This window comes from Lates calcarifer, linkage group LG20 (genome assembly GCF_001640805.2).
Source record: "Lates calcarifer isolate ASB-BC8 linkage group LG20, TLL_Latcal_v3, whole genome shotgun sequence".
In the NCBI taxonomy this organism is placed as follows: Eukaryota; Metazoa; Chordata; class Actinopteri; family Centropomidae; genus Lates; species Lates calcarifer.
Window position 1 is genome coordinate 4114828 of NC_066852.1, and position 246403 is coordinate 4361230.

General features: G+C 38.8%; 4 protein-coding genes across 31 annotated transcripts; all 4 read left to right on the plus strand.

The window, feature by feature from the left end:
• The first annotated feature begins 5770 nt into the window (after nt 1-5770).
• picalma (phosphatidylinositol binding clathrin assembly protein a) lies at nt 5771-47230 on the plus strand. Of its 14 annotated transcripts, none has more exons than XM_018691225.2 (24): nt 5771-5881; nt 6055-6297; nt 21898-22040; nt 24042-24117; nt 24232-24334; nt 24908-25001; nt 25129-25240; nt 25686-25792; nt 25917-25958; nt 27653-27738; nt 28120-28243; nt 29215-29339; nt 30728-30813; nt 33821-33973; nt 34453-34536; nt 34997-35071; nt 37513-37623; nt 38933-39061; nt 39293-39323; nt 39402-39501; nt 42916-42975; nt 44174-44275; nt 44679-44782; nt 45797-47230. In XM_018691225.2, the coding sequence occupies exons 2-23, from the start codon at nt 6168-6170 to the stop codon at nt 44769-44771; spliced, it is 2166 nt and encodes a 721-aa protein (XP_018546741.1). In that variant the 5' UTR covers nt 5771-5881; nt 6055-6167; the 3' UTR covers nt 44772-44782; nt 45797-47230. The 14 variants fall into 14 exon arrangements, with proteins under 14 accessions (XP_018546741.1, XP_050934571.1, XP_050934573.1 ...); XM_051078614.1 differs by having other exon boundaries at nt 5784-5926; XM_051078616.1 differs by having other exon boundaries at nt 5784-5926; nt 38942-39061.
• Nucleotides 47231-52092: 4862 nt separating this feature from the next.
• On the plus strand, nt 52093-70468 carry sytl2a (synaptotagmin-like 2a). Of its 11 annotated transcripts, none has more exons than XM_018691237.2 (18): nt 52093-52174; nt 53777-54048; nt 54361-54515; nt 56258-56381; nt 58115-58184; nt 59619-59730; nt 60813-62864; nt 63472-63573; nt 63759-63815; nt 63960-64048; nt 64274-64378; nt 64866-65035; nt 65807-65909; nt 65998-66159; nt 66246-66342; nt 66447-66552; nt 68715-68920; nt 69942-70468. In XM_018691237.2, exons 2-18 carry the CDS (start codon nt 53948-53950, stop codon nt 70088-70090), a joined length of 3960 nt encoding a protein of 1319 aa, XP_018546753.1. In that variant the 5' UTR covers nt 52093-52174; nt 53777-53947; the 3' UTR covers nt 70091-70468. The 11 variants fall into 11 exon arrangements, 10 of the variants coding, with proteins under 10 accessions (XP_018546753.1, XP_018546763.1, XP_018546755.1 ...); XM_018691247.2 differs by having other exon boundaries at nt 61749-62864; XM_018691239.2 differs by having other exon boundaries at nt 59619-59724.
• A 118-nt stretch (nt 70469-70586) lies between these two features.
• LOC108893165 (disks large 1 tumor suppressor protein) lies at nt 70587-107860 on the plus strand. Its single transcript, XM_018691023.2, has 4 exons — nt 70587-73713; nt 74535-74666; nt 99211-99362; nt 107801-107860. The coding sequence occupies exons 1-4, from the start codon at nt 73695-73697 to the stop codon at nt 107858-107860; spliced, it is 363 nt and encodes a 120-aa protein (XP_018546539.1). The 5' UTR covers nt 70587-73694.
• Nucleotides 107861-111691: 3831 nt separating this feature from the next.
• On the plus strand, nt 111692-235560 carry LOC108893312 (disks large homolog 2). Of its 5 annotated transcripts, none has more exons than XM_051078631.1 (24): nt 111692-112284; nt 145518-145601; nt 146851-147012; nt 191357-191410; nt 192401-192451; nt 194086-194210; nt 196875-197044; nt 197576-197712; nt 199217-199361; nt 200098-200263; nt 205147-205206; nt 206327-206482; nt 211326-211482; nt 213991-214093; nt 218677-218791; nt 219271-219447; nt 219900-219975; nt 222444-222540; nt 225198-225248; nt 225859-225960; nt 228574-228746; nt 230175-230284; nt 230695-230786; nt 231254-235560. In XM_051078631.1, exons 1-24 carry the CDS (start codon nt 112255-112257, stop codon nt 231358-231360), a joined length of 2700 nt encoding a protein of 899 aa, XP_050934588.1. In that variant the 5' UTR covers nt 111692-112254; the 3' UTR covers nt 231361-235560. The 5 variants fall into 5 exon arrangements, with proteins under 5 accessions (XP_050934588.1, XP_050934587.1, XP_050934589.1 ...); XM_051078630.1 differs by having other exon boundaries at nt 111693-112284; nt 146848-147012; XM_051078632.1 differs by having other exon boundaries at nt 111693-112284; nt 146848-147012; nt 200098-200239.
• The last annotated feature ends 10843 nt before the right edge of the window (nt 235561-246403 follow it).

Below are 246403 nucleotides of genomic sequence, written 5' to 3' on the forward strand. Positions count from 1 at the left end.
GCACTGTAACCTCACAGTAAGAAAGCTTTTCATGTTCTCCCTGTGCTTGACTGGGTTTCCTCTGGGTACTTTGGCTTCCACAGTCCAAAGACATGCAGGTTAGGTTCATTAACTCTAAATTCACCACAAGAGTGAGTGGTTGTTTGTCTCTATATGTTGGCCCTGTGATAGCCTCCTCAGTGCAAAATGTTAAATGTCAGGAAAGCTCATTATCAGTACCCTGAAGAAATCACCCTCATACACTTTGAAATTATTCAAAGAACATTTGTTTTTCATACCCACAGTACTTTTAAATGTAACATAGGTATGGCATTTCACAGTGATGTTCTTTTCCTATTCACTCACAAATTCAAAATAATGCAAAAATTTCCACAATGTAAAGGCTATCCTCTCTGCCATCTTGCTAGGTGAGCCACACCTGCACACTGAAACACTGTGGGATGGAATAGGTCTACCTTCCAATTGTATGCAATTGCTAAGCAGTAGGAAAGAAACAGATGGTGCTAATGCTTTTTCTGTATTTTTTTTTTTTTTCAGTAATGGATGCTTATTCAAAAATGTAACTAATGGATGATTTGCTAAACTAGCAAGTTACATTACTCATGTAACACGTGTGGCTGAATATCACATGTCATTGATGAAGTAATAAACACTGTCAGTATTCAGAGTAAACTTTGCTTAGTCAAGATTTTGGACAAAGCTAAAGAATGAACAGTGTGTTGCCTCTTTTAAATACTAGAAGGAAAACTCAAAAAACAGTTTGATTCACTGTGAAAAAACAGTTACAGTAAATGGAATCATAGAGCAAAGGCTTCTTTTTACTGTTGATTCACTGTTTTGTACCCACACGTAATAATCATACACAGAGGAATTCAACAAAGTTGTGTTTCTGGGACTCCAGAGGACATTACATTCACTTACTCTACTTGTCTAGCCCTAAGCTTTACCTTTAACCTAAACCTAAGCTTATCCTAATCTCAAACCAAGTCCTGTGTAGACAGATTGATGTCCTGGTACCATGAACAATACAGGCCCAGCCTTGAAATGATCTCTATACTGTATATGAAGAGCATGTACGGTACTGTATAAAGAGAGAGAATTACTAATCTTGACCACTAGATGTCCTGAGAGTTACATGAATGACCACTGGGAAAGGCGCTGACATGTTCAAGTCCATTAGAAACATGATAACTAATCAGGGAGGGGGGCAACAAAGCATTAACTGCTTGGGAGCTAAATGGAAGTTTCCATATTATAGAGAAGTCATTATGAGAAGAGGGCACAGAAGCAGAGTCAATACAATAGTGATTCATCTTTACCAGCTTCTTACATTCTCCAAATTTGGTAATTAGGTAAAAGAGAAAACATCCTGTTTGGACCCCTAGATAATCAAAGAACTGCTGGAAGTAGACCATTTTAATTTTTTCTCTGTTTTGATCTATTTGTTTTCCTTTTTTGATTTAAATGTGTATGGTGCTTAGTTTAACATGTGCCTCATTTCATGTTTTCCATTGCATTCCAAAATAGTCTTGTACTACTTGACATGCAAAACAGGCCAAATGCAGTTAGAGCGGGACTATTTCTGTCACAAGGTTCCTTTTGTTTATGAAAGAAACAAATGTTACTGCTTCCTGCTGGGAATGACTGCCTAAACTACATGGCCTAGATAAGTTGTTTAATTTGTATTGTGGAATGTAAATATTTACATTTACATCATTAGGCTACTGTATTTATCTCCCAGAAATTATGTTGACAACTCAACTGCAAATACAAGTTGTAGGAAACGTAACTGCGACTGGATTACATTTTCTCTTAACGTAATGAGGAAATGTTGTTAATTTACAAATTTGCAAAGTAGCAGATATGTTGATATTGAATATGTAAAGTGTGTAAGTTGTTCACAGATGTTATTTATTTTCCACCAAAATATCTGATCTTGCAATTTCAACTTGTAGACACTACAGCATTATTAAACTTTTCATTATGTTTAGACAATCACAGCACTTAGTTAAGATTAGAAAGAGTTAGTGAAAGTTAATACAGAAAGGGTTCACCTTACCTTACCTGACTTTAACCAAAATGCTTTTGATGCCCAAATTATTGCCACTTAACATAATCCAACCAGTGAAAACATAACTGATCTTTGACCTTCAGTAAGTCCTAGAATTTAATTTCTATTAATCAACATCACATCACTGAGGTCAGCAGGCTTGTTTGAGATGTGCCTTATTGTGATGTGTCTTATTTAGAAATTTTTGCACATACATAAAATCAAAACCTGAAATATCTGATCTCTAAAAATACTCAGGCTGTGATGCCCTGCCCTGATTCCCAGGTCATGGTTTTGTTTGTCTAATATCATTCATTGTTTCCTGATTTAATTTGTTATATTCACCCCCTTCTCATTTCACATCCTTGATTTCCTGCCCTTGTGTATTTTCCTATCTGTGTTTAGTTTCACCTGTCCCTGTCCCTCATTCACCCTCCCTACTGTATTTGGCTTGTGTGTTCCCCTTTCTCAGTGCCAGTTCATCTTTGTACCCTGTGTCAAGCCTTCTGGCTTTGTTCTTTGGGTCAGTTCTTATGGTATTTCTGATGACTGCCCTGTTTTACCTGGACCTTGCCTCTGCTTTCTCACTGTCTGATCTTATGACTGTCTACCCATACACCTCTTTCTGCAGCCAGAGCGCTGATGGTCCAACAGTTTGTACCATGAGCAAGCACCTGGCAACAAAGGCAAGAAAAAACTTCCTTTTAAGAGGCAGAGACCTGGAGCAGAGCTGGGTACATGGGCTGGAGGAGCTGCGGATCAAACCCCTGACCTTCCAATTAGTGGGCAACCCACTTTACCTCCTAAGAAAGAGGGTGAGAGGGTGCTGGTGAGCTGAACATACTCTGACTTTCCCTCTCATCCTCTCACCCAAGCATGGTTAATCACTCCTTTCAAGACTCTGTCACCCAGTATTAGAGGGCTCCAGGGCAGACTGGAGATCAGCCAAGAAGCTGTGACAGCTGATTCGTCTGTACTCCTCTCCTGCTGGTGCTGGTACTTTTTGGACTACATGCTCCTTCCCTGTGCGAACCCTCAGTGGGCTAACTGACATCACCATCAAGAACAGGTACCCCCTCCCCCTCATAACTTCTCCAAGTTAGACCTCAGCAATTTTTAACATTTGGTAAGGATAAGGGAGGGGGACAAATGGAAGACCACATTCAATACCCCTAACTTTGGCCTCACCAATGCTCCAGGTGCAGGTCAAGATGCAGGTGCCGCTCCACCTGTGTTCACACTTCCTCTCTCTCCTGTCACCCCAGAATATAGTCTTTGTCATCAAACAGTGCACAAATATGTCCCGTGTGCACATGGAACAAAGTCCCCTGACACTTACCTCCTGGTTTCCTATGTCCACTTCCTGTACCCCCTCACCCCTGGTCTGACATCTCCTTGGACTTCATCACGAGGTTACTCCCTTCTGCAGTAACACAACCATCCTCTGCCAAGATCATGACAAGGTAAATCATGTTCCATGTTTTACATCTGCATGGATTCCATAAGGATCTGGCATTCACCTTTCCTAGCTCTACCACCTATGAGCCTTTGCTGTAGCATTCAAAACTGTGGTCAGGTGCATCCTCTTTGAGATATGTCTACAACTTGATTGAGTCCACCTATGGCACAATGAATTGATTGGACATAATTTAGAGAACACATACCTGTGTTATAAGGTCACACATCTCATATGCATGTCAGGACAAAAACAAGCTATGAAGTCCAAGGAACTCTTTGTAGACCTCCATAATAAAACTCTAGCAAAGATTTAAGTGTTCCCACGAGCACAGTGTTCTCGATAATTATGAAATGGAGGAGGCCTCAACTATCAGGACTCTTCCTTGAATTCACCATTCAGACAATCTGAGTAACTGGTCAAGAAGGGCCATGGACAGAGTGGTGACCAAGAACCCAACGGTCACTCTATCAGAGCTTCACGTCCACTTAAAAGGTATTGCTAACTTCTTGCTCATGGTGGGAACTGATATTTTAAGGTCTTGAGCTTTCTCTGTAAAGTGCCTTAAGATGATGTATGTTATGATTTGGTGCTATATGGATAAAATTCTGTAAAAATGAACCCTTTCTGCAAAACTCCAATTACTATGTCTGGTGACCACCAGGTCATCACATGACTAGTGTCATCCCTAAATTGAGACATAGTGGTGGCAACATCATGCTGTGGGGGTGCTTCTTAACAGCGGGGATAGGGGAACTGTCCAGAACTGAGGGAGGGATGAATGCCACAGTTTTCAACCAGATCTTTTAACCTATTCCAGAGTGCTCCTGTAAAGACTGTGGAAGCTGCTGGAAACTGTCTCTGCTGATTAACGATGATACATCCTTGGTCTTGACTGCAGTTTTGTTTTGTTTCTCTCCTGCTTTCCAGATGAGGCACAGTTCATCTCAAATTCTTCCACACACATATGCACCAAGCTCAGCTTTTTGTCAGAGATGCAAGTTAACAGGTATTTAGATTGCAAGATCCACTGGTCATTATTCACGTTTCTTTCTTTTTTTTTTTTTTTTTTTGTGCCAGTGCATAACTATGGTGAAGTGGTGAAATGCAAATTCCAAACAAAGTCACTATGGGTAATTAATAAACTAAGCACCCACAGCATGAACAAGTTATTAAGTATTTTATTTAGATAAGTGTAGGGCTGCTATGAGGTAATTTCATGGGTAGGTCAGAACTGGCCAGGAAATGCACCCGCCATTTTCCGCCGGGACCTTCAGTCCATTTAAATGATTTTTTGAACTCAGCCGTGGGGAGGGGGGGCTGGCTGGCTATAACCAAACGGAACAAGAGAACAAGAGCTGTATGAAGTTAACCTTGAAAAGCCTGGAAGTGACTTGTTTTGACTTCAAAATAAAGGCTTGGGCATACAGAAGCGGGCGCCCACGTAGTATCTGCGAGAGAAAATCAAAATTACGAATCTAATCCTCGATCTTACTGGAGTAGATCACAAAGGGTTTTATTTTTGTCTATAATACATCGAGGTATATGTAATGAAATTAGCTTATGTATCGATATAATCAACTTTTCCTTTAAAAAGTATTTTGGAAAATGTTACAATTGTAGCCTTAAATAAATTAGGAAACTCGACAGGAAGAATAATTTCCATCACATACACCGAGGCCACAACCATCGAAAAAATGGAAATCCTATGTCTCATTAATGCCACAGAGTAATGTGGATGACATTATTGTTAGATTTTTTTCTATGTTGTTTAATATTGATTTTGTTTGCTGTTATTTATTTTATTTTATTTTATTATTTCTGTCCGTTAGCCAATATCTGTGCATTTCAGTGCAATAAAGTGTTTCCTTTGTTTACTTGTTTTCACAATGGTATTTATTTATTTATTTATTTATTTTTTACAAGAAAGCGGGAGTACACTTTTTTAGCCTACACATATTTACATTGTTTAAAATTAAGTATGCCGAATTAGTTATTAACAGTATCCATTTGCATTGTACAATTGAATGTACTGACAACCATCACTAAATTACTTTGATCCTTAAGAAAACTTTGTAACCTGATGATTCTCAGGCAAGTTCTGGAGTCTGTCCCAGTAGTCTACATTAGATCGTAATTATTAGATAGTAAGTCATAATTCTGATTGTACTTTTTGTGAAAGCAGTGTGCTTCCGCAGGGTTTCGCTGTTATTTCTATTTTTCTCAAAATTTCCCGAATCCAGCTTTTATTGTGGTAAATTTTACCCGGAAGTAGCTTCTATTTTTATTCTGTCTGTTAAGCTACAGTATGTGAGAAAGACTGTACGGGAAAGGAAGAAGACGTTGTAGACGCCAGGGATCGATTAAAAGACAGGGTGCGTATCTTTCAGCCATGAAAAAATGATGGTTCTTATTGCAGGGTAAGTCAGTATATTGGACTAGGGTCAATTTATCTCCTATTAGTAAGCAAGCTAGCTAGTCTACACACGTAATGTAACGCCTGCTGTCGTCTCAGTATCTCTTCCCTGTCTTTCACTCTTGTCTCCAGTGTTGTCAGGTGGCACAGACTTTGAAGACCGACACCGTCCACAAAACCCAGACTATTCCACTTCATTTGGAAACATTTCTGTTACGGTGACCGTTTATTTGATCTGATACAGGATGTCTGGACAGAGCATTACAGACAGAATAACCGCCGCACAGCACAGTGTCACCGGGTCGGCGATTTCCAAAACTGTGTGCAAGGCGACCACGCATGAAATAATGGGACCAAAAAAGAAACATTTGGATTGTAAGTATCCCGTTTATCGGATATCGACATAGCTGTGTATTTCTTTGTTGTAGTTCACGTTAACGTCGTGAGCTAAATGATGTGTGTATGGCTATGAGGCCTTCACATTGATGTAATTTGAATGTTACGTTAACTTACGCTCACTATGGTAGCCCACAATTAGAACCAATATTCTAATATCCACAGGCATTCAGTGTATAATAATCGCCAAATTCCTCTTAGACAGTATGTTATCAGTTTTGGTAACTAACAATTGGCCTATGATATGGCTCGGAGCAGCTTGGAACCTTGTTAATGCGAATTAATTGTAACGTGAAGGCTTTAACACTTTTCATTGAATGTTTAACCACATTCTGTAGACAGGCCCCGTGTTTACTCGTGCATAACGCTAACCTAAATAATTAAACCCGAGGAGGAAACTGTATTGGTCAGTTAGCCTTGGACCAATACAGTTTAATACAAAACACAGCAGTTATGAGTTAACTTGTTTAGTTGAAAAGGCTAAATTACACAGCATGCAAAATAATAATTTCTGCCTGAATTGTTATGAATCACACTTCAATTTGAGATTTAGGTTCCAAACTCCGGTATTATGTCAGCTTTTAGAGCGGCCAGCGAGTCTCACTTTTCGAAGTGCTACAGGTAGCTAGCAGAGTGTACTCCAAAACTGGGTATTTAATTTGGTAGTGTAGCAACCTGACGCCTAATGTGACTTTGCCTTAGTTGAACAGACTCTTATTAACACCTAAAGCTATAAAAGACTTAAGTGTAATGTAATGTCAAAAGCTGTGTTTGTATTAGGACTATGATTTCTGTGTAGGATAGGATAATTACATTTATTCATTTAGATCATTTAAAGTTCAGTAGAATATTCTGTGTAGGTCAGCAATTGTAGTGCCTGATGAGTCTGTTCTTATTTGAGGAAGTGGCTGTGGGTTTGTGGACTTTGATACACAGCTTTATCAAGAGCATGCAAGCAAATTAATATTCAGTATGGTTGACTAGATCCATTGCTACCATCGTTCAGAATTAGGTTATTTTACTGTTGAGCTGTTTAGTTTAAAGATCTGTCAACTGACTTAAACAGTCATTGTCTTTAAGTGCTTTTGGAGAGGTTCGATTGCTGGATAGTTGACACAGCCTGTGCATTTCCTGATCTTTAGGTCATGATTGAGTTTCTATCTTCAGAGGCTTTCAAGTCAAACTGATCATATGTAGGCATTTCCCTGTTTGTTATCAGCAGGTGGAACAACATTAATTTACATTAGTCAGCAGCGGCATATGCCAGTAAAGAATCATCACAAGCTGGTGAGGAATGGTATGTGGTGGTGGAATAGGATCGATATACCACTAAGAATTGGCATGTGATATTAAAACAAGAGTGAAACACTACCTCCATGGCAGTGAAAAGAGGTGTCTGCCAGTGAATAGTAGTGTCAAGATGTTCATAAGTTGCATACAGTTGCCTTTTCTATAAGCACATCTACCAGTTTTTATGGTCCAATATGGCTTGTGTTTTATCTTTAATTTTACTCATCGTTTCAGTTAGCATTTTATTGGAGGTGATAGAGGAGCCAGGCGTTATACTTTGCTCTCTAGCTCTCTTTTCATTTGTTGAGCAACTATTTGTGGTACTTTTAATCCAATGCAACACTATACATGTCTTCCTGGAGAGAATGCTGAACGTTTGCACCCATATCCACTTTTTTGGATGATTGTCAATGAACTGATTTGTCAAACAAACTATGTATGTATGTGAGTTTTCTTCTGTTTGTGTCTGTGAGAGGAAGATTAGAGAGCGAGATTAGTGAAACGCCAAAGTGAGTGGTGTCTTAAAAAATGACATGACAATTTGTGCTTTGTGTTCACAATATGTTAATACGAATTACTGCCGTTATTTCGTTTGATCTTGAGTTTATGAAAAAGTGACAGCCCTAATACCCATCGTGCACAGTATCACATGGATCTGGTCAGTCCTAATAGTATTGATGACTTGTTCCCCCATACCATCTGCTGCATGAACACTTATTGCTTTACATTGTAACTTACAAGATTTCGACATTGCCCTCATTCTGTTAACCAGTATGATGTCCAATGTGCATTCAACAAGGTCATGGTCATGAAAATATAGTAAGTACTCTGAGACAGCTGAACAAGTGAATATGTTACTCCACTCAGTATTGTAGAGAGAGAGTGAAAGTAGTACATATCTATAATATTTTTATATGTGCGCACTTTTGGTCTCAATTTCATTAGCTGTAACAATTTGTAGCCCTGCAGGTATTTGCTAACTGTATCACACATTTTTCATTTTTATTTTTTCCTTTGATGGAAGGGCTTTCTTAAGGTCTTGGCCTACTTCTGTCAGCCTTGTGAGTAAAAAAAAAAAAAAAAGCACAGCAGGCACCCAAATTTGGCAGCACTTTGGTCCACAAACAGCATACATACAGTGGACCTACTATACAAATTGGTCATTGCAGTTTAATTTGAATAGAAGCCATCAGTCAGCCTAAGGTTGTCAGAAGGTTGTCAAAGGCATGCCTACAGAAATATTTCTATTCAGGTATTCTTATGTCATTTGGTTAGAGTTTGAATGTTGGCCTGATCTATAAGCAAATATTTTGTCAGGATGATTATTGTTGTTAGAAATTGCTCAATAGATGTGTTGCACACACTGCTATGTTGTATTAACTGGCTCAGCAACACTGTATTACTTACTGCAGTCATCCCCTTGGCACAGCATGGAATCCTCTTCCATTTACCTCCTATTTTTAGGCCTGGCTACAACAGGGAGTGCCATATTTGATTTCAGAACATATGGGTTTTTGAATAAGCACAGCTTTCACCTGATGGAGTATACATCAATGAGGCCATGTTCCAGTAACCTTCCTTATTTCAGACAAGGCGATATGTGGCTCCTCTGTGGAGCTGCTGAACTGAAGCCTCCTTGGTAATCTAGAAACCCACTGCTCGCCAGAATCTCACTTAGGTTTGGTATTTAAAGATAGCTAGAGGGTGCAGTGTTTTGAGTTTCTTGACAAGCCCTGATGCGTCTAGCTGCCATCCCTGTGTTCTCATTGTATGGATTGTAGGTGAGATATGGTCCTTGGCTCTTTCTGTGTTGAGTTTGTGGTGGATTGCAGTTTACATTCTTTAACACTGGCATGCTAGGTAAACTAGTCACATAACTTTAAAGAAACTCTGCTGCTAGCAGACAGGGAACAATAAAGGGTGAACAAATTAACCCCTGCTGTCAGCTTTAGCATATTTACTTGCGTATTTGTTTAAAGGAAGTGTGAAATGTGTGAAATTGCATCAAGTGCACTTTACACTCCAGCATAGAGTATTTTAAAACTGACATTTGGACATGTGGTCTTTGTAGCTTCACAGTTGTGTAATGTGTAGTATTTCCTCCGTTTAGGGCTTGCTGTTGAATAGTGGGCAGCCCAAGTCCACAGCAGCACTCTTTTTTTTAATCCCACTTAATTGCCAGTAATTGGACGTTCATTACACACTGCTTTTAAACTGCTCAAAGGTCTATCATGAGGTAATGAATATATGAAGTCAGCAGTGGTTGTGGACCTTTGACACTGACAGGAACACCTTGATGTAAGATTAAATTATTGCTGAATTTGTAGGTAAACAGTGTGAATGGCCCACTGACACTGGAAGGGAGACATCCATAATAGTGTGTCATTTGTTAGTGTTATTATATCAGTTACAACAAAAAGGTGTGTTAAAGAGTGTTGCACACCATTGAACATGCACTGGTGTTCACATTGAGGAGTTGTATTTGGCAAATGTGACATGCAAGTGGAATATACCGCTTCCTGATTAGTTCACATGCATGAGCCATAGGGTTGGAAATGAACTTTTTTGTTCACCTAACACTGTGGATTCCAAAAAAAACAGCCTCTCATTTTTTGCCAGCCACTTTCTTGTTTTAATCTGCAGTGTGCAACTGCATGTGAAAATACAACAAGATCTACAGTATTCAAACATGATTAATAAGGTAATTGGGACATTTTATTTAAGTAAATATTTAAACTCACAAGGACAGTACTGACATTTGTGCACACGCACAAATCATGGGCTGATTGAAGTTACATTTGATGAGTTGGCCAGATAAAACAAAGAACAAAAACATTCCTCCCCCATCCTCATCCTTGACCACAGTTAAATGTCACTTTCCTGAGCATTCCTCTTCCCCTCCATGAATTCTGGCCTTCTAGGATGGATGCTAGCCGTATGCCAGAACTGTATGGCTTCCTCTATAGAGGGAGTGGAGAGCTGGATGCTCAGGTCACACAGGCTTCTTGATGTAAGATGTGACCTCCAGTCAGTCTTCTTTAACCTGATTTGATCAAAGCCTCTTTCACAGTCTGCTGTAGAAGCTTGTAGGGTGAGAATGAGGTCGACCAGACTGAAGATGCCAGGTCTTCGTTGGGAGACTCTTTCTCAGTGTCTGGTCCTGAGGATGGTCCACTGGACCATGAGTTTAACATCGACCTCAGAGGACGCCAGGAGGCTCTGGAAGTGTTGGCTTAATTATCTCACTTAATTCCCCCGCTAGATGAAATAAATGTTATTGTCTGAATCTAACTTGCATACCTTCGCAGTGATCTGGATCCTGCGACCTCGTAGCTTTGAGAATCCCTGTGCTCATGTCAGTGGATCAAGTTTGCAGACTTTGGCAGAGTTGTTCAAGCAACTTCAACTTAGCCCTCATAACAGGGTTTGTGGTGTTATCATAATTTTTGTGCCGATCCATACAGACTTTCAGCTTTTGACCAGGTCTGCTGTGCATTAGTAAGTTTATAGAAGATAATTCAGCTAATCATCCGTGCATAACTATTCAGTTCTTAGTATTCATTCACTCACCTGTTTTTGTGTTTTGTGAGCACTGTCTGGGAGGGTGGTCAGGCAGCTATGTGCTTCAGCCACAGTGATGGTTTGGGTTTGAAGAGTCTGAGAATAGCTGCTGAGGTGGATCAGGTAGTCATGCATGAAGTACACTACTCACAATAAGTTAGGGATATTGTTGCCCCAATATAAGGCGCAGTGTACACAGTGAGACCATTACGTGGAAAACACAAAATGAGGTGTGTCTATCACCCCAATACAATTGCCTCCCTATCCCAAAAATCTCTGTAGTGAAACAAACACTTTATGTATGACATCCACTGAGTCTCTCACAATATCCCTAACTTATTGTGAGTAGTGTACATGAAGAACATGAAAAGTGCTAGATCCCTAAATGGGATTGACTGGGACTCCAGGTGAGAGCCTGATGGTGACATTAAGGCGAGTGCATGAAAGATGTCTGTTGGTGCTGGCATATATGAAAAATTCCTGTGCTTGGGGAAAGAGTGGAGGAATCTTACAGAGGAAGGATGGCTAGAGCACAGGTTTATAGTTTACTTGCAGTTACTTCTTCTTCAGCCTCTCATATTGGACTGAGGGCAGCCTGGACACGACAATGACTTACTATCGCTTCTTGAGTTAGTGGTATTAAGGGATGGGACTGGTTGGGTTCACTCAAGTCTCCCCTCTTTTACCTTTGGTTGATCCATTTATTCACCCCTTGCTTACATATAAATTGTAATGGAATGAAACTGTGAATCTTTGAATGATCTCATTCATGTCTCACGTGTTTTTGAGTTTAATGGGTTATGGTTTCGTCTGGTTTTCTTTTGACAGCACTTATCTCTTGCTCACTGGAATTGTATGGCCTATGATGCAAGTTGGTTTGCAGTCCCTGGAACCTGAACCATGTCTGTCTGTACGTGGTTCATCTGAGCCATAATGGCAGGTACACTACTATAAATCTGTACCTTTGTACCCTTCCAGAGGCCCTTCCTCCTGGTTTCAGCCTCCACTGCACTGCTGCACATGTAGCCTGTGACTACAGTGGCATCAAATGAAGGCCCTTAAAAAGAATGCTGACACCCTGTCCACCAGCTGAGCTGAATGTAGTGCTCTGTAACTTGGCCTTTAATAGTACAAATCAAACTAGCTGCCATGACGCACTTGCTCCCATAGTAGTGGAGTAGCAAGTGACACATGTCTGTAGCCTGATTTTTGGTAATCACCAGGTTAACAACTCTGTTAAACTAAACAAACACACACACACACACACACACACACACAAAACAGCAAGTGCTTTGCTACTGCTTTTCTTTAAAGCTGAGCTCAAGCAATCCTTACCATATTGTACGCACCTCTAGTTTTTCTCTTGCTAGCTCACTAGTGTAACCTCAGTGCCTGAGTTTTTTCCTGGTGAAGATAGAGTTTCAGGGCCTCCATGTACACTTTAGCCTCATGCTTAGAGTAACTGGATTGTAAGGGGATAGGCTTTTCTTGAAGCAGGAAGTGTTCCTCTAGTTCCTAAAGTAAGCTTTGAATTGCCATGAGGAAACAGCCAACAGGAAGTCATTTCATAACCCAGCCCCTTCCGATAGCACAGGGGATCTGAGCTGATCAAATCTGAGATTGTTTGGCATACTTATGATGTATTTCCTGGCAATTAGAACAGCATCATAATTTCAACAACCATACTTGGCCACTGGAATGCTGTCACAATCCCTGCACATCTTATAGGTATAGTATAACTAATAGTGTGTAAAGTTTCTGCTTACATGTACAAAAAGGTCATTTTAGGTTAAAAAGTATCATAGATGATAGCTACTGTATATGCCACCTTGAGTATCTCATAAACTGTAACATGAAAAGTTACAGTCTGTGTGGATCCACCACAGTTTATAGTACTGTTGTAACTTGGGATGATTAGTTGAGTTGTCTGGCTATGTTGTAGCGAAACTAGAGATGTCACAGCTAAAGAGGAATAGACTGAAAAAACTCTGCGCACTGATCTGAGATCTGTTTGTGTTTGCTGGGAAGATAATCTCTGGCTGTGAGATATGAGGCTGTGGAATTTGAGTGAAAAGCATGGGGATTCTACCTCATTCAGTCTGATGGGGAGTAAACACCAACTCACAACTGTATGCAGGTATAAGGCCGTCAGTGCAAACAGTGCAGATGAATCAGTGAGCAGACTTTTACTTTCTGTTCTGTCTGTGCGCAAAATGATTATTAAAGTAGATGTCTGTACTAGTTAAATCATTTGCTAGTGATGGTCCATATGTAGCTGTTAAGATAGCATTTGTTTTTAACATATGCAGAATGATGCTGCCCTTGTAAGTGGTGCAGGTTTTTCACGCCAGCTCAACTGTCTTCCACATGTACAGCTTAAAAAATTTGGACGTGCCATGCATGCTCACATGCGCACCCTGAATGATGGCACACAGGGTGCCGATGGAGACAAACATGGCTGGGAAAAAACCTCATGAGATTTGGGATTTGTCCCAGTACAGTCAAGAGTGATAGTTAGCTACAAGTGTAACCTAATGTTAGCTAATGAAAGCTACCTTTTTCTGTCTTCTCTTTCTCATCTTTCTCTCAATCCCTCTCGCCTCAACAAGTTGGTGGTCATAGGTCAAATGTCACTGTGACCTCACAGAACACACACACAGAATCCATACGCTATTTATGACAAAATTCAACACAAATGTCGAACAGGATAAAATGATGACGTGATGACATTTTATTTAGATCAACTTCACTGTGACATCATCATGTCCTGCCTAAACACATTTCTGGTCATTACTCAGAAACAGCAGGGGAAGATAGTGATAGAATTTCCTGCAACTTGACTGGTTGGCAGAGGCAACCTCTCAACTGAGAGGCAATAATTTGTGTTGGAAGTTACTAATTTATACAAAAACATATAAATATATACAATTATTTATTTATTCCTCACACACACTCACAGGTGGCCTGGTTGCACCTGGTGGCCAATAAAAGATTTAAATTACTCCCAAGCCTAATCCATTTCAGTATGTCATACGCAGAATGAAAGTATAGGTGAAACAAAAAAGCATTTTTCCAGTGTGTGCTGATTTACCCTGCGATTGCACAGTAGCACTTACCTACTACTTCCTCTTTGCAAAAGAGTGTACTCATCATTTCCTGTCTCATGTTCTCAGTAGTCTGTTAGTCAGCTCCATCTGATAATGCAGCCATCCTTGCTTGGCTACTTAAATTCTCTACCCTGTCATACTACCACTTTTGGAAATTCTCTGGACACAAACCTCGATACTCCCAAACCCTTCATCTTACAACTAAGCTCTTTTTTTGAGTTTAGCAAACTGCCTCATTTTACTTATTTCCTGTTGTTATTTTTATTTACACCCAATTTCACAGATTACAACTTTGCCATCAAGGGCTTTACGCTGTCAAATATACCACCCCCTCTATAGAGTTAATTTTTTCAGTTATTTTTAAATGTAGAGAGAGGAAAAGTTTGTTTTAGGTTCAGTCATACAATTTAGTCAATTTTTATTTTAAGTTTTTAGATGATGAAAACTTTTAGTGTTGTCTTTGAGAAAACCATAAACATTGTAGTCTTTGTTTTAATAAGAAGATTGGATGATAAGTGCAAGAATAAGAGCACCTTAGCAAATAAGGTTTCTTCCTACTCATATTAGGCTACAAGAAAAAATGAAAATGACAATGAGCCACCAAATGGCAGGTTGTATGATTTAAAAAATGTCTAGTCTGATATTATTCATTGAAGCAATAAATCCAGACAATTTCAGTCAGTGATTGCTGTGATCTTAGCTTTCTGTTTGATAACACAAACCCTGAGTAGTACTACACATTTAATCAGAACATGCATGGATGGCATGGTAAACACTCCCACAAATTTGTCATCTCAGCTGGCTGGGTAACTGACTTTTCAGTTAAGTAAGTGATGTAGGAAGGTCCCATTGTTGTGAAATGCATAGTTCCACACATAATATTACACCACTGCCCTAAGCTGTTGGTTAATCTGGCTTTAAATGAAATATGTTATTTTTCATCTTAAGGTTTGGCCACATCAGTTTCTGTGTGGTTTGCCTTGAAGTGTCTCCTTGGGTTTGTGGTATTGTGCCCAGCAGTGGCCTTCTTTTCTGACACTAAGTTACTACACACTCACTTTTTAATTTTTATATTTGAGATGTGTCCAGAAGTTGACTTTTTTCTGACTGCTGCAAGCCAGCATCTTTGTTATCCATATAGAAACAAACAAACATTCACACTCACATTCACACCTACGGGCAATTTAGAGTCACCGGTAAACCAACCTGCATCAGTGGGCTAATGTTTCTCTGCAAATGGCCAGTGCACACCATAGATGTGTATAATTTGTGAAGCAGGTCTTTTGTGCTGAGGACTGCACGGGCCTCAGAAAATTTACAGCTAAAATGAGCACGCTGGCTGGCTACAATGTATGCAGCCCATTCCAGCCCACAGACTGTGTGTGGGTTCTGTAAGCTTCTTGTTACAGTGTATTTAATGACATTGTAATGTGCACTTCTAGTGGCCTAGTCAGTGTATGAAAGAGAGCAGGAAATAATCATTTTGTCTGGCACATCTCTTATCTGGCACACTTTGTCTCAGGAATTTTGCTGAAAGATGACTTAAAATTTAGCATTTGTCAAGAGCTGTGTTGACATTGTCTTCGGACATAATTGTGCAAGGTTGATGATTTTTAGAAAAGCTGCCTCCACAGAAAATGTGTTTTTGTTTTTAACAATTTCACTTCTGTTTAAGTAGCAATAGATTTTAGAGAAGTGGGGGTGGGGTAGGAAGGGGGGTTGTGAATAAAATTGTGGCCATTTCACAAACAGTAACCAACACATTCTCAGAATACCACAAGGACGCTCAACCCAGTTAGTGACATTTAGCTGCAGAGACAATTTTGAGAGATGTAGACAGAGGTAAACGAAACAAACCACAGGTCTCTAACCACAATCACTGATGGGAACTGACTCTTTTTAACTTGTTGAAATCTCATCATGGCTTCTTTGTAGCACTGAACAAACTTGGCTAACTATTATGTATGTCTTTTTGTTACATGTTGCTATTCATTTGTATGCTGCTTTTCTTCATTTCTTCATCACTTTGGTTATATTTTTTTAAGACAGATGTGAGCCCTGATCTGAGCCATATATAAACATGTACTGTTCACATGTGAGTAATTACCATTCTTAATAACTGGCTTACCATAAACTATTTTCAGAGTTACTTTAGTCTTGTCACTCGCCATAGTTCTTCTGTGGATCTAGGCTGTCCCAGGTTCCTCTGTTTCTTCATGTAATCACAGAGTGAGTAGCACCAAAAGAAAGGTCACTTTATCTTTATCTAATCAAAAAGGTTTGTTCTCTGCACATTGGCCCTTTCACCACATCTCAGACTCAGCTAGTCAGGCTCAGCACTACATTGTCATGATCGGCTCAGCTGAGGTTAAGCTGTAATTTATCAGCTTCAGTTGTACTTTGAGTTGAATGCTAACTTTAGAATGCTGACATGCTATGTAGGCCCTGATCTAAGCAACCTTGTCCATCTTATGAGCAAGAACTGTAGTTTGATATGATTTGTCCTTAAAACAAACTTCAAAAACACCAATGAAGAAGGTTGGAGGAGAGTTTGTGCTCCCCACAGCCATTTCAGTTGCATCTGAAAAGCCTTTTGTTGTCACATGGGAGGCCTATTGTGTATGTAAAAAGCAAAAAGCCTTTTGTGTGGTTTTCAGCTAACACTGAGGAGGATTCATAGACCACTCATGTAAACAGGCCTTTATGGCTAGCACTGTTGCCTTCCACACACCAGTCAATGTTAACAATTAACTTAAACAAGAAATTTCAGTTGCTTTGTTTTCAATTTTATTTTAATCTACACAGACAGTAAAACATTTAGAAAAATGCACTGGGGATATAGTGTGTGTGTGTGTGTGTGTGTGTGTGTGTAATTTTAACATATTGAGGAGTTAGTAGGGCCTGGAGAGGATTGTTCATCTCAATTCAAATATAAAATTCACTTAAATATTTATTTACATTGTCTGCCAAGCTCCTTTTTGGCATATGATTGATGATGAATGATGAATGATGATGAATATTGGATAACGGGGACCATTCTCAACATTTAGTCTGTCACATGATTTTCTATAAGAGCACAAAAGGAAGACATTCCTTTGCCACCTCCTCAAAATTTCACATCTGATCAAGTGGCCTGGGACTGTATAAATCAGATTATGTTGTTCAGTAACTGTCTGGCTTGATTGCTTGAGATTTTTCAGATTTATCACATGAATTTGGCTTCATTGCAAAAGGGTGACTCTTCTTTTGTTTTTGTTTGCTATACGAACACAGCAGTCAGTTGCTGTTGCTCCTTATCCTCTCCCTATCTGCTATCTGTACCATTCTTAAATAGCTCATTTTCTCACAGTTCACACAATAGATATATTTTACTGAAGAAGGAACAAGTATGGACTTTTACGCTTAATATGAAAGATGAAAAACTGTGGCACAGTGGGTTACTATCAAGGTCAAGAACAGGATATAAAGTTAACCCTCTGATACACAGATTAATGTATTTCTGATTTTTTGCATAACTTTGTGTTTTGACTTATAAAGTTGTATTTTTTAAAGTATCATCAAGTTTTAAACATCCCAGAATCAGCACAAACTTGGTTAATTGTATATGTATATCAATAAAGACTTATAATTCACAATGAAAAAAAACAACTTTTTATTTATTTTCAAACAGCACTGCAAACCACAATGTCGAAATAAAAACTCAATACAGAAAGTTGCACACTTTTCTCTGGATTGTGTTAGAAGTGATTTGAATCTTCTAGCTTCTTCTGCTTGCCAGGAATTTTCTTTTTTTTTCCTGCCTGCATATCCCTAAAGATGCATCATGTCAGGTCCGTCTAGAATCACACAGAAGGGCGCCTGCCATGCCTTTTACCAGAATGGGGTATTTTTCTTGCAAATCAGACACTTTCCCTTGATTGAAATGACTGAAATGATTTATAGTAGTATTTGGTTTATTTCACATACTTTTACTTCATTCTATTATATTATACTACATACTATTCTACAATAATATTCTGTTTACACACTATACATTGACTTAACTATGTTGTGATTGCTTATTGCTTAGAGGGAAGACACACACAGTATTATCATAATAGATACTGTAACCTGTAAACTTGATGAAAAGAGGAACAGGCCAGATCTTCAGGCCACACTGTCATGGTTTCAGCCATGGCAACCAAATTGAAGATGGATTCCTTGTCAGTCCAACAATCAGAGGTGTATGGGTATGTGTATGAAAAGTAAGAAAAGGTCATTTGTAGCAACAGGTTGTTTTCCCAGTAACAGTGTGAATTTTGTCAATTTGTCTAAATTTCTAATTTAAAGCAAATTTCACTGCTGCAAAAGGGGCCATTTGTAGTGGACTTGTGCAGTTATTTTTAAGTGTGGTGCCTTATACCCAGAAAAAAAACTGAGAAAAAGGTTGTATATTTAGAGCTGCACTGCTACTACTAATAGTGTGAGAGCACCACAGTGGGCAGTCAGAAACCTCAGAGTCTGCAGCTTGGTTTGGGAGGCAAAAGTGGAAGAGAGACTGAAAAACTGAAACCTTTGTATGACAAAGAACCAGTTTGTTTCTTGTTAAAACCCCAAAGCTGAATGCTGCATACAAGTCATCAGTGGTGTCCAGCAGTACTGTCGCTTCAGCTACCCTGGACAGGGATACAGAGGATGACAAGGAACCAGTACTCTTTTCACCCACCCCATATGTAAGGCTATCATGGTTATGGGGCAGTTGTGGCTTAAAGGTTAGAGAGGTGAGTTTGTGACTAGAAGGTCACTGGTTTGACAGGATTAAATCTGGGTGGGAGAGGTGAAAAAAGGCTACACTTGGTCTCCCTCATCAACACTACTGTGATGCTCTTAGCTTCTGCTGTCCAGCAGTTCAGGTTCTACTATGTGATTTGCTATTAATGTTCTTGAATAACAATAAAACTTTGGCATGATTTGACTGTAGTAAAGTAATTATCTTGTTCGACTATTTGTCCATGTTGGACAAATGAATACAGATATATGCTTTCAGTCCATATTGTCTGATAAGAGTAAACAGACATATTGTCATTTAAATATGTGATGGTAAGAGTGTAACAGGGACAGAGCTGCAGTTTCTGATGTAGAGACTTGTAGGCCCTATATTCGACCTTGCCTTAGTGCCAAATATCTGAGTCCAACATTTTGTCATTATGCTACTTTTATTTCAAATACATGGGTATTTATTGTCAGTCTTTCCATGTTGCTAATGACAGACCAATGTGATGAACACATTGTTTTGGTTCCTGAGTATGGACATCTATGACCTTGGATGCAGGCCAAGTTTAACACCATTCATAGGCATGTACTCCATAAACTAGAACCACAGAAATCTATTGAAAATTTTTAAAGTCACCCTAAAGTGGAATTTATCTCATCTGTATTTTTGAATTGTTGAATTTGAGGCCTACATTTAACAAGCAACTACCAGGGCTTGTGATGATGAAAACAGCCACTTCCAGCAAGTTTGTCACATAATCCTCTACCTTAGCTTTATAGAACTGTTTGTCCTGAAAGTCTCTGTTTACCTGAACTCTGACTCACCAGCATTCCATTGCCCTCCAGTATTTTATCGACTTTGGTCAGCTTGGTGTAATGAAAAGCAACAGATAAAAGAAAATGGGAAAGCTACATGGTTAAAACTGCTACTTTCAATTAACTGCTGCTGCATAACTGCACAAAATAATCGTTGGAAAATCCAATTTACACTCGTTGAATGGGGCACTGCTGTCCAGTTTGGGAAGGAAATCGGGGATATTAATTTTTATATCAATATTCTGCATAAATATCCACACCGTTAATTTTAATCAGTCTGATATCTAAGATTGTGATTTCTTAATCAAGGGATCCGGCTCACCATTGCAAAGAAACACACAAAACTGCTGGGTCTACAGGTGTATTTACAGTTTATTGATTACTAAAGTAAATGTAGATATAGGGTGAAAACGTGAAATGAAAATAAAACAGAAATGTAAGGATGATCAAACTAGCATGTTGAACTAACAGCAGGTAAAATGAGCAGAGTGATCTGGTGAAAGCAAATCGTTATAGTCTGTAACTATTATATATATTATTTTATCATCAACCCTTGTCACGAGCAGAATGTTAAGACCAGCGTACTGTGAGTTGCGGCAGCTGCAGACTTGGCTGGAATCCAGGCGGTTGAAGTTGTAGTGGTAACCATGGAAACGCAGGATCCAGGATTCTCCCAGAGGCTGTGTCTCGGGTTAACATGTTGACGGATTCTGCCAGTGTCTCAGTGGTTCAGCATTAGTTGAGTTTACTCGCAGACTTTCTGTCTCGGCAAACTTAGTTTCTTGCAGGTTTCTTTGCAGGTGGTCATGCAATCTGCGGGCCTCTCTCATGGGTTGAGGAAAAATAAGCTCTTACGTAGCCTACTTAACGTTTTCTGTATAACTTTAGAGGAGGCTGGTGTCAGCCAGATGACTCTAAAAGTGTCAAAAATCTTCAGAATAAAAACGCAGGATTATCAAAAATAAGTACTCAGTATTCAGATACGTTTGTGCCTTTGGTTTAACTTTGATGTTGCTTGGCTTAAAAAAATAGAGAAAGTCACTTGTGCATATAGACAAAAGAAAAAGTTACTTGCACAGCACGTGGTTGAAAGAGAACAAAAGGAACAGAGAAAATTGAAATGCAATAGCAAGTGGCTTTGTAGCTTGGAGCTGATTTCAACCAAAGCCGTTGTCTTAGTTTTTATTCTCTTGAGGATAATATCAGGTTTAAAGGCAGAGTGAGGTGGTCTCAACCAATCATGGTTTGTTGTCCTCACTTTCTTTGTCTCAGAACGAAATATGATCTCTTAATAAACTCTAAACTATTAATCTGGAATGCTTGCGAATATCACATATTCGCCTTCCACCATGATCAATTAAGACATTGTACAAGACGAGGTATAACTTGGTGGCACTAATACTTAAAGAAAGACAATACATTAATACAAACATGAATCAACAATCTTTACAAAATGGTCAGACAATTATTTCATATAGTTTCAAACATTAGAGGATTGTGTTATCAAGGTTATCCTGGAACGTGACATAATTTACGCTCAGATCTCTGGTGCAGAGAAAGATAAACAATGGAGGAGACAAAACCTGGTTAGGTCTGTGGATCCAATCTGTAATAGTTCCTTTTCAGGTTACTTCCTTGATAAAGTCACAGTTGAATGTTTAATGCAGAGACAGTTTGTTGCAATAGAATGAAGATTTGAAGAGCATTTATTTCTAAGTTCCTGATGAACTGGAGTCCATTAGAATTGTCTCTTCTGAATGGGCCATTTGACCTTTGACCCTGGCTGGGAGGAAGAGTTCTGTATCTGCTTCTTATCACAGAAAGTTGGGGTGGCTGAAGAGAAGATGGGGGTTCAGGTCATAATTCTCAGTGACCATACTTTACCTTGGTGCAGTTCTGGGAACACATTCATGTCTTTTTTTATAAATTGTGTGATAGTCTGATAATAGGTGCCAGACTGACCCCAGGCTGATGCCTGATATCGCTACACCGCAAACTTCCACTGAGGTGCTATACATTGATTGCTCCCCCCCACCCTCTTCTCTTCCCTCAGACTTGATTCAGTGTACAAATGAGATGAATGTGAACATCCCTCAGCTGGCTGACACCCTGTTTGAGAGGACCACCAACACCAGCTGGGTGGTCGTCTTCAAATCCCTCACCGCCACACACCATCTGATGGTCTACGGCAATGAGGTCAGAACTTCAGTAACAACTCCATCTTTGCTGAACTGGATGGAGATATAAAAGATCAAGATATATGTGGTATTTATGTTAAAGGTCCCATATTATGGAAAGCAAGATTTCCTTTTTGAATTTAAAGGAACGTCTAGGTGCTGTATAAATACTGTATCAGAATGTTCAATCCCCAAAGAAATGCACACAACCCATATGCAGAAACGGCGTCTCTAAATGAGCCGTGAAGACTTCCGTAAGGTTGAGACGTCACGACTGTACAGTCACCACCCATCATCCAACCTTTCTTTCGTTGTTTTAACTTTATTAATATCAAGCGGTTATTATGTCACTGAGCTAGCAAGCTACAAGAGGAAACGCTGCACAATCATTAATGTCAGGAAGCCAACATATCATTACACAACCTTCTGAAATACCAGAGCGTTTAGTCTGAATTTGACTGTTTGGCTCATTTCAGCACTGACTACTTAACATTCTCTCAGTGCAGGTGATCACTATTTGCAACTAGATAATTTGCATTTCCTGTGGAAAATGCATGTGAATGCTGAGCGCTGAATGAATCGCTGAAGCAATGCTGGAAATGGCTGAAATCATTGTTGAAATGAACAAGACAAAGTTAAAAGTTGGAAATTATATCATTAACCATCCACTGCTGGACTTGAACCAGCAACCTCTTGATTGATAGGCAACTGCTCTCCCAGTTGCGCCACTCAAGACCCCAGTGTACTGTGTGGTGCTAAGATTAATTGTAGTGGTAGTGAAATTGCAAAATTGCAAAAAAACAGTATTAAATAGCGCAATTGCAAAAAGCATAAAATGTTCATAATGATCTCTATTACTATTATTATTATTGTGTAGATAAAGTGAATACCGACCACAGTATGGCAGTTTAAAAACTGGCCTGGTTTGGGTGTTTTATGAACAGAGAGAGAGAGACAGATAATATGGAGATGAAGAGAGCAGGTGAAGGCTCCTCTTGATGATCAGAGGCTGCTACGGCAAAAAAACGTGAATCGTATGGGCGCACTATTGCTCTTCAAATCTTTATTAATATTATTATTAGTAATACTATTTTTTTAAAAATCTGTAACCATCCACTGCTGGACTCAAACCAGCAACCTCATGATTGCTAAGATCAATTGTAGTGGTAGTGAAATTGCAAAATTGCAAAAACAGTATAAATATCGCAATTGCAAAAAGCTCTGCTCTCTGTTATTATTTATTTTCTCTGGGTTTTTTTTTTGATATTTGTCTGGGTCGGAGCTTGAACACGAGACTTTGGGTTGGTAGGTATCCGCATTACCGATCTCGCCACTGAAGTCCCCAGTGCAGTGCTTGGTAGTAAAAGCAATTTTAGTGATAGTTAAATTGCAAAATAGCAAAATTGTTGTAAATAGCAAAATAGCATAAAAGCATGAACAGTTGAAAAAAGTTGAATAAGCAAAACATTAGAAAGCTTAAAAAGTGAAAAATTTTCATGGCAGAATAGTTTCTACGGCAGAAAGTGCAGTGAAATTTCAGTGTCTGAAGCGGGGATCGAACCGGGAACCTTGGGATTGGGAAAGCTCCCATAGGATCCCATTCATTTTTTAATTCATAAAAAAAAAATCTGATAAAATCATACAAGCATAAGATCAAAAAGTTGTATACAAGCAGGAATGTCCTGAATGAGCTGAACATTTTGATACATTTTGATACTATAGGTTTTTCGTACTTGAAACCACAACTATTTCTTGTTATGGATTTCAAATAAAACAATGATAAAGTGTAAAATATGGGACCTTTAATAATCTGTTTGATAATGGTTTCACCCAGGTACACTGACAACATGTAGTATTTTGTGTTGGGGTATGAGATAGCATGGTATCATCTCATACACTACACATTACATGTTTACAAATAAAGCTGTTTTTTGCAACAGTCAGCTGGTTCACAAGCCTCACATGTGGTTAATGCCACTTGTGCAAGCATACACTTCCTCATACTTTCTTTTTCTTCCAGAGATTTATACAGTATCTGGCTTCAAGGAACACACTATTCAACCTCAGCAATTTTTTGGACAAAAGTGGCCTACAAGGTATGTTACCAACACTGACCACATTATATAGTAATACGCCTTTAAATACTTAGCCAGTATTCACCTTTGTCATGACACTTATTATGATCCCTTCACTTTTTTGTTTATATGTAGGTTATGATATGTCAACGTTCATAAGGAGGTATAGCCGCTACCTGAATGAGAAGGCTGTCTCCTACAGACAAGTTGCTTTTGACTTCACTAAAGTAAAAAGAGGGTAAGGAGCTTTTGTTTCATTCTAACTGATTGCGGTGTTAGTATTGACTTGTACCTGAGCCAATCCTGATGTTCTTATTCCAGAAACTTGGTCTTGTTTGACAGCCTTGGAAAGGAAACAAACAGCTGAATAATACTGAAAATAACATTACAATAGTTTTATTTCCTGCCAAATACATGGTGACAGTTTTGTTAAACGTTGCATAAGCTCATCTGATATGTGCAGTGTTTAACTTCTACAGCTTCACTGGGGGAAAAAGAGTTCCTGTTATTGTGTCACTTCATCATTCTAAAGTATTTTTAAAAAATACACAAACATGATGTTGTGAAGCTCTACATTACAAAGAGAGATGTAATCATTATTAATACATATGTTTTTGTGTTGATTCAGTGAATTTGAGATCATAAGAATCAGCCATGCTCATTAATAATACAAAATCCTCAGATAATGACAATCAAGGCTTGAAAGCCCATTTTCATCTGTGTTAGCAGGCTCAAAGATATCTCAGGAGTGTATTATATTAGATTTGCTGAAGCATTTTTGTTCTGTTTTTTTTTTTTTTTCTTTCCGCAGGTCTGATGGATTGATGAGAACCATGAACACAGAGAAACTCCTCAAGACCATCCCTATCATCCAAAGTCAGATGGATGTGTTACTTGATTTCAATGTGAGCGCTCTGTATTGGCTATACTAGTTGGAATCTCAGTCTTTTACCATTGCTTGTTCTATATATTTTGTGCAGTCTCGCATGAACTTGAAATTGATTGTTCATAACACCTCCACTTTTCCTCCAGGTCAATGCCAATGAACTGACAAATGGTGTGATCAATGCGGCCTTTATGCTTCTGTTCAAAGATGCGATCCGACTGTTTGCAGCCTACAATGAGGGCATCATCAACCTCCTGGGTAAAAACAAGCTTTTGTGTTGTCAGCCTTCCAGATTTACTGTTGGACTGGACTACAGGTGTTTCCTTACTATTCTGTGCTTTATAATAGAAAGGGTCACTACAGATGATGAGGGACTGTGACCAGAGATAAAATACTGAATGACTGACTTCACATGCTTTGAAATTAAGGATGTATTTAGATAATATGAGCATGCATTTCTCTGCTTTTTGGGCAAAGCTACCTGTCTTGGTTTCTCTTTTTTGTAAACATTATTTTCAGTAGGTCTTGTTTGCATACTCTGAAACAAGACAGACAACTGAGATCACTTTGTACTTGGAATCAAAACTGTAGTTGTGCTGTAGTTCCTAATGCTCATGATCATATGATTGGGAACAAGTGAAAGGAAATGATGATAGTGTTTGTGACTTATCATTTTGTTGTGCTTATTTTCTTGTTTTAATAGAGAAATACTTTGACATGAAGAAAGTCCAGTGCAAAGATGGACTTGACATCTACAAGAAATTCCTCACACGAATGACGAGAATCTCAGAGTTCCTCAAAGTTGCAGAGGTTAGTCAGGACCTCAGGTCAGTCCTTCAGGGATTGTAAAGGGGCCTGGAATCGTTTAGATGGGTTTGTTATATGTTTTTTTTTTCTCATCTAAATTCTGATGGCCCTTGATCTGTTATTACAGCAAGTTGGGATTGATCGAGGGGACATTCCCGACCTGTCCCAGGTAAGCCTGGATAATAACCATTTGGCATCTTTGCTGTTTCTTTGGTTGCATTAATTTGACACCCATCACCTCTTTGCTGGCTTTCTTTTACTAAAAAGCGAGAATGGCCAAATTTTGCTGAATTGATGACACATACAACATTATTTATATTCTATATATATAGTGCTAGAATATATATTGTCGAATGAATGATTTAGCTATTAAACAGGACATAAATGTGCTTTTAGGTGGCAAATTACTATGGGATGATGGCTGAAATGAAGAAAACACTCAATGTGCCTGCCTTAAAAGACACTGGTTCTCTTTTGATTGAGCAGTAAATATGTATTCTCTTTGCTCCTTATTGAAACACTGTAGTCGTTAGCATTAGCATTGGTATGAGTATGTTAAATGATAGGGTTTATAATTTACCCCTACTTGTATATAGCCGTGTTGATAGGTTTTTATGTGCTGAGGTTTTAAGATATCCATCGCTGAGAATTCTAATACAGTAGAGGTGAGTGCAATTTTATTCATGCTGCGTTTGTTTGGGTACCATAAACACATTTCCAGTCAACTCTACTGTATTTGGGTTTAACATCTCAAGATCTTGTTAAATAAAACCAAAACCTGTCCCCTTGTAAATCTTAGATTTGGGTGAACAGATTGTTGTAGAATGAAGAATTCAAGAGTTTCCTTTCTGGAAAATACACATCAGTGGGAATTTGGTATGGTTGTTGATGAGTACTGTTGATGGCTTATGATGGCTTTACCTGCTACTCAGATTTTTCATTTATACCATATATATGTTGTAAACAATTAACTGCAATCGCTGTGAAATATGTGTTATATTTTTATGTTTTAGCTCATCTAGTAGCACATAAAAACTACCAGGATGTTAGATGTTAGCATGCATCAAGTGATTGTCACTTCTAGAGAGCTATTATAGAGGCTATAGTACAAACTGCATGACTTTTCATGAATATACAGTGATAAATATAATCACACACTGTAATATCTCTAGACATGTTTGCAAGCTGTGAGTGTATATGCTGGGGGTTATTATGTGTGCTGTAATTGGTTTAGTGACCTCCTTAAGAGGAATTTCCAAAATTTGGCTATTGTTGTCCTTTCACAGGCTGCTAATCCCCTGCAGCTTCAGGCCTAACAAGTTTTAACACCAAGTGCTGTGCACGCCAGGCAGGCAATGCATGTGCCCACTATTAAACCTCACATTCACTTCTGACCTTGCATGTATACAGCAAATAAAGGTGTAAATCAAGGGTTTTAGTCTGGGATGATAGATCCATATTTTACAGACCAGTGACCTGCTGAAATGTTACATTATGTAGAACATACATTTATTTAGAGGCTTTGTTTATTCATCAGGTATTTAGAAGAACTTTATAAGTATAAACAGATGAACCAGATTTAGGTAGCTTTCTACCATAATTTTCTTAATAATATTTTGACTGTTGACTGTTACCACCTTTATTTTCTGTATTTTTCCCTTCCTTCTATCTTTCCATTTTCAGTTTACAGTTTGTGTAAGTATCTGAACCTTTTTCTCTCTGTCTCTGTACTTGAGAGTAGCTCTCTTTGTGGTTTCTTGGCAATAAATTAGCATGCCTCAGTGTTTTTATTTTTGTTTTTTCAGAAGACATCTTGTTTTAGGCTTTGCTCAACTTAATGTGTGTCAATGACATTCTTGCTAGGCCCCCAGCAGCCTGCTGGATGCTCTGGAACAGCACTTGGCCTCTTTAGAGGGGAAGAAAGTCAAAGACTCAACAGCAGCCAGCAGGTAGGTCTGCTTCATCTCTGCTCACTTCATCTAGCACCCTGCCATACAGGCACATGTTTGTTTCAGCAACTGGACTAATTTAAAGTTCTTTTTTTGTTGTTGTAGTTGTTTTTCATCATGGAAGATAGTTCAAAAGTGCATGTTTTTTCTTAGAGTGAAACTGTTCATTTATGTTTCACAGTTCAGAACACAGTAGAAGCAAGTTATGTGTTGTGAATTTCCCATGCAGATTAATAAAGTATCTATCTATCTTAACATAATACTTAAGTGAGGTCAAGCAATAGCTGTACCAATGTCCAGTTGTTGAAGTGTATAGTTTTTCAACTGCTCTGAAATTATTCTTGGTTAGCCAGTGTTTTCTGTGTCTGTCCCATGATGCAGGGCTAGCACCCTCTCCAATGCTGTGTCCTCTCTGGCCAACACTGGCATATCTTTCACCAAAGTGGACGAGAGGGAAAAACAGGCAGCCCTGGAGGAAGAGCAGGCTCGCCTAAAAGCACTAAAAGTACATTTTCCTCTCTCACCTACATTCCTTTTAACTTAGTGCACTTCAGGCCAGAGCAGCAATATTCAGCAGCACTGCTATCCTTAAATTACATTTTTTGTGTTTGGGTTTAAAGGGTGGGAGAAACTGGCCTTGGGGAAGTCTGTTCAGGAACAACTCATGTCTGTTTGCCACTACTGTGATTGTAGCGTTAATGCTGTCAGCAAGGTCAGCAAAACACACGCTGATACAACCTCCTTTACTGGAGTCCACTGTTAGAGTGACAGAGCTGTCAGCAGCCTGGCAGGAGAGACACTCCGTGGTGTGCTACGATTTTATTGCTGAGCCAGGACACACTATTACTTTCTCTGATTGTATGGAAATCTGATGTTTTCAAACCACATTCGATGAACAACAAAGACTCTATACACAGACAATACACATACGTACACAGATGGGTGACTGCTGCCTATGGTTTTTGCACCATTGAACTCTCAAGTGTGTATTCATTTTGTAATGATGGGTTTATGCATTGCAACCCTACCCTACAGATTGTTTTTGCTGACAGTCTGATCGTGTCCTGCAATGAGATTCTCAGTCACTTGAGGAAAAATTGCTCCTCTGCTTTTCCTTACATATCGTGCTAATGTACAAGCATCATGGTCAGATGTCACCAGCCAGTTGAGCAGTATTTGTAACTGAAACTCCTGCCATCTGTGCCCAACAATTCAGATATTCAGGTTTTAGCCCATGACAAATATATACCAGCTGAGCTGCAAACCTTAGCTGCTGCCTTGAAGTTAAATCAATTCATGCCCTTCTTGTTATCAGGATCCTTTTCTCGTGATTATATCAAATGCATTGCCACAATAAAGCAAAATTCTTAAGAAAAAAAAAACTCTTAAAAGGAAAAGAAATACTGTTATACTGAGTGAGTAGTGAGATAAAGGTTAGTCTGCATGTTGCTAACACTAGCCTCCAAATTATTGTAGGAGCAGCGACTGAAAGAGCTCCAGAAGAATCCAACCACAGACTCCTCCCCTGTCTCCACAGTGGGCGGGACAATCAGTTCAGCTCCTGCCATCGACCTCTTCTCCACCCCCAGCTCCACCAACAGGTGAGGCCACAGCACTTGCACCAATTCACTCATCGTAAAGTGACCATTTTTAGTGTCGTGGCTTCTCAAAATGTCTTGAAAGGGATGTCACAGCCTCTGAGAAATGTACATGAATGTACATGAAGTACTTACATATGTTACTGCCATAAATCACAAACTTGGATCAGTAAATAGTCATCCACCATGAAATACTGGTATTTTGTAGCCCACCCCAGCATTTGGCCTTGTTTCCCCTCCTGAGAACTAGTCGTGTGTTCTTAATCTAGCAAAAACTTTATCTATGATGAAGTTGCTTTTCTACCTCTCTGGGAACTAGGCCTGATTTATTGATCTTCTGATGATGTTCTTCACCTTTTGTCATTGTTGTGTTTTGGTCACAACTGATCCAGTTTTTGCAAAGTATTTTAGAGGTCCATGTGCTGTCCTCAAAACCTTTAGCCCCTTCTTCTAGCTTCTTGTGTTTTTAAATGTTTCTGAATTCTCAAAATTTCTCATTATTTTCAGGTTTACATGAAAATATCAGATTAGATTTAGATTTACAGAAATAACAATGTGCTATTTAATTTTAAATGAAAATGTTAAAATCTACATGAATGATTTAAGTTGCTCTAAAATATTGGGGGAATGAAATAATCCACATATTTTTGAGTTGCCATGAAAAATTATAATCACAAAATATCACTGGTTAAACAAAATTTACAGTGAAGTGACTTGAACTATAATTTTCAGAACAGGATTAGAAGTGATTTATATTTTAAATACAATAAAATGCTGACTCTAGAGCAGCAACAGTAATGTTCACAATAGCGAAGTCACTGTAAACTCAGTAACATCTCACAGGAGAGAAATGTCTTTAAGATGTTTCCACACTTTAACACTTTAACTGTGGTAAATTCAATTCAAGTGTAGACTGATTCAGTTTTTTTTTTAATTTTAGCACAAGGCTACAACATATCAAGATGTAAATAAAGTGAAGTAGTCTGAATACCTTCTGAATTCACTGTATGTGGCTGTCATATTAATCAGTGAATAGGAAGCACTGTACCTGACCTGAGAACAGGGGGCATATTTGCAAGTCGCACTAGTGCTCCTAGTTGTAAAATTTAGTTGCACTGTCTCTAAAAATGGTTGCAAAATATGACTAAATGGTCACAGTCTGGAGTCATGACAACATGTAAACATAACACTGTCAACAGTTTAAATACCAGAATTAGTATTAGAAGAAAATATTTCTAGATTACTCTGTGATGCTGGGGACAATTTCAGTTGTATTTTTTCTTCAATAAAATTCTTTTAAAAACCTTAGAACTGAGATGAGAACCTCATGTTTTGTAAATGAGTGACTGATTTATCCTTGATACCCTTATTTTCCTACTTGTACCCTCCAGCACATCCAAGGCAGCCAATGACCTTCTGGACCTGCAGCCAGCTTTCCAGCAGCCGCTGCCTCTCTCCACCACCAGCACATGGGGAGGTCAGAGCTCCACTCTTCTTGGCAAAACTTCAGTCCACACTGCCTCCACATTTACAAGCACACATACACAATACCAAACATACTACTTTGAATCCAGTACTGGAAGCTTCTTACTATATTACTAATTGTTGTCTTTTCTGTGAGGTGTTTGGCATATATATATAGTTACTGTAGTTCAGTGTTTTACATTTTCTGTTAAACATCAGCCAAAGGTCCTACAAACTTACTCATTCTGCTTACTCATGCAAAGGACAGAGGGTATGATTTCTCTGGGAGGTGGCGGGCTGATGTTTCACATACCCTGGTTGCAAACATTGTTACATCATTACTTAGCGGACCTAATAACTAATCCATAAATATTTCTATTCTAATGTACAGTCATGAAAAAGAAAGCACACCCCTTTGAAATTAATTAAAATTTGATAAATACAACCTCAGATGAACAGCAACACATGACATACTACACCCTGTGATTATTTATTTAACAAACGCTAGGCCAAAATGCGAAGCAGAGTATGAAAAATTAAGTACACCCTCACTGCTTCCATAGGAATTAAGAGCATAAGTATCAGCTAGGTGTTGTTAATCAAATGTTTTTGATTAATTGATCATCAGCAAGTGTCACTACCTCTATAAAAGCAGAGGTTTTGGCAGTTTGTTGGTCTGAAGCATTCAAGTTTGTGTTAATACAACAATCTTGGAGAAGAAATTGTTGCTGCCCATCAATCTTGGGCTCTTTATTTAAATATTAAAGATAAAAACATTTTAAATTTAAATTTAACTGCTAGCAGAACACTTTGCTTGCTGGTGTATCATATTTCTGTACCTTTATCCATGATGATATCCATGAACTTATGCACGATGTGCACGTGAAACTGATTTGTATATGACACAGACACAAAAAAAGCATTAGAGTATAGTATTGATTTGCATAGTGTCCTCTCCTCTCCTGACCCCGAGTCAGCTCTCTTGTTTTTGTTTTTGTTTTGTTTCGTTTTTGTTGCTTAAAACTTAAACTTAACAAACTGAGTCCTGACTTAAAATGACTAAACCACTGTGATGGAAGTAGAGATAGAGATGGTGATGGAAATGGAGGGCAGTGTGGCTTGTTGCTGTTGGCTGCTGAAGTCCGGCTGACTTTACTGTCAGAAGCCTGGCAGGAGAGACACTCCATGGTGCGATACGATTTCAGAACTTAGCTGTGACCAAAACATTAACTTTTACTTTCTCTGATTGTGTGGTTTTCACATCCCACATGGTGTGACATTCCAATGTGAATTTTTAAATAAACTAGAAAAAGCATTTCCTACAGAAAATGAAGTGTGAATGTTGAGAACTGAAATCGCTGAAGCTATGGTGGAATTGGCTGTTAATAGCAGGGAAAAAAATAAATGCAGAAGCAAATGTTGGGAGCTGAAAGATGAAAAAACAGCTGAAGCAAAAGTTGGAAGCTAAAATGTAAAACTGGAGATGGGAGCTGAAGTGCATTAGCTGAAGAAGCTGAGAGCAGAAACAACTGAGAGGTGTACACTGCCAAAAGCTGTAGAATGGAAATGGAAAGAAAAAAGGTATCAACTGCTACTGCTTAGGTAATCTAGCAATCAGGTCAGTCGGTCAGTATAAAGGTAAACCACCAATCAAAATGATCCACATGTTACTGTATAGATCTCAGTTGCATATGTGTCTGTAAACAGCACACAGACCAGAGAAAGTGTTGAAGACTTAATGTCCATCAGCTGCGTATAACCCATGTATCATCAGTGTATTGTAGATAGTGTGAAAAATTGTGCTGCGCTGTCACAGTTTGAGAAGTGTCCATGTTTGTGTTTTTGCTCAGATGTTGGAGAGGTCAGTTGACATGACTATGGGGCAGGTGGGGGGTTCTCTCGTTGCTCAGAGGCTGACACTTGAGAAACTGTGAATCTTGTTGCTCAAATAGTCACACTGTGTGAGAGAGCACAAATTTCTCTACATTTTCATGTATAACTTGGATGTGAGATGTGATTATGCAAACACTGGACAGAGCACAAGTTTTAGAGGATTGGACCATTCCCTCCATTCATTTGAATGGCATTTTTTTGCAGAAAAACCTGATTATAGTAACAAGTACAAATAGTAGAAAAAAGTAGTTGAAGAAAGTATATATGTCCTGAAAGAGCTGAACATTTTGCTAATTGAATGGTTCCTGTATATAAGTATGCAGGAGAAGTTTGCAACCAAAAAACGTATGGAACCACAAGCACCTGACCAATTAATATACTGGAGATGTGTCAACTGAAAATCCTGACTTGGGGGCAGCCCTAGCATAGTGACTGCTTATAGTTGCAACATTACTTCATATCTCTTTATAATGTTGTGTGCTTTTCACTTCAGTCTCATATCATAAGGTATGTAGATAACATAGTTGACACACATAACACCAGTGTTTGTCTGTAATCTAAAGACAAAAAACAAAGTGTATTTTTAGATAAGGCCACGTAGTCCACGCTCATTCATTTCAAGTAACTTTGGTTATTTATTAGAACGAAAATAAGAGTAAAGGCCTGAATAAAGCCTGACAAACGCCAACATTTTAAATGTAGGCAAAGGTCAATATTTTAAGTTTGAAAAGCTTGTTATTAAATGGACTTTGGATTGTTATAATTACAGTCTAAGTGTTAACACATATGACTGCCTTGTTTATGTTTGCACTAATATCAGCCCATGTGCTGGACCCTGACCATCTTGATAACAAAAACTGTGGTCTATTTAAACCAGTCTTGATAAAGCTGACTGTCTGACCTGAAATGTGGGCCAGTAAGAGCAGTGCAACAGAATGCATGTTATCATCCTGTCACTGTATCTCTAACACTGTTTTAATCCTCCTCACCTGCATGACTGGCATTTTTCCCTGCATGTCATCTTTCATGCACTTTTCTTTTTAACTTTTCTCACTCTACTCTCCATCATAATCTTTCTGTTCTTTATTTTTTTCTTGTCCTCCTTCTCTCCCCCTCTCCCCACTCAGATCCTTTCACCTATGCTGCAGAAGCTGTGGAGGAATCAATTCCAAAATCAAATCCTTTCCTCACACTACCTGTTGTTGATGCTCTCCACCCATCTACAGCGTCCCCTGACGCTGGCAGTCTGTCCTCTAGGACACCTAGCCATGAAGTGTTCGGTGGGATTGTTTTGCTGCCTCTTGTTTTCTTTTACTGTCTAGATTTCAGTTTGTGTTCACACAGCATGTTGATGTGTTGTACTGATGTAACAAGTCCTGTAAACTCATCCTGGTTGATCTCTGTAGGTGATTTCCGTGTAATTTAAAATGGTTATGGAAAGAATGTGTAGAGGTATATTTCAGAGCAGTAGGGACAGAAATGCAGGGTATACCTGAAGTGGTTTAGGATCACTGGTCAGAACATACTGTTTCTTGACACTTTTCTTTCACATTCATCAGAGATCTGGCATGCTGCCCAAATATTTGTTTCCTTCCACAGTTCGGCTAAATTCCTGGTGTTTAGTTTTTAATTTCTTAACATTCACTGATTTAGACTGTTTAACCTGTTATTTACTTTCTGTCTTTCTGTTAGTATTTGGAACACCTAAATGCTTTGTTGCATGTCCAACTTCATCAGCAGCATTTTTGTTTTTCCCCAGATCATTACACTCCCTTTTTTGACTCAGGCTCTGGCCTTGCAGCTGATCTTGATACTGCTGCACAGATAAAGTCATTTATCACAGGTACTATGGTAGACAACTGTCTGGCTGCTAGATTGTGATGTAGGAGCACTGATATGTTGTGTAAAATTTGTGACTTGTCATGAGTAGAGCTGGACTGACATTGTGTCATAAGACATAAGAGCATTGCACAGAACGCTTCTCCTGGACATGCTGCCTTTTTCTCCCTCCCTACCTCCCCCAAGCCTAGGGGTGTGAGCCTGCATTGTTTTGTGGTTAGCCATTGGTTGTGCACTGCCCTTAATTTTGCCCTGTATTTAGTCTAGCCCTGTGATGAGTGCCCGCTTCCTCCGCTTTTGTTCTACAAATCCTGATCTTTGTTTTTCTTCTGCAAAACAACCATCCCCACAGTTGCTTAGCTTCCTTGCTGCTCCTTCACTGCTGTGTTTTTCTGGTCTCATATCTACATAATCTTCTCCTCTTTTCCTCCCTTTGCTTCTCTGTTGCTGTTGTTGTGTGTCAGACTCCTTCAGTGGGCCAAACCCTTACACCACCCTCTTCCAATCTGAGCCCCCTGCTGTAGCTGGTCTATTCAGAGGTAGGTGCACTCAGGCTGATTAAGGTGTTACAAGTCCAGAAGAAGAAATCCAGCCTTAGACACCTGATGTACCTTACTTTTGTTGTTTTGTGCTGCATTTCTTATGGCCAAATGTTAACAGGGACAACAAGGTTTTTACAGAGTAGCTACAGTGGCGTGAACAAACAAACAAAATAGTATAAATAGTAAAAAGTAAAACTTTCTGCTTCATTGACTGGAGGAGCCTGGGATTGAACTGACAACCTCCTGATCAGGAAACACCCACTCTACTTGGTGCGCCACTGAAGCCCACACTGCTGACATCTTGGAAAATGAGCCTATATATACATCTCTCCGGTACACGATTTAAAAATAAAGCTTTTTGGCTGAGATGTTGGTATTTTCTGTGAGTGCTTGAGTAGTTGAGCATAAAAAGAAAGAGCATGTGTCCACACTCCAAACACAACAGGAGATATGGCGAGTTAAAGAACTGGGGAGGACAGGTCTCCACTCATCAGCTGGTTAAATGACACATTGATGAATTGTCCAAGGAACTGTTCACCAGTTCACGGTTCCTTCTGCTTACTATTGCCATAGTATACCATGCAGTCACACACTTTCTTTGTAATTTGAACATATGGCACAAACATAGTAAAATAAAATTAAATAAGATAAGATAATCCTTTATTAGTCCCACAATGGGGAAATGTACAATAAACTAGTGTGTGGTAGTTAATCATTAATGAAATAATATACAAGGCAAATAGAGGGAAATTGGGTGAATGACAACTCTCCACCACACTCAAATAGATATTAAAAAAAAGTTCAACCAACATAAGTGAATAAGTATCTATCTGTGTGAAATGTGACACACAGTTATGTAGCTTTGTGTCACTGGTCACCTAAACCTACAGTAGCCAGGACATGCCAATACAGGGAGCAAACTGCTGCTTTTGTTGAGCCTTCGTGAGAGTGGATGCTGGGAAGAAGAATATTGACCTATGTCAACTAATTCAATTCAGTTCATTTTTATTTAGCGTCAAATCACAACAAAAGTCATCTCAAGGCATTTTTCATAAAGAGCAGGTCTAGACCATACTCTTTAAGATAGGTATTTACAGAGAGAGACCCAACAAATCCCACCATGAGCAACCAGCGGTGTGTGAGCTCACACAGAAACACACATTTACACATTTAGAGACACTTTTATCCAAAACAACAAATAAATGAGGGACAACACTAAAGACTTTTGAAGACAGAGAGGGACACCCCTGCTCTGGTAGTATTTGGGAGTTTGCTCCATTGTCAGGGAACCACGAACAAGAACAGTCTGGACTGCAAATGTGTGCAGGAATGACAATGCTTCTTACTTAGGGGCAGAGAAGGAGCATAATACTGTATGACTGAGTTCAAGTAGATGGGTGCAGACCCAGAAGTTGTTCTGTGGCCAAGCATTAGTGATTTGAATTAAATTTAGGTGGCCATGATTAGCCAGTGGAAGTCATTGAGCAGTAGAGTAACATGCTGTTTTAGGCTGATCAAAGACCACGCGTGCTGCTGCATTTTGGACCATTTACAAGGGTTTCACTGTCAGTGCAGTAGTTGAGGCGAGAGCTAAACATTCAGGTCACGTACTGAGTCAGGTAAAGCCTAATCTTTCATATGGTGTATAGTGCAAAGTGGCACAACAGATGCAGCATGGTCAGAGAAGGATAGCTGGTCATTGGACCCACGTTTCCTATGACCTCAGTTGAAATGAGAGATGAAGAGGCAATTTGATTTGATGTGATGGAGAGATCGATTAGCTGGAATCACTAAGAATTCTGTTTTAGGGACATTTAGTTGTCATCTGTGTAGCAGTAATATGAGAAGCCATGCAAGTAGATAATTGGAGTGCTGATCCTTCAGGATAAGGATGTTATCCTTGCCATGACATATTGAAGGAGTACTGAATGCAATATGATTCAAACCAAGAAAGCACTTTACCCAAGCAGACATGGGTGTTTTGCATCAACTATGGTTACTGTGTGCTCCTGTCAACCTTGACTGATGGTCTTGGTTACAAAAGTAGAAAGAACAAAAGTATTCTGTAACTTATCAATGTGAATCTGCAGTGCTGGCCAAACCATTTTATATAAGCACAGTGTTTCCCTCAAGCTAATATGTGGCTGATTATTGTAGATACAATGGTGTGCTTGGGCGTAAAGAGATTACAAAATTGACTGTACAACGTGGCTGACTTCTTTATATACTAATAAACAATAATATCATTATTTTTAAGGTAGAATTGCATTGGTAAGTCGAGTGGTTTTGTGATTTTTCTGAATGGAAATGTTAAATACTGAAAAGCAAATAGTTTATAAGTATGTTACTGGTTCTGAAAAATAGAGTCTTCCAAGTATCTTCTGTGTTTTTATTACATTTCTGGATCCTGATGGTTAGTTCTCTTTTGTTCTCACCAGGGTTTACAGCCTCCCCAACACCACATCAGCCACAGAACTCTCGAGGCCTTAATGTCGACTTTGACTCAGTATTTGGCAACAACGCCAATGCCAATAACCTGGATTCTACAGGCAAGTACTCCTACATGCAAAGTCATTTTCCCCTTTTCCCCATTTCCCTTTGAGAGCCAGCAGACTTCATCTACTCGTGCAGTCAGAAGGTTTTGGGGACATATTGTCCACTCATTGGATGGTGTTGAGACTGTAGAAAATCATGTGTGTAGTTTATGTGAACTATGAATGTTCTGAGCACATCCCAAACCAAACATTAATGTTTAATCTGATTATTAGATTAAAGTGGCTTTCCTTACTATGACAAAAGCCTGATCTTTCTAGGAAGTCACCAGCTATTTGGTTCCAGTGGCTCCTCGTTAGACTTTAGTCACGTAGACGAACAAATAAGGAAACATAATTAACCACTAATACAAAAGTGGCAAAACATTTGCCTGGTAATATTTTAGAACTAGCTGACTTTCTACAAAATGATACTTTTTCATTATGTGCTATGTGTGTTCTGTAGAAATCTTTTCAAATGAGGACACATTCTGATGAAATGTTCTATATAAAGTCACAAAAGTATATAATAATGTTTGCAGTTTTGGACAATCTGTTGTGTGATGTATTTCAAAATCCAAATTAATAAATAGTTAAATAGATATGTTTAAGATATATGTGAAATTACTAATAAATGAGGCCATTACTGCAAACACTAGAAGTGCATAATGACCTCTGCACTGCATTTAACATGGTGTGCGACTAAAATGTTTCTTTAGAAAAATCACTTAAATTGTGATTAGTCCGAAATTCGTCTTAATCTTGATAAACAGTGTCACTAACCGTACTGCAGGAGTGTGATTGGGGTTAAAGACTCTTTGACCCTTTGTCTCGTAAGTGTATTTATACCAGCGTATCATCATTAATTTGGGAAAAATAAATAGATGTTTCTAAATGCTACTTTTAGTACCTTGTATCTCGTTCACCCTCACTGGTTTCTAAGCTGCTCACAATCTCATTGTTTTTCTTCTTTCCCTTGTCCTGGGGTTAAACACACTCCCTGGGGTCTTGGCTTTTTGCATGGCATATGCATGACTGGGTGAGTTGACTCAACACACATTCCTGTTACACAGTTTTGCCTGCATGTGTGTTTTTCCAGTGAGCCCTGCTTACTACCTCATTCATGTTCAACACCCTCTCTTTGTGTGTTTGTGCATTTTATGTACTGTTGTGTGTTTGTCTTTGTGTGTTGCTGTGTTATTTTCTGTTGTATTGTGTCTTCACCTGCTCTGGGCTCCCCAACCTCTTATCCTCCCCTCCCTCCCCTCCCCTCCCCTCCCCTCCCCTCCCCTCTCCTTTTCTTTTGTTCGGCCCCCTTTTGATTAAGATGTTTTAGGTGGCATCCTCAAACCCACAGTCACATCCTCACCCAATCAGGGTATGACCCAGAACGGCCAACAGCCCAACAAACTTGTCTCCAATGACCTGGACTCCTCACTGGCCAATCTTGTCGGCAGTAAGTTCCCTTTTTGTGACCATGACTCCCAAAATTTTATGAATAGGACAAATTGTACATAAGCAGATTATTTAAAGAGGTGGACACAAAAGTATAGCATGTAAATAAATTAAATATAAATATTCCTGAAATTTGTGTAAAATGTCAGTTTTCTACATTTTATGTTTTGTGTAGTTTAAGTGTGTTCTTCTTGTGGTTGTCCATTCATTGCCTTTCCTCTGTCCTCTTTAGATCTGGGAATTGGCAACGGCACAGCAAAGAAGTGAGTGCTCTCAGGTGATATTTTACAGTGTCCATGATGTGGCATACTGTGCATAACCTTTTTATTTCATCTCTGTAGTGATCTTCACTGGAGTCAGCCTGGTGAGAAGAAGCTGACGGGTGGAACCAACTGGCAACCCAAGACTGCTCCTTCTACCACCTGGAACCCTGCAACCATGGTAGGACTCTCACTTAACTGCACCTAACTGGTTTCAACCCGTAAACAACCCGAATGTTTTTTGTTTTTGTTTTTTTTTTTTTGTAGTTTACACCTGTGGTTTTCCTCCATAGTCCTGTTTGTCCTAAGAATAATGCATGCAACAATCTACAGTTTGCACAGACAAATGCATAGCAAAGCAGTAAAGCATGCATGTTGGGTGTTCTGAATCAGAATATTACCTGTATATAAAATAGACTCAAAGGGACTTGTGGTGTTTATCTAAACAAATGTCCTGCTTTGCTAATTGCCATGCTGCAAATGAGCTGTTACACTGCATCTGACCAAGCATACCTGAAACTTGTATTTAGTATCACCTGCTTTCAGAGCTAAAATGTTGTTATATGTGCTGCATGTCAGGAGTACCTCTGTTTCTAAAAGCTACAACTAGTGACAAGAAAACAGAAGTTCAACCAACCAATTAGTCAACATCCCAGAATCTTTGTCTGCCTATGCTGTACTTAAACTGGGCAGAAGTGAGCCAAAATGAGAAAGGAAATACATGCACCCATGTAATATTTTAAGTAGGGTCCAATTTCCATGTTTTTTATTATTCTTCATTAAAATCAATAGTGTTTTTGTGGGCCTGAACATGCTCAAAAACTCATGAAACTTGCACATGCATCATGTATGAAATTTGGTGGGCAAAAGTGACCCCTGAAGACGCACAAAAAAACCCTCTTGGCCCCATACCCTCAACCCAACAATACCCTCAACCCAACAGGAAGTCAGACATTTAGAATTTACTGTGTAAATTAGCACATTTTTTGCCATCTTCTCTGTTAATATTAACATAGCAATGCGGAACAGAACAGCATGCATTTTCTACAATATATAGTCCAGTCCTACTGTACACGAAGTTTAGGGATTTTTCTGCACTCTGACCAACACTGATATGCACTTGATGTTAACATCTTCATATTCAGCTGCACCAGAGGTCTTGCCATCACCAGCAGCCACAGCACACTGACAGGACTACATTAACACTGCAACCGTAGCATTCAGCAGCTAGGCTCTTTCCATTACCCACTTCCTGTATCGATAACCTAGTCACAGGCAGAGAGGCTCAACTCAGGCTTGTTTGGAACCATTTTATTGCAGCTTTAAACTAATATCAGGTTATTGTTATTTAAAATCTAGTATGTTTTCTGTCTGCCAAGACACACCCATTTAAGCTTTCCCTGCCAATTGTCTTCTGACTTGCCAGTAGGAGGTGTTGAGTGATTGTGGGACTAAAGGCTTTCCTGGATGGCCTCCAGTTTTTCCTGAAATGTTTGTTTGCTGTGCTTTCTTGGCTCACTTTACTCTCTTTAACTGGTGTCTAACAGCCACAACCTCTTATGTCTGCCTATGATGTCCTACTGAATAGTTGTTTAAAGGACAGTTCCAGTGTTTCTGGAGCTTTGGCTCATTTCCCTTATCCCCGTTTTTACATGACTACAGATTGACTGCAGACTGTGTGCTCGTAGCACACTGAAATGTTTGCTGGTCTGGTGAGCAATGAAATTAGTTCAGATATAGTCTGAAAGTTTCATTGCTGCAAAACATAGCTATCCATAGTCCATCGAGTAATGTGATTCATATTGTATGTATATTCTCCACAGAATCATTAACCAGTGCAAACAGTTTTAAGGTCTGTGTGATGTTTTCTATCAGAGCATTCTCTGGGACTCATAGTTATGAGATATGTCTATGAGGATTCTCAGTCATCCAGGTCATGGTATTTCATGGTATTTTCTTTTTAAGTGTTTGAGGTTCTTGAAAATATTCTTGAAGTAGTTGAGACATATCTCCTGAGATTTCTGTGTACACAGCTGTGTATTTTTTGACTTAAGTCAATGATCCTGAATGGACAGTTTGTGAACTGTTGACAGTTCTGCCCCCAACAAATTGTTGTTGTAGACTCTTGTAAATAGTAAATGTAGAAGAATGAACAGGCATATTGCAGTGCAAATTATTATGAGAAGAATGAATCTCTGCTCACAAAGTTCTGGATCTGAATCTCACTGATAATACTGTCATTCTTTCTGCCTTCCCTCTCATCTCGTTTTAACGCCTTTTTTGGAGATTTGTGTTTTCATTACAAATATACAATTTGTATCCTGACAAATAATGTTCAGAAAGAGTGTCTGACAATAATCCAACTATCTAACTTCTTACTATAGTCCCAGTGCTTTTGATCATGCTGAGGGCATTGATGATGTGACCAAATGTCAATAATGATCAGAAGCTGGTGATTGTTTTCTGTGGAAGTGAGTAAGAAAGAGTTGGTGATACACTAAGTGGCAGATGCCCACATCATCCATCACTCACGACAGGATAATACCTAACATGATGCAAAAAACAGCCTAATCATGTTATGGTTGACTCTCTGAGGAACACTGAGTTAGATGTCCCTTAAACAAACCAAACATTGTCAGTGAGGAGGTATTCTAAAGGAGCACTCTCTGTGCAATGAAACAAGCACAGTCTGTGATGAAAGTGCCAATTTTGGCACCAGTGTCACATCTGACTCACTTGTGCCTCCCTCACCAGTGCCTGAATAGTTAATGAAACGTATCCTTCCCAAGAAGGCTGGGAATTAGACAAATCTGGGTTTGTTATCACTGCAGGGGCTTTTATCACAAGCAAAGGGTGCTCAGAGAAAGACTCTCCACTCTTTTCCTCTCTAATCTCTTTCCGCAAGGAGCTCTACACCTGCCAGTAACCAACTTCTACCTCCAGGACACAACACTCTCTGCTTTTTGTTTTCTTTTACCTCTTTTGTCATTGCCCTGTAAAAAAATGGATCTAGCTCTGATAAGATCAGAAGCTCTTAAAGTCTAGTTTTAATGCAGTCTTTCTGGTATCTTCTGGCACAAGTTATCCAGTGGCTATCTGCGTACCAAATCAGCGGTGTCAACCTCAACCGAAACAAGTTCTTCATCAATCCCTGTATTGCTGTCATTTTGTTTCAGTCTGCAGTATCTTGCCATTCCTTCCTCCATGCTCTCATTCAAGATACATTTTTGATTTACTGTCAACTGTGTGTGGGCATACAGTGTCCTAAGCTGTGAATGGAGTAGTGAAAAGCATCAGCAAGCTTAGCAAGTCCAAACAAGGTCAGCTTTGTCATGTGACTGCTCTCTTATGGGAAGAAGGATCTTTTGACTGGTAACAGGTGAGGGAGGAGTCAAATATGAATTCAGTTAAAATTGGTGTTGAATGAATTCTTCCCTCACCATGGCATATTCCTGAACAGATTTGCAAAGGCTTATTTTAGTTATTGTAATTAAATAAAATGTGATAAGCCGATATCAAATAGTTAACTCTGAGTTGTGTATTACTGTGTCCTGATTCTACAGAAGGAATGAACTTGTTTTTTGTGTCACCTCAGGCTCCATCTGTCATGGCCTTCCCTGCAACCACACCGACAGGCATGATGGCATATGCAATGGTAAGTCCACTGGGACTGTATGCTCAGCAGGAGTTCACTTCCTGTCACACACACTCTCACATGTTGGACTTTCTATAGTTGTGAGGACACTTATTGACATCATGAATTCTCTAGTCCCTTCCCTCAACCATAACCACCACAACAGGGACAGTAAACTATCCTTAAAAACTTTCCCATTGCTTCCAATGGGCAGTCTGCCTATGACAGATAGGTCTTTTGTCAATTTGTTTGTCAGAAAGAGAGAGCGACAGAGAGAGAGTAGGGCAAGGAGGGACTTGTGAATCAATGCACTGTTACAGCTCTACAATGAAGCAACAGTGCATAACACTTAGGTAGAGGCCATTTCTGTTAGTATGAGAAGTGTAAACATTTTTCATTTCATTATGAAACTGGTGGAAGAAATTGGGTAATTAATGACATATTGGTTTGCCTAGTGTGGCAAACATTAGCAGTGTTAGCACCAGCAGCCTTCTTTCTTTGCAGGTGTAGCGACATCTGGCATCAGTCTGGCACCTATGACCAGACTATCACAGAATTCATAGAGAAAAAACATGAACATGTACCTTAGAGACTACACTGAGGTAAACGTAGAGTCACTGAGAATTACGACCTGAACCCCCATCCTCTCTCCAGCCTCCCCAACATCCAATGATACGAAGCAGATACAGAACTCTTCCTCCCAAAGCAGGGTCAAAGGTCAACCTTGTTTAATTTTGACCTTAGGAATGAACACTCTCCAAATCTTTATCCTACACAACAAACTGTGTCTCTGCATTAAACATTCAACTGTGCTTTATCAAGAAAGTAACCTGACAAAGAACTATGCAGATCAAAATACTGCCAAACAGTACTTTGACAACATGTCACCTTCTCCACTCACCATCTCGCTGGTTTGCAACATCCAGGCATTAACATGGGGACATGATATACCAGGAACACCTGGAGGGAATTTCTTTACAACTGGCACAAATGTCCACTTAGACTGAAGTGTTTAGAAGAAAGGTCAAAGTCCCTGTTACATCATAATATTCTGCAAAAACACTTTGGCACACCATAACTCAGGGACTGGGGAGATCGTGATCATATTTCTTGACTGATGTGACTGACTGGCAGAGGCATACAACTGTGTTATTTTTTGGTTTGTTTTTTAGGCAATATAATTCATCTATTGTCTGCTTTGTTCTTTCTTTCCCATCAGCCTCCCCACATGGGCTCCATGATGATGACACAGCCCACTATGATGTACACCCAGCCTGTGATGAGGCCAGCCAACCCCTTCGGTCCAAATCCAGGCCCGCAGGTAATTGATGTCCACATCTGCTGTCCCATTCACTCATTCTTCTTTTGAACTTAGTGACCCAGTCTGTCAGAACCAGATTGGCATTTGTGTTGTGTTTGAGACTTGAAAAATTGTTGAAATATTGCAACAAAGTTTTTTCTGCTTGGCTGATGTGGAAACATGTATTAACAAAATGTGACCAAGTACAATGGAAACAGACTTGGTGACTTAATCATGATGTGCATGAAATATATGACCTATTGATCACTCAGACCTCTCTTATAATATAATATAATCATGCACAAACATTATTTCCTGATCAGGCACCTGTGGCTTTCCTTCTGGAGTTCCTCTCTTATCATTGGCTCTCCATTTCTCTCCTGTTCTGCTTTTATCCCCTTCTCTGTCCTCCTCTGTGACTCAGTCACCCACAACTTCTAGTCCCTCCAGTCTCAGCCCCCTCAGAGTGCCAGGGAAGGACCCCCTTGCACAACTCTTTCTGCAGAATTTCTTATAGAGCATCCTTAGGTACCGCTCGTCTTCTGTGTGTGCTTAATTGCAGCTCCAGTGTCGACAAACTGCATGTTTAATTCACTCTTGTCTGAGCAGAACTGGATGTTAAATGGTTGATTTTGGAGCCTGTTGCAACACTTTCCTGTGAGATGCCACCACACTCGACTCCGTAGCTGGCTGCTTGCCACTCTTGTACACACATCTTGTCTCTTGTTCAGTAAAGATTAAGTGCTGAAGTTGAAGGCATCTGGATGTCTTTTAGGTTTCTTGAAGATGTTTCACTTCTCATACAAAAGATTTCTTCAGTTCTGAAAACTGGTTGGGGAGTCCCAGGTATTGAACTCCTGGGAGGTGGTTCTGGGAGTCGTCAACCCACCCTGTCGTTATGTGAGTTGCTAGGGTCACATGAGCCCAGGTGTGACTCGTTCGTGCCTTTTGGATGAGAGGTGAAGCCTAAAAGAAGTCCAGTTGCCTTCAACTTCAGCACTTAAGACTACCATGACCTGGACGACTGAGAACCTACACAGACATATTCAATAAGTTTCTTTGTGCTGCAGGAGACTGAAGCCCTATTTGCTCAGGATTAGTTCAGACTGAGTTGTGAGAGTTTGAGGATTACACTTGTAGTTCCATGCAGCAATGAATTTGGACATGTCCAGGACATATACAAATTAAGTAATTGTAACATGCCTTGTCAACAGAAATACATTGCAACAGGACAAATTTAGAAAATGCTTAATTGCCTGAATCAAAAAATGGTCTGTGTCGATCTGATTCATCACAGACAAATTTTAACACTCACAGAGTCACAGGATAAATATACAGAGGATCCTAGAAATGAACTGAAATGACCAACTGTCATGTGAATAGGACTTCAGCTCCTATTTCACAATACAAGCTTCACACACCATCTTTATTTTGCTTTTTTTTGCTGATGCATTAATGTGCATAGAGAGGAACTGGGGAGGTATTAGAAGTCTGGATACTGTCTGCAATTACAACACTTACTGTTGTTTTTTATATTCCCAGATGCAGTTTATGTAACCTGAAGGGAGTAGTCTTTCCCACCTGAAGATGATTCACAACAAAGTCAACTTTCCAAGCAAACCTGCAGTTTGCTTCTAATGAACTCACCTCTCTGAGAACGAGGCCCAGATAAGACGTTGAATAAAATCACGGTGACTTGGAGCAGCTCTGGCCATCAGAGAGGCATCACAGTGGAAATTGTGCCCATCTAGTCATGTCTAAGTCTCAGCAGGAGAAGAAGAGTGCGTGCTGCCATTCAAATCATGTGGACAGGGATCTGCCCCTACTGTATCCTGAACTAAGAGAAACACGACACCCAAAGGGAGACATCACTGTTTCTGTACATGGAAAAAAAAAGTTGGATTGTTTTCACACATGCACACTGTTTTGAGTTGTCTTTTTCTGTTTTCATTCCCCTTTGTCCAGGTGAGGCTGGGAGAGTCACCACTCTTGATTATCAGTCACAATTATCTTCTTAAAGCATCCTCAAATTAGGAAAACAATCGCAAATTCCTGTTTATACCACACATTTTTGTCTTTCTTTTATGTATTGTTTGCAGTAGACATTCCTTGTGAATTGTTTGTATTTATTTATGATCACCTATATAGAGGATGACATTAAACAAAATGTACAGGACTTCCTCCACATGGAGGAAGTCACTGACCTCCTCCATGTGGATGAAGGTCTTAAGGCTTATACATAGGTATGATTGATGTAGAATTGGATTTTGAGTGATTGAGATGATTAGAAAAAGAATAAGAAGTTAATATAAACTTTAAAGAGATGACACGTTTTGCTGCTGGGGCACGAAATATTCTCTGTACTCGCATGATGCCTTGTACAGTTATCTGTGGCTCAAGGGGGTCACACTGAGGATGTATATCAAAGGAATAATTCATTAATATCATCTGCAAATGTGTGGGGTCGATTTCTATGAATTTGGTGAGGAAATATTTTCACATCAGCAAGAGCACTACATTTTTTGATCGAGGCAGCATCGCATTGGAAAGGAATCACCGTTTATGCTTTTGATGCTTTTGGCATGCCATTTACTCTTACATTTAACAAAGCTCCTGGCTGCCCTTTTTCAACCTGAATGTGCAGGGTCCCTTTCATGCTTAGATCATGTTTCCATTGGTAAGCACTGGGATGTTTAGGACAGTGTACGGGCATGAGGAGGCATCGTGTGGGGGTTTGAGTCAGGGGTGGGGGTGGGACCAGTGAGGTCCAGTTGTGCAGGAGAATAGAGCACTGTTGATCGGTGCTTTGTGTATATAAAACTGATCCTGCCAATCACAGGAATGGGCGGGTCTGGTATGAAAGATGGCTTGAACATGAAAGTGGCCCTTAATCCATTAACTGAGCATATTTGTTGCATTGTCCCTGCAGATTATTTTTCTGTTTGATTTTTTTCCAATAAAGTGCAAGCTTCCACACGTCTTTTATTCATTTGTTTATCCAAAGAAAAAATATATGTTTGGTTTGTTTAATATCTGCATTAACAGGGACAATTTAAACTATCTCACATTTAATATTAAGGTTAGCGACAAAGAAAGACTTTGGTAATAGGACAGTAAACTTAGAGGACTGGACAGGTTCACAAGGGCTCTAATGGTGGTGAAGTAAAACTAGCAGGTGGTCGATGGAAACTCACACATGAATCTCATTGGCCATCCTGGAAGTCATGGCAGTGATGGTTTGTGACATATTAGATTGTGTAATAAGTGTAGTTGTGTCGATACAGCAGCTTGAGAATATATTCAGACCCTTTAACGTTTGCACGCTTTGTGTCATAAACTTAATTGTGGATAAAATAGCTGTTTTTGCAATCTACATACCTCATAGTGAGGTGAAAGAATGTTTAAGAAGAATTTTGTAAATGTTTTAAAAATCATGAACTGAAATCTGGATTTGGGCAGCTAATCCCAGTCACGCAGGCAGATCCTCCCAAGCTCCATCAGATCGGATGAGAAACATCAGTGAACTGCCATCTTCAGGTCTCTCCATGTTCTGTGGAGTTTTACTCTGGGCTTTGGCTGGGCTGATCAAGGACAGTCAGAGACAGAGTCCTGAGGACACACCAGCTGTGTCTTGGCTGTATGCTTCAGGTCACTGTCTTGCTGAAAGATGAACCATTGTCACAGTCTCATTTTGTGTGTACTCTGGAGCAGGTTTTCTTCAATTACCTCTCTGCATATGGCTCCCCTCATTTCTGACCAGTCTCCATGTCCTTGCCCCATGGTATGATGGCATTGTATGAGCCAGGTAATGAACAGTGCCTGGTGTTCTGCCCAAAGGGTCAATGTTTTGTTTCATCGAACCAGACAATCTTTTTTCCTCACACTCTCAGAGTCCTTTAAGTGCCATTTGGCAAACTCAGCGCAGGATGTTGGTTTGTGTGCTGACATGCAGTGTGAACTGTGGGACCTTACATACACAAATGTCTGCCTTTATAAACTATGTCTAATCAAGGACACACAAGTGGGCTTCAGTCAAGTTCTAAGGAACTGAATACTTAATCAAAAACTTATAGATTTGCAAAAAACTTTTCTTAAAACATGTTTCATTTCATTATTATGGCTTATTTAGTGTAGAATGATGGGCAAACACTTTAATTTAATCTAAATCAAATTAAATCAATTATGTGTAGAAAAAATAAAATGCTCTGAATACTTTCTGAAGCCACTATATGTAAGCAGAAATGTAGACTGCCCTCTCAGAGCAAAAACAAATGTATTCTGAGCTGCAGTAAATAACTAAATGTCAAGCGCATCCTTTTTGCTTTTTACAATTTACTTTGAATTTCAACATGAACTTAAGAAACCTCATTTTACTTGTTCTGCCTTAACACAAAAGACAGCAGAACTATATTCTGCTAGGGTGTCACTTGTTTTTATTTCCAAGCGTATTAGCAGTAGATTTGCAGTAGCTTAAGATAGTTCAGAATAGAGCAGCTCGTCTGGTCCTGAACCGTCCATTTAGACAGAAGGTTGAGGAAATGCAAGCTAGTCTGTCCTGGCTGATGGCGGAGGAGTGACTGCTCAAGAATAAGCTTTACTAGACAAGTGACTGTGAACAAGTCTAGAAAGAAGTTAGAAAAAATGTTTTATGGAAAACTATTTGATCAGTGGAATAATGATACCACCATTTAATAGAGAATTCCTGAATAAGATTCCCTTTAATGATGGGTGATCCAAGTCCATGACTGCTGGGGATGCCAGAGTCCCACTCTTCATCATTGTGGAGGCATCTGCTGCTGAGCCCACAGGTGCAGCAGCTCATCCATGTGCATCACACACACACACACACACACACAGAAGGACTTGATATAAAAGGTAGCTATATCCTGCTTGGCAAAGCCTCCCCACGAGTAATAAGAAGACTCTTTGTTGCGCTGCCACTTCCCCTTAGTTTGGATTCAGCAGTAGAAAGATGCAAATGTGAGACACTGACTTTCATGATAGAATTAACTGGAAAGTTAATAAAAGGCTTACTGTTGAACTGAAGCATTCATTTTCACAGTGGTCTCCAGATAGTTAACCTTATTTGACTATTCCTTCCCTAACAAATGACTTGGATGGGCAATAACAGCCACTGGTCAGTCACTGGTTTAAAACAGCCTTGAACTGTTTCATCTTGATTATAATTCTCAGGAAAACTGAAAACATTTATGATATAAAATGTATTTAAAAGAGCTTTGTTTTTTTTAAAGCTGATATTTCAGCAGGTGTTTAACAGTCTAAATGTACTGAAAAGCATTTTTAATAACAGTAACCTCTGAACCTGTTGAGCAGACAGTGAATTGGTATGCTGTGGAGTTATTCTCTCTCCCTCTGCCAAGCTGCACCTTAAGGTTCTAAGGTGCTGAGATAAAGCCTCAGTTTGGTCCAGCCCCTTCCAGATGCTCTGTCAGATCCTCCTCATCCACTGTGAGCCACTGTGGATATGGCATGGACAGTTATCCCTAATGATGTAGGTGGTGGTAGGTTTACTTTGGCAGAATGTACATTATCATGATACAGCCTTAGGGTAGACTAACTATTCTGCTTTTCATTGAGAGGCAGTTTGATGCTGGATAAACTCATGCTGCAGTGACAACTATTAAAGGAGGATGTGACCAAGTGCAGTTCCTGTGCCTGTGGGTCAACACCAAACCAGCAAACAGGGAACCTTTCCATTTAAAAATTATATAAAGTGCTGACATTGCTTTCTTAAATCATGGTAAGACATCAGTATGCACAAACATATTCATCTGTGAAATATTTGTTAATGTACTTCCTGTAGTGTCATTAAAATATTTGAAAATGTGTCGATAGTGTTCCAGCTTTGTCCAGGAGGTGAACGGGCTCTTTGCCTCATGTATGATTTATATCATACATTATGATGTAGCACGTTGATGGAATGGTTACATTGAATTATAGAAAATGTTATGTGATATTAACAATTAATCAATCAATTGGTCAGGTTCAGAAATCAGGTTTTATCTTCAGACAATGTGCACTAATGGAGCTCTTCTGCCACCTTGTGGTCAAGAAGTACAGCTCGTTTTTTTGGTTCTAGTTTTATAGTGTGTTATATATTTACATTATAGTGTGTGTGTGTGTGAGTGTGTGCAGTTATTTGGGGTACAGCTTGTTCTATTAGGGGCAAAAGACACTTTCCCAGTTTGATTTTTGGCTCAGTGATTACAGTTAAGGTTAGGTTATGGTTACTGTTATGGTTGGGGTAGGTTAGGTTAGGTTAGGGGCAGGTGACACATAAAGTGTCAAAATGCATGGGCAACAAGTTGCTCATATTGTGTGTTTTTTATTGTTCTGTGATTCTGTATAGGACTGGTTGCGGAGCAGAAAGAGGTAAGTAGGGAGTAAACAAGCGGTAGGCGTCAGGACATGGAGCACTGTGTATTTATTCTTATTATTCTTTTTCTTCTGTCATAGGGAGAGGAGGAAGAACCACCATCATGGGAAACAGGTTTGGGTTTCAGGGTACTGTGCTGGGTTTTTATTGCACTGGTCTACAAATCTATTTTTATTCCTCTGGGTGAAGAGGTGGTGGCTATTGTTTGGGTGTAACTGGGGTCACCCCAGTGGTCCCCATCCTGATCTTGTAAGTGCTGCAGGGGAGGAGGGGTGTGTGCTGGAGCCTGGACTGGAATATTTGATATAAAAACATCCATACAAAATAATCACACAAAATTTCTAAAAACCAGGGTGAAAATAGATTGTGGCATGCAAAAGGAAAAAGCTGATTTTTGGGTGGGTGGTTAAGGCAAGGCTTAGAGTAGGTCTTCAGGAAATGAAATCCTGTTCTCCTCAGCTGATTATTCATGAGGGTTTTTTTTTTTTACTATTCATACCATTTGGAGTCAAGTGAATGTAGTTCATAGAGGACAGAGTCAGTTATTAATCAATGAATAAATAAACAAATGCAAAATCAGATTTACAGACGTGGAAATAAGGCATGAATCTATCCCTGATTAATTACCATTGTAACCAGTGTGGGTGTAAAATTTTGTAGGAGAACATGAGTACAGTTGGCCTCGTTCCCATAACTTTCTATAGTGGGCACCAAAATCACAAACCAGTGGCAGCAGTAAAGCTCAACTCGACTGGACTGGACAACTAGCATACTCACAGTTGATATTAACTGAACAAGGCCAATAAATATACAAACATGAGTAATTAACTTCACTGTTGATATTACCTCGTATACCATCATGTGTTTGTTTATTTATTTAAGAATGCATTAATAATGTATTTGTTCATTAATGATAGATTTCATTTAACTATTTATCATTTTATTTATCTATTAAAAACTATCAAGTTATTTATTGATTGATGAACAACCATTTTTGTTCTACACTGATACTGTGACAACTCCTTATTTTGTTTGTTTTCTTAATCAAACAGATATTTACCTTTAATTATTTTACTATATTTTGTCATGGTTATCCATCTAATAGAGTGTCTAATAAAGAGGGAAAATGGTCTAATGCTATTAGCAAAGCAGGCACTGAATTCTCAAGCCACTGGAAAGGAGAAAGCTTCCCAAAATCCATTAAAATAAAACACAAGCCTTTACAGAAAAGGTAAAATTACAGCAGTGCTGAACAATGTGTTTAAAAAAAGTCTTTAGAAACTGCTTTTTAAAAAATGTCTAAATGTGACAGAAAGGTCAAGAACTGTATATCCATCATAGGATTGTTGACAGTCTGATTTGAGTGTGACAGCCTGTGAATAAAAGGTAGAGCACAGTAACCTGGAGTTTCCAGCTGCTCTCTGCTGCCACCTACTGCTGTGTGTCTGCAGCCCCTCCCTCCTGCTGCAGCTCAGGATTCTGATGTAATTAAGTTGTTACACAGCAAGGAGCAACAGCGAGAGGTGAGCTCACTGTTTTCCAACTTAACACTTTGAAAATATGGTGTTTTCTCTAAATGATTTACTGCAGTTTTCTCTGTATGTTGTCATTTTGTTCTAACTTACACTGTTCAGTTTGAAAAGTGGGATGTCAGTGAGGTTAGGGAGGAATACTTTGTGAAAATAACAGCAAAGGGAGAAACCATTACTCTCTAATCCAAATGTAGTGTTTATAAGAGCAGCAGATATTATCAGCTGGTACAACAGCAGACTGTTAATGTTACAGCATACCATAGAGTTTACTGAAGTTAAAACTCTCAACAGGAATATGGCAGGTTTTTCTTAAGGAGTCTCTGTCTGTAAACAGTTGGAATAGCCTTTTCTGCCTGTTGTCTTCAGTTTTGTTTTGTCTGTAGAACAACAGATGTGGCTGCTTTGCAGCTACTTATAAAATTCAAATTGTTGTCCATTTTAATCCAATCCCCACTGGACTGTTTGGACAGAAACTTGACGTTTTGACTCTAAAGTCATGTCAAGTGAATATGACAAACTGTAGTCCTCCTGTATAGTAACATAGATTTAGAGGGTATCCAATAAGAACTGTTAACTTCTATAAGTCTGTAGAGGATAAATGTTAAAGCTTGTGGCCATTAACTGACCTGAGTGGTTGAGGTTTATACTTATATTTACACATCTGGCTCTGTAGCAGCTTTATAAGCAGCTGTTAAGCAGCCACTGTTATATATTCAGTACTTATATTTACATTCATTAAAATGAAGTACAGTCATTTTAATACAATTAAGCATTTTTAACACAAACCTCAAACCAATCAAGTGAAATTTCCAACAAATCCCCACAGTACTGTGGTGATACTGGTGGACATGGACATTGTTAGAACTTGCAGACATTCCTCTTAAAGATTTTTGTTTTGTCTTAAAGAGAAAGCTGCTGGGATAAAAACAAAAACTTGAAGTTTTAAAATAAATGTTGACTGTTGACTAGATTCCAGTTCCCACACTCAGCTACAGTGATGTGTATCTGTGTTGTTACTTCCCTCTTTAGTTGCAAACTGAAGAATGAAAGACAGAGGTTATGAGTGGGAGGAAAGAATGAGGAAGAAAGGAATGTTTTTTAGTAAGAATAGTCACCAGTGTGTGAACATTACATGTCAAGGCAAAAGAGCATTCATGTTTATCAAGGTCTTGTGGTGGCTTGAATATCAAGTCATAACATGTTGCTCTGGACTCTTTACGCAATGCACATATATCTACAGTACTATGTACTCCTTGAAATGATAATCTAATAATACTGATCAGTTTTTTTTTACACCTTGTTAAAGTGCTACCTCCTGGGGATGCAATTAATCATTATTTTCATTACTGATCAATCTGCTGGTTGCTTTCTTAATAAATAATTTTGGCCTATGAAATGTCAGAAAAGAGCGAAAAATTCAGTTTGCTCATTTTGTCAAGACGTGTTAAACAGAAGACTTGGTCAGAAGACTGAGAAAACCAACAAATATTCTCATTGGGGAAACTGGAGGCAGTGATCCTTTATCATCTTTGTTTAAAAATGCTCATGAGTTATTAAACACATGGATTTACAAATGACTTCTCTCTCACACAGACCACCCAGTTTGTGTAAGCCACTGACACTGATCTGACTTGGAAGAACATACAAGGCCTTTGGGAGCTTCAAGAAGAACCGTCTGAAGTGGTGATCATATTCAGCCATCGGACACACAATCAAAGCTGTGGGAAGCATCAGCTGAGCACATAGCAGGCGGCAGCAGTCACCATGATTGACCTGAGCTTCCTGACGGAGGAGGAGCAGGAAACCATCCTGGCTGTGTTGAAAAGAGATGCTGAGCTGAAGAAAGCTGAGGAGCAGCGTGTCCAGTGAGTTCCTTGTGTTTGTTGTTTCACGTTTAACAGCTCTTGGTAGAGGAACTAACTAATCCTTTGCTCTTTAAGTTTGACCAGTTACAGACATTTTTTTGTCAAAGTGTAAAGGGTACAAATGTTTTATTGTCATAGAACCAGAAGTTTCAAGTGCAGGTGAAAATGTAGATAGCAGCATAGCAGAGGTTTATACACGGGGGAGTTTTTACAGAAGAATGTCTTCATTTTCTTATACCAAAACTTTTGAAATGAATCTTGTGGAAAGTGGATATATACTAATGACTATATGTCTGATATGTCTGCACCCAGTAACCTGCAGAAGACTATTAGCGACAGGAGCCAGCTGAGGTACTTGACTGGAGAATGGTTCTATGAGACCAAGCAGCTTCGACATCAGGATCGCATCCATGGCTCTGACATCATTAGGGCCTCCATGAGACACACACATAAACCATTAACTATATGTGAGTCTGCTACATTCTGCACTGCTTCTCTTTTACTGGAACATTGTAAGATGAAGTTCTGTGTGTGTGCACACGTGTGTGTGTGTGTGTGTGTGTGTGAAAAGAGATTAATCTTTCTCTCCATGAGTAGAACTGCATAAAAAGATCTTTGTCATTATGCGTCAGAAAGTCTACATGCTCACCAGAATATGGACCTTTCTATGCCTCCACACTGGTGACAGCTGTGGCTTGAGGCTTTATGTTTTCTAATTTTCATATTTGCGAATGTGATATCTCAGTAATGCCTTTTGATTAGATTTTGGCCAAAAGGTCAAAGGTCAAGGTGATTGTCACTCAACAAAACATATTTTTTTCTCTTGAATGTGATATATCAAGCCCTCTTTGAGGAAATGTCTTCAAATTTGGCACAAACATTCACTTGGAATCAAAGATTAGAACTGATTAGATTTTGGAGGTCAAAAGTCAAGGTTACTGTGACTGCACAAAGCAAGTAGAGTCGGTAGCATAGGCATGTTTATCCATTACAAAATCCTTACCGTTACTCATTTGATACGTCAGTTGATCTTTAGCAGAGTTCCAACTTTATCTGTCCGCTTGAAACAGCTTCACATCAGTTGTCTCAACTTGTTTCACTTGCCAGAACTAAACCATTATTAATTCTCCAAGAGAAAGTTAGAATCTCAATAAATTTAATTTTTACTGCTAGTCAGTCCTGGGAGCTTGCACTTGCAAATTATGCTACTAATCTAAAAAAAAAAAAAAAAAAAAGTACATGTAGCTTCTTATGCAGCTTTTTAAAAATTCACACTGCAGTCGTTATGTCATGTGACCCCAAAAGGCCCTGTTCCTTTGAACCCAAGAAAATGTGTAAAAAGTGATCTGAATCCTTTAAATCATTAGGTCTCACAAAGTTGTCATAATCCCTGGTATAAACAAAGGGCATTCCAGACAAGCCGGTCAGAGGAAAGAAATGACAGCAGTTACAATGACTTCTTAAATCACTACATATGAATGATCACAGGCTCTACAGGGGCTCAACATATACATATACATATACACTTTGTAAAGAAAAACACTATTGTAGATTTGATTTTTTAAAAATTTATTTATATTCACCCATAAAGAGACTGTCCTCCTATATAAAATAAGCCCAGAGGTCATCTGTGCAGCAGCTTATTATGGCCCATAAACTTATGGGGCCTCGTTCTTATGATGGGGAAAAAGATGTTGATGTACATAATGTAGTGTAAAGTGCAACAAAGTCCACTTTAGGAATAGACTGGGTTGGATGGATGGGTATACAACACACAGGACATTCACACAGGAGACCACTGTTTGTTTCCTGTTTGAACTAGAAGTCAGTTTCTTTCATCTATGACCAAACAATTTTAACAGAAACTATGATCTTTTCTTAAAAATAATCAGGTACATTTTATTTGGTACATTCCTGGTACATTCCTATGGTTTGTATCTGATGACCTGTAGAAACAAGTGACCCATATGGTTGTTCTGGTTAGAGGACTTGTTGGCTATACAATATTATAGTAACAGTACAGTAAATAGATAGAATTGTATTCCCTTACATTGGATTTATGACAAAAATCTTTATGGTGGTTCCCCTTTGGAAGAGTCTTTAGTGAATGTGTTATTGTGTGTAAATGAATATAAACAGCGTGTGTGTTAACAAGGAATGATTAACTTTCTGATTATGATTAACAGTATCAGTGTGTTGTGTGTTGCAGTGGAGCTCTGTCAGATATTGCCTGAGAAGTCCAGTTTTGTCAGCAGTGAAAATAAGGAAGTGTTTATCCCACCTGTGCTCTGTGGACTCCTTCAGGAGTCTCACTTGCACCTCAGCAATGAAAGGTGAGTTCAGAGAAACAAAGCAGAGGGAAAGCAGAAATCACCACATTTATCACATTAATTAGAGATTTTCGAGTTGAAATTTGAATTTCAGCTACAGCCTCTGCTGAAGTCAGACTTCATTTGTTTTTTTTTCTATTAAGGATTGCCCAACTGGTTGATTTGTTTGAAATAAATAAATAAATAAAATAAAGTTGTTATACTTGGTATTTCTAAATTAATCATGAACCTTTTTTTAATCATCATCCAGCTTATTGTTTTGGTTTTCTAGCCAACAACTTTATTGTTTTGGTGCAGCCTAAGCACTTTCATCAGCATTATTTTCAGCAGCTACTTTCAGTAAGAAAGTTCTGGTAAAGCTACTCTACACTACCTGCTCAGCAGCTAATGACAGACAGACACAGTTAGAGAGAAGCTGGTGAACATACAATCTGCAGAGATAGATAATTTTTACTCTGATGGAGACCAAAATCAGAGCTAAAATAACACATTCATCCAGTGACCTGAAACTCAAGTCAAAATGAATGTCACCCTGTGTCCACTGAATTTATAAAAAAGAAGCTGTTTGCTAACAGTGTTTCCATTTTTACTGCCGGAGTATTCACCTTTACGTATGTTACTGACATAGTTTTACATAAGGTGTTTGGATGCATCTTGAAAATGTCTAGAAAAGGTTTGATATGATTCTGATCACATTTTTTGAAAGGAAAACGCAGGTGCTAAATATATAGTTTCATTTTGTAGGGTGATATTTTAACAGTGGATTTATACACAATAGCAACTCTATATCACAGATATATTAGGATGTGGATAGACACACAATACTTGTTAATAGGATATAATCATTGTTGGTTTGGCTCTGCTCATGAGAATTGTTGACAGTAAAAAATATATATTACCAGGCATATCCTTTAAACTGAAGATTGGAGTAACAGACAAAAAGACATTACAATTAAAGGCAGACATTTAAGAACAAAGTGCTCCACAGCAATATAAGTATATTGTCTTTATACAGTGCCTTTTGTTATGGCACTTCCTCCATTTTTAAAATGCCAAAACTCCATTTTGGTTCAAGTAAAACAAACGTATACAAGAAGAATTTTGTCTCCTGCAGCTTTAAATAATCCAATAATTAATAATAATAATTTCAAACCCCATACACATTTAGGAAATAGTAACTCCACATAGTATGAATGAAACTTATGATTTGTGTTTGTTTCAGCACAATCACATGCTGCACTAGTAGAGTAGATTATTTGGGTGTGATTGAGTGTGTGGAGTGGTGCTCACTGTAAATGGATACTCTGTTGCTCCCCATAATCTTCTTTAAAGGTCAGGTCTCACATGTTCTCATGTTTTTCACTGCTTCTGAGCAACTAGAGCAATGATTAATATAAACATTCTAGCCTTTAGCTATGAGGATATACCTGCTTGTTCTTAAATGCAACTGTAAACTGTCCCATTACTCATGAGATGAGAAGTTTTGTTTCAGCCTAAACATCCACTTGCAGGCACTGATTAGGTAATAAGTTTATTATTTCACTAACCACTGACATGACATGACATGGCATAACTGCATGTCTCTTGTATCAAATGAAGTGTAATGCGCTTTGATAAGTACAGATATTTCCCAACTTAAAATGTAATTTCTTATTTTTGACCAGGAAAGTTTGAAGTTGCAAATCCTCTTTTCAGAAAATTTCAACGCATAATATAATCTCTGTTTATTTTGATAGGTATCAAAACCAGAACCCTTATGAAATACCACAAGATATTCCTAAACCAGTTTTACAGTCACCCACAAAGGTAGGATCCTGTCTGGAGAAATATAATCATATAAAAGGTTGAATGTGAGTTCATGGTTCACTGAGTTGCAGGTGTTACACAGAAAACAACAAAATTCAGTACACCCTTGATCAATATTATTGATGTGTTAAGAAACTGAACATTCTGTCCATTTAATGCAACTTTATGTGTTTTAAGCCAACTCCCAACAGGAAATGTTTGGCTAATTTACAGTGTATCGAGAGCTCAATATTAAAGTGCCAAATGCAACAAAAGTCTGACCCCCCTGAGGTGGTGTGTGAGTCCTCTTTAAGCTCTGATCCTCCATCAGAGACCTGGGAGTTTGAGGGTTCTGCAGAGTATCCTAGCTGTTCCTAGGACAAAGCTCTTCGGGACAGAGACCTCAGATGTTGTACCTGGAATCTGCTGGGGTCACTCTTCCAGTCCTGGGGTCACAGCCCCCAGTGCTCTGAGTACCAGTGGCACCACTGTTCCCCTTACTTTCCACATCCTTCCAAGCTCCTCTTTCAGCTCTTGGTATTTTTTGAGTTTCTCGTGTTCCTTCTTCTTGATGTTGCTGTCACTTGGGATTGCACCATTACATTACATACATTGCATTACATCTATCTACTACTGCCTTCTTCTGTTGTTTGATGACCAACATGATGTCCAGCTGGTTAGCCAGCACTACATTGTCAGTCTGGATCTAGAAGTCCCACAGGATCTTAGCTCAGTCTCAACCACCTTAGGAGGTGTCTTCCACTCTGACCTTCCAGCCCATACTCAGTACAGATGTTTCTGTACACCATACCAGCCACTTTGTTGTGGCGTTCCATGTATGCTGTTGTTGTGGTAGACCCTAGCCTCTATTGATCTTGTACTAGGTGCCTGTTCTTGTGCTGCCATGATTAGTATCTCTGTGCTGTCTTTCAGTCTACTCTTTTCTAGCTACTGGTAGGATTTCTTGATATCAGCTGTTGGCTAAGTTCCTGCGCCCTTGAACCTGACACTTACTGGATTAAGGAATTTCTACCTCCTGCACTACAAAATACCCCCAAATGAATAAAAGGTGTATTTCCCTTTTTTTCTTAGCCCTTTAAACCCAAAGCTGAGTTACTCAGAAATGTCATCATTTGGCATGAGAATGGAAGCTGTGGTGTTCATGGTTTTTTCTAAAACCTTGTTCATGCAGTTTGCATTAACTGGAAATCACCCGCACAATCAAATGTGTTGCAGTGATTGTAGGTACACTAATTTTTGTTGCATTAAGGCTGTATTTTGGGGCCTGTATTTTCAATATAATCCATCCAACCTGTTTGTTTTTACTACACATAAAATCACTTATATTTTAAAATACTCCAATTTATTTAAGATTAAATATTTTAGTGATACTGACCAGTGTTGTACTCACTTTTGTTGTATGCTGTCTGTACCAATCTTTCTCTCTTGTTGAAGCAGAGAAAAAATCCTTTCAACACTGAGTTCAATGCAAGTCACCCTTTTGAAGAAAAGGACAGTCAGTTATTGGATGGAGCAGTGGATCAAAACACACAGAAACCAAGTGAGGGTGAGTTTAATATATTGTAACCTTCTGAATAAACATCAGCTTGTGTGATTTTAAATATGTATTTTGAGAGTAAGTGGACTACTTTTCCACTGTGATCTAATGATATATCATGTGCTATGTTTTGAATTGAGTGGCTACATGACGGATGGATCATGAAAGCTGTTACATTACAAACCTATGTAAGTGTGGTTCTAGCAAGCAATCCATTTGACATCCTGGTGTATGGGTCCTTTACACTGCAGTTGTTTTAACCTTTGCTATGAATAGCATGTTATAGCATGAGCAGTGGTTGCATGGCAGTTGACAGCATGTACTGGCTTGTCATTTCTAACAATCTTATAATCTGAGTTCATTCCATTGTATTTTTGTTGTAATTTCAGAAAAGACATTTTGACACAGTGGTGCAGGAAATATGGCAGAAAAGTGACAAAATGAGCCAATGGTCAGGGACTACAGATTTTTTCAGGGATTATCAAAGGGAAATGCACAAGGCTGCCAGACTAGCCAGAAGATTACCAAGAAATACATTCCAAAGCGTTAATCTTTACTGCATGACTTGTGGCTGATGAAAATATTTCACAGCTGAGCGATGAAAACAATGTTTTTGTGGATAAAATTATATGATAAAGAGGGCACAGGCTGATCAGGCTGTTGAGGTTATGAAGCAGTATAAATATATTGGCATTGTAACAGATGACAAGCTGACAATGAATGTCAGGTCGATACTGTGATTAAAAAAGTACACCAGTGCATGTACTTTTATCAGTAGCTTTGAAGTTTTAATGTTGACAGTACCTTGATGAAAATGTTTTATTTTGCTTTATTGAATCTGTTCTCACATTCTCCTTTGTCAGTTTATACGGGTCACTTAACATCAAAAACTGAGACAAACTGCAGGGTATTGTCAACAAATTGTCATTTCATTTCAGTATCCCTTGTTATTTCTGTGTTTCTGCTGCTTAGGGTAAGGTTAGGTTAGGCAAGTTGTGGTTATGGGTGGGATTTAGGGTAATTCTCCAGGAAATAAATGCAAATCTACATAATTTCCCCAAAAGTGACAAAAGTGTTAATTGTCTTTACAGATGTCTCTGAGCACTGTCATTCAGAGCTCCTAAGCTCTGCAGTGACTGACCTTGTTTCTGCTGAGCAGGAGTCAGGTAAGCCTGTTGACCTGGAGACAGAGCTTGAAGAGGACTGTCACTCTAAGGCCAAGGCTAATGTTGCATCTGGGCCTGAACAAAGCACAGACATTTCTGTCAAGGCTACCTCAGACACCAAAGGCAGCTCAAAGGGTTCATCTCATGCTGTTTCACCACGGCCTAGACAAAGAATGCTAGGAATTTTTAGAACAGAGAAACAGAAATGTGCTGAAGTGCACATGATTCATCCACAGAAAGAGGTGAAGATACAGCAGAAAGAACCAGGCAATACACAGAATATCTCCCTCTGTGCTACAGAGGAAGGTGTAGACACTGTGGACAAACCTTCAAGTGTCAAACATAAAGTTAAACCCTCTGAGATGACGGAGGTCAGAAACCTACATCTTAAAGCACTACAGAACACTTCATTTAAAGAAACACTGACCACAGTAGATGCAGAAATTCAGCAAAATGCAGCAGGAGGCAGAGTTGTTCAGTTTCCAGAGAGACCATTGAATCTGAAAGCTTCCTGGGAGAGAGAAAACACTTGTGCCATAGAAGAGGCAATACAAGAAGATATCTCCAAGACAGGAAAAGAAGCTTTATATGGCCCTCAGACATATGTGGAGAACAAAACAAATCTCTCAGCTCAAAAAGAAATGACAGTTGAGGATGCCATTGGCAGGTCCCAGGAAAAGATTTTGTTAGCACAGACTGAATGCAGCCTCTCGGTAGATTTATCAAAAGAAGATGGCACATATAGAGCTAATCCAGTCCTCATCTATGAAGAGACTGATGACTCTTTGACAGGTTCAGTAACAGAGTCACAGGTTTCTGAGTCACAGGAAAACATCATCACTCTTGAATCTTCCTTTGTAGCCCAAAAGCAGCCAGGGGGTGTTCCAATTTCTGTACCCAGACCAACCAGTTCTGGTCATCAGGAGGACAAGCCAGCACCGCATCACACTGGTGAGCTTAAGCATTTCTGGGAGACAAGAGTCAAAGAAGCCTCAAGCAGCTCAATACTCAGTGATAAAGTAGTTTCCCCTCAGTCTGATCTAAGAACACACTTAATTAACAAAGAGAAGTCTGACAGAGAGGAACAGACATCTCCACTCCAAACTAGGAATGTTGTCTTGAAATCATTGAAAGTGACAGACAAAGGTTTTGTCAGTCAGAGTCCAGACAGGTCACACCAAAGAAGGTCTGCTAATACTATGGATGCACAGTCAGCATGTCACCAATACCAAGTCAAAGCTGATACAGACTCTCAGGGGAACCTCCTCAGTTCCAGTAAATTCCAAATGCCAAGTTCACAACACCAGGATGACGAGGTCAGGAGGAGTCCATTGAAGACCTGCCACCCAAGGGTCCTACCTAGAGATTCCTCCAGTCCTAGGACATCCAGGCTGGAGGGTTCTCCCTTGAAAACTTTTCCTATAGACATCAACCCTCAGACTAAGGCTGCTGAAGAGCAACAAGGGAAGTTAATACCAGTGCCAAGACAGAGGAAGAGTCCCTCACATGGAGTAAAGCAAACAGTGTTGACAGATACCAAACCTAGTTCAGACATTACCTCATGTCCTCTGCCTTTACATCCTGAGGACAGAGGTGCTTGCTTTGGTAATGTAAATACACAACAAAGTAATTCAAGCTCCTCTACTTCACCACAGTCCAAAAAAGCTTCAGAGAAGAAACTGGGGACTTTTACATACCTGGCCAGATCTTTTGTCTCTCAGGATTGTCAGCACTACCTCGGGCCACAGGAGAAGGCCCATGCCCCTCCTTTTCACCAAGAGAAAGATGTTGCTGAACAGAGTGATGCAGTGCATGGACCACAAAATGCCCTCAGAGGCTTTGTGGCAAACCAGAGTGACAGTCCTACTGAGGGGAATCTTCCTAGAATCAGTTCTTGGATTGTGGAAAAGAAAGATGGAAACTCCAGCCAAGACACAACACCCAGGGCCTTGTACCCGTTGCGGACAAGTTCAGGCAGTGAGCGCTTTCCATTTTCATTACTCCTATGATAATGATTGAGAAATGGAGCCATGCAGTCAAGTTTTTTTAAACAAATCATACCACATTAATAAATTAACATTACAATGAGTATGATTTGACTGAGAGTTAGCATGCTGACAAATTCCTCAATTTCATGTTTGTACAATCTGCTGTGCTCACCGACCTTAATTGTTCTTTTAATTTGCTCCTCAAATGTATCAATATAAAACAGTAGAGCAAAAACTTAGATTGTAGCCAGCTTAATCAGTAGAAAACTAGTTTAGTTTTCAGTTAAATGTGCTTTTGATTGTGATTAAAGAGCTGCTGATACATTAGATAGGTGGTTTGTAAGAAGCAGCTAATCATCAAGATTTAAACTGACTACTGTCACCAACAACAGTATTCCTGTCATTTACTATTATTATTTATCCTAAACTGATTTACTAAGGATTATACTTGCGTAAAATATTTGTTTATTAGTAATGCTTGTTTTCTAGTCATTGAAACAGAAGCATTGTAGTTTCAGATGGTTGCTTAAGTAGATCAGAAACTGTGTACCATATGTGTTTATATTCCAGAGCTGATCATGTTTCATTTGTGGCAGGTTATGTTGAGAGCTCTAGTCCCATCATGTCAGCTCTGAAACGATTATCTTCAAGGAGCATGTCGTCGTCTAAAAGTCTGGAAAATCTCACCTCACAAACAAGTAACAAAACTCTTTATTCTTCGGATACTGCACCCATGTTCTTTAACACATAATGGTTATAAAGCTTCATTGTATCATCACTGCATTATTCCTTCAAAACAAAAGTCTTAATCATGTTACATGACATAATTTTATATGGGAGTGATATGAATATAATACTGTTTCATGGCCTTATTTCCTTATAGGAGAAGAGAAGACCAAAAATAACTCAAGAGAGCAAATTAATTTAAGTGTGGATGATGGTAAACATGTTGTCTTTATATACACATTTATTAGAATATACTCAGGGTGGGCAATAATTCAAACATGCAAACTGCATCCTTTTGAAATACTTATTATACTGCATGATCATTGTAAGAGATTCAAACATTATATCTTTCTTCCAGTTTCTTCACCTCCACCATCAGCCTTTACTCTCCCTAACTCCAAGAAGATCAAAAACAATCTGTCAGTGCCCGTTCTGCAGCAGGATGAGGTAAATCACTTGACTATAGCATGAGTATACTGAATCCACACCAAAAGTATATCTAGTAGATATCAAGTATTCAACATCTACAATGCAATGAGTGATATATATATTTACCAACTTTAAGATTAATGATTGATTTGCTTTCAATACTGATTTCAGTGATTTTATCTTTTTCTTCAATGGGTGATTTTTTGATATTTTTTTGTTTATGGTTTTCTTTGTTATTATCAGACAGATGGCGACAGCATGTTTGAGACCAACTTGGGTTTGAGAAGAAACACAGGCAGTTCCACATCAAACATAAGTCTCTCCTCAGGACTAGCCTCCATGTCGTCTGTATGTACATATTAACCACATGTAGATGATATGAGTTGCTGGTAAAAATATACAGTGCATATTACCTGTGAGTTACATCTCTCAGCTGTTGAATGTTACTACTAAAATTACTACTAAAAAACTTGAACGATGAAGCTGGTGATATTCTGTATTCTCTTAAGGTATTTTTTGTTAAAAATTTTTATTTTAAAAATTTGACCATATCAAATAGAAAGAATATCAGTTTTATTTTTATTTTAAAAAAATGTCTTGTCTTCATGTGGGATTAAGATAATATATGTAATCTACTTTTATCTATCCAGTAACTGACTTAGGTCCATGAATGGAATGGGAGTATATAATGGTGTGGTAACATTTGATATAGTCACTGTAAATGTTCATAGCTGCCATAAAATTTGTTCATGCAACAGAAACTTTTCTTCCTTTAAACACTGAGTTAAAATCAGAGGGGATGGTTTCTCTTTTGTGTCATATTATGAATGAGCAGGTCGGCGGCAGTACCAGCAGCATTTACCCTGCAGACTTTGGTGACATTGACGTCCAGGGAAACATCCAGTTTGCTGTGAACTACATCCAGAAGCTTGGAGAATTTCACATCTTTGTGGTGCACTGTAGGGAACTGGCCATTGCCGACACCAAAAAGAACCGCTCAGACCCGTAAGTGCTTGCTATACACTATATACTATATATATATATATATATATACTATATATACTAATATATATTATGTATGGTCACAATGGTCACAGTAGAACAAATATTATATCATCCAGTCATATTTGTGGAGAAGGGAGACTGACAGGTCTGAAAAGAAACTTGTATCACATTTGTGTATTACCACTTAGTGGATTTGTCCAGGTATCTAGGTTCTAAGAGGAGAGGGGCATATAATGAAGTAGTTAAGACATTTCTTTTCCCTTCTTTAATAACTCACACTTTTTTTTTAGTTACCGGTATATGGAAAATAACTTTTCACACATTTTTCATTTACTGTAGTGCAGTCTCAATTTTTGGTGTTTGGACTCAGTAAGTTAAAACATCAAACAAAACAAAAACATGAGATCTAAAAATGAAAACGTCTGTATCGCTCATAGATATAACTAATACAGAGGGACTGACTGAGAGATTTTGGATACACACACACACACACACACACATATAGATAGCTATGCTAAATGCTGACAACATCCTGGGCTCTTCCTCTCTTTCCAAAACATAAAAAACTTGTCTTCCACGCATGCACTCTTCCCTCTCAAGTTCGCCACTACGAATTGCTAATGGACCTCAATAACTAGGGGATAAGATGAGTTTGGTTGTAGAATGATGCCTCATCAGTCTACCTGGCTATACTGTCATTTGAAGAATTTATAATAATTAAGTCAATATGTTTTGGTTTAGAATGTAAGTAACTCTATTATCTTTTCACAGGTATGTGAAATGTTATATTCTTCCTGACAAAACAAAGTTGGGAAAGAGAAAAACCACAGTAAAAAAGAAGACTGTAAACCCCACCTACAATGAAATCCTCCGCGTAAGAATTACATATTCAGTCTTACAAATTTCACTTTATATTCATTACATATTTTACAAACGTTGTTGCCTTCTTCTCCTACCTATAGTTTAAAATCCCAATGGAGGTGTTGAAAACTCAGAAGTTGAACATCTCGGTGTGGCACAACGACACTTTTGGGCGGAACTGCTTCTTGGGCGAGGTGGATCTGGATTTGTCAGAGTGGGACTTCAACAACACACAGATAAATGAATATCCATTAGAAGCTAGGGTAAAGACATAATTTCTGCAGGTAGTAGGTGTGTATTGTAGATGTGATTTTATAACACATTTAATTACCTTAACCCAATTCTTCAGGTGTCAGCACAAACCTCAGCACTGTCTCCTTCACGTCTGATGGACGGCAGAGGACAGATAAGAGTTGCCCTGAGATTCTTGCCGCAGACATCACACAGTAAGCTGATGACTTCTCAGTTTCCATCAATTATTTCCTATCATTTTAATCTTGATTTGATTATTTTTATTATCACTTATTGTGGTTTCTGACTGCATCCATAGGTAAGAGAACATCTAGGATGGAAACTGGTGAAGTGCAGATTTGGGTGAAAGATTGCAAGAATCTCCCTTCAGTCAGAGGAGTTATTATTGACCCATTTGTGAAATGGTAGGATGTCCTAAAAACTGTCAGGTCACTGGCTATGGAAATCCAAAGTGTTCAAAATCAAATAAATAAGTCAAGCATTATGAAATAAATAACCATGAAAAAATACTGATAAAATATTTGTCAAACAATTGTCAAACAATCCAATACATTTTACACTCCTACAAGAATTACCACCTTAACGTGGTTGAAGGGTTTGTGTGTCTGACCAAGACTTCCTTTGTGGATGAGACAGAATCTGAGGACTTGGGGGAAGCCCCACCTATATTTTTGGCAGAGGTCACTGAGGTTGTCAAAAAGCACAGTACCAGTAGAGTGGCAGACCAGAGTGGTGGTTCTCAATTTCAAAAATGGGGACTGGAGGGTATGCTCCAATTACCTCAGAAAGAACAATGCCAATACCATTCTGGCTGTGGAACCATGAACCAGTGGACCAGCTCCTTGTCCTCGCAGGAGTGCTGAGGAGGTCATGGGAGTTTGACTGTCCAGTCTACATGTGTTTTGTGGACTCAGAGAAGGCCTATGACCGTGTCCCCCAAGGGACCTTGTGGGGGTAAAGAGCGAGCATGGGGTACCAGGGACACTCAGCTGAGCCATTAGGTCCCTGTACAACCAAAGTGAGAGTTGTGTCTGCATCCTTTGCACAAAGTCAAACATGTTTTCAGTGGGTGTTGGACTCCACCAAGGTTGCACCTTGTCTGCAATTCTGTTTGTGATATTCATGGATGGGATTTTGGGCAGCACGGGGCTTTTCTCTGTGGACTTTGCATGTTCTCCCTGTGCCTGCGTGGGTTCTCTGGCTTCCCCTCACTTTAATTAATTAATTGGTTAATTGGTGATTCTAAATTAGGTGTGAATGTGAGTGTGAATGGTTGTTTGTCTATATGTGTTGGCCCTGTGCTGGGCTGGCCATCCGTACAGGGTGTACCCTGCCTCTTGCCCAATGACAGCTGGGATAGGCTCCAGCACCTCTGAGTCTGAGGCCATGGTTCTGTGTTGGAAAATGGTGGATTGTTTCCTCCAGGTTAGGGGAGAGCTAGCTTCCCCAAGTGAAGGAGTTCAAGTATCTCGGGGTCTAGTTCATAAGTGGGGGTACAATAGAGCAGAAGATTGACAGGTGGATTTGTGCAGTATCAGTAGTAATGCAGATGTTGTACTAGACTGCTGTGGTGAAAGAGGGAGCTGAGCCAGAAGGCAAAGCTCCCCATTTATCAGTTGATCTACATTCCAACCCTAACCCAAAATGAGTTTCCTCCATAAGGTTGAGGAGCTCAGACATCTGGAGGGAGCTCGAATTAGAGCTGGTGATCCTTCACTTTGAGAGGAGCCAGTTGAGGTGGTTCTGGTATCTCATTAGGATGCCTCCTGGGTGCCATCCTTTGGAGGTTTTCTGGGCACCTCCAACCAGTAGGAGACCCTGTGGTAGACCCAGAACTTGCTGGAGGGATTATATGTCCCATCTGTCCTGGGAACACCTCTGGATCCCCCAGGAGGAGCTGGAAAGTGCTGCTTACTCTGCTGCCACCTTAATTAGACCCTGGATAAGCAGAGGAAAATGCGTGGATGGATGGAACTTTATAAGACAACTGATAATTATGAAATGTTATCATGATTTTTTCACAATAACACTAGTTAATTGCAGGTCTTTTTGAATGTCTAAATATCAATCAAGAAAAACACAGCACAGCTAATTATGTGATTGGCTATTTGTGCACTGTGAAATAAAGACAGACTTGTTTGAATGAAATCAAAAGGACAATGCTTTGATTAGCCAATTTCTGGATTGACAGAAAATTATTACTACTAATTACCAGTTAGATAATCAGTTAATCATTTATGTCACTTTATTGGCAAAAATATTAAACATTTTGGGGCAATAGGAAATTGGCTGTGTTTTTTCTTTTGATATCTCCTGTTGTTTTATAGACCAAATTGATTAAATAATTGATTGATTAATCAGAAAAAGTAATCTGAATATTAGTCAACAGTGAAAATAATCATTAGCTACAGGTATAGTTATTTGACATATTTTGTCTGTATTTATTCATGTGATTATTCATTTTATAATGACTTATTTATTTATTTTTGAACTGTGTTTCCAGTTTTTGTCAGGTCTGTCAAAATGAATGAATGCCCTTAAACTCCTCCCTTTCCTTCTGTTGCAGCACCGTACTTCCTGACACAAGCAGGAAAAGCCGTCAGAAGACACGGGTGGTGAAGAGGACAGCCAACCCAATGTTCAACCACACCATGGTGTATGATGGCTTCCACACAGAGGACCTCAGAGAGGCCTGTGTGGAGATCACAGTGTGGGATCATGACAGACTAAACAGCCACTACATTGGAGGCCTGAGGCTTGGGCTAGGGACAGGTGAGATTCCACTCCACTGTTACTCATTTTAGGATGATTACATCTGCAGTCTGGATGCTTTTCATGTTTTCCAACTGGCATTAAGTCTGATCTGAATTCCATTACAAACAATTAAGTTTGGATCAGTTCAGATAGTAACTCTCCCACAGCACCAAAACAGAAACACAATAATAACACAATGCAACAACATTAGACAGTGCTGGCACTATATATGCAGTACAGAGTGTGGTAAAAGGTACCTGTGATAAAAGCAAAGAAAAATGCAACAATAACGGGGATGATATAAGGTACTAAGCTGTACAGAAAACCAAAAAGTAGTTTGTTTTTGTATTAGAATTAAGAATTACAAATATTTCATGTAGAATAAATCAAAACTTTACCATGTTGTACATAATTTTTTAGAAATCTTTATCTTTGATGAGAGGTGGATTTAGCTTTGCAGCTGATGTGTCTGCAAAACATGTCATGAAAACATTAAGCTGCTTTTCACCAGTGATTTTACTACAATGTTGATTCCTGTTAAATATAGAAAATGCAGTCTTTGTTGCCCTTTCTTGCATATTTTCTCAGTGTTCACACCAAAACTTGATTCCTGGTCAATATAAACACCAAGGTACTAACAGGTGTCCAGTTTCCACTTCCTGCCCTTTAACACTAGTCTGAGAAGATAGAATTAGTATTATTTTTAAGGTGGTTATCATAACTTTGATTTGATGTTCAATCTCATGAGGTTAGAATTATAGATTGATAAGTGGTCCAGGTAATGAACAAATCTGACACATTGTTAAATGTACACCATTGTTAACACACCATTGTGTCCTTTGGAGACGGTATGGAATATCCAGTCATGCTCCCCTCACAGTTAGGATCGTTTACATAAGTTTTTGTCTATATAAAACATTCAGATTGTATTTTAATACTATGTATAAATGTTTTTCCCTTACATATAACAATCATTCTAGCATGAGTTTCTATTAATACCTTCATATTAAGAAAATCATTTCTGTGCCTGTCTGTGCAGGAAAGAGTTATGGAGTGGAAGTGGCTTGGATGGATTCAACGACAGATGAAGCAAATTTATGGCAGAGGATGTTACAGTCTGATGGGGAATGGGTGGAGGATGTTTTACCTCTGAGAATGTTGGTGATGGCAAAAAACTTGTCTAAATGAGGTTGCTTAAAATGTGATGACAAATGTGTGGATTTGGATAGAGCTACACATTTTGAGTGGAGGAAGCAGCTTTGATTAACCATGTGTATGTATCTGTATAACTGATGATCATTGTATCATAAAGTAATACACAACCTACTTTTGTTTGTATAGTCCAAACCACATGTTACATTTGTTGTCTCATATTTTATTATTATTATTGGTCAAAAAAAAAAAAAAGATATAAAGTAGGGTAGAGGATACAATGTAAACTAAATGAAATTTGTGATCTGAAGGTATATTCTACCTGAGCATTTATGATTTGTATATAGTCCTGTAATTGCAAGGTGATTACTGCATCAAGCACTTCCATCTTCAATAAACTGAATATTAATGTGACTTGTTATTTGGTGGTCAAATAATGGTTACATTTTAGAGGTTCAATTCAGATTAGAAAAGTCAGCACTTGGAAATACAATATATATATACAGTTGAGGTATTGACAGTAGATAATAGTTTTAATCATAATCAGAAATATTCACCTCAGAAGTATCAATGATCTTATGAAATGTTTAGTAGTTTTTACATAATTTTGTGTTTTGCAGATAACAACATCAGATCAGTACCTTAGTACACCAGACTCTGCCTGGACATGCAGAGCAATTACTGTAAATTATGAGCATTATTCATCAAGAAGCAATAGCATCACTTAGGCTCTTAATACAGACTTTGAGGGTTCCTCAAAAACAATAATGGCTAGCAGCAAAGTCTTTAAAAGCTTCTAAAGACAGAAAGAAATGGCTGCAAGGGGCCAAGAAGCCCAATGAATGCAGAATCCAGCAGCTGTACTAATACCAGATATACCATCTTTCCTGACTCCTAGTGTCTACTGTTGACATACTTCCTCAGCCCTACAACCAGTTATAACCACACAGGGTCGACACTTAACACTGTCCTGCCCTGTTTTGAAAGAAAACATCGGTCTATCTCTTTATTAACTGTCTCTGAGAAATTTCAATAAAATATGAAAACCCTACCTCAATAAAACAAGAGTTTATGTGCAAACTAAGCTTAATTACAGTATGTTTACAGAATATTTGAGATTTTAATATTTTTAACATCAACAACAACAACAACAACAATAATAATAATAATAATAATAATAATAATAACAATGATATAAATCCTGGTACAATCCCCAGCTATGGAAGTCCGAATAAAATGGAATCTTCATATTTCCTACAGTCCATTCAATGCAGCAATATTTCACCTCTCACCTTCGCACAGGTCTAAAGCGTTCTCATTGGTTAATCCGCCCTGATGCGACAAGAAATGCCATTGTATGATTGGTTTTCGTATCCTGTCAATCAAAACGGGAACCAGCTAACCAGCTTTCAGCCTCTGCGTTGCTAAGGTAAAGTTAAACAGCCGCGTTAAGTTCACCGCATTTACTTCTGAAGTCAGGCGAATGTGCCTTCAAAATAAAAGTAATGACAATTGTCTGAACATGTTTGAGCGTTTACGCATGGAGTTGAATTGCGGAGTGCTGTTTTTCTTCCAGAGTGGAAGTTAGCACCCTGACGCACTGTACCACTTGTAAAGGGTAAGTCAACAATTTGTAAGACTTTGACCACGGATGATCTAATTGATACGATGATTACCGTGTCTGACGAATCAGTCAGAGACAAACTTTCCTGTTGAATACTCAATCCATTTGTTTTTCTTACTTAACTATTTAGTGTCCACTAAACTCGAACATAATTCAAGTGGTTAACAAACACACAGTAACAGCCAGAACACCGGTAACTACTGCAGCAACGAGCTGCCAAAAATCGTGTATCTTCCGGGCGGAACGCCAGGCGAAGAATGGTTCCCATTTACAGAACCCCAGCGTTTACTAACCCAATGAGATTGCCGTTCCTAAATTTAAGCATTATTTGTGAGGACTGACCTACGTATATACGTATAATTTATGGTGTTAAAGATGCTTGAAGTTTTACACCTTGCGAATGTAAATAGTGTGAGCAATATGGTTCCACTTACGTTTTAAAAACCTGGATAGTCTGTGGGTAGGATTTTTTTTCTAGCTGTTTAAAAATCTTAGAAAAAGACTTCTAATTCAGTCACTGTAGTACTGCAGTTTAACTCACAGTTTGTATATTCTTGTATGTACATATCACTAGCAATTATATATGATTATAGACAGCCGTTTCGCTAGACCTTCTGTTTGAAAGCTATAACAGATTTATTGTTAACAATTGTATGTTATTTTGAAAGCTACCAACGGAAAACCTATTGCTTATTGTAGCTAGCTTGTTCCTGGCACTGAAAACTGTTGGTGATGCTGTCAGTTCATATGGCTAACGCTACGGTACAGCACCTGGCTAAACAATAAAGAGATGTGGCAGCACAAGGACAGTGCTGTTTTTTATCAGGACAATTTTCCTCCGAATGCACAGTCACCATTTTACGGAATATGAAAATACATGGAGTCATTTGAGAGCCATGCGTTTTCTCCCACAGTTGGCAGGCAGGTATTTTCCTACAGCCAGGCGTCGCACTGGGAAAGCATCATTTTTTTGGCACCACAGCTGGCTGGTGATTTAGCATGAATGCTAGCTTACTAGTGGACAACACGCTTGTTTATGTTTGTGCGTAGAACAACATTAACAGAGAGCGTTAAAGGCCTTTGTTTCAATGTCCTGAATTCTCATTACCCGCCTCACGGGGGTTCACACACGTCCTTCCATAAGTCAGAACTTCCAGACATAAACTCTGAAGTGACTGTTCTGTGCTAGCTTACAGTTCCTTAATCGTTGTACAAAGAATAACGCGGCTACTAGTGACATTTCTTTTAAAACTCCACATACATTCGGCGTTTGACATAACGTAATGGTGCGTCTATTATCCCGTGTTTTGGTTTGTAGGCGATTAAAAGAAACTTTACGTATCTGTCAGGCCAGATAAGTGATGTGGACCAGCTCTTCAGACAGAGGACGGACCCAGGACTGTCACACCACACCGGCGACGTGTCATTGTGGACGGAGCACAGAGTGTTAACCCAGGCAAACCTTCAGACCCGACAGCTCCTCCTCACCAGGGAACAGTAAACCAGCTTTTCTACACACTGCATCAGAGGACTGCATCAGGACGTCAAGGCTTGGTGTCCACCCTTCTGACTCCAGCTGTGTGTTGTAAGCGGTCTGCCTGTGAGAAGCTGTTTGGACCAGCAGTGAATCACTCATGACAAGGCACTTCTGTGGTCTGCCATCTCTTCAGCCAATGGATGTTTTTAAGTGGACCCAGGCTGAAGTAATGCACAACCTTGTGTGCAGAATGTTTTAAAACCCGGGATTCTATAGCGTCCCCACATCAGGGACCCTTAAATTACTCTTACAGACGTTACTACAGGGGACCTCATCTGAGCCTCTTGTGGATTACTGTATCACATTATTTTATTGTTTTTTCCTCACTCTGTTGGACACAGACCCCCTGGATACCCCCTCAGGGACCCCCCTGGTGGCCCCTAGGCTCACTTGTTAAAGTTTTCCTCTTAACTTTTTGACCATGCACTGAAAACTGAACTGGAAGCCTTAGCGTGAGTCAAGTTTACACTGAGTCAGCCATGCCCATCAGAAAAAAAGGTGAGTTACTGTATGTTCTGCAAGTAAAACTCATTAGATTTTTTTCCTTCAGTTTTACTCAGACCCTGTCAATTGTAGACATTAAAGATCTGGATGCTGCCACATCAGCACATTGCATTTGTCCACATTTTAGAGTGATGGTCTAATCTCAGACTTGGTTGTCGAACCTTTCTGTTTTCAGCTGCCTGGGAATATACCACAAAAAGTACATGGGCATTACTCCCAAAAACAAAAGTGTCCTTTCAACTTTGTTGAAAATAGTTTGCATTTTGGACCTTTCCTCTTTCAACTTTACAATGCCCCATGCACAGAGCCAGCGCCATAAATATGTTGTCCCATTTAATGTGGAAGATCATGGCCGGTCTGCACAGAACCCTAACCTAAACAAGTCCAACACCTTTGAGATGAATTTGAACACTGATTGCAAGTCAGACCTTAACCGCCAGTGTCACCTTGAACCTTATTTAGGCACTTGTGGCTGAATTGAGGTGTCCACATATCTTTGACCAAATATTGTATATCATACTCTGTTCATTTCTGTTGAACTTTGAGTGAGGTTTGTCGTCTGTTGACTCTTCAGTATGGTGTGAGTACAGCTGTGGTGGATAGTAAACCCACCTAAGCCCAGTTTACATGTGTCTATATTTATTGACTTGTACATTTTATACATTTAGAGCTAATGCACTTTTTTGTGGCCTAAACTTGCCATCACAATATTATTACATCGTACAGAATATCATCAGATTGCTATAAGAATGTATATGCTAAGAAGACATACCACAGAAACATCAAGCCTGTTTTATCTGCCCCCTCCCCTGCAGACACAGCTCGAGCCTTGGGGCTGTTGGAAGAGTACTGCACTAAACTGAGGAAGCCAGAGGAGCAGCAGCTCAAAACTGCCATTCATAGAGTGATGGGGATTTTCAAAAGCAACCTGTTTGAAGCTCTTCTTGGTAAGTCAACAGAATATTACCAACTGATCAAGCACTTGTGTTATCTTAAGCTCATATAGGTTTTCATTACAGATTAGCTCTCTTCTAGTTGGACAAGCATTACAGAGCCATGGGACAGTGTGAAAACACAGCTTCACTGATAAATTTACTTTAAATGATAACCTGTGATTAACAATAAGCAGATTGCAGCGTAACATCACACCAACTATACGATGAAAACTTTGATGAAAGATGCAGAGGATTACACCATGGCAGTCCTTCTAATGCATCCACAGTTTGATCAGTCCAGTCTCATCAAAGAGGTCTCTAGTTACATGTGTACACAAACTATTTCAGGAGCACTGAAAGGCAGTCACAGTTGGAGGTGCTGAGAGAAAGTCATTATATACAGTATATAATTACTTTATATAATGATGACTTACTAAGTATGGCAATAAACTGTAGATCAACTGAACATGTGTTCAACCTGTGTCAGAACTGTCAGAGCTCATATACTTCACAGATAAACCATACTTGCGCTGAATTATATTAACAAATTTCAAAATAAGATGAAGTGCCTCTGTCTTTCTGTCCATATATCTGTGCTCGCTCTCCTCTCTCTTTTTAAAGCAGTGGCTCTCCAAAGACTTCCACTCTAATAAATAACTGCCAGATGGAACTTGCTCTCCCTCATCAGTGTGACTGTCAGGATGATCATTGATCCCTCTTTGGTTATTTTGATTCACTGATGCCTAAAAAAAGTCTTAAAACACATCTATAGAAATCTGCCACTTTCCAGAAGAAAACTATAGTATTATACATATTGTATATATACATCGGAGTTTTGTAAAGTTATTTTAAAAAAGCCCTGCCTCTCTTCCTCCTACAGTCAGTTTTCATAATGTAACATGTGTGACACTAACCAATTGTATTTCATCTTACCTGTTTTATCTACAGTTGGCTACCACTTCCTTAAGTACTTAACACTCCATCTGTGGGTTTATTATCACACATCCACCCCTCTGGCAATACATTTTCTCTATGACTTCTAAACCCAAGTGAGGTTTATTTACAGTAAACTAGTCAATTTAGAAATCTAAGGGTGAAGATAATCTTTTCTACATCTTTCCCTTCTGTGCCTCAGTGCTCACTTACTTGTCATACCTCTAACTCCTATTTTTAATCTGCTATTTATGTCTTGTAAAATCCAGACAATCAGAAAAGCTACACAGGTTATTCCACTGGGAGAAGATCCCAGTGACTTGAGTAGTTACTGTCTGATTACAAAATTGTTCTGCTGAACAAAAACCCTGGAGTCCTCTCAACTGTGATTGTTTCTAGAGACTAAAGACATCTTACCGCTTTAGCAGTCAGGATTTAGATCATGCTACAGCACAATTTCTGTGGACTAAATTGTATTGTTTGCCTTGGACAATCATCAATGTGCTTTACTTGTTCCTCTTATTTTTATGATACATGTTTACTATAAACGTTATTATTAGGAATACCTGAACCTACCTACTTTACCTCTGTTACCATTTTATATGCCACAGGCTCTTCTCTTCATCTCATTTCAAATCTACAGTCCACTTTTGATACATTTAAAATAAAAACAAGCTTGTTTTAACTAAATGTATGCAACTCTCAAGGTCAGCATGTCCAGTCAATCCTGCTTTTCTGTTGTGAGTTGGAAGACCACTGTGCAGTCTACAAGTATGTCTGCTCTTCATTATGGTGATATTGCGAATGCAGTTTCTTCCTCCACCTTAAAGCCTCTTTACTCTGAGTATCACAGTCCTCTGTGCTTCAACACGGGTGATAAATTCCTCACTCACCATTTCATCTTGTATGAAAAGTGGGATGATCCCCCTTAAACAATAGAATGGAATTGCTTTGTCTGTTATTATACTGCAAAAACTCCATTTCCTCAGCTCTCTGGTCTGGTACTTACAGTGTAAGGTCACAGGATATTTTAACATTAGCTGCATCATATGTTCAAACTGAGCTTGGAGGAACTGGTTTGAGGCACTGTGCTCCATATAAGTGGAATGAGCTGCAAAAACTCATTTCATTTCATTTGATAATTTAAAAGACTATTCTCAAGTACTTGCAGTTCCACTTGTAATTGCTTTTCATCATGTGAAACTAACGCAACTTGCGTATTTGAATTTTGTTTGCCCATATTTAAACTGTATATGATTAACTTTCTTGCTGTGAGGTGACAGTGCCAACCACTGCACCACCATACTGCCCTGAGAATAACAGTGCCACTTCTTGAAAATTGAACAACCTGTTATATATATGTTGAGTTTTGAATGTGAACAGATCAAATATTTAATCTTTTTCTGTGTTTTATTGAAATTTCAAATTTAATGGACAGCCCCCCTTTGTCAGAGTATAGTAGTCAGTCAGTTATTGCTTCTTAATAAGTTGCTGTAATATGTTGAGCAAATATCTTAACCACTGAGTGTAGTGAATTGTCAAAGAAAGGACAGAAACTAGGAATTATTTGAAATAGTGTCACCAGCCTCCTACGTTTGGTAGATTATGTAGAGTTAATGGTTAATGCATTGGTGTATCACAAAAGCATCCTGAATGTTGGACCACTAAAATAATGTGCTCATATTACAGACCTAATTTTAAAGTTTACTAGGAGACAGTGGTCAAGCTTTGGGTTTCGAATTGTCATTTACAAAAACTAAACCAATCACTTGGCCACATTGGAGTTGGAGTTTGGCACACAGTCAAGCTACTTCAAGTTGAAATATGTCTAATATACAATGAAGCTTACATTGTTTTCCCATACTCCTTGTTTTTGTGCCAAGGAGTTTCAAAATGCATTATATTTATTTTGTGGTCTGATGTATACTCTAGCATTCAAGCAGATACCTCCAACAGTGTATTAAATATTCAGGACAAAACTGAGACTACCGTCAAAGGCCAAACATCAGCACTTTTCTGCAACAAATGACATTTTGCAATGAAGCTGGTGCATACTCTACGGTAGTCAAGTGATTTTCAGACAGTCATGCTCACTAATCAGAAATAGACCAAGACACCTGCCCACCATCAGCAACCATCTGAAACCCAGGGAAAAAAATGACAGTAGTGGTGCAGAGTAATGGCCTCCGCTGAGCAGTGAGATAATGAACGGCTTAACACACATCTCACCTAAGATGTGTGTCTGTGACCAAAGACAGGTTTCAAAAACTCATTGCATGTATTTAAGTTGCCCTCCCAGAGCTGTATGTGGAATGTAAGAAAAAAAAGACAGATGTGGAGTGTTATGCTACTATAGCTGACTTGTGGTCAAGCAGGACACCAAGCCATACCTAAACTTCACCTCAAAAATGATGACTTTCATTTGAAGAGTTGCTGCCTGCAAAGAGTATAATTTGCTGTCGATCACAGCGAAGAGAATATTGTCCATGGACTAAGAGAGTGCTTGTCTAGCTGGTGTCTGAAAGAAAAGGCCTCACCACAAAGAGATGCATCAAACATTATCAAAGCTGTGGAACGAAATCAATGGACCAGGCTTCAGTGTTTTGGCCACAGGCTATCTTGTGATTGGTAAGTATAGGTCTTTCTCTCTGTCTCTGTCTCTTTCTGTCTCTATGTATGGTTAGTTATGTTTGCTTGTCTGTGCCCTGTTGTCTTTTAGATACTGTTTGAAAGCATTTTGAGACACATATCAATTGATATGTGCAATCAATTCTGTTTGATAATAATAATGATAATAACAATAATAATAACTAGTTTTATAATGTACTTGTTTTACTTATTTTGATTGTATTGCTCTCTGAAGCACTTTGTGCTTTCACAAGTAAAGTTAATTATTGTCATTGTTACATTTTCAGTCTGAAAAATGCAGTACTGTACTTTGCACAATTGATATTTTGGTTCATGATTGTTTTTTCTTTTTCAGAAAATGCTGTGAAAGATGATGCAAGAGTAAATTGGGCAACAGGACTTTATTAAACAGCTGGTTGGCCATTTCAAATAACCCATTTACCAGTTATACTCATTTCTATTTTTTATTGTTACAATAATAATGTCTTTGATTCATGGCATGTGCTTTATTTCACTTGGATGTTTTGGAGACCTGATTTTGATATGACAGTGGTATTATGACTGACTCTATTAAAGGTTTAAACTGGCAGTGTCCTATCTTTTGTCAGTGTTAACAGACTCCATAAAAAGACCAAAAGCAACAATATAGACCCTGTCTTTGGTGGCGTAGGTATGTGACGCCAAGCCACAAGCTCACTGGTTTTTATTAGAGATGTAAATTCTAAAAAAAATGGTCATGATACACACTCACTGATCTCTTTATGTAGTGTTTAGTTTTAGAACACCAAAAACAGAACCCAGAGGGATGACAAAAAGCTGTTTTTAAGGGTTTATTGAAACTGAATTTTTTAGTGGATGAGGGAGATAAAGTGAGAGCAGCAGATGATGACAGAGGGCAGAAGGCTGAGCTGGTTATGACAGTGGGATGTTGGCAGATTGACTGGACAGCGGTGGCTGAGGTAATCCAAACAAAACCAGAGTGGCAGGAGAACTGGATCACTGAAGGATCTGGTGAAGAGTTGAGGGAGTGAGAAAAGAACTGTTTGCTTTACTGCAACAGGCTTGTAGTGTTGTGAGGTGAGGAGATGCAGGTGTGCAGGTTAATTGGCGGCAGCAGAACTAACACACACGCACACATAGACAACAAATGGGAACAAAGAATACGCACACTGGTTGTTCATTCTGAGATGCCTCTGTCCACAGAAATGTAGTTAACTAGATATCTGTTTTGTTTTTCCCACCATTCTGAGTAAACTCTAGAGATTGTTACGTCTGAAAATATGTGTGCCTAATAAAGTGCTTGGTAAGTGTACCATACTGTGCAAGTTTTAACCACTGAATATAAAGTGAGGATGTTTTCAAAAATGCAGTAAACAGAAAAATGCTAAATCACCAATATTGGTGTTACCACCTTTGCCTTTAAAACAGCTCCAGTTCTCCTTGGTACATCTGCACAGGTTCTATCTATCTTGGAGAACTTGCCACAGCTCTTCAGAATATTTAGGCTGTCACAGTGTCTTCACTCTCTTCATGTAATTCACATGGTGGTGTCTTCACCAGACTGACTCCATGATTTTGAGATCAGGCCACTGTTAAGCCCAGAGCATCTGTTGCAGGACTCCTTGTTCATCTTGTCAATAAACATAGCTCTTTATGGCTCTGGCTGTATGTTTGGGCTCCTTGCCATGCTGCAGAACAAGTACAGTACTGTATGTATACATAAAAAGAGCCTATAAAGTCATTTCCTCAGACAGCTGGGCACTGTAGTTTTTAGCAAATATTGCAGGAGAGAAGCAGTTCAGTTGTTGGGCACTATTTTGGCGTTCTAGTAAATATTTCCGGCAGCAGGACAGTTTTGTGGGGTTTAGTCAAAATAAACTTCATTGTGCATGTATGTTCATTGGTATGAAGGAACATGTTTTTACTAGTTTTTGGTGCAACAGTGAAGCTCTATGTATCTATTTAGTAGGTTTCTTTAGTAGGATCAAGTCATTGTCAATTTGTGTCTCGTCATGGTATTTTTCGATAATGGCACTTCTGATGGAGAGCTACAAATATATATACAAGTATACAGTGAATGAGTTGTCATTCCATGTGACTTCAAGTTATATATTATGGTATATGTCAGATAAAGCAGTGTGAGCTCTCGACTAACTACAGATAAAATGAAGAGAAGAACTGGATGTTTTGTTTGTGTACTTAATCACCATCCTAGGTCCTTTTCTTATTAGATGGTTGTGTCCACCACATTTATTTTTGTGATGTTTTCTTGTTAAGCCAAAAGCAGCAAAAATATGAGGTCTCCCTGCTGTGTGTGTGGAGCATGTCTGCATGTACACAGTCCTCTGATTGCAGTGTTATGTATGGAGTGTGCAGGTCCTCAGCAGTACACATATGAAGAAAATATGGTTAACTGAAATGTCTGAGTGCATATCCTATCCCAAACCAGGGTTTGTACTCCACCAACAACTGTACTATTAATACACTTGATGTAAGAGTTGTTGGAGTCCTGATAGGAAGGACATTTTTACTTACCTTCTACACTTATTATTTAGTCTTAGTCCACAGATAACCTATTTACTTCTTTGATGCTTTTGAATTTTATGTGTTTTTTCTTGCAAACAGAGCATCATATAGAAAATCTGCCTATCACTTCAGCTGATTTCAGGTGTGGGTCATATATATTTGTGCCTTTGCATGCTATGAATTTGAACACATGGTCCCCAGTTGTAATGGGTGTGAAACACTCAGCTTCATATGCTTTACATGTTGTTCTTAGTTATTTTAGTTTAGTTTGTGTGAAATCAGGAGTAAATATTTTCTAGATAATATAAACTGTGTCGACAAACTCCATTAGGGCCAGTTTTTCATTTCACGTGTGGATTACATTGTAATGTCTAATCTTACCCTACATTTAAATGCTTACATAATATCCTGCAACAGATGTTCTCCAGGAACATGCTTATATCTTGCACTCGCATGCTGTGCATGAAAAATTTACTTCCATTGGCCACAAGCTGTCAGGTAATATTGATCATTGTTCATCAGTGACCAACATAGAGTGAGCCACAAATGTCATTCATTCATCAAAGACTGTAAGTTCTCTATGCAATACACTGTATTAAGATGTGGTGATAGAAAGCATTCACGTTTGCTTCTTGTTTGATTTTTATTAATCATTGCAAGGCTTTACTAGTGTTCGTGCAAAGTTGTTATCCACAGTCTTTACAACTCACTAAACAAAGATGGACCATAAACATCTTACCATTTACTTTGGCAGTGATGAGGGACAGTAGCTCTGTGGAATGCAGTCAAATACAATTACAACTCTGCGATGGAATAAATGACTCCTGAAATAGATGTAATCATCTTACAAAGCATTAGGTGCTGTCTAATCTGGCCAGTGGCGTGGGTGCCCCAGCTAAACCCCATCACTGCAGAGTGGATCTGTGTGTGGATTAACCCATTCATCATTCCCACTACTTCTCGGTCACTCATCTGCACAGTTGAAGGACTCACTGATTTGCTTCCAGCTCGCGCTTCTTACTTCCTTTGATTCGGTTATTACATTCTGTCAGGGTGCCATCGGGATGGAAAGCATCATCATAGGTGCTGATGTTTTCACAACAGATTCTTAATTTTAAATTCTGAAAGTGAGGATATTAATGCCTTGTTAACATTTTGTAAATTGCTGTATATCTATATTAATGTGGGCCCATTTCAACACTGTAACAAATTTTCCCGTAAAACAGTAAAATAATGGCAGCTACATTTGCCAGCATGATACTGTAAATTTAACGGTATCCTGCTGCTGCTAAAATTTAGTTTGCTACTGTTTTTATAAAAACATATTTTTTCCTTTTACAGTAAAATACTAATGAAAGGATTAGCAGTTAATTATTGTTATTTGCATAAGATGCAATGTATATTTACAGATATTTACTGTGAACTGCAGCACATATATAATACATAATATATACATTAATTAACTGCTTGCAAAAGAGACTACAGAAATATTTTTTCTGTAGTTTTCCTTGCGATTTGATAAATTACTCCTTGGTAGTTCTACTATAAAACACCATGTTTTAATACATCGAGTAAACTTCAACTTTTAAGACAAATAACACAGGTTCAAAGTATCTTTTTCGACCATTACACTACGTATTAAGCTAGTGAAAATTAAAAAAAAAACATTCAAGAACATTTAAGACAAATTAACAGAAAAACAGTGAATAATTTAGACTTGTCTTAGACTGTAGTTAAGAGAGGTAACGGAGTGTGTGAGTGTGTGTTCACATACTAAAGTCCCACTCAAATTTCTTTAGTAGACTGGAGACATGAGGGTTGACTGATGTCATCTTTTTCTGGGTGACTTTACCATGTCCAATCTCGGAGCCTCTCTGGATTTATCCCATTGAACCACCTGAAAAACAAGAAAATTTTACTAATTGAGATAATAATAACATAAATCTTTTATATAGCAAATATTTTCTCCTATCAACAACATTGTTCTTTACTACCTTAGCTATAAGTGATGTTACATCTTATAATCTTTTTTAGGAATTATACATTGTCAAGCAACACAGTTTATAAATTCAATGATTTCCTCCACAATGAGGAGCGACAATTTATTTTGATTAGTATCAGAAAAGCTTCCTTACCATGCCCTAGTGATCAGATGTTGTGGGCAGCTTGTATGCGACCTGTGAGATGAAACTCAAGGAACACAAAGTCCTTAAAATACTCATAGCTGCTGTGAGAATAGTACCAGCAGAAGGATGTGAACATCTAACCTCTGAAAGAATTCCAGTTAACATGCAGCATCTTGGTAGTGAAGACTGAAGCTGTAGTAGTAGAAAAGACAGCAGCAACCCTGGACAGAAAAGCTGACTGGATGCTGTCCTGAATGACACACCCCTCAGTGCTGATCATTCAGTGGTGAAAACATGTGAATTGATGAGTATTTACTGCATGCATTATGTGTGTGGTGCAATATAAAAAAACGTGACTTACACCAGCAAGAAGGATCAACCCCTCCAGGGTGTCAGAGAAGTGAGCCATCAGCAGCTGAATGGTGCAGAATGACAGCAGGTTAGGACTCAGTGACAGGACTCCCAGACATCTGCAGTGGTGGGTTTGTTGTTGAAGAACTCCATGTTGGCTCCTCCACACTCCTCCATAGTTAGCTCAAGTCCATGCAGCACTTTATTAGTTTAAGTTAGAAATAAAACTGAGTCAGTGAATCACACTTGGCACTACAAAGTCAACATGGCATGTTAGACATGGCATGGCCACTGCTCCAAAACAGACATTAAAAAGCCAAACTACAGTTTGCAACTGCACATGGGGACAAAGATCTTACTTTTTGGAGATGTCCTGTGGTCTGAAGAAAGAAGCATTAAGCTGTTTGGCCATAATGACCATTGTGTTTGGAGGAAAAAGGGTGAGGCTTGCATGCCAAAGAATACCATCCCAACTATGAAGCACAGGGTAGCAGCATCATGTTGTAGGGTTGTTTTGCTGCAGGAGGGACTGGTGCACTACACAAAATAGATGGCATCATGAGGAAGGAAAATTAGATGGATATTTTGAATCTCAATCTCAATTTTGAGATTTCAAGACATCAGCCAGGAAGTTAATGCTTGGTTGCAAATGGTTTCTTCATATGGACTAAGACCCCAAGCATACTTTCAATATGACAACAATGACTTAAGGACAACAAAGTCAAGGTGTTGGAGAAAATCCCTGACCTCAGTCCAACAGAATGTTTTTGGGTAGAACTGAAAAGTGCATGCGAGCAATGAGGGAAGCAAACCTGACTCAGTTACAGCAGCTCTGTCAGGAGCAATCGGCCAAATTTCCAGCAGCTTATTGTGAGAGGCTTGTGGAAGTGTGTACCTGAAATGTTTGACCCAAGTTAAGCAATTTCAAGGCAATGCTACCAAATACTAAGTATACTAAGTGTGTGCAAACTTCTGACACACTGCGAAAGTGATGAAAATAAAATGTTAAATAAATCATTCACACCCTGCACCTATTGTAAACAGTATAACCCAGGGTAGATTTCCCACAGAGGAAACATCAGAGCAATGAAAAAGTTCTACTAAAGTGTACTAAGGGACAGATATCCACTATCATAAACTTCACCAGTGCTGGATGAAGTGAGCCTGCCTCTTTGCAAGTATTTTGCTTGCCTGCAATAATGATTTCAATTGAGAGTCCATTATGGACTATAAAGCAATTATGTCTTAAATTGGCACATTTCATATGTAATATAGCGTGACTTTGACCTTTCCAAGCCATGTCAAAGGTTACGAGTGTCAGTGGTAGGTTTCATATTTACTTAATGGATTACAGGACTTCTCTAGTGCTTTGGATCAGATAGATGATCTGTTGGAGCAGTTGTTAAGGGCAGGGGCATATTAAAATAAAATATGTGTTCCGTCACACTGTCAATGGACAACAACGCATATGTGAGTCTTAATTTTATTGCTATCAGTTTTACACTGTTTGGACTGCTGTCTGTAAATACAGGGTAATCATTCTCTTTCATGTGGTTCAGTTAGAATTTAGTGGGAACATTTGTGTAACTTCTTGAAAATGTAGAAACTGCTCTGTTTTGTTTTTAAGTCATTGGGCAGTTGTCACCGATACGAGTCAGAGAGTAATTTCAGCTCAGCAAGAACTGAGAGAAGGCTGCCATCATGTGGAGAGAGAAGGACAGGGACTGACCAGCATTTAACACGGTATATGAAGCATTTTGTATGTCATCACATTCATATATGTTGACAGTGGCAGTTGATTTGCATGTGTGAGATGTTTATTAGGTCTTATGTGCCATGAGGCATGAAGCAGATAGGTACCTGGTGTGTTAGGTGAGTCTGACTCTGATGACAGTGCTTGGATAAAAATGTTTAATATAAACCGATTGTTGTTTTTGATTTGACACTGTCCCAGACATGGATCTATATCAAGCCTTGCACATAAATCTCAAAACATTACCTTTTAAATGGCCAACAATAAATAATCTCCACCCACAAGTCAAAATATTTTTTTCAGAAAAACATTTTTTTCAGTATCTTATAGAATGTTTATAGAATGTAATAGAACTGAAATAAGATGGCAAAGGCCACAGCTAACAGATTTGATAACTCCACAAGTAAATTGCATATTCTAAGCTGGGTTACAACTCAAATTGCATCCAACACCCCAAAATTACCCATATCCCTTTAATATCTAAATTTCATATATTATCTACATAATGTGATGTATGAGGATTTTGAAAAATTATTTGTATTACTACCCTGGGATTGATCTCAACCATATCACTCAGTCTGAAAAGTTTTGAGCTTCTGTGTACAACAAATGTCACCCTTCCATGAAAGAAATGTTGGATCTGTGTATTAAGTGTAACAGGTGCAAAATTGCCATGGTGACTGCTGTATGTGGAAATGTGTTGCTGCAGAAACAAGTAACATCTTACTGATAAAGACGGTTGTTGAAATGCAAGTGCTCATATCTGTATCCACACAACACAATATCTCTGTCAGTAAAGTTTCTGGCTACAGGTGTATGTATTCCACTCATCTATTATGCAGCATTTTCACTTGAGTTTGATACTAAACTGTAAGTTTAGATGGAGTAATGTGACTGTGTGGAATAAATTCAGTACAGTATTTTTAGATGGAGTTGGAGCACCAGTAGAGGGAGCTAGATGACTGGGTGTATTGTTGTTTACCTCTAGCCTCAGTGCTCTACATCCTGCTTTTGTCAAGAGTGATGAAGGCTTACACCTCATTTTTCTGAGCTAAATCACCCAGAGTTGTCTAGATCTGTGATTTGGAGACTATTTTTGTAACCAGCATGTGTTTGTTTTGAGTGGTGTCGACATTGATTGAAGCATTTAATTAACTATGGTGAGAGGACGACATGATTATTCCTGTGTAGAGCTCTAAAGCTTACATGATGTTATGTGATTCTAGCTCTTGTACATCTGGTGCGCTGCATGGTAATCACAGCAAGAACTGATGGAAATCTCAGTACTTTGTTATAGCACATTGCCAGCTAAGTTATTTGTGTTACTTGTGAGGTCATTAAGGCGCACACACATTTAGCTGACCCTGCTGCAATGGACTGTGCTTTACCTCAGCCTTGTGGCTGACCTCACAGGAAATTGCAGCCACACACACTAGGGCCTTATGTTATTGTTTTCAGACTGCCATTGTGCTTGAGGCTGTGTGTAGGCATGGAATTAACATGAGGCAGTGGGTTATGATTCATCAATTACTGTATTAATCAAATGAGATCCACCTCCACTGCTAGATCTCACTTGGTCCCAGTATTTACCATGATATTCAGGGTTATTTTTCAGTCAGTGATACCTGTGTTCATCCCCATTGGGCCCTTGCAACTTCATGTGTGTCAGGGGTGATGGCAGTACAGTGGTTGATGCAGCCGTGTACACTGTGCGGAGGAGTAAAGCATAATTTTCTGCATGGATTGTGGGGTGGTGGATATGATTTAATTCACCTCCAGTGTCCATTATGCAGCCCTAGAAAATGCACCAAAGATGCACTGTGTTGGTTTGTATCAAATGTCAAGACCAGACCAGGAGAATTAATTAGAGTAATTTTCTGTTTGCTCTAAACTGAAGGAACAAAGAATATTAGTATAAATGATATACCGATCCCCCCCAGCAGATCAGCAGTTTGCCTGTGTTGTCAGCCACTCGTTGTTCCTCTTTTCACCATTATTTTTGGTTTTTATTTGTCACTCATTAAGTACTTTTGAATTTTATTTTTTCTCTGGGTCTTTAATATACCATTGCTGCTTTCAGTGGGGATTGAGAGAGAGAGTTTTGATTAAACTCAGTGAAAAAAAGTAAGGATCCAGACACTTTAAACCTCCAGTCTCAGTTCAGTGGGTTTCTGAGGCAGATGTCACTGGGTATCACTTGTGTTTGAAGAGCAGTGGGAGCTTTGCATGATACCATGACAAACTTGCAGGAGGACCAACAATCTTTTTAAGGACATCTCTGCTTTATCACAACTTGGATCTTATTGTTGTGTTTGGGGATTTTTTTCCTGTTAGTGATAATGGTGATAATAATGAGATGATAATGTACTCATCTCGTTTACCATTGAGATCTGAGGGCATGGCAACACTAAAAAGAAGTCCAGTGGGACAAACAGTCAGACAGACAGGTTTGAAATAAACCTTAAGTCTAAGGCAAACATGTTTGGGGTAGAAAGTAACAACCATGAAAGATTGAAAAAGTGTGTTGAGTGATAGGTTAAGGATGCCAAGATGTTCCACAGAATGACACAGAAGATCTTTTGTGCCCACAGTTGTTAAAATTATGAATAATGTGACAATAGCCTGTTTCCTGAGATTTTGGTTTTACTGTCTGCATAATTGTTATGGGGTCTTTTATGCACATTGTTTACCTTTGTTAATTTTATAGGTTTATTTCAGCCATTTTATTTTATATTCATATTTATTGCATCACTTATGGTTGACATCTTACTTATTAATTGATTGGTTGTGGTATATTTTTGTTTTTTAATTTGGGATGGGTTGATGACTCCCATAACCACCTCCCAGAGGTTAAATACCTGGGCCTCCCCAACCAGTTTTCAGAACTGAAGAAACCTTTCGGATGAGAGGTGAAACGTTTTCAAGAAACCTAAAAGAAGTCCAGTTGCCTTCAACTTTAGCACTTAAGACTACCATGACCTGGATGACTGAGAACCTACACAGATATATATGAAGCTCATATAGAGCCCAAAACACGGTTTCCTGCATCTTCAGGTGTTCTCAAGAGAGAACTTGATTTCAGTTTCAGAGTACTTACATTGTCTAGAAAAGTGCACTTGGTATTTGTTTCCATGGAGATGCTATGAGCAAGGTGCCAGGATGTAGTCAGTTCAAATGCCAAAACTGTACAATTTTTCATGTGGGTAACACCTTGCGGCTGTGGCTCAGGAGGTAGAGCGGGTCGCCCACTAATCGGAAGGTCAGTGGTTCAATCCCTGACTTCTCCAGTCCGTGCTGAGCAAGATACTGAACCCCACGTTGCCCCTGATGTGTGTATCATTGGTGTGTGAATGGGTGTGCATAGAGCGCTTTGTGCATAGAGCAAGCGCTGTATGAATGTGTGTGTGAATGGGTGAAAGTGACACGTAGCGTAAAGCGCTTTGATTGGTCAATACAACTAGAAAAGCGCTATATAAGTACAAGTCTATTTACCACTCAATGTCTCTTCTGCAGAAATCCAGGGTTTATGTTTTACAGTAAAATGAGGAAAATCTATTAAATCTGCATTTAAAATTAACTTACATTAACCTCATCTTCTTCTTGTTAATTTTATTCCTCCTCTCACTGTTCCCTCAAATTGATTTTAAATCTGAGTTTTCCACCCACTCTGCACTGTTCCTCTGCTAAATTCAGGTATTCCCTTGCTTTGAACATCCACATTTTTGTCTCCAGTGGCGATGCTACTTCTTTAAACATTCACTTCTAGAATGTTCATTTGAACAGTTGTCTTAGAGTGTTTGAGGAATATATTGCAAATTGACAATGTTGCCATTATCCACCGCTGATCCACTGATGTCATGTCTGTTACCACCAACTACAAGTTTTTTTCTGGGCTAGAAAAACCTGTGAAGATCAGTTCCTGTCTTTATTGACATAGTCCAAGTCCAAGGCTGCAGTAATCATTTAAGCAATATTAACCGAGAGGGTGTGCTTTACCATCATTTGAGCATGACAGTGATGCGGTCAGGACCGAGGCGCTTGCGCAGAGATCTGCAAGCATCACACCCTTGAGTGTAATATTACGATTATACAAGTATTACCAACAAAGTAAAATGTATATGGTGGAGTAATATTTTTAGTGATAAAGTGTGCTGTCATGCTGAGCACATTCTAAATGTCTTGTTGACCAATCAGGTTGCTTGGTTGGAGCTACTTGTATAATTATAATTTCATGAACGACAATTATTAAATCAATCACACGTGGCCGTCACAAGTTAGTACAGGTAACTGCAATATCCTGTTTATTTTGCCCAGAACTCAATCATATTCAATCATTGATTAATTTCTGATCTATTCACTATTCATGCATTCACAAAATTGTGAGAGTTGTTTTTGTCAAAATCCTGGGTTTTAATTTTACAAAACTGCTTTCCTGCATGAATTCTTTTCATTTTAATGCCACCAATCTGACCACACAATGTTATGCAGTTATGTGTGTGCTAGGAGATAGAAGGATTAGCTGGCACCTTAGTCACTGTGGAGGAGGGCTAACTGTAGGGAGGGGATACAGCTGGAATAATCGCTCCCCAGTGAAGCACAGCTTCACAGGAGCCATCACAGTCAGCCCCAGCCCACTCCACCCACCTGTTATGTAAGCATGAAGAAAGCAGATCAGCACTGTTAGACTGTGAATGTGCAGTCACTGTAAAAGTGATTGTGTAAGTGTTTTTTTTTACTTGTTTAATGACTCTACCAGTAAATTAGCATGTGGAACATATGGGTCAAAGAGAATGCAAATCTCCTCAGATCCACTGCAGGGTTGCCTTAGAAACCCAAAAGGGGTGTAAGCAGAATGAAAACAGTCAAAAGAAGAGATGTGACCAGAGAAAATAGATGCACCTAGATAGAAATTTGCTTTGCACTGCACAATATTGGTAAACTATCAAAGCATTCCTGAGAAAATGCAATGCAGTGCATTTGGAAAGTACTCAGGCCCATTCACTTTTTTCACATTTTGTTATGTTTAAATTTCAGTGAATAGCTATATCAATAGCTCATATTTATAAATACACCTTTCAAACAAAATGTGTTTTCACCTGGACCCTCTACATCAGGGGTGCACACACTTTTTCAGCATGCAAGCTACTTATAAAATAACCAGAACAAAATGATCTACCTACTATAAAAATGCAAAGCATATATTTAGCCAGGGATGCATAGTCTGGACAGTATCTGCTGATAGCCAGCCTCAAGCACACTTCCAAATGATCATCAGTCAAGGTGGAACGGTATTTGGACTTAATAATCTTCATGTGGGAAAAGGCTGACTCGCATAAATAAGTGGAGCCGAACAATGCAGTCTAGGAGTTAGCACATTTCTCTCATGTTGGGGTACTTTTCCTGTGTGAGTAAGTTCCAGAACTGTCCGTGAGCCCTGGACTCCGGGAAAGCATCGTCCTCCCTGCGCTTGGCAATAAATCCATTTGAGCGGCCAACCATCGCGGGTGCTCCGTCTGTGGTGATGGACACCAATTTGCACACTGGGAGCGTTGTTTTCTTGATAAAGTTTTTGAAAGACTGAAAAATCATTGCATCGCATGTGTTCTTTCATGGGCAATACTGTTAACAGCTCCTCTTTTGCAGTCATATCGTTAAACACCATCCGAATAAAAATGCACAACTGGGCTGTGTCACTCACGTCTGTAGACTTGTCCAATTGCAGTGAGGAACACTCGCAGTCTGCGATATCCTTCCAAAGTTGCTGGGTCAAATCCTCAGCCAGAAAAATGACTGCTGTCCGGACAACTGGGATTTTAGTTCCCTCGCCTTTCTCTTTCTCAGCTCGCTTTTCGTAGGGAAGTCAGTGTTGCAGTTTTTGTGAACAGTCCGAAAAAGCCACTCCATATTTCCCTTCTTCGGAATAGCAATGGTAGACTGGCAGATGAAGCAAATGCACTTCGAATACGACATAGTGAAAAAAAAGTCCTCCTCCCATTCCGTATGGAAGTGGTAGGTTTTTGGCTTCTTACTTGGTCCAGCTCCCCCACTCATTGTTATACCCTTTCTTAAGTTTAGAAGAAATAAATTGGAGGCTAACTGGGCAACTTGGTAGCTTGCTAGAGTTTTGGCGCACTTGGCGCGCTTGTACACGCATGCATGGTGACCCATGTGTCAGAAAAAATCAGATGTCAGACTGGCTGCCCTGTATGTCAATCAAGTGACAGATTTCATAGTGAGGATGGATGACAGCCTTACGTCTATTTTTTTAATATCATGCGATCTATCAACACTACCTTTGCGATCGACTGGTAGATCACAATCGATGTCTTGGACACCCCTGCTCTACATTATATACACAACCTCCTGTTATCTTTTTACTATTTTACTATTTTTTGAAGGTGGGGCTACAAATTATGTTTAACTATGTAATTATTCAGGTGCCTGTTTAATGGTGGTATATTATTTTTTTGCAGGATAAACCTATAGATCTACATTGTGGAATATAAGTGGTGGTAGAGAACTATTTAATGAAGAACACACAATTTCTAACATCTTCTGGTATAAGCCATGTCCACCAGTATAATCCAAATACAGAAACTGATGATAGTAGCTTTGTGTTACACCCATAGTTCATGTATATGTGTCCCATGTTTGACTTGCCATACTCTTAAAAAATCCTTAATATTGCATAAACTCACTGTCACCCTGATTTTCCATCTAATATTTAACCACATTTAATCATATTTAACTGTGACTGCTGTGTGATGCAGAAATAGTAATAATATGCTCTACAGCTGAACAATATTGCATGTGTGTGCTGAAGAACAAAATTTGTGCCATCATAATGCATGTGACAAAAATACTCACCAGATTGGGATTTTGACATTGTATTTTCTGATAAAGCCCATGGATTAACAGTTAATGCCAGGGGCTTAACACATACTTCCACTGTTAAAGTATAATTACATGATTAAACATTTTAGCAAGCAGAATTTATCCCGTTATATAACTTGCTGAATTTCTGGTCTATACATTAATCTATTTCATTTTAACCTACATTAGGTTTTAACCTGTTGCTCAAACATGACAGTGATATGAAATTGGTTTTCCAGTTCCTGCACTGATTTCCTTTTCATTTACTGTAGGAATCAAAGCACTCCGTACATATTGAGCTACCCAGTTCAAAACTTTGTTAAATTATTTACATCAAGAGGGACAGAAAAATCTATTCTGTTTTTATTTATATCATATTGGTATTTTATTGATTTTGGTGGGTCATGCCAAACTAAATGATTAATTAGTCACTATTTAAGTCCATCAAAAAAAAAAAAAGAATAATAAAATTCCAATTAGTTGCTGTTTCAGTGTTGCTTTTCTCAGTTTCTTATCATTCTAAACTGAATATATTTGGGTTTAAAACAAAATCACTTTGAGCTTGTGGGACTTGTGATGCTTTTATTTTTATTAGCTGTAAAATATACAGCTAATAGCCATTTATTTTATTTTTAATTTACATGCAACTAGTACCATGGGGTTGGCTCTAAATGTTGGATATGCAGTTGCGTGTCAGCTACATTTCTTAAACAATACTGTACACTGTTAGCACTGTATTGAATCTTTTGGATTCACTCTGCCATAATAGTTTACTAAGTGACAGAGGCTTAAGAATTGATGTCATCAGTGAAGTCTTAGCCAGGGCACATTGTATTAGACAAATACACACCCTGCACTAGACAGTTAATTTTTTTTTTTCCTGTTGGGCTCATGATGCCTTTTACACGCAAGCATGTGCTTTAAATACTGTACCAGCTGCCGTCTTTAAAGCAGCTCAGCGGCAGAAAGAGTGAATTGACTGTTCCAGAGCTTGTTGTTACTATGTTTGTGTCAAGTTCTTAATGCCTCACGCAAACTCAAACATAGCATGAAGAAAACACTCCACTGGTGTAGAAAGCAGACTCTGTAGATATTAGCTTAGGCAGACGGTTGAGAAATGGATGCCTGGTTGTTGAGAAGTTGTTGAACCAATCCATCTGTTGGTGGGAGACATTGAGTTTTGTTCATTAAGAGGAGAGTTGGAAAGGACTGCTGGGTATGTTAAGCACATTACCCAAGGGAGAGCTGAATTAGAAATCAGCTACATGGGGTGTCAGGGCATTGTCTGCATTGAAGGGAACAGGCGGCCTCTATGTCTGAGGATTAAGCTAGTTGTTAGCTTGCCACCAGGCATCTGGTGCTCGCACAGCACACTGTTTTACTGGATAGCAGCGCTGCAACATGACTGGAGAGAGCAGGGAGATTTTACTGCACTGTGAGTTACTCTTGATAACTTTCCACTGCTGTATTTGTTAAAGTGAAACAATGAGTAGCTATTGATGATCACATTGATAGTTTTAGTCTGTCTGGATGTAATGCAGTGTAGGGAGGAAAGTAGTAGTTTATTTGAGACCACCTAATTGCTTGTTTACATTTATAAAAAAAACAAGCAAAACTGGAAAACATTAATGTTAGGTGTTGTGTTGCAAAGTTTATGTAGCGTTACACTACATAACTCAGTTCTGACATAATAATAAAATGAGAGACAACTAATGACAAATGGTTTTGTCCCATGTAGAGTCTTACACATACTCACCCTGCTGCACACCAACCATTCAAGAACTGTTGAGGATTTGCATAAATTTTGCTGTATTCATTTATATTCATAATAGCCTGTTTTCATTTGAATTACAAAAAGATAGAACTGCGACAGTTTTTCTTGTTTGTTTTACAGAAAAATACATCATTAAATCACAATTTATTTCCTGTTTCTAAAAACAGAAATGCGCTGAATCATTTGTGTATGATTGTGACAGAAGCATGCCCCATGTCTGGTAGTGAATGCTAATGGCTTATTTTTATTAAGATCCATTGAAATGTAAATTTCTTTTATGTGCAGAGCTAAAGCATTGCACTGGCATGGCAGATCACTTGTCAGAGGTCTGGTTCTTTGGTAAAACATGACTAGCCATTCAAAAAAATGTGTCTGCATGTGTCTTCAAAAATGATAGGACTTGGTCTGAATGCCAAACAAAGAGCTCACTTGAGTCATACAAAGAAGATGCTTTGTGGTAGATGTTGGAAAGATGCGCCAACAGATGTTGAGGAGTCTGTCACTCCAGAAGATTATAATGCACTAAGGCTGGTGCAGTGTTACTCATGCTTAAATTCAGTCAAAGCTGGCCATGTGGAAATGCTTGCACCAATACAGTCACTCGTTGTGGTTGAGTGAAAAGATGATGTTTCTGATTGGTGAACAATTTCTGCAATAATATTGTAAAAATCTGCAAAGGATTAATGTATTTTGGTGGAGTTTTTGCACATGCTGCTTTTTAGTGTAATGAAATCTTTTCTTATCCAGTCACATTGATATGTTATGAATCTTCAGGCAGGTTTTTATAATGTTACTAATAATATCACTGGGTATCTGTCTATTCTGTGTTACCATTCATTTCTGCCTCATCTTCTGAAATTAATCATAATAACATCATTATATTGTCAGCAAAGATCACTTTAAACAATCTGCAACATACAGTTGCCAAATTTGGACCAAACTTCCTTTATCAGGTGAGGCAGATGTAATGGATGTCAAGGTATGTCAACACTTTTCAAACTAACTCACAACTAAGCTGGAAGGCTTATTTTCATTGTGATCCTCTAAAGTAACACTCAGTGCACCACATGATAAGAAACAAATAATAGTGATAGACCAATATGTTTTTTTCAGGGCCGATACTGATACCGATTATTAGTAGTCAAGGAGGCCGATATCCATTTGCAGTAAAAATGAAAATACTGAAAACTTAAACAAATAACTCCCTAAAGTTTTCTTACAGTAAATAAAGTTTTCCAAAATTTCAGTATAACTGAAATGTTATTTTATCTTTCACTTATCTTTGTTTTAAGCTCAAACAAAAACAAAAAGTGCAGGGAGCTCCCAGGGTCAGCAGCATCTCTTATAAAGTTAACTGAAATTTTAACTAAATAAATAAATAGCTTCCTGAAGTTTTATAAAGTAAATAAATACAAAGTTAAATAAAATTTGCACAGAAATGTCAGTCTCAAATTGTTGTTCAGTGTGTGTTTCGCTGCTGATTGGCTGTTGCCGTGGCTCTGTGTGTAACTAATCAGATGGTGCTGTGGGTGGGACAATGCTGGAGACAGCATAGTGACTGCAGACAGAGAGTTGAGGCTGCATCAGCGCCAAAATAACCGCGTTTTAAATTGATCTTTTATCTGCCTATAAGCAAATAAATATATAAGCAAATGAATACAATATAATCAAATAGAAATGACAAAAAATGAATATATAGCAGGTGGTGGGTAGCCATGTCAGCACGTTTTTTTGATTGCAAAAATTCTAGAAAAATATACCACATGGTACTCTGTAACTATTTCTTTAAGGCCACTTTAAATGTGTTCTGTGAAACACACTCATTCAAATCTGTGGGCAGATTATTCCACTGTACTGCAGCACTACAGAGTGCCATATATATATATATATTAGCAATTTTGTAAGTGAGTTACAATTCAAAATATGCAGGATCAAGATGTGCTCATGGATGGACCTTTGATATAACATCAATTTATTTTGAGCCATTTGTAGTTTGTTCTGGCTTCTGATCAGTTCCAAATTCATTCTGGAGCATAACAATGAACACAAACATACAACCAGAGTAATAAAGAACTATCTTCAATGACAAGAGAACGCAGAGTCTAGCAACAGGTGGTCTGGTCAGCACAGAGCTCTGATCTCCACAGTCAGAAGTCAGTCTGTGATTACATGAAGAGACAGAAGACACTGAGACAGCCTAAAGTCTCTAATATGCTTGGAACAACTGGCTTGCAGTGAACCTTGAAAAACTGTGCAGGTATACTGTGGAGAACTGGTGCTCTTAAATATCGATTTGATTTCCATTATATAAAGTTCATCTATAAAAAAACAGAATACAATAGAATAGAAAAAGAATAAAAACTATTGATGGTATTATTTTTGAAAGCATCCTTGTTTAATTTTTAGTGCCTAAAACTGTTGCACAGTACTTTATATTAATAGATTTTATGTCCATATTGTAAAACTCATACAATGTACATTGGTATTATATTAGATTTGATGCTTATTTCCATTTTGTATGGTAAGAGGTCAGAAACATTTATTTATTTCTCATGATTTTTTTCCCCTCAGTGTTGTATATTGTAGCATGTCAACACTGTGAGCCAGCAGACTCTGATTTTGCCAGCGAATGCTTCACCACCAACATTAACAATTTGTTTTATAGTTAGTTTTCACTAAATCTCAATGTAATTATTTACCTGGCAGTTTCTTTGTCCAATTCAAAATTTTGCTCTTAGAGTATAATGAATAGTATTAAAATGCGTAAAATGAGTATTTAAATGCAACAGAATAACCTCTGTTATCCATGTCTTGCTGTTTGTCTGTGGTTATTCATGCAGCCTAAATCGTGATCTTGCAGAGATGAAGTGTAATGGCGGCTCTAGAAAATTTGGGAGTTAATTCAAATAGGTTTCAGTAAACAGGTCACAAAACCTTTGCTGTACTGGACATATTCACAAAAGATCCTGTTGTATGCATTCAGCCAGGGCCTTTCTGTGTGGAGTTGCACGCTCTTCCTATGCCTGCATGGGTTACTTCTGGATACTCCTGCATTCCAATGCAGATTAATTGGTGACTCTAAATTGCTCGTAGGTGTGAATGTGAGAGTGAATGTTTGTTTGACTTTATGTGACAACCCTGTGATAAGCCGTCTGTCCAGGGTGTACCCTGCCTCTTGCCCAATGTCAGCTGGGACTGGCTCCAAGCCCTCTGCGACCCTCAAAGGATAAGTGGTGTAGCTCAGTGTTTCCCAACCTTTTTGAGTTGTCCTACTCGCAGCATGACTACTACTTTTGTATTTAGTGTGATACTGCCTCTAGTGGAAGAGCGTGTAATTGTTCTGCCTGTCACTACACACCGCTCGCTTAGAGGACCAATCGGGTTAAATTGGATAATCTTCCACGGCACACCTGATGATTTCTCACGGCACACTGGTTGGGAAACACTGGTGTAGCTAATCAATGGATGTACAGATCTGGACAAATTTGTTGGTACCCTTACAGCTTTTTGAAACAATGCTTCATTCCTCCTGAGAGTCAGAGGAGTTGTATTGCAGCTAATGATGAGATATGGAACAGGTGTGCAGAACCTCCACTGATTGTGCTCCACCTCTGCTCTACTGGGGAGTGGACTTTCTGGTGTCAAGTGAAGGGAGAGTTCTTGTACTGCAGCTAATGAGATACGGGACAGGTGTGCAGAACCTCCACTGACTGCTCCCCACCTCTGCCAATGAAGAACACAAACAAACACTAAAGACCCTGTTAGTCACAGCAGGGCTGTGACAGCCAGACTGGAATTTGCTAAGATGCATGTTGACAAGTGAAAAGGTTTCTGGTAGAATGTCCTTTGGACTGATGAAACAAAACTTGAGCTTTTTGGCAAGTCACATCAGCTTTATGTTCACAGATGGAAAAATGAAGCTCTAAAAGAAAAGACCACCATACTTAATGTAAAACATGGAGGAGGCTCAGTCATGTTTTGGGGCTGCTTTTCTGTGTCCAACACAGGGGGCTTTCTGTGCAGGGCTCAATGAAACCTCAGGACTATCAAGGCATTCTGGAGAGAAACGTACTGCCCAGTGTCAGAAAGTTCAGCCTTAGTTGCAGATCATGGGTCCTCCAACAGGACAATGACCCAAAACACACTGCTAAAAGCACTCAAGAATGGCTGGGACAAAAAACATTGGATTATTCTTAAATGGTGTTCTATGAGCCCTTATCTTAATCCTACTGAACATATAAGGAAAGATCTGAAAAATGCAAAGGCACCCTTCAAACCTGAGACAGCTAGAGCAGTGGGCCAAAATACCTTTTACTGGATGCCGGAATCTCATTGTGAACTATGGCAATTGCTTCTTGACAGTGACTGCTGCTAAAGGTTGTGCAACAAAATATTAAGTTAAGGGTACCATCTTTTCTGTCCATGTCATTCTCATTTGGTTTATTATTATTATGAATCAAAAATCAAAAGCAATGTCTGATTTGTGTTAAATATGGAATAAACAATGATTGATGCCATTATTTTTTATCAGTTTAAAATGATTTCAGAGATAGTTGTGAGTTCTTTTTCATGGATGGACACCAACAAAGTTGTTCACATCTGTAGGGGCATCTGACATTAGTTTGCATAATTGGTCAATGGCAAAAAGTACAAAATTTCTCTAAAATTACACTGTAAGGCAGAGGCTTAGCCTACATTTTCCTCATATGACATGGGCCTGTTACTTTGACAACTTTGCCTGTTTTAGTGTGTGTTTGTAATGCGACTTTCAATTGAATTTTTAATGCTTGCTGTGCAATTATTATTAATGTGTTTTGTTGTCAGTTATTTTGCTAATATCCAACCAACACTGATGATGATTCTCTGCCTTCTGCTCAGCAGGACAAAATCCTCTCAGCTGAGCATGCACACACACGCACACATTCATATAGAGCATGTGGGGTGGGACTGACATAGACACATCTATCATGCTTGCATTGTTTTGAAGTGTAGGCTCATGTAGTGTAGGTTTGAGGTTATAAAATATACATGCATAGTGAATCATAACTTGTTAATCAAAATGATTTTATTAGAATAAAATGAAATAGAATAAAGTAACTGGCTGGGCTTAAATGAGAAGTTGGTTGTTTTGCCAGCAGGTGGTGCATGTAGACAGCTCTGCAGGACTGTTGCCTTATAGCAAGAATGTTCTTGTTTCAGTGATTCCTTTCTTTTTTAAATGTTCTTTTATGTTTTTAATTTTTTTTTCGTGTTCACATTTGTTTCTTCCCACCCTAAAGCCATGTTGAGTATGAGGAATATTTGGTAATAGGAAAACAAGCATACAATAGGTGTTGAAAGGTTGATTTAGCAGAACTTTCAACTTTCTGTCCTAATTTTTAATTGATTGGGGTACATTAGTAAAATAGTAAAAGAATGATGCGCACACAACGTGAGAGGAGGATTGGTTTTACCAGCTGAGAACTGAGACCAATGGAGATGAGCACTATCTGCTAATAGGGCACAAGGGAGCTTTTCTTGAAGTTGAAACCAGAGACTTCAACTTGGGAGTCATCTTATGTTGTATATCATATAATATCCATTTTTTCACAGATATCCAGGAGTTCTACGAAGTGACACTGTTGAACACACAGAAGAGTTGTGAGCAAAAGCTTGAGGAGGTCAACCACATGGCGGATAAGTGGGAGAAGAGTGTTTCTATACAAAACTCTGAGCTTGCACACTCTGCCTGTCCAGTGGAAGAGGTGAGTCTCTGACACAGGGTGTCAGCCCATCAAAATCTCAGACATGAACTGACACCTGAACCAAATTACCTCTACATGACTAGTGTTGTCTGTTGGAGCCATACAAAAAGGGCTGAAGTAAAAGCAGGTGGAGGTGTAGAAGTTTCTTGTAAACCACAGCAGCAGTAACAGCAGCAAAGCATGAATCAGCAGACATCAAGGTTCAAGGTTACTTTTATTGTCTCCCATAGGAGAAAACTGTCTTAGAATAAGGGAACTGCTGCAGAAAAACCAAACACTGCAATAAAACACATACAATGAGAATATCAAATAAGAACACACATGCAAACACTAGCCTGAGATAAACTAACCAACTACAATTCACTGTTAAAAGCTACAATTATTCTAGGCATACATCTCAAAGCATTCACAACTTAAGAATTTTCATCGAATTATCAGTGAAAACTTGCATTCATCTGAGTGCCTCCTTCTTACCCTTCTATTTTCCAAAAGTACCCCATTGGTAAGTTTAACTGATATTGCAACCCTGTACCTCATTCCAGAATTTATTAGTACATGCTACATAGTTCAAGGATCCTGTTGGTCTGCTGAATAGAAGATTACCCAACAATGTCTTGGGGGGGTGAGATGTGTTGGCGTTCCTATAATCTTTTGTTTTAATCAGATTAACGCTTTGAGCTCTAAACTTCACTGTTAGGTTTCTAAAATAGCTGGTAATACCATACCACAGCCTGGTAGCTCTATAAAAAAAAAGAACATAATATTCCCCCAGACACCAAAAACTGAGACCTCAAAGGAAATTGACGCACTGATGAAGTCTCACACAGACACTTGCAACATAATGTGCCAGCTAAGTATCAATATCAGTGTAGACCCCTGGACATTTGTTAGAAGTGAAATGTCTGATGCTGTGAACTGCCCCTGATGCCCAGCATACCAGTCCATGTAAAATCTACATTAATGATTTAAGCTTTTTATATGGGGAAAATTAAGTAATCCTTGACATTTTTGTGAGTGATTGCAGGAATAATAATCACAAAATAACACTGATTAAATAAGGTTTATGGTGAGGAGATTTGAAATGTGATCCTCCTTAAGTCAGAGTGAAGCCACTAACCAGCTGTGGGGAGGGTTAGTCAGGATTTTATCTTTATTTTATCTGTATCAGTCTTGTGTCACAGTCCAGCTCGAGAACGGTGACAAGGAAAGGAGACGGCACGAGCTGGCATTTACAAAATAATAATTTTTTATTTACAAAAGGGTAAATTAATCCACTTAACAAAACCACAGCGCAACTAAAGATAACGAAAAAAAAAAATGGCAGCTGCCACCCAAGTCAGCTTGGAACCATACCCAGCAACTGCCACATCCCAGAATGAGGGTTATTTACCTACACCAAGCACAGGTGTAGCTCATTCGCCTGACGACCCCACCCACCACCTGCAGCAAAAGAAAAACTACAGGAACAAAACAACAGGGACACCCAGTGCCCAGGTGGAGCAGTTATCACACCTTCTTTCATAAAAGAAAGGTTCCCATCAAGAATCTTGACAGACAGCAACAGACATGGGCAGACAACCAACTCACAAATGATAATGTCAGTAATAATGACAAGTAATACAAATTTTCATATTAATAATAATAATAGGTAGCATAAATGCACTGAATAATAATTGGAAAATCCAATTGGATGGGGCACCTCCGTCCAATTCTCTGATGGAAATCGGGGATATTAAATTTGATATCAATATTCTTGAATAATATAATAAATATATATATAAAAGTCTAAGATCGTGAATCCTCGATTCATTGATCCAGCTCACCATTGCAAGAAAACACACAAAACTGCTGGGTCTACAGGTGTATTTACAATTTACTGATTACTAAGGTGAAGATATATGCAGTGAAAACGTGAAATAAAATATAAACAGAAATGTAAGGATGATCAAACTAGCATGATGAAACAACGGTAAAATGGTAAAAAACGGTAAAATGAGCAGAATGAGATGGTGGAAGCAAATCGTTATAGTCTGTAACTATAATCTATTTGTATTAAATTTTGAGATGTCTATCAATGGTGGAAATTAAAGTTTACTTATTTTATCATCAACCCTTGTCATGAGCAGAATGTTAAGACCGGCCTACTGTGAGTTGCAGCAGCTGCAGACTTGGCTGGAGTCCAAGTGGCTAAGGTTGTGGTGGTAACCAAGGAAACGCAGAATCCAGGTGGATGCTCCCGGAAGCCGTGTCTCCAGTTAACATGGTGACGGATTCTGCTGGTGTCTCAGTGGTTCAGCATTAGTTGAGTTTACTCGCAGACTTTCTGTCTCGGCAAACTTAGTTTGTTGCAGGTTTCTTTGTAGGTTGTCTTGTAATCTGTAAGTCTCTCTCTCTCTCGGGTTGAGGAAAAATAAGCTCTCACGTAGTCTACTTAATGTTTTCTGGATAATTTAGAGGAGGCTCGTGTCAGCCAGACGACTCTACAGTTTTATTCTTCGGAGTAAAACATAGAATTAAGTAAATTAAGTTCAGTATTCAAATACTTTTGTTCCTTTGGCTTAACTTGACGTTGCTTGGCTTAAGAAATAGAGAAAGTTACTTGTGCGTCTAGTTAAGAGAAAAAGTTACCTGCAAAGCACGTGGTGAAAAAGAGAACAAAGGAACAGAGAAAATTAAAGTGCAATGGCGAGTGGCTGTGTAGCTTGGAGTTGATTTCAACCAAAGGCATTGTCTTTTTGCGCGCCAGAGTTTTTATTCTTGACACTTGAGGATAATATCAGGTTTACAGGTGGAGTGGGGTGGTCTCAGCCAATTAGAATTTGTTGTCCTCACTCTCTTTGTCTCAGTTAGAGCGAAATATGATCTCTTAATAAACTCTAAATTATTAATCTGAAATACGCGTGCGCATATTGCATATATGTCTTCCACCATGCGATAGCAATAAATGAATGTCATCACAAGACATGAAGAATAATCATTTGATTCTAATACCTGAAAAGCATTATGTCTAACTTCTATAGTTAAGCTAAGACATGGTCAGTGGATGGCAGTATGGTTCCATGGTGAATATTTGAATTAATTCCTCATATTTCTATCTTAGTTTAACAACATCATAGAGAACTCAGATTTTCTGAGAATTCTGTATATGCTTCTTATCACAGAATATTGGGGAGGCTGTTTGTCTCAGTCTGAAAAGGCAAAGAATGGAGAGTCCACACAGACTTCAAAATGCTGCAACACCCACACCAGAGCCACTCTCTTTCGCGATCACAGATTAATTCAGATAATAAGGATTAAGTTTATGGCAAAAGAAACTCACAGGACGCTCAACACCATTATCATCAGTCTGGAACAGCACAGCACTATCACCTACATCACTCGCATCCTCCTGCAACTGGAACAGATGATCCATACAGGGTGCTACAAAGACAGAAGGTGAACACAACAAAGATCTACCATTTTCAAAAGCCTGTTGACAGGAGGCTGACCAGACATACTTTGCTCTAGCTTTCAACAGGTCAGTCAGGGGAGCTACCATAGTTGAAAAATATTTACAGAAACTGCGATAATAGCCAACCAACCCCAAGAAGCATATAAGCTCCTTCTTTGTTGTAGAAACTGGATACTGCTCTATTGTAGTTATTTTTGCCTGCATCAGGCGCACCTGTCTTTGACACAACCATATTCATGAGTAGCTGGCGCTTTACGAAACCCAAAACTCATCACAGAGTAGGAGAACAAAACCAGAGTTATAAAAACTGATTTTTCTCTATCTCTCTGTGACAGTGGAACTTGCCAATATCCTTTGAGCAAATCAAATTTACTGACAAAATGAGCTGACCTCACCTGATCCATGCAATCTTCCATTTGCACCAGTGGATACGTTTTGGGTTTAGTGACCCCATTTACCATTTACACAGTACAAAACCTGGGACTCTTATCTGCTTTATTCACAAGCAGGCAAGGAGACGCCCAGCTGGAAGAAGAAGGATCAGCGATATTATTATCGAGCTTATATTTTATTTCTTTCTCCATAATCCTCCGCTCGTAGTGGGAACAACCAGGGCAAGAGAGACATAAGGGTCTGGTGAAACCTTTCCAGTGCCCCTTGGCTCTGAGCATGATACGTAGTGGCCTTGTTGTGTTTCACCCGGTGCTGCTTCAGAACTTGAGAGAACAGGTGGGACGAAAAATTTGAGCCCTGGTCGTTTGGAATTACCTTAGGGATCCCAAAGATCGACATGAATTGGCTTAGTGCCTTAACTACAAACTTAGCAGTGATAGTACAGAGTTGACATGCTGCTGGATCATACTTTGACACATCACTGTAAGCATATAGTCACTGCCAAACTTTGAATGTAGTAAAGGACCAACACAATCGATTACCAGGTGTTCAAATGGCTGTACAATGGCTGGAATGGGGAACAGAGGGGCATTTGGCAGCACTCTGTTGAACAGCTAACTAAGCGATGGATCAGCCCGTTGCTCTGCCACCAACTCACTGCAAGAAACAGACAAAAGGGACACAGGGAAGGCCTCGTTCCCCTCTGTGTCACTCTGATCCGCTTCCGGTTCTGACTCACCGTGGTGCATAGCACTGAAACACTGCGCACTCTCATCAGATGTTTCTGTAACAGAAAGAGAAGATGGCCACAGGGGGGTGGCGGACCCTCTTCCCCCACCCCACCCCCAACAAACTCCAAGGGAATTCACTTCTGAGCCTAACAGGGACAGGACAGCAGAAACTTACCAAGGTCATGTCTCCAGTACCACCAGAGCTCAGTGCCACAAACTAGTGTTCTGTTGTGTCTACATGTATGTGGATTTGCAGTGGTGTAATTATGATGTGTTGCTTTAAACGCTGCTGCTAGGAATTGTGGGATGGCATTCTCTCCTTTCTTTCTTAAAAGATGGTCCAGTGTGTCTTGATACTTCTGGGTCATTTCATTCATTTAGGAACCTTCCTAATCTAAAAGGGAATTTCAACCGCAGCCCCTGTCTCCACTCATCAAACAATTTACTACCCCCTGAACCAACAGTGCTACACAAATCTACACCAGGCAAAACATGGAACTGACGAGCCCCCATTTGTCACAGCCCAGCTCAAGAACTGTGAAAAGGAAGGGAGATGACACAAGTTGGCATTTACAAAAAAGATGATTTTATTTACAAATGAGTAAATTACCTAACTCACCAAAAACACAGCACAACTAAAGATAACAAAAAGAAAATGGCAGCTACCACCCAGGTCTGGCCGGGAATACAAACCCAGAGACCACCTGATCCCAAAATGAGTGTTACTTACCAAGAGCACACACCGGGCCCAGGTGTGGCACATTCACCTGATGACCCTCCACCCACCACCGGCAGCAAAGAAAAAACCTACTGGCTCTGTGAAACACAGCAAAACTTGTATTACCCACCTGTGAAGCAGACACAGAGCAACCTTGGCATCCATCTTCAGGCTTTTCAACTTCTGTAGGCTCCTGCACTGGAAAGCTTGTTGTGTTCACAACTTGTTTCTGCTGCTCCCAAGTGACCTATAAAGATCAATTAGGCAGGTTTAGCCAAAACTAGCTCTGTTCCTATTGATTACTGATGTATGCTGCCAATGTTGATCACTTGTTTGTAATTCTGAATGTTAGGAAATTATTCTGATGTGCTTTAATGCATGACATACACAGAGAACAGTGGTTTGTGTTTAACAAAGGACCAAGAAGAAATGAGGGGCCTTTTTAATGTGCTTCATTATGCTTTTTTTTTTATTACTTCTAATCTTAAATTACTGGATATACTGCATATTTATAGCAAAGGGACTGATTGAGCTGATCTTTGTTAAGGTATGGGAAAAAAAAAACAGTAATGAATTAAAGTGCTGCAATAACTGCAGATTGTAGTGGTGACCAAAAAGATTTAGAACAAAGCCAGAGCCTTTATGTTTTGTTTCACATCCACTTATGACTATACAAATAGCATATTTTCCAGACAGTAAGGTCATGCCACATGCAGTATTGCAGCACATGTTCTACCTACATGTTCTAGCTACTGATATTAAGGATGACGGTCCATTACAGACCTGTTGTACATTTTTAAAATAAAAATCAGCCCTACAGCAATGGAACACAATTCAGAACCATTATTGGCAAGTGAGGCTTTGATGTCAGTAAAACTGCAGTAGAAAGTGAAGAGAAGAATGTCACTTGAAATATTAGTACCTTGTGAAGTTTGCACAATTTGAAAGAGTATAATAAGTATAATAATTCCTTGTATGATCGTATGATGCAGTTTCTGTTTTTGCCAGTTGGTTGTAGTGGACCCTTGGTTTGTGTGAAAATATAGACCTGTGGGTCTGTGGATACCAGGCATGTTACTAATAGCATGTTTTACTTGGAATGGGACCAAACTGTTTGGTAATCCACGAGTAATCCTATTTGTCTGAACATTCAAACCCTGTTTGTCATACCTGACTTTTTCTGAAATAATAGTAAAGAATTGGTCGTAAGGAACATTCCAGACAACTCATATACAAGGTCTTTATAGGTTTCAAAATAGCAGTGTAGTATTGTATATTGTAGTGTAAACAGTAGGGGCTACTGAACCACTTCGCTGAGGTCATCCAGTAGTACCAGGATAGGGATAAGTGAGGGGGATTAAAAGAGTCCTCAGAGACTGATGACCCTACTATGAGGTCATTAGGACACTGCTGTTATATCCCATGGTCTGTTACCACAATCAGGCCCATTGAAGATTAGGCAAAATGTCCTGTCAAATAATGACATGGCAGATGGCACCATCCAAATTAATTAACAGAATCCAAAGGGGTTATTAAAATATATCAACAACTAATAAAATATTTTTTTAAGCAGTTTGTAGAATGTTTGTTGGATTTTTATCCATGAAAAGTAAAAACAAAAGCACTGAAGTAATCTAGAATTAAGTTCAGTAAAGAAAAACTCAGTTAATATTTTTGGGACTTAACAGGACTATCAAGCTGTTGCAAAAAGGTTGTATAAGGTGATCTAAAACAGAGAAGTTAATGAACTGTTTATGTGTTAAACAATATGATGAGGTGTTTCTTTATTAAAAAAGAAAATATTCTGGATAACATGCTATCTGATTCCATATTGGATGCTTCTGAATTTAAGCATTGTTGCATAATTTAGAATCTGCAGCATATTACATTTAAACACTTGGAAGCTATACTATAATAAGGCATTTAGTCTTCTGCCTTAAAATCTAGTTTTTAATTCATTTTCATTTGGTTCCTGCACCTAAGCAGTGCTGAGGAGAGGAACCGCATGATCTGGGGTGGGGGTGTTTGTGGACATTATAATGCCTCCTACTGGGTACTTGGGGGTAGATACAGTAGGGGAGTCCCTGTGTCATCACCCATAAACCGCCTCTCCAGCTTGAATCTTGCTGTGGACAGTAACTAAATAAATGTGAATCTGTTTTTTGATTTTCAAATTTTATTGGGGGTTTTCATCTAAAATGGTGTTTTATATAATATTAAGGCGTATATTTGATATTCAACCAGTTCAGTTGGGGATTTATCTTGCCAGAGGCCATCTTGTCAGTCTTTCCAAGATTTATCAGCAATCTAACAGCATTAGCTATGAAGAACAGATTAACAGCTACAATGCATATATTATACAATACAAACAAGACTGGTGTTAATGTCTTTATTACACTCCCAGCATGCAGTGTGGCTCAGTTTTTATCATTTGTAATTTAAATAAAGAAAATTATGTATTTCATATTTGTTAAACTGAATAAATCAACTGAAAAAGAAGTCTTTTAAGTCACCTGGGCTTGCTGCTATAAACAGAAGAAGGGATAATGCAAACCTGCGTGTACTAAGTGTTTGTAGTATGTCTTAGTGTGCCAGGGATTTATTTTTGGCAGCCACAGGCACATATAGGCTTACACCATCCAAGCTTCTGATTAAAGACTTAGCAAAGTAACAGACAGACAGACCAGCTAACAGTGTCTCCATCTATCTGTCAGTGCCAAATCTTGCATAACTCCCACAACATGTTATTGTTTTGCATTTTTATTGGTTGGTTAACTATCAACATTTCAAATTCCAGTTAAAGTAACATGAGATTTATTTAACATATGCAGAGTCAGAGTCATGTTAGAAAATATCCCTCTATTATACAGTACTTTTTTTTTTTTTTTTTGCATTTTCTCTTTAATGTAGACATTTTTAAGAATTTAATGTTCACTGCCCCAACTCAAGATTCAGTGTTAAACCTCTCACACAGTGTACCACCTTTACAGATGGTCTGTATTAGGCCTATCCCTAATGTATTCAGACTATAAGATACTCTTTACTTTGAAGACAGAAACTGTTTTATTCCCAGATACCTACAGGTGAGTATGTTACAATTTGAGAGTGGTTGTTTAGAATTAGGTTTGTTTGTTGTTCCCAACAGAGGGAGCAGAGCAGCGCAGATCCCAGCGGGATGGAGCGGGTAGAGAGCAGTGCCCTCTGAGGTGAGTTCTCTGAGGATTTTTCTGTGTATATATTATGTGTGTGTGTGTGTGTCTTGCATTAGGTTTTTGGGACATTTTATTAATTTAATGCTTAATTAAAAGCATCCATTGTGGTCCATTTCACTCTGTAATTCATTAGTAATGGCAATGACAGTGAGCAACTGTGTCTCCTATGAACTCGATTCATTTTAGAGATGTGCATCTTCATCACTGAAGCCAATGCAGTGAACCATGTTGCTGTCTCACGTGCATACTTAAGTTAGTCATACTGCTGTAAAATACACAGGCAGCATATTTTGCAAATTACATACGTCTTGTCAAATTGTCTGTCGTTGTTGAACAATCCAATGTGTTGCTAAACCAGGGATGTGTAGCTCTTTCTCCTCCATGATAATCTGTCACTCACCAGGACATGCCTCTGCCTCCTGCCAAACTTGATAAGAATTTGTGACTGACAGCTGTTGATATAAGTGAGAGTGCTTAAAAACAGTTTAGAGGGGAGGAATCTGTCTAAATCTAAATAGATTAGATTAGATTAGATCTTGGTCTGATCATCAATGACTTTGTGTTATAGTGTAAGGAGTCTTTCCTTGAACTGAATGTGTCTAAAACAAAAGACCTGATTATTGATTTCAGGAAGTCAGTACCTATGCCCATACCCAGAGTTATTAAAGGAAGTGAGACTGAGTTGGTGGAGAACTATAGATATTTGGGCACTGTTTTTGACAGTAGGTTGTGCTTTCAGGGTAATGTTGTTTCTAAGAAAGTACAGCCACGTCTTTACTCACTAATGTGAGTACCGATATGATGACTCTGTTATATAGGATTTCTACTGAATTGGTTCTGTCCTTTTGTTTGGTGGTGTGGCTTGAAAATCTAAATCTGGCCAAAAAAAAATAAGAACAGGCTAAGTCAGCCTGTTTGATTGGCCAGTAAAATTATTGAGGTGAATGAAGGTCTCTGACCTTTACTATCAGGAGTTCATGAGGAAGGCCCATTCCATGTTGGACTGTACTGACCACCCCCTGCAGAGGAGGTTTCAGCTTCAACCTTCAAGTAGTTTCTATTTGTGCTTTGTCTGAATGTGTAAGTCCTGTCTTTCTCTGGCTATGAAACAATGAGGAAGAAAAGCACACACACACACACACTCTTTTGTTTAAAGCAGAAAGTGTGTAAATAAATTGTAAAACTCAGTGAATACGTGAACTTGCTGCTGTATGTTTTGGTTTTTCTCATGTTCCGTGTCACTCTGTGTGCTGTTCAAAAAGCAGGAAAAAGTGGGAAATATATCTGCAGAAAAGATGACATAAGGATTTTTTAAATCATCTTACTGAATTATATATATATATATATATACAGTTATATATATATATATATATATATAACGTGTCAGTGCAGACACAACTTTCATGCATGCTTTCTGAAATGAATGAATGAATGAATATCATCAGTGATTAATTTGCATGACGCCCTTATTTGATTTCATTAAGTTTAGCTGGAGTGAAATCTGAGAACAGATCAAATGATTTTTAGTTGCCATGTCAGAAAATGACTTAGAAGAATGTGTTGGGGTCAGGCACAGGCCAGCTTCAAGGTAAAACAGCACAGCAAGCTTTTGAGTAAATCTGTTTAGCAGGCTGTTACCACTGTTGTTCACATACATAGACCAGTCCAAATTTGTCACACCTAGTCTGTATATATGAGTGGCAGCCCTAACAAATGAGGTTAAATAATTTGTTCTCTCTAATGCAATAAGTCGAAGCTGCCTGAGCCGAAAAGATTAGCCCTGTTGCTCTGGCAGAGGAAGTCTGAGCTGGTGAATCTGTTCAGAAAGAACAGGAGACTGCGAGTCTAAGGGCGCTGCTTTGTCCACAAATGAAAGCCGTAATCAAGGTGAAACTCTGCAGCATACCTTTTCACCAGGATGGCTCCAGCAAACAGGTACTAGCACAGTTTAGATTGGGATATGTGCTGTAGTTTAGAAGCTTGTAGTCTCTCGAGGGGAAAGTTTGGACATCGGAGTGTCTAAGATTACCTGGGAGATGGAATCTTACTGGCTGACCTGGTAGGTTATTGATTCTTGATATACAGCATCAAGAGACTGAACTAGAGCTTTTCAAAATGCATGTAGTGCTGTACTGTTGTTTTCACCTTGTCAGTCAGTGTGTGTATATGTCATCATGGCAAATGTGGTCCTGGAGACACCTGCCATTGTGGGAACTACCAGAGGGGTGGTGTTTTGGCAGATGTGTATATGTCTGTGGTCAAGCTTTGCCACTATGATAGCATTGCAACTGTGAAAAACACAATCACAAAACTGAACAGGTGTATAGTTGAGATTAAAATTAAAGCAGAGTTTCAAAATGGGTGTGCGCCGACCCATGAATACTACTGAGTATTAACAGTAACAGTACTGAGTAATAACAACTGAGTACTCATTTAATGTATTAAATACTGCTGAGTACTCATGTTATAATGTAATAACTACTGAGTACACATGGGTCAAAACATCATCTTATTGATGGACGCTGGTGTGATCCCATCACAAGATGCCCTCTAGTTTGTTTTTTGAGAAGTGCAAATTGGCTTCAGATCCAACATCTTGCCAGTTTACTAGGTGATTTTGTGCAGTAACTTTTAAGTAAAAATTGTTAGGGTTTATTATTAAGGCAGTTGTTACTGAAAGCCCTGCGCACCTGTACAGGTGTTTTCAATAGCTCTTGCTGATAACCTTGACTCAGGTTAAATTTGAGTGGAGGTCTGCTGGAAATACACAGTTTTTCATACTTCTACATAATCATTCCTAGACTGTTGTAACTTACAGTTACCATGTGTCTATGAGGATTAGTTTTTAGAAACTTCTGACACCAATTTCATGTGGTATTTTGCTGATATATTCTGGTGTCTCATAAAACCATCATAGATGAATGTGTGCAGTTTGCAAGTCTTGCTGAAGTGGATCTATCACTTTGTACAATACACATCTGGAGACACTGAAACTGCCAGGGTTTCAGTGCAGTGTGGTGAAATTGTTTTGGTTGAACTACTATGTCAAGTGTTGAACTTCAGACCAAAAACTCATTGTTGTCAAAGAATTAAAAGATTGTATAGTTGTACAGTACATGTACATATACATGTGTCCACCCAGCTGTTTTAAGCCTTTGATTGGCACCTTTACTTTTCTGGAAGTACACACACACACACACACATACACACTGTGCAAAAACCTATCACTGTTACATAAGAAGCTGTTAAATTATTTTTGTTTCATTCTGTCATTACTACTATAATCATCAACAGTGCATTGCAGCCTTTGTGTACCAGTGAGTCATATTTGGTGCATCAACATTACGATCATATGATGATGATGATGCAGCAATGTTAAAAAAAGAGCCACTTGTGGAGTATAGAAATCATTTGCTTTATCATCATTTTTGGTTGAATTCTTTAGTGTTACTAGTTTGGTGCTTGTTTATTGGAAAACCTTATGCTGAATTGTTTTTCAGAATTGTTTCATACTTTTTGGCGTCCCAGTCTTGCCAACCCACATCTTTTCAAAGTGGTCAAACCTCACACACACGCATGTGCACATGCTGTAAAAAGTCTGTAACAAAGTTAGTAGAAGGCAGTGCTGCCACTGCTCTGCAGATGAAATTAAACCCAGTGTGTTATTATTGGGTTCCAGCAGTCTGCCACAGCAGCTAATAGCCAGTGAGACAGAGAGCATGGGAATGTAATTCATTCCGCTGAGCTGATGCTCTTGTCCTTCACTATCTTCCTTCGCTCTCTTTCATCCCATAACGCTGCTTAGTTGCTCAGCCCAAAGACAGGAGAGAGAGAGGAGGAGGAGAGGAAGAGAGGAGGAGACGACGAACTGAAAGCAAGAGACAGAGGATGAATGAGAGGGAGAGAAGCTAAGGAATGATTTTGGGTTGCTAGAGGAGGCCAGGCCAGCTGCTAAGCATTTTTAGTGTGTGCGTGTGTGTGCATGTGTGTGCGTGTGTGTGTGTGTACGTTTGTTGGCTGATGACGTGCGCTTTGCTCTGAGATGGCGTTAGGAATCCTGATTGCTTTCAGCTCTGTGGAGGAGGCATCCCAATCCTCACAAGGGGCCCACATGCTGTAACGTCTGTCTTCCGTGGCTTCTCTCCCTCGTGAGCGTGTGTGAGCGTGTGAATGTGAGTGTTAGTGTGTACGTGTGTGTTCTCTTCCTCTTCTCCTCCCCCTCATCTTCTTGTTCTTCTTCAAGAACTCCTACCTTTTTTATTTTTCCTCCTTGCTTCTTCACCCTAGTATCTTTTTCTCCATCTCCCAGCTATTTTTCCTCGTGGGGTGAGATTAGCGGTGATGAATTTGAGCATAGGTTGAGAGCTTCTTTTTTTGCCTGGGCAGCATGGATTGTCTTTGCATTGTCACCACTAAGGTAAGAAACACAGACTGAATGAATGATTCACTAGACAAGAGAGGGGATGAGAAGGAGACTTGAAATGAGACAGAGAGAGTGCAGTGGGAGAGTGAGGCATGCAGTGAAGCAGGAGGAAAGAGGTTCTGTGTGTTGGTTATTTTTGTTCATGTGCAAGCATGCTTTTGTCTTCCATTACGTTCCTGATCGCCTTCATCGCCTTGTCACTTTCAGCTTTGACGTGAAGAGCTGAATAAATGATTTTTCACTGTTGTTATAAGGTGCTTTCAGCATATATTTACTGTGTGTTGTCATGTTTGCCATGTTTAGTCTGAGTATGTATGTGTGTGAGAGAATGATTCACTTCTCCCCTCTAACTACAATATGCGTGTTAGTCAGCAACACTAAACAGAGCTCGGGTGCCTGTCTGTTGCGATATGGCAGCAGAAGTTCGGTTGAACTTCTGTCAGCTGGCTTGTGGCTCTGCTGCAGCCCTCTGCTGCAGCCCTCTGCTCACACATCACACGAGTACTTCTGATACCTGTGAAGTCCACATGGCTTAGGTTGGAAGCAACATATCATTGCATTATTATAACATATAAATCCTTATGCAAGCTGCAGAATGTGGCTTGTACTGTGTGCTCTTTACTGTGTTAATGACCATTGCTTCATTTGAGAGGGGGAATCCTCCTCTCGCAGCAGTGCTTTACTCAAGGCAGGTCTGCTCTTCCATGAGCATGACATATCTTTCTCCTTATCAATAATATGAAAAAATGATGTTTAGGTATTATATTATGGTGTCTTTTATACAGTTTTAACTTAGTGCTTCTTAGCATTTTATATATGGTATTTAAATAGACTCTTACATCTGCTATAAACTTTGTGTTGCTTAGTTTGTCATGTAGGATTGTTATGTGATATAGATGTCTTGCACATCACTTGGGTAACTACAGAAAGCAAATAACATGATGTATTTATTGTTGTGTTTAAGTACAATACAGCAACAGTGCTGTCCAGCAGCAACTTTATATTTATTTTTTTTAATCTTTCTGGTTGCTTGTTCATACATGATATACTGTGCTCTGTGGTATGATCTGAATCAGCAAATGTCCATGTGCATAATTATGATTTTGGTGACGTTTTGTCATGTCCTGTGGCTGTGAGATCATTTTTAGACATGCAAGCAGGGATGGAAGCTCTAGGGATGGCAGTGCTGGTCAGATGAACGACTATAAATATGGTGCCCAGTTGATCAACTGTAATAGCTTTCTATACAGCACCATCATCAAAATTTTCATTTGTCCAGTACTTTAGTTTATGACAAAATACCTGCAAAACTAATGACATTACTGCTAGCTTCAACTGTACTTTGTGTTTAGTGTTAATTAATGTTAGCATGGTAAAATGGTCAATATTACACCTGCAGTCTTGTTTACTATTAGAAAAGAATGCTGTTCACAGGCATTAGTTACAATTGGACATTTATGAAATATCTTTATGATGTAACAGTGCAGGTAGAAACAGTGACAGCAACAGTAAACAGGTTACTCCTTCAAACGCAACTCATCTACTACTTACAGACATTACACTAAGGTCACACTGATATTTGCATGGAACATTTTAAGTGAAATTGACAGAGCTCTCCTCATCATTCATGCGTAAAATCTCCACTGAGTGGTTTGCATTCTAAGTATAAGCACAGGCTACATCCAGTAACCTACACCTAGCTAGCCATCCTGGCCAGTAATGCTAAAGATGGACACATATAACTTTCTCCTCCTTGTATGTAGAACACGTGGCAGGAGCAGAGACACCTTTGCTCAGTTAGGCTGTTGAATCACTCAGAGCCATTTTGAAATATTCACATTGGCTTTTGCATGAAAGTCATTATCAAGTCAGCCTTAGTGTGCTGGCCCTCACTCAGATTGCTTCATACTGAGTGGTTGCCCTCTGTGAGAAGAAAGTGTTGTAACATTAATGCAGTCTGTTGATGTAGGTCATACAGTAGTCATACACACCATCTGCTCGACTCTTCTCTCTTTTCTGTGCAACAGTAATTTCAGTAAAAGTAAGTTTTGATTAACATTTATTAGCTCCAACTGTAATATGAAGCACATGAAGAAACTCACACAGTGGCACAAAAACCCCACCACCTGCTAGCATTTTGGTGGTGTAATTGCAGAGCAGCATAGACACACCAGCGTTCTATGTATACAACAGTATAGGATACCTGTGTAGGCTACCTGCTAGCATTGCTGCTAAAATCAGCTCATACTTTTGTCATCACGAGTATCAGCGACCCCAGTATGTTAAGCATGGTGGTTACAGTTATGTATTTAAAGTAAAACTACTACTAAAGAAGAGGAACACAATCTTCTGCTTACCGATTTTTATGGAGCCACGTGGACTCAACAAAACGCCATTAAAAACATATAACATATAAAGCATAAAATAGTGCAAATTAGCAGATAGCATCAAATAGGTTATATAAATACCGGAGAGCAAATGTTATAAGATAACAAGTGTTTCCTGATGCAGTCATTCTGTATGGCATAGGGAATACAGCCCTGAATCAATGGTCAGACAGGAGCAGCTCAAACTCAGGTGTGCACAGTAGGTGTGAGTTATCAGCAGTTATGTGTTTAGCCTTCTTTCTCTGTCAAATATATGATATTGATGCTGTGTAGCTGACTTAACTAAATCTGCTCACCTCACAGCTCTTCCTTACTGATGCTCCAGTTACACTACATCTTAGCATGTCACAGATAAACATGATGATGTCTTTAAAGCAGTTGATTCAAGAATCAGTTGAAGAGAAGTTCATTGTGTGCTTATGCCATGATCATTTGTGACTATCATGAAAATGTACATTGTCTTGGCGAGATTTTTTGTAATTGCTGGTTGTCAGAGTTGTCAAGAGTCTTTTTGCAAAAAAACTAATTTATCATCACTCTGTGATTGTGATATCCATAAAGCTGCGATAATCAATAGTTATACTAATCAAACACTTTACTAGGGACACCATACTAATAATGACAGGGCCTCCCTATGCTTTCGAAACAGCCTCAATTCTTCATGGCGTGGATTTCACAAGTTGTGGAAACATTCAGACTCTCCAGTCTTTACCTGTCATGGAACCTATCATGGTCTTCTGCCCATCCACCTTAAGGTGTGTTGTTCATTCTGAGATACTTTTCTACTCACTACAGTTGTAAAGGGTGGTTATCTGAGTTACTGTAGCCTTTCTGTCAGCTCCAGCCAGTCTTGCCATCCTGTTCTGACCTCTCATCAACAAGGTGTTTCCATCCACAGACCAGCTCCTCACTGGTTATTTTTGTTGTTGTTTTTTTTTTACACCATTCTCATCCCACCAACAATCAAGCCATGGTCAAAATAACTGAGATCACATTTTTGCCTGATACTAATATTTGATGTGAACATTAACTGATGCTCCTGATCTGTATTTGCATGATTTTATGCAATGCACTGCTACCACATCATTGGCAGTTTGACAATTGCAAAAATAAGCAGGTATACAGGTTTTCCTAATAACATGCCCATTGAGTGTATATGTTAATAATGGATGAAATAATTTTGATTAATATCAAAGATGAGGGTCATAGTGATGACCCTACAGACAGTTACAGTATCACCCAACTCTGCAGTTCCCCATAACTCAACTTTATTGTTTTAGTTATATGGCTGGCAACTTTACTGTTGTGGTTCAGTGTCACCACTTTATCATAGCATTGTTATCAGATGCAGCTGATTTCAGCCAGTGGGCCAAAGCCTATCCTAGCATGCAGTACAAGTTTCCAATCTACCACTGGGATAACACATCTGAGGTTCTCACAGAGACAAAAACCCTTGGTATTCAGGCACTCTTAGTCTAGTTCACTGTTCAGTAGTTCATGTAATTGATGACCATTTAAACCAAATACATAGTCAATATGATGTGGCCATGTGTCATTTTGAGACTTTTTGAACAAACGAATGCTACACTTGACTGATTCGAGTCAACTGTGAGAAATAATCAAACTGATATTAAGCAGCACCCACCAACTTTGAAGTATGAGGAGATAAGTATTGCATACTGTCATGTGGGGGGGTGGGGGTGGGGGGGCATGACTGCACTGTTAACATTTCTTATATAAGGTTTAACTTAAGTCCACACAATGCTAAACTTAATATTAGATGTCTGCCTGTGTTTGAAACACATCCACTCCTTCTCTGTGATATAAGCGTTATAGGACAGGACTGCTGCAGAAAACAAGATTTGTAAAGCACTATAAGAAAGAATTGGCCATTTTGACCTCACAAAATCAATATTAATTGAGTCATCCTAATTATACAGCACTCCTACTGAGTTGTTAAAAAGCACCCCCTTTTAGTGCTCATGTCATGAGATCCCATATGACATTATGAATATATCCTGCTCTGCTACCTTAAGTGTTCAGCTCTCCATAATGACTGTGCAGAGCATAATGATATGCAGTTTTCATTCCATGGCCATGTTATGTAAAGCTTCGGGGGCATATACTGTGCTATAGTTCAACACAAGAAGAAAATAGAAGGGAGGAAAAAAAGAAACTACTCCTACAGAGGAGTGTTGATACTCTGCCATTGTTGCTGTTTTTAGATGATCTCTCTCATCTGGATTCTGACACCCCTTTGGTGAGGTAATGCAGCAGAGGCTTCTGTCATACTGTTGATACTGTTGAAAATAAACATTTTATAGACTGATTCAGTCAGGACTGAAGAATGAATTGTTATTACATTGAAACTGCAATTAGAAGGAGGGCAGTTTTCAAACTGCGAGAGGTGTGATTTTAAATTATTTTCAATTCCTTATATTAGACAGTGTCTAAGGAAAAAGGAGCAGGTGAAAGTTTAAGCCAGCAGCTATTGATTTCACTGGCTATAATGACAACTGTTGCAAATTTGTTCAACTGGTTATTTATATAAATTCAGTCAAATGGCCAGCCAATTAAGAAGAAACCTTAGTTTTTACCCAGTTAATATGCCCTCTATAAGTTGATTTCTGTACAATTAAAGTCTGTGTGAACTTATGCTTATGCATTCTGAGTAAGTCACACCACAGAAAAATGTGCTTATCCACCCAGCGAGAGAAGAACATAGCATAACACGGGTTCCAATAAAATGCAAGGTGATGCCAGTAATACAGCAGTAGTAATGATAGTAGTGATCATTAAAGTATTAACTGCTAACATAGCAACACAACTATTTCATGTCAGATACTGCACTTTGCCTCAACCGCGGGGCACACGAGATGTTTTAACTAATTATTATTTTGCAAACTGACATACAGTAGCCTGCATGAAAGCCACTCTGGCCAGGTTAGCTTGTAGCCAATTGCTATATGCTAATGCAGTGTCAGTTATATTGACAAAACATAAATTGTAAATAAATCGGATGAACAAATAACATGTGGTCTTGATAACATGACAAGACTCAAGGCAATTAAAACTCTAATCCATTGGCCAGTGAGAAGAAGATATTACATTGGACGCTGGATCAGCACAAGTGGTGTGATTCAGTTTTATCTATATGAAATGAACTTGACCTTACTCCAGTTATCCACACACTTTTAGCCTCTCCCCTTTTTAAACAGCAAGTACCTTCTAGCCTTTAGACACCTGATGAGTGGACTTTGTGGCCAGTCAATAACATTAATTCACTAATGACAACTCAGGAAACAAGTAGAATAAGTGAAGGTGGAGCAACAAGTCTTTGTTGTCTTGCATGTATTCATGAATTCATGAATAACAGGCAAGCACAGTATGCACACTAAGTTAGAGTGGACTTAAAGAGATGTTTTTGTCAGAAACCACAAGGAAGATTCTAAGTTCCATGAAGATTAGTTATCAAATGCAATGGAGAGCCCTGGCTTTAGCCTGCTGGCTCAGTTGTCTGTGTCATTGCCAATAGGCACTTGTGCACCTTTTCTATTTTGTGGTGCACTCTTTAGAATTGCAAATAGTTAATATGCCCCTCTAGGTGTGAAAACACATTTTATTTTCACCCCATAAGCTTGAAACACTTTCCCTACTGTTTCTGGATTTACTGTTAGAAAATATCACAGTTTGGGTTTAATCCAAAAGATTTCAAGTTGTTCTGAAGTCTCATGCTGATCTAAACCTATTTACAGAGTTATGCGGTCAGCAGTGTGACTTCTGTTGAAGACAATGACCTCAAGCACCCTATAGAGGCTAAAGCATCCTGCTGTCTCACCATTATCTCAAAATAGAAATTGCTCCTCCAGCCAAATGGCTTAAATTCTGATCTTATTTCAATGCTTATATTTTAGCCATTTGCTTAATCATTTCAATGATATGGTTAGAGTTTTTGGCAACTAATTGACTACTATGTAGACCTAGCAATAAAATAGGGACACATGCCAAGAACATTACCTTATATTGGAGATATTGGTATATTGGAGATACAGAATGTAATGTAGAGACCTTCATTAAAGGATAAGGCTGACATGTATTCTACCTCTTATTTGTGGTGTTCTTCAAGAAAAGAAAGCAAGAAAAATATATACAACACCCTGGGCCAACGTATGGGTCAGTGGCAAATAAGAGTTGTCCACAGGACAATTTTAAAAACCTTTTAAAATCATGTTTTGAAAGCATGCCTCAGGTTTATTAAAATATATTTTGTGTTCATGTTGGTTTTATGTCATTTAAAATGACATTTACAACATACAAGGGAAAGACTGAATACACCTTAAAATGTGTCAATGGTGTAACTGCAACAAAAGAATATTGAATATTTTAAACATCATACAAGTGTTTGTATGTGTACTCATAAAAGTAATTACTTGATTTTAAAATACCACATGTCAATGGATTTCTTTCTCACTGAAGTTCCAAGTGACCTTCTTGAAACCACTCAGGAAAGGCACTGTGCTGAGCAGGAAAAAGTTTTTCTTGTTTCTGTATTGGGTCACTGGTCCATTACTGATAACATGTAGAGTTGTGGCTGGTGTGTTACATTTGCCCATGACCTCTCTCAATACAGGCTCCATGTGAGCCCATACAGCACATTCATCGTGTATAGGAGAAGGTTGATGAGGCTGCATACAATACACGGGTGTGGATTGTAACTTGCTTGCGGCTGCCACCAAAGTGGAAAGCTTTTTGGAAAGGTGTTTGTGCATAGGCTCAGGATTATTTGGATGTGGAATTTGCTCATCCACTGAAATGCCCACAGATTGTGGAGTTAAGTCAAGAACATCAGCAAGCTCCTTTTTCTTTTTTCTATAGTTTCTCTGGTACTCTCTCCACCTTTCCCACATCTTCTCCGGCTTTTGTTTGGAAAGCTCTGCTGCTGGAGTGCATTTAGTCTTTCCCTCTCCTTCTTGGTAACTACAATTACATTACAACTCTTATTTCAAACCTTGCAAAACACCTAAATCACTACATCACTCTGACTTCAACCTGACATTCTTGTAGTTTTTTTTAAATAGAAAAAATGTATTTCTGTGTCTGTTTGATTATTTGCATGTGTGCGTGTATGAACTACCTTTCTCGTCTTTTTGCAAGGTAATTGGCCCTTGCATCAGGATCTGAATTCACTCGTGCTCTGTGATGTGACACTTTTTTCTTGCTTGAAAACGGCATTTAATGATAGAAAAAAAGACTCTGTTATATTAATTATGATAAAGCAGAAATGTATTGAATTTTATTGCCCAGATGTAAATTTTCATCTTTATAACATTTCTCTTATAAATTATAACTGCCTTTTTCATGTTCAGCAATTGTACATAAGTAACTTATTCATGTTGCACCTTTAATCAGCATAATAAACTGCTGATATTTAACAGAACAGACCTCTAACAGAAAGGTTTGTACTAGAGGTCAAGTGGTGTAACCGGTTACACCATTTGACATTTCAACTTAAAATCAAATTTTGCAGGAATTATCATAGACACCTATGGAAGCACATGTCTTTGGTCTGAACCATTCAAACGTAATTTTTTAAAGTAAATACTCATTTTTACTAATATCATGAATTTTAAATATTTTTCTGAGGTCATACCATTTGACATGTACACCCAAGTGTATGTGACCACGCCCTACAAATGTCAAATTATCTCATCTTTAAAAGAGAGCAGCTAACCTTGTCCTCCAGCAGCTAGACTTGTCAGGAGTCCTTCTGTGTAATAACACTTCCTGTCACATGATATGATGAACAATATTAACAAAAGGGCTCATCAAATTGTTGTTACACCATGTTGACATTTCAGTAAATTGAGCTGGTGACACGATTTCCCCAAACTAATTTTAATGCTCAAAATAATTTTGTTAGCTTATTTTTATTTACTATAAAACAGTGATGGTGTAAGATTATGCCAAACTACTCAATGGGATGTTTTATTTAAATTTAAACCTTTTTTAAGCATGTTAAATTACTTGGTACAAGTTTTTGCAGTTACGCCATTTAGACATTTGTGCTAAAAAAAAAAAAAAAAAAAAAAAAAAAAAATTCTCTTATTTAAGCAATATTAACCGGGAGGGTGTGCTTTAATGTCATTTGAGCACGACAGTGATGCGGTCAGCAAGCATCACAGAAGTGCTCAAATGACATTAAAGCACACCCTTGAGTGTAATCTTACGATTATACAACTATTACCAACAAAGTAACATGTATATGGCGGAGTAATATTTTTAGTGATGAGTAAGGTGTGCTGTCATGCTGATTTGAGCACATTCTAAATGTCTTGTGGATCAATCAGATTGCTTGGTCGGAACTACTTGTTGTATAATGTTCATTAAAACCAGAAATTTTAGACCACATCCTTAAATTAAAGAATGTATGCAAGTCATTTGTACATATATTTTTAAAATTTGAGCTTTTTAAATTTACCAAAACCTTATGGACACACAAAAACTGAGCGTCACGTCATTGACCTGTATATGCATGTGCATTACTGTATATGATATGTAATAATAATAATAATAATAATAATACGTTTGTAGAATATCATTGTGTACAATAGTAATTATGTAAGATTATATATAATTATATATTATATAAATATATATATATATAAGAATGATATCATAATTAGAATGGCATAATAACAAATGTGTTACGAAAAGAGAAGATGCGTAGTGTCATTACTCTGCAGTCATTTTGAAAGCTGTAATTTTGTGGAGCTGTGTAACTGTACTAACTGTACTTTAATTCATGTACATGGGATGGACAAAATGTTAGGAACAGCCCTCAGTTCAGAAACACTACAAGTCACAGTCTCCAAAATGACCACACAATAAATCAACACCTCCCTCAGTAAAAGCTGAACATTATAATCCTCATGAAGGAAGGATGTATTGCAAGTCAGTTGTGTTATACTGCATTAGTTTCATCTAGAGACATACTATAGAGAGAGATACATTCATCCTCTTTCAATGGATTGCAGAGCTTACAGGCATAACAACAATTTAGTTTTTTACCATTTTGCTGAATTTAAATGCATGCAAACACAAGGAGGCAAACAAAAAGGGATTTTCCTCACATCTTTCTGCATTCTGTCCCATAAACCAGGCAATTGCCTCCTGATGTATCTTGAGGTCCTGCTTCTCCTTTTTAACCTTCAAATTATCTTTTACAGCCTCTATAGTCAAGAACGCTTGGTGCTTCTTTGCACCAAGAGAGGAACATGTCCCCAGAAAATGTCAAAACACCACTGATCTTCACCTTGTGTGTCTGTCTTAGCCGCACTTGATGGACCGTCCGTTTTTTTTTACCTTCAAGGGTAGATTAAAGGCTGCAATGGTTTATTCAAAGACATGATGAGTATTTGTGCATAAATTATTAGCAAGTTAATGTTTGAGGACTCAGGAAATACAGAGATATAATAATCTGTATGTCTGGATATATCTATCTCTCCATCATTCTGTTCATCTCTCTGTCTGTCTGCCTGTGAATTGCACAGTTTAATAGCCTTAAGCTATTATTTTTGTCAGAGCTTTGGCCATAGTAGAACCTTTTCTACTGCACCAATTATAAAACTTTCCTCCCACCACAGGTCAACCTGCTGGGCAGATTTGTGATCAGTTGTGTTGCCTGGAAACAGCACTGCTTCTCTATAGGGGTGAGGAGGACAGACTTTCAGGAAAGGGCAAACAGATGTCTAATGATTCTGTTTGCACCCTTCTAATTTTGTTTTGTGTCCTATAATTGTTCTAAGTGAGTTCATTGAAGTTGTTAAGTTGTCAGACTTGTCAGAAACTGTACAACTGTACACACACTGATCAGAAAGACAAAACCCCATTCTCCTGATGTTACTGTATGAATCTCCATAGGCCTCCTTACGTATATAGCCACAAACCTGAAAGCAAACAGAGCAAAGCAAGTACATACTGTTTAATGACTCACAACAGCTTATGTTTATGAAAATAATTTAGCCAAAGGACTTCAAAGGTTTTACCAGAAACTGCCTACCTTCATGGCATTTTATGTAAATCAGATGAACAGTGGCTCATTTACATCTGTGGTCTTAATAAATACCACAGATGCTCTTTGTCCTAGAATCACAGAGGAGCTTTTATTTCAGTTGGCAACAAAATAACAAACATTTATTTAAAAAGTTTGGTGCAGGAAAGTTTATAACAGGGGGTGCAGTATAAGACTGTGTCACTGAAAAACAGCATTTTTGTTGCATTAGAAATAATGATTAAAACATGCTAAATAGTCTGTGTTTAGCCTACCTCAGTGCAAATCGACACATGGTGAATATTTGTGATAGTCAGTATTTTTGTTAAAAATATACAGACTATTCAGTTAATGTATTAATTGTGAATTACATGTAAAAAACATTAATTTGAGGACAATGATCCTTTTGTCACGTTATAAACTGATAGAACCACTGCAATTCTGAGGAATTCAGTGGCTTTAACCCTTATCAGGAGACCACCCTGAAGGTGAGGAGCTCAGACAGTATTTGCCTTCTGAATCGTCCATCCATACAGGGTCTCATTAGATACACCATGTTGCTCTGTATTCTGTTGATTCAGCAGTGCCAAATCAGTGGCTGTGTTCAGAATTCAAACTTGATCTCTGAACAGTTTCATCTTCATTCCAACATGCCCACACCTAGGTTTTCTCCTCCACCTCTCTTCTCCCTTCCTTGTCCGTATCCCCACTTTCCCTCTCTTCCTTCCCTGTCTCAACTTCACACTCTCCAGGGACAAAATAAATAAATAAGGAATGTAGGGGGCGGGGGATCGGTTTGGTTCTCTATTCACTAATGCTGCTGAATCGATGGACAGTTACCACGGTAACAGGAAGGCTGGCACCAAAAATATATTCTATACAACATCTTTAATACCTCCCCCTATTTTCAGTTTGCCGACTGGTGCATCTTCCCACATACACCAATGTGAACTCTCTCCCCAAAGCTGGATGCATGTCAGATGTAAACCTTGCAACATAATACAAGTGGAAATGGTGTAGGACAGCTTTCATGTGTCTTTATCACAGAGAATGCATTTTGTTTCTGTGTAAGGAGCTCATTCATGTTAAGTTTTGTTCCATCAGCTTTAAAAAAACTCTTTGTTATGACTTCAATCTTCAATTTATTCTTGTTACTTTAGTCATTGAACCTTTGCTGCCCGGGATATATAGTATAATTAATCCACTTTGTTTCCTCAAGCTACTACAGGTGATCTCTGGTGTGAGCCAACTACAAAGCCACAAAGCCAATTTGGCATAAAGACAAGTTCAGCCAAATGCTGCATGACATCTAGAACTAGCAACCCCAATTCTATACTTTAAGTAATTATGGCACTTAAATGGCAAATTTACACAAAAGGTTTGTTAATCTGAATAAATTCAAAGTAATCTTACAAACATCATGTTATCAAATATCTGGATAAACAGATTCAGATTTACTTAATATCTGACTAACATTAATTTGGATTTACTAAATATTTTTGTTTGTTTGTAATTGTTGTGTTTCTTGCAGTCTGAGCTTCTCCCTCCTTTGTTTTAGTAGTCGGTCTGGCTGTTAATGGTGGTTGTATAACACATGCCATGTCCCTCCCCTGAAACAGCCAGACAGGTTAAGCTAATTGTGCTGTTGCACTGGTGCAACATCCATCATGTATCAATGTGCACATATGTAGTTGAAGAATAACCTGTGGAAAAAAGGCATTTTAAACCTTATTTTGGGACAATGTCACCAGACTTTTGAAGTGGTTTTTATCAGATTTGACTGGTGATTCTATACATGTGTGTGTTCTATACATCTATACATTGAAAGTGGCAGTCATGGCTCTCTCCCCATTCATTTACATAAGATCATGATCTTTTTAGCCCAAAATAACTGCCAGAGGGTGCTGCCAAGTGCTTGCTATCTGTGATAAAGCAGGTCTTACCTTGTCAAAAAAAAAAAAAACTGGAGGACCCTGCAGTTTAAAAAAACTTGTGGCAGGGGTCCCACAAACCCAGGCTTATTTTCTGTTTGTGTGGTGTAGAATGGATTATGTGGAAGTGCAAGATGGTGAAAAACTAATGACTGTTTTTCAATTAGCTCTGGTTATTGAACCACCCTGGTTCAGGATTCTTCAAACTGTGGTGCCTTCTAGTGAAACAAACCAGCCTTTCCACCAGTTTTAGTGGAACCACTGTTATCAGGGATGCATCATCAATGGAGGGTGTTGCGCATTTTCTCTTTACACTTTAGTTGAAGGAGAACCTGTAGCTTGTTGTGGGAAACCCTGCTGATAATACAGCTGTAATGTACACTCTTGTATAATACACACAGCCATTAATCAATAACAGGATAATTAATACTTGTATAATATGTGTATTTTTCCAAAAGGGCAACAATGTGTAGACAAACAAAACATTGCAGTAATTATGTCTCTATTTTCCTCTTTCACACTCAATAGTATGTTTCAGACTCTTGACTTTCAGGTTTTCTTGTGCTCAGATGAAATAGAAAGCTGCACTGCTGAGATAGAGAAGTGTTACTCTTGCTAGTGTTTTTCTTCAGAGCACTGTGGTAGTGACAGTGTGGAGTACTGCATGTTATGTAACACTCTGTGCGTGTGTGTGTGTGAGTGTGTGTTTGTGTGTGTATGTTTGTGAAAAGGAGAGAGAGCGAGAGAGAGTGAGTGAGGGAGTAAGGGAGGGAGAGAGAAAGCGTGTATACAATGAGAGGAAAAAAATATTTCATCCAAGATGGTGTGCAACGTGCTGGAAATAAAAAAAAAAATCTCTATTTTCTTGCACATTACTCTCATGTGTATTTCTGCACATGTACACACACAGAGATACACTACTCATACATGCCAAACATGTATGCCAAACATCATTTGCATCTCATTTTCACATCTTTGTGTACACACTATATGTTTGTCCTATTTTCCTGTGATCTCCCTTTAATTCTCAGTGATTCCTGCACAAGCCGATCACATTCAGCCAGCAGACATTCTTCTATTCGCTTTATTCTTCATCGTGTGAAGACGTACATTTGCACTCCCCCCTCTCGACAATTCATTTCCACCTCCTAGCATGTGAGCCACAATGGAGTTTTGTATCAAGTGAAGGGTTTTCTTAATCTGTGTTTTAAATTTTCCCTGAGAAAAAGTGGTTTTGCTGTACAACGAGAGGAGTATTTCTCTCACTCAGGGATGCTACCACCCCCGTCTCATCTTACACCATAGCTTCTTTCCTTGCTCATTGTTTCCAATCCTGGAAGTAGATTTAGCCCTTTTCCCCTGACTTTTTTATGTTGTTTCAACACTGCCATGTTTTTTGCATGCTATTGTGCTCTGAGATCACACATACAGGTAAGGGAATTTGATGATGATGTGTGTGCTTGTGTGAAGGGGAAAGTGGGATGGGGTAGATATGCATGTGATTCCACGTGAAGCCTTTTATGTGAGTGGAGACAAACTTGTGGGGTTGTAGTACAGCTGGACAGGTGATGATTTATCTATTAATTTTTCATTTGCATGTTTTTTTTAACCATCTCTCTTGTTATATATGTTTTTTCTACAACTGAAAGGCTGTGTGAAAACAATTGCCTAACAACTGTTTGTACATTAATGTTTTTTTATTCTATCTCTAACTTGCTGTGCTTATTGACAATGCTGATTTGATCATGATCATGATGTATGATCATTTTCATTTAGGTTACAATTATAATTTGCATCAGCACAAAGCTGAGCCATGTAGTTACCTCCACCTTCAAGCATAGCTGATATAAGAGTTGATGCAGCTTGCTAAGTAGGCTCAGTCTGAGCTTTGATCACTCACTAGTGCAAAAGCTCAGTGAAGATAGTTGCCAGCTTAACAACAGCTATTGCACTGTATTATTGGGGTGCAGAGTTGCTGTCATAAAATAAAGAACCCTGCATCAGAGTGCAATGTATGAATGCAGACAGAAAAGCAGTAAGGGTGCATACTGGAACACAGAATGTGATATATACTGTATTTGCATTTGTGGTGAGTTTTGTGTCAGTTCTGACATGATTCATACTGCTGCTTATTTAGCCCTGAAGACCATTATTGCAATTAAGCTGGTTTTTATCCCCTGGTACTGCACAATAATTAACTAAGAAGAGATTTAGAAATGAGCAGACTGTGTGTCATACATTGTACAGGGGATATTCTCTGATTTTCAGATTCTGAATGTAAGCATCTGCACATTACAGTGAGAATCCTTTGATTCTTAGCTTAATAATACTTTAATGATGCTTTAACTCCTCATCCCAAAAACAAGGCCAGAAATGGACTGAGATTTGGTTTATATGTGGTTTAGATGCAATGTGTGAACAAGATGGATCAGCTTCATCTGGCTTGGTTGGCAATTTGGTTGTGGTGTGCAGACACACAATTGTCACATTTCTGGCTGCCCAGCAAGACCTGACAAATGCAAGTATCAGTGCAGACCTTGAACCTAATTTGGTTTAATGCTCCAATGGTGGGTGATGAATCCATTACATTTAACAAGTTCTCCCTTCCTTTCCCTTTGTAGTTTGTCTCCCTCCACAGCAGAGAGACCAGACTCAGCAATGTTCCCAGTCTATTCCCTCCTTTCCTTTTCACTCTCTGAAAAGTCTTTCCATGAGTGTTCTCTGTGATCAATAATTGAGTGATCCATTGGCAATGCTCAAACCCACATAAATCAGTAATGCTGTTCAGGATATAGATATTCCTGCTGGACTAGTTTTTATACTATAATTCTTCTCAAAGGTGGGTAAAAGGCCCTGTCAGTCATGTTCCACAATGTATCACAAGCTAACTGGGAATTAAAAGAGCTTTGTGATGGGCATCACATCCACTTCTAAACTTCTATTTCAAAACCATCACATATTTGCACTGTACAATTTACTGTACATGCAACTTGACCCCAGCACAATCTAACTATACAATGCTTCAAGGTAAATGTAGTCTATGAAACAGTAATAGAGCATATATCTTGCTCACTTTATGCCAAAATTTTAAAGAGTTTCAGTTTCAAACTATTTCCTTGAAGAATTAAACACATGCACTACATTACTTTTAATGCAGAGGCCACTTCAAACAGTAACTTAGCACTTGTCAGCGTTTTGGATACCAAAGAGTCTAATTATAACTATTTAGAGAGATTTAGTGTTGAGGGATTGCTGCACAGTTGGATGGATCAGTGCTACATGTGTTTCAACTCTCCTATGGCCAGTCTACAGTGCTCAGAGTGCTCAGAGAGCACTGTCATGCAAATACCCTCTGTCAAGTAATGCCAGAATATCAATATGCGCCATGCTGAACAGGACTGTAATCTTTAGGAAGAATGTGTCTTCACTATAAAACATTTCAAAGTCCTTACAGGCAGGACTACTTTGATCTACAGGCAAACAGTTAGATAATATTCTATAGCAGGGTGTGTACAGGGTGTGAACATAATGATTGAGACTGTTCCAGATGGATAAAGTTGCAGTTTGTGTACTGTGTATATTGTATTGGACTGTGTTTCAATGTAACTGATGTAATATTTATTTCCACCTCTCTGTTCTTGCATATAAAGGTGACAAAATATTAGGTTATTATTGTCTGCACATCCGTCACTGCCTTTAAATGGCAGCTTCACTGATTTTAGATCTAATTCCTGTGATGCTAGTTTAGGAAGGACATGTATATAAACTGCATTCAACTTTGCTCTGCTTTCACTATATCAAAATATCACTCTATTGCAATATTGCTTCTAGCTGCCGCCTTGATGCCTGCTTAGACTACAAGCTGTATTTCCTCATCCTCTGTAGGCCTACCTCCAAGGATAGTCACAGGGCATGTCTAAACTCAGGAACCAAAACAGTCCTTCCATTATGTGGTCCTCTCACGAGCAGCAGGGAAAAGCTGACACTGAAAAGTAGTTTCATGGTAAAATGTTGCACTCTACACTATGCTAACAAGGCAGAATATAGAGACACAACAGCAGCAGGCCCAGTTCATACCTGGCATTAACATACGTCCTGGGTGATCCAGTCATAAGTGGACAACTCTAAGTGCACTTGTGATTGGATCGCACTTCCCCGCTCTATATGCAAATTAACATGTACAGTACATAATTTCTGTTTGCAAAGAGCAAATGTGGTATTGTTGTTTTTTGTTGTTGTTTTATGGAATGCGTAGTTATTTTTAACTGGCAACAAGCAGCAATGCACTACCTGTGCTTAGTCTGCCAGAAATTAAAAGAAGAATAATTCAAAACAATACAGACTGTGTCTATTCCAAGGTGTGTTTCAGGCATACCAAATTGCCAAAGATGTTTGATGCACTCACTATATATCTCTATGGACATGTAGACATTTTCAGACATTATGGACAAAGCCAACTTAACACAATTTGAGACCCAACCATGCACAGATACTCTATTAAGTCAGTTCAGTAGGCAGTCCTTCAGTTTAGCCCAGGACACATTTATGTACAGTCTGCCAAATGAAGGTGACCACAGGCCTTGGTGCATTTGCACCTATACTTGGCATCTGCCGTTGCTTGGTGATGACTCATGTGACGTCTGTGTGGTGGATGTACATCCATGGAAACAGAATAGAAATCGCCTTGTGTGACAAACTCTACTGTGTGCAGTTTCTCTCTTATTTTTTTGTTTTTTATTCTTGAGATGAAGTTGTTGATTCCACTTCGGGTGGAGCATAGTGCCAAATTTTGACCCTGCATGGACAGAAAAGCTGATACTGAAATTAAAATATCCATGTATTTGGAAGAAAATTACAGTAGCTTCCTTCCTAATGTTTTAATCAGATATTCAGCATTGCAAGGTGGAATATAGAGTTGTGTAATTTTACCTAACAGAGTATGGAGGAGGACACGGCTGCCTCCTTCTGCTAATGTGATTCACTTGGGGGCACTGGTTTTATCTCAGCCAGTAAGGTTAATAAGAGTCTGTCAAATTTTAAGATTCATGGCAAACTAAGATAATCAGTTAGACTACATAATGACAGCAATCCTTTTAGCTTCTTCATACCAATGTGCTATCAGCTTAACCATCTTGCTATAGTTGTATAAAACATGACTTTAGACTGTGGACATAAGACTTGAAAATATTGCTTTTCTACAGCTTGTTGAACAGGTGGTTTGATAAAGTACTTTTTAGCCTTTCAGTGTTATTGTGTTGACTTGATCTTTACTGCAGACTCTGAGATTCTTGAGTGTCCACAACTGTACAGAACACTAGGGAAATACTTCCTTTTAAGAAAGTGGACACTTTTTCCAGTGATGAAATTCCTCTTTAAGGGATAATAACAATAATAGTTAATATGCCTACTTAGTAGCATAACTGGAAATTACAATAATACTGTAAAAATATTTTATATGTTATATTGTTGTTTTACAAATCCCACACAAGGGCAGCACAGTTCTTGGAAGTTCTAGGAAGGACTCAGGAATATAATTTCATTAAATGTATTAACTATCAACAAAGAGAGCTAAGAGACAAAAAAGGTGAGTTTTAACCAAGGGTTATTTATGAACAGGTTGGTAGTAGAGGCAAGGGATGAGCTGAGCAGAATGGATGGCCAGAGACGAACAGGGGTTGAGAAAGGAGGAGCTAGGTGGTGAGCCGAGGGGGAGTCAAGTAGAGAGCAGGAGGGAGATATGGCAGGAGTCAGACCAGGGAATGCTGCAGGGAGAGGGAGACGGGTATTGGCAAAAGACTAACACTAGAGCTCTATTGAATTACTAGAATGGCTGGAACTTGACAGACAAGGTGTGGTGTTTACTGAAGACTGGGAAAAGGTCATGAGGTACAGAGGATAAGTCAGGAAGCTCTGACTGGGGACTCCAGAAGATAATCTTACTCAGTGACTAATCTGTTGAAATTGTGGGTCTTGAGACAGTGGGATGTGGTGGCAGCTGATGATATGAACAGATCTCCTCCACATGATTTCTGGATTTAAAAAAAAAAGGTTACTGGAGCAGTCCTTAGTCCTACTTGGCTAAGTGTAAGACAGTTGAGGGTTTTGGCCTTTAGGGTGGATTCTATGGCCATATTATCAGCTCCTATTTGATTTGCTTTCTTTATTATCAATAAAGTCACACACAAGTCACCTGGGATGATACATGACATAGTGTATATCATCAGGGAGGCATCCCTACAGAATCTTTGAATTCCGAGTGAATTCATTGAAACCTAATTGCATATGCAATGAACTCTTGTTACATGTCATTCTTCCTGTCCAACAGAGGCAGTTCTTAACACTAGATGACTAATTCCAACATGGTCACAAGGTATCCCACCTTACTGGGAATGACCTGAGAGTTCTGCTGCTGCTACTGTGTGGGGAGCAGCGACGTTGACAATGTAGAAACAGACAAAGATGCATGGTGTAGCCCAGGTGGCTGCAGCGCAAATCTCACTCAGAGACCCCTGTAGCCTTGCCCAGGAAGTGGAGCCACTGATGTTGACAGACGGGGTAGACCTCTTGACCTGTATGCCTCCTCAAACACCTCAACAATCCATCTGAAAGCCTCTGTAAGGAGAGGGTGTACCCTTTCCTGTGGCCACTTAACAGAGAAACAGGCTATCAGAGTGGTATTCGAGTTAGTGCCTCAAGTCCCTCACTGGGCAGAGCATTTCTGCCCAGTTAGCTTCCCCATCCTGTAGGGATTAGGTTTTATAAACTGCCAGCTCAATGACCTGATTTAAGTGGGCTGGAGCCAGTCTTTTTGGGAAGAGTAATGGGTTAGGCCAAAGTGACACCCCTGTGCCATCTGAGATCCAATGCATGCATGCTAACATGGTATGACGCTCACTCATGATTTGCTGATGCCATTGCCAGAAAAAAAACAACTTTTGCTGATAACCACCAACTGCACTAGAGGCTCAAAGGAGAGAGACGAAGGACTTTCAAAAGTCCAAAAAAAGAGAGTCACAGGAGTCTGTGGTTGCTCTGCTGTACCCTGTGTAGTGTTGCTGCTATTAGTGGAAACAATATAGAAGAGGCGATCCTGCCATGGGTTCACCAGGACATCCTGTCTCCATCAGGGAGAGCCAAAGGGGTTAATGGGTTGAGGACTGTGGTGCGAACAGGTCCACCTCTGCAGTCCCATATCGGCACCATATCTTCTCCACCACCTCTGCACAGTGCTCCAGCACATTTATGTGCTCCATCCTTTTCTGTGCCATCCAGCTCACCCTCATTGCTCTTTGCTTCCACACTGTCCCCCACCCCAACAGTGAAGCATTGGTCACCACCACCTTGAGACATGAGGGGATCAAACCCAATGAGATGCCCCTGGCCAGAAACATTCTGTCTGTCCATGGCTGCAACACAATGAAGTATCAGCTCAACACCCTGTGTGCACTTATATCTAAATGGAAGCTATTAGTCCAAACATTTGGCATAATTGACTGTAAGGCCCAAAAGTGTCATATGGTGTAGCTGCAGTGTCCTACTCGGCCCATTTCTGGGTTGGAGATCAGTCAATTGTCCAAATATGGGATATGCGTACCATTGGCTTGCATCAGGGCCAGCGCTGCCCACATGCACCTCATGAAAATCCTTGGGGTGAGGGAGAAACTGAATGGGAGTACCTTGAACCAATAGGCCTTGCCTTCAAATGCAAAGCACAGGCACTGTCTGTGATGTGGTGCTGTTGGAACATGAAAATATACATCCTGTGGGGGATAGAAAACGACATGGTGTTAATAATATTGTTAACTTCTGTGTGGAGTTTGCATGTTTTCCCTATGTCTATGTGATTTTCTTGTGGGTACTCTGGCTTCCTCCCACAGTCCAAAGATAGACAGGTTAATTGATTAATTGTAGATGTGAATGTGAGTGTGAATGGTTATTTGTCTCTATATGTCAGCCCTGTAATAGGCTGGCTACCTGTCCTGGGTGTATCGTGCCTCTCGCCCAAATGTCAACTAGGATTCAGCTCCATTGCCCCTGCAACCCTCAAAGGATAAGCAGTATATAAATGCTTTTGCTTTCCCTCCCAGACTGTGTGGGAGGGAGTCTGTCCGCTGAGTAGTGACTTTCTGTTTTTTCCCTGGTATATCTGTGTTTGTTATTTATTAACTGAGTTTATTTCCCACAAAGTGCTGCTCACTTGTGCAGCTTTGGCAGTGTTTGTGTTTTTATCTAGTGAGAAATGTGCTCTGGCTCTTATCTGCTTAAAAAGTTGAACTATGTCCTGAGTTGCTTCCCTCTATCCTTACTGTGTTATCAAACTGTGTGGGTATTCGCCAAATAATATCTTCTGCAACAAACAAAATTACACTGAATATTAGCAGAACAGTATGCTATAAAGCTGAGAAGAGCAGATAAACTTTGCCCCATCTGGAATGGAATGGTTTCTCTCTGTGAATGCAGCTGATGTTTAGCCCCAACAGTTTCTTTTCCATTAAGATATTGCGATTAACAATTTTGATGGCTTCAAACACTCATTTGAGAGAGTCTCAAGACACAGACTATTGAGTCATGAATATTTGCCACAGTGATCTTGCTTTGTATCACCATTGCTGTGTGTATGTTCCGGTCTTCTCTCTGTTTTAGTTATTATTTTTAACATTCACATACTCCTTACAAATGAAAAATATATAAAGGACCCAGATAGAAAATGTAAATGTAGCGTGGACTTTTCACTGAATAATATATATTTTAAAAAAAGGAAAAGCTTGACACATCAAACATACATTACATTACAAACATTTCACTGCACAGTGGCAGAAGATAATGAAAAATGAAACTTTTCCTGGCAAATTTCATGTTCAAGCTTAGCAGATGGGATTTATAGTGTTGGCAGAGTTTACCATTCTCCTACTCACACATTTTGAATGCAGTATTAGGTTATGCTTCTTTTTGCCAGATTAACACCATTAAGAAAACAATACAGCAGCTGTACTGACACCTTTGTACAAGGTTTACCTTGGCCAATTTACAGGCTGTTTCTCCAGTGCTTTCATTCAAAAATACTACATGCAAACCACAGAATAATATAACCTTCCAAGCTTATGCATACAGCCAGCTATTTAGATGATGACAAACTTGTCTTTCTGATTATAATCAAACTTCTTTGTGCTATGGTATGTGTGTCACCTCGAAAAGCATCCGTGCTACAGCAGAGTCTGTCCTGCCTGTGGTTCCCTCTTGGCTGAACTCCCTACAGCGGGGTGGGGTGTGGGAGGGAACGTATTTGCCGCAGTTGCCGATGCAGCGATGGGGAAGCAATTCATTGCTGTCCCACAACAGTGACAACGCTTACACACACACTCACATACACACGCACACACACACACATCATCATCACAATGAGTAGTTAGTCTGAGTGCTGCTAAAAAGCAGGGAATAGTTTGAAGGGAGCACTTCCCAGCTAGGGAGATAGCAGGTTGAATCTGCAAAGACACACACACACATACAGTCAAACGCAAATCTTCATACACAGGCATGCAAGAGGAGAAGGAAAGGAGTGTGGAGGTAAGGAAAGACTTTAAGGCAGATCATACTTAAGTATTTACAAGTGATCCATGAGTGAGAGAGATAAACTCTAGTTGTATATGGGTATGCATGTAGGTATGTGTGTGTGTACATTCACTGCCAGCTCACCTTGCAGTCTGGGGTGGTGAGGAGGTTGAACTAGCAGAAAACTGCAGCAAACTATGTCACTGATATCTCACCATAGTGAGGTTCAGCTATACAGGCTTATAGACCTCAACCACTAAATCATTCATATGTGTAAATGTCAGGTCTTTTTGTGTACTGGAATCTGCCTTATTGTGCTACAGTTAACTAAATTGTCCCAGTTTCAGTAGTTATTGCATGTATGCATTTATTTATTTTTGATACAGGGACATTTTACATTTCATATGCTGAAGCATTTTGTAGTGTTTGTGTCTACCTGCCCAGGGACAGCATTTGGAAAGTAGCTAACTCTGGTATAAAGCATCTTTTCTTTTTTTATAAGTGTTTTCTGTACAAGGTAACTAAAATGAAACTATATTTTGAACTGTATGTCTGGTCTGACAGGCATGGTGAATGGTAAAATTATTTCCTAAACTCAATGACGAATGTAACGATCCGTCCCCAGTGTGACTTTTTATTTCTTGGTTTAACTTTGGTAATTATTATTTCTCTAGTATCTCCTGTGTTCTTGGTTTGATTTTAATATTCCTTCTCCTTTGTGTCTCTGGTGTCCTTGTGTTTCCTGTTTTATTTTGAAGTTGCTTGTCCTGTCTTGTCTTCGGTGTTTTTACTTCTGGTCTTTGTGTGTGTGATATACTTGTGTACCTGTGTTGAGTTCCCTCATGTGTATATATTGTCCTGTCTTTCTCCTCTGATTTGTCTTGAGTCTTGCATATGCGTCTTGTCATTGGGCTGTGTGTGTCCTGCATATGCCTTTTGGTCCTGTGTTATGTGTTCTCCTTGTGGTTCTCCTGTGTCTGTTACCTCCCCTCTTTGGATTATTGGACTTTTGGTTTTGCTGAACTTCTGGTTTACTGCCACATGATGCTTCTTTGTTTGTTTTTTTCTTCATTAATACATCTTTGACCTCGTCAAACCTCCCAAGAGTCTGCATTTTTGTGTCCAGTACCCTGATATATGTTTTAAAATGTGACAGAAAACACCCATCACAGTTTACAGATTGATATCCAGCTTTCAGTTGAAAGCAACTTAATGGCTTGATTATACCTTTGCAATATTATAATAACTGAAGTTGTATAAGATTCATGACACACTATGGTATGGTGGGACCCCTTGAAATGTACAGGCACAACATGTATTTCAATAATGCATTTCACAGTTTGAAAGAATGAGGCTACATTCACTTGATGTTTAACCACAGCTGCTTGTATGACTGTTTTGTTTTGAATATTGAATGTTGTGAGATCCATGTGAGTGGATCATTAACATATTGTGGAGGAAATGGTGTGTGTAAACACAATCCAGTAGCCACAGAGCTCAGTTTACAATTTGGATTCCACATGATATTTGTGACTGCATCATGGGATCCGAGGTGGTGGAGGTTTCACCTGGAAAGTTGCATCCAAGATAGATTTCAATATAAAAATGTAAAATATGATGAAAATTATATTAGTTCTTTGTATTTAGAATTCTAATAAATTAATAGAAATATGCAAAATATGAATATGACTGGGATGTAGACACACCTACAACACTAATTAGAATGGTGTAGGTGTCTATATGTTTGTGCAAACAACAGTTAAGCAGTTACTGGCTTGCATTTGCTATGTGCAAATATGAATATTGTCTCACATATGTTATTATTATTATTTTTTAATGAAATGAGTTTTTAGCTACTGGCTTTTTCTGTTTCATACTTGAGCAGTGTAATATTCTCAGTGTTACAGTTCCATCTAGTGGTTCAGCTCAAATAAGACTGTACTGTATTCTGTAGACTTACACTATTGAAACAGATCACACAGTGCCTATCAGGCCCTTTGCACTGGCAAAGTGCAGCTACTAGATGTGTCCTGATCTACAGTATTACATAAATGCTCAATGACTCAACTGACCTTCAATGATCTGTGGACTGAGACCTAATGAATAGTCACGTGAGAGAGAAACTTTGCATTAGACTCCAAGATTTTGTCAATGCATCAAATTTCTACTTGTGCAGATGTTTGTGTTGGGTTTTTGTCAGTCACAGCCTGGTTTTAGAGGAGCACATATATGTTGTTCAGGGATATAGCTTCTCAATATTTTACTCCATGAGGGGTTGGTCTGAACACATGCCAAATATGCCATACACTTACATCACACCCGTGCAGACATATATTAGAAGTCATAGCATACAGGAAAAGTCCACAGTAGAAGTCATAGTTGTTCAAGCAGATAACCAGGAAACATGAATTTCTGATGAAGAGATACAGTTAGACCCAGCAGGGTGTAGCTTTAGAAGATGTTAACCTACTGTGGTTTTGTAATTTTCATCTGGTACACTAACCAGCTCTTCACCTGGGGGTTTTGATTTCTTAACTGTGTTGTGGGTCTATCAAAGTTCTTGGTTAAGTTTGGTTGTCATTATTGCTGGTGAGGAGATGGATATGATAATAATTTGTTTTTGTTATGTTTAAAGGGTTTAAATGTAACTGCGTGGAAGAAAATAATTTTAGTTTTTGGTGGTTACAAATGAAAGTTGTAAATGGAAATTCTACATGTAGTGATTATGCAAGTTTATTTAAAAGGAAGTGTTGCAGACGGGCTAACTCTCAAATGACATCTTTAAGCTGTATTTGAACAGAAGCAGAATCTGATTTCTAAAAGTGTGTCTGATCAAAATATAAATAGAGCATCTGTGATGGTTAATCCCATCCAAATCAGCTATGTCAGTGATGTTCCAGCATCTTTTTTTTTTTTTTTACAAGAGTAAATACCAATAAATATAACTAAGCCCTCTACATGATCTATAGAGTGCATACAGTACATGAATCTCACAGTCATTTGAGTCAGTATACACAGCATGGCAAGAAGTACATTTGTATGGAGGGTTCATTAACATTACAGATGCTCTATGGCTAGATGGTGTAAAGACACAACAGAGGAATAGTGGCTGGCTCAGGAAAGCTGGCATTATTTTATGGTTTTAGTTGTCAACAAATCCAATATGTCTCTCAATCTGACTGAAATACCTCTCACAAGTATAGTTTTATTTATTTAAAAAAATGTTATGGAGGCTAAGACATTGTCATTGTTGGTTTGGGTCTGCATTTGAGATTTGTTCATGATAAGAAAAATATAAAATATTCTTTTTTAAAAACAAACAACAAAACATACTATTATCTACATGTGACAAATACAAAATACCAAGTAACAACAGCCATAAACTACGAATAAACAACCATACAAAAAAGAATCAAACAAATAAAACAAAACAAATAAACATACATACTAACAAACATCAACACTAAGGCTGTGTGTGGCACTCACATAGTATACCCTTAGATAAGAGCCTAAATTCAAGAATGGAGTTGCTCTGTGACTTGTATGCTCATATGTGCTTGTGTGTGTGTGTGTATATATGCTTGTGTGTTCATAAGTGTGTCCACTTACCCAAAATTGTTTAATTTTTTCCCAAAATTGTTTAATTGGAGTGCAATGCCATACTGTGTGAACGTAGGTGCCTGGATTATTTTGTGTGCAAAGTGAACGTGTGTCTGAAGTGAATCCCATTTTAAACAGTTTCTGTCCAGTGAGGTGAGATCTATGGTACCTTATACTGTATAAGTTGCAAGTTGGCATTTTTTGTCTCAAGATAGATATTTCTGCAGATTTGGGTCCAGAAACTGGCATTGGGAGTAATGGATAAATCTGACTCCCATCTAGCATATGGTAAACTCAATGTGTTGTCTGAATGTAATATTATTCTGTAAATTTTTGAAAGTATATTTTTTGAAGAAGGTATATTAATTAATTCTGAGGTTGAAAGGGGAAGGTCTAGGTTGATAGTTTGCATGTTGAGTTTTGATTTGATGGATGATTTGATTTGTAGGTATTCCAAAAAAATATTAACTCTTGATGCCGTGCTTCTGGACCAAATGGGGAAATAAGGCCGGTTTACTGTTATGAAAGATGTGTCGAAGTTGTGTGATGCCTGTTTGTTTGTCAGCTTGTTTTGAAGCAAGGATGTTTTTTGATTGTCTGACTGCAGAAGGGTAAGTCTGAAATTTGAATGTCCTTACAAACAGTTTGTCCAATATCTATCCATATGTTTTCTACAGGATTGGGATGAGTCTATTTGTATATACATTGAAGCTGATTTGCCAGAGCGTAGTGGTAGAAATGTGGTGCATCCATTCCTCCTTGTGTTTTTGGTCAATCTAATTCTCGAGGTTTAGTTCCAGTAAAATTTTGTAATGACTGAGTCTATGGATTTAGTCACTGAGAATAAGTAGTTTATAGGGAGTCAATTCTGATAACTGATATTCTGCCCATGATGGATAGCAGTAAGTTTATCCAGTGTTGGAGATCATCTTCTATTGTTTTGAGTAGTGGGGTAAAGTTGAGTCCTAATAGCTCTGACAGCCTGGAGCAAACATTATAAATGCATAATTCTGGTAGGTAATAAATTATGACTTTACACAGATGCATTTCAAAATGGTAATATATTGTCAATATTTTTGCTGTGACCCATATATTTAGGTGGACTATCTAAATACACATCTAAACTGTAATTGCAATTTGTCAGATGAGGGCACCCTAGAACATCAGAAGGGTCCACTTGGTTGACCTGCTGCTATATGTTCATAGCAGCTAATACCTACTGTACCATGCATGTGAACATTCTTTCTAAATGCAAATTTGCACCAATTAAAATCAAGTGATATAACAGATTATTTCCACAGAAATGGAATAGGAGGAGGAGGATGGTTAGGGTGATCGAGACAACGGCAAGGGGTGGGGGTGGGGAGGGTGATGGATAGAGACAGTGGGCAGTGCTTAACAGAGAGAGAGAGAGCGAGAGAGAGAGCGGGAAGAAGAGTGTATGGTGATTGTGTATTTGTGTGTGTGTGTGTGTGTGTGTGTGTGTATGAATGTATGTGCCTGCATGTAAGAAAAAGCCTGTATGCAAGCCTCTCATGAAGCTTCTTTCCAGGCTTCCTGTTTAGTCCCACTGTAGCTTATCTCCTGTCGTCTTTGGCTGGACAGACTTTGCTGTAGCACCGAGTCTTTTTTTACAGGAATGTCTCCCATAGTGAAAAGCCCAGAGTGCATCCCAGTGTTGTGCCACTGCAAAGTTGCTTGCACCAACAACACTTTGTCGTTGATGTTTGGATGCAAGGTAGGTTGCAGACCACTGTCTTTGCTTCAGAGCAACATGGCAATATTGGCAGTTATTTTATTTTATTTATTACTAATTTTCAATGGTAGTAGAGATCTCTTTATCAGTGGCTGACTTCTTAATATGATGGTGTTCTCAGAGTACTGTACTGAGTATTATCCTGTGCTGCTACCTGTGTAAATGTGTGATATAACTGATGGAAGCGTCAGTTTGATGGTTTAAGGATTACTGTTAGTTGTGTTTGGACAGTTGAGAAAAAGGAAAGGCAGAAAAGGCAGAGCTAGAAGAGCCTTGTTTTATGTATCTGCAATCCTTGAAGCTGCATTAATGTGTACTTGGGCTTAATGAGGGCATACTTACAACTGCTGTAATATTTCTGCATCCTTGTACTGTCACACCTCATTTATTTAGTCAGAGTTACTCCTCTGCCTTTAATGTGCTGTAATGCACACTCCTCATTCTCTGTCTTTGCAGATTTGTGCTATCACTACTCCAGATGAAGGGTCACTATTACAAAAGGGTTTAGATTAACCACAAAGTAAATATTGTATGATTTTATTTTATTTTTTTCAATTACATATCTAACATTTTCACACGAGTCTGTTTTGATTCTGAAACTGTCTAAAGTAAACTCTAAGGCTAAGTGGCTAGAGCACAGAAATCTACCACAGTAGTTTTTTTTTTTTTTTTTTTTTTTTTTGGGCTTTGTTTATTTGCTTTGGTGAGCTAAGTTTGTTGTATGAAATAACTGCAGATAGTACACTGGCTGGTCTACAACATGCACTGATATTATATCTTATTCAAAATAAACTTAAACACATAAACATAAAAACACAAAAAAACACAACTTGAGGCTACTGTATGTTGTTAAGTAGTGAAGTGGAAGTGGTTTCGTGAAAAAATATAAAAGCATGTAATAATGTCATGAAACTGGAACAGGAAGTGTGTTTATTGCATGTAGTTGAAGTTTAAAGTGATAGTGTTTGTGCCATCATGAGATTGATGCATCATAAGTATAACAATTTCAAAAAGCTCTAAAAAAAAATTAAATAGTCATACAGAACAGTACTTAACATGCAGGAAATTCAATCAGGTGGAGTGGTATATGTATATATGTGTATGTCCTAAATTGCTGGCAGCTGTGACCTGATGATGTTTGTGGCTGTCTTGATGACCCTCTGCAGAGCTTTCTGGTCCTTCCTGGTACAGCTGGCACCAGTAAAAGTTAATAGAAGGTTCTGTGGCAGTCAGCTTCAATTGATAATAGGCATGGTCATGCCTTCCTAATGAAAGTGGAGGTGTGTATTGTCCAGGAGAAATCCTTGGTGGTGTATGTGCCCAGGAATTTAAAAGTGGAGACTCCACTGCCTTGCTGTCACTGGACACTTGACTGGTATCACTTCTCTTTATAGCATAGTTGTAGTTAAGAGCTGATCAGTAGTTACAGCTTCATGTCACATAATAAGTTCCTCACAGAAAGATTTACAGATTTCATACTTTGGATAAAAAGATTTTTGGGGAGAAAGATTATTTCACTGCACCTCTTTACAGTTCACTGTAAATAATTTTTCTAAATTACAGACTTAACCAGGTACAGTGACTCATATGCAATGATTTTGCATGATTATGTACGCAAAACAGTGAGTTATTTGTGGGTTTTTTGACAGCAGGTGATATTTAATAGTCATTAAATAAATTACTACGTGTAGTTACTCTGGTTTAGCTATGGTTCCTGATTACATGCACTTGACTCACCCCCTTGTAATCACTTCAAATGTGTGAGCTCACACTTCTGACTGTAACAAATTGTCCATTGGTCATTCAGACCCCAGCTTTGTTCTCTCCCCTCATCTATTTTGTGAAAATTAGGATTTACGTAGCAGTTGCAAAAGTGCTTTTCCCCCTCTGTTTTGCCTCTTTTTTCCTCCCTTTAAAACATGTGAACATATTTGTTTCATCAGTCAGTTTAAAGGGAAGTCACCTGTTTTTGATTGTTCTGACATATCTCTTTGTAAACCTGTGAAATAAATCTGCATGAGAAATTCAAATTTGTACATGCATTGAATAGATTTGTCTTTGTAAAAATAATAATAGTAAAAAAAAAAAAATAGTAAAATGAAGAGCAGTATCAGTCCAGGCAGATTTCCAAAGCTTAAACCAAATTAAATCACCCCTCTCCTCAGTTAAACTTGGTACAGTTCAATAAAGCTGACTAATTAAATGGAAGTCAGGTGGCTGCACTTTCATTTGGACAAATCCATGACATTGCTACCACTTGCTAACTGAAAGTAAACCTTAGAGAGAGAGAGAGAGAGAGAGAGAGAAACAGAATCCACAATTATTCAGACAACACAAAAAAATTACAACATGTGAATGAGCTAGGTGTAATACGGTAATGCAGTGGTTAGCAGGTTCTGACCTCACCTGGGGCTTTTCTGTGTGGAGTTTGTATGTCCTCCCTGTGCCTGTGTGGGTCCTCTGTAGGTACTCTGGGTTCCTCCCACAGTCCAAAGACATGCAGGTTAGATAACTGGTGACTGTAAGTTGCCCGTAGGTATGAATGTGATTGTGAATGGTTGTCTATGTGTTAGCCCAGTGATAGGCTAGCAATCTGTCCAAGGTGTACCCTGCCTCTCTCCCATGACCCTGAACAGATAAATGGTATAGATAATGAATGTATGTGAGCTATTTGGTTAGCTTCACCTGGGGATGTCTCACAGCTCCCAGACAAAGCCTGACAGAATGGTGCTAAAAGGAACATTATATGACAACAAAAATGTGTCTGTTTTACTGAGAAAGTAAGAAAAGCAGAGAGCAGGTGTTCTTTCCTGTTTATGTAGTTCAGCTCACCCTACTGTCTGTGGGAATTAGGGCTGTGACAGAGGATGGGGGAAAGAAAGTCTTACTGTAGGTAAATGAAGCCACAAAAAGAGGTCAGTGCACACAACCACTAGGAGATTCCACACTAAATCTGCTCATAGGCTCTGAATCTGCCTTTGGCCATGCCACCCCACATTTCCATCTCATCATGATTCTGGTGGTTAAGGCTGTAGAAAACGTCAGAGAGGAGGGATCCTCTCAGTGGAGCATAACAAGATCACATGTGGGTGGTTGCACTTTGCACACAGCACAGCCTGGCCAGCCCCACATGTATAGCATATTATAAACCGTCATGTTGAAATATACTGCACTGCAGGAGGATCGTGTTTCTTGAACTAAGAAAATGAATTTATTGTTGCTGATCACCAAGCAGTACACAGTGGTGATAAATGAAATATGGTGACCAATTTATGAATGTAAATGAGCTTTTTTCCTGAAAAAAACTAGAGCAAGCCCCGTGAAGAGTGACTAATGTGAAATAACCCACAGCAGTATTTTAAAGTGTCCAAGCTGATGTACCATTTCCTTCAACCACACTTGCTCTTTCCTGTATTAAACAAGTGCAGTCAAGAAAAAAAAACACACAATTACTTATAGGCTGAACTAAAAACATGGACCAGTCTTTGTCACAGTGTCTTTTGCATTACTCTCATAAATGTCATTATTGCACTCTCCCTGTTTTTTTTTCTAGTTTCTCAAGCACATTTTCTCAGCCTTCATCCAATGGTCACATGCCCCGCTCTTCCATCTCTCCCTGGGTCTCTTTCTCTTCCTGCATTAGTCACTCATCAAGGCTGTGCTTCACTTAATTCACATGGGACTCATCATGCACCAGTGCTGTGACTTACATAGTTTTACTGTTGTGTACAACAAACTGCAAAAGCGGCTTGTGGGAGGCAGTACGATGCCGTCTCGTCTTATGCGATTCACACTTGTTTATACAGTAATTCTAATTAGAAAGAGTAAAACACCGTAAAGTTTGCTTTTGACATATACTGCTAGCTTTGCTTAAGGACCAATGTGTTGGATTTTGTGTTTGTTTTGCCATTCTGGGCCACTAGAAAAATGACAACATGTTGGGCTTCATGGAAGAGGATCCACTCCCAATGTAGACATAAAAGGCTCATTGTAAAAAAAACAAATGTGGTCCACAGATTGTGGCCTTCAGTGTGAAGAATGAGGGTCTGCACCTCCAAGTAACAGGGCATGGTTCTCAGCCAGAAAATGGTGGATTCCTCCTTTTGGGTGTTGTTGCCCCAAGTTATGGAGTTTAAGTATCTTGGGGACTTGTTCATGAGTAAAAGTAGGAGCGGTGGCTCTACACAAAACTAATCCACCTCATTTTAATGCCTTTGAAAATTTAAGTAAGCCAACAGCTGAGCTGTTCTGCAAACTCTGGTATCCAGGAAAGATAAATTTAAGGGACAATGCATAGCTAGTTAGCAAAACGTAATAACTTGCGCTTGAGCCGTGGGAGCACTGATGCTAATGCAGCTCTGCTACCTATAATGGTTACAGTTTTAGGGGTGGGATTATGCTGAGTGGTGGCTCCATTGTGTCATCGAGCCACCATTTCAGACCAGCCCATAAAATCCTGAAAATGAAACTGATGAAAAACTGTATGGTAAAACTCCACAATGCAATAATGTATAGTTTACAGTCTTTTCACATGCTTTCTCAAACTCTTTTTTAACATAAATAATGTTTAGACACAAATCTCAGAATTTGCTTTACATGGACTTTAAGCAGCTGCCTGTAGTTACCTAAGAGTGGTGGTGTATTTAAGCTTCCTGGTTGTTAAGACAAGGTTTATGTGTAAACATGAAACATGGACACATATGGAATCATTTTTAGTTTTGAAGGTTAGCTTACCCATTGTTACTATCTATGTACCTGCTGATCTATTATTCACATTCACACATCTGTGGGTCATCTTGGCCGTTTCATTAGAAAACAGTGGTAAGATTCTTACCAAGGAGAATCGAGGCATGATGACAGACACACACACAGAGCTATAGACAGACTGATGTGTGGAATTTATCCATCTGTTATCTATACCTACTTATCCTGTGAAGGGTCACGCTTTGCCTGTTGTGTATTTAAAATTACAAAATACTATGATGAACAGGAAATGACTAATTCTATTAAGTATCAGTGTCCTTTGTCATTTTACATTTCTTTTATATCATGCAGAGTTATACAGTAGAATTTCCATGCATGAGAATACAGCTCTGGCAAAGTTACAGCATTCATTTCTATTTTTAGCAGCCCTGGTAGCTGATATGTCACTGGCCTGGAGCTGCTTCTTGCTAACATTAGAATTCATCTCCTTACACTGCTACCTTTAGGCATCATCAAAAATAACTGTTATCACTGGGGCGTTACAATTGGTTTGCATCTCAGAGCTGCAGCTAGCCACACTCTTCTGCTTGAAGATCACTTCTATTTGTGTAACCCCTTGTTCTCTGAGTCTGATAATTACTGTTCAGTCATTCTCACTGTGTGCAGACTTGCTTTGAGAGGCATCCTCTTCCTATTTTGTTAGATCATTTGGTTGGATGTTGCGTTGACACCAGGTTCTGTCTTCAAATTCATATTGCAATTTAAGGTTGAGTCTCTCACTTAAAATGATATAACCATATTGGTGAGTGCAACTGTAATGATCCTTTTATTTAGTTATAATTTTCATGAAGATATGGGTGTTTTTCTGTTGTCTTCCAATAGAGATATAGTGCAACCTCCTTTGCTAAGAATTGTGCCATGCTTTAGTTCACTCTATATCACAGATCTACTAGCCAACAACTAAATTGAACTTGAGCATGTCACCCTGTCATGGTATGATGTTATGGTTTCTCTGTCTCTATTCATTTGTGGCTATCTCTGTGTATACGTGTTTAAGTTTGCCGTAGCCATATTTGTCCTGCATGATCTGACATCTGTATCAGCCTCCTGCTGATATTTTTGCCTCTGTATGGGTGTGCTGGTTGTATACCTGGGGTCTTGGATGTGACTGATCATTTATGGACTTAATTTTAATAGTCACACCTGTTTCCTCTTGGTGGTCACATATGACCCTGTTGCTCTGTCTCCAGAACAGGCCACCAGCAGTACAGGGGTCACCCCACAACGGCCAGCCCCCACCCTGCATGAACCCTGCCTTGATGAACGCTCCCTGGGTGAGAGAAGGGAAGGAGGGGAGTAGTTTTTTTCACCCCATCAATGTTGCATACAGAATCATCCTGGCAATCAACAATGTCTTTACTGATATCATATCTGATATGTGTGATATGTTCAAAGATAAAAGTAGATTTCATTATGTTGGTGCAAATTGGATGAAATGGATGAAATTTAGCATCTAATTCATTGTGTTTGGATTTGTTTCCTTTGTGTCAGAATGTTCCTAGTTTGTGGTGGATTGCATTACATATAAGATTGTGGTCAAACAAATGCATGCTTAAAAGTCTGAAATGTTCATTTAAAAGAGGAAAATTTTACTGCTCAAAGTTTGCGCCTCTATAGCTTGGGAGACAAAAGTGTGATTCTCACTTCAGCCTCATTTTAGTTTCTATTTTGTCTGTTTGTTTCTCATACTTTTCTCCTAAAATTCACAAGGAGAAATAGGTGAGAGAGGACAAATAGCAAATTTCTTTATTTCTCCTTGTGAATTATAGGAGAAAAGTATGAGAAACCAACATACAAAACAGAAACTAAAACGAGGCTGAAGTGAGAATCACACTTTTGTTTCCAAGCTGCAGGAGAGCAACCTAGTAAAATTTTCCTCTGGACGAACTCTTTATTTGCTCTGTCTAAGCTCAGCTTGAGATGCATGAATTGACTTTAACAGAGGCCTAGGATGAGAATAGATTCAGTTCATAGAGAGAGCTTTCTGATAACTCGACCTGAGATCAAGAAGAGGCACAAAAGTGGAAATCTGGAATTATTTTAGAGCTCAATTAGATCTCATTTGAAACTTAAAAGGAGGCTAATTTGAGACTTTGTGCGTCTCTCTTAAAATAAACTAGGCATTATCTCCAGAAGGAAAATAATCTGTGTAATCTGTGTTTGAGACACTGTCAGTGTATAATTAAAATTTCACATGAATAAATGCACCAAATTAAATTTTTGTTAAAACCTTATAGCAGCATTGTAAACCTGATGCTTTTCTGGATGCATCGGTTTTGCTATGTTGATGTTTATACATACTATACTGTGTCAAATTTGTTTTCATCATTCTTTTCAAAATCAGAATATTTAAGCATTGTACTGCATAACAGGAGCATAAAGCCTGTATTTATTTATTTATTTTTTTTTTTTTTTAAATTTCAACTAGCATATAGATGTCATCACTTGTCTTTGTCCATGTTTTCTCTGTCTCTCTCTCTGTACATACGTTCTATTCAAATTCTCCCTTTCCACTCTCAGCAGTACCATTACCAAGAAGATGACTCGCCGCCTCTTGAACAGGGATTCCCACGACTCACCAATGAGGTGCGCTCACCAGAGCTTGTGCACGTGTCCGAGAAGAACCTCTCTGAGATTGAGAATGTGCACGGCTACGTGTCCCATTCCCACATCTCTCCTCTCAAGGTCAGCACTCCAACTTCTTTCCCATCATAGAAACCATTGCCCTCCAACCTTCATCCCAGTTCTGCACCATGAACGTCTGCCAACATGGCCTCTCCCTCCTCCACCTGTCTTTTAAGTTTACGTGTGGTCACGTATTGCTCAGTGTTTATGTGGTAAATTTAATATAAGTTCATATTATGTTTTGTGTTTTATTTCAGGTATATAAGGAAAGTGCTAAACAACAACTTATGTGTATAACATGAGTGATGATGGGTAATAAGGAGAACCAGGAGGAAATACACAACACCCACATAAATTACAGAAAATACATAATTATTCAATACACCTTTGTGTATTTAGCACTGATGGGTGAGTATACAGTAGACTGTGGTTGAATTCAGGATAGTTTTGAGAACACATTTTTTTAATGCAATATGTGTCTTTCCTTCCTCCTTTTTTCAAATTTTATTTCTCCTTTCTTTTGTTGTCTTGATCCACAGATGCACTATTTAGTGGTTTTAATCTGGCAGTCATTGGGAGATTTTTGTCTATCATTAGACAAGAAAATGATAAAAGGCTGTCTTCACATCCTTTCTTGTATTTCCCTTTACCATTCCTTGCACATATTTTCCCTCTGCATTGTCCAGGTTCAAGAAGTGCTGCTGTGTGCTCTGAGCTGGACTCCAACAAAAGGAGTTCACTCTCATAACTGAGGTCAATAAGATGGTTGTGGTAAAGATGGAGTTTGTTGGTTTGTTGTGTTTCTGCTCATGTTTGAGCCAGCAGGGGGCAATATTGGAACTGAATAGAAGTTTTACTGTGTCTGCGGTTTATTTCGGGCTATGTCTGAGATACTTGGCAAACCATTTGTTGTTTCAGTGAATGAAGAATGAACTGCCTGCATGTTATCTGACTTTTGTTCAACAGAAGGAGATTTAAAATTTGATTTTACATGTATTGTAGATAATTATTGTCAGTAATACAGTGATGGTTTTAAATACATAACAAAATGTCATAAACAACCTTGTCAGTGGAGAGATGGGCATGACTTTTTTTTGTGAAAATAAGAAAAAATAATAGAAATAAGAAATAATTTTATACATATCCAATGTGGCATGTATGCAGCAAAATAATTCTTCCTAATGTAAGCAGTTATTGTTGTTGAAGTACAGTATATCTAAATATACGAAGAAGTGACTTTGATTCAGTAAGGAGCTTTGGACCCATGGCCTGCTGCATAACAGCAGAAACCTAATATGATCATATCTGATTGAATACAGCACTTCTCTTGTAGTATGACTATTAGATGATGATGTTAATGCTTTTGTCTTTGAATATGAGAATAGAACCTGTAATCCTCATTGTTCCCTTTTGACATGTTTCTGTATTGAGTCATAAAATGATATCTGATGCCATCATGTAATCCAGCAGACTTATCAGTGACATCTGACTTGATAAAATATTGGTAATATTGGTGTTTGGGAGACATGCCAGATATCTCACTGATGATCTTACATATGTTTAAGTTAATGTCGTCATCGTTTATGTATTTATATAACAGGCACAAGAAATAGCTAAATTATCAGATGGAGACAAATCTGCTGTCTGATTTACATGTATGCTGTCTGCACTGTTGATTATCACAGAAGTGATATTTTCAAATATGGTTACAAAGTTGTTTGAGTGTTGACAATTAGCAGTTCGTAAGCCAATGTTGATATCTGTTTAGTGGCAAGCGGTGTCCACAAAACTATCAATTAAATATTCTGTTTTCTTGCTTGCTTTAGAAATGAGTTTGAGTCTCTCAGTAGTGCAGTAGTGATCCTGTGTGATTTTGCACATGTGCAGTTAGTCTGTGTGGGTAATAACTCCCAGTCGGAAAGAAGATCTTAGTCATTAACAGAAAGATTACTGGAAGCCAGAATGATCTGTTCCCCCTCATCCTCATCCAGTCTTAACCCATATGAACATTTTTCCCTTATCATTCCACTCAACATGTGTCTGCGTAACCACTACTACTAATGCTTTTTTTATCCTAATGCATTAGGCTCACCCCTCTCTCTCTCTCTCTCTCTCTCTCTCTCTCTCTCTCTCTCTCTCTCTCTCTCTCTCCCTACCCAAGTATACTGGCTGGTGATCTTGTCTTTCATTTCTTACCTGCAGCCTGCACTGGTTACCCGTTTTGATCTTGCATACCCGAGTGTGACCACAGCAAACTACATGGCAAGTTTTATTTTATTTTATTTTTATTTGGCTTCTGGGGAACCTCAGTCCCCTCTATTTTTTCATATTAATTAAAACTTTTTTCTGGGTCCCTCTGCCCAGAAGATTGATGTCCCCTCAGTGTTGCATGAACTTTGTTTGGTGTTGTCTCCAATCCATTGCCTGAAAGTATAGGCTTTCTTTCTCTTGTGGACTACTACCCTTTTTCTTGTCACACCCACAACCCATGTGTGTTTGTGACCCACTTGCTTGCTGTGACGTTACTGTGATCTGCTGTTAATTTGTCTCAATTAATAATCATGTATGACTATATGTTGAAGAATTTACTGTACACAAGTAAGCCAGCCAATGGAAACTGTTCATCTGATACATTTTTGATTGTATTTAAAGGGGGAAAGATTTCTTCATGTTATCCCTTTCTCCAGACATGCATACTCAAATGCTCCATATCCCAGATTTATCCAAGCACAGCTGATGAGATACCATGAGATTTATTGGTCATTTTTACTAGAACTAGTGCAGAACAAGTACTCCATGTAGTTTTTGGGATAATCAGATTACAATGATAAAAAGAGATAAAGGAGTTAAATAATAAAATAATATAATAATAATAATAATAATAATAATAATAATAATAATAATAATAATAATAATAATAATAATAATAAATAATTCACTATAATACAAATGTAAAATATATACTTCTACTTCTATTCTGCTGTTGTGTCCTCAGCATTCTCACACATATACGTCATTTCTCTTGGTGTAATTTCCTGGTGGGTTGGTTCCCTCATAGCGTAGAGGAGGGCCTGACTCTATCCTTAATATGAGTGTAGGGATGGCAGAGTGAGAGAGACAAGTGTGTAAGGGAATTGTGAACAGGTCCAGGACCACAAATTCTGTGCTCAGCCTTTTTGTTTGCTCTCAGCCTTGGGACTTTTGAATGAAAAATTGCTTTAATACAGCCAGTGTAATTGTGAAGGCAGCAGGGAGCCAAGAATTATAGTTTGTCTATGACCCAGGGAAGTGTAACCCCTTCTTTGCTGGTCAAAACAAGTACCACAGATTGGAGAGTGTGACTCAGTGTAGACATTATTGATTCTAACTGCTTATCGATCATCAGTCTCTCTCCATGGTAATATCAGCTTTTTTTTGGCAGCAATTACCTCTCTGTCAATCAGGCACAGGGAAGTTCATGAGAAAAGCATAGCAGTTTAATGAAGGCTGGTCCACTGTCTGTTGTTGTGCAGTAGGTGTTATTGTCAAAAATGTGTAAAATATTAATATTAAAAATATCATTAAGTAACTAATTATTACATAAATTAATAATTTACATTAAATCAGTCTCATTAAATATACCAATTGTCAAGTTGGAACCTTGATTAATAATTAAGATAATAACTACAACCACAATGACCATATCAATAGTTAGTAAAACTTGGAGGATTTGGAGTTCTGCAGCGTAGAGGCTGGCAATACTCACTTTTGTACAATATTAAAAAGACCAGCAAAATATTCAGTGATCAAGAGTATTTATTTGAACAAATACCAAATGAAATGACAAAACACAATCTCTAACCTAATCTAGCCACAAGGCTTAAAACCAAGGAACTGTAACAAAGATGGCTAAATCAAAGATGGCCTCTAGGACCGACTGCATGTCATGTGGAGGAGGTTAACAAAGAAGCATTCCTTTGTCTAAGGCCAGGTTAGAAGGTGTCAGAAAAAGGGGAGAGGTTAGAAAAGTTGGAAAGTCCTATGCTTAGCAAAGCTGTGCTATGCAAGGTAATGTAGACTAGGCCCAGTTACATTACCAAGTCCAGGGGGAAAAAGAAGATGCCTTTTGGTGTGCTGCTTTGCAAAGTCCTGTTAAGGTCCAGTAAACAGCAGTTGTCCTGGCTGTGTGGTTTCAGTGTCATTGAGTAGATCAGTTGCTGTGTTCTCCTTGCAGAGTTAGCTGGTTGATGCTAACTCTGTGCCGTGGACCCTTTTTGTTGGTGAACCCAGCTGGCAGACTTCGTGTCATACCTGCTGGGGCTTCTCTTGGTAGGCTCTCGCCTCTCTACCCAAATTCTGTCCAGTGCAGGCCTGTGCTTCAGAAAGGTCTCATGGAGGTCAGAGAGCAGAAATGAGAAGAGCAGAGCTCAACTCCTTGTGTGAGGATTTGGCTGAGAAGAGAAGCAAGATTGGGAAGGGAGGGAGAAACAAGGAAACACCAGGGAGAAATTGAGGCTGGTAAGGCTGCACTGAAACATGTTGCATCTGTGCATTAATCACTCTCTACTGTAGACTGTAGTGTAAGTGCAGTATAATGTCAAATTTAAGGGGTTTTTGGAATAAAGCATATAAAGATGAATTTTAATGAGAGGACAGTTTACTTTGTTGTCAGAATGAAAGGAAATGTCTGTCCTCCCAGCTGGAAATCATATCAGATTGAAAGGTGGTGAATCTATTTGTTGGGCCGGGGCAAAAGAAATTGATAAGTGACTAGTGTCCTTGAAACTGGCCGAATGCTGTGACAATAAGGCTACAAGTCCATCACTCTGAATCTATTACTGCTATCAAAGGGCTATACCATTTCATAGCATTTCAACTCTATGAATATGTAGATGACTTTTTTTTATGTGAAGGGTATAGACTGCACTTTATTTATGTTCCTGGCAGAAAGGCTGTAGTGCATGTTGGGTTTCTGGAAAATGCCTGTGTTTGTTTTTGTTTTTTTAGCTAACTCAGGTCTGTATGAAGGACTGTACCACATGATGAAAGCACAGATTCAGACCTTAATTCAAATATTTGCCCTGAGCTCACTGGCACTCTGAAATCCGGGTCTGTTGTGGCACACAGTGCAGTATATGGCATGATGCGTCCACACAAGGACAAACGTTAGGTACGGGCATGCTTTGCAGCTTTATTCTTCATTACTTTATAAGTAGAAAGAAAACAGCTCTTCAGCTTCTGTCAGATTTAATAATGTTGGAAGATATTTTCTCTCAAGGTGTGCAGACATAACAGTCAATACTGATGGCATATTGAATTGTTTTATGGTATGTTATGGTACACTGAAGTACCAAATGCATTGGTGGAATAAAGTGAAGCTTAGACAGGAAAATCTTGTATTCTGGATCATGCCTTCTTAGTTTTCAACATTTAACCATATGATAAATTCATTACAGAAAATTCTATACAAAAACTACATTTCCCCAAATGAAATCAGCTGCTTTTAAATGAGAGCAGGGCAGGGGGCTCATCTAATAGGTTAAGGGTTGTTTTAAATAGATAAGGAAAATTTTTAAATTTGAAAGTGAGGACTGCATTACAGGCATGACGATGGTGTGAATTTTAATTAAAAATATCTAAGGGGTTGGTATAAATTGATGAGACTGTCCCATCAGAAAGAATACAGTATTGATCATCAACCACCTGTATTTACATTTTCCTGACAAACAGCCCCTTATGGCCTTACAAATGGCAAAGGGGGTGTCACTGGAATGAGGTCTAGGTGGATGAATCAGTTGTACGATACAAAGCATGTGACTTCTACACTGGAGATCATAGTTCGCCTCTACACCAACAGTCAACTTTTTTTTTTCAAACCTAATCCTACAGAATTGTTTTACTTTGTTGCAAAATGTCATTGACCACAGCAAGCACTTATAGATGTAATACAAGCTCTTTTAAACTGCAAAAGCATTGAGTCCTACACTTTCAAATGTAGGATTGTCAGTAAACCACTACGTTACACCAGCTAAGGCTGGCAGATCTTACTACATAATATTTATTATTGCCTCATAATAAAATTCACTTTTGGCCAGGTAAATGCACCAGCTTTGTTTACGGTTGTGTAAAATTTAGGGGCAGTTTTAGAAACCCAAATATTGACTGTAATCAAGATTTTGGTGAAGAAGCTTCACTAAATTATCAGTTAAAGCTTACATAGAAAAGTCCATTCATCACAGCAAATGCATAAATATTTTTTACACAGCTGATAAAGCAGCACTTTTCAGCCTCTTTAATTGGGTCAGAGGGACTCTCTAGACTTCCAGTCATCTAAGAGAAGTGTCTTCTCTCCAGTTTTAGAATAGAAAATATGAAAGTATAAAGGCTTTCAGCTTTCTGCTTAGACAGCAAATGGTACGGGTCAGAATTTGGTATCCATCCATCCATCTATGAATCCATGGACCCAACTTACCTTGTGTCAACAGACCAGGCTGGTGGTGGTGTAATTGTGTGGGGAATGTTTTCTTGGCAAATTTCGGGCCCCTTAGAACCAGTCAACCATTGTTTGAATGCCATAGCCTATCTGAGTATTGTTGCTGATCATGTGCATCCCTTTATGGTTACAATTTACCCAACTAATTACCTAATGGCTACCTTTAGCATGATAATGTACCATGTCACAAAGCAGAAGTTGTCTTAAACTGGTTTCATGAATATGACAGTGAGTTCAGTGAACTCCAGTGGCCTCCCCAGTCACCAGATCTGTATCCAATAAAACACCTGAGATGTGGTAGAACAGGAGATTAGCAGCATGAATGTGCAGCTGACAAATCTGCAGATATTATGTGACACAGTCATGTCAACATGGAGCAGAATCTCAAAGAAACGTTTCCAACAACTTGTGGAATCCACGTCATGAGGAATTTAGGCTGTTTGCTGAGAGCAAAGGGAGGCCCTACTCAGTTGGTGAGAATAGGGTAATTGTAGGTAATAGTGACATTGCATTATTTCTGTTGGATGTGGTGTGTTGTGATATAAAACACAGTTGATATTTTAGCTCCTTCAGTGCTCATCCACAGATGGCCTTTGTAATTGCATATACATGTACATCACCTTCTTTAGCTGCTGAGAATGCCTTTCTCATATCTTTTTTTCCTGGCAGACTAAAGATTATTTCAAAACAGTAAGCAAACAAGTGAGAAAAAGAAAAGGAGAAAGGAAACAGAAGAAGTCAGGGTGTCACACAAAGTGTGACTGACCTCTCCTGCTGATGGTCTGTTCACAATGAGTTCCCATCAAACCTAGATTGAACATAATGATGCACTGCAAATAACCACACAGACCAATCTTGCCATTTCTGTGAAAGATACAGTGCTTGTCGTCTACACTCAGGCACCCTATGGGATCCTCTAAAATTGATTTGCTCTTAGTTGGTTTCTGTAAGAGGTCAATTTTGTGCACTTTCAGCCATTTTCCCTTAAAATACTTTTTTCATCTTTGCTGGTGGAAAACCCATCTGTAAATGATGTGCACACTCACAGAAGAAATGTATTGAACAGTTCATTTTATATTGTCATAAGAGAACATCTTATAAAAAAAAAGGACAGCATTTAAAAGAGGTCAGCTCTCAAACAGAGGAAAAGGAACGCCATTAACAGACACAGCTATTAGTACTTGCAGAGTGCTGTCGTACCGTCTCAGATCATAAGATGGAGCCTGACTATAGCCAAAGGCTGGGTGTAAGCATTATGTGGACCATGCATTTTATTAATGCAGACTTTCAAAGAAGACAATTTTTTGTTTGAGTAGCTGCATTTGTACCCTTTTGACAGTGAGATACAGCCTCATTTTATCTGCTTATCATATTCATATTGGGAAGATGATAATGTAGATATATTCATTTGCACACACACACACATACACACACACACACACACACACACACACACACACAAATTTAGTATAAAATAAAAAAAACAGCTATAACAGCTGCACATTTTGACTACAGTCACTTGAAATTATGGTCTCTCTGATTTTAATGTTGAACTGTCAAAATTCAACCTGTGTTTTCACGGTATTATGCAAACTTCAGGAATACATTTAGTTAAATCATCATGAGGCTCTTCATTATATCTGAGGAGTGTTTGCCTGAATTCTAAGCTGGTCACCAATTTAGAAAAGAAATCCTTATTTTAATTTAAAAAAAGAAATCACCTAATAGTAAATTATTAGTTTGTGCGTCCAATATGCATTTGCTGTATTGTGAGTTGGGCAAGATATCTTTGAATCAATATAAAGCCTGAATGTTAATGGTATTAGAGCAAACAGACCACACTTTATCCAAGATTTGTTTCATAGTAAAAGTAACAGCTTTCACAACATTGGATAACTTATGCCACATTTTATATGAAGTTAAATTCAGTGTTCTATGATTCTTTATCAGTTTTATCCTGGTAATACCTAATCTATCTTTAACGATTAAGCACACTAGTTCAAGCAAACAAGACAATTTGTGGGTCACACATGACTGTGAGTATCAGGTGATGGAAACAGTGGAGAGAGCCTGGCCAAATGTGCCACCCTTATGTACCACTTGTAGTGACATGTTTTTAAGGGGCATTTAAATGTCAAAGCCAATTTATTCATAACTCTACAGTCTGTGAAAATAGTTTGAGTTATTAGACGGGAAATGTTACAAGTACTGAGCAGTAGTGTCAGTTTATTCTTAAATGGACATTTGATGTGTCCTTCACCTATCTCCTCCTGCTTTTCAGTAACAATAAAAGCAGGAGGCTCCTATGAAGACATTTTATATTTTATATTATGAAAACTGTGTTTTACTATATTGTTGTTCATTATCTGTTTATACACCAGCTTCCACATATTGGAGCACACAGGTTGAGTTGTTGAGAAATATATTATTATTATAATGATAGCTCAAGGTTCAGACAAAAAGGAGGGAGAACAGGCACAGTTTGAATCAAAAGGGTTTTTTTTTTCTGTTTGCTTTTGAGTGCTTACTGAAAACTAACAACATGAAGCTGAGAGAGAGGGGAAACCAATCAGACAGGCCCAGCCCAGCAGCCCAAGTGAACCTGGCAACATCCACTCTGCTTGATTTCTTCCTGAAAGAAGAGGAGAAAAGAGACCAAGTTAACCAGGTGCAGAGCAGGGGTAACAGCACCACTAGATTAGTTACTGTGCAATGTGACAGTAATAGCAGATCATAAAGTGCAGTGATTCAGCTTTGCAGTGATTAAAACTATATATATATATATATATATATATATATATATATATATATATATAATTGTTGGTTTATAATTATCTTAATAACCAACAGCTCAATGACAGACTTAATAGCAAGGCAGCATTCAGCCAAAGGCAACCAAAAATAAGGCATCTTTGTTTAGTATCAAAAAAGCAAAAATCCAATGCACGAGACAAACAAATATAGTCTGATTACTACTCAGTTACTATGGAAATCAAATTCTCTCTGACTCCCCCCCTGTCCTTAGTGGAATAAAAAGCTTTCAGATCAACTTAAAACACAGCAAAAGCTTCTTTCTATTAGTAAAACAATAACAACTGGCAGTGTACTAGGTAGATATGAATATTATATATGGTGTTCAGGATTACCTTTATTGTTGATATTGTCTACTCCAACCTTCTGGTGGTAATGACTGTAATCCAGGCAGGTAATCATCTTTACTCAGAGAGAAGTCTAGATATTTAAATTTACTATTAGGAAGTGTACGATTATCAGCCCCATACCTTCTTCTTAAGACTTTTTGACCCTATACACCTAACAACCCCTACAGACATAAACCACTAAGTTGTTACATCATCAGACAGATCATATATACTGATGATTCAGAATAGTGCTTATAGTGTGCTTATTGACATATATGGGTATTTATTAACTAGTGGCCTCATCAACAACAAAATTGATTTCCTCTTTAAGGAGTAGAATGCCAGTCATCACAATGGGCACTTGCAATATAATAAGTACCTAGAACAATATGTAAACAACGTATGTGCTGATATGAAAATGTAAGTACTTGGCTAGACTTTTGTAATAATATCTCAATAATTGCTGGAAAAAATATGAAAATGTAACAGTTTTAAAATATACTGTTATGACTTAAAAATCTGATGATCTCAAAGATGTGGTGTTTTGCTTCTCTTCTAGAGGAATTATTATGAAATTCTATTGGCTTTCCTTAGATGTGTTTTTGGAAACAATTGGTTTGAAGTGTCATTGTACTTCAAACTTTGTGATATTGACTGACTGACCATAAGACTGTGTATATAGTGGTTACTGCCCTGTGTATCTATCTGTGTTGATGTGTGTGTGTGTGTGTGTGTGTGCTGGCCTATGGAACATCATTCAGCAAGTCAAGGTCAATGGGTTGGCTCAATATGTCAATCTGGGTCAGCGTGTACCTCTGGTAGTTCAGTGTGTTTTTGTTTTTGTTATATTTCTTTCCAGTATATGAGATTAAAACAGATACTTTGTTCTGAAATTGCTCATCAGTCTGTTTGGATGAGAGAAGCAGCGTTTCAATGTGAACTGTTTACTATTTACTTAATACCCATAACCAGTAGCTATTTGAATGGTAATGGTTTCATCCAAGTACACTATAATCCCCCTTGAAGTGATTAAATTCACCTACTGCCCTTTGTTCAGGCTGCAGGAAGAAACAGAATAACATTTAAATCTGAGATGAATCATGAATTTCTCTCCCAGTTCTTAAGGAAACAATTTTTGAAATTAAAATATCAGGTGTGGCAGTTTATCATGTCATGACCTGTTTCCCAGCTAACAGTGGGCAAGAGGTTGGAAACACCCTGGACAGATCGCCAGGCTATTGCAGTTGTTCAGTTACATAAATTCAACAGAGATGTGCGTTTGTGTGGCCTTGATAGTTTCATAGTAATGTTCAGTTCAGATCAGTTCCTTCTGCTTATCCAGAGTCAGGTTGCAGTGGCAACAGGATAAGCAGGGCATTCCAGATATACCCCTTCCCAGCAACGTTTTCTAGCTCTTCCTGGGGGATTCCAAGGTGTTCCCAGGCCAGATGAGATATATAATCTCTCCACCGAGCTCTCCAGGTGATTGGTTCCAGAGCCTACACTGTGCATAGAGGTGAGTCCAACTATCTAGCTGGTACTGCTCTACCTCCTGCACCAGCTTAAGCTCCTTCCACACTGACATGAGGTGACATTCCATGTCCCTAGAGTTAGTCTATGCCACCAGGCCTTGGTATGCCTGGGTCCTTACCTTCGCCTGCCCCCCGGCTGGCTAGGCACCCAACTCCAATGCCTATCCCCGCAGGTGGTGGTCCACAGGGTGGCGGCTCCATGTAGCTTGCCAGACGCTCAATAGGGGGCACCCCTCCCAGGTCTGGCTCCAGGAGGGTGCCCCGGTTTCCCTTTTACGATCGAGGTGGCCCACACACGAACATGCCATTTCATCAAAGTATTTTTGAATGGCTCTTGGTCTGGCCCCTCCAACAGGACCAATTTGCCTTGGGAGACCCTAGCAGGGGCTGTTGCCCTGGACAACATAGCTCCCAGGTTCACGGGGGCACTCACACCCCTCGGTAAGGTGGAGATTTGCAGAGGGGGACCATAGTAATGTATTTTATGGTGATGTTTCAGGTTGGTTGTATAAACGTGTGGTGTTAGCCTGTGGTGCAGCAACACTGACAAAACTTTGCTTTCAGTGTGTGTGTTTTGACCATTAATCTGACAAAGTTCCACACAATTGAACATCACTTCTTTGTCAGAAATGGTGAATGATAAATGTATATCCTCCTCTTCACCATCATTGGTATGGTTTCTTTAATTCTAACTTATCTTGTTCTTGTTTGTATTGTTTCTCCAAAGCTTTTGTTTCACTGACTATCGTGTATGCCTCTCTCATCTCATACACAAAATCAACATGTTTTGTCCTCTCCCCTGCACTGCTCTTCATGTGTGTTGAGGCTGTCTTGACATCAGTTGATGCAACTCAGATACTGGAGATATTGGTTGGAATGCTTGATTTGGTGCAACAGCTCTCCCTGCTAATGCAAATATGGCAGAACTGTTGTCATGTAAGAATGAGATTGCACAGAGCTATGAATCAAATGGCTACTCTCCCCTCTGAATGATTTTTAAGAACTATGCTCTGTTTCGGTCTTTCTCTGGCAGTATCTATAACAATGCCTTTACCACTCAAGTGGGAGTTTTATACCTTTACTCAGCTACACAGATTGATTGTTCTGTCTATTCTAGTGTTTGAGAAGATTATGAATGACACTGCTGCAATATAGAAAAGTAACATCAAACCACTAATGAATATAAATGCACGCTCTTGTACCTGTTTTGAAGACTTATTGGTTATTGTTGTCAAAATTGTTTTATTTTTCATTTTCACTTCGCTGTTAATGCATAGCACAGATATCTAAAATCCAGTTAATATATGAAAATATCACATTGCAATTCTCTGTTTTCCTATAAACACAAACCACCTCTCAACATAATGTTCTCCAAGGTTTGGTCCCTGGAAATATCCTCAATCTCATGCATGTGTTTTTGGGGACTAACGAAATGCAAATGCAGGTGGCTGACCTCCTTTATATGGCCAAGGATGGTTTGACAAAATTGGCCTCATCCCTGCTATGTTCCCCTCTCTCACCATACAGACCTTTCTCTCATACACACTAACTCATTTCCACACATACAAACCAGGCAGAAAGTTGTGTAACCTGCTGCACACATAACATGACTTGAGTGCAACCCTGGGGACAGCAGGACCCTTCACTCCAGATGCCCTGCTTGACAGCCTCACAAGCCTCCACAGTTAGTGAAGATCCAGCCACCCTGCACTGTCCAACCTTGACACTCCAAATCTTTCAGTAGCAGACATAAAAAATACAACACTATACCAGCCATAATATACAGGTTCTTTTTGATATTCTCTGTTGCCATTATATTATTGCTTCCTTTACTACTACATAGACTGATACTTTAATTTCTTTCATACTAAGTACATATTTGTAGACTCACATATGTTATTTAAGGTTGAATTTACATGAAAAATATACACTTCTTAAGTTCTTAATATTCTTAAGATGACCAAGAAAGAGTTAAGTGAAAATAAATGCCGTCGTGCCCTGTCCTTGATTCTTTGTGATGTCAAATGATTTGAGCAGATACCAGAAATGCTTGCTTTGGAGTGTCATCTGTGTAACAATAAAAAAAAAAGATGCAGTGGTTTTGAAACTCCCAAAACTGAGGTTTTAGACACATCATAAATAACCAGCGAAGCAGAGGAAATGTAATCACTGATGCTGCCTAAAAAGTTTGGCTTTGGCACGTAAATGTCAAATATAACAACCTTTCCACAGCAGGTTCAAAAGATATCAGCCCCATTTTACATGTTAATAATTAACTTAGATCAGCCAATATATACACTGACATCTAAAATTACCATTAATCAAAAGATCATTTGCAAGGCAAAACAACCTTATTTTCTTTACCACCAAGTGTTGCCTAAATACCATTTTTTTTAGATAAAATATGTGTCTTATCAAATAGTCTAGAGGATGGTGGAGACAGCTACAACAAAAAGCAAGTGGTATGACAACTTGAGGAATGTAGTGTTAACATTCATGTATGGTGCGATATTCAGAGAGGCACAGCGTTACCACAGGAGGCATAATGGTAGATCTGATACAATTTGCTCTTTCAGTAACAAAAGGTTTGACTTTTCTCACAGCCAAACCGACATTAATGTTTCACAAATGACTGAAAATTGCACTGTAATTGAATCTAGGCCTTGGTTTTATCACATTATTGTTCTGGGAGCTCTCTAGTAAACCTGACCCTTATTTGTGGGAAGAAACAATAACCTGCTCTTACGTGTGTATCTTGTTGCAGGTAGAAAAAAGCCTTAGTATCTAGACCAAAAAGCTGAACTGTACTGTGACATTTAGATGAAGGAGTGACAGATAGGTGAAAGATATGTGTACTACAAAATGTTGTGAATCGCAAACATCTATTGTAATTGCAAACAGGAAACTCTGTTGTAGAACAAACCAGGACAGGATGAGCCAGGCTGAGCTCTTGGAAGAGAGAAAAACACAGCCACGTCATCCTCCCCACCCTGTAGTTTATCATTGTTCAGCTGTGTGGTGTCATCTTTCCTGGCAATTAGCCTGCAGCACTCCCTCTCTTTAGTGATAGAAAGGCAGCCGTGTTATTATAGGAGGTTGGTCCGGAATACGCTGTCAACACACACACTCTAATGTGGGAGGAACAGGCTGTTTTCTGTCTCTATTGAAGAATTTTTAAAACGAAAGGCAAGTGAACCAATTGATGAGAGAGATTTGAGTTTAAGCCCATAAGTTAAATTCAGAATGTCTTGGCTGAGAGTTGATAGACAAGAGAGAGAAAGAGGAGACTGATGCATGAGACAGTAGTATTAATATGGCTCATTATGAGGTGTGATGTCAGCATCTGCCAAATAAATGAAACCCATATTTAACTTGTGATATTTGCAGCTTATAGTGTACTGATCCTCTCTCTCCACATCTCTTAGACTGCTATAACTGCATATATTTATTCTTTAATTTTATTACCTACAGATAGAATAGATAGAATTCCCTTTTTTCCTGTCTAAAATGTTCTGGTTGATTCTTAAATACCTGTTAGTCAAATAAGTCTCAGAGTTCACATTTAGATCATGTATCAACCACTGGAGGCAGCAGTCCAACCTTGAGCATCTGTAATTCTGTGTCTACTCATGAGGTTTAGCGTGAGCAGCACGTTGTCAGAGCAGCATCAGCTCCAGTGCTTCACTTGTCTAAATAGGAGGCATTCAGGCACAGAGCTAGGTCGTAGGTCAGATGAGTTTTGGGAGCTGTCAGAGTTAGAAGTGAGAAAAGTAGCTGTTCTGATGATCTGTTTACAGTGCTGCCAAAAAAATTCTAATTGATTATTGAAGTAGACATCAACAGGTTAGTACTCAGGTGATGATCAAATGTTGTCTTCCACATTAAGCAAATACACGCATGTACCAGCTGTTGTCATTCCCATAATGTCCAGAGTGTGCATGCATTGTCTACTGTGAATCCATTGTGCAAGAAAATATGCAAATTGATTCCACTACACTACCAACAGTAAGAAATGTAGGGAGAGTTAAGCAATGCAAATATATTGAATGGCTGTTGCTGTAGAAATGTTGAAATGTTGGTTATTACGAGGAACATCTAAAGAGTTATAACTTATATAGCTATAATGCATTTTCATCTGTGAAACACATTATTATTTGTGAGAAAATTTTATGTTTCATTAAGTTGTTGTTCTTTGCTGTTTACAATTGGTTTTAGACTGATGAGCAGAATACACAGAGCATCCCTCACTCCCCTCCACCCCCACCTCTAGAAACTGGGAGCTGCCAGCAACCTCCTCACAGGTTTCAATTGGTGCTCAAGATGCTGTTTCCACATGGAAAGCAGTGGTCCCTCCTCCCTTTCTCTTCTTTAACCTCTCTCCCCCTGCATCTCTCTCTTTCTCCCTCCCTCCCCTTGCTTTTACGGCTGACGGAGACCTGGCTTTGCTGTGCAGATGCTCTCCCTCAGCACCATCCAATCTTTTCTCCCTCCCTCTCTTTTTTGTGCTCGCATGTGTGCTATACTCTGCTGATAAGGACCAGTCAGTTCAGATGGGCAGCAGCTAGAGCCGTTTGGGGCTGTCACCACAGACTAGAGAATATTATAATTTCACCTGTCGCTATGTTTGCCTCTATTTGGTATGCTAAGAAGCTAGGGAGACGACTTGTACAGAACAGCCGGAAAGCTAAAATGCTGAAAGACAAGGTAGGTTTACCACTGTGCATGCCTTACTTTGGGTTGAAAAAACAGGTAGAGAATGCAATTTTATGGTAGAGCTGTGTGAAATACTCTGCTGATCTCATTTCCAACATTCATTTTCATGGAAGGTTTTGCTTTTTATAGTCAAGATGTGTGATTTAAGTAGTATTGCAATAAGTACTGCTACATCATTTCACCTGTTGATTAATAGTTTTGCTGGCACCCGTGTTAGTGATTTGACTTTGGGGGTAAATTAGTTGTCTTTGTTCCCTTGCGTCTTTTCTGTCTCATTGAGAAGGAGAATAAGCAATGAGGGACACAGACCCTGTTGTCTGGAAAGCCAAATCTTGTATTTTCACCCTGCCCATGTGCAGGGAACTCAGATACTCTATTTCAACTCATTAAGAAACAGCAGATTCACTTGTCATCTACTAGGAGGGCGGATACCTTTATACTATTTTTATTTTATTTTTTTTGACAAATTTGTTGACTCATCTTCAAAAGAGTAAAAGAGAGATACATTGCCCAGGGGCTACAAATACTGGTGTGTCTGAATAAGACTTAATCATAATCAAACTTTTTCTGTACAAGGCCTAAAGCTGATGATGATAGACAATCCAGAGATCTCAATAACTTCTCTGCCCTTCCATTTAGCACTACCATCAGATCTAACCATTTGGTCAGAAGTTTTTAAACCAAATTAAAAATTTTAACCCTTTCACGTATAGTGGTCACTACAGTGGACTGCTATTTAAAAGCTGTTTTCTTGTATATGCATGGGTTTTGATGGTAGAATTGCACATCAGCCAACACATGGACACTAGAGTGTTGTTCCATACACTGCCAACCATTGGCTAGTCAATGTAAGTCTAACGCAAATTTCTCGATAACAAGATAACCAACAAATATTGATTTTATTTCAAATAAATTAATGATTAATAATTTATTATTAATGTGACAAGATAGGATAAGAGAATCCTTTATTAGTCCCACAGCAGGGAAATTTACATTGTTACAGCATTAGCAGGGATTGTAAAAAATAGTAAAGGGCATAAATATGAGTAAAGTACCAAACAAGATATAAACAACAATATTATAAAAATATAAACAATTTATAAATATAATATATAACAATATAATAAATATAAACAAAAAAACTGTATACTCAGGACAATGTGATAAAAATATAAACAAAAGAACAATATATACAGGACTTAGAAACAGATTGAACTGTTTTTGTAACTAAAACAATATTCTATGCAGATTAGTTCCATTGAAAGCAACAGTTAGTGTCTTTCATATTTTATAGAGCTCAAGTACAGTGCATGATGGAAAGGCCTACAGGATAGTGAAACAAATACCATCTGAGTCAGATGAGGATGATGCTAATGGTGGTGTTGAAGAATGGCAGCCAGAAAAAGAAGTATTGACAAATGCTAACAGTAGTGACAGTGGAGCTGAGGATGCTGAGAATCTAAGGAGTCAGGAGCAAGGTTCAGTGTTTTTACATAGTGCTGAACAGTATTAAAATATGTGAACACATTAGTTTAACATCATTAGAAATTCATATCATTTTAACATAATATTTATTTTTATTGATTGGTTTGTTAAATGCATAGCTCTTCAATTGAAAACTCAAACACATGCAGTCCACCCAAGTGGACATGTGAGAAACTGCTTGAAAAAATTGTTTTCAAAAAATTAAGTGTTTTTTTTTGTCTCATGCCTAAAGAAGAATAAAAACACTGACTGAAAACACTGAAAATCCTGATTTCATAATTCATGCATGAAAGGGTTAATCTTCCTTATGTAGCACCATCAGACTGGAATTTCCTGTTGTCTACAAGCAATAGTCAGATCAAGTGAAATTTAATGAGCACATTCAGACTCCCCAGAGGATAAGGCTTTAACATTTTGGACACTCCCTGTGCCTTCCTCTTGCATCACCCTGTGGACAAAATGAGAGCTTTCCCGTAATCTAAAGGGCAAATTGCGATGACATTTTCTGGGCATATTCTGTACATGCTCCCAAGTGGATGAACCCTTTGAATTTAAATGAACCAAGTGATTGTTGACATTTCAGTATAGTCTGTGACATCAGAGATTTTCTTAGTAATTCTTTACACATACTATTTTCAACTGCACACAAACTATGGCTTCTTGCCTGTTTGCCTGATCGACCTTCACCCTTCCACACTTATGTCACTGGAAGTTGCCTGGTTTGGCTGCTTGCTTATATATTCAGCCAGTGGTAGCTGAACAGCAAAATTACGGTTAAACTATCATAGTACCTCTATCTTTGCTCAAAGGCACCTTGACAGTAGTTGGTCATCATCAGTGGAAAAAGTTTCTCATGCACTACCCAAACCCAAAGTTCTTTCTTTCTGTTGTTTTTCAGCGACATGAGAAATTGTTCTGGCCACAAGCCCATTTTTTGACCTTTACACCATCTGGAAGCCTCTGGTTCATTCCTTTAATCCTTTGTCACACTTTGACGCACTCATCCCACTTTTGTTGTCATGTGTGAAGCTTACAACTTTCATTATAGACTGGCTCACCATTAATTGCAGCATCAATCCAACTGATTATACTCTTGTTATGTACAGAATCTTTGACCCCCTGTAGTGTGTATGCCAAGGCCACATTCACATGAACAAAAAGCAACATGCTGCTTAAGAGTGCTGAAGCAGAGTGCTTGCATTTTATTTATTAAGGCCCAAGGTGAGGGGTGGAGGAAGCAATAACTGATGTAATGTACTGAGATGATGGATTTGCAAACAAGAGGAAAGGTAGGTACTGCATACTCATAGAGCATTAGTAGTATAGAATTGCTATATACATGATTTCCCTGCTAATAGATGCATAAATTAACACCTCCCCTGTCATTAACCTATTCCTTTTAACTTCTACAAGTTTGTGAAATAATTTTTAAAATTGAAGGGTTCTGAATACTTTCTGAATGCACTGTATGTGCATATGAGTGTGTATGTAGTCATACCTAAAGTACTGACAAAGGCACAAAAGTAAACTTTATTCAGCAGAGCTGGGAGACAATTGGATAATTGGAGCTATGTTTGTGTGTAATATTGTAAACCAACAGATTTCTGTCTTTATTAGGCAGCCTTTGTCATTGGATATCTGGTCTGAATTGACTATACATGCAGCACTTGAACATTTCCAAGTTGTGAAAAAGTCAGTTAGGCTTGTTTTGGGTTAAAAATAATGTAACTAATTTGTTGTCATTGCAGTAATTTGTGTCGTTCCCTTCAAAAAAACTGCTATTGTTCAATAACTCAGAGAAGGACCCTCAGACAATATTGATCTAAAGCCCTGCTCTTGACTTCACATTCAAACTATTGAAAGAAACAGAGGATAAAACTAAAGCAAGCTGCTGTTAAAGTCATTTTCAGTTATCAGAAAAGTTGGATGTTGGTGCTTGGCATCTCCTTTCTTTAACTTCACTTTCTCTGGACAAATGATTTCCCACACACTACTTATTATTCTGTTTTGATTAAAACAGGCACCTCACCTGTAGCAGAACAAGTCTGTGCAGCGGAGCTTTGCAATCAAATTGGAAAAGAACTCTTTAATTATTAGATCTGCACTATCCATGCCAAATCTAAATTTACCAATGTGTCAACTCTTCACAAAAAAAGCCTGTTTAATTTCCTTTTGTCAGTAATGATTTAAAGATTCTTACTTCAACTGTAGACTGTTACTTTTGTATTGCATTTTGCAATACATTTCTGTAATACAGGAGGTTACTCTTAAAAGCTTCTCTTAGAAAGTTTCTTACTAAAGAAGATTAAAAGGGTGGCTCATAAGCAAAGTCATTGTATAGCAAAATGTATATGTAGGTTCTCAGTCATCCAGGTCATGGTAGTCTTAAGTGCTAAAGTTGAAGGCAACTGAACTTCTTTTAGGTTTCTTTTAAGAAGTCCAGTTGCCTACAACTTTAGTACTTAAGACTGGTGCCTTCAACTTTAGCACTTAGGCCTTTATAGCAAGATGTTTATGCAGGCTTGCTGTGTAATTTTCTAGATTTTATTATTATTATCTGCAGTATCTCTGTACATGTTACCAGTCTGCAGTCTCCCAGAGAGGCTCAGTGAAAGCTGTTTCACAGTAATTCAGTAATTAATCATATTTATTATGTGGTGATAGTATTTTGATAACAAAGGGGGAGTACAATGGCAAAAACAAGAGAATTCAAGGGCTATATCTGAAACTGTACCACAGACATCAGGTTATATTATGGTCAGTGAGACGAGCAAAGCAGTGCTGGTGAGGTAGGGAATGAGTCACCAGCTGACATGAAGCAAAGGATGGGTTTCGCCTGACATGATCAGGTTATATAGTATGATGCTGGCCATTTTTTGTATCCTTTTTAAAATCACAGTAGAGCTACTCTCTGAATACAAGCTGATTCAGTTTCAAATTTGGAGTAGAGGTAAAGAATAAATACCAAAGACTAGTTGAATGATGTGACTCTACTGTCATCGTCAGAACATAGGCCTAGTGTGTTTGTTCAATCTTATTGTATGCTATATTAAACTGGTACTAAACAATCACATCTAAAATTACTGTCAGTTTATTTTATTTTATTCATAACAGGGGTTGTAACCTCTTTAAACAAATATTGTGCAGTGGTTTCAGCTACTTGTACTCAAGAGTGGAAGCTTTATTTTTCTATTAAAACTCTTGTATTGAGACATCATCATGACCTAATAGTTAAGTTGCATCATAAGTGCAACATCCCTGGTTTGATTAGCTTTAAAAAACAAAGAATCCATTGTAGTTGAACAGTTGTATGCTACTGCAATACCTGGACAGCTGTATATACAGTGTCCGATATCTGTTCATAATATATGAGCACAACAGTGTTTTCCCTTTCTATCTGTCATTTTGTCATGTTTTGAGAACCATTCAGGGCTACCTGGCTCTCCACTTCAAATGGTAGCTTGCTCTCCAAACACCCCAAATTAATCTGTCTCTACAGCTGTCCACAGTGAACTGTGCTTTATTTCAAAGGATTTAGCCAGGATCACTGCAACCCCCACAGCTGCTGAATGGCTGTCTGCTGTCAGAGATACCATAATTACAAATTGAGCCCACATAAATAAGCCAGAGGTTCCTCAAACACACTCACCTACTCATCACCATCATGTTCCCTTCTAGTCTTTGTCAGCATTGTGTCCAGCTGAACTGTGATTGTCACCTTGGCCATTGCAAACTAGATTTACTAGATTTACTTAATTCACAGATGAGAGGAAATCATTTATTATCTTATTATAGTTTTTACTTTTTCTTCCTATTATTTAAACCAGAAGTTGTTAAGGAAATTTCAATATGTCAGTCTGTTTCTATTATACACACAAATTAATCTTCATCAAAATATCAAAGCACAGTAGACGTTATTACTCACCAATTTAGTGACAGATTTTAGGTCTTTACAACATTCTGTGACTGATCCCCAAGTTTCATACAAATTGACCACTAGGAGACACTGTAACAAAAAAATGCTGTTTTTTTTCATTGATAACTTATCAGAAAAGGTTCAAATTTGGGACAGTGAGTTTTAGTAACATTTTCTAATTCTTGTCAAAATATTGCTTTGATAACTTAATCGATGTGGCTACCAGCAGCCAATCAAAATTTAGCAGGTTGTAATTTTCAAATGTGAACGCCCAGTGAACTTAAGAATAGGTCAGGTTAATGTTATTCATACAAAGTATGGCTATTAAGTAATGAGACTAATGCTGTAATACAATGTTATTGAACATAAACATTTTTCAACATCTTTCTCCTTCAACATCCTCCCCCTCTGCATCAACACACCACTGCATTCAGGTCTTCCACTGATCAAAGCAGTGCAGTAGATCTTCTTCAGACAGTTGTCTCAGAACCTCTGTCGTTCTTTTCTTGACTTTTGACACAGACTCAAAACATGTTTCTTTGAGCACAGATTTGATCTTAGGAAAAAGGAAAAAGTCACACGGTGCTAGATCAGGAGGGAGAGGGAGATCAAGCATTTGTTTTTGGGCCAGAAACTGCTTTATAGAGAGCGCAGTGTGAGCTGGCGCACAGAAGTTTTGGAACAACTTTGGCACATGGCAAACTGTCTCTCTCTATCAATGGAGACCACTTCTGCTCTCATTCTTATACTGAGTCATTGATCTTTTCCAACGATTTGATCAATTTGTTGAATGTTTTCAGAAGTCTTTGATGTGCATGGACGCCCAGAATGTTCATCGTCTTGGACATCCTCTCTGCCTTCACAAAGTCTTTTGTGCCATTCCAACACACGTGCATGTGACATGCAGTGTTCCCCATACAATGTATGAAAAGATTCAGCTGCTGTTTTGTTTAATTTCACCAAAAATTCCGAGTTAATGCATTGCTCAACTTTTAAGCTAATCATTTTCTGACACTTTAGCAAAACCATGTGCACTTCAATCAGTAGCTAGCAGTGAACTAAAGACGTCACTTATTGGAAACTTACAGCAGTTGTGTGTGAATACCCAACCTTTAATATATAACACTCAGTGTGACTGTGAACCATGTAGTTTTATCCTCCTTAAGCGCAGTCTCATTATGTAATAGCCATACCTCATATAGCACCAAATCATAACAGAAGTTATCTCAGGGTACTTTTCATATAGCACAGGTCCAGACCATACTCTAAAGAGGGTGTGCAGAGACAGAGAGGTGGGTAACTCTAACAGTGATCTGATCAGAAATCAGGTTCTACAAGTCTGGAAGTGGAGATACCTGCAAAAAGCAACAAAAGGAGAGAGGAGAAAGACTGAGAGAGAAAAACTACTGGACAGTCAGTGTTGGAATAAGGATTCTCGAAGAAGAAATCAGTCAGACACGATCTCAGCAGCCTCTGGGAATTTATTGAAATCAGATAACACAGCTTCACTTGCAATCAACAATGTATATCAGCAATTCCAAAGTTCTGTCTTCTTGAGCAGTTTCTTATACCTGATACATGAGTGACATACGGCCACCCCTCTACATGAGTGTGTGTGTGCACATGAGAAGTGCACACACAGGCATACTGCACAAGTGTGTGTGTGTGTGTGTGTGTGTGTGTGGCATACTCTATTATATCCTGTTATTGAGACTTCTAGCATATTCTTCAATGCGTGTGTGTGTATATTTCCCAACTAGTCCTCCTCTATGGGAATGCTTCTGGGAACTAGTGTGTACAATTTTAGACACACCATTGGTGTCTATGCCGAGTTCTGACCTCTTGACCTCTTGTTTTGCTGACCATTCCATCCAGAGCACTGTGACCCAGCATCTTGTATTCTTTCCTGCTTACCACCAACTTTAAGACATAGACTCTATAAAGTTACCTTCTTCTACATCAGCAGCATGCATTTATGACACATGAATACACAGAGATGGAGAATGAGAGAGGGAGAAAGGAGCTCAGTACCTCATGGGGAGTCCCTAGGCAGTCTCGGTCTCTATCAGTTTTAAGCCTACCCTCAAACGTGGAGGGGGTGTCTGTCTCTTGGACCCAAACTGGAAAAAGGTACCACAGTAGAGGAGCCTGACAGCTTAAGGCTTTGCCTCCCTTTTTTACTCTAGGAAACTTTAGGAACCACCAGTAAACCTGCAATCTAGGAGTGCAGTGTTCCAGTGGTAGACCTATGGAACTGTATAGGAAACTATGAAGATACAGAGGTTTATGATGTCATGAAGAAGGAGTCTGCAACACCTTGAAGCAAATGGCCTTAACGTAACACTACAGCAAAGTAATTTACTTCAAAAGTAATTCAAAATTCCTTTTTGTTCTGCTTCCTACAATATACCTTTTTCAATCTGCCTCATAAATTAGATTTTTTGTAAATTACATTTCCCGGTTTTTACTCACCATTTGAAATACAATATAAGAAATATACAAAAATGTCATAACAGCATTGAACTGAGAAAAATAGGCTACTTTTCTGAAAAAAAAAAAAAAAAAAAAAAATATATATATATATATATATATATATATATATATATATATATATATATATATATATGTGTGTGTGTGTGTGTGTGTGTGTGTGTGTGTGTCAGTCATGATCAAACTTTACATATGTCATAATAAAGATAGTACAAGCAACACTGAAATTTCAGGAATGTCATCTTAAAGCAAATAGTTTAATATCATTTAAATATGCTTACATTGTTTTGAGCTTGATGAATTCAACAGGTCAGTTCATAGAGCTGGGGGTAGCCCCACTTTGATATGTGGTGTAGGTCCCCAGTCCAAATCTCGATATAGCTTGGCCTTCTGAACAATTTGTGAATGGTAATCCACACTGCTATGTCAGTGAGATTACCACAGCCAATTTTTGTTATTTTAGAAAAGCATACAATATTTTAAACTATCTGCATTTACCCACATTGCTCCTTATCCCATCTGGCTCCAATGACCGGACTGACAAGGACATCCAGTTCTAAATTACCAATTTCCATCGTTAAATCTCCTATCTCTAATTTGCATCAAATTCCACAAAAAGCAAACAGTTGATTAGTGGTAGCCTTGAGTATTTTTTGTGTGTCCAAACAAACTGTTGAACATGCCTTCCTTCCTAAATATCTTGCTTTTTCAAAATCCTTTGATTGCAGTTGCAGACTTGCATTCATGAAAACCACATTTTATTAACAAGTTAATAAGAAACTAGCATCCAAATGGTCTGCAAGGATTTCAATCATTGCAGCTTGTAACTACATTTATTGTTTATTTTTGCTCATCTCTCTTATTGAGGATAAATATCTACCAATCAGTCTGTTTCTATTAAAAGATAGGTGGTAGACAGCTGAGTACCGAGATAAGTTGAAAATCTATTTTGGCATAATAATAAATTTTATTTTGCAAAAAATAAGAAACATTTGCTTGTTGCAGCATCAAAGTTTTTTTTTTGTTTTGTTTTGTTTTGTTTTGTCTTGTTTTGTTGTTGTTTTTGGTGGTTTCATAGAATATTAAATCTTTGTGTTCTGGTGCTGTAACAAATTTTTTGACACTAAAATTAGAGACAAAAATTATAAATTGTGTTTATTATTAACCATCTTTCTATTTTTTCCAACCATTTTTCTCTCCTCTTTAGCCCCTCGCTTCCACCACCATTCTCACAGATTAACTTTCTCTGTTCCCAGTCTCTCTCTCTCTTTCTCTCTCTCTCACATCCTTTCTTATACTCCTTTGTGGTTGTTACTCTCATGATGTCCCAGTGGCAAAGCAGCCATTTGCTGCGTGGGAACCCGCACCTTTGGATAATGGATATGCACTCCTGTGGCATGATAGCTGAGTGGGTTTTGAGAGGCCAGTGCTGAGCATCTGGAGAACTCGGTGACATAGAAACATGGTGTGTGTTATGGGGTTGTCTGTTTGACTGTTTTTCATATTTTTTAGTCTATACATGTCTACTGCAAGCTGACCACAGTTTTCACATTCTGCTCACCCTCTACCTTGTTTCATGCGTACCTGCAAGTTGTTGTCTGTGTCACGCCAGGCAGGTGTAATCCTGCAGTCATCCAGCACTGAAGCAGAAAGCATCGCTGCTTCCAGGCAGCCCGGGCTTGAGGCCTTAGTTGTTCCAGTATCAACATATCCTCCTGCAGCCTGATCCACTGGAAGACAGGCAGAGAGAAAATGAGGGAGACACATGAGAGGCCGGTGTGTGGGAGGGAGATGAATGTGGGCTGGCAAAGAGAGAAAAGGTTGTTGATAAATGAGCAAATGAAAGAGACAGAACATAAAGTGAGAGAAGAAGAACAGGAGGAAACAGACAGGTAGATGAAGAAGCTGCTTATCTCTCTCTCCTCCAACAGAACCTCTTTTCTCTGATTGCTCCAATCACAAGAGTGAGACAAAAGGTTAAAGCAGCTCTATTCTGAGAATTTTCACTTAGCTTCAAACCAATGTTCAGCATTGTATTTGATTTACCTCCCACTGCAGTGACCGTGTTGTGATTTCCATTTGTTTTGTTTTGTTTTTTAGCTCATTATGTTATGTTTGTATTTGGATGGGTATATGTTTATTTGTGGCATGGGCCACTGTTGCTCCACCTCTTTTCCTGACGCGCTCCATTGATCTGTCGCTAATCTAGTTTTGGCTTCCTGACAGAGCTGACTTCCCTCAGGCATTAATTATGCCTCCATGTGAGTTATATCAGTGAGCTCCAACACCCAGCACTCTTCCTGTCTAATCCAATCGGATCCACGTCTGTGGCCCAGCCACTGCTGCTCTCACCCAATCAGATATATTGAGTATGTGTCGCTAGTGTTTCCCCTGGCTTACACCCCCCAGAGCGATATCACCCATCTGTCCTCGACAGCTCCACTACATTCATTGTCCCTTTGGTAAAGAATGCACTGTGTCTCACCAAAACATAGTTGTAAAGGGGGCAGATGTGTCCAGTGCAGGGCCTCTAATCCACCCAAACTCCAGCTAATAGCTGAGAAGTTGATTTTGAAAATAGTCTAAGTTGGTGTCTAAAGGTACAGCTGATCCATGGATTATTTTACTTCTGAGGATGTTGTGGGAAATTACTGAGCATTTTTTCTTCATTGGGATATCTTTACTAAAACAAGATGGCTTGTTGTTTGTAGAAGCTGTTTGATCTGCTTTGTGACCTCTGTCAGTCAGGGTACATTTGGACGTACAAACGTTCAAGATGAGCTTTATGGGGAAGCAACAATGGGACAGCATGATGAACAGCTCATCCCTAGGCTATACTCTCCATGGGGGAAGTGTTCCGAACCTTTTGCCCCCTCCATGCTCAGAGGGCCTGGGGACTCTCAAGAAGAGACTGTCCATGGACATCCTGCGGGGCTGGGCCCCAGACCTGGGTAGCCTGAGTATGGGTCGTAATCTCAATTTGAGCCCAGTGAAATGGCCTTCATTAGTTACTGTCTGCAAGTGGAAACAGACCCTGACGATGAAGCTGAAGAAGAGACACTTTAGTGCTGAGGATGAATCACAGGTTAGAGGGTTTGGAGAATGACTGACATCCCTGTGTTGGAAATTCTTAATCATATATTTTATATTTCAGGCTTTTATTGCAGCTTTTTCTCAAGCATTTTAGCTAATTAATATGGCATGCCTTAAACACAACAATGTATTTGTGAGGTAGCAATACACAGAAGTTTTACTTACTGTTTTTGAATCCCACTAAAATCTAGGAGTCCTGTTCAAAGGCAGCCAGGTCAAGAAAGTAACATCAAGATAAACACAGGATGCAGATAAACCAGATGTAAAAAAACATAAAGTCATATGAAAAGAGCAAAAGGCAAAAGGCTTATAGAGGAAACAGTTTTAATCTTAATGAAAAAAAAAGTTGGCCACCAGATCCTCTGTTTATTTTAAACACACTGAGAGACCATCCACACATGCAACAACAATGAAACCATTGTGTCTCTGATTTTAAGGCATTGTACATTTTGTACAAGCTGTGTAATTAGAAATGCAGCTTTCCATCCAACAGGTTCTGTAAATTTATGGAATTCATTAAATAGAAGATGTTTCCTATTAGGCTTTCCTTGTATCAATTAATGGAGTAGCTCGCTGGTGATCTATCACAGCAACTGGGTTATATTTTAGGTTTCCACTGAGTTTATTACATGTGCTCTCTGGGTTGTGTCCATGATAAAAAAATGCAGATAATTTCAGTATCTTTCACTCAATACTGGTGGTTGAGATTTAAACTATGTAGTGCTCAGGGAATAGTGCAGTTGGAGGATAAAGGAATGTATTTAACTTTTTTTGTTTACTTGATAATTGACTGTTTAGTGTCCACCAGTGTGCAGTAAATGCTACAGTACAGTTCATTATAAATGGAGATGTTTTGGCAGGTGAAACAGTTGTTCCATAAGGATGGTAAGTTCAGTCCCTTCATTGCTCCATTGGTTGAAACCATTTGTATATGATTGGCTGTTAGGATGGGCAGCACAGCCTCTAGCTGTCAATGGGACTTTTTTGTTTGTTTGTTTTTCTCCGTGTGTAACTTTTTCTAGTGATTGATCTTTTATTGCAGGGCTCCTAGAAAATTGACATTCATCATGGCAACACAGTACTGTTACTTACAATTAGAAATTATTTGTTGTAGTAGTCTTCATTGTTGCATGTAGTTGAAGAGTTAATTGATTTAGGATAATTGTGAGTGAAGAGACATGTTGAGTTGAATCCAGTGTGGGACCTGGAGTCAGTGGAGGTTCTTCAGGACATGAGTGATGTGGATATAAAACTGGATGTATTGCATGCTGTAGCAGAGGACATGGAATAGATGAGCTGTTTTTTCCAGTCAAAATCTGAGCTGTAGTGATTAGATTTGTGTGGTGTTGAAATGAGAGGGACCATAATTAATGTTGCTGATGTGTCGGGAAGTAGACAGAGTGGTGCAGCTTTCTGTCAATAAATAATTTATCTAAGTTGGTTTGTCTATTACAAAGATAGACTTAAGAGTAAGACTTAAAGTCATTTTGAAAGTTACATATTTTCTTCCCATCTATTTTTATAGCCGTACCTTTACAGTGGTTGATACTCTCCTTTCTGAAACTACTAGCAATTGTTAGTGCAAACAAGTTGTCTTCATTTTTGTTGTTTGTACGGTGCAGTTACCAGCATAGCCTGGATGTTGGCAGTTGTGAGTACTAAATTGCATGCTTGAAACAGCATGAAGATTGCCTAGGTCCTAATAGTTGCTAGTAGCTCTCTACTCCTTTGCATACATGACCTATGTACACAACTGTTTTAAAAAAGAAACAGGTAAATATGGAATTATTGAAATAATTAAATAATAGACTAAACAATGGAGCAAAATCTTTAGACCTTTCAGCCATTAATATCTCTATACACATTAATAGATTTGTCTATACATTTACAGATCTCAATATGCAATATATATTTGCAGATTCCTGTGCACATTCACAAATATCAGCACATATTTAGACATTTCTAAGAGCTATACAAGGACAACTGGACTTGTTCTCAGTTCTTAATGACATTTCATCTGTCATTCAAAAGGCTTGTTTAGTTTATTGCCAGGTGCCTGGTCTTCCCACTAGGCAGTTAGAACTGCAGATGAATACAGGATGGGGATGAGGGGTGGGGGTTTGTAACTTAGCCATACACACACACCTGCATGAAGTACAGAGGCCAGTTAGATCCAGTATAAATAACAAGTGCACTTTCACATCAGGTTAACTGGCTCACTGGGCCAACTCTCCTTCCAGATGGCCTGCCCATCCCTTTGTTAAAATGCTTTGTTCAGAGTGTTTTCAGGAATACAATTTGATTTGTTTAAACTTGTTTAAAGTTGGAGATGCACAGTGGCCATCAGGCAGTGAGTGAGTGGAACAGGCTCAATCTGAGATGAAACAGTTGTGTTTTCAAAAAGCAAAGACAACATTGACAGTTATTGTCAGCTTGTATTAGGGTCAGTAGAAAAAAAGGCTGCACCATTTCTAAAATTATATTTCCTTTCCTCCCCTTTCTCGAAAACACATTATTGTGTGACTCGTTTGTGAGGAGAGCAGCAGATTTTCCTCATGAAATGCTGCTTGTTAGTCAGGCCTACAGCTTGAAGCTGAACTGTAAGTGCCCCCATGTGGCAAGTTAGATGTATTGCGTAAAACGCAGTGCATCTTTGCACTGAAACATTTCTTAGTCAAGAGTGCACCTTCAGTTCACAGGCAGTTTGTTTGTGTTTCTTTCCCTATCAGATGCAAGTTGTACTTCCTTTTATAATTAGTGCATATCACTGCACTGCACTTACATTTTGTTGTGAATGTGCCCAAATGTGTCAGTCATTGGATTTTTACACGATGTTCTATATAAATTCCTGTGTATATATTTTAATGTCAGGTAGAAAGATCATCATACCTCCACAAAACCATTGCTTCTAGCATCACTGCATGTGCAAATATGAATTATACAATGAAGTATTTGTGCATTTTGATAGAAAATGTCTCATAAAAAAATAACTGGGTGTCAGGGCCCAAACTGGTTAATCGTATTTTCATAAATGTCCTGTAATCTCTTCTCCACGAATGAACAAAACAGGCCACATGCTGATGGCACAGAAGGAAAAAATTGTCCCATTAAATCAGTTCAGCTTTCCTACCATGAGTCCCTCTCCTCATTGCAGTGAAGATTGTGTTCCTTAAGCGGGGTTCACACCAAAAGATGATCGGGCAGTATCGGCCCTCCTGATCAAAGTCAGCAAAGACAAATTATCAAATGGTTCTAACAATTATCTTGCTAGATTCTCCTCTTGTGTGAGGTGTGCTCAGAGTGATTTTGCCCTCCCCGATCTGCTCCAAAAACAAGACCACCTCGATAAATATTAAACATGTTCATTATTTACGATTGAAAATCCTGTTGCATGGGGAGCACACAGAGAAGAGCCGAGCACATGCTCTGTGGATTGTCACGTGGAATAGGGCGTTCAGGGAGTAGGCAAGATTCCAAAGACCTTCATCCCTAGCAATTATTTACACCCAAAACCATCACCCTTTTTCAAAAATAACAGAGTTATCCCTTTTAACATATAAACATATCTTATGCGAAAGTTTGGTTTTACTTCTGCTGTTGCATTCACAGAGTGTTTGGTCAGGTAAAGTGGCTCGACTCTCATGTTAACATTTAGCACAACTCCGATATGTCTAAGCAGACATCTTTCAAGGAGTTTAGTTATGCTGACTACTTTAAATAAATTACATTTAATAGATCGTAATATTTGTGCTTTATTGTTGTTTAAATATGAACCGATTAGGAATTGTTGTGAAACAGATTTAATTGTGCCAGGATCAGCACACACTGACAGAGACGTCGTCATCTGCCATGTTTATTTATTATTAAGTCTTGCGCGAGATGTCGAGTTTTGAGATTCCAACTCTGGATGTTGGTGAACAGAATCTGTTTGTGTGAGGTGTGCCATGTTGGTGTTTTTGTTGCACACCACACACCGAGGGCTGTTCAATTAAGTGGCAGTGACACACTAAATGACCTGTCAGATTTTGATTAGCTCACCTTGAGTTTGTGTCAAGGGTCAAATGACAACGAAATTCAGACACACGTGCCCCAAAAACACTTTTGCTTGAGACTGCACACACACACACAGACAAACTTAGTGCATACAGTATGTGTTTCATATGTCAAATGGTTTCTGCCATAGTGTTGTGGTAACACTCGCCTCAAGGCTGTGTGCATAGGATTGCCTTCAGTTAGACACTGAAGAACATTTATCAAGGATATTATGTGCTTGTTAAGAGGCCAAAAAATCTAATTTGTGTGTTTGCATTCACTAAATGATTGCAGGTAAAATGGACAAAAAGCAGCAATGCTAAAAATTGCATGTCTCGTGCAGTATCTTCTTTCCTTAATAGGTGCGACATAGCATAATAGTGGAGGAGGGAATGAACAAATAGCCATTACACCTGATTTATCACTGCTGACTGACCACTGCAGCAGATAAAACTGTCTAAAATTAACATTCGGGAAAAGCAGCTGTGAAATCTGCTCTGTTTTGTTAGACACAAACAGGGGGAGAGAGACAACAGACTGGCCCAAACAGGGAGAGGGGGGAGTCAGCAAAGAGAGTGGAAGGAGCAGTGATTCAATCTCTTAATAGTTCAGACAATGAAAACCTTTATTTATAGCAGTAAAAAATATTGCAGCAAATTAAAACATGAAATAAATTTACAGCAGAAACAAGAGCAGCAATGTGACATCTTGTTATTTTACATGGTTCTACATTGTTGTTTTCCCTCAGTGGCCTCCTGCTTACTTTTCTAGTCCAGTGCCTGACGGACTGTCGTCAGTAAGACTCATTAAAGCCATGTTGTTTTTGCTTTTAAAATCTGTTTACAGAAATAATCTTGTCAACAGTCAGTCAATAGTCACCTACTACTGCAACTTTTAAAATGTAACAGACTAGATTTTTGGCATGTGCTTTTGCTCATATTGTACAGTGATACCCCTGAAGTTCATAAAAACAGCTGTGACGCTAATGTGCCCATTGTATATCTGGAAACAACACGTGATCTGCTACTGTTTTTCCTTAGTTTCAGAAAGGAAAAATAATAGTTGTAAAAGGTTCAACAAATAATTTATCAAACCAAAATGTCAACATCTCACTGTCAGTTCAGTAGTGCATTTGTAAAGTCAAATACATAAGGAAAAGCATGAGATCCAAAATTACATTCAAATGTGACACAGTTATAGGACTCTGTTTGTTGTAGTATTGTTTTCCTGTAACACCTGATAACACACCTATTAGATGCCTATTAGAGAAAACATACAGCAAGACTCTTTATCCTAAATGTGCAGATAGCATCAATCCATGCAGACAGGAGGATCAGGAGTGAGCGTAAACAAGGCTAACAGACTTCTCCATGACTTACTAAGAGCATGCCCTACTCCACACTGATGTGTGTGTATATTGCAGATTTTAATGGAGGCAAATAAGTTAATGTAATAAATTAACCAAGTAATAGAATTGTAAATTTCTTTCACCAGCTATAACTAGAAACACACCACAGCATGATGGCAGGCCCACAAGCCTGTTCTTTAGCCCAAGCATCCTGCATCCCAACATCCACCACTTAATTATCTATTTTCAGCCCAGAACAGCTCACAGTATTTCCTGGGAACAAAATCAGCCTTGAACAACGTGATATCATGAGCCTCATATTTTAGTTTTAGTCTCCCTAACAGAAACATTTCAGTGGCAGTGAGTTTGATTTTATTCTGCTACATCACCAAATGACTATAAGTACTGTGTGCATTAATCAGTAGCAGTTTCAGAGATGACTTTAATTCATTTCTGATACTGATTTTTTAAAGAAAGCTTTAATTTCCATCTGCTCCTTCTAGTGACATTTTAAGACTCTCCCAAATATCTGAAATTCGAGGAGACAGACAAGGGAGGAGGAGAATGCTGAAGACATTTCAATTTTGAATGTTATTTCAGCATGTATATGTTCCTGATAAATCTCAAAACAAAGTTAGTTAGTGCCTTTTAACCCCCAAAATCTTTCTTTAATGTTTGATAATGCTGTAAATATACAACCTAATGGTCATATTGTCTATTGACAGTTGTAACTCAGCCTCACTTACTGACCTCTTCTTCAAATGGGTGTGTGATCAGCAAAGCAGGACAGCAACATCTTCCTAAGATAATGAAATTAGACATGTAGGCAGCCTGAAAATACATGGCAGAGTAAAAGAGAGATGTCAGAAATGGCAGCTGAGCTCAGAGGCCTGTGTTTTTTTTGATTTGTGCTTTTTTTTTTATAACCAATCAACCATCCATCCAGCCCCCTGCTGCCCACGCACTCTTCATCATTTGTTACAATATCACACACACATTCAAGCTGCCCACTGATGCGCTCTCTCCCACAAGGGCATGCTGTTTACTGCCTCAGTCAGCCCTGATGAGGCATTATTCTTCATCACTGACTGTTTTGTGGCTGTCGCATCTGGTAGATAGAATGGGTAATGGTAACGCCCACACATACTAAAGCATCACATAACAGACCATGTGATGACACTGCTGTGTGATGTAGAAAAACTAGGTGTCTGTCCATAGCTAAAGCTCTTTTTTATATCACAGCAAGTCATGGTGACATCACATCCACATGAGAATTCAGAATATACATACTATATGTATATTTGTATAATTATTTCCTTTTCTTACATCACAGATGATGCTGATGCTAAAGCAGCTGGATGTTTTTGTATCATTTTGCTTGCAACTAAAAGCCCCATGGCCCTGATTTATTGATTTATTCTATCTGAAGAGGTAGGTAAGGTGAGAGTCAAGAAATGCTGAGGAAATTTCTGATCAGACTGAATTAGCATGCTTCCACTAATTTTAATGTTTAACAACGCATGCTTTCATTTCACTGTGCTCTTCAGCTGTGAGATTGGGTTTCAAAGGTTTGGATCAATGTCAGGATTAGTGACTTGTGGGTCTAGTTTCACCAGAATGCTTAAATTCTCAGGGAGAGGTTTCTTTAGCTTCCTCTCTGTGACCTCTCAGATGAAGCCACTCCTACAGTGGCAGTCCAGGGATTTGTAGTTCCAGCTCCCATTGCTACCATTTCCCAGCAGCACCAACCATTACTTGTTTCTTCCTGGAGGTGCAGATGCTGTCAAGCAGCACTGCCAGTTAAGTAATTTATTGACAGAGGGCTAGCAGCCAGCACACAGTCAACTCTCTCTCACTCTCCATGTCTCCCACTGTTCTTATCTGCCTCTCTCACTTCTCTATCGTTCTCCCTTCTCTCATCTCCCTCCTTCTCCCTGTCTCACCCCAAGTCCTCTCTCTAAGCCCTCCTCTCTCCCTCCCTCCCTTCCTCTAAATTTCACTCTCATCCACTATCTCCCTTCATCCCTCTCTATTTCTCTCTTCCCTCTTATTCCCTCCCCTTTCTCTCTCTCTCTCATTTATTGTTCTCCCACTCCAGAAGCCCTGATACACACACACAGTCACACACACACGCCTGTGCAGCTACAGCAGCCAGCCAGCCAGTTGGTTCATTCATCACTGATTTAGCCAGAGTGAGTAACTCATACATCAGGCAGGACCGTGTCTTGTGTTTGATGACTGTACCAGTAAATCTGCAGAAGAGGAACAAAAAGACGCAAAAGACAAAGTGGTGGAGTAAGCAGAGGTTAGTGTTGCCTGGCAGTAGTGTGGCAGCAGCATGACTCTTTACCTGAGCAAACAGCAGAGCTGCTTTGCAGACCTGGATGGAACAGGGGTCTGTAGGGAGGTGCCTTGCTCCATCAATTGGCATCATCAGCACCCCAGCAATCATCCTCACCATCACCAGTGCCAGCGGTACCATTATGGATCTGTTCCTGGTGGTGCCACCCTTCCCCGAAAGGGGGGACGGATGGCTGCGAGGCATTTGGACAGCATGTCCTCCAGGAGCCCCAGTGGCTTAGCATCAGTAAGAGCCAAGGGGGGAAGCTGTGACCTGTGGCCCACTGAGTGTGGCTGCGTCCAGAGCTGGCAGGAGCCCTATCAGGTAAAATTCTGCTATTATCAGAGCACCTGAGCAGCTGAGTCCCAGAGGACCAGATCTGGAGGAAATTTTGTTGCTGCACTATTAATGAAGGAAACAAATGTATGATTGATGTAGACATGCAGTATGGACTTTTATCATTAAGGGAGATTCTTAGTTGTTTTATTCAGCTTGAGAGCAGCTGCTAACCTGAGGTTTTTTCATGCAGAAAAAAACTGAATGTTTTTTTTTTTTCTTGCAGTAAAGTAGATACATGAATTACAGATAGTGTGCATTTGTGTACATTTTTAGTTTGCGGCTCCACACCTCAGTCAGTTGTAGTTTGGTTTCTTGTTGAGGGGGATCTGAAAGATGCCAGACCTTCCTGTTTAGGCTTGTTAAGATGCTATAGAACTATAGACAAGCCCCAGTGATGGGCTCAGATGTTTTCCTCCTTTTGTATTCAAGGCATGTATATAGTTGCTCCTTGTCATATCATATGAGATTTTTTGGGTGACAATTAACATGCACTGTTTATGTTGTCCTTCAGAACCAGGGAATTAAAGGACTGTATGAGTGTTAATGACATTTCAGAGAGATTTCACTGTCAGAGACTGTAAAGCATATTCTCACATCTGCATCTCCATTGAAGTCATAAGTCAAATTTGTCAAGTCAAAGTCTGACATAAGACTGAAACATGGATGCATTAGTCACAAACTTGCAATATTAAGAGCTGCAATGTGAACAGCACTGGCAACCCTATTATGCACTGTGTGCTAAACATGAAAAACTGCACTGTAAACAGAGCAACAAGGAAAAGCATCTACAAATCAAAGCACCAGGTCAAATAGTAGACTAGCTGCTTTGCCAATACTTTATTAGTTGTCTGTGCTAATAATGCACATGCCCAGCTAAGTCTAAATATGAAAAAAAAAAAAAATCTGGTAAATCTGACAGCACTGATTAAATTGATTTCAAGTGGGATCGGGTCTGCTGGGTCTGTCATGAGTTCATCTAATCAGAAATGAAGCAAGTGAACCAGTGAAGTGTAGTCAACATCTGCTTGCCAGTGCAGAATTATTTGTTGAGAAGACAGAGATGCAAGATTACCAAGTGGTGAGAAAAATACGGGTGTGGCGAGGAATTCAAGCATGTTTTTCCAGTAGCCATTTAATGATCAGGTTCAGGGGGCTATTATTGGTTTGTTTTTCTCCTTGAAATATAGTATTAAATGAGCAAATGTAGTAAGTCATGAACTGATGAATACATTTCTGTTTGGCTATGTCTCTTGCTAATTGGCAACAGTCAACATTGATTAAAATTGTGTTGAAAGCCTCATGGAATATTTTCTAATTACAGTTCTTGGCATACAACAACTGGTTTGTAGTTTAATTATGTGAAAAAAATACATATCAAAATGCATAAGTGACATGTTAAAGTTTGTTTGGAATAAATGAAAGAAGAATTTGGCAGTTAGCACAACAGCCTGACTAATACTGGATTTATTTATTTTACATAAACCCATCAATTATTTTTCCCACATAAACATATATTTGTTTTTTCTTGTTACTTAACAGCCAACATACAGGGTCATTGCCCAGCCAATCAATCTAGCTCTAGTTGGCATTAGCAGCAATAAATTTAAACTCTATGAAAAGACATCCCATTAATTAGCAGTGATCTCTTTTGCATGCAGTAGATAAACACCAACATTTATCACCGTCAATGGCATAGAAACCAAGCAGACATGGACTATGGATTTAATGAATATAAGTATTTTTGCACAAGATACATCTCTTCAAACCTCTTTCATTTAGAAACATTGCCCACAAAACAGATGCATAAAAATAGTTAAGGGCATAGCCCAAGTCTGATATTTTTTGGAAAGATACTACTGTATGCATAGTAGTGTACAGCTATGACAAAGTGATCCTCTCCATAATAAGATACTAATACTGTAGTAGTGTAGTAGTGCCATTAGCATGCAGTAGAGCTCTAATCCTGGCTGGCATATTCCTCACGAGCCTTTCACACTGTTGAGGGGTAATCTTGTGCCATTCTTCTTGAATTACTGCTTTTAATTCTTCTACATTTTTTGGTTTACGCTTTGAAACAGACTTTTTGATAATCCACCACAGATTTTCAATGGGGCTCATGTCCGGGGATTGAGCTGGCCACTCTAAGACCTGGATACAGTGCTCCTGCAGCCAAGTTCTCCTGGCCCTGGATGTGTGGTGAGGGGCATTATCTTGTTGAAACATCCAGTTTTGACCTCGATGGAACAGTGCACATGCAGAAGGGAGCATGTGGGTTTTTAGAATGACACAATACTTGGCAGAGTCCGATGTGCCATCACAGACAGTGAGATGACCAACACCAGCAGCACTCATGCATCCACAAACCATGATACTGCCTCCACCATGCTTGACAGTAGGTACTGTACATGCTGGAGATGATGCTTCACCTGGCCTTCTGCGTACCTTCACATTATCAGGAGGAGGATAAAGCTGGACTCATCTGACCACAGAATCTTCTTCCAGTTCCTGGCTGTCCAGTTCTTGTGTGCTTGGGCCCAAAGACGCTGGGCTAACCTCTGTCTCTCATTGATCAGGGTCTTCTTGACAGCCTTGTAGGTGTATGATCTAAAAGTCAGCCACGTACAGCGCAAGTGGAACACTGGACACCAGTTTGGTTTGATCACTGCTGCTGAAGCTCCTGTGATGTCATTCGGTGGTTTTCCCTGCAGGATGCGGTCATTTCTTGCTGAAGAAACCCTTAGACGCCCAGATCTTGGTTTGTCTTCCAAGCTGTTGGTTCGTCTGTATTTCTGCAGAGTGAATCCAACTGCTGACGGACTGCATCTGTACTTCCTGGCTATACCCTTCCTGTACCCTTCCTGGATGAGAATCTGTATCTTCAGGCCTGTTTCCTGCGTTAGGTTCCTTGTTTTAGCCATTTTTGTCTCTGAAGAACTTTCAAATGTGCTGGCTTTATATAGACACGAAGCACGGCAACAAAAATTGTGTCTTTTAATAAAAAGCACAACCTTCATTAGTGAATCACTGATACCAAAATGACCAATACTCAAAATGTATTCTTTAATTCCTATGCATTTTTATATATGTATTTCTTATGTTTTTTTAATATTTAATGCTTTTTTGGATTTGTTTAGTATTTTGGCTGTGACTGTACTAAAAGAAATTGCACTTGAAGACCTAAGAGTGATTCTTAATGCAATATTTCACAAATGCATGGGTGCCGAAAACTTTTTCCACCACTGTAGGGTTGGCCAATTAAAGAACAGAAACAAACTCTACTGCTCAATGAGTGGACAATGCATGAGCTCATCAAGTTCAAAATTCAAACACAGTAAAAAAAAATAAAAAAAAAATCATATTTAACTATTTACAACTGATTTACATTTTTATAGAACAGATAGCTGCACTTAAATTACCTGTCACCTTGTCATTATTTTACAGAACTTCACTGGAAATTTCACAGACATTTTTATAGTGTGGTTTTACACTGACTGAGTGACTAGCAACAAGGAAGGATGGCCTCATTAGAGTAAAACTCCTTACAAAAAATAAGTCCACTCTCCCATGCACTTGAATGGAAAATTGATCTCAGACTTTTGGACTCCACTGTATATTTTATTTCATAGTATAGAGAAGTTTTACTCTTAATTCCCTAATTAATTTAGGAACCTTCTATGTTTGTGAGATAATTTGTAAAAATGACTAAAAGCTGTAAGACATTTGTTCCTTTTTATGTGTTTGTGATTATCTGAGCAAAATGATTATTGAATGTTTCCCTAAGAAATATACATAATGCATACAAAACTGATGTACTGCAAAAGCAAATTATGACTGCATAAAGCTTGGGTGTGTTGTATCTGTACAACCATAGCCCGAATGAAATTGCCTCATCCAAGGCCAGTGGCAGGTAATGGGAAGCCATCCATCATGTCTCTGAGGGAAAGGCAGGGCAGGCAAACTTCAGGAAGGGCAGCAGTCAGCATTCCATTTTTTTTCTAGCTATTGCCCTACCTTTGAAATATTGGGAGCAGGACATTGGGTAAGTTGGAACACAGGTACCATATGAAGACAGGAAGAGCTAGAGAGAAAATAGATTCATAAAAGCAAATGTCAATCTGTCTGCAGTGGTAGTAGTGATAAACTGCCATTATTTCTTTCTTTTGCTACACTTGAAGACATAAATGATGATTCATTATTTCCAATCAGGCCCTTAGGAATCCACCAATATTATCTCTGTTAAATATGGACCAATAACTTTCCACTTTGAACATAGTTTCTCATTCTTCTAGCTTAGCTTCTCTGTCCATTTCCATCACACTCCCCCATCTTTTTTCCCCTCACTCTAACCATACTTTTAAAGCATCCACATCTCACACTGTGTTGTTGACTATTTATACATGTAAAGTGAATTATTGATACACTCCCCTGTTTTCATGAGCCACTATACATAGAGGTGCCACTGAATTATTGAGCAAAACTCAACATGAGCACAAGACCCCACTAAAGACAGCTGACTTTGTAACATTTTGTGTATCTGATGCTGCATCGCTGCTTTCTGCAGCCGTTCATCATAGCAGTAAAGAGTTTACACCTTCCTCATCATCCAGCTGAGGCTTTATGTTTCAGCTGATGAATGTGTCATTTCTGTTTTCCTCAGCACGGTATCATAGTGAAGGTTTATAAGAAAAGACAAAATAACATGGCAGCAACCTGGATTCAAATAGAAAATAGTCCACCCAAATGTTTTGAGTGTTTGCAGAATGATATGCATGATAAAGTAGCTGTGCAGTAGAGCATCTGGTTTGAAACCATTAGACAGCCGCCCTGATTAATAAAATACTCTGCATTCAGACTGTAGTTTTACCTGTAACACTGAACTGAACATTCTTATCATGAACATTTTTATTTTCCTTTTGTGCTGGCAGATTTATAAATAATAATTCAATATTATTAGGTTATGATATTATCACTGGTATAGTTATTGCTCCATGAAAGACTCTTAACATATCACACACAGTGTTGCCATGCTGTTGGACCACTGCCTTAATGTGCTGTTGGAGGCAGTTGATCATGTGGCTTTTATGTTAGGCAGAATGAACAAGGAGAGAAATGAGCCTGAGTGCAGTTAAGCATGGCATTTATGTGCTCAGCTGAGTGGCCATTACCCCTCTGGGGTCTGTGTGTGCATACATGTGGATTTATAGAGGCTGCATTATCCATGTTAGGTATTAGATACTGTAGAACATAATAGTGCAAAGAAGAGAAAGTGTATGACTCTCCTACATCCTAATTATGTATTTTGTTTCCAGAGGTATGCTGTTGTATATTAGAGGCAACCCTTCTTCACTGCAGTACAGGTCACAGTGTTGCATGCCTTTCCATGCTGGTGACCTACACGACTGTTAGGGAACTGACAGGCAGTGGTCAGCAGAAAGCATCCAGTGACAGAAATAAGATTAATGACAGATCCTTCTGACCTACATTCAGATTATTTGAGCTTCCTGCTCTCCAGCATAATAGAGGGAAATTTACTGTACAAGAGTCTATTTATTTCTTTCTCTGTTTCTGTCCATCTGTAACAGCTGTAAGTGACTATTTCTGTCTGAGAAGCATTACATCATTACAGTGGAGCAGTGTAGAAGTGGGTGTACTGTATGCATTGGGAGGGTATTTGTGGTGCTTAAATGAGTCATTATTTTCAATTCTGGCAGTAAACAATATTAAAAGGAACACACTGTGGGCTGCACATGCCACTATATGGTGTTGTTTGAAGTCAGAAATAAAGTTCATTTTTGATGTGCTGTCTGCTGTCTCTGAGAACAACTCTGAAATCATTCATATGATTAGTGTCCGTGCAAAGCAAGCAGACGCATCTTAATCCCTCTCATCATTCCTCCCACAAATGCCATTTTCCTTCAGTTAGTTGCAGTCCTGCACAGCCGGCCAACTGTGATATTTCTCCTTTTGTGAAATTCACCGAGTCAGTCAGTCTTGCTGTCACTCTGTGTGAGTCTGTGATATTCAGACTCACACACAGTTCAGACTCACTTATTTGAATGAGCCAGATTTCTTTAATAATTCACGTGAATGGAAATGCTTTAGGATCAAGCTGGGACACAGTGTATATTAATGATGTCAACACACAAACCAAAAGGACATAGATGTTAAATGTTGAATCTATAAGATGTGTGCCGTTACCACATTAAATACATCCTGAATGTTCAATAGAATGTCTTTTTTTTTAATATATATCTTAAAATTGCTGTGTTGGAAAGAAATAACAGCATCGTTACTCAGCTTCAGATAAGCGACGTCCAACTAATGGGATTTCCTCTTTTAATCTTAAAATGATGAGGTTTTTATTGTTTTTATGGGGTTGAGAATAGAACAGAAAGTTAACTGGGACAACACCAGACCTTAAACATAACAGGGAAAAAAGATTACAGAGGGAAATTTAAGGACACATGAGTTCACTCTTCTTTCATGTCCACTATAAAGTGATTTGTAAAATATCAGAGTCTGGTGTAGATCTAATTTGTATTCACTTATCTGCAAAAATACTGATTAATTGATTTGAGCTCACTTGGATAGAATCACATCAAGCGTGAAAAAATGTTGATGGAATTATTTTAGTGATAGACATGCTCCATTATTCATTTGAATTAAAAATGTTGATGATTGTTGTAGTAATTAACCTTTGCAGTGTGCAGATAATTCTTAAATAAGACAAGTCAATCCAACAAGTCAATCTAAGTAATCATCTAAGTAATCACTGTGACATTGTTTCATTTGTTTGTTTTCATTGACTTGATGAAATAACTTGTGGGTTCCTTTTTGTTTTCTTAGATTTTAAATTTTTCTTCTTTGAATTATTTTGGTTTGTCTACGTCTTTTATGGTAGATACTTATTACTGAAATGTATCTTAACTGCGCCTCTCACACTCACCAGCTGCACATCAAAAATTTGTGTTGTGTTTTGTTTTGGATTATTATGGATGACAAAGACAAAAAGATTTCTCAGTTTTTGTTGGACTGGTTTGTTTGTTTGCACAGTAAAATTACAGTTAACAATCCCTTTACTAGTTGCACATTTTATTGTGTTGTAGATTTGATTTTAAATGGATAAAATTGCCATTTTTGCCCATCAATCTATATTTTGTAACTGATGATTACAAAGTAAAAACATGTTGTTGTTTTTTTTAAATTGCAAATGTGTTACTAAACTAAATCTCTTCACAAAGGTATTCAGACCCTTTGCTGTGACACTCCAGGTGGATCAGGTGGATCCTCTTTGTTTAAATTATCCTTGAGGTGTGTTTAAAATTTGACTGGAGTCAACCTGTGGCAAATTGAACTTATTGAACATAGTTTAGAAAGGCATACAGAGTGTATAAGCTCCCATAATTCACACATTTCATAAAACCAAGCCATTAAGTGCAAAGAACTCTCTGTAGACCTCTGCATTAAAATTGCATAGATCAGGGCAAGGGTATAAAACCATTGCCAAAGCTTTGAGTATTCCCAGGAGCCGAGTGGCCTCAATAATTGGGAACAAAAGGCAGAAGAGATTTGGAATCATCAGAACTCTTACTAGATTTGGCCATTTGAGTAAAAAACGGAGAATCCAGTGGTCACGCTAACAGAGCTTCAGAGATGAGAGAACCTGCTGAAAAGACAACCATCTCAGCAGCCTCCATCAATCAGGCTGAATGGCAAAATGGAAACCACTTTGAGTAAAAGGCATGTGACAGCCCACTTGTAGTTCACCAAACAGTAATTAATGGACTCTGAGAGCATGAGAAAAAAGATTCTCTGGTCTGATGACACTGATGTAACTCTTTGGGCAGAACTCCAAGGAAATTCTTTTGGTCAGAGGTGCATATTGGGGTGAATGTTGTTCAAAAGACAACAATATAGAAAAAAGTGATGTGAAAAAAGTGAGGAAAAAATATTGAAAAATAAATCAAATCCATAAAAGGAACCATATCAGAGAAAAGTCATGTCTCACAGAGCCCAACTACCCATCCTCAGATAAAAAATACTGTAGATGTTCATAGAAATGAGCATACACATGATTTAAGTACAAAACTATGCATATCAACCAAGGGTCTCACATGAATTTATTATCCAGCTGTGAGTTAAAGCCAGTCGTATAGGGTGTGTTACTCATGCAGCCAGCTCATGTAGCTAGTAGTCTAAGCCATAAGAAAGTTGTGATGGAGACGTCAGTGGACATGCTGAACCTCTTGCTGATGGCATATGCTATCACTGGACTGATGACCAAGCAGACCATCTCATCTTTTACAGGATTATGTCAGTCAGATGCACAGCCAGTAAACAGTGTGTAAGCACTCAGAGACTTCACAATAGCATGGATACAAAATCTCTCTCTCTCTCTTTGTGTGTGTGTGTGTGTGTGTGTGTGTGTGTGTGTGTATAGAAGCTGCATACAGTATGATAATCCCTCTAGCCCATAGTATCATCACATGTAAAATATGTTTCCAGCCTAGGATTTGTGACGGGATCAGATAACTGTTATTATCTTCAGTAGTAGTCTCAACTTTCATACACAATATGATATACTTCTTGATATTGCATCAATGTCTATTCTAATTGTACAGAGCAGAATTATTAAGCCTGTCTTTTGTTATTGTCCTCGATCGTTTGAGTTTTATCCATCTTGTGGGGACAGAATCAAAGGACAAATTTAAAAGGAATCTATGAATGCTTTGTTGAGCATCATCAACTTTTGTAGTGAATCTCATACATTGGCCTCTTTGTTAAAGTGCTGTAAACAGAAATGCTGTTAATCTGGTGTTCGATCATGTTGTGGCCAAAACTGTTTCTTCTGTCTCTCGGGATTCTGTTTATTTTCTATAGGCCATCGGGAGAAGCATTTTGTATGCACTGTGTGACATATGTTACATTTCATACTGAACAATTTATGACAGCAATATTATTACTTGACTTGGGGTCAAACTTCCAATGTACAATACAGACTAGAGAGCACTGCAGAAGAGCCATTATAGGTGCAGAGGAAAGACTTCTTGAACTTGAAAGCTGTTAAGTGAATAGGTATAGACAGTCTGACACCATTGCTGTCTTTAAGATGTGAACACCTACATTTTCTAGGCATTCAGGACACATTTGTGTATGCATCTGAAATTCTGCAATCACAATGTTTTGGCAGGATTTTTACCACTAAGGTGTCAGAATTACATATATGCACAACAGAAGCTTACCACATCCACTCATGTTCTTATCCTTCTCTCTTGTTAAACCCATTCAGCTATAATAACTCTATCAAAGTGCTATGCACGAGAGAGGAGTGTTTATGGTGCCATCCAGCAAATGGAAGTCTGTTAAATTGTTGATGATACAGAGATCCACAAGACTGCCCCCCAGATACATTTATGGAAGGTAGGACAGTGGTGGGCACAGGCATCTCCGTTACTAAAACCAGTGTTCACCCCCCCCCACCCTCTTCTCTCTCTCTCTTACAGGCCAGCCCTGCCCCAATAATTGTCAACACCGATACTTTGGAGTCAGTTCCTTATGTGAGTTTGAATTTTTGTGTCTTTTTTAATGCACCCGTTAGACTTTTTCAGTAGAAGATTAAAACCTATTCACACTAAGAAAAGAATCAGTCCTTTCTACTGCTACTGTCTTTGTGGTGAGATAGTATGTGATGTATTAGTATATGTTAATAAAACACATTGATGTCACAATGCTGAATTATTGATGTTTGTCATGAATAAAAGACCATCACGAGACTTTGTAAAGACCCTCATACCCAGCAGTTTTCCCATTATTTTACATCAAAACAAATACATGGAGCTTTGGTGCAACACAGAAGCTGAATTAATAACAAATACTTCCTAAACGGGGATTGAGCTCCAGAGGTGGTGTATTTTTCATGATAAAATTGTCACAGTTAGCGATTATGTTAACAGATAAAGATATTTTTCTGCTGTGTGAGAAACTGGAGATTGGAATTTTTTTTTCCTGCCAGACTATATTACTCATTTTTATGTAGGACCCTCTGTTTATGTGATAGAGCTTTTTCCATATAATGTTTATGCTGTTATACACTGTTCCTGTTTCACTGTTGTTGCTAATTAAGTCTTCACATCATTCTTGCTTCCACTGTCATTTGAGGTTCTGATGATAATATCTGATGCTGCTCCACAATTATGCTCAACTGAGAATATGATGTGTAACATTGCATATGCATATGAGCTGTTCCTATATGAATGCATAAAGATGGAGGCACTTGCTGGTGATTAATCATCTTAGTCTTAACTATCACCTTAAATTGTTTCCCTTGAGGTGAGGCCTATTTAACACAGAAGGCACAAGTGGCCCTGGAAAACACCCATCGCCTTCAATTTTAGTATATAGAGTTGGCCTTAGTGTGGCTAGTCATCCTCTAAGAATATAATTCAGTAAAATGATTCAGCAGCACAGTATTTTCATTTTAAAGCAATGTTTGAAGGACTAAAAAAATGGAGTGAATGTCTTGTCCTGTCTATTTTTTATTTCCACAGGTCAATGGTACAGAAATTGAATATGAGTTCGAGGAAATCACTCTTGAGCGGGTGAGTATCTCAGATCCTGCAGCTGTGTTTAACCTCAGAAATCTGTGAGAACGTGTCTCAGCACTGCAGCAGGGTGAAGCAGTCTCCTCAATCCACTGTTAAACTGTGATAGAGGGAAATTAAAACATGCCTGCTCCAAAGGATCTGCACTCAGTGTGTGGCTTGATAATCTGTATCATGATGAGATGGAAAGAGATGGAAATTTTGGCTTAGTGGATGCTAACAGGTGGAAGCAATTTTGACAGCTCCAATATGATCAGGAGCAAAACACCAGACCAACAACGAAGGTGAGTGCCACCAACCAACCACCAAGAAAGCCTTCACTGGGGCTTCAGATAGATAAGATTAATACAGACAACATTCAGCCTCTATCCATATTTCTGGACCTCCATGATTATCATCTGCCATCAGATGATGGCCAGTGTCTGGTCCCCTCAAGCCGTCACTGCAGAGAGCTGAACAACAGTTTTAAATTCAGCTTTCCAGGCAGGCCCTTGAGGGACACTCAGTATAATCAAGAGAAGCTGCTGTTCCCATCAGCTGGCAACTTAAAGGACTAGTGTGTAACATTCATAGGGATCGACTGGTAGAAATGGAATATAATATAATATACATAAGTATTTATTAGTGTATAATCATCTAAAACTAATAATCGTTGTCTTTTCGTTATGTCTGTATAGAGAGCTGTGGATGGCCAAACAATTTTTACATTTTTATGTTGATGCCATAGCTTGAATACAAAAGATGAAGAGGAAGAAAGGAGAGAGCACATGTCAGCTATTACCTAAAGTTTTACAGGCTAACAACTAAATATAATATCTAAGTAAAGTTATAAACAAACCTCTTCACTTGACAAACTAGTCAGTGCAGTAGTTGGCGCCATGTTATCCCATGGGAGTTCAGTTGATTACAATCTGTGTTCACATTGCTGGACACTAAATCCTCCACACTGGTCCTTTAATCGGAGCTTGACTTTCATTTTGTGATTGGGCATCCAGGGGATTTTTTTTGCAGAGCCAGCATGTATAATTACAATATTTCATAGTAAAGTGGTGATAATATAAGAGCCAGGTTAACTCAGTGGAGAGGCTGTGACTGGGGCTTACAGTAGGGTGCCAGGGCTATATTTTAAGAAGACTTAACACCTGTGACCACTTTTTAATCATACTGAGAGCAGTGATGCTATAAAGTTATGCCATTTAATCATAGATCACTATTTTTAACTTTTTACTTGTGCTTTTCAACAGAATTTAAGGTCACCTTTTATAAAGGCAGTATCCTTATATTAAAATTTATTTGATCCTGTGTATCAGTGATTCCAAACCAGTGGTACTTGTACCCCAGGGGAACCCTTCTCCACTTGCTAGGAGATACAAGGGAAGATTCTGGAGCAGTTCAACTGATTTGAAAAACTAGGAATTAATTAATTAAAGTCCAGAAAAGATACATTCAGTACATTTTAGTAGAAAGAAGACAGAGACACTAATAGGACTATAAATTGATTTGATGCTGATCTTTGTCCTCAAACTGTATAATAATATGCAGTTGATGTGTTGGCATTTTGGCACACTACATACAGAATAAGATCTGTCTGCACAGCGCCTATTGTCACTAACTGCTTTCCATGGCCACAGGGTAACTCAGGGCTGGGCTTTAGCATTGCTGGAGGAACAGATAACCCACACATTGGCGATGACCCCGGCATCTTCATCACCAAGATCATCCCTGGAGGTGCTGCAGCAGAGGATGGGCGCCTGAGGTCAGTCACATACACTTCTCCACACAGGTAATAAGAGACTACTAGAAAGGTTCTCAGACCTGACAGGAAAACAAAACTTAAGAAACGTCTTTGTCTCAAAAGAAAAAGAAAGAAAAAAGAAATCTCTTTTAAAAGGATGATTTAAAGATGGTCTCTCTCACCATTAGCTGGAGGCTACATATATCACTGTTTACTCCTCCACAACAGCACTGCATCATATTCCTTCAGAAATCTTTCAAACATACAGTACTTGAGATACAGTATTATACAACGGTGTCATGTTTCTGTTTTTGAACTGAATTTTAAGGACTAAAACATGTTTATATTACAGCAGTGCACAGAGCAGGCTCCACAATGGTGTTAATATATAGCCTAACAGGATTAACTAGTACCCATTAATCTTTCTTTGTAACAATCACTTTGCCATGGACATTCAGAACTTTTCAGAGGGGATATGGATACAGTCTGTCAGATCCTTTGTTACACTACTTAATCAAGGCGGCCCAACACAACCTGAGCTCATTCATTTGTGTAATGTAAAGATGCATGACCAAGTAATGTACTCCACTGCATCTCCAAATGCCAGGCTGTATTAACAAAACAGTTCCAGTTGTTGTCCAAGAAATGGATTAGAGGTTCCACTATAATTGACAACTGTGAGAAATGAATTGTAGAAGTCTGTTGCTGATATTTTATCCCTACATTTTGTTTATTAGGTACTACAAGACAACAATTGGAGTTGACATGATAAAATATATGTTGATCTAGCACTACTGGAAACTATTGAGTGACTCCTAATATTTGAGGCTCAGCAAGGTTTATTATGACATTAAAGGGAAACCCCAAGAAAGGTTTAGCATTTGAATATGTTTTTGGTTTGTTTGTTTGTTTTTAAGAAACATTCAACAAAGAAAGAAATTATTAGAATGCTGATGTATAGACCTAAGACCTGTTCTTTGCTTGTAGATGGAACAGAGTCATCCAGATTAGAATGCTGATGATTTGACGCAAGTCTCGATTTTCTGGGTTTTTTTTGGAAGCAGAACTGCTGTGTGATCAACAAGTCCTTTTAGGACTAACAGCAGATATGAAAAGTTCAGAGATTTTAAACCAGAAGTGCTTGAACTAAGAGGAGCAACGCTCTGCATCATGTTTTCTCTGGACTCAGCTGTAGATGCTGTCCCTTCGTTGGGAACAACTGAAAATATTCGCTGGAGCACAGAAAAAAAAAATGGATGCTGGGAGGGTTGCTAACACACTTACATCACATAACTGCAATCACATGATCAGTTCTCAGCCAATCATATGTCACAGAGTTAATGTTTGTTTTTGTGTTACCCACTGATTGATTCAATTTGTCATTGTAGATGTAATTCTCTAATCTCAAAAATGGGACGGCATTTGATGTCTAATTGAATGCAGTATGTTGGATGATATGCCTCCAACCCCTTTCTCAAGTAGCAGTGACACTGCTCTTGGTTGCAGGCCAGCCCCTGTTTTCCTTCCAAGCCATAACTCTGGAGCTGTACTGTCAGATCACAGATGCTAGAGGGGAGTGTAATGCATGCACAGCATCAATCTCGAGCAGATCACAGAAGAAACAGGCTGGGCATAATTCACATTTAACCTAATTGATGGTCAGCCACTCCAAGGTGGGCAGTGAGACTAATGCATAATGGATGGAAGAGATGTCTAATCTCTGCAAGGAAGGAAGCCTGATGGGGTTTGGTTTTCTATAACATTATAGAAGCCAGACACACTTCGTATCACTACAGGGACACTGTAGCAGAGCACTAAGCATACTTAATGCACCAGCTTGGCTTAAGGGAGTGCTTGAAACATTTTAAGTGTTTCTCATGGAGGCTGTTGTTTTGGAGAGGGAAAAGCACGTAGGCAGGATTAAACCCATGACACCATGATAACACCCACAATTTTTTCGATAGACTTATATGAATATCTGTTCAGACATATATATATATATATATATATATATATATATATTATATATATTATATATATATTAAATAATATTTTATATAGCTTTTTAAAAAAAAAAAAAAAGCTTGAAGACATGATGTGTAAGTACACAGATTTTTCGCTCTGCTTCCCACTGAAGCGTGTGCGTGTATGAATGTGTGTGCACACTGGGTCCCAGCTGGTCCCCATGACCACCCCCAGGAGAGGTGTGTCCTTGAGATTGAGAGCCAGGGCATGGATGTTTTGGTTGGCACCTTAGGGGAATTCAAACTGAGCTGCTTGCTGACTCTGATTTTTACATACTTGTGTGCTCACCCACATGCACACAACCATTCACACTCTAACCCACATTTTTTCTCTGTCACACATCACAGACATATAGATCTGTATAATGTGCACAATGTTAGCTGCAAAATAAAACCAGTGTACAAAGCACATGGGTCACCATGATCTGCTGCCACATCTGTCATCAGATGTGTGTTTATGTGTGTGTTTACAGGGAAATAATAGAAAAGCAGGGCTATTCTATCTAAACATGTTAGTATGTATTCACAAAAGTTACCACTTATTCAGCATGTTTCTACATTGCTTTTGGATAAGCATAAAATTGTTCAAAAATTCTTTATTCTCAGTGTCTTAATTATCATCAATCATCATCATCATGTAACCACTCTCTTCATCTTCCAGAGTAAACGACTGTATTCTGCGGGTGAATGACGCAGACGTGTCTGAAGTTTCTCACAGTAAGGCAGTAGAGGCCCTGAAGGTTGCAGGTTCTATTGTCCGGCTATATGTGCGGCGCCGCAGGCCAATGCTAGAGACCATCATTGAGATCAAACTCATCAAAGGACCAAAAGGTGGGCTCAGATACACCAGTCCTGCTAAGACATGCAGAGTTGCACACTGACTGATTGTAACTAACTGTCCTGTGACAGATGGTCATGTAAACACTATTACTGCAGCATGTTTTTCAACATATTTTGATTAAAACTTGGTGGTACATAGTACTGTAGGGAGAGACAGTTACTGCAAATAGAAAGGTGTTGCTTTCCTCAGGTATGTGTGTAGGAGGTAGTTCACCCAAAATGCAGCAGCTCTTCAGAAAGTGTTAGAAAACTTCCAAATGTATGGATAATACTCAAACAAACTTCTCATATAAACTGTCTTATATTATAATTTATTAACTAGACTTTGCTTCCACAAAATACTTTTAAGAAAGCACCGCCAAACAGCTACAGGAAGTGTTGAACGTAAAAAACTGGATCCCCGTACTGTATGTCATGATACATGACATTGTAACATGGTATTATGTATTGTCTCATGCCTAACATCTGCCAGACATAACCCAGAAACTAACCAGCTACTTTCATATATAAACACACACACAGGGCTTGGCTTCAGTATTGCAGGTGGAGTTGGAAACCAGCACATACCCGGGGACAACAGTATATATGTTACCAAAATCATTGATGGCGGGGCAGCACAGAAGGATGGCCGGCTACAAGTTGGAGACAGATTGTTAATGGTAAGTATCAGGTATGCCAGCAATGTCCCATTTTTAGACTTGGAGAGTTTTAATACTTGTTAGGTAGGTAGGTAGATTGCTCATACAGTCAGGAGAATTTACAGCACCAGTGAAAACACATATGTTGACAGACTATGGTTTTCTGGGAGCAGTGGAAACTGTGGATTTTTGAAGGAAAAACACACTGAGTAACTAATGTAGGAAGATAGAGACATCATTCCACTGTAATCCAATCCAACAGGACTGTTGGACTGGTTGTGCCCAAATGCACAACTCAGGAATCTGGTGGTCAGGTACAAGTGTTTGATAACAGTCTTTAAGATACAAGAACAAGAGTTCAGGTGAAGGTACAAAATCAGCAGCAAAATCAAATCCAAACACGTGCAGGTTAGGGTAACTGGTGACTCTAAATTGTGTGTGAATGTGAGTGTGAATGGTTGTTTGTGTCTATGTGTTGACCCTGCGATGGACTGGTGATCTGTACGGGGTGTACTCTGCCTCTCGCCCAGTGTCAGCTGGGATAAGCTTCAGCCCCCTGTGACCCTTAACAGATAGGCAGTATAGATAATAGATGGATGGATGGATGGTATAGATAATGGATGGAGGGATGGATCTACTTCAGCTTTGTAATTATTGTATTATATTTTCCATACTGAATATATCATTCAAAAATTCACTGTAGATTTGAGTAGTATGTGAACCCCTTGGATAATGACATCAAAAAAGGTAACTGAAGTCCGGAAACCTGGAGTCCAATCACTTAAACTAGATTAGGTGTTAGAACTAATGCACGAGTCATCAGCTGGTGTGATCTGTGGTTCACAAAAAGAGATCTCAGTTGTTTTTCCCAACACAAGGCATACTCATTGTCATTCTCAGTGCATCTCTCTTCTTAGCTTGGTCTTGGTCTTCCAAATGAATTGAGTTATATAGCTGTTTGTTAAAGACATAGTAATGGGATTGTGAATCAGTAAACAGAGTAACTCAGAGTCTTTATTGATAGCTCAGTGACATAATGCTGATTCTGTTGGTCAGTTTTCTGGACAACTCATATAGTATCTGTTTTCTGTTGATACAATGGTCACTGTTATACAGACTGATATCCAGGAGATTAATGGGGATTTCATGAATCAGGTTATACTTTGTGTATGTTATACTTTCTAACAGTGCATGAACCAGGCAGAATGTTTGCAGGTGAAAACAGTCATCTTAAATAATAATTAAGTGGTTAAATGACTCTGCAGCACATATTTTGAAAGCAACAAGTAGCAACCTACTGGCTCAGTACTTTCACAGCAAGCTGTCTCTTGAGTGAGGAGGGCGTCCATCTTGCTTAAACAGGGCTTAATTTAATTACCTTCCTACTGTTGTGTTCTCACCCGAAGACCATCTGTCATAATCCAGTCTCCTGGAGGCAGGGAGCACACTAGCCTGATCTGAACTAAGCAGTAAGAAAACACAAGACAGCCTCTAATTTTACTGATTGAACACACTGTCTGCACAGGTGAACAACTACAGTCTGGAGGAAGTGTCTCATGAAGAGGCTGTGGCCATTTTGAAGAACACATCGGACGTGGTCTACCTTAAGGTGGGAAAGCCCACCAATGTCTACCTATCAGATCCCTATGGGCCTCCTGATATCACACACTGTAAGTAATCACCTCTTATTTCAGCTGATCAGTTTACCATCTGTTGTTTAACCAGACTGAAGAGAGTGTAAAACACATGTGAGATTTGTGTGCCTTGAAGCCATATCTCAGAGCATGACTGTAAATTCTCTTTGGATTGTAATGCAACTTCCTGTGTATACAGGCAGCTTACATGAACATCTTGTGGCTTTCTTGATATAAATAGATTTTGTGCAAATGGCAAATTATGGTCCTTTCTATTGTTACCAAATAAACTATGAGTTATGTTAAGCCCTTTCCTCAGGAAGATTCTCTCATTAGCTTCAAGGTATGAAACTGAACAGTACTTGTTACTAACAGTAAATGCACTGTTAAAACAAAAAGCTCAAGGTACCAAAAAGCTCCACTGAACTGCAGAATCAGATGATAGTTTACTACAATCTTTAATTTACTTGGACACTTATGAAATACCCTTGAAAAGATGCTGTACACTAGTACTTTTGTTTGTATTGTATATCATCATAGGCAGATTCTTTGTTCTTAAAAGTATGTTTTACTAGAAAGAGAGAAAACTCCTACTTTTATATAAGTGTTTTACATTTTCACTCCACTCCAGATTAATCCAAAATGACTGCAATTTTAAATATTAAATATAGGAAATTAGAAATAAAAAGCATGCAGGAACACTTGGTATCATGGAAATGTGTCAGCTAGAAATGCAGCCATGACTCTATTCTTTTTCACTTTTCCCCAACAGCTTTCTCTCCAGCCATGGAAAATCATATCTCTTCCCCCATCAACAGTGGCACTCTGGAGTACAAGTCTGGTCTCCCCCCCATTTCCCCAGGGAATTTTTCCCCCATCTCTAAGCACTTACTGGGGGAAGAGGATATAAACAGGTTGGATGGTTTTTCCTTCTTACGGTAATTACCTCCCTTCCTACCAGAATACAAGAACTGCAGGTAGAAGCTTTGTCCACCCCACTTGTCCTGTCTCCCCCCTTATCCTGACTGATTTGTGTCTGTGTAGCAATTCAAAAAGCAATCAGAGTTATGATGCAACTTGAAAAGATCTCTTGTTTCTCTGAGTTTGGATCACCTGTTACTGTAAATCTCACAAATCCCAAAGTCTGTGTTTTCCTGGCAGTGTTTTCAAAGATGGCCTCCATAAAAACAAGAGAGAGAGAGAGAGGGAGGGAGAGAGAGAGAGAGAGAGAGAGAGAGTTCTGGGATGATAAAAATGGGTCTCTTCATCCCCAGTCAGGAACATCAACCATATATTGTGTTCAGATATTAAAAAAAGGGTCCCCAGAAACAGCTATTTAAAAGCTACTGGTCTGCTGTAGTCCTGTATTTCTGTTATGCTGTGTTGTGTTTGTGGCTGAATGTGTCTTTTTATGATTTCTCTCTGGACACTGTTGTTTTGTGCCATTGTGACACACATCTGCTTGGAGTATCAAGTAACTGCTTTATAGTTAAACACAGGAGAGACACAGTACTAACAGTGTGTTTTGGTGTTAGTGGCACAAGCTACTGTTTAGAAAGGCTGTGGTAATGTTGGTTATTAGAAATGATATTGTTATAGTAAAAGCTGCCTCAGGTCCAGCATCAGAGTTTATTGGGTTGTTAGAAAGCAACCATGACAAACCTGCCTGGCTTACCTGGCTCGTGGCACATATCCATTGTTGGAACTTGGTGAGTCTGCTCAGGTGCTGATATGAGAAATCCTTTGTCACATCTGAGAAGATAAGCAACACGCATGAACAGGCTACCCTGCACTTTCATGAAACAATGCAGAAACGTCATAGAAACTGTGAGTTGAGCAGACACAGAGGGTATATGTTTCTGTGGAGAAAAAGCTATATACAAACTATGCCAGAAGATTTTACAGCATTTGAGAGAGCTGTAAAAGTAAATACTTTATATGAACTATAAAAGTATACATTGTGCTGCAAATATTGTTGAAAGATAAAGTTCTAGAGAAATATTAAATAAAAATAAAAGGCCTCTGGTTTAATCTTTTTGGTTCTTAACGAGCAGAAAAAACAAAACCCAGTCTCAAAACTTACAGGGGCTCTGAATGTTTGAGTTTATTCTTTGGCAGTCAGAAAGTGTCAGCTGTGTTTGTGCTCTCTGTTTTATTTTTCTACTTGTTGTGCTTTCAGTCACTTCTTTGTGACAGCTGCTCCCGGTCCAAACAGCAGAAAGCTTAAGATGTCTTATAGGAATGAGTCTCAGCCACACATTAGCAACTCCCCACCTCAGCTACCCTAACACCTAATCTCAAAGCAAGCTCCCATAAGGCTTGGGACCAAATTGGCCAAATTTCCTAATTTCCTTTTGTCTGTGTGGTCAGCTAATGTTGCCAGAGGTGACTGTTGCTCCTGCTGCTTGTCACACAGATTGCTCTGAGTGGCAGACTCAGTTGGTCTCTTTACTGGTTATATGTCACAGCATATGAAGAATGGTGAACTGGATCAGGTCTTCAGGTCGCACAATGTGGAAAAGTGGTGGAGATCACAATGAACAAATGAATACATACACTCTGATGCTTCTCTGTCAGAGTAGATCACTCTCGTGTGCTGTGGTGAGAACTGTGCTGTGTTGTCATATTCCATTTGCAAATAAAGACTGGTGGAGGAATATTGCAGCAGAGTGATAATAAAACCTCATTTCAGAGGATAACTGAAGGACCCCTGTGTTAAGCTTTGTTGAGTGAAGGATTAGTCCTCCATTCTCTTTGGAGTTAAGAGGTTTACTGTTTGCTCTTGCCCAAGGTGCATCCCTAATAGCCTTTGAGATTACCATGCTGACCTAAAGTGTAACACTGACAGTAGTTTGTGTTCACTGTGTTCTACACATACAGTCAGAATAAACAGTGTGGGCACTACAGAGCCAAGTATATCCTCCCATTCTGTAAACTGGTAATGCATTGCTATTCATTTTATCACATCAATTTCATTTAAAGGTATAATATGTAACTTATAATATGAAACTGCATTAAAATATTAAAAAGAGAAATCCATAATTTTAACGAAGCCACCTGTCAGTGGCGTCATATCCCCTTGTCCATGTGTCAGATCAGCTGCTTCAATACACCTGTTGTTTTCTTTGCCAGAGGAATTCAAAATGTACTTTTTTAAAATCTAGTATTAAGCCACATTTTTATGATGAACTTTTTGATCTTGGTTGTCTTTAACTATATATTTTAGCTGGATCAAGAATTTTTGTCATCAGAAATCTGGAGCATGAGAAGAACACTGATTGTTTATTTGAAACTGCTTTATTCAGTGCTTTTAACAGGTTCAATCACTGGGTCTGTTTTGGAGAGGAGAAGACCTCTGCATATAATTTGACTTGATTCAAAGGTTTCTCTGACAAACTCAGACCTTTCATCACATGTTCTTACTTACTCTAGTTATGCTATGCTTAGTGTCTCAAAGTAATTTGGAGCCAGGTGTCTCATGCACTGAATGAAGTCCTTATGGAGATACTCTGCTAAAAAACAATTTACCATGATAGGAAAGGTTTTTATATTTTTAGAATTTACTTTATTATTTACATTTTTATAATGACATATCAAAGTTATTGTGTTATGTACTAGAACTTACCAAGTAAAATGTTTTTGATTTATGGCTGTTATAGAGTATGAATTATGAAGCAATGTATTACTGTCCATTGGTCATGAATTGTCATGAAGCTCACCATGCTGTCTTCAGGTATTTTCAGTTTATTTCTGGCCATTTGAAACTTATTTTTTTAGGACTTCATCTTCCCTTAGTAAAAGAACTACATGGGCCTATTCACTGTACTGTAGCTCAGATCATCTCCACAATTGTATCCTGTGAAACAGCAAAGTCTTTGAGCACCTGTTGTTTTCTTTAACACTAATAGTCAGACATTTGGCAAACTGCTGCATGGCATTACTTATGCCTTGTAGTTAACGTTGAGAAATTAGCAAAGTTACTGTAGTTTCAAGTGTTTGAACTCTAAAACCTTACTGATATAAAGCAACATTCTGCAAATATTTCTTCTTAAAATAGATTCTAAATCATTTTGATGGTACACTGACTTGTAATAGGGAGTAGGGCGCCTCTTTCATTCTCACTCAGCGCCTCAAACACCGGCTCTTGCAATGACTTGAGCAGGTACTACCTCCCCTGAGAAGTGTGTAACACTTTGGTAAAGTGTGTAAAGCTTTACAGCACTACTTCACACACACAGGAAGCTAACTCAGTAATTCTTTCTTTGATTTATCAATGTCTTTGATACATTCTCTGTTTGCCGCCTGAACGATTTTCTGTACATGAGCTGTTAGCTACCAGGTGTACGCTGCTTAACAGCTCAGAGCCCAGCAGATTTTAACATGCTAATGTACTGTAATTACCACTCGTGTCAGGAAAAGTTGCATAGTCAGAAAGAAAGACAGATGAACTGTGCCCTCACAGGCCAGCTGTACAGCCCTTTACCTTCTCAAGGTCACTGCATTTTGGTCTGATGTGGACTGACTGGCTGTCTCAGCTCAGCTCACTGCAGTATGAATGATTCAGCAAAATAAACGAAGCCAACTGTCCAGTCCTCTCTGGCCTCTACATATCACCAGCAGGTCATTATTGAGAGTCGGTTCAAACACAGAATCCAGCAAAGTAGAATAACAGCTGGTGTGACAGATTTGGCTCTGGGCATGTTTTTGACCACTTGCCCCAGACATCATTTACATTTCTGATCTCTGACCCTTGACATGTCTTAAGCTTCAGCCCTGCAGTGTTCACTCTCCTCATTCTCTTGTCATTGCTTTCTGCTGTCTGAAGAAAAAGCACTGTGCAAGCACATAAAGTGACCTCTTTTTATTTGGCTTCCTAAGACACTCGCACTCATACATTTGATAGTACTGCCATGTTCATTAGTCATGTTGAAATATGGATATTACCTGCCTGCAGGGCAGCTCATATCACCAGGTCCAACGAAGGGTAAACTAACCAAAACTGTTCAGCTCTTCTTTAGGCTTTATAGGTATTGCTGTTTTGAGATGCTTAACTGTAATATGTGATTTAGTGTAGCTGTTTACTGTGATGAAGACCAGTTTAGGTTTACATTTCCTTCCTTAGCCACAGTCAGCTAGAGGGGACAAAGCTGATGTGTGGAGATGTTTTCCATACTTGAGTAGGATGCAAACACACAACAGTTTTCACAGACAGAGAGCCAAGGAAGAGCCAAGTGTGGTGGTGGTGTTGTGCTGCAGTGTGCTCAGGGCAGGCTAAACAGTGAAACTGCGTGCATGTGTGCATGCGTGTGGCTACACATCCATCTACTCTAGTCTTGTCTGCAACAGTATGACTGCAAATCTCCCATCAACAGACTAGACACACACACACACACACACACACACACACACACACACAGGGGAGTGCCTCAGATACACACATTATGCATAAATGACCCCTTTTCAAATGCACATACTGTACTGCATGCTCTAGTAAACACACTTGAATCCACATCAGTTAACAAACAGCAGACGTGCACACGATTGGAATGTTTAGCTAATAATATGAATTGCATGTTCATAGATGATGTTTTGTGATGATGATGTTGTTGATGACTATAATTCCCTGACATGGGACATTCACTTCAGTACTTTAAGGCTCTTTCTGTCGTCAGTTGTCCTGTTTTGTTCTGTATTGCACACCTCCCAAGTGTTTCTTTGATCAGTGTCTTAATGTATAAAAGAGTGCAAATTTGAATATCAAAATTGTAAAGTTTTATGGTAAGAAGGTTATCAGTGATTGGTTATCTTTCCATCCTATTAGAAATCCTTCGCTAGATGATGGGGAGGGTCACAGGTTTGATTCCCAGCACTTCCAGTTGAGGTGAGATATTTAGTGTGCTCAGTCACCAACTGCATGCCCTTGCATGTTTGTCATTGCATGTTATGAACCTCTTTTCATTTTGTTGAAGACACCTGACCGAATGGTATGATAATATGATAACGTTTCTTCTTCAACTTTTCCTCTCAGAGACCTCTCTATCATCTAAAAAATAAATTAATAATCGCTTTTTAGAAAGTTATACCTATGCTTATGAGAATACAGTTCTCATATGTGAGGAAGTTTTATAGCTCTTAAAGTGGCTCCAGTAGATTGCTGCGTCTAGTGAGCATGCCGACATATTACAGCAAGATTATGTAATATTTGAGAAAGGAAACAACACAATCTGTCTTTACAAATAATGAGTTGAACTGATAAAAACACAGCCTTGCTGGATCTCACTGATATAACTGATATTGATGAGTGAGTTACCTGACTCTAAACCACATGTGCTGCCATTACAGTACAGGTATAACATGCAGGAGTGGTTGGTTACTGTTTGTAAACACACAATTCAAAGCTGAAGCTGAAGTTGAAGTCATTTAACAAGCAAAAACTCCAAACACCTTCTGGTTCCTGACTTTCTAATGTGAAAATTGTGTGTCTTTCTGTGTTTTCTATAATTAAAATGAGATATTTTTGAATTTTAGACTGGAGGTCAGACAAAAGAGCCATTTGAAGACATTTCTTTGGGCTGTGGGAAATTGTCCTGAGATATTTCAATAATTTCTGATATTTCATAGACTGAACGATTCATCAGTTGCTAAAAAAAAAATACATTGTTAGTATTAGCTATAGCTATAATATCAGCATAACTGGTTGATCAGTGTAAGATACTGAGTATGACAGGAAATGAGTTGGTTCAGGGGTCTTTTCGTTTTAAGATGTAAAGCACACCAACTCTCTGACTTTTGTTTTTTGAACAGCAAGAACCATATATCATTTACATCATATAGCAGTACTTCCTCCTGCTCTTCCATGTCTCATTCTGCCTTTCTTCTATTATTCCTTGTGTCTTTCATCATTATGCCTGTTTGTCATCTTTTGTTTATCCCCATCGCTTCATCCCTACCTTCGTCTCTGGACACTAACCTCTCTGCTCTTGTCTCTCATTCCACTGTAGGCCTCCTGAGCCAGTTTACAGCACTGTGAACAAACTATGTGACAAAGCACCCTCCCCCCGACACTATTCCCCAGTGGAGTGCGACAAAAGCCTCCTCCACTCTACCCCCCTCCCAAACTATCACACAAGTCTGTTCCCTGACTTGGACGTCACCAGGTACTTTCCACCACCACCTCTCTGCACTTTGCCACTGTGTCCCATCCCACCGGGTGAATGGCATGCCATGTTACCATATTGTCCTTTAGAATGACATGGTTTTTCATGCATTCAGTGCTTGCTCCTTCCTTTGAGCCCCCAACATTCACATCAGACATTTTTATTTAAGCCAGCATGCCTTTCCTCACTTTCCTCTCTCCCTTCAGGACTCTGGTTTAGCAGTAGCATCCAAGCCTTATCTATCCCCAACACATTTTCACTTTAATCAAATTTTAGCTTTTACCATAGACATGAACTCTGTACCTCTGTAGGTCTTAACTTGGTTTGGATTCGTCATCATTACTAAGGAAGGTAATTTATGTGAATGAAATCATGATATGCAAGTAACCATTAGATGTTTCCACTCAGGTAATTATGCTTCTTTGTATACTTGTTCTTCCATCCTCTAGCCTCTGACACAGAAATCCTTTGTAATCATCGAAGATGCTCCAGTCCCTTAGATGTGTCTCACACATTTTTTGACACCTGGTCTATCTGAAACTGACAAGAAATGAAATGGCTGCTGCTGTGGAAATAGCACCATTACTGTAATATTAATATTATTGCATAATTGCAAGACAGTAGCTCTTACATTATTAATCTTTATTCATTAGATAACAATCTAATTGATTAGATGTGTGAATAATCTGAGTCATGCAACTTTGCAACTTTCTTTTAAAGCCAAAAAGCTTTTCTGTGTGGAGTTTCCATGTTCTCCCTGTACCTGTGCTGGTTCTCTCTGGGTACTCTGATCCCACAGTCCGAAAACATGCAGGTTAATTGGTGACTCAAAATTGCCTGCAGGTGTGAATGTGAGTAGAAATGGTTGTTTGTCTCTATATGTCAGCCCCACCTCTCACCTAATGTCAGCTGGGATTAGCTCAATATCAGCCTGAGAAAGGATCAGATTTACAGTACCTGCAGCTTTTCACACACACATTCTAGATGTTATTTGAATTGCTTATTTGTATTATTCGTCTGTCATCCTGACACAGCAGCAGACTGACGGTCAGTGTTGGACTAGCAATTAGAAGACATCAGTTTTTCTTTAAAACTGTTAGTTATTTCTAAACATGATAGAACAGAGGAGATGTTGTGCATCATGAGTATTGCCATCTCTGAGTGAGCAAGGGTGTCCCTTCATCCTTGTGTCCTTGTGTCTCTCTCTTACTTGCCTGATTGATGGAGCTAAGATGCAGGGAAGAGATATGTGAGAGGGAAGTGGAGGCCATGTCAGCCAAATGGAAAGCACCCTAAGTCATAAACTGGTTTGGTCATGAACTGAGGGGCTGTTGCTGCCAAGGTGACAGGTGACCTTGTTTGTTATTGTTAGATGCTTTTGCCGGACCTAATTCTTTCAAGCTTGACCTATAGCATTTTATCAGTGTCTAAACCTAACCACACATAACCTCTCTGTGTTTATACATACATCCACAAAAATGTGTTTGATGTAGAATAAAATCATGCTGTTATGTATTTTGTGACATACTGTTTAATTCAGTTGGTGATGTGTGTTGCTGCCTGCCATATCCAAACACAGGTTATTTTTATTGTTCAACATTTGACCAATTTATGCTGCTTTTACAGTTCTCTCACTGATTCATTTAGTCACAGGTGGATTAGAGTAATTAGTTGTAAGTGCATATTTCCTGATCCAATATACAGTGAATCACATCTCTGGGATTGTAGCTAACCAAAGGTGCACCGAGGGGTCATGAAATAAGTCATTCAGAAGCCAAGCTTAGCTCTTAGCTCAAGCAAAGCCTAGTTGAGCTGTAGCATTGAATGAACTGTAGCATTAAATTAGATGAGCAACCACCTTTTAAAATGTCTTCTTTTGATAATAGAGGTTTTCTACTGCAGGATAATACATTCCTGAAGAAATAGATTTATTTTATCTCAGTTTATGTCTGATGCTATATATTTTATCAATATGTGACACAGATAATATTTAGAATGTTTTGGACATTTAGCATGATTTGTACAGCTCTGCCCTGCTCTGCTTTGATTTGATTCTAACCTGGGGCTCAGGAGATAGAACAGGTTGTAGGTGTATTCTAAGTGTAAAGAGTAGAAAAACTATACATAAATGCAGACCATTTTATGAACAAAACTGGTCCTTCCGTATTCACTCATCTAAACATGTTAGATAAGATTAACATCTGACATGCACCTTGCAACCTGCTATCATCTGGCTAAATTTGTTTCAGGGTAATATTTAGACTGTGCAGTAAGTATTCAGTAGTACTTGTAGTGTACACGTTACAATGAATAGTCATTTTAGTTTGTCATCTTTTGTGAATGTGAATCCTGTGCTGAATGAACGGTTGCGTGTGATTCACTGAGATCTCTTCGATAGTGATGTACATACTTTTCAATGCTTCTTTATATTTATTTAAGAGCTGATCCTCTGTCAGTCTGTCACGTGCCAAGAAGCAGCTTCTTACCTGTAAGACAACAATGATACTGTTTTCAATTGGAGAATACAAGACTTATGATACTAGAAATACTGAGCCTGCACACGCCATCTTTAATCTATGTCAGACTCTTGTTGGCTTGTGTTTTTCCTAATGAAGAACACACACCTTATGTCCACAGCTGGAGTTCTTTAATGAGCTGTACAGTGTAGCTGTAATTATCATAATTACTATCATACCATGTTGTTGTTAATGGCTTTACCCAGATTTCTTTTACTGTGACAGGACTGAGGAATAATTGTCCTAGCTATGGATCAAGTCTTTTCAGTATCTCACTATTTTTCTAGAATCTCTCCCTGCCTGGTACCAGATCACATTTCATCTCCACTCCAGTGTGAATCTAAACAAATGATCAGTTAGAGGTTTTAAATAATAATTAGAATTCTTCAAGTCCCAGATTACTGTCGCAGTCTGTAATATATTTCACAGCTATGACTGTATTGTAACTCATCTGAGAAGTTAATTATCAGACAGGTTACAGTATGTCACGATATGCAAACTATATTAAGATGTAGGTCATGGCTCCATGGCCTCATCATTGAGAAATGATGGCTCAGCTAATTTGATTAAAGTTATTAAACTACACAGCAACTCCAAAGAATTTTTTTAAATTTTTTTTTTTTTTTTTTTTGCACTTTGCATAACTTTGTACATTATATGTACATCTTGAGCTTCATACATTAGGCATCTCTGTAAACATATCACAGACATATCTTTTACTCTGAAATGTCAGGAACAAGATAAAGTTGATCTATCACAGTTAATTTTGTTTTTTCAGTTGTTTTTTTTTTAATAACTTATTATTCATGTTTATAATGTTCCCTGATTAGTCACACATTTACCACAGGGGGTTGATTAAGTGTCTTATGTAAACCATGCAACTTTAATAACACAACAACACCATAGTCCTTAGAAATGCAACAAAAACAGGCAATGAATGCTTCTTTCCCAATGAATGATCATAGACTATGATAGGGTATTCACAGTGTACATGTGATATACATATGAAGAAGATACAATTCTTTCCATACAAAGTCTCTTCTGCTCTTTGCATGAATGACGTCTTAATCTGCCCCACAACAACTTTCTGCAGACCCTTATCTATTTATAACTTAGACAAAATGTCAATTCATTCTGTGGGGCATCAGAACTGGATTGCTGCATGATCATAAAACTTGCATGGTTGCAAGAATGGTTGAAAATGGCAGATGGAAGCCTTAAGAATGCCTGAATTTGTATGCAAATGCTTGTTGTTGTAGGCCTGTTTTCAAGGTTAGAATTCATCAAGATGATGCTGTCACTAACTACACAATATGTTACCATTTAACATACAATCATAACATCATGTGTCATCAGTATTGGTTTGTTAGAGGTAAAACCACCTAATCTGTGTCAAAGCCAGAAACCCTGGCCTTCTTCTGGCTTGGTTGACAGTGAGACACTGTATGGGATACTGAAGCAGAGGACACATTCTTTGAGGATCAAGATAATTGAGAAAATTCTCATCAGTTTTGCCTCAAAGAAAATGACCTACAGTATCTACTTCTGTGGCTTTGCTTGTTCATTCTTCTGTCATTTACGTACTCACCAGCAGATGGCACTGTGCTGCTATTAACTTCATAATGATATTCTAGTACCTGGTCAGCCTCTGAAAGGGTAGTATGCTGTTGCTTTTAAATATGTCAAATGTCGCATGATAATTAATACTGTTGGTGAAATAGCAAATTGTGAAATCCTTTCTTGGCAACTTTCCTGTTTTCCAGTGCAGAAGAATAACTACTGTCATCATACAGTAGGTCTCACTCCTGGCATTGTTTGTCCATGTACAGTGTAGGTACTATTTGAGTGCTTAACAACAAAATATTTCAATATGAGGTCCTATGGACCAAATTTCTTGAAATGGGAGTCTGTGGTCTATGGTATGTTTATATTTGAGCCTGAACCCTGAAAGTGCCACTATGACCTTACAGAGCGCTTGTATCCTTCAGTAAATGTTTGTACACATCCCATACATTTATCCTGGCCTCTGTGCATGTGTAAGAGAGAGAACAGATAGAGAAAGCAAGCCTGTGTGAGACTCTAAGCATGCAATGAGGTTCTTTTTCTGTCAGAACAGAATTGGGGACAAGTGATCTTAAGTAGAGCACCATCCCCCAGTGGAGCTCCAGCAGTGTTTGAGCTCTGTTGCCTGAGCAAAGCATCACTGAGGCTTTCGTCAGCGTACGGTGCAATTGTTGTCCACCTCTCTGTCCTCCACCACCCGAGCTGAAGATGCTGAGACCCTCGGACTCGCCTGAGCTGATGTACTATCTGAACTGTTTATACAGGGAACCCAGGAAGGTAGTGCTCCACAAAGGCGCCACGGGCCTCGGCTTCAATATCGTGGGTGGTGAAGATGGCGAGGGAATCTTTGTCTCCTTCATCCTGGCAGGAGGGCCTGCTGACCTGAGTGGAGAGCTGCGGCGAGGCGACCAGATCTTATCGGTGAGTGCTTAAACGCCACTTCAGACCCAACACAAGACACACACCCATGTTTGAAAACATTTTAAAGTGAATGGCTCTTTTATGGACATGCCACCATCTGATTTTGACAACTCAGAATACAAAATACAAGCTGCTTACCTCATACATAATATATACCTTTATATCAAAAATGATCACAAAAAGATCTAAACTAATAAAGCAAAGTTTAAGCTGCTGCTAAGGTTTCATCACTGCAAGCACAGATCTTTTTTTTTAAATGGTGGACCTTTAAAACTGTGTGTTCCCAGCATATTAATAGAGAGTAAAATACTGGCCTAGATTTATTTTCAGAGCAAAACACTTACAACCTGGTCTTTTTTTCCTTCCATCTCTCCAGTATTTCTCCTGTGTAACGACAGAGAGATGTAGCGTGTCTGTGGCAGTTACAGAGAAGTTTATTTTACACCTCTAATGTTGGATGGTTTGGTTTCTCATATACATGTTTTGAGACATTGTTATTATATCCTATTTAAACTAAGCATTTGTCGCTATTTTAATGGCATTTTATTTATTTATTTTTGACAAATCAATAATAAAAATATTTTTTAATAGCTGCCTTAATATGAGGTTTTTCATAAAGATTCTGACTGATAGCCAAACTCTGGTTGTCATTCATTATGTAAAGAGTATGTATGGGTGAGATATCACTGTATGTGCTTGACAAATATGCAACAGTCAGCCATTGTGCCTTCAAAGAAAGAAAGAAACAAAGAAACAATCCTGTCATGCAATTACTTAAACACAGAATGAGAGAAACATTCAGCAGACCTGTTTTGAATTTTTTTTATATGAAATCTCTATGTTTCATAGTTTGGGTTTTGTCCCAGGTTTTCCTCTGAGGAAATTCCACACTTGGCATTATAGTACCTCTGCTCTACACTTCCAAGCAGTGTAACTGCATGACACATGACAACATGACAACTGTAACAGTGAAAGTGTAAATGATGTGGTGATATTTGAAATCATCTGAGCAGCATTTCATCATCTATAATGGTAAAACCTTGATATCACATGTCATGATCCGGCTCACTCACTGCAACATGTAACAATCAAGTGACATTAGACTGAAGGACTTGATTAAGGAAACAGCAGAGCTGATTTTCCATCTAATGTTTTTGTGCTCTGATTTATCCTGTAGAAGATTTTAGCATTACACAGCACATCTAAGACTGACATGATTTCTATTCAACAAAACATTCCATTTTCAAAAAAAATGCTCCTGTTTTGAGGGGACAGAGCAACATTATCAAACAAGGAGGCTTTTACTCCAAGTGAGAATGATTATGCTTACAGTCTGTCGCTGGATGAGAATATTGTGAAGTAGAGCAGTTGCTTAAAGTCATTTTGTTAAGATAGTGCAACAAACAATAAAGTATAATAATCATAATCACTTGATTTCTACAGTTAAAGCAGTGGCTTTAGAATCTTTACTTGAAAAAACACATTTTGCTTTGTTTGGTCACAGTACTCTCTGACCAAACAAAAACCAATACAGTATATGTGATGACTAACAGAGATAATAAACAGACTATATAGTGGGCAGTAGCTGGGAGGTGGTGATTGTTCTGCCTCATTATAGCTAATATAGTTTGTCTCCTCGACTAATGCTGCACCATGCAACAGATCACACTGTCTTATTTCACTGTAGGTTTTACGGTATTGTATAACTTACAGAAAATCTAATCAAGATGGCACGATCTGGCTCTTAATTTGGCACAGTCTACCTCAATGAAAGCAGGAGTTGAACGTTCTAACAGTGGCCTAGTTTGGATGTCTAACAATAACTCCCCCTGTCTCTCCCCACCTATTGAGCACATATTGTTCAGCCTCTACACACGCTATGGTCTTATCCAGTGTGACTATTTTTGCTCTTATACTCTGGGCTCTTGGGTCTGTTGCCATTGTTCAGTTCCCACTGAAGAACAGCACATAAACATAGAGATGTGTTAGAGATAAAACTGTAAAATTGCGTCTGTCCTCTTGAATAAAGCAACACTGAAACAGAGACACTCTCAGATTTCCCTCTCTGAGATGACTATTTTGATGTGAGTTAAACTGGCCTTGTCCTTCTTGAGATTATGTGAAAGTTGATCTGGTTTTAGTAGCAGCTGTTGTGCTAATGAAACTATGAAGCTATGTTATTTTACTGAAAAATAAATGATTTAATGAATCTGTCACAGAAATATTTGCCAATAAAGTTTGCACTTAATTTTTTCTCCGCCCCTATTCATTCATTGCGCCAGACATTTGGACAACTAAAATGGCTAAATAAATATAAAGTAGAATTCAAATAATAAAATAAAATGCATATTGTATGTACTAGTGTCAACCATTTAATGTTTACCATGTAATCACATGCAATGGTGAATTACATGTACCAGGTAAAGTACAGCTAATTTGTGTTTGAGGTCATTGTACTGTGAAATTCCATGAAAATAATCCAGTACATTTTCTGTATTGTTGAAACAGGTAAATGGCATTGATCTACGAGGAGCCACACATGAACAAGCAGCAGCAGCACTGAAAGGAGCAGGACAGGTGGTCACCATCATTGCCCAGTACAGACCTGAGGGTGAGCCTACACAAGCACAGGAACCTGGTTTAAATGCCCTGCTGAACAGCACAAGCGTACATAGTGACAGTGGTGAAGTAGGTCTACCCTACCCCTCGAGTGATTTTACTATAATCTGTATTCTGCCTGGGGTTCAGAGTAGGAAAGATGCAGCCTGGACAACTGTACCAACTTATAGCTGAAACTGGGAAACAATATACAGTCAGTTCTCATTTCATGTTTGGTTTGACATTTTCAAATCCCAAGGTTTCTTTCATCCCTTCACCTCATGTGACTCCATGAATTTGACTGCAATGATTCTAGCGATGAATTGAACACACACGAAACAGACAAGAAAATCTTAGGCCCAGTTTGTTGAATGGATGGTAATAGGAGGTAGTTTTTAATGAAACGTCAAAGGAGCTGATTAATCACTCAGAGTACAGTTAACAATGAACACATTTTCTCCTACTTTACTCACTTTAAATGATGCAGTTGCCATACATCAAAATGTATTCTTATCTGTAACTTTCTATTTTACAAGAAATGTAGTAGTGATGATATGTTCTGATTCAACAAACAATATTTTGTTTGTTTAAAACTATTTGTGTTTTCTTTGTCCAGTAGTGTCAGTATGTAAAGTGTAATAACTGGCAGTGAACAGAGACATCATTATTTGTATCTGTTCAACTAACAAAAATCTCTGAGTAGGAGTGGGTATGGTTTATACAGGAGGTCGTGTTAAATTGGGCAAAAGTTGTATTTTTTAAGCTTTTGTTGCCAATGTAATTGTTGTGCCATCAAAGCATCAATAATGCATATAATTATGAAATATATTTCCATAAGTTTAATGAACTGTTTGAACCCCACCACTGAGCCACTTTCATGGGAAGCTGAAAGATTTTGATTTGCATTGGAAATAGAAACAATTTACAGTATAAATATATGGAGAAATATCCTTCAGTTGAAGGCAATAACATAGGCCATGACGTAGGTTATGTGTAGTATTACTGCAAGTTGAATTACTATTACTACTAACAGTAGTATCTTAAAAAAAAAACTAAACTAAACAAAATTTCATCATTTCAGATCAATGGAGGAAATTACCACACAAAACTATGTGTTCTACGCTTCATTTTGATTTATAGATTGTGGGGATTTGAAAGAAATCCAGTTGCTACACAAGGCTTTTGTCTTGTTGGCTCCACCTCCTCCTCCTCGATGTGAGAGTTTCCCTGAGTGACAGCTGGGAACAGTCAGCTGACAGCCCATTGCCTGCTCACCCAGTGGGGGTGACTACAGAATATAGCAACCACTTTTCAGTAATGTGTAGAAAATGAAATGAATGGTTAGTGAAATCAAAGTCCTATGTTGCAAACAGATTGGGCGTTTTTATCTTGTCTGTTTCAAAAGCAATACAGAAAGTGTGGTCAAGCAATAAATACAGAGTTAATTTACTTTTTCAGTTTTTCTAGGAAATTCAGCTTGAATAGGTATTTGTTGCTGTTGCATTATATGTCCTCAGCTCAATAACATGTTCAGATTTAGGTACACCCCTAGTAATAACCCAGGCAGGGCATGGCAATACTAATTTAGATCTACCAAAGACTGCCTGCCAACCTGTAAGTGAACATGTAGTGGACCAGACAGCTTTGACTGGTGATTTGCCTCCTCTGATTAAGGTCAACAACAGCAGTATCTACTCAAAGGCTGTAGAGGCAGTGACTCACAGTCAGAGACCTTTCAGTGTCTCAGAGGTGCCAAACTCACAAACTGTCTTAACCCTTGTACTGAGAGTGGTGGTTTGTGTTTGTGTCTGCATCAAGCTTATTTTCCTGCAGATCTGAAATTTAATATTCAAGTAGTCAGAAGCTTTATCTGCTGAGTCAGTGTTTCTTTAGAAATTTCGTGATTTCTGTGTGGGCCATCAGTCAGACCTTGGCATCAAGTTCAGTCTAAAGCCCTCTGAGTCTTTTTATTGAAAGGATGACTGAGGAATCTGTTTGATCGAATGCTCCCACCTCACTTATTCAACTCATTGTTCCCGTCTGACGTGACCTCTTACACATGGCGGACTCCCCTGGGACTAACAACTGCTTTCTCTTCTTACCATCAGAACTTGCTCTATGCTCACCGCGACGGGCTCACTCTCCTGCACCAGGTTTGTGCCATTGGCACTTGTGGCCTCTCAGAGCTTTAGTATCATTCACCAGGGCTCAGCTAAGTGAGAGTCACTGAGTGAATGTGATCACAGTCTGTTCACTCCCACCAAAGCACACCTGATCCTTACCTCTCCCAGCCTGTTTGACTCTCACTCCTCAATTGCACATTCACTTTTTAAACCCTTTACCTTTTCTTCCTGTGCTCCCAGGTTCTGACGTTTTAAATGATCCTTTCTTCTTCCCCTTTGATAATGTATTATAATATATTGTTTTTTTGTTTTTGTTTTTTTTTTTACATATGCTGTGTTTTGAGACAGGGTTACTCTCATGTTGCAGCTCAGTCTAATTTATAGGTGTATTTATTTTGTTCCATGACATGCTTTTGCTGTTTAGTTTTTGAAATGCTGTTTCAGTTTAGCGACAGTTTTTGAGGTGTTCTCCATCAAAGGTAGATAAGAGTAACATCTGTCCACAGTGATGTCTTTGGAATGTTCAGCAGTAAGCAGGCCACTGTCTCTGCATGTGATTAATGTGATCCCAAAACATGAAATCCCATTCACCTCCACTGTATTGCAGTGGTGGCAGAGGTGTCAGTAGTGAATATCTCATAACTTCTCCATAACTGTATGGTATAGATGCCTGGATTTCACCAGGGGTGAACTGTTCTCTTTTCTAAAGCATAGGTAATGGCTGCTGAATGTTAGTTTAATCAGTAGTCTACACCTGTAAAGGATTTCAGAGACACAGGAAGAAGCAGGGTGCCATGACGCTACATCATATTCTTAGTCTTCTAGGAACTTAAGCAGATCAGTAACATACAGATGCCTGAGAGGGATCAAGTTATGTTTCCTTATTGATTTGTCACAATGTGAGATGATGTAGAGGGGTTACTATCACAATTTTAAAAAGTTAATTTTTAATAACTACTAAATATTTGAACAGAAATTGTAGGATTATAGTTTTACAACACATCTTTCATTTGCATTCCACATACATATCCAAACAAACAAACACACAAACACACACACACACACATACACAATGTATATGTAATTTCAGATATTATTGGTTATTCATGATCAGACATATGTAAAAGTCTAGTAAATCCTAGACTGATCAAGCAAATGAGCATTTGTTTTAAAAACAGTTTAGTGCTTCTGTTTATATATGTCTCCACCACTGAGTTGCTTATAAGAAGACACAGGAGAGAGAGAGAGAGAGAGAGAAAGAGAGAGAGAGAGAGAGAGCTGCACTCAGCAGAGTCACAGAATTGGACTGTGAATAGACAATGATGAGAAGGGACACATAATATAAGGAAGAGACTACAGTCAGAGAAGATGTGAAGAAAAAAAGAGGAAGATAAAGTTAAAGTAAATAATGCAAAGTAAATAGTGCAAAAAAGCCAGAGCCAGAGAAGGCATGGAGGAGTTTCATGCAACTATACGGGATTATAACTGGAACACGGGTCTTGGATAACACTGAAAGCAAAATAAAATAAAATTACAACATGTTTGGTATTTGTGGCTGTATTCACAGTATATTTCTTTTGTTGTTTCTTGTTCTGATTTCTAAAAGACAGGTTGTGCAGTCAGTGGCTGGTTGTGTCATAGCAGAACATGTCAGGTCTCTTTACTAGCTGATCTTCTTGAGGTGACAGATTAGCCAACCGTGGCTTAAGTTATCAGCTTTTTCATCCTCATAGTAACTGTAGCATCAGGGAACGCAGACATCACTAACTGGAAATTGTGCTGGGTCATACTAAAAGCATTAATGTAAACAAATGAAATAAATGATTTATGGGTTTGTTTATCATCAGAGTTATGATAGTAAATGCAACAACACAGAGTCTCCTATCTATCTAACAAACAAACAAATTAGTTTAAAAAACTCCATTACATAGAGATTGGTATGTATTACTAGATGAGTGGAGGAAATGCAGATATACATTTAGATGCAGACAGTGTTTTCTAACACCAGTTGTTCCCATGTGAAACAGCAATATACACTGGAATTGTTTTAGCGTAACAACTACAGAACTGATGACAAACTGGTTGCACCAAACCTAAAGGAAAGTATTTTAATAGGTAAAAGTTTGAAGGAAACTCACTGTTGAAATATGACCACAGACGAGACATTATCCTTTTATCTACTGTATGTATCCATGTATTTCCATTAGAAATAATGGAAATATGCTTCCTAGTGCACTGTTAAGCTTACAATGGAAATTATATACAATAGCATATTTTGAGTGAAAATTTTCCTATAGTTCACTTCCTTCCTTTATCATCATCTCTGCAAGGAGAATAATCAAGAATTCAAATAATTCCCTTTTCATTTAACAGGGGACACTCTTAGTTTTAGCAGCATCAGTAACTTGACCTCTTTTGCTCCATGTACTGGAGTCTAAATGTACACCCGAACCATTCTAATCTTGTCTTTCAGAGTACGGCCGTTTTGAGGCCAAAATCCATGACCTTCGGGAACAGATGATGAACCACAGCATGAGCTCTGGGTCAGGATCCCTGCGAACCAATCAGAAGAGATCGCTCTATGTGAGGTTGGTCTGCTTTGGATATTATCCTAGTTTTGAATGTTCAAGCTAAATTCAGAGAATTCAAAAGTAAAAGTCATCCACTCCCTGCCTCAGATTTCCTCTATGTGATGTCTGCACTGATTTACTCTCAGCACCACGGTATGAAATGATATAAATATGTATTTATATTTACTTGTTTACTTTTCATACAGATGACTGAGAAGACTAATGTAACTAATGTTTCTTTATGTACCAGGGCTGAATTAATGTAAAGATCAAACACACAAATACATGTTAAAACCAGATTTGAAATCTGTGTCTCAAACAGAAGAACACGTCTCATTATAGCAACCAGATGAGCACTATTCTCTCTGACCTAGTAAAGCTGTGCCTCTAATGTCTTTGAGTAAGACAAAACCTCATGGACCATGGAGGATTTACAGTAAAACAAATATGGATTCAGTGCATTTGCAGTACTAATCCTGATGTCTTCCACTGAATAGGGCACTGTTTGACTATGAAAAGTCAAAGGACAGTGGCCTTCCCAGCCAGGGGCTCAGCTTCAGGTACGGGGACATCCTCCACGTCATCAACGCCTCGGATGATGAGTGGTGGCAGGCACGCCGTGTCACCCCACATGGGGACAGTGAGGAAATGGGTGTCATCCCCAGCAAGAGACGGTGAGTGATATTGGAATAAGGAATATGACAACAATTTATTGATAGTCCTCTACAAACTCTATAGTTTATTAAGAGAAAGAATGACATCAAGAGCAGTGGCATAAGAAATCCAATTTCAAAAACTCAAATGGGTGGTCATATGAGCTGGGAAATTATAATGTCTCATGAGCATACTTGTCTTCATCAGGGTGTCCTTCACACAGTGAACCCAAATATAAGAGTAGTCTATTTCAATGCACCTGTGTTAAGGTAAAACTATTCATGCAAACACATATAAGACACCTTACTGATATTTACAGAGATGACTGGGAAGTTTAAGTACAAGTGTTTGAAGCTTGTCTTCACCCAAGAGTTGCCAAAACTTTCAGTAGCTCAGTTCACTGACACCAACTCAGTGTGAGTCAGTTCATTCCATCTGTGGTTAATGAGTGACATGGCTCTTTGCTTGGCAGGGTGGAAAGGAAAGAGCGGGCACGTCTAAAGACTGTTAAATTCAACGCCAAGCCGGGGTCATTTGATTCAAAAGGGGTAAGTGCTTTTATGAGACCTTCAAAATGACAATTTATATTACCACATGAATATGATGATTCATAGCTCAGATATAACAATGAGTGTCCTGTGTAGAAGCAAAAGATCTTTAAATCTTTAGAGTAACTGTGTGTCTTCCCCCTATAACTGAATTTAACTGTGTTCAGACTGTCTTCAGATGTTGGTTCTTTAGCTCTGTTGTTCTCACTGTAGTTTGATGTTCATCCACAACTTACTCTAAAATGTTAGATAGATTTCATTGATTCCACACATCATCCAGTTTCATTGTGTAATATATTTCTTCATTAACACACCAAAGACATGGACAACAAAGACGTGACAACTGTGAGCCGCAGCTCCAAATTTCTAAAGGCCATGTAATGACAAAAATAGTTTCTTCTTTTTAGTGTTAATTTCTGCTGATTTAGGTACATGAGTCAGTGCCTTTTTAATGTTTAATTCACCCAGGTATGTCATTTATTAAGTACTGTATAAACCAGATTTTTAATGAACTTTAAAAAGAAATGGTTAATGCACTGTAGCATGACTCTCCACATGAAGCCCTCTAAACTCTACAAAATTACACATCAGCAGCTTCATTTTGTCTTCAAATGGTGATATAGACAGCATGTTCATTATTTGAAGTCTCATCCTCTCAAGTTCCATCTTTCTATCTTTGCATGTGTTTATGACAGTCTGTCCCAAAACTAAACCTCAGTTATGTTATGTCTCTCAAAGCATGATCTGAGTAACTCTTCTTTCACCTTGCTTTTACTTTTTGCCTCTATGCAACTGTGGTATGTCAAGAAGAACTAGGAGCTGCTGTATTATTTCCCAGGATACAGGAAGTGTTATGTTTGTTAAACTCTGAGGGTTCTATTTTCATGAAACAGGCTGCGTGGCACAGATAGTAATCCCTGTCCAGTTCGTCAGGGTGTGAAATGAGGAAAGATTTTATTGTCATACATGATAGGCGAACGTGCTAGAGGTTGTGATAGTAATGGCCAATCACACCCACTACTTTCTTGCCCTTAAAACACAGGACTGTCCCCTCATGAGACACTGTCAGTTTTGAAATCCTGTGGAGAGTCTTCAGCGCTAGAGTTGAAGGTAACTGGAGCGCTTTTAGGTTTCTTATAACGTCTTCAAGAAACCTAAAAGCAAAGAGAAAAGTCTAGTTACCTTCAGCTCTAGCACTTAACACTACTATGACCTGGATGACTGAGAATCTCAGCTGAAAGTTATTGTTGTCTGGGACATAGTGACACTGAAATCCATGGGGCCATGACTGTATTAGAACTATTTACAAATGTGAGTGGAGAGGTATGTAACTGTATCTCTACATCTAGGTTTATACAGATGTGATTTCACCAAATATAGTGACCAAAATATTATGGTGCACAAGTCTGCTGAGCGGTCAGACCACTGTGAGCAGGCGGCAGACCACCCAAGACAATCTCAGTCTCTCTCACCAACGTTGCAGGGAACTGCTGGATTGTCACCACACCATCAATGGCTGCTCTCCTCATGCTGGCACAGTGGAGGATGTAACCATTAGTGCACCTGAGGAAAAATACCATTACATCGGTGCCTCACCACGTTCTGCACGATGCAACGACATGAAAATACAGCCCATACAGTCCTCTTTAGATAACAGGGCCTATGTAGATTTCAGAAGACGTTTTGTATCTGTTTATAATTAAGTTTCACCAACTCAGACAATGAAATAAACGGCTGAAAGATAGTTTCCTGAACTAACTGTATGACATAGAACATGACAGATGTTTATCTGTCACAATCAGGGTGCCATGTTTAAAACTTCCTTGTTTAAATTTGGTTAAAGAGAAACTCATTGTGATTTTCCTTTGCCAGTAGTGCCAACACATAAATAGCTTTTTCACTGCTGCATTATTGAATAGGCTTAAGGAAATGTATATCCCAGTAATGTATGGTAATGGTTGTAAATTTAATTATTTAATTTATTTATTATTTTTTTATTATTTATTCATTCAATTATATTGACTGGGCTCATATTTTACTGAATTAAATCACAAGATTTCAAAGAAAATGGCAGTGGAAAAGCTGTTCAGTCAAATCATTTTGAATCAACAGAATTTATTTTATTCTTTCAATTAATTTTATAGTCTATAACATGTCAGAAAACATTAGAAAGGTGGTTTAAAAAATGCCTGTCTTGTCTTCACATGATCTCCTTATGTCAAATCAACAATCCAAAATTCAGAGTTATCCTAGACGATTTAACCAGAAATAGAACACAGCATCAATTTAACCATCACCTACTTTAATCAACCAGATTAACTAAAACTATCTGGGAACCTGGGAGAAGCAGATATTTAGTTTTTACAGTGAGAAAACTTCTTGACATCCCACTTTCTGCAAGCAATTGTTTTGTCTGCATGAATGTGACAGATATACATGTGTGCCCCATGCTTTCTGTCCCCTCACAGTCATTCAATGACAAACGTAAAAAGAATTTCATCTTTACACGAAAGTTCCCATTCTACAAGAACAAAGAGGGTGAGCAGGATGGCAGTGATTCAGACCGTAAGTAAGCTCACAGACACACATGTGCATACATGCAGAGAGTCAATATAGATCACTTGTGAGGCTAAAAGGCCTTAACATCGGGTATATACAGGTGGATTTCAAGGGTAGAAGCTCTGTGGAGGCTTTTCCTGCTTCCTCTTCCCTCTCTTCTTTTTGTTGGAGTCAGAGACACTATGGCTCAGATGCTGATCAGTCAGCAGGACAGATGCCAAGTCAATGCTCTTCATTTCTGTGTGATATGTCTCCATATGGTGGTATTGTGCGGCCCAGTTTTCCCTCAGGGATCATTTAGGTCCAATTTCAACCAGCCTCAGTTTTAACATGGTGTATTTGGCTCCCCCTGCTGGCTGCTCAGTGTCTGTACAGAGACAGGTTTGTGGGCCCACAGCTCTCTCCTTTCACTACCTCAAACCTTTTGTTTACGTTGGGGCTATCCTTCCTGTCTTTCTTCTATTCTGGCTCTCTTTGGATGACCAATAGGACATCCTAGGGATAGGTGATGATGGGTATGGGACAAAGACATTCAGTAAGTTGGTCCGAGAATAATCTCTGTTTACTGTCTGAATGTGTCTCTTTTGCCTGCATTGTTGCATGCTGCATTTGTTGGATTCGTCTTGCTTCTCAGTTTGTTGACCTCTGTCTCAAGCAGGTTCACTAAACTCAGAGATTTGGGTCACAATGGGCATTACTCTGTATGAAATTGTTTATTTATTTTATTTAGTGTTGCCCAGGATTAATCACAGACAATCATTTAAATGTAGTTTGTAGTTTGTAGAGTGTGAGATATTTGTTTTTTATTTTGATTAATATCCTTAAAAGAGGCTGATTCAAGTTCACTTTTCCTCCAGCTTTACATAGTTTGACGACATCAGTTCGTTTTTGTTATTTTCAGAGTGGTGTATGGTAATAATGCATATCATTTTATATACTTGTTACTTCTAATGAGAGCTCAGATCTGTAAGCATGGAAGTGTCAGATGGTCACATGACACACATGACAAACCAAACAGTTTGGTTGGCCTCATGAAGAAGCACAGCATGCAGGGTTTTCATTCTCTGGTTAATGAGCCACCAGATGTGATTCTTGTGTACTGGAGCCTCCCAAATGTATATTGACATATTGAATATATGTTTAACATACCCTTACTGACCCCTGTCCTCAGATGCAGATTATGTTTAATGCATGTTTGCATGACACTGGCAGAAACAACTAAAATGTTTTTGTCTATGCTTGTGAGCATGTCAGTTTGAAGCAGAGTTGGAGCACATCACAATTATGTCTGTTTGTTTTGTATGTTACGTTGTAGTGTGTTGTTTACTGTTGGAGTAAATGTTTCAGTCATTTGGGACAAGTTTGGGCACCCCTGGGCAAATTCCATATTTATTTTATTTTTGAAGTAAAAAGTAGTGAATACAACTCCTCCAACAAACAGTCTTTAAAAATGAGCCTTTCCTCAAATCCTAATGCACTGTTACTTTTTATTTCATCAGCTTCAAAACAGAAAAAAGTCATTGCTTAGTAACAACCTCAGGGGAGATATCGCACCTTGCAAACACTTACAGACAGCTAAGAGTCTATTCTTGATATCTTGATAAATTATCATTGGTGTCATTGGTGGATCACTTGAAGTTTTGAGATATGTATTGGCTGCCTTACTCACACAGAATGAAAGTGATCCTGTGGTCAAGGTTCATGGTGGATTTTGAGGTCTACTTTGGATCATTGTCCTGTACCAGAAGCCAGTCTCTTTTCACTTTGACTTTCCCAACTGACTGCAGGACACGTGCGTCCAGAATTTGCTGATATTTAGAGGAATCCATTCTTCCACTTTCTGTGCAATGTTTCGTGTGTCACTGGCTGCCCAACAACCCCAAAGCAGAGGATTTTCACCCCCACGGTGAACAGTTGGCAAAGGGGCGGTTACAAAGTACTGACTTATTAAATACTGAATTAGTAGGGTGTTTAAACTTTTCTGAATGCCACAATTACTGCATCATTTCACTCTGAAATACAGGTAATAGTGCACTAGGAAGGAGAAGAATAGCTCATTTTTAATGTGTTTGCTGCAAGGGTGGTATTTACCTAATTTCACTTCAAAAATTAAATTAATTTGCCCAGCAACTGTACCTTCATAAGTGAAAAATAGAATTAAAACAAAAAGCCTTTACTTACCCTTAATCAGGATTATTTATGGATTTTCATGTGCAGTTTCTCAAATACCCTAATAATTCTCTCTGAAACTATATCAAATGAACAAAATCATGAGCTGACACAGAACAACAAAAAATGTAAGGACATTAAAGTGACAAAAATATCACATAATCACCAGACTTTCCTGCAGTCCTCAATCCATTCATTTAGGGAGCTGAAATAAATTCCAAAAATGTGAATGGACTTTTGGTTAATTCTTTGGCTTTGACAGTTTACCATATGATTCATTTATTCAGCATGAGCTACATACATGCATTTTGATGTTATCAGCGCCATATTAAACAACTTTTATATAGAACATCAGGTTAAAAGACTTGAAGTTAACAGGGACATGTCCTGTGACATATGCATGTGGCATTTGGCCCACTATGGCATGTTGTTTATGTCAGTAATGAGATTTGTCCAAATAACATAATAACATTTCCTACAATGTACCTCTCTAGGGAGTCAAGAGGATGTGATTCTATCGTATGAACCTGTGATGCGGCAAGAAAGTAAGTCGTCATTTCTCAGTAAATGTGTCACCAAAGCTAACATATGAATTGCAGTGTAATAATGAGGAGCACCTACAACAACTGTTGACATCTATCAAATGGCACATTGTTACCAAAAGGAGTTACTGGAACATCACCAAAGAAGAGTTCATATAACTTTGCATAATTCTATTGTTATTTGTTCATGTTCAATTCTGATTTATATAAACTGAATCCTGCTAATGAAGACAAGAAATACACATCAGTGTTTTAACTCACAATGAGAACTGCATTTTATGCAGTATTTTGCTTCCATCATATATGATGCTGTGTGCTGGAACAGACAGGAGAGGACCAGCGCTCAGCTGGAATGACACAGACACACTCCACTATTGTCCATATCTAGTTATCCATACTTGTTATTCATATTTCTCTTATATTGGAAAACACATATCCTGCAATGCATTTTCACACACAAACAAGAACTAAACCTATCCTGCACTCTACACAGTAAAATAATCTCTAGAAGGTTTACTTTCATTCAGTTTTTTTTTTTTCCATCAGTTTTGCTAAACCGTTGGCTTTTAAAGACATTTTAAGACATGCAGTCTGTCTTTGTTTTTCCCTCCAGTTAGTTATGCCAGACCCGTCATAATCCTCGGACCGATGAAGGACAGAATCAACGATGATCTGATATCAGAGTTCCCAGACAAGTTTGGGTCTTGTGTGCCACGTAAGTAGCTCATGCAAACAGAGCAGGAATTTATTTTGAACTGTTCATGGACAACAGTGACAAAAAAAATGATCTGAAATCACAGGTAGTATACTGTTACACAATAATTGTTATATGATATGATGTGATACTAACAGTGTGTTGAAGTGGTGAAATGACTGTGTGTGTTTTGATTGATGTGCTTATGTGCTATAGAATCAGTTGTGGTCATGATCATACCTGCTGTTGCATTGTGACATGAATTTTCTAACAAATCAAAGAAGAACAAGCTCCCTCACACCTCCTTTCGAAAACTAATGACAGCCACAGTTGTAACAAAAGCCATTCATCCAAAGTCTGAAACAGATGTAAACTATGTAAATGTGTACGAATGTGTTAGAGTTATAGGCCTCTAGTTTCACAGCTGTAAACTAGCTACAATTATAACTTGCTTTAGGAAACCTTTTTTTTTTTTTTTTTTTTTTTTTTTGAATACTGTTGTTAGAAATTAAATACACATTACACATTACATTACATACATACACATTACAAACACATAAAGTATGTTAAGTGCAAATCCTACCAGATATGTAGATATAGAAGTTCTGAAATGGATATTCTAGGAATATTAAACAAGTAAAAATTAAGTATAAGAGTGCTTTTTTCATTGTTTTAGGATGGGTGTGTTATGAATTGTTACTTCCTCCTAACACCCCTCTGGGCAGGGAACACAGATGCACACTCAGACACGTATAATATTATAGATAACTGTAAAGTACATGTAGTAAGTGAGAGTAAACCCTAGCAGTTATGTTCACAGACGCCACAGAGACATTATAGGAATATTATACAGGGACTGAAATGTGTAAGTAAACTGGAATTATTACTATTATCTTTTTTAATGTGTCACTACTTAACATACTTTTTTTGTATAGTTGCGTTTTATCAAGTCAAATTTCACATTTAGGTTTGTTATTTTTATGCACATAGAAACTGAATTTATAAGCCACGAGAAATTAGTAAATGTTTCACGTCAGATTTCCATCAGCAGATAGTCCGAACAATCTCAGTGATGAAGTGAAATTTGACCGTTAAACTTTTGTGTAACTGTGATGAGATTCATGATATCATGAGCTGAGATAACTAGTAGAGGTCACACAGAGAATTATTTTTAGCCTTTTCAGTTTCATTACCATCTCCTGTCCACATGCCACAGTGAAACTAGAGGCTCTAATCTAATCACTACACACTAAAGCTCTAATCTTTTACACACAATGCTAAGAAAAAGACGTTGAATGCTATTTATTTAGCTCTAAAAGCCCTTTTTTCTAATATCATGACACTAAATGAAGAGGCAAGGAAGATGGATATAAGTGCTGTTTTTGGTTCACTACATATAGTAAATGCTTTATAAGAGAAAGCTGCCCATGAAACGTGTAATGCTGCCATAGTAACATGAATGGAGGCACCATTATCAGCTTAAGTTACTGTTTTTTTCTGGTTTGTTTTTGTGTGTGTGTGTGTGTGACCCCACTACCTACACGTAACCCTTTTTTAGCTCATCCTAACAGAATCACCTTACTCCACTGTGTGTTGTGCGATGTGTTTGTCATCAGCCAGAGAAGTTTTTATTTTGCATGTTCTGATTTACCCATCTCTTTTATTTCAATTTACTTTTTAAACCATATAAAGCAGCTGTCAGTTCAGGGCACCAAGGTAAGTGAGTGGACAAGCTGAGTTGATTGTTCCATCCCTTCATTTAGAAAATGAGTCTTGAAGTAATTTGTCCCCCTAAATACTTAGAATCCTTTGGGTTGGGTTAGGGTTAACCTTAACCAAAACCTTTTGGAACTGTAGTTTGTGTAGAATTAGTTTGGAGTGGTTAGTATTAGGACACTGTTGTTATATATATTTGATAATAGTACACTTCCTACCTCATAATTTATCAGTCACTTTCTTTTGTTGTTAGACTCTCACAGTGTTTTGTTCTAGCAGTTTTTCATCGAACAATGTATAATTAGGAATCCTTTATTTGCCAAAGCTAGAGGAACATTTAGCCTTTTGCATCACAGTAGAGGAGGATTCACCCCATTTGCTCTCCATATAAAAAAGTTTAACAAAGGTACCTATGCAAATTTCAGAACAAGCACTTAAACATGTGATTGGGTATTTTGAATGGATTTATATGGTAAATGTAACACAGTTATTTTGAGGATTCAGGGTTTTTTTGTTTTTTTTTCTTTCTAACAACTGACAAAACTCTGGTTGCCACTTCTTCAGGTCATTTTTAACAGCACAGAGCAGCAAAGCACTGTCCTCACCAAATATAACAGTTGTAATATCTCATGGATGAAAGCAGCAGGTTTTATTGGAACATATAGTGTTAATTTTAACAAACACTGATATTATCAGTGGTGTCACAAGAGGCTCCATTCATTTCTATAATGGTCTTGTGGTTATTACAAAAAGGTATCGCAACTAATGTACAGTGTGTTTGCATATAGCACCTACTTTTTAGACCTGAGTGAGATCTTATGAGTGAGAATTAAAAAGGACATATAACAGGTGTCTGCTTGTCGTGTCATTGCCCATTAGTTACTGAGTTATTTCCTCATTTTCCTCCTTGCACCAAAGATACCACTCGGCCAAAGAGGGACTACGAGGTGGACGGGCAAGACTACCACTTTGTGATGTCCAGAGAGCAGATGGAGAAAGACATCCAAGAGCACAAGTTTATTGAGGCGGGACAGTACAATGATAATCTTTATGGAACAAGTGTCCAGTCTGTGAAATATGTGGCTGAAAGGGTGAGCCTCTGATCTGTTATAAAAGCTGCATGTTGCACCACATCAATTGTGAAATATATGTTGATAGGACAATGTAATGGCTATAGAACAATGATCCTATGTGTGTTTAGACTGTCCTTATCATAGCGCTGCTTTTCTTATTCAAATTGGGATTGTTACGCTTGTTGCTTGCTTTGGACAATCTAATGTTTGCGACAGCAGCGCCAACTGTAATACTACTCAGCAAAAATCCAAAATTTGTCTGTTGCTGCTTTAAAGGATCTAACAAGGTGCAGCTTTGATATTATAACCTGAGAGATCAGAGTCAAGTCAAGTCAAGTCAGTTTTATTTACATAGCGCCAATTCACAACAGAAGTTATCTGGAGGCACTGTACATATAGAGCAGGTCTAGACCAAACTCTTGATCTTAAATTTACAGAGAGAGACCCAACAGATCCACCATGAGCAGCACTAGGCGACAGTGGCAAGGAACAACTTCCTTTAAGAGGCAGAAACCTCGAGCAGAACCAGACTCAGGGTGGGCGGCCATCTGCCTCGACCATTTGGGTTTAGACAGAGGTGGGGGGGGTAAGAGAAAGACAACATTGTAAATACACAGACTAAGTCAAAATGTAAATAGTAGTAATAATAATGATAATTATAGCTAAAGGAATAATAATGACAGAGCAGTGAAACATTAATAGCAATAACACTACCACTAACACTAATAAATGTTAAATTGTTGTAACATCAGTTGAGCTGGATCATGGGAGCAGCAGGAGACTCTACAGCTCCGGAGACAGAACCCTGCAGTAAGAGAGAGAAAGAAAGAAAGAGAGAGAGAGAGAGAGAGAAGCACAGCCTGGGCACTGATGTGCTTGAGGAAAGAAACACACAGAGTGATGCAGTGATATTAAGATGGTTTACAGTAATCTTGTCTGCAGGACAACATGGACAACATTTACTAACTACTAAGCTTAACTGATGCATTGAGGCTGACCCAACCCGCTGAACGTAAAAAGGTAACCTGAAATAAGAATCATAATAAAATGCTAACCGAAAGTTAAGGCATAGAGATGAGTTTTTAGTTTGGATTTAAAGGCCTCAACTGACTCAGCCTGTCTAATATCAATAAGGAGGTTGTTCCAGAGGAAGGGGGCCCAATAGGAGAAGGCCCTGCAGCATTAGGAGCATTTTAAAGTCTGATCTAACATGAATAGGGAGCCAATGAAGGGAGGCTAAAATTGGAGTAATGTGGTCAAATCTTCTTGATTTGGTTAGCATTCTAGCTGTAGCATTTTGAACCATTTGTAGGCTTTTAGTGCTAGGATGTGGTGGTCCCACAATTGTCAAGGGATGTAGTTACTTGACTTGACTTGACTTGAGCTAACTTGACTTAGCGTGCTTTTGTGTAGTACATCTCTTGTAACTCAGTGCCTCTGTTTCAGGGTAAACACTGCATTCTGGATGTGTCTGGAAATGCCATCAAACGACTACAAGTAGCACAACTCTATCCCATTGCCATCTTCATAAAACCTAAGTCTATTGATTCATTAATGTAAGTATTCTTATATCGCACTATAATGTAGCTGTTAGCAGATGGAGCACACAGAAGTGTTGTATTTAAATTCATTAACAACTGCAGCTCGTGCTGTGAGCACCACAAGTGGAGGCTGGTGTGTGAACTCATAATGAGAACATAGTAGAATACATTTGTAATAAATGAAATAATTCAACACAGAAGTTATGATTGCTCACAAAACTGTACATTAATAAACACTTAACATGTCCTCATATCTGCTTACAACTACACTGTAATGTTTGTATACTGCTTGTAATCACTACAAAGGGGGACTGAAAGTGAAGTGTTCCGTGGACTTTTATTCACAGTTGTCATAAGTTATATCAAAATCAGAGACAGAATCATGTCTGGGTCTGTAATATTTTGTGTCCTCTCCCCCTGTGCAGGGACATGAATAAGAGACTGACAGAGGAGCAAGCCAAGAAAACATTTGACAGGGCTATGAAGCTAGAGCAGGAGTTTGGTGAATTCTTCACAGGTATGGTATTAATAAGCGTGCAAAAGCAAAAGTATATGAACTCAAAAGGCTGGCTAATGCTAACTGCTGATTTAAAAGCTCTTTGTTCCAACTTCTCACAGAATAGAATGAACATTATATAAGTTAAATATTAGTTTTTAAAGTGAAATAATTCAAATTAGACATTTTGCTTAGATTTCAGTATGTGTAAAAATGTTCTGGTTTTTGTTGTTGTTGTTCTGTGTTTCATACACACTTTTCAGTCAAAATAAAATATGCTGTCATTTTATGTTGACCAAGGTAAGCTCATGTTTAGGTCAGACAATCCAGGTGATTCAAGCAAAAACATTTTTACTCTACTACTCTAGTCTACACATAGGGGCTTAAACATTTGACCGCTGATGCATGTGTGGCTGTAAAATCTAAATTTGATGTACCTATTCTATATAAAGTTCCACAATACATAAATAGTTCCCTTTGCTCTGCAGCTCTGGTACAAGGAGACACCTTAGAAGACATTTATAACCACTGCAAACAGGTCATAGAGGAACATTCAGGACCCTATATCTGGATCCCCTCAAAGGAAAAACTATAACTCATCACCCTGGAAGGGAGTCTGGACTGCTAGAAACTAGTAATAAGATGTAAAATATGATAACTGTATTGCGATGAACAGTCTTCACAAATAATTATTCTGATATGTTTTTTTAATTTTGTTTTATTTTCTCTCTGGTTTGGTTATTGCTTTGTTTTTCACTCTACATGAATGTTCCTGAATGTATACTGGAAAGTGTTTAGGAAACAGTTTAGGAAACATGAACTGTTATTGGATATTTGATGATTTTTATTTGAACAAAATGGAAAAGAAATGGCATGGAAACTAAATAAATATGGGTATGTGTCCATGTCGGCACTGTGTTAACAGGAAATTGGAGATGGTATATATGTTACGGATGTCTTTGCTTTGCTAACATAGGAAGGAAAATAGGTATTCCAACTCTCCCTTCACATTACAGCAACTAACAAATAATAGCAAAATTATAAAGTTTAATGTTTTGTCTGAGTTTGCATCTGTGCATCCCCTGAAAACAGCTTTATTTTTGTTTACACTGTCAGTTCTTCCTTAAATCACTGTATTTATTTCTCTGACATGAGGATGTGTGAGGAAAATGTTTTATTCACTGTAAAATTGTCATGTCATTTTTTTATTATTTAAAAGCAGACATTACTTATTCAGCTGTTGCACTGACAATGATAAGTAAAGGGAGAAAGCTGCTATCTGTAATGGAGATGTAACACTATATTTTGCTACTTAACTTGCTAGAGGGCACAAAAGCACAGAATTATTTATTATTCAGAACATAACTTTGATTAAAAGGTCATTTATAGAGCATATTTTATTTGAGTGATGTAGTATGTTGTGACTGGATGGCTGGGAATTTTATAGTTAAAGAGACATCTGATGTTCCAATATTTTGTAGACTTGGAGAGGAGAGGGTAGTCAAAGTAGTGATTTAATTTAATACTGAAACACATTTTTGTCTTTTGAAACTAACAGCAGGACAGCGAAGAATATGAATAAAAATAAAGAAAAATGTTTTTGAAAGAATAAAAATTGGACAAAATGCAAATATTATCAAACATGAATATTCTGTAGCAACATTGTGGAGTCATAAAGGAAGAGAAGAGAAGGCAATTTAGATGTGTTGTTTCCTCAGGCAGGCAGTTCCAATGTCCTAATGAGAAATGTTTGACAATAATGATTGATTTACAGATTGGGAAGACCTAACACACAGTCTGATTTAAAACACATACACATTACACACACGTTATTTGCAATTGGTGTTTTCTTCTGCAGTGTTTCCCTTTGGAATAAAAAATATCAGTTTGACTCTGACTGCTGAATATTAACTACAGATAAAGGGGGGGGTGAGGGACTGAAGATTTTGCCACTTTAGAAGTGCATTATGAGGGAATCTGTAATGGCCAGTATAAACCAGAGGAATGATTACTGCAAACAGTTTCAATGTTCATATGATATGAAAATTGTGAACCTGCCCTTTAATTGTTTGGTATGAAAATATAACCATTTAATGATATTGACAATGTACACAAAGTATTAATCATCAGTGACATCAGCCTACAGTATTGACCCTCAGGTAGCCTGTCACTGAACCTTAATGATTACATCTCTGTGTGATGTGTCTGAGCTATAGAAACCATGACTTGAGAAATGAGCAGAACACCTGACAGGATAACAAGGACTATCCTGAATCATCTACAGAGAGCCTGGAGACCTGAATAAAGTAATCTCAGATTTATTGCCATTTTGTTCAGAAGAGGGGGAGCCCTGATTATCCTGCGCAGATGCTTAACAGACCAAGCATGATACAGTATATCCACTATATATAGTTTACTCACCAGTGGCTTGCCTTGTTTGAAAGGGCATACAATATAGTACCTCGCTTTATTAAAATTAGAAAATAAATATCCATCATGTACTTAAAGCACTTGGAATGGCTAATGCATCTAACCAATGTGATGATCTTCCTGTTCTGTTTAATTGCTATGCCATTGGCTGTTAGACTCCCATGACAAGAATTTGTGAGTGATATATATTCTAGTGTTACTGCTATTTGATTTAGACAGCATGTTTCACCCAACCTGTTTAAAATTAAATATAGAAGTTACGTTAATTGCAGGTATGTTTCTGGTCAATGGGACATTTCAAAAGTGCACTTAATCATTGTTTTTTGTAATGAAAATAGGCACTGTATGGTAATGAGGCAAATATAAATCACATCCATTGATTATTCTGTAAGATGGAACAGTGAAACCTGAGAAGATTGAACTGCTTGTATGGACCACATACTGTACCTGTAGTAGACTGATGTGAAGCAAGTAAAACACACTGCAGTTTCTAAAATGAGAGTGTTTTTTGAAGAAGATACTGTGTTTATGAAGACATAAGATCATCTTTCTCTTCTCCCTTGTCATAGGTTGGTTGTGGCTGATGGACATTTTCAGCTGTGATATGTGTTGGTCAATGCATATGTTTGCAATATGTTTCAAGATATCTACCATTATTCTTTTGCAAATTTTCCATAAAGTATTGGTCACCACTTGCCTTAACAGAGTAGGTTTACTGTGCATCAAAGATGGAAGCTTATAATTGTACTTTTCCTTTGACAATAGAAAATTATATTTAGTCCTCCTTCATGTAAGAGAGCTGAATGAAATCTAAGCTATATGACATTGTGCTGAGGGTGCTGACACCTTGTACTTACAACATTAAAGGCTGAAGAGATATTTTATATTTTGTAATTTTATCTTAAAAATTAGCATTTCTGTGGCAACAAGAAAAACCTTTTAAAATGATGCTGAATGATGAGACACCTCAATATTTTGGCCATTGTTTTTCAAAAGTGTAATTGGCCAGCATTATGATGACATATAAAAGAAAATATATCATCAATATTCTGGCTTGATACTTATACAGTATTTCCAAAGTCATTGTGAAAATCGTAACACATGATATTTTACAGGCCAGTGGGGATTTTTGTGTGGAAATGTAAAGGATGTCTGACCTATGCATGTTTCAACAGTCTTCTGTGTCCTGTGGATGTGCAATATTTCGACACAACTGAAGCATTGAGGTACTTGCTGTGTTTTAACACATGATCAAATTGCAATTTTTAATCATTTAATCAGACTTGTGTCTATTTTAAACCCAAATAAAAACATTGTTGTAAGAGGTGTTGTCCAAGCAATATGTTTGGTTATCACATTTATTATATTCCCTTTTCAGTTGTTTAAGTTGTAAACCTGAATTCACATCATGATTTTCTTGTTGTTAACATTACTAACCCCATAAAATATATATTTAACCAAAAGTAAGTATTTCAACTACATCTTACCAGGTCAGTGTTTTCTACCCAACAATATGCCTTGCCATTGTGTCTATATTCAGGTGCATTCTTCAGTAATGGTGCACTAATAAGGTGCTCCTCATCAACATTTTGAGTCTTAGATAGACATGTTCACCAGCATGAATTTGCCCTGAAACTGCAGACAAAGTGGTGAACTGGAAAAAGTTCCATGACAGACTGACTTTTAGTATTAGCTGTAATTCCTTTCAACATAGTGCAGTTGATGCCAGGCTTTCATCTTCATTTCCACCCTGCAGCGAGTTCTCCATTGTTCCACTTCAAGTGATGTACATCAGTGATTGATAGATACAATATGATATCACACAACATTTTCTGCTTCATGAGTTTGTGAGGGTTACCTGAACATCTTAATAAACAACTGTATAGGGCAGCGAAGGATGGATTATGAAGGATAGAATCGTTGTTTCTTCCAAATTAAAGAAAATTAAAGCTGCTTTCGTCAGCCACATTTGGATGAGAAATTGAATTGACCTTGGCATGTTCTCTTTATAAATGAGAGTTTAAACACCTGAATTAAGACACAACTGTATTCTGTTGTTGTTAATACCATGTTTCTGTAGGAGTACAAACTATTTTCTGTGCAATTTGTTTGACATGTTATTGATTAGAAATGTTTACATAATATTCATGAATTAATGTTGGTGATGATGGTGTTGTTCATAATGGGATTGGAATGGGAGTGATCGAAAACTTTTTTTACTAAAGCTAAATACACCTTTGTGTAAGTAAATGAATAAAGGGGAGAAATTAATAACTTAAAAAAATAATTTGTATAGTGTCAACGAGCAAAAGGATTTCAAATTCTGAATAAATTCTGTTTTGTCTCTAAAATATTGACCTTTTGTTTCTATTTGAGAATGTACCAAGTAAATATTACCAGTTCCTATTTTCATGGTTGGTGCTAGTGTACCAAATAATGTGTTACTTTGTAAATTTCTTCTTCCATCCAGGTAGATGTGTGAATCATGCTGTAAGGGCACTATGATGTTGTGCGTTGTTAAATTTTTGTTCAGTTTTTATGTGTTCAGTTTCCATTCTTCCTGGAAAACTGATACTGAACCTAGGGGCTCTTCTACTCACATAAATCTGGTCTTTTTTTGGGGGTTGTCTGCTTTTGTTCAGAGCCGTCTTTAAACCTTAATTTCTATTCAATATCAAGATATCATGCACTCAACGTGAGATATAATACATATGCCATGTGTGATTTACATTTTATGCACCAAAGAGCAGCTGGAATACCCAGCCTTCTTGGAGCCTCTGGGTGGTTACCTGGAGAGAAGTTTGCCAAGGGACTCTTTAGTTCTGCTGAGGAACTTCAACACCCACATGAGCAACAATGGAGAAATATGGAGGGCTGCAAGTGGGAGGAATGGTCTGTCTAATGTCATTGGATTTCTGTACTATTCATGGCTTGACCATAACAAATATAAGTGTAATTGGTACCAGAACACCTTAGGCCAGAGATCGATGATTGACTTTGAGGTTGTATCATCAGATTGGTGAGTGTAGGACAGACCTGGCAAACCTGGCAGTGCGTAGAGGATAAACCACGTGGGATCTTCAACTCCCACTTCCAGAAGAATTTCTCATGCATCCGGAGGGAGGTTGAGGACACAGAGTCAGAGAGGGCTGTGTTCAAAGCTTAATCACAGAGGCAGCTGGTAGGAACTGTGGTCAGAAGGTCATTGAGGCTTGTCCAGCAGCAACCTAAGAACCCTGGTGGATACCAGCAGTGAGGGAAGCTGTCAGGCTGAAGAAGGAGGCCATTTGGGCTTGAGTTGTCCTAGGATTTCCTGAAGCAGTAGACAGCTACCAGGAGGCCAGAGAGGCTTCAACTTCAACTGTCATGGAATCAAAAGCTCAGGAAGGAGTGACGACAAACCGATTGGCTCAGGCTGTGTTCAGCCAGGGAGAAGAACTTCTGACCCAGACTAGATTTATTGTCGAGTGGTGGAAAGTGCACTTTGAGGAGCTCCTGAACCTGATCATAAGTCCTTAGTCTGAAAACTTTGGCCAAGCCTCACCCTTATCCCTGGCAAAGGTTGCTGAGGTAGTCAAGAAGCTCCTCAGTGGCAAGGTGCCTGGTCAAGTCAAGTCAATTTTATTTATATAGCACTGAATCATAACAGAAGTTATCTCAGGGCACTTTTCATATAGAGCAGGAAGAGACCATATGCTATAATATTATATTAAGAGTGTCCAGTTAGGCAACCGGGTGTGGATAAGATTTGCCCTGAGATGCAGAAGGACACCATGGACCTCGCTGAGCCGGACTCAGTTCACCAGGCTCTGGCATATCAAGGGTACCTCGTTGGTCAACATGAGAAATCACTCAAAGACATCACCAAGTCCCTCCAGAACCTCACTCTCTGTGTTAGCCAGCTCAACAGTCAAATGGAGTTGGTTGCGGCCCAGCTAAGCCCCTCTCATCCAGTCCCAGATCCCACACCTCAGACTCCCCGAGGGCCGCCCATGCCCACACCTGAGAGGCATAATGGTGATTTAGGGGCCTGCCGGCCATTTCTGTTACAATGTCATTTAGTTGAGAATCAGCCTGTTTCTTTTGCCAAGGCTAAGGTTGCTTATGTTGTAGGACTCCTCTCAGGTAGAGCCGCACAGTGGGCTACTGCCCTGTGGGAGCAAGATCACTTTTCATTTTCCTATGTTAACTTTGTAGTGGAGATGCGTAAGGTTTTTGATCATACCGTCAGGGGTAGAGAAGCTGCTAGCCAGCTACTTAGTCTCTGACAAGGTTCTTGTATGGTGGCCGATTACTCGGTCCAGTTCAGAGTCCTGGCAGCAGAGAGCGGGTGGGACAAGGTCTCTGCACCCTCCCAACATTACTCCTTCTCCTGTATTCAGGTGGAGGCTGTTCTTCTGTGGGAGACCATTTCCAGTCCAGTTATGGCTCTGATCAGTTCTAGGGCTGATGAAAGTTTTCTTGACTCTTCCACTGCCACTCACCTGGGTATCCCTGTCTTGAATCTCCCTACCCGCAAGGAGGTAAATGCCTTGGATGGCAGACTACTTGCCCAAGTGACTCACCAGACCATCCCCGTTACCCTACTCACTTCTGGTAATCATTGGGAGACAATTCAGTTTTTGTTGATTCCCTCACCTCAAGCGGTTTTGATCCTCGGCTAGCCCTTGCTTAAGACTCACAATCCCCATATTGACTGGGTAAGCGGCACCATCCTCAGCTGGAGCTCTCAGTGCCACAACACCTACTTACATTCTGCTGTCACCCATCCTGATTTCTCCGCTTCCTCAGATTCCAAACCCCCAGATCTCTCCTTGGTTCCTAACCTTAACCCTAACCCTAATCCTAACCCTAACCCGACCCTGCATTGATTACCGTGGTCTCAACAACATAACCATAAAGAACAAATACTCACTTTCTCTCATGGACTCATCTTTCACACCCCTACATCAAGCTATGGTTTTCACTAAGCTTGACCTCAGGAATGCTTACCACCTGTTGTGAATCAGGGAGGGGGTTGAGTGGAAGATGGCGTTTAACACTCCCCTGGGCCATTTTGAGTATCAGGTGATGCCATTTGGTCTCACCAATGTCTCCGCTGTCTTCCAAGCTCTCATTAACGATGTCATGCGGGACGCGAACCATTTTGTAATAGTGTACCTGCTGAACAGCAACATCATGTCAGGCCAGTGCTCAAGAGGCTGTTGGAGAATAAATTGTTTGAGAAGGTGAAGAAATGTGAATTTGATGTGTCCTCTGAGTTTTCTGGGATTTTCGGTGGAGTGTGGACAGGTGAAACCAGACCCTGTGAAGGTGAAGGCAGTGGTGGAGTGGACCCGGAAAACAACCTCAGAGATTCTGGGCTTTGCTAATTTCTCCCTCAGGTTCATCTGTAACTTCAGCAAGGTAGTTATCCCACTCACAACACATCCTCATTCATCCAGACCCATCCAGACAGTTTATTGTGGAGGTGGATGGACTCTGGCGTGGGGGTGGTAGTGTTCCAGTGTTCCACTTTAGATGACAAACTTCAACCTTGTGCCTTCTTCTCACATCGTCTTTCTCTTGCAGAGTGCAACTATGACATAGGGAACCGGTGGTGCTGGCTGTGGCTGAGTGGAGGCACTGGCTGGAGGGGGCTGAAGTGCCATTCCTGGTTTGGACTGATCATAAGAACCTAGCGTACCTCCAGTCAGCCCGGAGGCTCAGTCCCCGTCTAGCCCGATGGGCCTTGTTCCTGACCCCATTTAACTTCACTCTGTCCTATGGGCCCGGCTCGAAGAACGTGAAACCCGATGCTCTGTCCCGTTAGTCAGAACCCCCAGTACCCAGCACTGATTTATGTCAAAACACAGGATCCATAGACTCAACTGCAAAACCTAACCTTGACTCTTTTTCTCTCATCGACCTCCCCCAGCTCACAGCTTGTCTCCTAGACCCCATCCCAACTAGGCTGCTTAAGGAAGCTCTGCCCTTAATTTGCAGTCCTGTATTAGATATGTTAAATCTGTTCTTGGTAACAGGTATGTGCCGCAGTCGTATAAAATAGCTGTAATCAAACCTCTTCTAAAAAAGCCCACTCTAGATCCAGACGTATTAGCCAATTACAGACCTATATCTAACCTCCCCTTTCTTTCCAAAATCCTAGAGAAAGCAGTTGCAAAATAGTTGTGCGACTTTCTACAGGATAATAGTTTATTTGAGGTTTTTAAAAGTTTTAAAAGTTACAAACGACCTCCTGATCGCATCAGACAACAAACTTTTTTCTGTACATGTCTTGTTAGATCTCAGTGTTGCTTTTGATACAATTGAGCATCACATCACCATCACAGAGACTGGAGCATTTTATTGGTATTAAAGGAACTGCACTAAACTGGTTTAAGTCCTCTTTATCTGATAGGTTTCAGTTTGTGTTAACAACTACTCCTCCATGTACACAAAGGTTAGACATGGAGTTCCACAACGGTCAGTGGTTGGACCAATCCTCTTCACTTTGTATATGCTTCCCTTGGGCAATATTATCAGGAAACACTCCATAAATTTCCATTGTTATGCAGATGATACACAGCTTTATCTGTCAGTGAAGCCTAACAAAACCAATCAGCTAGCCAAACTCCAGGCTTGTCTTAGGGACATTAAAACTTGGATGACAAGCAATTTTTTATTACTGAACTCAGATAAAACTGAAGTCATTATAATTGGCCCTGAACACATCAGAAAAAACATTTCTAATGATGGAGTTCCATTAGACGGCATTGCCCTGGCTCCCAGCTCCACTGTAAAGATTCTGGGAATCATCTTTGATCAGGATATGTCCTTTAACTCACATATAAAACAAACTTCTAGGACTGCCTTCTTTCATCTGTATTATATCAAAAAAAATAGACATTTTCTGTCTCAAAAAGATGCAGGAAAACTAGTCCATGCATTTGTTACTTCCAGGCTGGACTACTGTAATTCATTATTATTAGGCTGCCCCAACAAGTCTCTAGAGACTCTGCAGCTGATTCAAAATGCTGCAGCATGGTTACTGACAGGAACTAGGAAAAGAGACCATATTTCTCCTGTGTTAGCCTCTCTACATTGGCTCCCAGTCAAATCCAGAATAGAATTCAAAATCCTCCTCCTCACTTACAAAGCCCTTAATGGTCAGGCTCCATCTTACCTTAAAGATCTCATAGTCTCATAGTCTCCTACAATCCCACTAGGGGACTATGAGGTTGAGCTTAGTGAAAACCATAGCTTGATGTAGGGGTGTGAAAGATGAGTCCATGAGAGAAGGTGAGTATTTGTTCTTTATGGTTATTTTGTTGAGACCACAGTAATCAATGCAGGGTCAGAGGGAACCATCTTTCTTCTTAACTCAGAAAAACTCAGCTCCCAAAGGGGAAGAGGATGTAACCAGAATGCTGGTTTACTGGTGGTTCCCAGAGTTTCCAAGAGTCGAATGGGAGGCAGAGCCTTCAGTTATCAGGTTTCGGTCCAAGAGGCAGACACCCTCTGTACCTTTAAGAGTAGGCTTAAAACTTTCCTTTTTGATAAAGCTTATAGTTAGGGTTGGCTCAGGCTTGAACCACCCCTTAGTTATGCTACTATAGGAGACTGAGAGTGGAAATGGAGACTGACAGGCTTCCCAGCAGGAGTAGGCAGCGCTGGACAGGCAAATTAGGGCGCAAGAGAAACCAGGTAAGTAAGGCTCAAAAAAACTAGAAACTAGAGATAACTCAGTAAACTACACAAGCTCAACTGAGCAGCTGGGAGAATTTCCAAGAGGTAAAGCAGACAATCTGGCAACAAGTGACAGGATGACCAGTGCATACATAACACATATGAGTGCTGATGCAATGATGAGGAACGGAGGTGAAGGAAGTGAACGGAGCACTTTAGAGATGCAGCATAAATTGCTGTGGCAGCAGACCTCATGTAAAACCTATCCACTTTTCATAGTATGGGTTAATCGGGAAGTTACATCTGACATTACTAAGTTGCTCCAGAAGTTTCTCTGATAAGCCAGTAACCTTGCTTTGTAGTACAGACCTCAGATCATGGAGCACACAGTAACTAACATAATGTTTTGACAACCAAAAGGGGGAAAGATATGGCCATATATACACAGAGAGACTAAAGAATTAACAGGACACAGATGAAACAGAAAACTGGAGGGAAAAACACAGAGGCAGGAAATAAAACAAAAACAGACACATAAGGCAAGTAATTTCAAAATAAAACAGGAAATAACACAGAGTCCGTGAAGTCATTCAAAAAGGCTGATTATTATATAGTCTTCATATTCTCACTGACTAACAGTGGTTTAAAATGTGCCAAGGTGAAATCTATTCTTCTCAAGCTGGTACCTGAAGCTTAGTGGCAAGTACATGGAAAAGATGTCACAATTTGCATTTAGAGTTTGCCTCTGACTTGTCCACCCAGTTTAATTGTTGATGTACTGTGGCTAAGGTTGATTCTTATGAGGCTCTATGGAAATTGATCCTGGAGAGCATTGTAACTTATGTCCATAAGTAAAGGGTTAAAACAGTAGCTGAAGTTGCCGCACTAACTGATGATTATGTTTTGGCTCATGTTGGGGATAATTGGTATCCTAGTGTGTGGGATGGTGACAGACACAGGGAAAATTCCTCAGCTCTGGGTGCGTGGTTTGGTAATCCAATAAGACATGTTTGGATGGAACAGAAAGGTGCTCATGACAAAATTTGTGATTATTATCATAAATGAGGGCACTGAAGACCAGGCTGTTTTGCTCTTAAATCTAAGAATAAACAGAAAGTTAGGGTTAAACCCAAAGTGGAAATGTTTGCTGGGCCAGTTTCTGAGCAACATTTGGAGACTTCAGGTGGGGAGTTAAAACTGCAGGTGTTTGGCCCAGACCTGGAGTCTTAATTACCTTTCATCACTGAAGGTTTTGTTTTTTAGGAAGTGATAATAAAGTCCATCCATCCATTATCTATACTGATTATCCATAAGGGTCATGGGGGGGCTGGAGCCAATCCCAGCTGACATTGGGTGAGAGGCATGGTACAGCCAATCTACTGTAGGGCCAACATATAGAGACAAACAAACATTCACAGTCAGAGTCACACTTATAGGCAATTTAGAGTCACCAATTAACTTGCATGTGTTTGGACTGTGGGAGGAAGCTGGAGAACCTGGAGAGAACTCATGCAGGCACAGGGAGAACATGCAAACCCCACACAAAAAAATCCCCGGGCGAACCGGAGTTCAAACCCACAACCCTCTTGCTGTGAGGTGACAGTGCTACCCACTGCACCATCATTAAAAATATTAAAGGGCACTGGTGCTTGGGCCATTTTCAAATGAGATCTACACAGATGCTTTTTGGGAGTTGGGGGCTAGAGATTTTGACAGTACCTCAGCACTGACTCTGCCTGTGGATGGTGCTGTGATGATTTTGGGTTATGATATCACAGGGAGTCAGGTGTGGGCTGACATTACACCTCCTGCTATCGTTACTAACAGTGCTTTTTGTTAGCAGTGAGCCTGATAAGATTGAAAAAGAGTTTCCGGGGGTGTCTAGGGTGTGTGCAACAATGAAATGTGCATAGTGAAATGAGACCTGAAATTGATGACACTTCACAACAGCATGAGGTGATTGTCCTGACTTTCCTTGGTCTGTTTCTTGCAGTGGGCTGGTGACTGAGCAGCATGCTGATGGTTCCTTCACAGTTCTGCTAGAGATGGCTTGGTCTTCTGGTGAGGTGAAAAACAACACTCAGCACTACTTCATCCAGAGTGAGGTGGTGATGAGAAAATTAGTGCCTTAGGGGGATCTTTTTGTTGGTGAACCTATTAACCAAATTGTTGTGCCTTCCAGGTTTTATCATGTGGTGTTGCAGATTTCCCATGATAAGCTTGGTCACTTTGGGATTAGGAAGACATTTAAGTGCATTTTGAGGTATTTCTTTTGGCCCTGGCTGAAAAGAGATGTTTCTGCTCATGTAAATCACGCCATACATGTCAGCTAATTATTGACTGTATATGACCATTGCCTCTACCTAAATTGGGTGCTAGTTACATGCTAACAGAGATGTGTGCCCCTTGCCTATGATTAGAGTCAGGTCTGTGGCGTGTACTTCACCCATTTTTTCTATCTTTGGTGCTCCCAGAGTCATTCACTTTGATCAGGGGTCAAACTTTTCATCTAATTTTTTGCACAGGTTTTGAAGCCATCTACCCCACCACCAGTTTGGTTTGGTCCTGTGGCCGATGATCATACACTTTCAACCTCCAGGGAAAATAAGGAATACCATTCTTGGACAGGCTGCAAACTAGTTTGTGATTGCATGTGAATGGTGGAATGTTATACATATTGTCCCATGCAATCACAAATTTCCTAATTTCTACACCAGTTGTTCTTGAAGTCATCTAAAAGTGTTGTAGGGACCAATCTAGCATTTCTGGAGGACCAAACCAGTACTTGAGCACACATTGTGATATTTGCTCCTCTTTGACCAGGCACATCAGCGATGACGTTTCTTCCCCACCAGTCTGTGTTTGCTGGATTAAACCATGCCTTGTCTATATAATTTCTCTCATGTGGGGTCTGATTAGCCCCCAACTGCATGACGCTCTTTAAAGAAATTTAACACAGTATGTGTAAATACTTTTCAGTGCGCCCCACTGTATCTTCTGTAAAACACAGTGGCATAGTGTAAAACTGATTAAAGAACAAGATAAAATGGATAGACCCCATACCTGGATGTACTGGTGCCAGAGTTTCTTGATCAAACTCAAACTCAAACTCTGTGTTTGGTCAGAGTCCAGGCAATGGAAGTCAGGCTGAATGCTTTCCACACTGTATGATACCAGGTTGTCCTCACGATTCTGGTTTGAATTTATCTGTTTTATTGCACTGTCAGCAATGACCAATCCTACAATGGCATGCTCTTGATCTTCACTGAGGAGCTTTCCTTTTCTTCCAAAGGGAGAAGAATGTTTTGTCCTTTTGCGGAACAAAAATACAACACATGTATTAGCACTGGGACTTTACTTATCTGTTGTTTTTTTTTTAATTCTGGGTAATGGAAGCCAGGAGTGACCATCTGAAATGAATCTGAATTCTTTCATCAGCCTCTTTCGGTGATCAACCAGAGTTTGTCACATTGTCTGTGAAGGTGGTTTGTATTTCATCAGTGACAACATCTTTCATCTTTGAACACCATACATTCTTACTCCTCTCCCCCTACCTTTCCTTCTCCCTTGTCCTCATTCAGCTACTCCTCTCCTCTCCCTCTCAATAGATCAGTCCATCATAAAAATTACCATTAGTTGATGCCCTATGTATGATTGAGTTTGTTCTTCTATAGTTTATTTAGTTTATTTGGGACAAATACAGAGAAACACTGACAGCTGCAAAAGCAATGTACTGTGTGTGTGCAATATAATTTCCAACATAAGTCGCTTAATAGGAATTAGCTGCCCTAACATTTGCAATGCAGGAGCCTTACTTGTAATGGAGTAATTTTACAGTGTGGTATCAGTATTTTTACTTGGTAAAGGATCTAGATATTTCCTCCACTACTGGCCTAATTCATAGGTCTAATGCAATACATGTTTTTAATAGAACCGTTTCAGAGAATGGTATTATGATTGTCTGACCTGCACATAAAAAGTTTAAAGTCTTCTAAATCACAATTATGATTAAGTCAAGCCAAGTCAAGTAAATTTTATTTATATAGTGCCAATTCACAACAGAAGTTATCTTAAGGCACTGTAGAGCAGGTCTAGACCATTCTCTTTATCTTATAAAATAGTGTTTCACACACAGATACAGTATGTCAGTCATCACTGTGATAAAAAAAGAAACTACACTTATGCCATCTGTTCAACGATCAAGATGAGGCTAGGAGAGGTGATACAGGTGACACTGTAAAGTATGTGCTGCAGCCAATCAGCAACTTGACCAAAACACACCAGGGTCATTACGTGGTAAATTAGATATGGTTGTTGCAGCACCATCTCAGATTTTATTCAAACCTTGTCACTATCATCAAATATTTCTGTTCAAATTCTATTATATTAGTATATTATTTCTTTTTCTACCCTCCAAAATACCTTATCTGGGAAGCCATGTTTGGACATCAATATCTTGAAAAGTATTATTCCTAGCCTCACAGAACTTTAGTAAGATGGAAGACAATTTTATAAAAATTAAAAAAATCAACTGTAGATCTTACCTTATCCTACAGGGCCAAAACATATAAAAACACTGGAATTGAAGGGAAAAAAGGCCTACTTTTTGGGACCCAAACATTATATACCTATATAATATAACCTATTAACAAAATCTGAGATGGTCCTGAAACCACCACCTTTTGATTCTGATATGCTGTCTTGCTGCTTTGAACCAACAGGAGGATACAACCACGGCCTCTGAAAGATGTGAGATTGTAGACTGGATCAGGTGCTCTTATACTTTAACCCTGTTTCCTCTTTTCCATAAACCCATTACTGCAACTTCATGTTTCTCTGTCAGTTGACTTTTGACAGTTCCTGTCTCTCATTTTCATGTCTGTTGTTTGCCATCTGTCTGTAGATGTGAGCAATGTTATCACTAAGGGTCTGCTATTGGTAAGAGTCCTTTAGCCATACTGTTATGACACACACAAACACACACCATTAATCACTACATAGAATGTTTATCAACAAAAGGTGGAGCCTTTAAGAACAATTTAGACTTGTCCATATAACCTTATAAACTGAAATTATTATGCTGCAACCAAAACTACTGATTACATTTCTTACTATTTAATTTAGTGCTGAAGGTAAATTACTATTGCAAGGACAGTTACAACTGTGTTTTCCCCTGAATTTACCTTATTTTAATCCAGCAAACCTCACAGGAAACCAGTAACAATAACAGTGGTGCAGTCAGAATATAGATTAATGTCTGAGGTAAAATTCATTCAAAGATGCACAGTTGTTAATGATTTTTGCATGGAGCTACAAACAACAGTTCTGCAATGAAGAATGATGTTTACATAATATATACAATTTCAGATAACTAATTACAATTTTAGGGTTTTACTGATCACATTTGAAGCACTTCAAGAGCTGACTCCTAGTAATATTGCTGAATGTTGCTCTCTGATCAACCAGAGTGCAGCCTCAGATCCTCAGTCAGGGCTTCTCTGCTTGGTCCAACTCAAGACTAAAGGTGGCAGGGTTTTGTA

What these genes read in the sequence shown, in the direction of transcription:
- LOC108893312 (XM_018691260.2), top strand. Translation starts at nt 162,417, where the DNA reads ATGCTGTTTCCACATGGAAAGCAGTGGTCCCTCCTCCCTTTCTCTTCT. An exon ending in AGGAAATCACTCTTGAGCGG is followed by an intron (nt 192,452 to 194,085) that starts GTGAGTATCTCA and finishes CCATGGCCACAG; the next exon opens with GGTAACTCAGGGCTGGGCTT. An exon ending in CCTGACTTGGACGTCACCAG is followed by an intron (nt 206,483 to 211,325) that starts GTACTTTCCACC and finishes CTGTTTATACAG; the next exon opens with GGAACCCAGGAAGGTAGTGC.
- LOC108893165 (XM_018691023.2), top strand. An exon ending in CCTGTTTGAAGCTCTTCTTG is followed by an intron (nt 74,667 to 99,210) that starts GTAAGTCAACAG and finishes ATTTTTTCACAG; the next exon opens with ATATCCAGGAGTTCTACGAA. An exon ending in CTGCCTGTCCAGTGGAAGAG is followed by an intron (nt 99,363 to 107,800) that starts GTGAGTCTCTGA and finishes TGTTCCCAACAG; the next exon opens with AGGGAGCAGAGCAGCGCAGA.
- sytl2a (XM_018691237.2), top strand. Translation starts at nt 53,948, where the DNA reads ATGATTGACCTGAGCTTCCTGACGGAGGAGGAGCAGGAAACCATCCTG. An exon ending in TAATTTAAGTGTGGATGATG is followed by an intron (nt 63,816 to 63,959) that starts GTAAACATGTTG and finishes TCTTTCTTCCAG; the next exon opens with TTTCTTCACCTCCACCATCA. An exon ending in GACTAGCCTCCATGTCGTCT is followed by an intron (nt 64,379 to 64,865) that starts GTATGTACATAT and finishes ATGAATGAGCAG; the next exon opens with GTCGGCGGCAGTACCAGCAG.
- picalma (XM_018691225.2), top strand. Translation starts at nt 6,168, where the DNA reads ATGTCTGGACAGAGCATTACAGACAGAATAACCGCCGCACAGCACAGT. An exon ending in GACTCAACAGCAGCCAGCAG is followed by an intron (nt 27,739 to 28,119) that starts GTAGGTCTGCTT and finishes CCCATGATGCAG; the next exon opens with GGCTAGCACCCTCTCCAATG. An exon ending in ACCTAGCCATGAAGTGTTCG is followed by an intron (nt 33,974 to 34,452) that starts GTGGGATTGTTT and finishes GTTTTTCCCCAG; the next exon opens with ATCATTACACTCCCTTTTTT.